The following is a 288,358-nucleotide window of genomic DNA, read 5'->3' on the forward strand; positions in this document are numbered from 1 at the left end:
TATCTTTCTCGCTTACGTAGATTACATTAGTGCAGAAACAATAACTGCTCTGTTTTAATGGGTTCTGCGAGTCTCTGACATTGCCGCGTGCATTGGAGCTTAAGCGTTTTTTTCCTATTACGATATTGATGCCGAGGCGGTTGTAGACCATTCCCATGCGGAGCTTGCCATCTCTGTACTAACTGACATACACGGAGATTTATGTAGGAAGAAAGGGAGATTTTGGCAAAATCGTGTGGGATGGTAGATGTTTTTGCACTGAATCTAATTTATTTGTTATCATTAACTGGTATTTGGGTTTGGTTCCGTCCTGTAGACAGTACTCAAGCGAGTACACATCTTTGTATAAATACTACGCCATCCAATGACAACGCGGCAGGATACATGATCTAGTGTTTTGGTAAACACCTTCAGTGATCGGACGGTGGTATAAATAAGGCTAGCATTGAGAGTGGTGTACACACGATCGTCTATCAGCGAAGGAGGAAGTAGATCTACTATTCATTGTTTTACTTGTGGAAAAAACACCGGAAGATATAAGAAAGTTTCATTTAACAAACTGGATAAACATTTAACTGTCGTATCAGAAAATACATGGTAAATTGTTCCATCCGAGGATTTTATTGAACTGTGAAAGGATACGGAGTACAGTATGGTGACGAGTAGTACGGGCGATGTCAGGTGTTTACAGTGTACCTTAGTGGGCGATATGGCTATCGGCAAATCGTCCATCATAAAGGCTTATACTGACCAGACAAACTGTAAACCTCCACCGGATACAGTATTCGAAAACTACGCAGGTAATTATATCTATTCAATCTTACATTTTTCTTATGGATTTTCATAAACGTAACATATTTAAGTTTTATATCATTTACCTAAAATTTTATTATTTGTTAAATGTCCTGGATTTATCGATGTTTAATTGTTCTTCCTGGTTTTCTTTACTGGAATTGTTCCTTGTTAGGTTCACATTCTCATACTTGTTTCTTTATTTAATCAATAGAATTATAAGTTTTGCCTTTCAAATATTTATGATATTTTTTTTTCTTTTCAGGTACATCAAAATATTCAAACCAAGAATTTACCATCAGCGTATTTGACTGTTCTAGTAAGGTAAGTTTCAAACTTGTATTATTACGATTTTGAAAGTTTTGAAAGTTTCCAAACCGACACATCGCTTTATCTTTTTTTCTTAAAAGATACGAACACATTTTTCGCAATAAAAAGAGAGTTGATACAACTTATAATAGTCATCGTCATCGATGGCAGTAATCATTATTATTTATTTATTTATTTAGTTTCAACTTTATATCTAACTCTTTACGTTTAACACTGATTCAGAAAATACTGCGTGTTTTGTATAAAGATGACGATGTATATTTTATATCTATATTTCTGTTCCAGCCGGACCACGCCAGCATCCGGCTCTTTGCCTACAAAGACACTGACGTATTTGTTATGTGCTATAGTGTTATGGACAGAGATTCATTCGATCACGTCAAATCAAAATGGCTACCGGAAGTGACGAATGTCATGGGTAAGCGAGTGAAATTAGTGTTAGTAGCCACACAGACAGACTTACGGGAATCAATTGACCTTGATCAGGACATTCCTGTGAGTAAGGCAGAAGGACATGACTTGGCTGAAGAAATCGGTGCTTTCAGTTTTATTGAATGTTCGTCGTCACACCTAGACTATGTTCAAAGCATATTTGAGGACGTTGTTCAATGTTCGTTGAAACAGAAGAAGAAAAAACACAGCATTGTTCAAAGAATTTTCGGAACAAAATAGGAAACATTCCAACACGAACAAAGCTTCCTGGCTGTGATTGTGATTTTAAAAAAGGAAATGAACACAAATCTTCAAATTGTCATTTGCTGTGATTTTAAGGATTAACTGGGCGAGAGCATTACAAGTTTTTTGTACCTGCTGTGATTTCAGATATATTATGGATGCAAAAGATCATGTTTTTGTCTCATTTAATGGGTTTATAACGACTTCGACGCGAAATATCAATTTCTGTGATTTTATAGATGAACGTGACCCTAATGTTAAAGCCTAATCATGACAAAACGCTTCTGTCACTGTGACGTAATAGAGATATTTCAATCATTTATTTAGGTTTGCATATATATATACAAAAATGTGATCATTTTGAGTTTCTGTGTGGACTATTATGTTCGTAAAATTCAATGTTTAAATGAACATGACGAACGATTTGTTGTAAATCGAAGTAGTTTTAAATTGCAAATTATAATTAATGAAAAACCTAATTCTATCGTTTTGTTAAACGAAGCTCAAACACAGAGTTGAAATTTGATTTGTTGAATGTGTGTTGATTATTTATTGAAAATGTATCTAACGATCGCTCTGTTTTAACACTGATGAGATTTGATATGTACAGATGTTAGGTATTACATTAAATTGACGTTTCCCTAAAAACAATGACTATGTCAGCTTTTGAACTGTAATGATTTTTAAACTATATAGAATATTTAATTATGAAGTTTTCATGAAAAGAGGACGTTTAAATATGTTATTTATTTTATTGATATTTGTTTATTATTTATTGAATAAATATGATGATATTACATACATATGTTATTTATCATTTTGTTTTACTGACTTTAGAATTTGAAGTTCGACATAACCATTAGATGGGTATAGAATGAAGGAAGTAATATAAGAAACGAATCCTTTCTTTAAAACCGGGACCATCTTGTCCCGACAATGTCACAACCGCTTCGTTATCTTATAACTACTCTGTTATGTTATATATTTAAACTTTTTTTCTGTCTGACACTATGCTACCACTATTTGTTCCTAGACTGAGCTGGAATGAGCGAACGATATGTTGATACAGTATATGGCCTTGTACGTTTGAACAGCCGAGGTTGCAGGCGTATATAGCCTGTATATTGTATGAATATATACTGACGCTACCACAGACATTTATTGAGGAAAGGGCTAACATCGTGAGGTCGGCAGCAAGATCATCCACAAAAAAAACTTCTGCTGAAAGAACGCCTTGTTGTATCTGACTGCCTCCACATCAGTGTTTACAATAGTGTCACATTTCAGGAGTTTAGAAGCTGCTTTCAAACAAAACTAGTTTAATTTGATATCCTATAGCAATTTTTCAAGAATAATGTATTCGATCAGCTGTTACTTTATGTACCTCGTGGGGAAACTGACATTTCGACATTCTCTCTGTAGGCATGCAGGGGAGATAACTCCCATCAATATTTTTGCGACTCCTGTGTACAACCTGTGATTTCTTCTTACAAATTGATAGTGAAATGGGTTAGGATATATAGCGATTCACGGGATATAGATTTGGATTTCCTGCCGTAATTCTACAGAGAGAAATATTTATAATATATGTACAATTCGTATCCATGTATGTAAATACATTGCGATCCAAGTATTCATATCATCTAATAGACGACTTCCACAATGATCATGTCAGGGTATCGGGCATCTTCGCTAGCCAAGGCTTCTGATTACGTTACACTCCACGAAATAGTCGTGTTCAAACCGTCGTGCCCTGGAATCCCAGGGCACCCAATCAAATCGCGTTTTACATCCAGGCTTGGTTTCACAGTAAACAAAAATTGCGGCGCCCAGTGCAGAGCTACATCGTCAACTATGCCATGACATTTTACCTAAAAAAAGAGACGTACAATCATTGGGAAACATTCGCAGTGATTGATCAATTAATAGAAGTAAAATAAATAGAAGTAAATCGGTAACGTTCGTTTTGATTGGTCGAAAATTTCATGTGTAAAGGGTGGTAATTTCGAATCTCCGCTAGAGGGCCAGAACTGACACCTATATCTGCCAAGGGTTCGTGGAGTGTAACGTAATCAGAAGCCTTGGCTAGCGAAGATGGGTATCGGGCCGACAATCACTGCGTCATTGAAACGTTCTTTTTAGAACGCCGATGTGGCGCAGCGGTATAATTTGCGGGTATTTCTGGCCAGGCGATTGTGTGCCGTAGATCATGAGTTCGAGGCCCGGTCAGGGCACGAGTCAATAAGTTGTCGTCATTCGTCATTTGTGTTACTATGTTATATATTATATATAGGTATTAACGCAACACGGCTACGGACACTTTAATTTTCGCAGTTAAAGGGAAGTCTTGCTTCTATGATAAAAGATAACACCACTGATAATATTTTCCAGCTATGATTTTTATAGCTATACTTGCTTTAACAGCTACTTGTGTGTTTGCCGAGTGCAAAAATAAAGTGGAAAGAATTTTCCTCACATCTTGGTGGTTGAATAATTAAAACTTTATAAACTAGATGGCATCGCTCTCAACATCAGCACATATACAGCATTTTAAATAACCACAAATAGAAACATCACGTGATAACTGGGATAGCTATCAACTGGAAACGGACTTTGACCAACTATTCCTTCTTCCCGGGGAGATTATAGTTCGGCGTTTTTTGATGATCTGTGACAGAAGCAGAATATCATAGGTGGAATGAGCTGCGTTTTATTGTGAAGAAGTTGCGTTAAGTTGTACACGGTAGGACATCACGTGACATAAATGGTGAATTCACGATGTTTTAAGATGGAGTCGCCGACCGCTTCAAGGCGGAAAAGCACAGAAGATGCCGGTAAAACAAGAAAAGAAAATAACCTCTCAAAACTAGGCATAGCCCATGTCTTCCGGTCATTATTTCTGCTTCTTCTGATACATAAATTATTATAAAACTCCCCGTAGTTTTCCCTAAACACTTCTACAAACCGACAGTTATTGTCGATATTTCCATGTGATTTGTTGTGGTATTTCCCACGACAAAAACTTGATTTAGTGTTAAGACCTATATTCCTGCCATCGTGCTGCTTTAACGGATAGGTATGTATTTATTTCAATCATTTATCACTTGATGAATTAAAAAATATAAGAAAAGTATAATAGAAAAGCGATTAATGTTGATTTTTTCCACATGATCAGTTCCCACGCGTACTTTTGCGAAACACGAAAGTGATGAGTGGCCACGAAAGAATCATTGAGTACATATTCGTTTAGAATAATGGAATTTTATCTAGTCTACATAACGTGAAAATGAACGGGGAAATGCCTATTTTTCCAATAAATGTACTTCAAAGTGACGTTTCTGTTTCAATGTTTTAGCGTTTGGCTGATTAAATAGTTGCTGATTACCTTTGATTTCAGATTTACGAATGTGCGATATGTGGGAAGGGTTTCAAAAGCAAATCTGTGATATGTGTATTGCTATATTATTAATTTAGCTGTTTGTAATTCAGTATCGCGTAAGTTTCTTCTGTGATTCCGGTATGCTACATGTAAATCTTAAATAGATGATATTGCATTACTTAGTACTATGTTTATACTTGGTATCTTATCTTATGTTTGTCGCAAGAATAGCACTACAGCGCTAATGTTTACTGTTTTAAATATGCGACGTTAAATAAAAATTCTTGTATCTTGTTGTATCTTGGACTGTACAGCTATGAAACTGCCCACAGAGATACGGCACCTTACAGTTGTTGCGACAAGATGTATTTTAGTAGGGCTAACCTTCAACGCCTGTAGAGACCAACCAACCAATTGTTTTCCCATAGACCTTAGTGTTAACGTTTTGGATTATTTCATTCAAATTCTTGAATTGAATATAACGATTATGGTTTATAACAAAAGTTTAGGGTCTGATATAACACCTAATCAAAAAAAAAAGTTGGGTCCTTCAGCTCAAATTTTCTCCAGGGTAGCCATTTTGAAAATAGGTGAATTTCGCAGTAAAAATTCTCAAAAATCTTAAATGTTTACCTGTTTACTATTATTACGTGAACTTTTGGGAAAAAAACCAATCGGACTTAAGAAATGTATATCAACATTTCTTATTGATAGTTACCTATCAGGCTACATATCTATTTTCTCACTTCATAACATACTGGCCAATCAGTGGCTGCCAGACATTTTATCCTTGGCTCAACGTTCTATACACAGGGGCTGTTTCAAAAATATATTTTTTCAATTGGTTGGTTGTTCCCTTTAGGTAATATATATACTTTTGATACGTTTTGGGTATTTCATAATATTTCATATATAACTGACTTTTTTTATGATTCATTATAATGACCATGTTTAGTGACCAACCAGCTTAAAGCAGGTCAAGGGTGTCGCATTTAAAGACACATTAATTAATATGTTTTATTTTAAATGTTACTGTTAAAAATCACTGGAAAAAGTGTGGTTATATCTTTTGGAAATAGTTTATTAAACATTTGATTCTATTCTAGATAGGCATATGGGCTCTATGAGAAATATAAGAATGATTGTGCTAAAGCTCTATTAAAAGTGGACTGGACATACATGTACGCACAGGTCTATTCATGTCACAACACATATGTATGTAGACGAGTATTCATATGTTGTATACGTAGCATTTCTTAATTATTGTATGTACAGCTAGTATACTAAAAAAACTCGTTAACGACATATGAAATCAACGCAATTTATTCCTCCTTTTGAATGACCCTGCATTTCCCCATCTTCTGGTGCGTCTTCTGTGGATTTACCGTCGTTGATGGCATCTTGTAAAAGTTTAATGTCTCCAAATTCTTCATCGTTTTCATCTTGTGATGTAAATAGGACACGCACGGGAGTAGGACTTCTTTTCACCTTTGGAGTGGTATGCTTTTAAAAAGCGTTTGACATTAGGCGATGGTCAGTATGTGTGTTTTTTCTGTTTGCCTCTGTGACAGTTTTATTGGTGTATGCTTTGGAAAGTATGTATCGTTTCGGCGCGGGGCTGTGAGGTGGAGTGAGAGATTTTGAAAAAAGCTCTGATGGGGAATCGAAAGAATAAAAGTCGAGTTTCTTTTTTGTTTCTCTAAAACCCTTTTGCCTGGCAGAATTCCTTGACAATCTTGTTTTTACTTTCGTCATTCCTTCGGCATTGGAATTAAATTAAAAGTTAAATCAATATACTAGGCACCTTGAGGAAACCAAAGCGGTTTCTAAGACATGATAAGTGCCTTATTCCGTAATGAATGTTCCAAGTTCGTGGTTACTAATCATTTTCGTATAACCACAAAGTATACGTGGGAACTCATCATTTGAGAAAAATTAGTATAAATCGTATTTTTATTTTCACCATTTATGTTTTAGTATTTGGTGCCTATTGATCAAATATGAATAAATACCAACTTGTTCAGGCAGTAGTTGCGTTAGAATGGATCTTGGCGCTAAAACAATTTTTACCGTGGGAAATACCACAACAAATCGCATGGAAATATCGGCAATAGCCGACGGTTTGTAGAAGTGTTTGGGAAAACTACGGGAAATTGTAAAGTAATTTAAACAAAAGAAGATACAGAAGTAGTGTCCAGAAGACATGGGCTATATTTAGATTTGAGATGTTACATTTTTCCTGCGTTTTCTCTGGTTTTTTTTCATCGAGTCGACCGGTGACTCCATCTTGGACTATCGTGGATTCACCAACTGATGTCACGTGATGTCCTACCGTGTTGTAGCTAAGACGTCAGCTGTTACAGTCTGACCTTTTCATTATTTCATTTTCACTTTCTCTATTCTTGTTATAGAAGTCAGTGACTTTTAGCAGTTATCAAGTTGATAATATTCACGTATGAGCAGGTGACTTTTAGCAATTAGGATGTTGATAATATTCACGTCTGAGCAGGTCAAAAAAGAACCCGTCATGCAACTATCCTATACTGTCATACAAACAGGTCATTATGTCTTATGACGTAAATCTACTATAAACTGTACATAATTGTGAGGTCATTGGCGTCTTAAAACATTTTTGTACTAAAAGTCAAAATTCTGTTCAGCTGTCAGACTTAACATGAAATATTCCTGTTCTAAACTGGCCTAATCGACTTAACATAACACAACGATAGAGAATCAGTCACAAATGCCAAGCGACCATCACTGCGCCATTGAAACGTTCTTTATTAAGAACGCCGATGTGGCGCAGCGGTATATAGGCTGCGAGTATTTCTGGCTAGGCGATTGGGTGCCGTAGATCGTGAGTTCGAGGCCCGGTCAGGGCACGAGTCAAAAAGTTGTCTTCCTTCGTCATTTGTGTTGCTAAGTTATATATATATAAATATAAACACACAGAGAGGTATATAGTTGACGGATCTCACTTCAGGGAATAGAAGAAGGATTCTCATAGCGAGCCACTCTCTCATCCTATAGAATTAGCATTCGTCCAGATTGTCAAACAAACATCAACACAGAGAACCGAGAATGGAGAGAAAACGTGGCTGGTCTATGTAAATGAAGGCAGTCCACTAACAGTTTAACAAAACTAAATAAATGAAATAAAATAAAATAAAATGAAAAATGTTAAATTTAAAGTGTTCGCATCTATGTTCACACAGTTACTGATACAAGTCGTCGGGAGTTCAGAGACACACAGTTACTGATACAAGTCGTCGGGAGTTCAGAGACACACAGTTACAGATACAAGTCGTCGGGAGTTCAGAGACACACAGTTACAGATACAAGTCGTCGGGAGTTCAGAGACACACAGTTACAGATACAAGTCGTCGGGAGTTCAGAGACACACAGTTACTGATACAAGTCGTCGGGAGTTCAGAGACACACAGTTACTGATACAAGTCGTCGGGAGTTCAGAGACACACATTTATAGATACAAGTCGTCGGGAGTTCAGAGACACACAGTTACAGATACAAGTCGTCGGGAGTTCAGAGACACACAGTTACAGATACAAGTCGTCGGGAGTTCAGAGACACACAGTTACAGATACAAGTCGTCGGGAGTTCAGAGACACACAGTTATAGATACAAGTCGTCGGGAGTTCAGAGACACACAGTTACAGATACAAGTCGTCGGGAGTTCAGAGACACACAGTTACTGATACAAGTCGTCGGGAGTTCAGAGACACACAGTTACAGATACAAGTCGTCGGAAGTTCAGAGACACACAGTTACAGATACAAGTCGTCGGGAGTTCAGAGACACACAGTTACAGATACAAGTCGTCGGGAGTTCAGAGACACACAGTTACAGATACAAGTCGTCGGGAGTTCAGAGACACACAGTTATAGATACAAGTCGTCGGGAGTTCAGAGACACACAGTTACTGATACAAGTCGTCGGGAGTTCAGAGACACACAGTTACAGATACAAGTCGTCGGGAGTTCAGAGACACACAGTTACAGATACAAGTCGTCGGGAGTTCAGAGACACACAGTTACAGATACAAGTCGTCGGGAGTTCAGAGACACACAGTTACAGATACAAGTCGTCGGGAGTTCAGAGACACACAGTTACTGATACAAGTCGTCGGGAGTTCAGAGACACACAGTTACAGATACAAGTCGTCGGGAGTTCAGAGACACACAGTTACTGATACAAGTCGTCGGGAGTTCAGAGACACACATTTACTGATACAAGTCGTCGGGAGTTCAGAGACACACAGTTACAGATACAAGTCGTCGGGAGTTCAGAGACACACAGTTACAGATACAAGTCGTCGGGAGTTCAGAGACACACAGTTACAGATACAAGTCGTCGGGAGTTCAGAGACACACAGTTACAGATACAAGTCGTCGGGAGTTCAGAGACACACAGTTACAGATACAAGTCGTCGGGAGTTCAGAGACACACAGTTACAGATACAAGTCGTCGGGAGTTCAGAGACACACAGTTACAGATACAAGTCGTCGGGAGTTCAGAGACACACAGTTACAGATACAAGTCGTCGCGAGTTCAGAGACACACAGTTACTGATACAAGTCGTCGGGAGTTCAGAGATCCGCAGTCAGAGACAAATGACAACAGATAGACAGATTTTTTGTTGTTGATTTTATGATATTGTATTGCCGTAGGGAAAAGCAACAGGCTTTGACACAATTATTACAACATTACTAACGTTTTCTCACAAAAGAAGTACAAATAACAGCATTTGGCAAAATATAAGTTATGGTTAATAAATAATTACAATTTATCAAATAAAGATATGAAAATCTACTGCTGGTTTTTTATGAAATAGTGCATATTTCAAAATATAATATTTAAGTCCATTGGCAGAGTTTCGTCTTCAAAAAGAAGGAAATTAATGTTGATGTTTACATCGAAATCATCGAAATTATGAAAAAGTAAACCCCTCTCAAGATTAAAACGAGGACAATCAAAGAAAAGGTGAAATGCATCTCACAAGGGTTACCACATAAGCATTCAGGGGTTTCTACAAGATAAACGCCAAATAAGTCTGAGACAACTGTTTTGGTGACGCAACCTTTTAAGTTTATATTAATTTTCCTATCACTAAATCCAAAATATTTGGAGGTTGCAACCTATTCAAATCTTGTGTTAATGATTTCTTAAAAACTTCAATGAAAGGTGCAGTTCTAGAACTTATGTCTAGGTTATTCCATAAACGATTGGTTGAGAGTAAAAAATACAAATTCTTTCAAAATTATTTCTATTTCTAAGAGGATATGCTGTATTTTGTTCAATGTATGGGGTGGAATAGCATTTAAAATAATCTGGTGTTAAACCATGTGTCATCCCATAAAATAACTGTGTTTTTTTCTCTCTCTCTCTCTTATTTCTACCAGAAAGTGTTGCTAATCCGATTTCCAATGACGGTAATCCAGCTATGATCCGAACCGCTTTACGTTGGCCTTTTTCTAATAAAGATTAAAACATACTTCAATCATCCCATAGATCACTAGCATATTCCAATACTGGTAAAATAAAAGCTTTATATATTTCAATAAAGTATGCCGTTGGGCATATGACAACATAACGTTTTGATTTTAAAGAACATATATATGTATATGTGTGTGTGTGTGTGTGTGTGTGTGTGTGTGTGTGTGTGTGTGTGTGTGTGTGTGTGTGTGTGTGTGTGTGTGTGTGTGTGTGTGTGTGTGTGGGTGTGTGTGTGTGTGTGTGTGTGTGGGTGTATTTTCACGAGCTCCCCCTTTAATCATTGAAAGTAGTCCCTACATGTCTGTGACAGTTACTAAAGTTCAGGAACCTGTCAGTGAGAAGGTTATACCGGACGCAATCTTCCGCTATCATCCAGCTCCCGGTCACTGTGGTCACTAAACTCACGCCGTACATCACCAAGAACCAAACAAAGAGGATTTTCTGACGTCACACACACACATCGGAAATCGCGGGTTTGAAGTTATCTTTGGTCATATACCTAGCTTCCTATCCCTCGGACAGACCAGACGACAGGCTAGACTACAGGCCAGACAATAGACCAGACAACAGACCAGACAACAGGCAAGACGATAGACCAGACGACAGGTCAGACGACAGACCAGACGACAAACAGACAACAGACCAGACGACAGGCCAGACAACAGACCAGACAACAGGCTAGACTACAGGCCAGACAATAGACCAGACAACAGACCAGACAACAGGCAAGACGATAGACCAGACAACAGGCAAGACGACAAATAGACAACAGGCCAGACAACAGACCAGACAACAGACCAGACAATAGACCAGACAATAGACCAGACAACAGACCAGACAACAGGCCAGACAACAGACCAGACAACAGGCAAGACGACAAATAGACAACAGGCCAGACAACAGACCAGACAACAGGCTAGACTACAGGCCAGACAATAGACCAGACAATAGACCAGACAACAGATCAGACAACAGGCAAGACGATAGACCAGACGACAGGTCAGACAACAGGCCAGACGACAAATAGACAACAGGCAAGACAATAGACCAGACAACAGATCAGACAACAGGCAAGACGATACACCAGACGACAGGCCAGACGACAGGTCAGACAACAGGCCAGACGACAAACAGACAACAGACCAGACAACAGGCAAGACGATACACCAGACGACAGGCCAGACGACAGGTCAGACAACAGGCCAGACGACAAACAGACAACAGACCAGACAACAGGCAAGACGATACACCAGACGACAGGCCAGACGACAGGTCAGACAACAGGCCAGACAACAGGCCAGACCACAGGCCAGAAAACAGGCCAGAAAACAGACGACAGGCCAGACGACAAATAGACAACAGGCAAGACAAGTGACCAGACAACAGGCAAGACGATACACCAGACGACAGGCCAGACAACAGGCCAGAAAACAGACGACAGGCCAGACGACAGACAGACAACAGGCCAGACAACAGACAAGACGACAGACCAGACGACAGGCCAGACGACAAACAGACAACAGGCCAGACGACAAACAGACAACAGGCCAGACGACAAACAGACAACAGACAAAACGACAGCCCAGACAACAGGCCAGACTACAGGCAAGACGACAAACAGACAACAGGCCAGACGACAAACAGACAACAGGCCAGACGACAAACAGACAACAGACAAAACGACAGACCAGACGACAGACCAGACTACAGGCAAGACGACAAACAGACAACAGGCCAGACGACAAACAGACAACAGGCCAGACGACAAACAGACAACAGGCCAGACGACAAACAGACAACAGACAAAACGACAGACCAGACGACAGACCAGACGACAGGCCAGACAACAGGCCAGACGACAAACAGACAACAGGCCAGATGACAGACTAGACTACAAGCCAGACCACAGGTCAGACGACAGGCCAGACGACAGGCCAGACAACAGGTCAGACGACATACCAGACAACAGACCAGACAACAGACCAGACAACAGACCAGACAACAGAGCAGACAACAGGCCAGACCACAGGCCAGACCACAGGCCAGACCACAGGCCAGACAACAGGCCAGACAACAGGCCAGACAACAGGCCAGACAACAGGCCAGACAACAGGCCAGACAACAGGCCAGACCACGGGCCAGGCCAGACCACGGGTCAGACGATAACAGGCCAGGCAACAGATCAGACAATAGGCAAGACCACAGGCCAGACCACAGGCCAGACCACAGGCCAGACCACAGGCCAGACCACAGGCCAGACCACGGGTCAGACGATAACAGGCCAGGCAACAGATCAGACAACAGGCAAGACCACAGGCCAGACCACAGGCCAGACTACAGGCCAGACAACAGGCCTGACGACAGGCCAGACGACAGACCAGACAACAGGTCAGACCACAGATCAGATGACAGACCAGACCACAGGCCAGACAACAGACCAGACCATAGACCAGACCACATGCCAGACCACGGACCAGGCCAGACCACAGGCCAGACGATAACAGGCCAGGCAACAGATCAGACAATAGGCAACACGACAGGCCGGACCACAGGCCAGACCACAGGCCAGACCACAGGCCAGACCACAGGCCAGACCACAGGCCAGACAACAGGCCAGACGACAGGCCAGGCAACAGACCAGATGACAAACAAAAAGACAGACCAGACGACAGGCCAGACGACAGGCAAGACGACAGGCCAGACGACAGGTCAGACGACAGGCCAGACGACAGACCAGACGACAGACCAGACGACAGGTCAGACGACAGGCAAGACGACAGACCAGTTGACAGGTCAGACGACAGGCAAGACGACAGGCCAGACGACAGGTCAGACGACAGGCCAGACGACAGACCAGACGACAGACCAGACGACAGGTCAGACGACAGGCAAGACGACAGGCCAGATATTCCCGAATTTGTATCTCGGAGTTAACGTCGTGTGTATTATATACTCTTCTTTAGTGCAGCGATACGCTGAAGAGAGCATATGTTCGCCAACTCGTGATCGTACCGAGTTACTTGTACAACGCGATATAGGTACAGTAGTAGTCGACTCTAATACCAATGCCTGCCGGAATGTAGTGGAAAGTAGACCTCTTCATTCTTCACCATGAAAACTGTCAGACAAGTGATTAGTAATGTAATGTGATTGAGATTGTCTTACCCCTGTACTGCCTTGGGTTCTCTCAATTGTAGGAGTTGACCCCACATCAATATAAACATTTGTTCGGATTCATTTGTATTGATATGATGTTGTTTTTTTTCTGGTTCAAATACAACGCACTTCCCATGAATGCGATTTTGTATTTAGTGTATTTGGTGACATGATTCAGTAATACTTGTATCGTCAATTGTTCAATTTGTACTATAGTATAGACTGTCGTCTAGGATTGTGAAATAATGTATATGTTATTAATCAAATATTATTATTACATAATGCGTTTAATTTTCCTTACTTATACGCATATGCTATATTTTGAATTGTTTTACTAATGTGTAAAATTCCCTACACAAACTATAATTTAAAAAAATAAGCAACAGTTTCGCTCTCATATGTCGCGTGTTTGCCAAGGTAGCATTTCTAACTTCCCTCGATCCAGGTTTAATTTGCAATTTGATTGGCTGATGTTTCAAGCGTTTCCGTGACCTTGCACGAATTGTGGACATCTGTCAGCTGGTTCCCGATTCCGGTGTAACCAAACATGAAAGGCTCAACGCGATTTGCTTCTTACTATGAAGAACATTTGATAAAAATAATGTATGATAGAGACCGCAAAAACACTGCCAATGTAATCAAGGATGTTGTTAGGATCCTGGAAGATTATTTGTTGGCTAATTCCAACACGTCTTTAACATCAACATTGGATGATCTGCTATCTTACAATGACGAAAACTTGAACACTTTAGTCCTACACTTTCAAGCGCCTAGGTCACACAGATGTCAACACTGCCAGATGCCAACTCGATTTCCACCCTTCTCGGAAGAGAAGCCTTCTCAGAAGATCGCATTCCGTTATATGTAAATGGAGTAAACCGGAAGAACATAACCCAAAACAAGCAAGTTTTTACGTTTTCTCAAACCATGTAACACAATCCTGTGTAGGTATGCAATAAATCCTTTTTAGTGAATTTCATCACTCCGCATGTCGCACACTTAAACATGGTCGCTGTCATCTTGGAAGATAAATCTTCCAGCTTCGAGACGGAAGAGGTAGAAGATCTTCAAGTAGCAGAAGAGCTGCAAATCGAGTGACCGGAAGTTAAGGAAAAGAGTGCAAACTGAGTTGGCCTCGGGTGACAGACATTGTGACTTCTATGCCTACAGGAAAGTCGAGATGTCAGTGGTTCTAAGTGTGTTTTAGTGATAATGTAATAAAACAAGTATATCATGGGTGTCTGTGTAACTGTCCAGAATTACGAGGTACTGGTAATCGACCGATGTTCTATTGCACGAGGCCGAAGTCTCGTGCAATAGAACATCGGTCGAATATCAGTACCTCGTGTCAAATATTCTTGACTATTGTAAAGACACCCACGATATATTTGCATAATATAATGGTTGATACAATCAATAGTCTGGAATGACCTTCCAAAAATGATGCACACCATTATTGTATATATGTCTTTAATTAATGCCAGAAACTTTTTGATGATATGATTTAAGTTTCATTGTATGATGGTTCTATTGGTTACCATGGTGATGTATCGCGGCCTTTTCTCACTGTCACATTCACGCCCACGCCAAGCAAAGGGCGACTGTGCGTCATGGGAAGAGAAACGATGTGTCACGGGAAAGCGAAAGTGTGCCATATGAAAATGGACAGTGCGTCAATCGATAGTTAACATCACAATCGATTAATTGATATTAAAACTATTAACTACTGATTGATTTTTTTCTATTAATCATGTCAAGATTCAGCCAGGAATACACTGCTTCAGCCAATCAGGGCTCTGCTTTATCTAGATGTTTCTGGCTATCTCGCCGCAATTTGAATTATTTCATTGCCTCGGTCTACTGTATATTCCATAGCTTTGCTAAAAAAAAGAAACAAACAAAACAAACAAAAAACACAACAACAAACAAACAAACCAACAAAAAGAAAAAAAAAGAAATTAATGTGATATTACATTAAGAGATGTAATGTTATTAAGATTTTACAAGAAATGTATTTCGCAAGGTAAAATCTAGTATGATTTATATAAGAATAAGTACCAGTACCGGCCAATTGCTATGCTTACCCTAAATGATGATTTGATTCTTCTTGTCCAAACTTCAACATAGCTTGTAAAATCTAGTCCAGTGCATAAGATTTTCATCGCAGTAGGCACAATCACAACCCTTAAGCCGAACGTATTCCGCGACATTTTAAATACTATACATGGATAAATTCGGAGTAGTTCCTTCCAAATATTCTGAACAACAGTTAACCACGTCGTTAAATATTTCATTAACATTCTAACCATCGAAGTAATCCGCTAACCGTTGCTTAACGACAACGTTAAATCGTAGCAACCCTCTTCCATGATTTGACGAAAAGAACGTAAAATCATTAATCTTAATAAATCACTAACCTTGGTTTAAAAACAGCGTTAAAACATTACTGTTAATAACTCACAAACCACAGTTTAACAACAGCGTTAAATAATGTATCTTAATGACTCACTAACCCTGGTTTAAAAACAGCGTTAAAACATTACTGTTAATAACTCACTAACCATAGCTTAACAACAGCGTTGATCATATCGATCCCTTCATCATGGTTTTAAAGACAACAGCAATAAATCTTACAGCTCTTGTCTTTCCTAAATCAGACAATTCACTAACTCTAGTTAGATAAACATTATTAACAACCATCACGGGTTTTGAACCTTTATTTATAATCATAGAAATGACCTTTCGAGATCTAGGTTATCATATTTTTTATGATTGAAGATTTATAGGTCACTAGTCCTCTCATATTGTCTTTTCTACGCCTTTATTTATAAAAACGGATCCTACGCGCGCGTCATTATCTCACAACTGCCAGTTAAGAAAGGTGTTGTCGGGAATAATCGTCATCTTATGAGGCGCGATTTCTCTAATACGTAGTGGGCGATGTCTAACTAAATAATGCGTCTTCAAACATCACTGGCTAGTACACCTGATTCTTTTTTTTATTAAAAGAGCTCCAGCTTCCATCAGCCCTAATAAAGTCATTGAAATAGGAGTGTGTAACTTATTTAATGTTTAAAATAAATAATAATAATGAGATAACTTATCTATTTATTCATTAATATGTTTTTATTAACATAGAAAGAATTTTTTTCTGACGTAATTTTTTGAAAGTATGATATATGAAGAAGTAAAAGACGAAATCACAATTCTAACTAAAACATTAACAGAGAATACCGACATAATAACGAAATCGTAATTCTAACTCAAAATACAACAGAGAATACCGACATAATAACGAAACCGTAATCCTAACTTAAAAACAACAGAGAATACCGACATAATAACGAAACTGTAATTCTAATTAAAAAACAACAGAAAATACCAAAATAATAACGAAATCCTAATTCTAACTAAAAAAAAAACAAAAAAAAAAAACAGAAGGGAATACCAACATGATAACGAAATCATAATTCAAACTTCAAAAACAACAGAAAATACCAACATAATAACAAAACCGTAATTCTTACTCAAAAACAACAGAAAATACCAAACATAATAACGAAAACTTAATTCTTACTAAAAAAACAACAGAGAATACCGACATAATAACGAAACCGTAATTCAAATTCAAAAACAACAGAAAATACCGACATAATAACAAAACCGTAATTCCTACTCAAAAACAACAGAGATTATCGACAAAATAACGAAATCGTTATTCTAGCTAAAAAAAAACAACAGAAAACACCAACACAATAATGATTTCGAAATTCTAACTAAAAAAACAACAGAAAATACCAAAATAGTAACGAAACCGTAATTCTAACTAAAAAAACAATAGAAAATACCGACACAATAGCGAATCCTAATTCTAACTCAAACACAACAGAGAATACCGAAATAATAACAAAACCGTAATTCTTACTCAAAAACAATGGAAAATACAGACACAATAACGAAACCGTAATTCTTACTCAAAAACAATAGAAAATACCGACATAATAGCGAATCCTAATTCTATCTCAAACACAACAGAGAACACCGACATAATAGCGAAATAATATTTTTAACTAAAAAACAACCGAAAATATCGGCATAATAACAAAATCGTATTTCCAAATCAAAAACAACAGAGAATACTGGCATCAAAATTCTAAGTCTATAAAAACATTACAGAATACCGACATGGTAACTTAATCGTAATTTTAATTCAAAAACATAAGATACTGACTTAACAACGAAATCGCTCTTTCAGCTATAAAAAAAACAATAGATAATACCAACACAATAACGATTTCGTTATTCTAACTCAAAACAACAGAGAATATTGACAAAATAATAAAATCGTAATTCTAGCTAAAAAAACAACAGAAAATACCAACACATTAACGAAACCGTAATTCTAACTCAAAAATAACTAACTCAAAACAACAGAGAATATTGACAAAATAACAAAATCGTAATTCTAGCTTAAAAAACAACAGAAAATACCAACACATTAACGAAACCGTAATTCTAACTCAAAAATAAGAGAAAATACCGACATAATTCTTACTAAAAACAGCAGAGAATACCATCATAATAGCGAATCCTACTTTTAACTCAAACACAACAGAGAATATCGACACAATAACAAAATCGTTATTCTAACTAAAAAAAACACAACGGAAAATATCGACATAATAACGAAATACTATTTCCAAATTAAAATCAACAGAGAATACTGACATAATAACAAAATTCTAAGTCTAGCCCAAAAACGTTTGAGATTACTAACATAATAACGAAATCCTAAGTCTATATAAGCATTACAGAATACCGACATGGTAACGAAATCGTAATTCTAACTCAAAAACATAAGATAATACCGACTTAACAAGGAAAGCGCTATTTCAGCTCAAAAACAACAGGGAATACCGACTTAACAACGAAACCGTAAGACTAACTTAAACTTGATAAAACAAGAGGAAAAATTGCACAAAAATCTGGGAGGATAAGCGTATTTTGTCTCTCTGTAGACCTTTGTTTTTATCTGAACTTTTATCATCGCATAGGCTGTAGAGTAACTGGAAGGGGGAATTTAACATCACTGTTAAAGAAAATGCCAATGTTTCAACAACCAAACTACTGTGTCTGAAAAAACATTTTATGCTGTCCGAGATATGAGCGATGTACTCATTACACAATTGATTGTCACTGCTTTGGTCAGGTTCATCACTGCTTGGGCCAAGTTCATTACTGATTTGGTCAAATTCATCACTGATTTGGTCAAATTCACCAATGCTTTGATCAAAATCATCACTGCTTTGGTCAAATTCATCACTGCTTTGGTCAATTTCATCACTGCTTTGGTCAAATTCATCACTGCTTTGGTCAAATTCATCCCTGCTTTGGTCAAATTCATCCCTGCTTTGGTCAAATTCATCAGTGATTTGGTCAAATTCATCCCTGCTTTGGCCAAATTCATCACTTTTTTGGTCAAATTCATCACTGCTTTGGCCGAATTAATCACTGCTTTGGCCAAATTCATCACTGCTTTGGTCAAGCTCAACACTGCTTTAATTACGTTTTCGTTCTCACTATTATTTTTATTTATTATATATTTTGACGGTGTTGTCGTATTTTTAGGTCAAACCACCGCAATATGGGGTTGACAAAACATTGAAATGTCAGCAACAATTTTTACGATATGAAAGAGCTACAAACGAATTTAAATGTTTTTAAAAATCTATAAAGAAGCAAAACCATGTGAGCCATTATAAGCGGAAAGAGTTTTTCGAGGCAGAAACATTTATCCCAACCACGATTTTCGTTGTAATAAGTACGTGAAATTAACTAAAAAATACTCAGAGTATGGCAAAACCGATGGAACGAAGAATCTTTGTTCGGGTATGCATACAAATACAACACAGAATACCGAATAACGAAACAACGAAATTCTAACTTAGAATTGATAAAACAAGCGAAAACACTTCGATTAGCATGGAGACCCCTGACAAAGAATAAGGTGACTAAGACCAGGTGTTTCGATGGGGTAATCGTCTTCTACTTTGGTGACACTCACCAAACAAATGAAGACTAAATCAGGTTTAAGTCACATTCTCGGAACTAGGTATATCAATAAGCATCTAACACTTCTGACATAATAACATAAAATGGAATAGGATATCATTCTCATCTGTTAAATGTGGTCATCACCCAGCAAATAAAATATCGGGACAATATCAAACTTCATCAATATGTCCATTCCTTCACTCATTGAATTTGTTGGATAGTCTAGAATCTAGCTTGACCAGGAAAATATTTTTTCCAATTTTAGAGAACTACGCAATGATATCGAAAGCAATATTAAGTCCATAGCGTAACGCGATACGGTTCGTAGCAAAGCGTACAAATCTATACTTGGACCGACCAAGTACGTACGGTACAGTATTAAACGAGTTACAAAGGTAAGAAACTGCTTTAAACCACTGGTCTCCAGTTGGGTGGATGTTAGTTGTTATAGGATGCATGACAAGGGACGCCTGGACTACTAGCTGCTGATGATATTTATAGATTCGTCATAACGTTTCACTTTTATGATGTCTTGTGGCGCTTAATTTATAGGCCGCACCTTTACTCATAAAAAATGTTATCTAAAAAGTTTGGTAATTCTTTTTAAAATATGTTTAAATAAATATTCGGCCATCTAAAAGATGAGCCATATTCCGCCAATACCTTGTTGTGTCATTTTCTCTGAGTAAACAGAGCTTGCTGTCCTGTTAGGAGGTGTGAGGGTTATTCTAGGAGTGCAGTGTAAAAATAAAAGTCTAGCAATAGACGACTTTTTTCACAAACGTATATACTTGATGCAGTTTATTATATTTTGAATTTCCCGGTATTTACAATTGTAACACGATTTCATTGGTCATTCCATTCATTGGCATTTATTTTTGGAACACATGCTCATTGGTCAGTTCTGTACCACGTGACAACTGACCCCTGTTTCAGCATGCGAACCCCACAGGGGACAGATCAAAATTTTCAAGCCTCTCGCCATCTTTGATTTTCTTTAAGAAGTTACCCACCAACAACATTTTCCTGAAGAATTTACTCACCAACAAAAAGCGATTTAACCCTCCCACCTCGCCCTTATTTCATGTTTTGTATATAATATTTACTATGTATTGTATTGAATAGTACTTTAAATGTTTAACTTTGTATATGTGAGTCATCATAACGTTTCACTTTTATGATGTCGGCGCTTAATTTATAGGCCGCACATTTACTCATAAAAAATGTTATCTAAAAAGTTTGGTAATTCTTTTTAAAATATGTTTAAATAAATATTCGGCCATCTAAAAGATGAGCCATATTCCGCCAATACCTTGTTGTGTCATTTTCTCTGAGTAAACAGAGCTTGCTGTCCTGTTAGGAGGTGTGAGGGTTATTCTAGGAGTGCAGTGTAAAAAGATTCATTAATTGAAGTGTAGGTTGGTGCAATGTATTAATACCGTCGAATAAGTTAAAAAATCCTCGACTTTTCTAACTCAAACGTGAAATATCACACACCAAAATGCCTAGTTATTCATTATACCTTTACAGGCTATATCCCAAAAGGTCAAAACCTCGAGATGTACAGCCAGTTTTTGTAATTGTATGGTCTCGGATACACAGCCAGTGTTTTTAATTGTATGGTCTCGGATTCAGGGCAAGTACAGATCTCGAGATGTACAGCCAGAGTTTTTAATTGTATGGTCTCGGATTCAGGAATGCGTGTAATTCTGACCTAATTATATCATCTAGAGAAACAGTTTTACCATTTTGACATCCTCTAATACCCATCTAGGTCACATCCATGGTAAAATATACTAATAATGATAACTAGGCCGGTGATAACGGAAAATATAGGTATAGCGATAAGCTTTGAACACGTTAAACTGCATATCCAATAAGGAAATAGGATATTTTAAGATGAGCTCATAATGACTTTGCCATGGACTTCATCAAGTTTCTCCAATCCCTGTGTTAATTGGTCCGTTAGTAGATCCATTGCAATGACAGGATTTTAAATGAACTATATATATAGGTATATGCTAAGATGAATCCCCCATTCAGTTATGTAAGATTAATGTAGATAGTGCAGTTGGTGTTATAACTGCCTTGACACGAAAAGGCAAAATTAACCTCTGTAGAATAAGTCTCGATGTATTAAACAAACTTTGAACAAAATACATTCTTCCAAGAAGAAAAATATTCTTACTTAAACATCTAAAACATAACATTTTCTGTGCATGTAAAAGTGTTAAGAGTCGCATGTCATGAATATGCTCCAGATGCATTCTGAAAGTCCAACAGATTCTGAATATCATCATTTCTATCTTTTGAGTTATGTTATTGTGTTGATGTGAGAGTTAATAAGTGGATGTGAGAGTTAACGTGTTGATGTGAGAGTTAACGTGTTGATGTGAGAGTTAATAAGTGGATGTGAGAGTTAACAAGTGGATGCTATAGTTCACGTGTGGATGTGAGAGTTAACATGTGGATGTGAGAGTTTACGTGTGTATGTGAGAGTTAACGCGTGGATGTGAGAGTTAACCTGTTGATGTGAGAGTTAACCTGTTGATGTGAGAGTTAACGTGTTGATGTTAGAGTTAACAAGTGGATGTGAGAGTTTACGCGTGGATGTGAGGGTTAACCTGTTGATGTGAGAGTTAACGTGTTGATGTGAGAGTTAACAAGTGGATGTGAGAGTTAACGTGTGGATGTGAGAGTTAACGTGTGGATGTTATAGTTAACGTGTGGATGTGAGAGTTAACGTGTTGATGTGAGAGTTAACAAATGGATGTGAGAGTTAACGTGTGGATGTTATAGTTAACGTGTGGATGTGAGAGTTAAAGTGTGGATGTGAGAGTTAACTTGTGGATAGGAGAGTTAACGTGTGGATGTGAGAGTTAACGTGTTGATGTGAGAGTTAACAAGTGGATGTGAGAGTTAACGTGTGGATAGGAGAGTTAACGTGTGGATGTGAGAGTTAACGTGTTGATGTGAGAGTTAACAAGTGGATGTGAGAGTTAACAAGTGGATGTGAGAGTTAACAAGTGGATGTGAGAGTTAATTTGTTGATGTGAGAGTTAACCTGTTGATGTGAGAGTTAACAAGTGGATGTGAGAGTTAACAAGTGGATGTGAGAGTTAACGTGTGGATGTGAGAGTTAACAAGTGGATGTGAGAGTTAACGTGTTGATGTAAGAGTTAAGAGGTGGATGTGAGAGTTAACAAGTGGATGTGAGAGGTAACGTGTTGATTGAGAGTTAACAAGTGGATGTGAGAGTTAACGTGTTGATGTGAGAGTAAACAAGTGGATGTGAGAGTTAACAATTGGATGTGAGAGTTAATGTGTTGACGTGAGAGTTAACGTGTGTATTTGAGAGTTAACGTGTGGATGTGAGAGTTAACGTGTGGATGTGAAAGTTAATGTGTTGATGTGAGAGTTAACGTGTGGATGTGAGAGTTAACAAGTGGATGTGAGAGTTAGCGTGTTGATGTGACAGTTAACGTGTTGATGTGAGAGTTAACGTGTTGATGTGAGAGTTAACAAATGGATGTGAGAGTTAACGTGTGGATGTTATAGTTAACGTGTGGATGTGAGAGTTAAAGTGTGGATGTGAGAGTTAACGTGTGGATAGGAGAGTTAACGTGTGGATGTGAGAGTTAACGTGTTGATGTGAGAGTTAACAAGTGGATGTGAGAGTTAACAAGTGGATGTGAGAGTTAACGTGTTGATTTGAGAGTTAACGTGTGGATGTGAGAGTTAACGCGTGGATGTGAGAGTTAACAAGTGGATGTGAGAGTTAACGTGTGGATGTGAGAGTTAACGTGTGGATGTGAGAGTTAACGCGTGGATGTGAGAGTTAATTTGTTGATGTGAGAGTTAACCTGTTGATGTGAGAGTTAACGCGTTGATGTGAGAGTTAACGCGTGGATGTGAGAGTTAGCGTGTTGATGTGACAGTTAACGTGTTGATGTGAGAGTTAACAAGTGGATGTGAGAGTTAACAAGTGGATGTGAGAGTTAACGTGTGGATGTGAGAGTTAACAAGTGGATGTGAGAGTTAACGTGTTGATGTAAGAGTTAAGAGGTGGATGTGAGAGTTAACAAGTGGATGTGAGAGGTAACGTGTTGATTGAGAGTTAACAAGTGGATGTGAGAGTTAACGTGTTGATGTGAGAGTAAACAAGTGGATGTGAGAGTTAACAATTGGATGTGAGAGTTAATGTGTTGACGTGAGAGTTAACGTGTGTATTTGAGAGTTAACGTGTGGATGTGAGAGTTAACGTGTGGATGTGAAAGTTAATGTGTTGATGTGAGAGTTAACGTGTGGATGTGAGAGTTAACAAGTGGATGTGAGAGTTAACGTGTTGATGTGAGAGTTAACGTGTTAATGTGAGAGTTAACGCTTTTTTGAGTTAATGCGTGGATGTGAGAGTTAACGTGTTGATGTGATAATTAACGTTTGTGAATGTCATATTGCCATCATACACATTGTAATGTTTTGATTTTTTATTTATATTATGAACCTAGTGAATTATTTTTATTATTCACAGACAATTCATTGTATATATTTAACTGAATAAAACTCAATGAAGGAAGTGTCAACCAGACGTGTATGAAATACGCGCCAACATATTTGACAACCACACCTACATATGTATATATCGGCTTTCGCTTTTCTTGGAAAAACTGTCTAACAAAAGAGAAAGACGTTCCTAAAGTTTGGAATGGTGACAGGCAAATGGCAGTGTAAAGAGCGGAAAATCGTGTGATAGAAGAGATGGTACGCATGTTCAAGATGGATCAAAAGCTGTTTGATGATGTTAAGAATCCGAAATCCATGAATGCAGATTCCGAAGTACAGAGTATTCGACACTGATTTATCACTACTATTTATAATAATGGTATTTTTTATTACAACATGCTTGAGCAACGATCTATTTCATAGTTATATCAATTCGGATGAACAAGGAAAGTCTGCATTAGAATCATTCACCATTAATTTGATTGTCATGTTGAAGAATGATTATTTAGTATTTGGTCTTTAGAAAAACATTATACAAAAGACACACACGATATCGGAACCCTTCAATATAACTAAACCGGAGAACACAATAAACCGGAGAACACAATAAACCGGAGAACACAATAAACCGGAGAACACAATAAACCGGAAAAAAACAATAGATGATGAGAGCGTCGTGGGGGAAATCAGCCAGTGTAATATTGATGTACTTCTGTATAATTGTATCACATCAAGTACGGTTCACATTGAGAGCCGATCCATTTTTGAGCACTTCCGGTGCTCTACCGACACACATTAATAATGACGTCATACTGCGTTGTTGTCCCGTTGCTCGCTCCAGAAGCGTGACCGAAGAAATATCTGAGCATCTTCGAAAATGTATAAAGTCGTGTGCCGTTGCTAATGCTGGTGCCCTGACGATGTTCTGACGATGGACTACCGTTTCCTAGCAATGCCATACTTTTGTGCTGCTACGAGTACCTTTCGACAAAGCTGTGCCCCGATGTGTTCACGGCGAGCCAAGTCGACGAGGTATGACGGTAGAGCCCAAATCGTTCAACTGATGCGTACTTCTAAAACTTCTAAGTGTTTCAAAGGCCTTAAAATGATGATACCTAATACGTATTCCTGGGCAAGCCAAAAAGGAAATTTGAGAATTTCATATAGCGTCTGAAAACACAGGCAAGGAATACAGAATTGTTCAGTTCTTATTTTAGATTATCAGCTTCTAATTCTATATATAAGACACAAGCGACCTGTATAAAAGGTCAAAATGATTTGGACTTTAACCAGTCTAGTTTTAGCTTATTGGATAGAATAAAAAAAAATCCCTGTTATAAACCTAATTATCCTGGATACGTAAGCTGTAGGTGAACACACGTATGTGTCACTACGTGGATTGAGTCGACACATTGAAATAAGATACGTGAATATGATTGGCTGTCGCGATATAACACGCAAGGTGTATATAAGACAACGAGTCTATACTCGGTTCCATAACGTGATTTTATAGTTCTACAGTTAATAATGGTGTTCACGAGAAAACCCATCAACTGTACCTTGGTCGGCGATGGTATGGTTGGAAAGACATCCATTGTTCATACTTATATCGGAAAGGGGATGGATACAAAATATGTGGCAACAGTATTCGAAAACTATGCAGGTAAAAATGTTACTTGATTGAACATTTTAGTGAATGTGTGTTTCTGTTTTACCGAGAAAAAGGATTTAGATTTGGTACTATATATACAATGTGGTAGTTTTACAATTTCAATGTAAAATGTCTGTAAAAGTGCTATTTTTCACAACATTGAGGAAAAGTGCCTATGAAAACAAAAGTTAACATAAATATCAGAGATCAATCATAACATTCTTTACAAAATCACATGGACTATACCAGTAAGCCGAGAGAAACTGGTAAACGTTAGTTAATATATTCGTGAAATATATTTGTTATTGCTAAAACACTATTCAATACTTTCTTTGCTAGCAAATGCATTGAAATATAACAACCCTATATTACATACGCTATTTTATAATCTGTATAATGTTGTTGCGACATGTTATATATTATTATGACTTTGTGTTACAGGAGGAACTTCTATTGACGGAGAGAGGTATACTGTCAGTATCTATGATCCTGCTGGCCAGGTAACTATCTATCTATATATATCTCGCTTGGTAGAAAGACATACTGTACGATGCAAAAAAAAAAACTAAAAAAAACAACAACATATGAAATATAAATATTAATCATTACATCGAGTAAAGCTTATTCAAATTTCTCAATATCTATTTTAATGTTCCCCCTAAGTTCCTTTTCCTAATATCTCGATTTATTGCTACATAGCATAACTATTTGTTGATGCATTTATTACATAATACGGTATTTATTACATAGTACAATATTTATAAAAAAAAATACAGCATTTATTACATAGTACAATATTTATCAAATAGTGCAGCATTCATTACATAGTACAATATTTATCAAATAGTACAGCATTCATTACATAGTACAGTATTTATCAAAAAAATACAGCATTTATTACACACTACAGTATTTATCAAATAGTACAGCATTTATTACATAGTACAATATTTATCAAATAGTACAGGATTTATTACATAGTACGATATTTATTACATAGTACAACATTTATCAAATAGTACAACATTTATCAAATAGTACAGCATTTATTACATAGTACAATATTTATCAAATAGTACAGGATTTATTACATAGTACAATATTTATCAAATAGTACAGCATTCATTACATAGTACAGTATTTATCAAAAAAATACATCATTTATTACACACTACAGTATTTATCAAATAGTACAGCATTTATTACATAGTACAATATTTATTAAATAGTACAGGATTTATTACATAGTACGATATTTATTACATAGTACAACATTTATCAAATAGTACAACATTTATCAAATAGTACATCATTTATTACATAGTACAATATTTATCAAATAGTACAGGATTTATTACATAGTACAATATTTATCAAATAGTACAGGATTTATTACATAGTACAATATTTATCAAATAGTACAGGATTTATTACATAGTATAATATTTATAAAATAGTACAGCATTTATTACATATAGTACAGTAATATCAAATAATGCAGCATTTATTACATAGTACAGTATGTATCACTCAGTATTGTATTAATTCCTAAATCAATAGTCAAATGCATTTGTAAAATGATATCATTCTTATTTTTTAAAACAGAAAGAAAAAAAATCAAAATCGTACCGCAGAAATAACTTGTTTTAAGTAAATATTGTATTGGTTTATGAATGAATATAGAAGCATATTATTTTCAAGGATGCTTGGCGCAGCTGGCAATGTGGTTTATAAAATAAGTGTAGAAATCATTAATTAATTAGTATATGAATAGATAAATAAACATGTCAGTTTTATGTATGCTTGGCTGGTTGTTTTTTCGTGAGTCAAACATTGTCTTCCTATCTAATTATTAATATCATACCAGTATCATTAATGTGCATCAATCGATCTGAAACTAGGGATACACTGTATTTTTACTAAAGGTAACTAGGTCAGACAAATTTATGGTTTCACAATTAACACATATTATCACTATCGTTCGTCTACATCTATCGAGTGTTCACACCATGTACTTTTCAACCTTCGACTCACAGATTTACATTACAAACATATTAACACATAGGAATTAAAAGCTGAACCGAAAGTTGATAGCGACGTTAACATTTGCAGTGAAATTCTGTACATTATTGAAATGGTAGTTTCGATATTATTAGATCTTTTTAATGCATATACTTCTATTTACGATAATTGTATAGAGTAACGTGAGTTTGTAGTCGTTACTGAATCACTTTAACTTCACTTTATAATGTGTCTAACATTCTCCGTTATGCTTCTTTCTACGTTTTCTTAATCATTTACTTGTTGATTTATATTTTTCTAATTAGATTATTTTATTGTTTACAGCACGACTATTCCCATATGCGAGCGTGTACTTATACAGACTGTGAGGTTATACTCATGTGCTACAATGCCAATGACCGAGACACATTTGACAATATAAAGTCATTTTGGCTTCCAGAAATAAGAAAATTCAGGGGCAAGAAGTCTTCACTCATTCTTGTTGCCACCCAGACGGATACCCGGAATCCGAATTCCGGCTCGTCAGTTAGTACACAGGAAGGAGAAGATTTGGCAAGGGACATGAATGCCGTGGGATACATGGAGACCACTATTAAAAATCATGACAGTGTGAAGGACGTTTTCCAGAAAGTGGTTACGTGCGCTCTGAAATGCAGAAGGAAAAAGAATAAACTTTTCAAAAGGATCTTTCGAAGATAAAGAATCATAGTTTGGAATTGACGAAAGCTATGTTCTTACCAATGAAAAAAAATCATCGAAATGAACGTTAAAAAGTTAAAAAGACTATGGTGCTAAAATGATTTATCACGAAACATTGTTGAATATTTGGTCATAATGACTTGATGGGAATAATATATTGGCAGCAGATGTTTTGAACATTTTGCTGCAAATAAGTACGATTCCTTAGGTGGATTTCGCTAACAAATCCACCAGTGTTACTTAATGGATCGGAAAATGTGATATCGCAAAAAAGCGTGGTTTTTAATGATATTTTTGTCAATATTATTTAACTGTTATGTCGTCAATAATTTTTTTTACTTATACACAAAGCTGCTGGTCAGCAAAATAATCGTTTTAAAAATGTTAAAAGAACATCTTGTGTTTGTTTGATTATTTCCAAGATACACTCCACAATATTTCATAACCACATATTTGATTGTAAAACAACTGGAGCATGCCTGTATTGAGTGTTTTTCCACACCACAATACATTTATTACAAATGATATTTTGTAACGATAAGGAATTAACATACAGTAAATTTATAAATATCTGTAAATATATGGTTATTTCATCTTAAATGGTCCCATCTTAATGTCCTCTCATCACTCCTAACAATATCACACATATTTGCTTTATCAAATTAGACTTAATGTCTCCTAACAAGGGCATGCTAACATAAAACTGGTTTGACGTTAAAAGTCACATACACACATTCTGATAGCCGGTAGGTAGAACTATAGCAGTATAATTAACATACAATTAAGACAACTGGTGCAGCAATACCAGATCTGTCAGACTAAAAAGACTGTGAGGGAAAAACCATTAAATATAATTTACTAACTTACAATGATTAGTTAATTCTAACTTAGTTTGGCTTAAAATGGTCCTCCACTGATGCAGCAATGCAGCTCTTAACTCGTTCAAATTTTGACATGGGACAAGATCATTCAAATTTCTTCCAATCTGATTCCATAATGCTCTAAAGTGTTCTTATCCTGTGAGAGGGGAGGCCTGGGGATAACATCAATTGCCTCTTAATGCAAGCAATTTTGCACAATTCTCGCACGATGTGGCCCGACATTGTCGTCCATGAATAGACAACGATGTCCCTACGGATGTTGTCTCGGTATTTCTGACAAGTCACGGCATCATTGTTCATATTACTTAGCGTAATTGTTGGACGTTTGATGCAACTTCTCTTCCTATTCCAGTGTTATTTAGCTGTTTTGACCGACACTCTTACACGTCACGTCGCCAAAGAAATTCTTCGTCCATTGTGGGATAGCATTCTCCCTACCAGTAGTTTCCAGGGGTCTGAACTAGCATGCATGTGACACTCAATTCACCGTCGAGCATTTTCTAATAAAATGTTCTGATTTCAAGCACATTCGTGATAACTACTGCGATTTCGAAAGCACTATTTAGCTTTTGAATGACATCGATCTATTCTATAGCCTTTGATGTCCTTTCACCATACTCTCTTTGACATTGTATATATATCACAAAGTTCACATGATATATTCCTTATATTTACTATTGTTTTAACCCAATTTTTATCATAATGATCTAAATATACAATAAAAATGCTTTTAAAAATGAAAATTTTTATCTGATTTTAAACGCAAATAAAACAAAATGATAGTACATTGTTTGGTCCTTAAAGACCCTAACTGTCGATGGGCCGTAAAACCCAAAAAAACAAATTACTAGCATTGTCAGTCATTAGGTACAATAACCCTAACACCCAAACGTTTGAGTTCACTAATATTGCCAGTCGTAGGTGCAATAACCCTAACTTCTAAACGTTTGAGTTCACTAATATTGCCAGTCGTAGGTACAATAACCCTAACACTAACTCCTAAACGTTTGAGTTCACTAATATATATACTGCCAGTCGTAGGTACAATAACCCTAACACTAACTCCTAAACGTTTAAATTCACTAATATATATTCTGCCAGTCGTTAGGTACACTAACCCTAACTCCCGAACTTTTGAGTTCACTAATATATATACTGCCAGTCGTTAGGTACAATAACCCTAACTCCTAAACGTTTAAGTTCACTAATATATATACTGCCAGTCGTTAGGTACACTAACCGTTACTCCTAAACGTTTAAGTTCACTAATATATATACTGCCAGTCATTAGGTACAATAACCTTAACTCCTTTCGTTTAAGTTCACTAATATATATACTGCCAGTGGTTAGGTACACTAACGCTAACCCTAACTCCTAAACGTTTAAGTTCACTAATATATATACTGCCAGTCATTAGGCACAATAACCCTAACTCCTTTCGTTTAAGTTCACTAATATATATACTGCCAGTCGTTAGGCATACTAACCCTTACTCCTAAACGTTTAAGTTCAGTAATATATATACTGCCAGTCATTAGGTACAATAACCTTAACTCCTAAACGTTTAAGTTCACTAATATATATACTGCCAGTCGTTAGGTACACTAACCTTAACTCCTAAACGTTTAAGTTCACTAATATATATACTGCCAGTCGTTAGGTACACTAACCCTTAACTCCTAAACGTTAAGTTCACTAATATATATACTGCCAGTCGTTAGGTACACTAACCCTAACCCTAACTCCTAAACGTTTAAGTTCACTAATACATATACTGACAGTCGTTAGGTATAATAACCTTAACTCCTAAACGTTTAAGTTCACTAATATATATACTGACAGTCGTTAGGTATAATAACCTTAACTCCTAAACGTTGAAGTTCACTAATATATATACTGACAGTCGTTAGGTATAATAACCTTAACTCCTAAACGTTTAAGTTCACTAATATATATACTGACAGTCGTTAGGTATACTAACCCTAACTCCTAAACGTTTGAGTTCACTAATATATATACTGCCAGTCGTTAGGTACACTAACACTAACTCCTAAACGTTGAAGTTCACTAATATATATACTGACAGTCGTTAGGTATAATAACCTTAACTCCTAAACGTTTAAGTTCACTAATATATATACTGACAGTCGTTAGGTATACTAACCCTAACTCCTAAACGTTTGAGTTCACTAATATATATACTGCCGGTCGTTAGGTACACTTATATATATACTGCCAGTCGTTAGGTACACTTATATATATACTGCCAGTCGTTAGGTACACTAATATATATACTGCCAGTCGTTAGGTACACTAACACTAACTCCTAAACGTTTGAGTTGACTAATATATATACTGCCAGTCGTTAGGTACACTTATATATATACTGCCAGTCGTTAGGTACAATTAACGCACACTAATGAAGTGATCTACCCTAAAATGATCTTCAATGTTTCATGCACTCCTATCACTCTTCAACAAGCCAATAGAACAATCAAATGAATAGCAATAACAATCGGTATATATTCTCTTTCCGAATCAGTTCATCTTGACACTATCAAACACTTTAATAAAAATCGGAACATCAAATTTGTTTAAGTCGGATTGGTTTCGAGCTTTTAGGGTATTCCTGAATGTCTGTCGCTGGCCTCAACATGTTAAACACTGAACTAAGAAGGGCTTGTATAATGTCAAGCCAGTGGGGTATAGTAAAGTGTTAAACACTGAGCTAAGAAGGGCTTCTATAATAATGTCAACCCAGTAGGGTATAATGAAGTGTTTAATACTAAACTAAGTAATGATTGTAAGAAAATGTCAACCCAGTGGGATATAGTTAAGTGTTAAACATAGACCACATCACCTACAGGTCAGGATATTGTGTTGTTAATTTCAGAAGAAAAGTGATAATTAAAAAAGTTTAAAGTTTAGGGAGGAAAACCTATCAAACAATAAGACACACATTCTCCCGGTCAGGTTTTTTTTTTTTTTTTTTTTATTTCAGAAGAAAAGTGATAATTAAAATTTTTCGAGGGAACGCTTGTAAAACACACACCACCGGTCTTCGTATTAGTTTTTATCTTTTTCTATCACATGATTAATACCAATGTTAAATTTTCTCCGCGACAAAGCTCTAATATTCTTATAAAATCAACAGAGAATACCGACACACTAACGAAACTGTAACTCCAACGTGAAATCAATAAAATGAAGGTAATCTATGAACCGAAGTAAGATATGCCTTATCTTTAAAAGTACACGAATATGACCAAGTGTTCCGGAAGGGAAGCGTCCTCTGCTTCTTAGAGGACATCCGACATTTAAATCTAGGTCATATCCTGGTTAATTCACGTTCTCAAAATGAAAGCTAGGGTGGTGACAACGGAACTTCTAGGTATATCATTATAATTATGATATCTCATAATGTTTTCATAGCTCCCTCATTCAGCTTAGTGAACTCTGAATGCGAATAAATTAACATTTACGCAGTGAAAAAAGGCTCAGCGGATTGATAAGCGTGGAGATCGGTACCATATTTTATGACGTCGTTTATTTGTGATGTTACCAGAACGTCAACTAGACGGCGCCATTTTGATGGACTGATCAACGCAATTTAGCGTTTTCTCCTGTTACCCGATGATTTCGGCACAAAAAACTAACTTCAAACGAGTATTTTGTCAGAGACTAAACAGAATATTGCGGAAATATCTAACTTTTCCACGAGGTAAGCTAACAACAAATGGTTAAAGCGTGCAGTTTCATTTGACCACGTCACTACTAAATCTGTGTCAATACACGCTGTTCTTGAGAGTCATAGTTAATCTGAGACGGGTATTGTTGATTGTGAACATATCAATTAATTAAAAACGTAAAAGGTATTAAACAAAAATGTTGAGTTGTTTCCTTTTTTTATTTTGTAACAATACTGGTGTCTTAACGTAGATTTGCTGGCACTATATCATCTTAGTAACCACGGATGCCGTAGTTACCAACGTCGCAACACATAGTGAATTTTATTTTCTTCGTACTTTATTTAAACGATTTGTTTGATGTAAATATAAGGATTGTACCTGACTTTGACTGCGTATACGGTAGTATGCCCACAGTTGGCACCGAACATATCCTATGGAGCGCTGACGCGCTAACCATAGGAAATGTTCGTTGCCAACTGCAGTCATAATACTGTATACTCAGTCAAAATAGGTACTTACCTTAATTGTCAATTCTATATTTATTTATATACCGTGTATACTTTTTCACTTTGTCATAAAAATTTAATTAACAAATGAAAAAGTATACAGGAAACCAGATTGTACTAAAGATCTATATCAAGTCATTATTCTCAGTAAATTATTGGGAAATGTATCTAAAGCTTCTATCAGTATAGTAAAATGTTTAGTGTTTGTGTGATTATGTATGTACATACCTGTCGATTTTATAATAAACGCCCACAGTGTTTGCCCCATGTCTCTTCACTGAGAGGATTTTTACAAATGACGTACTCACCTTATATAATATATTTATGCCTAAATTTAGATACATGGCATGCTACTATATTCTATATAAAAGAAATATTTATGATCAATCGTTATAACGACGCTTTTAATCCTGAAGGAGTAACGGCATGCGGTATGTCTGGATCAACATCGTGCCGTAAATTTATTGAAATATTAACATCTATGGATGGTGACATTTCAATTTGGTATTTACAAAAGTCCAATCGAGAGCTAGCCAATTAACACGTAAAAAGGTAGCTTGAATATAGAATAGTGGTCGTGTCATATATCCCTTAGAATGGTGACGTGATGATTTTGACCATCAGAATGGTGACGTGATGATTTTGACCATCAGAATGGTGACATGATGATTTTGACCATCAGAATGGTGACATGATGATTTTGACCATCAGAATGGTGACATGATGATTTTTACCATCAGAATGGTGACATGATGATTTTGACCATAAGAATTGTGACGTGGTGATTTTACACTAAGAATTGTGACGTGGTGATTTGACCATAAGAATTGTGACGTAATGATTTTGACCATAAGAATGGTCACGTTATAATTTTGACCATAAGAGTTGTGACGTGATGATTTGATACTAATAATGCTGACGTGATGATTTGATAATAAGAATGCTGACGTGATGATTTGATACTAAGAATGCTGACGTGATGATTTTGGCGAAACAGTGGTGACGTGATGATTTGATACTAAAATGCTGACGTGGTAATTTGGCACTTACAATTGTGACGTGATGATTTGACATTTTAAATGATGCCGTGATGATTTGACATTTTTAATGATGCCGTGATGATTTGACATTTTTAATGTGACGTGATGATTTGACACTAAGAATGATGCCATGATGATTTGACACTTAGAATGATGATGTTATGATTTGACACTAAGAATGATGCCGTGATGATTTGACACTAAGAATGATGCCGTGATAATTTGACATTTTTATGATGACGTGATGATTTGACACTAAGAACGATGACGTGATGATTTGACACTAAGATTGATGACGTGATGATTTGACACTAAGAATGATGACGTGATGATTTGACACTAAGAATGATGCCGTGATGATTTGACACTAAGAATGATGCCGTGATCATTTGACACTAAAAATGATGCCATGATGATTTGACACTTAGAATGATGACGTTATGATTTGACACTAAGAATGATGCCGTGATGATTTGACACTAAGAATGATGACGTTATGATTTGACACTTAGAATGATGACGTTATGATTTGACACTTAGAATGATGACGTGATGATTTTCACCCTTAGAATTGTGACTTGATGATTTTGACCCGAAGAACTGTGACGTGATAATTTGACCATAAGAATGATGACTGATAGTTATACCTTGGACGTTCACTCTATGACTTGGACTAGTGATTGAAATTTTACTGTATATGTGTCCAATCCTTTGGATATACTTCTTTAACAGCAGTTTTTTTTATCGTTTGTGCAAATAATGGCCTGCTACGCATATGTTATAAAGGTATGTACGTGATCTAGTGATATGACGAGGATACATGACCGAATGGTTGCTAGTTCGAGTCCCGGCAGGGGCGCTGTAATTGCTGTATCTAGAGATGATACATTCCCATCCTACATCCACTACATACCTGACATATTAACTTACCTGTCTGTCACTAAACGATTATATTGATACTAAGTAGGTTGACCGTGATTGGCTGTCTCTGGATAAATTCATATCCAGGTATGATATATAAAGCACGAGTCTTTCCTCGGTTCCATTACAAGGCTTGGTTATAACCGGAACAAGGACGTTAAGCCCCATCAATCAATCAATCAATTCCATTACATCACGAGATAGATACGGAATATACATAGTATGCTACAGATAATAATGAAGTTTTACTAGGAAAACTGTTCACTGTACCCTGATCGGCGACGGTATGGTTGGGAAGACGGCCATTTATCGCAGCTTTAAAGCGAGTGGAAGAGGGTTATGTTGCTACAGTATCCTTACCCAACAATATAATTTAACTAACCTGATCACCAGTCCAACAAGAGTACTTAACACAATGCAATCTTAAATCGGCCCATTTTACATAAGTGATAATATCAGAACCGATTCATTCGTGGTTATACCTGTTTTAGAAACCATAAGTGATCACAGAGCTCTTCTTGTTTCTATATCTTCTTACAAAAAAGCCTGCGTCATTAAAGAATTTGGTTATTTAATAGAGCAGATCTTTTGAACCTTAGTGCTGAAGTTGAAAATATGAATTGGGAAAAAATTGTTTTCTAATGCTGAAAGTTTTAAAACGTTGAAACGTATTCCTACAAAGACCATAATCGTAAACAAAAACGACAAACCATGGATGAACGGTCATCTAGGAAGGGAAATAAAGCGTAGAAATAGGTTAAGGAAACATTTTATTAGTTAAATCACCACAGTTGGAAATTGAATATTAACGTGCCACATTCAAAGTAAGTAGCATGCTAGAATACGCTAAAACCCTCTTCTACAATAACTTTGGTTGGCTAATAAACGATAGCTCAGCTAACCCTAGAACATATTGGAAATTAATGCGCGTGCTCTTGAAAGATAATACCACTACTGCTCTTCCTCCTTTACTAAACCCAACAACAAACTTCCTTACCTCGGACAACTATGAGAAATCCAATATTATAACTTTTTTAAATCTGTTTCTGACCTAGACAACCCTGACGATGATACACCTTAGTTTGAAACCCAGACTGACACATCCCTTTCTGAAATTATCATCAGCGAACAAGACGTTACTGATACAATTGATACCCTAGACAATAACAATAAGATAATGAAAATACTCACCTCGGAAATACTCACACCTCATACCCTTATATTCAACGAATCCCTCAGTACTTCTGTATTTCTCGATTCATGGAAGCTAGCCCATGTCACACCAATTTTTTTTTTAAAGGACAACCTGAACTGGCTCTTAACTATAGACCTATATCACTTCTTAGCTGTCTTGGCAAACTCTTCGAATTAATTATCTATAAACATATTTACAACTATCTTTTAGAAAACTTGAAAATGCGGGATAAAAAATTCTTAACTAATAGACGCCAATCAGTTGTTCGACAAAATAATATGTCTTCGCAAGTATGCATCAAAGCTGGAGTTCCTCAGGAATCTGTTTTAGGGCCACTTCAATTTCCTACTACACGATGTCACGATCGCATATATGATTCAGTATGTATATGTATGTATTAACGTTGATTTTTGTATAATCGTGTGCGCGTATTTGTATGACACGAATGGAAGTACGGCGAGAGCGGAAGTGCACGTGCGGAATGTTAGTGAGCGAGACTACAGGTCAAGGATGCCGTGAGTAATGGCTGTTTTGTAACCACCTGTAGTGGTATTACCTTTAATTCATGGATACTCGTTTCAGACTGCTTTCCATGACGGGAGTGAATTCCTGGTACTAACAGGACACTGGTACTAACAGGACACTGCAGAATCACAGCTTCGGCATCAGGACATGTCTTGAGCACAGGTCAGCCTCATGAGGTTGGTTGGTTTCTACAGTAATAGACGAATTGGCAGTTAGATCAGTTATTGTGGATCAGACGCTGGAACTCAGTTACTACCTTCCACCTATTTTCTATACTTTACCTGCTGGGAAGTATATTAGAGTAGGCATAGTGTCATCTTGGTTGGACTGTACGGGACGTGTGCGCGGGATACACCTGGACTGCGGTTCAGGGGTCGTACTAACACTGGTGTTCGTCGTGGTTGCTGCGGACTTGTACTGTGTTGGGAGACTTTACACTGTACCGTGCTGTGTCGATGTAGTGACTTGAAATGGAACTTCAATTGAATGTCAGAGCGTGTGAGGAGAATGAATGTGCGACAGTGTGCATATTTATTGGTATTTGTACATAGTTATTAATAAATATATTCTTGTATATTTTCTCTTGTTGTCTTAAATTCAGAAAACCAACTCGACCGCTTGTCCTACGTTACAAACGATATATCTATTACACTTCACACTTTTATCTATTTCCAGGCTCTTTGCCAACGACACCGCACTGAAACATTCTTCCAAAAATCTCTTCGACATCAAACAAGAATCTTTGGTAAAAAAAATGGCTTATGAATTTCAATCTTACTAAAACCGAAATACTATTGATACCTAACACAACTATACCTTCCAACCCACAATTTCTTTTCGATAATACGAAAAGCCATGTTGTTAACGATCACAAACATCTAGGTGTAGTTGTGAATAGCAGTGGTACATGGAACTCTCACATTGAAGTCTTCTTAAACAAAGCTACAAAATATAAAGCAACGTTGAGAATAAAATACATCTTAATTAGGAGAAACTTAAAAAAAAAAAAATACCTTGTTTTTATATGACCACTTTTCGAGTAAGCCTCAGAAGTATGGGATAACTGTAACGCTAGTATAACAAATAAACGTGAGAATATGCAGTATGAAGTAGTCCAAAAATTTAAAAATTCTGGTTTTTTCCCAAAAAATCTTTTAGTTTAACTCCGGCAGGGGATAGTTTAACCCCCACAGGGACCATATTACCATAAATCACTATGCCTTTCAACACTTGAACCAAAAATTTAACATTTGGAAAACCAACGCCGACGCCGACGCCGGAGTGACAACATAAGCCCTCACTCTTCTTCGAAGAGACGAGCTAATAATGATATCTCATAATGTTTACATATCTCCCTCCTTCAGCTTAGTGAACTCTGACTGAGAATAAATTAGCGTATACGCAGTGAAAAGAGGCTCAGCGGATTAATAAGCGTGGGGATCGGTACCATAATTATGACGTCGTCTATTTGTGATGTTACCGGAACGTCAACTAGACGGCGCCATTTTGAAAGGACTGGTAAATGCAATCTTACTGTTTTCTCCTGTTACCCGATGATCTTTGCACAAAAACTAAGGTCCAGCGAATATTTTGTCAGAGGATAAACAGAATATTGCGGTAAGAAGTGCATATCTAACTTCTCCACGAGGTAAGCTAACAACAAATGGTTAAAGCGTGCAGTTTCATTTGACCACGTCACTACTAAATTTGTGTCAATACACGCTGTTCTTGACAACCATAGTTAATCTGAGACGGATATTGTTGATTATGAACATATCAATTAATTGAAAACGTAAAAGGTATTAAACAAAAATATTGAGTTGTTTCTTTTTTTTTTTTTATTTTGTAACAATACTGGTGTCTTAACGTAGATTCGCTGGCACTATATCATTTTAGTAACCACGGCTGCCGTAGTTACCAACGTCGCAACACATCGTGAATCTTATTTTCTTCGTACTTTATTTAAACGATTTGTTTGATGTAAATATAAGGATTGTACCTCATTTTGACTGCGTATACGGTAGTATGCCCACAGTTGGTAACGAATATATCATATGTAGCGCTGACGTGCTAACCATAGGAAATGTTCGTTGTCATAATACTGTATACTCAGTCAAAATAGGTACAATCCTTAATTGTCAATTCTATATTTATTTATATACCGTGTATACTTTTTCACTTTGTCATGAAAAAATTAATTAACAAATGAAAAAGTATACAGGAAACCAGATTGTACTAAAGATCTATATAAAGTCATAATTCTCAGTAAATTATTGGGATATCTAAAGCTTCTATCAGTATAGTAAAATGTTTAGTGTTTGTGTGATTATGTATGTACATACCTGTCGATTTTATAATAAACGCCCACAGTGTTTGCTCCCTGTCTCTTCACTGAGAGGAATTTTACAAATGACGTAGTCACCTTATATAATATATTTATGCCTAAATTTAGATACATGGCATGCTACTATATTCTATATAAAAGAAATATTTATGATCAATCGTTATAACGACGCTTTTAATCCTGAAGGAGTAACGGCATGCCGTATGTCTGGATCAACATCGTGCCGTAAATTTATTGAAATATTAACATATATGGATGGTGACATTTCAATTTGGTATTTACAAAAGTCCAATCGAGAGCTAGCCAATTAACACGTAAAAAGGTAGCTTGAATATAGAATAGTGGTCGTGTCATATATCCCTTAGAATGGTGACGTGATGATTTTGACCATCAGAATGGTGACGTGATGATTTTGACCATCAGAATGGTGACATGATGATTTTGACCATAATAATTGTGACGTGGTGATTTTACACTAAGAATTGTGACGTGGTGATTTGACCATAAGAATTGTGACGTAATGATTTTGACCATAAGAATGGTCACGTTATAATTTTGACCATAAGAGTTGTGACGTGATGATTTGATACTAATAATGCTGACGTGATGATTTGATACTAAGAATGCTGACGTGATGATTTTGGCGAAACAGTGGTGACGTGATGATTTGATACTAAAATGCTGACGTGGTAATTTGGCACTTACAATTGTGACGTGATGATTTGACATTTTAAATGATGCCGTGATGATTTGACATTTTTAATGATGCCGTGATGATTTGACATTTTTAATGTGACGTGATGATTTGACACTAAGAACGATGACGTGATGATTTGACACTAAGATTGATGCCGTGATGATTTGACACTAAGAATGATGACGTGATGATTTGAAACTAAGAATGATGCCGTGATGATTTGACACTAAGAATGATGCCGTGATCATTTGACACTAAGAATGATGCCATGATGATTTGACACTTAGAATGATGACGTTATGATTTGACACTAAGAATGATGCCGTGATGATGTGACACTAAGAATGATGACGTTATGATTTGACACTTAGAATGATGACGTTATGATTTGACACTTAGAATGATGACGTGATGATTTTCACCCTTAGAATTGTGACTTGATGATTTTGACCCGAAGAACTGTGACGTGATAATTTGACCATAAGAATGATGACTGATAGTTATACCTTGGACGTTCACTCTATGACTTGGACTAGTGATTGAAATTTTACTGTATATGTGTCCAATCTTTTGGATATACTTCTTTAACAGCAGTTTTTTTTTATCGTTTGTGCAAATAATGGCCTGCTACAAATATGTTATAAAGGTATGTACGTGATCTAGTGATATGACGAGGATACATGACCGAATGGTTGCTAGTTCGAGTCCCGGCAGGGGCGCTGTAATTGCTGTATCTAGAGATGACACATTCCCATCCTACATCCACTACATACCTGACATATTTACTTACCTGTCTGTCACTAAACGATTATATTGATACTAAGTAGGTTGACCGTGATTGGCTGTCTCTGGATAAATTCATATCCAGGTATGATATATAAAGCACGAGTCTTTCCTCGGTTCCATTACAAGGCTTGGTTATAACCGGAACAAGGACGTTAAGCCCCATCAATCAATCAATCAATTCCATTACATCACGAGATAGATACGGAATATACATAGTATGCTACAGATAATAATGAAGTTTTACTAGGAAAACTGTTCACTGTACCCTGATCGGCGACGATATGGTTGGGAAGACGGCCATTTATCGCAGCTTTAAAGCGAGTGGAAGAGGGTTATGTTGCTACAGTATCCTTACCCAACAATATAATTTAACTAACCTGATCACCAGTCCAACAAGAGTACTTAACACAATGCAATCTTAAATCGGCCCATTTTACATAAGTGATAATATCAGAACCGATTCATTCGTGGTTATACCTGTTTTAGAAACCATAAGTGATCACAGAGCTCTTCTTGTTTCTATATCTTCTTTAAAAAAAGCCTGCGTCATTAAAGCGGAAAATTTGGTTATTTAATAGAGCAGATCTTTTGAACCTTAGTGCTGAAGTTGAAAATATGAATTGGGAAAAAATTGTTTTCTAATGCTGAACGTTTTAAAACGTTGAAACGTATTCCTACAAAGACCATAATCGTAAACAAAAACGACAAACCATGGATGAACGGTCATCTAGGAAGGGAAATAAAGCGTAGAAATAGGTTAAGGAAACATTTTATTAGTTAAATCACCACAGTTGAAAATTGAATATAAACGTGCCGCATTCAAAGTAAGTAGCATGCTAGAATACGCTAAAACCCTCTTCTACAATAACTTTGGTGGGCTAATAAACGATAGCTCAGCTAACCCTAGAACATATTGGAAATTAATGCGCGTGCTCTTGAAAGATAATACCACTACTGCTCTTCCTCCTTTACTAAACCCAACAACAAACTTCCTTACCTCGGACAACTATGAGAAATCCAATATTATAACTTTTTAAAATCTGTTTCTGACCTAGACAACCCTGACTATGATACACCCAGTTTGAAACCCAGACTGTCACATCCCTTTCTGAAATTATCATCAGCGAACAAGACGTTACTGATACAATTGATACCCAAGACACTAACAATAAGATAATGAAAATACTCACCTCGGAAATACTCACACCTCATACCCTTATATTCAACGAATCCCTCCGTACTTCTGTATTTCTCGATTCATGGAAGCTAGCCCATGTCACACCAATTTTTTTAAAGGACAACCTGAACTGGCTCTTAACTATAGACCTATATCACTTCTTAGCTGTCTTGGCAAACTCTTCGAATTAATTATCTATAAACATATTTACAACTATTTTTTAGAAAACTTGAAAATGTCTTCGCAAGTATGCATCAAAGCTGGAGTTCCTCAGGGATCTGTTTTAGGGCCACTTCATTTCCTACTACACGATGTCACGATCGCATATATGATTAAGTATGTATATGTATGCATTAACGTTGATTTTTGTATAATCGTGTGCGCGTATTTGTATGGCACGAATGGAAGTACGGCGAGAGCGGAAGTGCACGTGCGGAATGTTAGTGAGCGAGACTACAGGTAAGGGATGCCGTGAGTAATGGCTGTTTTGTAACCACCTGTAGTGGAATTACCTTCAATTCATGGATGCAGGTTTCAGACTGCTTTCCATGACGGGAGTGAATTCCTGGTACTAACAGGACACTGGTACTAACAGGACACTGGTACTAACAGAACACTGGTACTAACAGGACACTGGTACTACTAACAGAACACTGGTACTAACAGGACACTGGTACTACTAACAGAACACTGGTACTAACAGGACACTGGTACTAACAGAACACTGGTACTAACAGGACACTGGTACTAACAGGACACTGCAGAATCACAGCTCCGGCATCAGGACATGTCTTGAGCACAGGTCAGCCTCAGGAGGTTGGTTGGTTTCTACAGTAATAGACGAATTGGCAGTTAGATCAGTTATTGTGGATCAGACGCTGGAACTCAGTTACTACCTTATTTTCTATACTTAACCTGCTGGGAAGTATATTAGGGTAGGCATAGTGTCATCTTGGTTGGACTGTACGGGACGTGTGCGCGGGATACACCTGGACTGTGGTTCAGGGGTCGTACTAACACTGGTGTTCGTCGTGGTGAGAACTGGTGCTGCAGACTTGTATCGTGTACTTGTACTGTGTTGGGAGACTTTGCACTGTACCGTGCTGTGTCGATGTAGTGACTTGAAATGGAACTTCAATTGAATGTCAGAGCGTGTGAGGACAAGGAATGTGCGACAGTGTGCATATTTATTGGTATTTGTATATAGTTATTAATAAATATATTATTGTATATTTTCTCTTGTTGTCTTAAATTCCGAAAACCAACTCGACCGCTTGTCCTACATTACAAACGATATATCTATTACACTTCACACTTTTATCTATTTCCAGGCTCTTTGCCAACGACATCGCACTGAAACATTCTTCCAAAAATCTCTTCGACATCAAACAAGAATCTTTGGTAAAAAAAATGGCTTATGAATTTCAATCTTACTAAAACCGAAATACTATTGATACCTAACACAACTATACCTTCCAACCCACAATTTCTTTTCGATAATACGAAAAGCCATGTTGTTAACGATCACAAACATCTAGGTGTAGTTGTGAATAGCAGTGGTACATGGAACTCTCACATTGAAGACTTCTTAAACAAAGCTACAAAATATATAGCAACGTTGAGAATAAAATACATCTTAATTAGGAGAAACTTTTTTTTTTAAAAAATACCTTGTTTTTATAAGACCACTTTTCGAGTAAGCCTCCGAAGTATGGGATAACTATAACGCTAGTATAACAGATAAACTTGAGAACATGCAGTATGAAGCAGGTCGAATAATTACCGGTTTACCTATTTTTACTAAGAAAGAATATACCTATAGGGAACTTAAGTGGCAGTCATTAGCAAATAGACGAGGAAATAGAAAATTTTGTATGTTTTATAATATTCGTAACGATAACTCTCCTTATTTAAAGTCCCTACTCCCACCAACAGTGTCTAACCATACTAATTATAATCTTAGAAACAGAGATGACTTCCAAAACTCACACTAAACACTAAAAGTAAAAATAATCGTGTTTTATACCAAGAACATCAAATTCCTGGAACAACCTAACAACAGAAACAAAATCATCACAATCCATCAGACATTTAAAAACCTTTCTAACACACCAAGGTAGCATTTCTACTCAAATTCAACAAGTTCTCGAATACTGGCAATAAAAGGTCAATGTAATATATTATCAATTACGTAATCATTGTAGTTCTTTAAAATATGATCTATATAAAGCCCATATTTCAGAAAACTCCAACTGTAAATACAGTCACCACTGTGAAAAATCCTCTCATTTCTTATTATACTGTAAAATCTATAATCGAACCCGTAGCACAATGCTCCAATCCCTTAACTGTTACAACGAAATTAAAGTGGAACATGTTCCCTTTGGGGACGCAAATCTCGATACTAACCATAATATTCTGATTTGCAGGTCTGCACGAAAGTTTATGTCAGGTTCTAAAAGATTTAACATCTAATATGAGTTTGTCCAATGAAATACTTTAGTACCCAGATTGCTAATTATATTCATTTCATTTTTTTTCTTCCTGCTTCTATCCTCCTAGCCAATCTAAACCCCTCCTTCCAACCCCAGCTCATTGTGTATTAGTACCAGTAAAATGTATCTGTTATCGTAATTACATGTCGTATTGAGTGTACCTGGTTTCACTGGTCTTGTCGGCGAAGGTAGCTAAGGATTTGTATTCGAAGTGAGACCAAAGAAAGATTACGAGTGAACATGGAGAACGATACTGAGCACAGGATGTGACGAACATTAGAAAGCATAAGGAATTATGTGTAAGAAAAACAGTCTATTTACGTCGACAACACCAGATAAACAACATACATGTTCTTTATCTTACAAAACTCCACATTCTATTTTGTTGGTGTTCCTCATCTATTCTCCTCCTTTCTATTTTTATCCCCGTCGTCGTTAAAATACAATATTAATATAAATTTGTTCCGTGACAGAATTTGTATGTATACCGTTGTTACGGAAAGGACGTAAGTAAGTTGAATAGCTTTTGTCCGATATATTTGCTTTTTTCTGCAATAAAATTGATTTAAACTAAAAATCTATTCAGGTGAACATCGTGACTCTTATGAAAGGTTTGGTTTTCGCGTCGAACTGGGAACTTCGTATTAGTTTATATTCATAACGATCTCTATAGTGCAAATTGTAAAAGATCATAAAGATCTGTTTAGTTTATATTTAGAGAGATCGTAAGGATCGTAAAAAATCTTTTAAGTTAATATTCAAGATTGTTTTGTTTGTTTTGTTTATATTTAAAATATCTTTTTAGTTTGTTTTTATCTTTATTTGAAATTAACAATGTTTCTATCTATATTCGATATCCACATAAAATATAATTCATGTTGAAAGAAAAAAAAAGATATTTAGATCGAACAATGTAAAACGTTATATTTTTATTTGTAATCCCTAAAGATTTAAATATCAATGAGTTAATATTCATGAAATATTAACATAAATAATTTCTGTACCTTTTTTTTTTTAATTTTATTTAAGCATCAACAAAGTAGAAATCTGACAACAATTGCATTGTTTTATGTATAATACCGTTGTTCTATAAATGTATATATTGTATATACCATCATAATTTGATTTTGCAGGAGGAGCTTCTATTGACGGCGAGAGCTCTACTATCAGTATCTACGATCCTACTGGTCAGGTCACTATCTCGCTTAGTTAGACATATCAAAGAAAAGAATAGCGCAGGGAAAAGGGATAAACCATATTTTTATACACCCTAGTGTTCATAATTTAATGTTAACCTATAAACTTCCATTCCAGATTTTCCTACTTCTGGACCATGATACAAACTCTCAAGACGGATCAGCTGTAAGATGCTGTATATACCATCTCTTTTTGGAATGTTGAGCATTTTTGTAACCGCGGATAGTTCTTATATTTTAATATGAAACACATTGTATCAAACATCTACACAATTACTTATGGTTATAAAATGTCAATTATCACTACTATCGACATCTATCGATTGATCACACCATTGAATTTTCACCTCATTCTAAGACCTTTTCTTTTGTAATAATGATTCTTTAACACACAAGTAAACCATTAGTTTAAACAACATTTTTTATTTCACGTACAGACAAAGCACAATACAATTACATCTATCAGTAGGTTTGGAAAACAAGCTATAAGTTTATGTTAATTCCTGTAAAACATTGCGGTTGCCATTTATAAAGACGGTTTTTATCCAACATATCTCTTTGCTTGCTAGTGTAACTTGAATACACAATATCAATATGGAGTTACATTACTTTTATTGCATTTTACAGCACGACTATTCCCGGATGCGAGCGTGTACTTATACAGACTGTGTTGTTATACTCATGTGCTACAATGCCAATGACCGAGACACATTTGACAATATAAAGTCATTTTGGCTTCCGGAAATAAGAAATTCATGGGCAAGAAATCTCCACTCATTCTTGTTGCCACCCAGACGGATACCCGGAATCAGAATTCTGACTCGTCAGTTAGTACACAGGAAAGAGAAGATTTGGCAAGGAAGATGAACGCCGTGGGATACATGGAGACTACTATCCAGAATGATGATAGTGTAAAGGACGTTTTCCAGAAAATAGTTATTTGTGCTCTGAAATGCCGGAAGAGAAACAAATAAATTTCTAAAAGGATTTTTCGACATAAAACAATAAATGATGTGTATTAACACTCTTTGTCTCATAAGTTACGTGAAACCAACTGATGCTATCCAAATAAAAGTGCAAAGGAGGAAAAGTATATATCAGGAGGTTGCTGGGAACTAATGTTTCTCAGCATTCAGTCCTTCTAATGGTCAGGAAACTACACACCTGGTGCTATCAAAACATCACCATCGGTCTTACTTTTATTGATATTGTAGGCCACCTGCTGAAGGAAAATGTGTTGTGGTTAATAGCTAGGTAACATTTTATTTGCGACAGTGAAAAAGCTTTCCAAAATGATCGACCACAAAATCCTGAGCAACTCGATACCATCCCATTGGAAAATGAATCAAAGGAATGCTAACAAACCTGGGGAGTACAAAAAGGAAACTATAAGAATCACCGATGACCATGGTCTTCAAGCCCAGAACGAGACAGTGGGATATTCTTCACTTGCTTATGTGAAGGTGGTACCCCAGCTTATTTACCTGTATCAGGACCTTATCATGGTCAACAGGCCGAAGAGTTGATATTCTAGCAAATATCCGAAAAATTTGGAACGGGGATGATTTCCCTTTAGCACTAGCCATGGTGAAACGTCCCAATGACCACTGGCCATGGTGAAGCCCCCCAATGACCGCTGGCTATGGTGAAGCGTCCCAATGACCTCTGGCCATTGTGAAGCGTTGAATATATAATCAGTTTTGGACGATAAATCCGCGCATGTGATTTGCGTAAAAGCACAATATAAGATGCTGCTAAGTATGAAAAAATCACTTTGTTCCTGTATCAAATAAAACAAGGAGAATTAAGATACTGTGTATATTCATTTTCTAATTCCCTCCGCCATCCTGTAAGGAATAAAAGGAGCCCTCGCCCATCTGAGTACGGCAAGGAGAAAATTCCTGCCGACTTAAACAGGAAATTAATTTCTTGCTTTTGCTTTCATATTCAGGCTTCCATCGACTTACAGCACGACTTACCTTAGTTATAAATTTAATGTATTGACCAAGGTTTCTCCAAACAACTCTTTAAGGCAATGACCACTCACATGACAAGAAGTAGGTTTACTTGACAAAATAGGGATTCTCCAAATGTTTCAGACATGTTATCACATAATCAAAAACGCAAAAATAAGACGAGGCTTATTTTTTAATAGTAATCAAATACAGGTTTCGGTTTAGCTAAAATTTATTTTCAAATGTTTTGATGCAGTTCAAATGGGAAACGTTCAACTACTTTAGCTTATTGTCTGAAATATGATGACATCCAGAACGAACTCGTACGGTCGGTGAAGTATTGACATACGTGGTATATAGACCGTTAAGGTTGTGTTGACATAATGTTGATAGAGTAGAAACAGATGTAAAGGAATAACAAGCATCAACATAGTAAAGATCTGACAACAATTGCATTGTTTTATGTATACTACCTTTGTTCTATAAATGTATATATTGTACATACCATAATTGCTTGATTTTGCAGAAGAAACTTCTATTGACGGCGAACCCTACACTACCAGTATCTACGATCCTACTGGTCAGGTTACTCTCGCTTAGTTAGACACATCAAAGAAAAGAATAGCGTAGGGAAAATGGATAACTCAGTCAGGTAAGCCTTATGTTTATACTCCCTAGAGTTCATACTTTAATGTTTACCAATAAACTTCCATTCAAGGTTTTTCTACTTTTGGTTCATGATACAACCCTAAAGACGAATCAGCTATAGGAATGCTGTATATAACATTCCTTTCTGGGATGTCGGCAGTTTTAGAAGCCGCGGATAGTTCTTATATTTTAATATGAAACACATTGTATCAAACATCTACACAATTACTTATGGTTATAAAATGTCAATTATCACTGACTTCTGATCACACCATTGAATTTTCACCTCATTCTAAGACCTTTTCTTTTGTAATAATGATTCTTTAACACACAAGTAAACCATCAGTTTAAACCATATTTTATTAGATCCACTTACACACAAAGCACAATACAATTGCATCTATTAGAAGGATTGGAAAACAAGCTAAAAGCTGATGTTAATTCCTGTAAAACATGTTGGTTACCATTCACAAAGACGGTCTTTTATCCAATATATCGCTTTGCTTGCTAGTGTAACTTGAATACACAATATCAATATGCAGTAACATTACTTTAAGTGCATTTTACCAGCTCGACTCTTCCCGTATGCGAGCGTGTACTCATACAGACTGCGAGGTTATACTCGTGTGCTACAACGTTAACGACCGAGACACATTTGACAATATAAAGTCATTTTGGCTTCCAGAAATAAGAAAATTCTTGTTGCCACCCAGACAGATACCCGGAATCCGAATTCTGGCTCGTCAGTTAGTACACAGGAAGAAGATTTGGCAAGGGAGATGAACGCCGTGGGATACATGGAGACCACTATCCAGAATGATGATAGTTTAAAGGACGTTTTCCAGAAAATAGTTACGTGTGCTCTGAAATGCCAGAAGAAAAACGATGTAAAGAATTTTTCGACATAAAACAATAGATGATTGGTTTTAACACTCTTTGTCTCATAAGTTACGTGAAACCGACTGATGCTATCAAAAAGAAAGCGTAAAGGAGGGAAAATATTTGTCAGGAGATTGCTGGGAATTAATGTTTCTCAGCATTGCGTCCTCCTAATGGTCAGGAAACTACACACCTGGTGCTATCAAAACATCACCATCGGTCTTACTTTTGTTGATATTGTAGTCCACCAGCTAAAGGAAAATGTGTTGTGGTTAATAGCTAGGTAACATTTTATTTGCGACAGTGAAAAAGCTTTCCAAAATGATCGACCACAAAATCCTGAGCAACTCGATACCATCCCATTGGAAAATGAATCAAAGGAATGCTAACAAACCTGGGGAGTACAAAAAGGAAACTATAAGAATCACCGATGACCATGGTCTTCAAGCCCAGAACGAGACAGTGGGATATTCTTCACTTGCTTATGTGAAGGTGGTACCCCAGCTTATTTACCTGTATCAGGACCTTATCATGGTCAACAGGCCGAAGAGTTGATATTCTAGCAAATATCCGAAAAATTTGGAACGGGGATGATTTCCCTTTAGCACTAGCCATGGTGAAACGTCCCAATGACCACTGGCCATGGTGAAGCGTCCCAATGACCGCTGGCTATGGTGAAGCGTCCCAATGACCTCTGGCCATTGTGAAGCGTTGAATATATAATCAGTTTTGGACGATAAATCCGCGCATGTGATTTGCGTAAAAACACAATATAAGATGCTGCTAAGTCTGAAAAAATCACGTTGTTCCTGTATCAAATAAAACAAGGAGTTGACCAGAGAAGGAAAAGTATATGTCAGGAGATTGCTGGGAACTAACCCTGATTAGTTTCCAGCAGTCTGGAAAAAAACTTTGTTCACGTATCAAATGAAACAAGCAGAATTAAGATACTGTGTGTATTCATTTTATAATTTCCTCAGCCATCCTGTAAGGAATTACATAGAATGAATAAAACTATCCCTCCCGCATTTGAGTACGGTGAGGGGGGAACTTCTGTTGACCTTAACAGGAAATTAATTGCTTTCTATTGTTTTCAGATTCTGGCTTTCATCGACTAACAGCACGATTGACTTTAGTTCTAAAGTATATGTATTAACCATGGTTTCTCCAAACAACTCTTTAAAGCTATGACCATTCACATGACACGAAGGGAGTCACATGTGCTATCACATAAACTAAAAACTCGCAAATAAGACAAGGCTTATTTTCTTTAACAGTAAGCAAATACAGGTTTAGTTTTATTTAAAACTTATTTTCAAACGTGTTGATGCAGTTTTAATTGTAAACGTTCCACTACAATAGCTTATTGTCTGAAATAAGATGACTTCCAGAACGAACTCGTACGGTCCGTGAAGTATTGACATACGTGGTATATCGCCCGTTAAGGTGGTTTTAAATAATTTTGATAGAGTAGAAACAGATGTAAAGGAATAACAACGGGCACGTGTTATCTCTTCGAATCAGACTTTTGGAACAGTATTGGATGCTATAAAATCAGCTGAACACTATACAAATGTATATCATATTTTCAATCAAGGCGTATTTTCAAGTTATTTTACTCGTATGAAACTACAGGCTTTTTTTGCGCTTTAGTATATTCCAGTGAAATAGACGTCAACTCCACAAGGCTATTGATTACAGAAACCAAGCATATCGTGAAACATATGAACGGTCATATATTCTCAAAGCCTGAATACTGGAAATGATATGAATATCTGTAGTAGGTTTGACTTAGGTATCATATATTATATATCTATTATGTACTATTATCACTGCATACTAAACTATAAGATAATATCTATTGTGTTGCATCGTAATGTGAGCTGGGAAGATCAGTTTTCAGAATACCTAACAATTTACTAATCCAGCGGCCAAGTTCGTCTCTGATTAAATAGAAAGCCAAACAAGTTTAACTTCTATATATTTCTTCTTGTTCCAGAGATGAAATAAAAATATCAAATTTGAAATGTTTCCATTGATAATTTCTAATTCCGAAAAGAAGCCCCGATAGATTGGTCTGATAAAGATATATGAAAAAGAGTTATGTGATGATGTTTGTTTCCTCGGTGTGGATATGACATAAACAGTAGAACTTGGTAGTGTGTGTTATAGGCACGACTGTTCCGTCATTAAAGGCTTTATCCTATATGACTCCTGGAAGGAAACCAAGTCTATGAGAAGTTAGACTAGATAACCTGCCGTAGTTTTCCTACTCTCCGCTAGGCTTCGCCTCAAAAATATATGTTCGTATTCATGGGCACAGCCTAGCGGAGAGAAATGGTATTAAGGCAGGAAATCCAGTCTGATGGGCAGTATGAGGGTATTGTACCTCTCTAGACTAATAAGACTTTTTCGGATGTGCTTCACACATTAGATTGACTGTGATAGGTGCATCAGTGAATTTTATTTTGCGACAGGAAACGCTTTACTCTCAAACGGTCTGAAGAAGGCACACACTTTAATTTACAAATCGTCGTTTATATTTAACAAATTAAATTTTAAGATTGATATCCCTCAAAACCAATATTTCCCTAGTTAGAAAATGGACGCTTGCTCGTCATGTTCGTGGTGATATGGTGAGAGTTACGTTCGAGCAGTTCCGAGTAACACAACCACCTAGCTCTTCTGTATATATCGACAAGGAGTGGTCATCTGGAAAAAGTAGAAATATATTGATGTTTAAGCTTGCTTAACCTGCCGATCAATCGGCCTGGCGTAAGTGTTGGTTGTTTGATATCAATCTGAAACTCGATCGACCTTAAAAGCTCGTAGCACGAACATAGGTTACTATTTTATGTAATATTCTACATTGGATGCTTAAATACTTATAATATTGGTAACTGGACCTAAATAATTTCCATCCATCTTGGTTACTTTTAACTAATATGTAATGAAAAAAACGCATTGGCAAAAATCTTTCCTGATTATTATTTTTAAATAATTTTGTAACTGGTCTAGTTGTGTTTGTGCTAAGATCTAGTTTAAAAGGACAACATAATCAATGTACAGACAATATCTACAGAAAGAACACACACCAGGGCACCAGACCAAACACAACACATCACATACAAGACAGCAGACCAAATACAAGACATCAGGCCACACACACCAGACCAAACACACCAGATACAAGACAGCAGACATCAGGCCACACACACCAGATACAAGACAGCAGACATCAGGCCACACACACCAGATACAAGACACCAGATACAAGACACCAGACCAAATACAAGACATCAGGCCACACACACCAGACCAAACACAACACACCAGATACAAGACAGCAGACACAAGACACAAGATACAAGACACAAGATACAAGATACCAGATACAAGACAGCAGGCCACACACACCAGATACAAGACACCAGATACAATATACCAGATACCTAACATCAGGCTACACACCCCAGATATACAAGCATCAGGACTAAAGTTTAGTCATTACATCTGTAGTACAGTTGTTTGCCGTTCTACTTTGTTAGGGTATCAGTCCGATTCAATTCATACTTTGTTTCTTTTATAAACGCCTCTGAAGATTGCAGTCGGCAGCGCCACCTACTGGTTCTGAGCCATACTTTGAAATACTGGAACATCTGTAGACTGTGAATGGTTTTCAGTATGTCCTTCTGGAAAAGACAAAAATATTGCATGTATAACGATAATATGTTTACAAACACATAGTTGTGAGGAGAATATTGCATTCAATATTTTCAATTTAAACTATGAAATAACGAAGGGACATAGCCTATAGAGGTCTTTGAATTGTATAAAGTATTTCCAATGCAGGCACAGACGAAAGGTACTGTTTTACTATAATTTCCTCATTTCTTACACATCTTGGTCAAAGTTCAGTACAAAATGTAAATTAATAACTAACTTAGTCTAAACAAAGTATCACGACATGGGAAAAAAATAGTGAAAAAAATGTGACACATTGACAACCTGATAGGCATAGCATCATGGACTGTCATTCAATACACAAACTAAACCCGTAACACGCATGACGTAATATATTGTTACATATGTGACAGAATAAAACGATAATCCATTTATTTGGTATCATCTAGGAGTCACCAGGAAAGCTGAAAACGATATAGATTTTCCCCGACACTTCTTTTGTTAAACATATGGCTCATCTCTTCGATGGCCGACTTTTTATTCTTACTTATTTTAGAAAATCGAACACATTTTAAGATTGCATTTTTGATGAGTAAAGGTGCGGCCTATAAATGAAGCCTCTAGTTATGATGTTTTGTTAAACGGGAATAATCGTATATTAGGTTATGAAATAGATCACACCTTCCCGAATTGTGAAGCCAGGCAGATTTTTTTTACATCACGGTATTGATACGTATGCCGGTAATTACTGATTTTATCGAACATATCATATAGCTGGATATTTTTGCGGGCATGCTATGCTTGCGTTGTCCCCATGTAGAGCCCCAGGATAAAAAGATGTTTTGTTTACACAGTCTCCAAAGGACACATATACCAAGGTGTTTATGTTGAGAAGACATGATATGCTGTGTAAAACAATTTGACATCTGCTATCCAAACTTCAAAAATTACAATTGTAAAAATGTGTAATAAATCATAACTAGCTCAATGATATTAGGTAAAGTTCTACATATATATAGTCAATTATTGCATTTTTGCCGGTAAATTATAGAAAAATATCAAACTAATAAAACTTGTATTTTCCCTGCAGCGATGAGCAGTGAAAATATTAGATTTTGCAGTGAAAATGAAAGTTTTTCTTTTTTGACTAATCAGAGCGAATCACTCGTGAAAATTTCGATATGCTGTCATACTCGTGAAATATATGTTATAGTCAATGGGAAACCATTCTATTTATTTATTTTCTGCATAATCTTATTGCATCATGTGTGTGCTGTTTTCTAAGAGATGGACACGATGGACACTTGAACAATAATACGAAATCGTTTATTTGTTTATAATTAATTACTTATCGATTGGTTTTCTAGTTCTACATGGTATGCACTTTTGCTGTTATTTCATTTCAACAAATTTTATTGACATGATGTTAATATCAATTGGATCGAATAACAGGCAAGCCTATATAAATTCTTTCCATGGTGGATTGAGTGATCGAATATAATTACAATCTTATAAATTAATTGGTCTAAATATTTTGAAATGAAATACATAATATAAACAAAGGAATTAAAGGGAAGTAACTATTTTTCTAACACAAGATAAACACAGAATATGTTACATAAAGCACTTGCACACACACATACACACTTTAACATAAATATAAACAAATATAACAGTGATTCAGTTCCGAATGAAATAAATAAACAATTGTAGACATCAAAGTTAATCAATATAGAGACAGTAACAGGTGGCTAGACCAAAAGTCCATGTGCTTATATTGCACAGGTCATCACCACCTGAGCTGTATAGGAATTTTCTATGCATACAATTTATGTGATTTTAATAATACTGTAGTTAATGACTTTATTTGCACACTAATTTAATATATAGAAAACAAGAACTAAAATCAATGCAAGTATATTTGAATACATAAATAAATATCAGCTATGTTCAACTGGGTTCATATACATATATACATGATATTTAACTTAAGTTAAAAATTATTAATTTTATTAAAAAGTAGTATTTTTCAAGATGAACAGTATGATGGCTTTCTAGATCTTATATAAGTTAAAACGATGAGATTTTCCTATAAAATTTTGGACATCATTAAGTATTACTCTGTTAATATTTCCATCACAACTAGGACATCCATTTAAAATAATGTTAATACAAATATGGTTATGGTCAATATTAAAATCATTGAGGGAAGTAAACAAATGTATCAGCAAATCATTATATAGAGGACAATCTAGAAAAATCGACCTAAAGTGTGTTTACAAAACTTTAGATGTACTTTTTAAAATGGGGGTGTCAATGTAGGAAAGGTAGTTGATAGCTTTACCATCTATTTCTTCCCTTATTTTGCCCCCAATTAACTTTTGTTACAATACCATGTACCAATTTTCGGAGTTGTAGGTTAGTATTGGTTAAACTAAGAAATTGAATCATTTAGATTGGGCTTCAACTGGATTGCCACTATTTGTTTAGAACACGTAGTTATTGCGAAAAGTGGTTCAAGCCCTTTGTTTGATAAATCTTAAATTGATGGGAAGAACTTTACCCAGGGAATTTATAATGTTGCCCAGATACTTAAACTCACTAGTGCAACTTACGTTGCTGATTCCAATGTAAAAATATATATTTTATTTATGTGATTAGAGGACTGAGATATCATGAATTTAGTTTTAGTATTTTAAGAAAATTCTAGAGAAGAGATGGTTTTCCCTGTACATTCTTTTGATGACATTTAATAACTTTTCTACACTCCGTACTTGGCAAGGTTAAATAAAAGACCAGTCCGCTGTAGAGCTAGTTCAATTATTGAAATCTGAATAAAGCAAGCAGATATTTTTCTCTTGTCACCATAGACATATAGGGTGATCAGGGGATTTAGAACAAATAGACTGTCGGATGTTTGATGTTTTTTTTAGTACATAGCTTAAGTTAAGAGCAAAGTAATTGGCAGCAGACTGGTCACTATCAACATCCAATACAAGTGTTTAAAAACGTTCTATAACGTCGTGCCAAGAGTTACTGGGTGTTCTTGTTAAACTCCTTTTTATTCAGTATTTTGATAACGTCCATAATTTTTCGGGATCATAAGTATATTATCTATTTTGTCAAATAACTTGGAACAAAATAGTTTTTTAAATAATAAGTCAAAATATTCTCTATTGTCCATACTTTTCAAGCACTGATAAACCCTCAGCATTCTTGTTGACATAGCTGAAACTGTGCTATTAACTGATAGTTCACATAAATGACAATACAGTAACTAGTGGTGTATGTCTCCAAACAAGAGACAGGGTTATAGGGTGTTGTACCACACCGATACCGGAACCCATACTATTCAATAATACTGTGATAGAACCCAGTGCTGAGCATTAAATACAGGGTACAACAATTTGTTATATACAGACCAAGACACCTATAAGTTAATATACAAAATACCTCACGGATTAGATTAAGTACATTAAACCATACAGAGTGTTATAGTAGACAATAACTAATCAGAATGCATCAATGAAAACAGGGCTCAAGACAGAGATTCTCAATGAACTTCACCAAGCGTGATTCTATAAGGCAATCAACTACAGAGGTTATAAGACACTAAATCCCCAAGGACTCTCATTAGTCGAAACACAGCGTCAACCAAATTGTCACTTGGGTTTGGACTATGAGGACTGGCTTTACCAAAAGTTCCAGTTTGAGTGATTTTGGCTATGGTCTAGGTCATAGCTCTGGCTGTGGTTAGCCAAAGGAAACCGATGCGTAGAATTAGGGCCTTGATGCATAGGATTTTGTATGAATCTGCGTTAGTATTTGTCCTTCAACGTTGGAGATTTTTGATGGAGTTCGGACCTTCTAATGGATTGGTAGTATTTCGCCAGAATACGACTCCCAGTGCTTGATAACATATTGATCCATGGATATTTCTGACAATAAAGTGTTATTTACCATTAGTGACACGGGACTTTCTATCTTAGCTAAACTTTTACACATTGCCTCCAACCTTTTTACTTAGTTATGTTAGTGTTCTCCAAGCTATGAAAACCAGACTCGAGCCCTGTGATTTTACTCATTGCTTCATATTGTGTAGGCGACGAAGAAGGGTTCTTTTTATTGGTGGTCTCGTCTACTATTAGAAATTTTCATGATCTGCCTTTCAACGTTTTGGGCTTGATGAGCCGGGCTGTTTTATCTATTCTCGCCACTGGAATACAAATTATTACTGTACATGTATATTGTTTTTAGGGATGTTTCATGGTATACAGAGGATTCCGGCTGTTCTAGGGCGTCAAATTTAGGTGGGAGTGGAATCCCAGGAATATTTTCGTCTACATAATTTTATAGTCTGAGTTTCGTGACTGTGTGATTGACACACTGACACACCTACATGTGCCCTATACTAGAACATTGTGTCTATACCATTATGGTTACTTGATATCTATTTCGGTACATAATATACATACAAACGCCGTCTTCATCCGAGAGACTGTATCATCACATTGTTTCTGTTATCGAAGTCAGTCTTCTGCACCAACACGTCACTAAACTCGCCCATATGTTTATAATATCATCAGAATTCGCCGCCAAATCAGTGGTGTATAGATTAAGTGTAATTTGTCGTTGGAGAAAATGCATCAAACGGCATATTATAATGTCTCTATCGGTATAAACCTCTAAACTTTCGTGCTCGAACATGTGAATATTTTCCATCATTGTACATCGCCGAGAAATGACCCCTTGTCGCATGGCTAAGTCATATTAATTCGTTCCTCCGGATTAATGATAAATAATATCATATAATATCAAATGAATGTGCGTTCTGTAAGAGGATTCGTGCTGATTATGCCTTTAAACGTTGTATAATATTACGTATAATCTGCAGAATCTGCAAATAGCAAGAAATGCTGATCTGAAATTTAAACCGTGGCATGCACTGATGACCTATTTATTGAATGTAAAGCACTGATTAATTTAACACTCGGGTCAGGTACATGTACAATTTTTTGAGGATTTGTATTATATTCTTCTTGAAGAATTATATATACACAATTGTACATATCTTATAAAATTAATCCTTATTTCATCTAGACGTGTATGGCGAGTGACGTCAATCTGACCTAGACGTGTATGGCGGGTGAAGTCAGGCGTCAGTGAAGCAGGAACGCTTACTCTACCGGAACACCTGGTCTTATTCTCCTTTTTCAATAGTTTACATACTAATATGCACTTTCTTTGTATTTTGGTTTATAATGATAAAAATAACTATAATGATTTATAATGATAGTATATAATGATCACGGTTTATAATGATCACAATTTATAAAATGATCACGATTCATAATGATCACGATTGATAATAATCACGTTTTATAATGATCACGTTTTATAATGATCACGATTTATAAAATGATCACGATTTATAAAAACATCACGATTTATTATCACGATTTATCAAATGATTACGATTTATCAAATGATCACGATTTATAAATTATCACGATTTATAAAATTATCACGATTTATAATTATCAAGATTTATAATGATGACGATTTATAATGATGAAGATTTATAAAATTATGAAGATTTATAAAATTATCAAGATTTGTAATGATCACGATTTATAATGATCACGATTTATAATGATCAAGATTTATAATGTTCACGGTTTATAATAATCACGGTTTATAATGGTCATGGGTATTTTTCCATCGTTATTTGTCTTCAGAAATTGCTAAATTTTCAAAGGTTAACACAATACCATGAGACCTAAAGTGGTTAACCTCGTGGAATGTTTATCAAACTGGTGTCACGTACCCTCATGGAATGTTCATTAAACTGGAGTTGACCTCATGGAATGTTCATTTAACTGTATTAACTTAGCATATATATTTCTATGAATTGTATAAAGTATTTCCAATGAAAGCTCAGAAGCAAGAAATTGCTTTTCTATAATTTCCTCATTTCTGACACATATGGGTCAAAGTTCAGTACGAAACGTAAGTTAATGATTAACTTAATCTAAACAAAACATCACGACGTGTGACAAAGTTAGTGAGAAAATGTGACACATTGACAACCTGATAGGAATAGCAGCATTGACTGTCATTCAATACACAAACCAAACCCGTATCACGCATGACATAATGTATTGTTACATATGTGACAGAATAAAACGATAATCCATTCATTTGGTATCGTCTAGGAGTCACCAGGAAAGCTGAAAACGATATAGATTTTCCCCCTTCACTTCTTTTGTTAAACATATGGCTGATCTCTTCAATGGCCGACTTTTTATTCTCACTTATTTTTAGAAAATCGGACACATTTTAAGATTGCAATTTTGATGAGTAAAGGTGCGGCCTATACATGAACCCTCAAGTTATGATGTTGTGTTAAATGGGAATCGTATACATGTATCAGGTTATGAAATAGATCACACCTTCCCGAATTGTGAAGCCAGGCAGGTTTTTTTACATTACGATATTGATAGGTATGCCGGTAATTACTGATTTTATCGAACATATCATATAGCTGGATATTTTTGCGGGCATGTTATGCTTGCGTTGTCACAAATACAGGGTTGTAGGATGTTGTACCAAACCGATAACGAGACCTATATTTTTCAATAATATTGTAACAGAACCCAGTGTTGAGCATTATATACAGGGTACAACAATTTGTTATACACAGCACAAGACACCTATAAGTTAATATACAAAATACCTTACATATTAGATTGAGTACAATAAACCATACAGAGTATTATAGTAGACAATAACTAATCAGAACATATCAATAAAAACAGGGAATGACTCAAGACAGAGACTCTCAATGAACTTCACCAAGCGTGTTTCTATAAGGTAATCAACTACAGAGGTAATAAGACACGAAATCCCTAAGGGCTCTCACAGCGTCCTCCAAATTGTCACTTGGGTTTGGACTATAAGGACTGGCTTTACAAAAGTTCCAGTTTGAGTGATTTTGGCTATGATCTAGGTCATAGCTCTGGCTGTGGTTAGCCAAAGGAAACCGATGCGGAGAATTAGGGTCATGATGCATAGGATTTTGTATGTAACCTACGTTGGTAATTGTGCTTCAACGTTGGAGATTTTTTATAGAGTTCGGACCTACTGATTCAACCAATGAGATCATCGGGAATGGATTGGTAGTATTTCGCCAGAATACGACTCCCAGTGCTTGATAACATTGATCCATGGATATTTCTGACAATAAGGTGTTATTTACCATTAGTGACACGGGACTTTCTATCTTAGCTAAACTTTTACACCCTGCCTCCAACCTTTTTACTTAGTTATGTTAGTGTTCTCCAAGCTATGAAAACCAGACTCGAGCCCTGTGATTTTACTCATTGCTTCATATTGTGTAGGCGACGAAGAAGGGTTCTTTTTATTGGTGGTCTCGTCTACTATTAGAAATGTTCATGATCTGCCTTTCACGTTTTGGGCTTGATGAGCCGGGCTGTTTTATCTATTCTCGCCACTGGAATACAAATTATTACTGTACATGTATATTGTTTTTAGGGATGTTTCATGGTATACAGAGGATTCCGGCTGTTCTAGGGCGTCAAATTTAGGTGGGAGTGGAATCCCAGGAATATTTTCGTCTACGTAATTTTAAAGTCTGAGTTTCGTGACTGTGTGATTGACACACTGACACACCTACATGTGCCCTATACTAGAACATTGTGTCTATACCGTTATGGTTACTTGGTATCTATTTCGGTACATAATATACATACAAACGCCGTCTTCATCCGAGAGACTGTATCATCACATTGTTTCTGTTATCGAAGTCAGTCTTCTGCACCAACACGTCACTAAACTCGCCCATATGTTTATAATATCATCAGAATTCGCCGCCAAATCAGTGGTGTATAGATTAAGTGTAATTTGTCGTTGGAGAAAATGCATCAAACGGCATATTATAATGTCTCTATCGGTATAAACCTCTAAACTTTCGTGCTCGAACATGTGAATATTTTCCATCATTGTACATCGCCGAGAAATGACCCCTTGTCGCATGGCTAAGTCATATTAATTCGTTCCTCCGGATTAATGATAAATAATATCATATATATACATGTATAATATCAAATGAATGTGCGCTCTGTAAGAGGATTCGTGCTGATTATGCCTTTAAACGTTGTATAATATTACGTATAATCTGCAGAATCTGCAAATAGCAAGAAATGCTGATCTGAAATTTAAACCGTGACATGCACTGATGACCTTTTTATTGAATGTAAAGCACTGATTAATTTAACACTTGGGTCAGGTACATGTACAATTTTTAGGAGGATTTGTAGATCTATTATATTCTTCTTGAAGAATTATATATACACAATTGTACATATCTGATAAAATTAATCCTTATTTCATCTAGACGTGTATTGCGGGTGACGTCAATCTGACCTAGACGTGTATGGCGGGTGAAGTCAGGCGTCAGTGAAGCAGGAACGCTTACTCTACCGGAACACCTGGTCTTATTCTCCTTTTTCAATAGTTTACATACTAATATGTACTTTCTTTGTATTTTGGTTTATAATGATAAAAATAACTATAATGATTTATAATGATAGTATATAATGATCACGGTTTATAATGATCACAATTTATAAAATGATCACGATTCATAATGATCACGGTTGATAATGATCACGTTTTATAATGATTACGTTTTATAATGATCACGATTTATAAAATGATCACGATTTATAAAAACATCACGATTTATTATCACGATTTATAAAATGATTACGATTTATCAAATGATCACGATTTATAAAATTATCACGATTTATAAAATTATCACGATTTATAATTATCAAGATTTATAATGATGACGATTTATAATGATGAAGATTTATAATTATCAAGATTTGTAATGATCACGATTTATAATGATCACGATTTATAATGATCAAGATTTATAATGTTCACAGTTTATAATAATCACGGTTTATAATGGTCATGGGTATTTTTCCATCGTTATTTGTCTTCAGAAATTGCTAAATTTTCAAAGGTTAACACAATACCATGAGACCTAAAGTGGTTAACCTCGTGGAATGTTTATCAAACTGGTGTCACGTACCCTCATGGAATGTTCATTAAACTGGAGTTGACCTCATGGAATGTTCATTTAACTGTATTAACTTAGCCTATATATTTCTATGAATTGTATAAAGTATTTCCAATGAAAGCACAGAAGCAAGAAATTGCTTTACTATAATTTCCACTTTTCTTACACATTTGGGTCAAAGTTCAGTCAAAAACGTAAGTTAATGATTAACTTAGTCTAAACAAAACATCACGACGTTTGACAAAGTTAGTGAGAAAATGTGACACATTGACAACCTGATAGGAATAGCATCATGGACTGTCATTCAATACACAAACTAAACTCGTAACACGCATGACATAATGTATTGTTACATATGTGACAGAATAAAACGATAATCCATTTATTTTGTATCGTCTAGGAGTCACCGGGAAAGCTGAAAACGATGTAGATTTTTCCCTGTACTTCTCTTGTTAAATATATGGCTCATCTCTTCGATGGCCGACCTTTTATTCTTACTTTCTTTTTAGAAAATCGAACACATTTTAAGATTGCATTTTTGATGAGTAAAGGTGCGGCGTATAAATGAAGCTTTTTGAGCCCCTAGTTAGGATGTTTTGTTAAATGGGAATCGTATATCAGGTTATGAAATAGATCACACCTTCCCGAATTGTGAAGCCAGTCAGGTTTTTTACATTACGATATTGATAGGTATGCCGGTAATTACTGATTTTATCGAATATATCATATAGCTGTATATTTTTGCGGGCATGTTATGCTTGCGTTGTCCCAAATACAGGGTTGTAGGATGTTGTACCAAACCGATACCGAGAACTATATTTTTCAATAATATTGTAACAGAACCCAGTGCTGAGCTGAGCATTATATACAGGATACAACAATTTGTTATAAACAGCACAAGACACCTATAAGTTAATATACAAAATACCTTACATATTAGATTGAGTACAATAAACCATACAGAGTATTATAGTAGACAATAAGTAATTAGAATATATCAATAAAAACTGGGAATGACTCAAGACAGAGAATCTCAATGAACTTCACCAAGGGTGTTTCTATAAGGTAATCAAGTACAGAGGTTATAAGACACGAAATCCCTACGGACTCTCACAGAAACACAGCGTCCTCCAAATTGTCACTTGGGTTTGGACTATAAGGACTGGCTTTGCCAAACTTCCAGTTTGAGTGATTTTGACTATGGTCTAGAACATAGGTTCATGATGCATAGGTTTTTGTATGTAACCTACGTTGGTAATTGTGCTTCAACGTTGGTTTGATAGAGTTCGGACCTACTGATCCACCTAATGAAATCATCAGGAATGGATGACACGGAACCTCCTATCTTAGCTAAACGATTAGGCACTTTTTATTTAGTTCTGTAAATGTTCTCCAAGCTGTAAAAACCAGACTCGAGCCCTGTGATTTTACTCATTGCTGCATATTATATAGGCGACGAAGTAGTATAATGGCAAGCCAAGTTGTCATATATAATATCTTGTATATTACATAGAGTATCTTATATAATATATAAGATATCTTATATATTACATAAGATATATGATATAAGATATGTTATATATTATATAAGCTATATTATATAAGATATCTTATAAGTTGATGACAGGTATTATATGTTTATGAGATATATAATATATTTATTAGATATCTTATATAATTTGGGTTATCCCTGGATCAGCGTTGCTCCGTGAATATACAAATTATTACTGTATATTGTTTGTATGATGTTTCACGGTATACAGAGCATTTTGGCTTTTCCAGAGCGTCAAAAAAAAAGGTGGGAGTGGAATTCCAGGTCTATTTTTGTCTACATTATGTAATACTCTGATTTTCGTGACTTTGTGATTGACACACTGACACACCTACATATGCCCTATACTAGAACATTGTGTCTGTACCATTATAGTTACTTGATATCTATTTCGGTACATAATATACATACAAACGCCGACTTCATCCGAGAGACTGTATCATCACATTGTTTCTGTTATCGAAGTCAGTCTTCTGCACCAACACGTCACTTAACTCGCCCAGATGTTTATAATATCATCAGAATTCGCCGTCAAATCGGCGCATCAGTGGTGCATAGATTTAGTGTAATTTGTCGTTGGAGAAAATGAATCAAACGGCATATTATAATGTCTCTATCGGTAAACCTCTAAACTTTCGTGCTCGAACATGTGAATATTTTCCATCATCGTATATCGCAGAGAAATGAACCCTTGTCGCATGGCTCTGCATGTTTTGTTTTTTTATTAATTCGTTCTTCCGGATTAATGATATATAATATAATATAATATCTGTAAGAGGATTCGTGCTGATTATGCCTTTAAGCGTTGTATAATATTACGTATAATCTGCAGAATCTGCAAATTGTAAGAAATGCTGATATGAAATTTAAACCGTGGCCTGCATTGATGACCTTTTCATTGAATGTAAACACTGTCAGTTAACACTTAGGTCTGGTACATTTACAATTCTTTGAAGATTTCTATTATTTTCTTGAAGAATTGTATAAACACAATTGTACATATCTTACAAATGGGGGTCCGGTTCCTTATTCCAATTGTGTTAAATGAAATCAGACGTCTTTAATGCTTAAATAAATCCGTATTTCATCTAGACGTGTATGGAGCGTGACGTCGATTTGACCTAGACGTGTATGGCGGGTGACATCGATCTGACTTAGATATGTATGGCGGGTGACGTCAATTTGACCTAGATCTATATGGCGTATGACGTCAATTTAACCTAGACGTGTATGGCGGGTGACGTCAATTTAACCTAGACGTGTATGGCGGGTGACGTCAATTTGACCTAGACGTGTATGACGGATGACGTCAATTTGACCTAGACGTGTATGGCGGGTGACGACGATTGGACCTAGACGTGTATGGCGGGTGACGACGATTGGACCTAGACGTGTATGGCGGGTGACGACGATTGGACCTAGACGTGTATGGCGGGTGACGTCAATTGGGCCTAGACGTGTATGGCGGGTGACGACGATTGGACCTAGACGTGTATGGCGGGTGACGACGATTGGACCTAGACGTGTATGGCGGGTGACGTCAATTTGACCTAGACGTGTATGGCGGGTGACGTCAATTGGACCTAGAGGTGTTTGGCGGGTGACACCTATTGGACCTGGACGTGTATGGCGGGTGATGTCAATTGGACTTTGACGCGTATGGCGGGTGACGTCAATGAAGCAGAGGGTGCTTACTCTACCGAAACACCTGGTCTAATTCTCCTGGTACTTTATGAATGGTTTACATGCTGATCTGTACTTTCTTCGTATTTTGGTTTATAATGATAAAAAATAACTATAATGATAGTATATAATGATCACGGTTTATAATTATTACGATTTATAAAATGATCACGATTGATAATGATCACGTTTTATAATGATCACGATTTATAATGATCACGATTTATAAAATGATCACGATTTATAAGAACATCATGATTTATTATCACGATTTATAAAAATATTACGATTTATCAAATGATCACGATTTATAAAATTATCACGATTTACGAAATTATCACGATTTATAATTATCAAGATTTATAATGATGACGATTTATAATGATGAAGATTTATAATTATCAAGATTTGTAATGATCACGATTTATAATGATCAAGATTTATAATGTTCACGGTTTATAATGGTCATGGGTATTTTTCCATCGTTATTTGTCTTCAGAAATTGCTAAATTTTCAAAGGTTAACACAATACCATGAGACCTAAAGTGGTTAACCTCGTTGAACGTTTATCAAACTGGTGTCACGTACCCTCATGGAATGCTCGTTAAACTGGAGTTGACCTCATGGAATGTTCATTTAACTGTATTAACTTAGCATATATATTTCTATGAATTGTATAAAGTATTTCCAATGAAAGCACAGAAGCAAGAAATTGCTTTGCTATAATTTCCACTTTTCTTACACATTTGGGTCAAAGTTCAGTCAAAAACGTAAGTTAATGATTAACTTAGTCTAAACAAAACATCACGACGTTTGACAAAGTTAGTGAGAAAATGTGACACATTAAAAACCTGATAGGAATAGCATCATGGACTGTCATTCAATACACAAACTAAACCCGTAACACGCATGACATAATGTATTGTTACATATGTGACAGAATAAAACGATAATCCATTTATTTGGTATCATCTAGGAGTCACCAGGAAAGCTGAAAACGATGTAGAGTTTTCCCTGTACTTCTCTTGTTAAATATATGGCTCATCTCTTCGATGGCCGACCTTTTATTCTTACTTTCTTTTTAGAAAATCGAACACATTTTAAGATTGCATTTTTGATGAGTAAAGGTGCGGCGTATAAATGAAGCTTTTTGAGCCCCTAGTTAGGATGTTTTGTTAAATGGGAATCGTATATCAGGTTATGAAATAGATCACACCTTCCCGAATTGTGAAGCCAGTCAGGTTTTTTACATTACGATATTGATAGGTGTGCCGGTAATTACTGATTTTATCGAACATATCATATAGCTGGATATTTTTGCGGGCATGTTATGCTTGCGTTGTCACAAATACAGGGTTGTAGGATGTTGTACCAAACCGATACCGAGACCTATATTTTTCAATAATATTGTAACAGAACCCAGTGTTGAGCATTATATACAGGGTACAACAATTTGTTATATACAGCACAAGACACCTATAAGTTAATATACAAAATACCTCACGGATTAGATTGAGTACAATAAACCATACAGAGTATTATAGTAGACAATAAGTAATTAGAATATATCAATAAAAACTGGGAATGACTCAAGACAGAGAATCTCTATGAACTTCACCAAGGGTGTTTCTATAAGGTAATCAACTACAGAGGTAATAAGACACGAAATCCCTAAGGGCTCTCACAGCGTCCTCCAAATTGTCACTTGGGTTTGGACTATAAGGACTGGCTTTACAAAAGTTCCAGTTTGAGTGATTTTGGCTATGATCTAGGTCATAGCTCTGGCTGTGGTTAGCCAAAGGAAACCGATGCGGAGAATTAGGGTCATGATGCATAGGATTTTGTATGTAACCTACGTTGGTAATTGTGCTTCAACGTTGGAGATTTTTTTATAGAGTTCGGACCTACTGATTCAACCAATGAGATCATCAAGAACGAATTGGTAGTTTTGCAAGTACGACTCCCAGTGCTTGATAACATATTGATCCATGGATATTTCTGACAATAAGGTGTTAGTTACCATTAGTGACACGGAACCTCCTATCTTAGCTAAACTTTTACACATTGCCTCCAACCTTTTTACTTAGTTATGTTAGTGTTCTCCAAGCTATGAAAACCAGACTCGAGCCCTGTGATTTTACTCATTGCTTCACATTGTGTAGGCGACGAAGAAGGGTTCTTTTTATTGGTGGTCTCGTCTACTATTAGAAATTTTCATGATCTGCCTTTCAACGTTTTGGGCTTGATGAGCCGGGCTGTTTTATCTATTCTCGCCACTGGAATACAAATTATTACTGTACATGTATATTGTTTTTAGGGATGTTTCATGGTATACAGAGGATTCCGGCTGTTCTAGGGCGTCAAATTTAGGTGGGAGTGGAATCCCAGGAATATTTTCGTCTACATAATTTTATAGTCTGAGTTTCGTGACTGTGTGATTGACACACTGACACACCTACATGTGCCCTATACTAGAACATTGTGTCTATACCGTTATGGTTACTTGATATCTATTTCGGTACATAATATACATACAAACGCCGTCTTCATCCGAGAGACTGTATCATCACATTGTTTCTGTTATCGAAGTCAGTCTTCTGCACCAACACGTCACTAAACTCGCCAAGATGTTTATAATATCATCAGAATTCGCCGCTAAATCAGTGGTGTATAGATTAAGTGTAATTTGTCGTTGGAGAAAATGCATCAAACGGCATATTATAATGTCTCTATCGGTATAAAACTCTAAACTTTCGTGCTCGAACATGTGAATATTTTCCATCATTGTACATCGCCGAGAAATGAGCCCTTGTCGCATGGATGATAAATAATATCATATAACATCAAATGAATGTGCGCTCTGTAAGAGGATTCGTGCTGATTATGCCTTTAAACGTTGTATAATATTACGTATAATCTGCAGAATCTGCAAATAGCAAGAAATGCTGATCTGAAATTTAAACCGTGGCATGCACTGATGACCTATTTATTGAATGTAAAGCACTGATTAATTTAACACTCGGGTCAGGTACATGTACAATTTTTTGAGGATTTGTATTATATTCTTCTTGAAGAATTATATATACACAATTGTACATATCTTATAAAATTAATCCTTATTTCATCTAGACGTGTATGGCGGGTGACGTCAATCTGACCTAGACGTGTATGGCGGGTGAAGTCAGGCGTCAGTGAAGCAGGAACGCTTACTCTACCGGAACACCTGGTCTTATTCTCCTTTTTCAATAGTTTACATACTAATCTGTACTTTCTTCGTATTTTACTCTGTTATGATAACATTAACTATAATGTAATAATGGTTTATAAAAATAGTATATAATGATCGCGATTTATAATGATTACGATTTATAATGATGACGATTTATAATTATCACGATTTATAATGATGACGATTTATAATTATCACGATTTATCATGATGACGATTTATAATTATCACGATTTATCATGATGACGATTTATAATGATGACGATTTATAATGATCACGATTTATATTGATCACTGTTTATAGTGATCACGGTTTATAATGATTACGATTTATAATGATTAACGATTTATAATGAGCACGGTTGATAACGATCACGGTTTACAATGATCACGATTTATAATGATCACGGTTTATAATGATCATGAGTTAAAATGATAACGGTTTATAATGATCATGGGTATTTTTTCCATCGTTATTTGTCTTCAGAAATTGCAAAATTTTCAAAGGTTAACACAATACCAAGAGACCTAAAGTGGTTAACCTCATGGAATGTTAATTAAATTGGAGGTTAACCTCATTGAATGTTAATTAAACTTGTGACAACCTCATGGAATATCTTTTAACTGTTGTCAACCTACTAGAATATTTAGTAAATTGGTGTCACCCTCATGGATATTCATTTAACCAGTGTTGACCTCATGGAATGTTCATTAAACCGGTGTTAACCTCATGGAATGTTCATTAAACTGTATCAACCTCATGGAATGTTAACTAACCTTGTGTCAACTCCATGGAATGTTAACTAACCTTGTGTCAACTCCATGGAATGTTAACTAACCTTGTGTCAACTCCATATAATGTTCATTAAACTGGTATTTACCCTAAGGAATGTTCATTAAACTGTATCAACCTCATGGAATGTTAACTAACCTGGTGGCAACTCCATATAATGTTCATTAAACTGGTATTTACCCTAAGGAATGTTCATAAAACTGGCGTCAACCTCATGAAATTTTCATTTGTAAAAAAAAACATATCGTACCTTGGCCTTATAAATTTAGTATTCATAAGGCCAAGGTAAGATATATTTTTTTTTTACAAATTAAGCATGCGATTGTAATACTATGATTTACTCGTCTATAATGTAAAATTTTGATTAAAAACATCATAATCATGTCCACAAGTACACGCGTCTAAGACCAGCTGATAATAAAAAAAAACAATGTCTCTTTATTTTACAACAAAAACCAAACAATAGTCAATAAATCTTGAACTTTTCAAAGTTTCAAACATATTGAAAAATTAAACCGAGTGTGTTACACGAGAATAGGTTTTATCCATACATGTTTGTAGAATGGAAAGTTTTGACGTTATGTTAATAAAATGTAAACAGTTCATATGCAAAGATCGCTATATGATCTCTATGTAGATTTAAATAAGATAAAACATTACTTGTAGAACATAATAATTGTTACACGAATTTCTCCCACAGCGTGAAGCAGTGAATCTAAATGACGTAACTTTGTTGTAATAGTTGCTTTGGTGTCCGGAACTAGAGTCCGCGTTTGATTTGTGATTGGCAAACGACTTCCGGGCTGATGAAACCACATGTAAAAAGATAAACTGGTCTAGGTTAGCCGGTTACGTATAAGGCCTTTAGAAGCAGACGATTTGTCGCATTTGTGATAAATTTGTCACTGAACACATACAATGTCGTACAAAGTTGTTATACAGAAGGATAGACCAGCATTAGGTAAGAACTGTAGGTGGTGCCATGGCCAGAGATCGGATAAGTCCAAATATGGGCTGACCGATTAATGTATACACGTCCACTGTTCACAGTTATTAATATTATAATGTTTTATATGTGTTAAAATAACGTAAATGGTTATCAGATATCTGAAACGATATGATTTCAGTGTATCATCGATCTCAAACTACAGCCCCAACCTTGTATATTTTGGAGTTGGTCGGCTAATATCTGTAATACATACATTCATAATTACAGTAAATGTCAAAATTGCATCTACTCATTAATCTATACAATGTTTTTTTTTGTGTAGCTGCCTACCTGTCTGCCCAGTATTTGAAGTCTCACGGGAAAACAGTATCTACAGAGTTAGGAAATGGCACCTCACTTGATGTTGGAAAGTTAGTAATATAGAAGGATATATAATCTTCATTTTTCATCACTAAACTGTTAATATTGATATGCTTTTGATAAGGGTTCTACCCAGAATGAATTAATTTTTAACAAATATATTTTGATAGTTGTATAAATGTGAGCTTTTATCACTTACATAACTGTCTATATATTTCATTTGTCAGAATAAAATATATGTAGATTGGTAAACATGTCAAAGGGAAATGGTCAGATATAAAATGAATTAAAAATCAAAGACCCTATAAGTATTGAAATATATATACATTTGCCATATAATAAATAATCTTATACACCATGCAATAATTAATATTTTATAATTTTTTACAGCAATGTCACTTTTACAAGCAATTTTTCCATTTGTCGGTTCTTGGCCAGAACATTCCCAGATGAAGGACTACTGGGGGAATCATTTTTACAGAAAACAGAGGTTTGTGTTTTGTACATCTTAGTTTCATATACTGATATGAATTATCTCAAAGTTAAGCTTTAATTGACCTTCATAATCATATGTCCTCCAAACTTGGCTTTTTAGGGTATATGTCAAGGTTTTATACCATATACGTACTGTATAGGCTCAATGTGTCATTGGCCATCACATCATGTTATAAATATTGGCCACAATAAAAAGTTGGTTATGATTGTAAAAGTTCAAGGAGTAGTAGTGTGCAGCCAGCCGGCATCGAACCCTCCCTCCTTCAAACGTGTTCGCCCCTGAACACACCAACCCAGGTTCTCTCTCCAAGGAAGCCTTTTGCTTTCACTTGGAGTGGTCTGCGGCACCAATGTAAAAGTTCAAGGAGTAGTAGTTTGCAGCAAGCCGGGATCGAACCCTCGACCCTCAGCTTACTGGTCCGCCGCTCTACCGACTGAGCTAAAGGGAAATTCCCCCTAGCCGGAAGCTAGAAGGCGACCATATAACTACCGTATTTGACCTAATAAGGGCGCCCCTACCTTTTTTTCAAGGAAATAAATCTTTGGCTGAGTGTCAAAATGGTGTTAAAAAGTAATAATTCATGTGAAATATTTTGCTACTTTATGTGTTCAATTTTCTTCAGCAAATTAAGTAACTGGAACACATGTTTTCGCCACATTTTGTGTATTCCTACAGGCTACAGATGACATGTCAGTGCAAAGAGCATCCAAAACTAAACACACATACAAATAATAACTTACCATCTTTATTTGAAGGTCAAGTAAAGACTTCATTCTTGTTGATAAATAACTTTTGTTCAGAACACAAAGCTAGCAAAAGACATTGTAAATCAATTATTAGGTCAAAGAAAACGATGTCTGATATGATCTGGGAAATCACCTGTTTCTATAAATAGAACACAAAAGAGTTCCATTTGAACATAAATGGTGGAACACACGTTCTCTGGTCTAAAGATCAGCTGGCATGGTTTACAAGTTTACAGGAGTATTCAAGTGATGTTTAAGCTTAATATATGATAATGATTAGATATCTTCATCTGAAATATTTTTATGACTTAATAATTTACTGTTTCCACAACCTTGGGTATTCTGCTATAAGGTATAGTCTGTTTCATAAAACTTCAGAATAACTAATCTTAATAAGGGCGCCCCCACTGTCAATTACCCGCGCCCTGCGCCCTTATTAGGTCAAATACGGTATGTACAGTATTTACAATTTAAACCTGGCCTGCTACACTACTCCCTCCTTCAAACGTGTTCGCCCCTGAACACACCAACCCAGGTTCTCTCTCCAAGGAAGCCTTTTGCTTTCACTTGGAGTGGTCTGCGGCACCAATGTAAAAGTTCAAGGAGTAGTAGTTTGCAGCAAGCCGGGATCAAACCCGCGACCCTCGGCTTACTCGTCCTCAGCTCTACCGACTGAGCTAAAGGGAAATTTCCCCTAGCTGGAAGCTAGAAGGCGACCATACAACTATGTACAGTATTTACAATTAAAACCCAGCCTGCTACATGATTTCTAAGGGAGATAACTCTTACACAAACGCTGTACTGTTACTGTATACCGGTGGTGTAAAATGTTAGATTATTTGGTTTCAGGTTGACCATTGGATGACATTTGCGGCTGGTCACTTGTCCTGTGCCACAGAGTTTTCATCAGCCCTGCAGTACCTGGAGGAAAGACTGTCTCTAGTCACTTTCCTCGTTGGCCATAGCCTTACTATCGCTGATTTCGCTGTCTGGGAGGCACTACATGGTAAAATATGTTTTGTACTATATTCTATCCAGTACCTATCATTTAATGATTCTTTTCTCAAATATAGAGCTTTATATAAATTTATCTCACAGGAACATTTTATACTCAGAGTACAAACAAAATATTTGAAAGTTGAATTAAATCATTTCAATTTGGATGGAAATGAGGGATTTTAACTGGCCAAATCATAGTTATTTATTAGAGAGATATTCAAGTTTTATCAAATGATGTTCATTAGACTGGTTCGCATACCTCCATTAGACACTTTTATGAACATGATCTTATCAAGAATCAAAGTGCAAATAAAAAACACCAACATGTTTTAATAACTTTTAATAATTCAATGTATCAACAATTCAATGTATCAACTAGTGAATTTCTGGTAGCAAAAAATTATCAGGGCTCAAAGGATGGTCCTTTGACATTTGCTATCCACTTATATATAAATGTAACATTTATTACTTCAACATGGGAAAGGATAAATAATTATATGTTATTTCAAATATTCTATTTTCCTTAGTAAACAAACAGTGGTATGACATGATGGCACGAGACGCAGCACCAGTGAATGTGTCACGTTATTTCCGGTTTCTCTCCGATCAAGAACCGTTTAAATCTGCCCTGAAAGTTGTTCCCAAACCACAAGGACAAGGAATCAAAAAATCTGATACCTCTGTAAGTTTCAGATTGTGCAGCTGGCAGGGATTGTAGAGTTATCAATGAAGTAGAAGCTTAAAGAATGGAAGGAGTATTAAAAAGCTGCTACTTGTTGACCTTTAAAATTCATTGACCCTGATGTTAGGACTTCTTCTGTAACTCTTCCCAATGTTAGCTAAATTGAAAACTTTGACGTATGAAAAAATGTGCTTTGTTCTTTAAGATCATAATTTGTAGAATGTGTAATATTTTTCAAAAGTTACCACACAAAACTTTTATATATAACTTGATTTGATGAGATAATAAGAATTCAAAATATTTATTTCTATTCAAGATTTGTATTGGCAATCCAACCATATCACAAACCAGTATGTCATTTAGTTTGTTTAAAAGACTCCATAGGATATATGTTTATCAATTTGTTTTCATGTGACAGGTGAAAAAGGATGAGGGAAAGTTTGTAGACTTGCCAGGAGCTGAGATGGGGAAGGTGATTGTCCGATTTCCACCAGAGGCCAGCGGGTAAGTTCAACACATACTACACTACAGTATTATTTTGGTCAAGACAAACTTTAAAAAAAACAAACTCAAATAACACTAGATTGACTCGTGACTGTGAGACCTACTTTAACTTGATGTTTAGTTCATATGGGTCATAATATGTAATGATTTTAGATGATCAAACTCGAGGCGGCCTTCTGATATATATCATAATTAATGAGAATTGAAATTATTCAGAATAAGTTGAATCTTCTTTATTTGGAAATGTCTACCCGTTTTGCCCGAACAGCAGACTGACCTAAATCAAAGTAACGGCAAATCATTGTTGTAATTTATGAAATTGATTGCTATCAACAGGTACCTCCATATTGGCCATGCCAAGGCTGCCCTTCTCAATTATCACTATGCACAGCTGTTCAAGGGTAAGCTGATCATGAGGTTTGATGACACCAACCCAGCCAAGGAGGATGCTGACTTTGAGAAGGTAGATAATAAAGTATCCCTGAATAGATATCGTAAATTTGCACATGTATAGTACACAGGTATGATTTTTAAGTTTCATTTTCAGAAATAATTAATTTTGGGAAAAATAAATAAATACTCCAGCAAAAGACAAGAAAAATCTATAATTTATCAAAGCAACATTACAACCTTTAATTATAATTTACTGATCAGATATTATAATTACATGTTGGGTTGACAGGTTGTTTCCACAGCAATAAGCTTATACCTACTATTCAATTAAAAATTGGTCTGTCATACAGCAAACCAATTGAAGTGTTTTTCTTTTCTGATAAATATAATCTTTCATTCATGTCTGTAGTATATTGACTCTTTTAAACTTGTTCAATAAAACAATAGTCACTTTGACTCATGTATAATCCTCACTATGGTAAACATGAATTTATATACATGTATTATAAAAGGTTATCTGGCTATGATGTATATATTTTAATTTCACGGGGCACATATTTTGAAATTGTCCCAAACAGAACTATAGTTTGCGGGTATTTAATTTTGCTCAACACTACCTTGTTAACATCAGTAGTAAACAAGCGAACATATACATCTGTATATATGTATTATATCATTTAAACTGTATATTTATATTTTTTGGTATAAATATTTGCTGGGAATATATTTTCACCCTATACTTAATGACCCTACATTTAGTGGAATTAAATCCCCCACAAAATCAGCTGTACAACAATCCTGTGTTTCTGTATTTCTAGGTGATCCTGGAGGACGTGGCTAGGTTGGGAATCAAGTACGACATATTTAGTCATACCTCAGACCATTTCGACCTGATTCTGCAGCTAGGTGAGAAGCTGATCCGTGAGGGAAAGGCGTACTGCGACGACACAGACCCTGAAACCATGAAGAAAGAGAGAGAGGAGAGGACTAACTCTAAAAATCGATCCAATAGTATGTAGTGTGACATCTGTTTATAGTGAAATTTGATTATTGTACAGTTTAGTGTATTACCAAATAGACTCGGGTAGTATATCATATATGTATATACTTGACAGGTGTAAAGAAGTACCTTGAGATATATTTATTTACCTGACAGGTGTAAAGAAGTACTTCGAGATTTTTATGTATTTTTTTTTTTGTAATTTATTTTTTATTTTCACTTTCATGTACAATATATATCAACATGTGTTGGCAAATTGCGATATAGTATTGAGATACATGTATATTTATTTATTTACTTGACATGTGTTAAGAAGTATCTAGAGATATATTTATTCATTTACAGGTGTGAAGAAGAACTTGGAGATGTGGGAGGAGATGAAGAAAGGCTCCACGTTCGGTAAGACGTGCTGTGTTAGAGGAATGGTAGAAATGCAGTCAGACAACGGCTGTATGAGGGACCCTACCTTCTTCAGGTGTAAAACTGAGCCCCATGTCAAAACAGGCACCAAGTACAAGTAAGTTAATGAGGAGTTACGGTTATAGGAGTATGGGGAAGAGCTGGGAATGTGCTAAGATTGGTAGATTTACAGTATTTATTTAATTCATCTGATTCAGCTCTAACTTACCTGAAATGATTCTGAGATGGTCCTGATCAAGTGTTATTACTTTTCCAGTTGGTCCGCAATCCAATATGGCTGCCATGGCCAACAGTGCCTCTATACTTGCTACAGAGTATGTGTACTACAATAGTAGAGGGGACTTTAGAGTCAGATGACTGTTAAGACCCATGGGCCTCTTGTTTTAACAGATTAAAACTACTAATGTATTTCTACCATTCCCAGGTTTCCCCCACACTCCTACTAACTAAATTTTTGTATCCCACCCCTTCAACAAGATAATTCTGGAATAACCGTTATCCTTCCCGAGTGATACTATTATATTTACTGTGATGGTTTATAACAGGGTGTACCCGACCTACGACTTTGCCTGCCCGATTGTAGACAGTGTGGAGGGAGTGACACACGCCCTGAGGACGACCGAGTACCACGATCGTGACTGTCAATATTTCTGGATCATCGATGTCCTTGGTATGTAGAAAAATAAACCCGTTCTGGTCAGCCGTGACTTCTAAAGAGTTTGTTATGTAGGAAAATATGCCAACCCAGTTTAACTGTAACACATTCTCATACATATCGCAGGTTTTTTTTTACTAGGTTTTGTATCAGTGAGGTCCTTTTCTGAAAAATGGGGTCTGCCTGTATGATATGATTTAACTTCCTGTAAAAATTGGGGTCCTTTTCATTTTCTATTCTTCAAATGACTTGGAGACAGCTTCATTCCACCTTGGTGTGACTTACTGGTAGGCTTCACTCATTTCCACATTCATGATTAGCTGATAGCTTCATTCCACCTTGGTGTGACTTACTGGTAGGCTTCACTCATTTCCACATTCATGATTAGCTGATAGCTTCATTCCACCTTGGTGTGACTTACTGGTAGGCTTCACTCATTTCCACATTCATGATTAGCTGATAGCTTCATTCCACCTTGGTGTGACTTACTGGTAGGCTTCACTCATTTCCACATTCATGATTAGCTGATAGCTTCATTCCACCTTGGTGTGACTTACTGGTAGGCTTCACTCATTTCCACATTCATGATTAGCTGATCACTTTCTATTAAATTATTTGGTGATGACAAGTTAAAGCTCTGTCATATTTGTTGTGTCCTTGAGAAGTAGTTTAAGGAATTTTAAGCAGATCTAGTCTACTCAGGTGCTTGTTTGTGTACTGGGACGTAATCATATGAACAGCAGGCGTCCTTTGGGGAGGCAGTTATTTTCTGTTACTTGAGACAGCAGAAACTAGTCCACCAAATTTCTAAAACTAGACATGATCTTGTCTTTGTAGGTCTGCGTAAGCCTTATATATATGAGTATAGCCGTCTAAATCTACAAAACACTGTGCTGTCCAAGAGAAGACTTACATGGTTTGTGGATCAGGGAATTGTCGACGGATGGTACGTCAAAAATTTCAATGGTTGATATTGTAGTTTATTACTAATAAAATGAAACTAATCAGACTTAAGGATAATAAAATTCTTTCAAAACAAAATTTCCGAATCAATAGTTTATGCATCATGTGACCTTAATTATAACATCTTACCAATATTAATCTTATTTCGTTGACAACAGTTAAATCATGGAAAGAATCTGTAAAATTGTTTTTTTTATGAATATATATAAAGCATATACTGATACAATTAATGTAGTTATGTTGACCAAATATGTGTAAAACATATTATCGTTTAGGGAGGACCCGCGATTCCCAACAGTAAGAGGAGTGCTGAGACGTGGTATGACTGTGGAGGGACTGAAACAGTTCATTGTAGCCCAGGTAAATCGGATATATATTACTGATGTCTTGTAATGAAAGTAAAACCAATATAAATTAGCGTTTTCCTGGAATGTGAATATGGACGTTATAATTGAAAAGAAGTTTCATGTAAACATGATCATCATCACTAAGAAAAAGTTTTCACTATTCAGCCCATCCTCTTCAGATGACAGTTAAATTTATTTTTTGATATATTTCAGAGGTTTATTTTTCTATCTTTCTTAGACTTCAAGTGTAGATTCTCTATGTAACTTAGGTTTAGGGGAAAAAAGGGGAAAAGTGGAGAAAAGGTCAGTCTTTCATCAGACCGACAAAAACAGATTAATGTCAGATAAAAAAACAACAAAGAAGTAGATTTTTGTACAAAATTTGTGATGGTGTCAATTAATACGAAGAATTGTGATTATTTGATGCAATGATGTTATTAAGTTTCTGAATTTTGTCTGCAGGGTTCATCTCGCTCCATTGTCATGATGGAATGGGACAAGATTTGGTCTGTCAACAAAAAGGTTGGTACTCTTATGAAACTATCAAGTTAGCTCTTTAATGTGAAAGTAAATATCCACAAGCATTTTGTCGAAGTTTGGATGATAAACGTACCATCTACATGTACTTAGTCTACTGTTTATGGTAAGCTGCAACTGATATAATTTATAGTGAAATAAAGGTATTATAGAGAAATATTTTTGACCATTTAATATTTTGGCAGGTAACAAGTTTGTTTGATATGATATATTGGATGCATGGATAAATTACCTTCAGTTTTATCATCCTCTTAAGCACTTTGATAATTGCTAGAAAAGAAAATGTGAAATCAGATTTATATTGGGTGACTGGATAAATTACCTTCAGTATTATCATCCTCATAAAACACTTTGATAATTGCTAGAAAAGAAAATGTGAAATCAGATTTATATTGGGTGACTGGATAAATTACCTTCAGTATTATCATCCTCATAAAACACTTTGATAATTGCTGGAAAAGAAAATGTGAAAACAGATTTAATTATTTTCCCTCAATAATGATTTTTTTCTGTACACAGGTAATAGATCCCATAGTCCCACGATACACCGCCCTCTTACAGAGTGATGTGGTTCCTGTCAACGCCAAGGGAGCTAGTGTCGGCTGTAAAAAAGTCGCAGTACACCCAAAGGTATGTTTATCTTTTTGTTGGTGATATATATCCAACCTAATAAGTGTTCCTGTGCCTGTAAGTGACCCCAGCTTTTTCTGTGAGACAGGATAAATACACATCATAAAAGTCTGTATTGATTTTAATTGTCAATATGGTATTTTTTTGTGAAATGTGATATTTATTTTGTCGAGAATGGATTTATTTTGTCGAGTATGGTACTTAGATCCTCAATCAACATCAGCTATATCAGTACTATATAGGCATGATATTTGATATGGTTTTAAATCTTTGGGCTTGAAATTTGAGCTTTCAGTTTTAAGATTATTGAAGTGTCATTGGTTCAAGTATTTTAATTGGTAATTGAAATGATGATACAAGGTAATTTAAGAATAATATGAAACCAGTGATTTTCTGAACCTTATTGCAAAGGGGCTTGTTCCTTTTCTAATGGGAAAATACGGTGGTATTTTCTTAATTTTGGGTAAAAAGTTACTTTCTCCAAGCTCAAACATAACCATCAAATCTGATATGCATATTTTAGCTATGATAAATAAAAATAGGGACTAGTAGAATTATAACACTGGCTTGTGAAAACATTAAAAACATTATTTGAAATATGTTACAATGAACATTGCTTCATATTTATTAACAATTACATACATGTACAAGGAAACTTGACAATTTCTGATTGGGAAAATATGAACTCAAAATTGGGAAATAATAGCAAAATTTTTCTAGAGGAAGGGCCCTATATGGAACCCCAAATGTACCCAAATAAAATCAGTGGAAACATTTCATCTATTCCAGAACTCGGAGCTGGGAACAAAGGATACCTGGTACTCTCCCTTGCTGTACATAGAGGGCGCTGATGCCGAGATGTTAAAACAAGGAGAAACAGTAACTTTCATAAACTGGGGGAATCTCAAGATCGCCAAAATTAATCGGTAAATCTCTCACCAGATAATTAGGTGTCAATCATTCCATATTTCTTTTGTGCCTGTATGCCGTAAATGATAATGTATTTGGATACTGTTGAAACTGGTGATTAAAGTTTAAAACATTCGTTCTTTGTAAAATTTGTCAACTTTTATGAAAGATGCAGGGGTTTTCAGTTTTATTAATTCCCTACTGGTGAAACCCATGAAGAATGAAGGAGGGGGCTATAGGTTGCCTCTCCGTCCATCTGTGTAAGTATATTTGTACGTAACACCAAAGTTTGTCATGCAGTGTTCTAGCGGCTTCATTCCTTGAGGGATTTTAATCAACCTTCAGACAACTTCAAAGGACCTAATATATTAGAGTGAGACAGGTTTCAGAGTTGTTGGGTCAAGGTCAAGGTCACTGTTACTATATTTGGAAAATCCTTGTCGATGCTCAGGTAGGGGACATGTATTACTTTAGCAATACTCGGTATACATGTTTATAACTGATTAAATTAAATCTGATATGTTTACAGAACCAATGGGAAAATTACTTCACTCGACGCCGACTTAGACCTTGAGAATACAGTAAGTTTTCTTTCTTTCTCTGTTTACTGTAACAGTTTTCCTCCTGAAAACCTCAATACCTTCTTTGAGTCTTATGCACCTGAAATAAACTTTAGCATGAAAAATGCCAGAAACAAAATTATAATCATTGTCGTTTCTCTATAAGGATTACAAGAAGACCCAGAAGATAACATGGCTGGCCAGTACTGACAAGGCTCCATTTACTCCTGCCATCTGTGTCCAGTATGACCACATAATCACCAAGCCTATACTTGCAAAGGACGAAGACTTCAAGGCCTACGCCAACAGAGACTCAAAGGTAGGAGGTTAACGCTTTTACAGCTTAATGAGATGTTTCCTGATTTACAGTGAATTTTGCATTAAAAAAAGGAGGGGGGGGGGGGGGGGGAAGATTTCAAGAAAGAAAAACAGTCGGCTGATGACTATTAAGGGGAACGTGTAGTAATACCAATTTGATGGTTTACAGAAGGAGCAGGTTATGTATGGAGACCCATGCCTAGCCAGTCTGAAGAAAGGAGACATCATCCAACTACAGCGACGAGGGTACTACATCTGTGACCAGCCCTACCAAACAACCAGGTAGGCACATTATCTCAAGTGCCAGTTAACATAACTCAAGTGCCAGTTAACACACCTCTAGTGTCAGTTAACACACCTCTAGTGCCAGTTATCATCACTCTAGTGCCAGTTAACATAACTCTAGTACCAGTTAACATAACTCTAGTGCCAGTTAACACAACTCTAGTGTCAGTTAACACAACTCTAGTGCCAGTTAACATAACTCTAGTGCCAGTTATCGTAACTCTGGTGTCAGTTAACATAACTCTAGTGCCAGTTAACATAAGTATAGTGCCAGTTAACATAACTCTAGTGTCAGTTAACATAACTCTAGTACCAGTTAACATAACTCTAGTGCCAGTTAACATAACTCTAGTGCCAGTTAACACAACTCTAGTGTCAGTTAACACAACTCTAGTGCCAGTTAACATAACTCTAGTGCCAGTTATCGTAACTCTGGTGTCAGTTAACATAACTCTAGTGCCAGTTAACATAAGTATAGTGCCAGTTAACATAACTCTAGTGCCAATTAACATACCTCTAGTGTCAGGTAACACAACTCTAGTGCCAGTTAACATAACTCTAGTGCCAATAACATAACTCTAGTACAGTTAACATAACTAGGGCCAGTTAACACAACTCTAGTGCCAGTTAACATATCTCTAGTGCCAGTTAACATAACTCTAGTGCCAGTTAACATAACTCAAGTGCCAGTTAACATAACTCAAGTGCCAGTTAACATAACTCTAGTGCCAATAACATAACTCTAGTGCCAATAACATAACTCTAGTACAGTTAACATAACTAGGGCCAGTTAACACAACTCTAGTGCCAGTTAACATAACTCTAGTGTGTGTTAACACAACTCTAGTGCCAGTTAACATAAGTATAGTGCCAGTTAGCATAACTCTGGTGCAAGTTAACATATCTCTGGTGCCAGTTAACATAACTCTAGTGCCAGTTAACATAACTCTGGTGCCAGTTAACATAACTCTAGTACAGTTAATATATCTCTAGTGCCAGCTAACATATCTCTAGTGCCAGTTAACACAAATCTAGTGCCAGTTAACATAACTCTAGTGTCAGTTAACACAACTCTAGTGCCAGTTAACATATCTCTAGTGCCAGTTAACATAACTCTAGTGTCAGTTAACATAACTCTAGTGCCAATTAACATACCTCTAGTGTCAGTTAACACAACTCTAGTGCCAGTTAACATACCTCTAGTGCCAGTTAACACAACTCTAGTGCCAGTTAACATATCTCTAGTGCCAGTTAACATAACTCTAGTGCCAGTTAACATAACTCAAGTGCCAGTTAACATAACTCTGGTGCCAGTTAACATAACTCTAGTGCCAGTTAACATAACTCTAGTACAGTTAATATATCTCTAGTGCCAGCTAACATATCTCTAGTGCCAGTTAATACAACTCTAGTGCCAGTTAACATAACTCTAGTGCCAGTTAACATATCTCTAGTGCCAGTTAACATAACTCTAGTGCCAATAACATAACCCTAGTACAGTTAACATAACTAGGGCCAGTAAACACAACTCTAGTGCCAGTAAACATAACTCTAGTGTCAGTTAACACAACTCTAGTGCCAGTTAACATACCTCTAGTGCCAGTTAACATAACTCTGGTGCAAGTTAACATATCTCTGGTGCAAGTTAACATAACTTTAGTGCTAGTTAACACAACTCTAGTGCCAGTTAACAAAACTCTAGTACAGTTACTATATCTCTAGTGCCAGCTAACATTTCTCTAGTGCCATTTAACACAACTCTAGTGCCAGTTAACATAACTCTAGTGTCAGTTAACACAACTCTAGTGCCAGTTAACATATCTCTAGTGCCAGTTAACATAACTCTAGTGTCAGTTAACATAACTCTAGTGCAAGTTAACATAACTCTAGTGCCAGTTAACATATCTCTAGTGCTAGTTAACATAACTGTAGTGTCAGTTAACATAACTCTAGTGCCAGTAAACATAACTCCTCTAGTTTCAGTTAACACAACTCTAGTGCCAGTTAACATAACTAGTGCCAGTTAACATAATTCTAGTACAGTTAACATAACTCTAGTATCAGTTAACATAACTCTAGTGCAAGTTAACATAACTCTAGTGCCAGTTAACATAACTAGTGCCAGTTAATATAACTCTAATATCAGTTAACAAACTTTCTATGTCTGTATACGTATAGATCCATTAGACCAAAACTACTACATTCAAAAATAAATTAAACTATGTACATGTATTCACAATAAACTTACATTAAAATCTGTAATTATCCATTATGGACCTTTGGTGAGGTCCGTTTGGTGTTATAACAACCTGGTAAAATCAAATATTGACTGAAGGCGAAGCCTGAGATCAATATTTTAGATTTTACCAGATTAGTATAATACCATATCAACCTAATCAAAGGTTCTTAATTTTTATACATTATTAGATATGAAACTTGTTTGCAAAAGGTTGGAATAGCATTATATTTATCTTGATACAGGAAATTTACACCGGGATATTTATTGTGACGTCACAATGAATATGATGTCATAAAGGCAATATTGAATTGTTTCTGAAGATAAAAACAACAGGTTAATATCACAAAATATTGACCTCCACATGACAATGTTTTAGCCAATGAGAATTGAGAAAAATCAGACCATATATAATGTTCCCTTTTATCATTTGTATCAATCAATGCTTTTCAGCCCCTATACTGGGAAGTGTAGTCCGTGTGTACTACTAAACATACCGGATGGCCATCAGAAGGAGATGCCCACGGCTGGCTCCAAACATAAACAGGAGGCCAGCGTCAAGGAGGTAAGTCTTTTTGTTGATCCATTAAAGTATGAAAACTTGGGAAAGGTTTGGTGTATTTAGTCCCATATTATTTACTAGAGAGGATTTCAGGTATTCGGTTTACATAGTGTAATTTTGCGTAAATTTCATACACAATATTATGTCTTGTTACCTGGAGTATTTAAATTTTACATCTCCCTATCCCACCCACCCACGCACACATATTTAGAAAGAGGGGCAGTGGTTGGGGGTATATAGTTATAGTATAGTTAAAAGGAAAGGATTGCATGCAGATGATAATGCTGACATAGATGTTTTTCATAATAAAACATTTTTACTGTGTTATTGTGGCAATATTTGTTCATGTATGTAAACAATGGGTTTTATTTTATATTCCTAAACCCTGAGTAGAATCTTCAAGTTTCTTAAGTATGAATGCTGTAATAATGAAGAGATACTTACTGCTATCATTACAGAAAGCACAAAGTAAGAAAGGGAAGTCGGCTGAAAAATCTCCACAAGATGAGCAAGCCCCAACTGTTCCAGGAGGTGCTTCAGTGGCTGATCTTGACAGTAAGATTACCGCCCAGGGCGAACAAATCAGGAAGCTGAAGGCAGACAAAGTTCCGAAGGTAACTACTGTTTGGCTGTAGTTGGTATAGCTTCTACAGTTTATGTAGGATTGGTGGGTGACTGTAGTTGGGTTAGCTTCAACAGTTTATGTAGGATTGGTGGGTGACTGTAGTTGGTATAGCTTCAACAGTTTATGTAGGATTGGTGGGTGACTGTAGTTGGGTTAGCTTCAACAGTTTATGTAGGATTGGTGGGTGACTGTAGTTGGTATAGCTTCAACAGTTTATGTAGGATTGGTAGGTGACTGTAGTTGGTATAGCTTCAACAGTTTATGTAGGATTTGTGGGTGACTGTAGTTGGTATAGCTTCAACAGTTTATGTAGGATTGGTTGGTGACTGTAGTTGTACAGCTTCAACAGTTTATGTAGGATTGGTAGGTGACTGTAGTTGGTATAGCTTCAACAGTTTATGTAGGATTGGTGGGTGACTGTAGTTGGGTTAGCTTCAACAGTTTATGTAGGATTGGTGGGTGACTGTAGTTGGTACAGCTTCAACAGTTTATGTAGGATTGGTGGGTGACTAGTTGTACAGCTTCAACAGTTTATGTAGGATTGGTGGGTGACTGTAGTTGGTACAGCTTCAACAGTTTATGTAGGATTGGTGGGTGACTGTAGTTGGGTTAGCTTCAACAGTTTATGTAGGATTGGTGGGTGACTGTAGTTGGTACAGCTTCAACAGTTTATGTAGGATTGGTGGGTGACTGTAGTTGGGTTAGCTTCAACAGTTTATGTAGGATTGGTGGGTGACTGTAGTTGGTATAGCTTCAACAGTTTATGTAGGATTGGTAGGTGACTGTAGTTGGTATAGCTTCAACAGTTTATGTAGGATTTGTGGGTGACTGTAGTTGGTATAGCTTCAACAGTTTATGTAGGATTGGTTGGTGACTGTAGTTGTACAGCTTCAACAGTTTATGTAGGATTGGTGAGTGACTGTAGTTGGGTTAGCTTCAACAGTTTATTTAGGATTGGTGGGTGACTGTAGTTGTACAGCTTCAACAGTTTATGTAGGATTGGTAGGTGACTGTAGTTGGGTTAGCTTCAACAGTTTATGTAGGATTGGTGAGTGACTGTAGTTGTATAGCTTCAACAGTTTATGTAGGATTTGTGGGTGACTGTAGTTGTACAGCTTCAACAGTTTATGTAGGATTGGTAGGTGACTGTAGTTGGTATAGCTTCTACAGTTTATGTAGGATTGGTGGGTGACTGTAGTTGGTATATCTTCAACAGTTTATGTAGGATTGGTTGGTGACTGTAGTTGGGTTAACTTCTACAGTTTATGTAGGATTGGTGGGTGACTGTAGTTGGGTTAGCTTCAACAGTTTATGTAGGATTGGTGGGTGACTGTAGTTGGTACAGCTTCTACAGTTTATGTAGGATTGGTTGGTGACTGTAGTTGTATAGCTTCAACAGTTTATGTAGGATTTGTGGGTGACTGTAGTTGTACAGCTTCAACAGTTTATGTAGGATTTGTGGGTGACTGTAGTTGGTATAGCTTCAACAGTTTATGTAGGATTGGTTGAATTAATCTGGAACTCTTCATATTAGCATTTTTGTGTTGAGCTGAAAACAAATCTTATAATCTGTTATACAGTCATAATCTGTTATATATCTGTTAGAGATTTGGAATACTAAATAGTGTACATTTTACGAAATATCTCAACTTTCTATTTGTTGACGCTTATGAAAATTCATACAAAGTTTTCTCAAAACATCCTTTTATTTTAAAAAAATGAGTGTAAATTCATGTGCATATGGTCAAATTGAAAATTCTTGTTTAGGGCCAGATTGATGCCGAGGTGAAGATCCTTTTGGACTTAAAGGTTCAGTATAAGTCTGCGGCTGGTAAGGACTGGAAACCAGGTGCCAAACCGGCCCCAGCCCCAGCTACTGCTCCCGCAGGAGGAGATGGTGACCTTTATGACAAGGTTGCAGCCCAGGGCAACAGGATCAGGGATCTCAAGTCACAGAAAGCAAATAAGGTATGGCTCTATTATAGATAAACTCAGTTAACCGGAGTCAAATGAACGACTTCTGGATTAGAATTTTTCAAGCCTCAGACAAATACAGTGTTCTCTAACCTGAATTCTGTATGATTTGTAAAACTCTTTGTAACAAAGACAAGACCAAAACATTTTTGATGTCACTTAGATTTATCATCATCGCAGTGTCCCCCAGAATATCATTAAATACTGATGTGTTCCAGGCCCAGATAGATGCCGAGGTGAAGATCCTGCTAGCATTGAAGGCCGAGTACAAGTCTGCCACTGGTAAAGATTGGAAACCGGATGCCAAACCTGCACCAGCGACAACTACTGCTCCTGCTACCACAGGAGGAGATGGTGACCTTTATGACAAGGTTGCAGCCCAGGGCAACAGGGTCAGGGATATCAAGTCACAGAAAGCAAAGAAAGTAAGCAAATATTTAAATTTTAACTGAAAACCCTTTGTAAGATCTAACATTTTCCTGTTTAATGATGCATATTCGATGAAAACTTGTTTGGTCACAAGAATATGGGCCACTAACCATTTTGTATATGTTGTAGGATGTGGTAGATGCTGAGGTTAAGATCCTGCTAGCATTAAAGGCCGAGTACAAGTCTGCCACCGGTAAAGACTGGAAACCAGATGCCAAACCGACCCCGGCCACAACTGCTGCTCCTGCTACCACAGGAGGAGATGGTGACCTTTATGACAAGGTTTCAGCCCAGGGCAACAGGGATCAGGGATCTCAAGTCACAGAAAGCAAAGAAAGTAAGCAAATACATGTATTTTAATTTTAACTGAAAAAAGTTTCAATTGTAAGATCTAAAATTGTCTTGTTTAATGATACATGTTCGGTGAAAACTTGTTTGGTCACAAGAATATGGGCCACTTACAATTTTGTATATGTTGTAGGATGTGGTAGATGCTGAGGTTAAGATCCTGCTAGCATTGAAGGCTGAGTACAAGTCTGCCACTGGTAAGGATTGGAAACCGGATGCCAAACCGGCCCCGGCCACAACTACTACTCCTGCTACCGCAGGAGGAGATGGTGACCTTTATGACAAGGTTGCAGCCCAGGGCAACAGGGTCAGGGATCTCAAGTCGCAGAAAGCAAAGAAAGTAAGCAAATATTTAAATTTTAACTGAAAAAGCTTTGTAAGATCTAAAATTGTCTTCTTTAATGATACATATGCATGTTTGTGAAAAATTGTTGGATCACAAGAATAAATGGGGCACTATAACCATTTTGTATGTGTTGTAGGATGTGGTAGATGCTGAGGTTAAGATCCTGCTAGCATTGAAGGCTGAGTACAAGTCTGCCACTGGTAAGGATTGGAAACCAGATGCCAAACCTGCACCAGCGACAACTGGAGATTCTGTACTCAATGATAAGATTGTTGCTCAGGGAAATAAAATCCGAGATCTGAAGGCCCAGAAAGTTGCCAAGGTAGGGGTTCCTTTTTTATCAAAATTTAGTGATTGTCTTACCATTTCATTATATCAAAATCACATTTTGCTTAGGATGAGCATTACGCAATCAGTAATGGTTTACGTTTTAGTACACTTTCATCACGGTTGTCCGTGATCCATCATCCATTTACAAACCATTAATATTGCTATTATCTTGGGACCTACCGGAAGGATCTTCCCCAATTTGAAGTTTGGTTTCTCTCTACATGACCTTATGCCATGATGCAGTGTCCGTCAACATTTCCTTTGAATAGCTACTAGCCCTGAATACCTGAATTAATTTTGATGAATTTTGTCTTGAGCATTATTGGGCAGAGGTTATCCAATGCGGTATAAATGGAGGAAGTGGCTCCCTTGGGGCTGGAGAGGAGGGTCTAATAGGAAATATTGAGGCAAATCTTTCAAATCACTACTAGTCCTGAATGACCAAATGGATTTTGATGAAATTTGATCTGGAGCATTATTGGATAAAGGAGATCCAATGTGGTATAAACATATAGTGGCTGGCTCTGGATCCTTAAGAGAAATATAGCGAAAAAACTTTAAAATCTTTTAATATTTTTTCTTTCAGAAAGACAGTATTTTGTCCACATTTGGTTAGAACAATTTTTGTTTGGAGGTGCATCTTATAAAGAAGGAAAACATTTTAGATATAAATTACAGGAGAGTGTTATGGCATGATTACTGGTCACTATCAATAAAAAACTGGTTTCCTGACAATGACAACAACTTGATTTGTCTGGTTTATTGTGTCGCCTGTGAGGAAAAGTCGTGAAAGCCGGACTAGCTATGGTGTTACATTTGTCAATGACATCATTTAATTTACTTTAATCACAAAGCAGGACAGGAGAGACATATACATGAAATTCTTGTATAACAGAATACATACATATATAGGAATATATCAGTATTGTTTTGACTATGTTCTCTGCCATCTTCCACAATGAATTATATTATGTGTGTATCTTGTGAATCCTGTTGAATTAGGAAATTGAATTGAAATCACTCTTTGTTAGTCAGTAATATATATCGTAGTATTGACTCAACCTTTCGTAGTATTGACTCACCCTATCATTTAACTGTTAGTCAATGATATATTGTAGTATTGACTCACCCTATTGTAGTATTGACTCACCCTATCATTTAACTGTTAGTCAATGATATGTCGTAGTATTGACTCACCCTATGGTAGTATTGACTCACCCTATCATTTAACTGTTAGTCAATGATATGTCGTAGTATTGACTCACCCTATCATAGTAATGACTCGCCCTATCATTTAACTGTTAGTCAATGATATATCGTAGTATTGACTCACCCTATCATAGTAATGACTCGCCCTATCATTTAACTGTTAGTCAATGATATGTCTTAGTATTGACTCACCCTATTGTAGTATTGACTCACCCTATCATTTAACTGTTAGTCAATGATATATCGTAGTATTGACTCACCCTATCATAGTAATGACTCGCCCTATCATTTAACTGTTAATCGATGATATATCGTAGTATTGACTCGCCCTATTGTAGTATTGACTCACCCTATCATTTAACTGTTAGTCAATGATATGTCGTAGTATTGACTCACCCTATGGTAGTATTGACTCGTCCTATCATTTAACTGTTAGTCAATGATATATCGTAGTATTGACTCACCCTATCGTAGCATTGACTCACTCTATCATTTAACTGTTAGTCAATGATATATTGTAGTATTGACTCACCCTATCATAGTAATGACTCGCCCTGTCATTTAACTGTTAATCGATGATATATCGTAGTATTGACTCACCCTATTGTAGTATTAACTCACCCTATCGTAGCATTGACTCACTCTATCATTTAACTGTTAGTCAATGATATATTGTAGTATTGACTCACCCTATCATAGTAATGACTCGCCCTGTCATTTAACTGTTAGTCAATGATATATCGTAGTATTGACTCACCCTATCGTAGTATTGACTCACCCTATCATTTAACTGTTAGTCAATGATATGTCGTAGTATTGACTCACCCTATCGTAGTATTGACTCACCCTATCATTTAACTGTTAGTCAATGATATGTCGTAGTATTGACTCACCCTAACTGTTAGTAAATAATATCATAGTATTGACTCACACGGTCATTTAATTGTTAGTCAATGATATATCATAGTATTGACTTACCCTATCATTTAACTGTTAGTTAATGATATATATTGTAGTATTGACTCACCCTATCATTTAACTGTAGGTCAATGATATGTCGTAGTATTGACTCACCCTATCATTTAACTGTTAGTCAATGATATGTCGTAGTATTGACTCACCCTATCGTAGTATTGACTCACCCTAGCTATCATTTAACTGTTAGTCAATGATATATTGTAGTATTGACTTACCCTATCTAAGTATTGACTCGCCTTATCGTAGTATTGACTCACACTATTGTAGTATTGACTCACCCTATCATTTAATTGTTAGTCAATGATATATCGTAGTATTGACTCACCCTATCATTTAACTGTTAGTCGATAATATGTATATTGTAGTATTGACTCTCCCTATCATTTAACTGTTAGTCAATGATATATATTGTAGTATTGACTCTCCCTATCATAGTATTGACTCACTCTATCATTTAACTGTTAGTCGATGATATATATTGTAGTATTGACTCACCCTATCATTTAACTGTTAGTCGATGATATGTCGTAGTATTGACTCACCCTATCATTTAACTGTTAGTCGATGATATATCGTAGTATTGACTCACCCTATCATTTAACTGTTAGTCGATGATATATCGTAGTATTGACTCACCCTATCATTTAACTGTTAGTCAATGATATATCGTAGTATTGACTCACCCTATCATTTAACTGTTAGTCAATGATATATCGTAGTATTGACTCACCCTATCATTTAACTGTTAGTCGATGATATGTCGTAGTATTGACTCACCCTATCATTTAACTGTTAGTCAATGATATATCGTAGTATTGACTCACCCTATCATTTAATTGTTAGTCAATGATATATCGTAGTATTGACTCACCCTATCATTTAACTGTTAGTCGATGATATATATTGTAGTATTGACTCTCCCTATCATTTAACTGTTAGTCAATGATATATATTGTAGTATTGACTCTCCCTATCATAGTATTGACTCACTCTATCATTTAACTGTTAGTCGATGATATATTGTAGTATTGACTTAACTATCATAGTATTGACTCACTCTATCATTTAACTGTTAGTCAATGATATATCGTAGCATTGACTCACCCTATCATTTAACTGTTAGTCAATGATATATCGTAGTGTTGACTCACCCTATAATTTAACTGTTAGTCAATGATATATAATAGTATTGACTCACTCTATCATTTAACTGTTAGTCAATGATATATCGTAGTGTTGACTCACCCTATCATTTAACTGTTAGTCAATGATATATCGTAGCATTGACTCACCCTATCATTTAACTGTTAGTCAATGATATATTGTAGTATTGACTCACCCTATGGTAGTATTGACTCATCCTATTGTAGTATTGACTCGCCCTATTGTAGTATTGACTCGCCCTATTGTAGTATTGACTCGCCCTATTGTAGTATTGACTCGCCCTATTGTAGTATTGACTCACCCTATCATTTAACTGTTAGTCAATGATATATCATAGTATTGACTCGCCCTATTGTAGTATTGACTCGCCCTATTGTAGTATTGACTCACCCTATTGTAGTATTGACTCACCCTATCATTTAACTGTTAGTCAATGATATGTCGTAGTATTGACTCACCCTATCGTAGTATTGACTCACCCTATCATTTAACTGTTAGTCAATAATATATCGTAGTATTGACTCACCCTAACTGTTAGTAAATAATATCATAGTATTGACTCACCCGATCATTTAATTGTTAGTCAATGATATATCATAGTATTGACTCGCCCTATTGTAGTATTGACTCGCCCTATTGTAGTATTGACTCACCCTATTGTAGTATTGACTCACCCTATTGTAGTATTGACTCACCCTATCATTTAACTGTTAGTCAATGATATGTCGTAGTATTGACTCACCCTATCGTAGTATTGGCTCACCCTATCATTTAACTGTTAGTCAATGATATATATTGTAGTATTGACTCGCCCTATCATTTAACTGTTAGTCAATGAAGGATGGGGCTCAACAGTGAAAATAGAGATAATTTCTTTAAATCGCTACTTGTCATAAAGTTAATATATTATGGTCAGAAACCTTCTTGGGAGATGGGGAACAGATTTTGCGTAATCGGTGACGCAGACCCCCAAGGGGTGAAGGGATGGGGCCCAATAGGGAAAATAGAGGTAATTCCTTTAAATCACTACTTGTCATAAAGTTATGAATGGATTTGAACCCAGAAGCATCCTTGGGGAAAGGGGAACAGATATAGGCCCAAGGGATTTTCCCTCCCTAATGGACTTACTTTCTTTAAACACAATCATGTTGTAAAAACAGTCCCTGGGGTCTTTTTACACTCTTAGAGAGTCTAAACTTAGTTATTTCTTTAAAGCAGTTGGGATCCCACACTAAAACCATATATAGCATTGTTTGTTTGAGATTGACAAATAGAGCTACGTATTAACGAATTGAACATGAACATTATTTTGACGTTTGGTCAAATCCAACCAGGTGAGTGATACAGGCCCCATGGGCCTCTTGTATATAAAGTGTTTATAAAGTTAAAAAAAAAATTGTGATATATTTCCTGTAAAAATGTAATGAGTATTTAAAATCTTAATATTTTAATTGGAAAAAATGAAATTAGAAGGTTCAGTAAATTGAATCAGAATTATAGGAATCCATCACACCAAAGTATACCAACAACCAACCATCTATAAAACGATAATTTCTGCATTATACTTTCATATATGTACCCTATATACGTTTTTACTTTCATATATGTACCCTATATACTTTTTTACCAAAATAAGAATTTCTCTCAAAATTAATTGTATCATCAATTCTGACCTAGTACCTTATAATCAGAATTAGGACTCCCAGGGTTATGGATATAGGTTTTATCATATTGCCCTCCTATTTACTGGTCAGTGTTACACTGTACAGTATACAGTAGTTGTTGAATTACTCTATGTGTGCTATGCACTTTGTGGGCCCAGGGCTATGTAGAATCATCAAATCATGGCTTAGGCTGCCACATAGACACCTCTGGGCACACACACACCTCTGGGCTACACACACACATACTACATTATCTCCCCAGTGAATGAAATATATAGGCCAGGCCAGGCGGCAGTAGTAGTGAGGGTTGTGTGTGTACATGTTGACTTGGTGAATTAGCCACGTGGATAGTGAAACCGGAAGGGAAAACATCTGATATCTGTAAGTTTTGTATAGAACAACGCCTTCTAGTGTTAGATGGAAGTTATAGTGCTAATTTGTTTAAAGTTTTCATGATTCTGAGTGCTGATTATGTATTTATTAAGCCTTATAGATCAGAGTACTGGTGTAAACACTGTCCCCAAAGCATATGTGTGTGACAGTGTGTGTATATATACAGTCATAATTATGAAGTGTTTACCTTTTCAATAGAATTGATCAACATTTATTGTGCTGATTGAGAGAGCTATAACTGATGGGTGTATTAGTTTGTATCTATGTATGATGCTCACTTATAAAAGATCAACAGTTTGAACTCATTATGATGAAATAGTCTTAAGTGTGTATATTTCAGATGTTATTATATAGGTATAAATGTTACATAGGGTCATTATAATTAGGTGTCCGCTCTGGTTGTAAATATTGCTGAGTATATGGTCAATAGAGGAGTTTGTAAAGCTTAAAGATAGGTTATTAATATGTGTCAATTACATCTTTATAGATAATATAAATTATACACAACTGACTTATCCGGTGTATATAGAGAATACATTTGGAGTTTAGGGTGATTATTTACTAATTATTTCCTGATAATATTAATTTAGATCATAATTGTTTCCTCAGTTAAGCTAACAAATCTTTTGTTGGGACTTAATAGAGATCAAACTGTAGGATTGGTAGTCTGACTGAATCTTCCAGTACAGGACATGTGTATGAAAGGGTTTTGATTTTCACTCAATCTAGGTTCATTTTGCCTTAAGAGGTTCCATGGATTGAGGACTCGAAACAGGACGTATTTTTTATAGACACTAAACAAGTCCTACCTTATTCAATTTTACATGACAATACACCACTCTGAACATCAACACAAAAACATAGACCAAATCTCAAACTTAATCTAACCAGATAATATTCTTATCCATATTCAACTAACAGGGAAGTAAATCTCACTTACAGATGATCATGAGGACCCACCAACCTGGCTTCTGTAATTTAATTCATCCAGATCCCTTCTCCTCCCCCATTCACTGGAATTTAGATTATTTGCTGTATTTTTGGGTAAAAAAACTTAGATTTTGACAAATTGATTAAAAATCTTTTAATTATTGCTCTTTTATATGGTTTACAAATTAGTTTATAGCCAAATTGGAGTAAGTTCTATCATTAATCAAACATATTTTCCTCTCACTTTTCAGAAAGAGTGATTTTAGGGGTGAAAATGACATACTTAGAATTCTGAGAATTAGTGATTTTGCAGTACCGTATTTGACCTAATAAGGGCGCCCCGACCTTTTTTCAAGGAAATAAATCTTTGACCGAGTGTCAAAATGGTGTTCAAAAGTAATAATTCATGTGAAATTTTATCACATGTGAAATGATTTACTACTTTATGTGTTCAATTTTCTTCAGCAAATTAAGTAAATGGAACACAAGTTTTCGCCACATTTTGTCTATTCCTACAGATGGCATGTCAGTGCAAAGAGCACCCAAAATTAAACACACATACAAATAATAACTTACCATCTTTATTTGAAGATAAAGTAAAAGACTTCATTCTTGTTGATAAATAGCTTTTGTTCAGAACAGAAAGCTAGTAAAGACATTGTAAATCAATTATTAGGTCATGATCAAAGGAAACGATGTCTGATATGATCTGGGAAATCACCTGTGTCTATAAAATAGAACACAAAAGAGTTCCATTTGAATATAAATGGTGGAACATACGTTCTCTGGTCTAAAGATCAGCTGGAATGGTTTACAAGTTTACAGGAATATTCAAGTGATGTTTAAGCTTAATATATGATAATGAATATATATCTTCATCTGGAATATTTTCATGACTGAATATTTTACCGTTTCCACAGCCTTGGGTATTCTGCTATAAGGTATAGTCTGTTTCATAAAACTTCAGAATAACTAATCTGTCAATTACCCCACGCCCTGCGCCCTTTTTAGGTCAAATACGGTATTTGATATTTGTTTTCCAATGCAGTAATATTTACACATGTTCATAATGTAGGCAGGGTGCTTCCATACTATTTTTGTGGAGATTTCTTGGTTGTTTTTGGAAAAGATACTGAAATTTTGTTGAATTTTGGAATTTGCGTAAATCATGTAGTTCTTGTTAAAACTGTTATTGATATTATTTATATATGTACATATTACTACCAAATTTAGTGGGGGCTGCGGTGGCCGAGTGGTCAAGGTATCCTGACACTTTATCACTAGCCCTCCACCTCTGGGTTGCGAGTGCGAAACCTACGTGGGGCAGTTGCCAGGTAATGACCGTAGGCCGGTGGTTTTTCTCTGGGTACTCCGACTTTCCTCCACCTCCAAACCTGGCACGTCCTTAAATGACCCTGGCTGTTAATAGGACATTAAACAAAATAAACCAAACCAAACTTCCAAATTTAGATGTCTTAAATGCAGGTTTGAAGTACATGGGATGGTCTTTGGAGAAGAACCTCGTTTATCCAGATATTTTGTCATTCATGAACTCATGATCACTTTACCCTAAGACATTATGATATCTGTAGTCAATGCTTTATAAATTCGTTATGTTAAAATCCACTGTTACTGTTAACAGGACAAAGTTGACCAAGAAGTGAAGGTATTGCTGGCCCTTAAGGCCGATTACAAGGCTGCCACTGGTAAGGATTGGAAGCCTCAGCCAGCTGCTGCTGCTCCGAAACCTGCCGAGAAATCCAGCTCCAACATGGCTGACTCTGCTGAGGCTACGAATCTGAAGGCACAGATTGATGCCCAGGGTGAGAAAGTCCGGACACTCAAGTCTTCTGGGGCATCTAAGGTATGTACTTTAATGATCAATATAAAGAGGAAATTGTGCAGATGCAGACATAACCATTCTGAAAGATGTTGATAATGATAGCTAATGCAGAGGGATGTTGATAATTGAGTTGTGACCTTTGACATTTATAGGGCAAAGTTGATAAGTTCAAAGTGAAATTTTAACGTTTACAGGGTGATGTTGACAAGGAGGTACAGGCATTGCTGGCCCTTAAAGGTAAATACAAGGATCTGACAGGAGAGGAATTGGCGGGAGGCGGACGACAGAACAAGAAAGGGGACAAAAAGGCGAAGGAAAACAAACCGCCGAAGAAACAGGAAGCAGCTCCCGCCAAGACTGAATCGGCTAACAAGGACGACAAAGACATTAAAAAAATCACCAGGTACGTCAAATACATTACTTCACAGTGTATATTTTCACATGATACATACTGAATGTATATAACAGTGAAGCCTCAATCTGATGACTTGATCAACATGATGTACAGTAGAAAGTCATATTGAAAATGCTCAACATTTCGTAACTGATAAAGATATTATATGGAAGACATGAGAGAGATCTGGAAGTGCATATACATGTACGTTTATGTGGTGTTTGGGTAAGTGGTTTTTGGATAGGTAGAGTTTGGGTATGTGGAGGTTGGATTATGTGGACTTTTGATATATGGAGTTTGGATACATTGAGCTTGGATAATGTGGAGCTTGGATAATGTGGAGTTTGGATATTGGATATGATTAAATGTAAATGAAGGGATGAAAATTCAAATGATCCTGAATTATAATAATTAAGTGATGATATGTTATACACTTATCTTACTACAACTACATAATGTATATGCCTACAGTTATTTAACTTCATTATAATTACATGTAGACTGTCTTGTTTTAGTAAAATTAATTGATATTGATAAAATAAGTGTGGTTGACTTTATGAATTGTATTGTACATTTGAGTATGAAGTAACAGTATGTTGTAATGTATCCTGTACCTTGTAGACTCTGTCTGGAGGCAAAGAAAGAAGAGAACTTGTCTGACTGGTATCAACAGGTAAGACATTATGACAATAAGTTAAAACAATCGGGTGGAAACTAGACACACATATATCGGGAATTAATTTAATCCAGTGGAATGTCAAATGGTTACCTTTGTTATGTCTGTTTAGAATCTGTACAAACAAATACATGTTGTTATAAAAACACAGTAAACAGTGTAGATCAATTAACATAATATCCCGACCTACTATAATATAGGTACATGTACTAAGTTAGTTACTGGAATCCAATACAATTTTATAACATAATATGCCGACTTACTATATAGGTACTAAGTTAGTTACTGGAATCCAAACGATTTTATAACAGGCACTAGTAATTACAGAACAATTAGAATAGAAAATTTTATAATTATGTTTCTAACTTCAAGTTTTGTGTGTTTTAATCTTAAGTATTTTTGAAGATAAATGTACATTTCAGGTGTTTCAAAGCTTTGAAACTGCATACAAAATTTAATGTTTTTGTATTTTCTACTTGTTGAATATATAACACAAACATTCAATAGACAGGTATAAATTGACCACCAGTCTGGTCTCATTTTCTTTTTCTTTTGATAAATTTTCAGACAAGTACAATACACTTACTTAATATCAAACATATTTTCTTTGATGCCAATCCATGAGAAATTTGTTCTAAATTTCATTAAGTGTATATTACTAAAAGTAACATTTGTGTTTGCCAGGTCATCACGAAGTCTGAAATGATTGAGTATTATGATGTGAGTGGTTGCTACATCCTGCGTCCTTGGTCCTACTCAATTTGGGAATTCATCAAGGATTTCTTTGACACAGAGATTAAGAAACTTGGTGTAGAGAACACTTACTTCCCGATGTTTGTCTCCAACCAGGCGCTGGAAAGGGAAAAAACTCATATAGAGGACTTCGCTCCGGAGGTGAGTTTTAATATTGACTCGCGTAGATATTGTAAGATTGCCTCCCTCTTTGTATTTTCATGCTCCCACTATGAAATTGAGTGGCATATAGTCTTTACCGTCCCGTCCCGTCCCGTCCCGTCCCCCGTCCCGTCCCGTCCCGTCCCGTCTAGGTGTCAATAGGCAGCAGAGGCATTTATGTCTTACAGACATTTTCTAGATTTCAATTAAATTTTAAAGCTCACCAGTTATGTGTAACCATCAATTAATGCCATTCTCTCTTCATCGACATCTACATCAGTTGCCCACCTAATGATGATTATGATGAAATAATTTTCCTGAAATTTTTGTGTAAACATTTTGTGATAACTGCCACATCCGAGTTATTGGTTGGACCTGTCCCATTTCTCACTTACACTTCAGTCATGAACCACTCCGATCTGCAGGGTTTGATAGACCAGCCAGCTATTTACAAGTTTACTTTGTTGATTGTAGGTTGCCTGGGTAACCAGGTCTGGGAAATCCGAGTTAGCCGAGCCAATAGCCATCAGACCAACAAGTGAAACGGTCATGTACCCCTCCTATGCCAAATGGATTCAGTCCCATCGAGACTTGCCACTGAAACTCAACCAGTGGTGTAATGTTGTGGTATGTATGACAGTGATATTATACTCTCTGTGTATTCAGGAAAAATCCTTAATAGATGTAAAAAAAACGGCATCAACATGCAAATATGTTATATTAATTTTTCGCATTAATTCTACCATAATTGATTTAAATTTATGTTTAAAAGTTCAAACTATTGAAATGTCTCATTTAATAAATCTCATTGGCAAACCACTCATGTCAGATCCCATACATGGTTTTGTATTTATAAAAATATCAATGAAAATCCGTTTTACAGAGGTGGGAGTTCAAACATCCACAGCCATTCCTGAGGACGAGAGAGTTTTTATGGCAGGAAGGTCACACAGCGTACGGCAATGCTAAAGATGCACAAGAGGAGGTGTGTTATACTGCTGAGATTAAAATATGTGATACTGCTCAAACTAAAACATATGTTATACTACTCAGATCAGAATATGTGATACTGCTCAAACTAAAACATATGTTAAACTACTCAGATCAGAATATGTGATACTGCTCAAACTAAAACATATGTTATACTACTCAGATCAGAATATGTGATACTGCTCAAACTAAAACATATGTTATACTACTCAGATCAGAATATATGATACTGCTCAAACTAAAATGTATGTTAACTGCTAAAATCAGAATATCTGTTATTCGATCAGCTCAAGTTAAAATAAGAAAAAGAGTTTTGACAAAATCACTGTTGATTTACATGTAACAATGCTGTGAAGAGGAGATGTGTCTCTAGGGTTTCATTTTCAAACACAAATAATAAAGTATGAATTGTAAAAACAATTGGTTGAGGTTTTGTGCCATCAAAGGAACTATGAAATGGTGTATAACAATATGAGGAATGGTCTGTGAGCTCCTAGAGTATAAGATCTGTTGTACATTTGTAGGTGTACACAATCCTGGAACTGTATGCCCGAGTGTACGAGGAACTCCTTGCCATCCCAGTGGTGCGTGGCAGGAAAACAGAGAAGGAAAAGTTTGCTGGAGGAGATTTTACGACGACAGTTGAGGCCTATATCAGTGCTAGTGGACGAGCCATACAGGTCAGTTCAAGGTCAAATGACCAATGACAGACAAGACATATGATACTTGATGTCTCCCTTTATCACAAAGCCAGTGTTAAGATCTGGTGATGGCAAAGCTTATAAGATAAAGAGGGTTTGAATTTCTTTACAGTACTAATACTTTGTAAATACATGTTTCGCAGAAACAGTTCATAAATCTTTGCTAATATGAACGAGAAATGTTTTGATGTGTTTTATTTTTAGGGAGCCACATCACATCATCTTGGTCAGAACTTCTCCAAGATGTTTGAGATTGTGATAGAGGACCCGGAGACACGTGAGAAGCAGTACGTGTATCAGAACTCGTGGGGAATCACGACCAGGACTATCGGTGTACTGTGTATGATCCACGGTGACAACAACGGACTCGTCCTCCCACCGAGAATCGCCAGTGTACAGGTAGGTTATTGGGGACAGGTTCGTGGTTATGGGGTTCAATAATTTTGTATCTTACAACATCCTTAATGCACATCATTGCACTGTCAGTCTAGACCAGCTGAATTTTTTGTCATAATCCCGAGAAGTTTGTATGATTCATCGACATATTTAGTTCAAAGAAGTGTAATAAGAATATTTATAAGTACATCATACATTATTTGTATTAAGTATACAACTCGGATGGGTATATAAAGACGGATACCAATTAATGCAATAGAAATAGTGATAATACATGTTACAATGGTGTAAGAATTAATAACCTGATAGATCTGTTAATGCCTCATGTTCTGTAACAAGATCTTGTTAAAATCATATAAATGTCTACTCCAACGTACTTCCCTTTTCGTACCGGTTATAAATCATATAAATGTCTACTCCCCCGTACTTTCCTCTTCATACAGGTTATAAATCGTATAAATGTCTACTCCCCCGTACTTTCCTTTTTGTACCGGTTATAAATCATATAAATGTCTACACCCTCGTACTTTCCCCTTCGTACAGGTTATAATCGTACCATGTGGTATCACGGCCAGTTTGTCCCAGGCTGATGAGAAAGCACTCCTTAAGAAGTGTGAGGACCTCCAGGCCTCATTAACAGCCTCTGGAATCAGGGCCAAGTGTGATTTACGTGATAACTATTCACCGGGCTGGAAGTTTTATCACTGGGAGCTCAAGGTAAAAGTGTACACGTTTTCTGTATAGACTGTTCAGCATCAGGACCTGTTCTGTATTGTTTTGTGACCTCATTGCCATTCCAGGTAGATTACTTCAGTAATTGATACTAATTGTGTGTATATATATGTATATATATGTCCACACTGTTAGAATTACTTCTTTGCCCCATATTACATTTATCCTGCAGACAAACCTTTGCAAGGATCCAGTGTTACCCGGATTATTACCTTTAATATTACATCTTTGACCCTTATATACATAACTTAACCCGAGTCTGTTAGAGTTTGAAATTTTGGTATAGCTTATGAAATTTTTAATTCATTAAAAAGGGGTTAAATTAATAGATATGATAATGTGTTTCTCATGTTTAATTTACATATTGTAAAGTTAACGCCATACTTCCATCTTCATTATTATAAAGAATAGAAAGCTTTGTTATATTGTCACTGAAAATTTAAACTGACATGCAGTATTAAAACTTTTATTTGATGATTAATTAATAGATCAAGGAAAGGTCATAAATGATTTTCTTTGCTTTATCTAAATTAAAGTCCGTGTGTTTCATTGTGTTAATCAGATATAGGATATTTACAAAATAATATTGAGCGAAAATTTTGTAACGAGCGAAAATTCTTACTATATGTGAGAAGCAATGTTTTAATTGACACCACACAACAAATAAACTAAAACTAACTGTTTGTATTCAGGGAGTTCCCCTCAGGATGGAGCTGGGTCCTCGAGATATAAAAAAGGACCAGGTTGTTCTCGTAAGACGAGACACCGCTGCCAAGTCAACAGTTGCCATTGACAACCTGGCCACCAACATTAGGGACACCCTTAACAACATTCAACAGAGCCTGTTTGCTAAGTAAGTCCTCCCAATCTGGAGGTAAGCCTTCCCAATTTTGTAATAAGTCCTCCCAGTCTGGTAGTTAGTCCTCCCGATCTGGTAGTTAGTCCTCCCGATCTGGTAGTTAGTCCTCCCGATCTGGTAGTTAGTCCTCCCAATCTGGTAGTAAGTCCTCCCAATCTGGTAGTAAGTCCTCCCGATCTGGTAGTAAGTCCTCCCAATCTGGTAGTAAGTCCTCCCAATCTGGTAGTAAGTCCTCCCAATCTGGTAGTAAGCCCTTCCCAATCTGGTGGTAAGTCCTCCCAGTCTGGTAGTAAGTCCTCCCAATCTGGTGGTAAGTCCTTTCAATCTGGTAGTAAGTCCTTTCAATCTGGTAGTAGGTCCTCCCGATCTGGTAGTAAGTCCTCCCAATCTGGTAGTAAGTCCTCCCAATCTGGTAGTTAGTCCTCCCAATCTGGTAGTAAGTCCTCCCAGTCTGGTATTAAGTCCTCCCAATCTGGTAGTAAGTCCTCCCAATTTTGTAATAAGTCCTCCCGATCTGGTAGTAAGTCCTCCCAATCTGGTGGTAAGTCCTTTCAATCTGGTAGTAAGTCCTTTCAATCTGGTAGTAGGTCCTCCCGATCTGGTAGTAAGTCCTCCCGATCTGGTAGTTAGTCCTCCCGATCTGGTAGTTAGTCCTCCCAATCTGGTAGTAAGTCCTCCCAATCTGGTAGTAAGTCCTCCCGATCTGGTAGTAAGTCCTCCCGATCTGGTAGTAAGTCCTCCCAGTCTGGTAGTAAGTCCTCCCAATCTGGTAGTAAGTCCTCCCAGTCTGGTATTAAGTCCTCCCAATTTTGTAATAAGTCCTCCCGATCTGGTAGTAAGTCCTCCCGATCTGGTAGTAAGTCCTCCCAATCTGGTAGTAAGTCCTCCCAATCTGGTAGTAAGTCCTCCCAGTCTGGTAGTAAGTCCTCCCAATCTGGTAGTTAGTCCTCCCAATCTGGTAGTAAGTCCTCCCAATCTGGTAGTAAGTCCTCCCAATCTGGTGGTAAGCCCTCCCAATCTGGTAGTAAGCCCTCCCAATCTGGTAGTAAGCCCTCCCAATCTGGTGGTAAGCCCTTTCAATCTGGTAGTAAGTCCTCCCAATCTGGTAGTAAGCCCTCCCAATCTGGTGGTAAGCCCTCCCAATCTGGTAGTAAGCCCTCCCAATCTGGTAGTAAGCCCTCCCAATCTGGTAGTAAGCCCTCCCAATCTGGTAGTAAGCCCTTTCAATCTGGTAGTAAGTCCTCCCAATCTGGTAGTAAGTCCTCCCGATCTGGTAGTAAGTCCTCCCGATCTGGTAGTAAGTCCTCCCGATCTGGTAGTAAGTCCTTTCAATCTGGTAGTAAGTCCTTTCAATCTGGTAGTAAGTCCTCCCGATCTGGTAGTAAGTCCTCCCGATCTGGTAGTAAGTCCTCCCAATCTGGTAGTAAGCCCTCCCAATCTGGTAGTAAGCCCTCCCAATCTGGTAGTAAGTCCTTTCAATCTGGTAGTAAGTCCTCCCGATCTGGTAGTAAGCCCTCCCAATCTGGTAGTAAGTCCTTTCAATCTGGTAGTAAGTCCTCCCAATCTGGTAGTAAGCCCTCCCAATCTGGTAGTAAGCCCTCCCAATCTGGTGGTAAGCCCTTTCAATCTGGTAGTAAGTCCTCTAAATTTGGAGGTAAGCCCTCCCGATCTGGAATTTATCTATCCATATCACAAAGAGATGGACCATTCTATTAGCTGTCTTAGGTGTGATCTATCCATATCACAAAGAGATGGGCCATTCTATTAGCTGTCATAGGTGTGAATTCAGTGACATGGACAGTGCTTTTGAAATTGATTCACTCATGATAACTTTGACCATAGGGTCCTGGTTCTAAATTGAAGACTAGTTTAGGTCTTCCTTAATCAATGAAACTTGACTACTTATCAAGCATAAGTAAAAAAATTAACTTTGTTTACACTTTCAGAGCCAATGAGGATCTGTCTAACCACATGTCAGTGACGCACGACTGGGAAGACTTCTGTAACAGTCTTGACGACAAGAAGATCATCCAGGCTCCATTCTGTGGAGATATTCCCTGCGAGGACAAGATCAAGAAAGACAGTGCCAGGTATTATTGGCTCCAGTTCAATGTTTTTTGCATTGTTGTCCATTTCTTAAGAACTATTATAAACCTTTCCTTTTGTCTCCTAAACCACAATTCATACAATAAACTATCGAAGGATGGGAAATGGTTATGTTCTCATTCTATTAATGTGTTAAATTAGGCCATGGACATTTTATCTGTCTGTCCATTTAAGTCATGTCACCTGCCATCCAGTTGCAGTTCATTTTAGTATCACATTCATGTGGTCAAGGTTAAAGGATCATAGGTCACCTTTGACCCCTTCGTCAAATGACCCATTGTTATAAAGGAGTGGGAGCATTAATATCTTTCAGACATATTCAAGTTTTAGAATAAAATATTGGAATGAAAAATGTTCTATGAACAAATACCATATAATTGTGTTGAAAGTTTTGTAAGTGTATTCTATGTTTACAGGGATGCTGTTGTGGAGGAAGGGGCACCTGCTATGGGAGCCAAGGGGCTGTGTATCCCATTCAAACAGCCTAAGGAGATGGCCAAGGGCACTAAGTGTATCATGCCATGCTGTGGCAATGATGCCAAATACTACACACTGTTTGGCAGGAGTTACTAAGACATTGTACCCATGATTTACACAAATAATTTTCATTTACACCTGGAGAGACCGGGATGTTTGTATGAATCCTGAAACACCACAAACATTTTACCAATTACTTGTTCAATGATTTATTTTTATTTATTGAGAATCAACCTGTTAAACAGCTATAAGCAATGGAAGTTAAAACTGGTTGTGAATATTTAGTACCCGAGTGGTATGATGTGAAGACTGTCTGGTGTCATGTTTGATGGATAAAACAGGAGACTACATGATTACATTTTGTTCCTTGCCATTATCAACTGTAACAACAAGCCTTTTGGTGCAATAATACAATGAAAGAATTGTTGAAGATCTCGGAAGATTAACTTTTATTTATAATAAATAAAATCAATGGAACTTCTTATGCTTGTTTTGTGGTTTTCTTCCTTTAACCATTTGGAATGAGTTTAACCTAGGTGTGTATGCTGCTGACTAGTTATTCTTATGTCCCCTGTCAACATGTAAGTGTTGTATGCCAACATTGTGTCTATAACGGCCTAATGTGAACAGACAATTTATGGTAATGATGGTGATTTGAGGCATTCAGATTGAGGGTTGTGTCCCTGCTGTAAGTGTTTGACAGATGACGGTTTCCATGAGCCTCTTGTATATAGTTTAGTATCAGTTAGGGTAGTTAATCCCCAGAAAAGAAAATCGGACAATTTTTGAAATTATTATATACATGTAATTATATATTACAGATCGTGAATCCTACTTAATTTATTATTTATGAGTTTCCTCTGGCCCTGACACCATGTCTGGTATAGGGGCCCTACACCAGACATGATGTCAGGGCCAGAGGAAACTTGAGCTATTGAACAAGATATGACTTAACGATTTCGAAAAGCAGGAAGATCAGGCTAGCTAGACATCTTCCTGTTCACTGGAATTTGAGCCCCGTTGCTAATGGGTAGCTAATCGATTGTCATCCTGAATTAAAATGAAGATGATATTCGACAGAACCTTCATGTCAGACTTCACACAGAGCTATATCGCACATGGCACGAGTTCCCAATCCATAGTCCATGATGTGTATTCAGGATGACTATCATGGGCATTGGTTACATGTCTGATTTTGATTCTCGAAGTGCTGTTTCTCCAGAAGAAAATTTTTTATAGAACTTCCTGCAAGTAACAATTATTAATATGCTTTTCTTAATTTTGAATTTGGCCCATATAAATATGGCTGCTAATAGTCATAATCTCTTATTTCATTACTTTTAATTGGTTTTAATTACTCCTGTGAAGGAAGAATGATCGATGATGGCCGACACTTTATACTCCAAATTATCTTCTCATTTAATTCATGTCTTTTATGAAATTTGATATGGTACCAACAGTAAACAGTTCCGCATTTTGGTTTTCATGCATCAACTGCGTTTTAACCCACCACCATTAGAAAGTAGGCTGTTAAAATCGCCCTTTGTCTGTTGTCGGACGTTACAATCCTTAAACAACTCGTTACCGCTATTTCTAAGAATTAAAAATACTTGTTGAAACTTTCAAAAATTTCATATGTGGGCTCCGATGGGTCCCTAGTTGTGCATGCTCAATTTTTAGACTGATCCGAAAACAAAATGGCAAATAAACTGTGGCCATTTTTGAATTTTGACAATTCAGTGATGCCGGACAATTTCAACTTTGAGCCTACTTTTCAAAACTAAATGGAGGGCGGATAACCATCTTGGATTTTGGCAGCTGAAGTCTGTTATCACTATATTCTCAAACATTATAGCGCATGACATTTCCACTCCCCATAGTTAAATTTTTATTGAAATTAATTTTATCATTATTTCTCCGAAAGGTTTTGATGGATCCTCAGATTTCATCAATAGTTTTCCAGTTTGAGAATGATCGGGAACTAACAAACTTCTATACAATATATAATTGGATTTTTAATAATTGATATTTGCTATTGCTGTTTCTCAGAAAGTTCCTCCTAGATTTTATTAAGAGGAAACAAGAAGAAAGTAGAGAAAAGATCAGCCTACATATAAGTGAACCAATAAAGATCATTTAATGGTGGGTGTCAATTAAAGATCACTCAGATCTCGTTTTGAGGATTTCATTGGACTTGTTTGATTCCGATGCGATATAATAACTTCTAAGAAATACCTTTTCAATAACCTTTCTGTAATAGATCACAATCAAGTTCAATTTGAGTCAATCTGAAATCTCATCATGGCTGCCAGTGGCCATCTTGAAATTTGGTAATCTTTTCTGTGCACCAATTCCTAAGAAATGTTTTAATGCTAATTTAATTCTTACATATTATACAAATTCTTTGATTTCTTTTATTTGTCCGTCATCATCAGATGGCGGGCTATTCAAATAGTGCTACATTCGAGGTCCATCCATAAGCAATCACAGTGAGTATTTCTTGAAAAGTACTGTACTGGAGGAATATTTCTGAAACTTCACATGTAGATTCCACTTGTCCTTGTAATGAAAACAGATTGTTAAGAAAGAAGAAAAGCGGAGATCAGTCCGACATAGAACCAATAAAGATCATTCAATGGTTGGTGCCAAGATCTCAAGATCTCAAGAACCTCACTCTCAGCCCTACTTCTGACCTTTACCATGACTTTCAGTAAAATACTGCTTTCCTGCAACTATAATTATTCAGACCTCGGATTTGGTAGATTATTTCATTCAACTTTTTGAGGTGAGCATACACTTGCAAATTTTTAAACATTGCCAGTGTTGCATACTGTATTCAAGTCAATAATCACATTGCATTTAACAAACACCAAATGAGACTTTAATATCATTTCTACCACAATACGACGTGTTATTCCAGTATCAAGCCATTGTATAAATGTGCCGACTGTTGGTTAAATATATGTCATATACCACTAGTGGTAAATGACCTTCCGGTCTTTTGATTGGTCAAGAATTTGAACTTTGACCCAAGCTGCAATTGTTATTGACGTCATCAATAATCGAATTGCGTCACATCACAAGGTCCCGGACGTCACCGGTACACTTTAGTTGCATACTCGAAATTATACTTGGCCACGTTTCCCATTGATTCAAGCCAATATTATTGTTGTAGAAACAGGTCACATGACTCATAATTGTTGGATATGGAATTTATTTCACACTCGTAAGTTATTTTTTAAAAATTGCAAAAGACACTCGCTAAAGCTCGTGTCTTTTGTAACTTCTAAAAAACAAGGATGGATAGTATTGCAACAGCAATACAAAGTCCCCTGCCTGACCTAGGAGTGCACCTGTTCATTTCCCATTTTTTTAACTGTTATACTGATCAAGTTTTGTTAAAATCGGAGTAGTACTTTAGGAGGAGTTGTCCGGACAGGCCTCAACAAATGAGGAGCCGACAGCCATTTTGAAAAAAATAAATAAAGGTTGCACAACTACATGCTATACTGATAATGTATTGCAAGTTTCGTTAAAATCGGAGTAGTACTTTAAGAGGAGTTGTCCTGACAAGCCTCAACCAATGAGAAGCCGGCGGCCATTTTGAAAAAAAAATCAAAAAAATAAAATAAAATAAAGGATGCACAACTACATGTTCTTTAGTTATTGAGGAGTCCTTTGAATAAAAAGTTTACACACGACGACAAAGCACGATGACAATAGGTCATCAGAACCCTTCTGGTCAGTGGACCTTAAAATGCACTTTAACAAGGTCAGTGACCTTGCAGCAGTGTGGCGTGTATTAACATTAGGTAATGCAAGTATACTACATGTTTGAAGATATCTTCCAAGGCTAGAGAGTTAGCCCAGACAAAATTCATAGGTACTTGACCTTTAACCTCGAGGTTAAGGTTGTAAGGATAAAATGACAGAGCGCTGTATTTTCTCAGGGTAAATAGCAATTTTCATAAAGATATATTTAATAGTTTAAAAGCTGTAGGCCGGACTAGAATTGTTGGAAAAGTTAGCACTCGATCAACCTTAGAGTTGAGGTCACAGTGACCCAACAGCAATGCAATGATGACGATTGTCTCAAGGTGATCCTGCTTTGATTACCACATCTTCCAACATTTGGGAGGTTATGGCCCAGACAAATTTTTTTTATTATAAAATGTATTAGACCTTTGGCCTTGACCTATTAGTCCTGCATAAAGACAAGTGCATTGCACATCAGTTTTAGGTGGAGAAAGTATCCTTCTAAGTTTCAAACAACACGTTTTCAATGGTTCAGAAGTTATGACCCTGTCAGAAATCATTAGAACCAGTACTAATGAACATGGTTCATACATACTTTCAAAACCAGAATTCTAGCACCTTTTCTCAATTACCAAGGTGCAGTTTTTTGTCCATACATGTATACATAGGAAATCGAGGAATTTGAAAATCTTTTTTTTTTTATAATTTTCTTGTGGCAATTTTTAAGGTTCATGTGAATAGCAGTTCCAGATATATATTTGAGAGGCATATAAAATCACTATTCTGGTGCTATAGAACAAAAGTTACTGGAACAATTTTTATTTTTCATCATTGCTATCCATAGGTCTTGATTTTGACATTCAACTTATTCAGCTACCAGCAAATTTTGGGAAAGCATGCCTAAAATGCCAGTTTTCAGGAGAAAACAGAAAGCTCATGTGGATCAGACATATTACACAAAATAACCAATGCCGTTATATATTAACATTTAGTCAAGTAACTTCCGTTTAATTGCAACAGAAAAGTGATTTATACTAAACATCACTGGATTTGCTATTTACATGAACGTTGAGGAATCTGAAAAAGCACTTTTACAGGAAGAAAGTTTATAAATTCCAGTACTTTTCAAGCTCTCATGGAGCTAATCAATTCCAGCACTATCTGTACTGACCAAAAATCTGGCACTTTTCATAATCTGTACGAACCATCAGCCAAAGAGTTAGACATAATTACCTACATTGTAAAGTGTGGCTTTAGGGCAGGAGATAACCCGATATGCCCAAAATCTTCTGATTTTTTTCATACATATTGTCTAAAGACATTGCCCTAAAGACATTGCCACCTTGCAAATGAAATAATTCTTCTAACCAATCCTGGAGATAAAATAACATCCACTACAGAATTATGAGGAAACAGGGATTTATTTGATATTGTGAGATTGAGAGCAATGTCCGTTACACAGTTGTTTGTATAAAGCTCATCTCCTGCATTCCTCTGTGGATTTCACCCTTCTTCCCAGTTGTAAGGAGTGGCCATTAATCCAACTGAAATGACAAGATAAAATGGTATGTAGGACGTATAATTCTTTCATCATTCCATCTTCAAACGCAAAAGAAGGCTAATAATTTTCACAGAATAAGCAGATCTGACATTTAACAAAATGATCAAAGTATTTAAATTTATCAAAAGTATCTAGAACTAGGTTTAGTGGAGAAAGTAGAAACAAAACTTCTAAAACAGTTTTTTTCATAATATTGAATACATGTGATTGTGAAATATTTAGGGATTATTTTTCGATCCAACATATTTCAAAATGTATAAAGTGAAGCACAGGTTACAATCCTGAACATTTTCTCTACTGTTTATGTATCCCCCCCCCCAAAAAAAAATTAATCATGATTTGTACCTTCTTGAAACCAATGTCATCTGAATATTCTCTGAAGCATCTTCTGCACATGTTCAGACCATATTTACGGATGATTCCATGGGTGTTCTTGCAAACTCGGCTGCAAAAAAAGGAAAAATGTTTCAGTACACCAGGTTATGTCATATCGTTGAATCAAGGGCAAAATAAGTTTCAATGAATTATATTTGAAATTTTCAGTTAAGTCATTTTAAGTATATGTGTGTTACAGTTGATAATGTTTACAATTTGAATTTCCATCAACATCTGTTCCAGTCCTCTTAAACAGATGAAATGGAGTCCCACTCCCTCTTGCCCTTTGTCAGTACCCATTTTATCGTCCTATATACATGAAGAATCGAAAAAAGCATTTTGATAAAAAGTTTCATGTCGGTGCTCCTATGAGTCAAACCAGAGAAGACTGGGGACCAACAATGCCTCTGGCCAGTCTTGGGTGCATCATCATGATTAAGAAGTAGTGATTTGAATGTTGAACCTAAACCAGAAACATTTATAACAGAGATAAGTAACTCTCTATTTGCCCTTATAGTCTATGTGGCTCCTGACCTTTCCACAACCCTTAGCAGTCGCTTGGTCAGTTTTCACTTGACGCCATATTGGAGAAAACTTGAAAACCAGACACTGGGGTTTTTGAAAATACGATTTTTTTTAGCTTGAATATCGTTAGTTAGTTTGTGGATAATGAGGTAACATTATTTTAGGTTATAACGTTTTGAGAAAATCGTAATGTGATATGAAATGATCGAACATTTTATGCGATCTATTCCACAACATATTCAAAGTGTTCGGCGAGGGCCAAATGGATTTTTGAAAATACAGATTAAATAACAATGTGCATGATCAACAAAACTTCATTCCATAAGTATGATAGTTTTTGGATAATGAAGCAACTTTTGTAGTGGCCTACATAAAATGATGTGCTTTTTGTGTGCGTTTAAATTTGACAATGTTTTAGTCTGATGTGATGGCGGCGTAATTACAAAACTATGACATGTTGAATAGGACCCAATGGATTTTCAAATATACGGATAAATAGCAACAATGTGCATAATTAGCAAATACTATATTCCATCAGTATGATAGTTTTTGGATAATTAAGTAACTTTTGTAGTGGCCTAAAACACCATGTGTTTTTTGTGTATTTAAAAGTGACCATGTTTTGGTCCGATGTTATGGCCGATTAACCAGAACATGTCAAATAAGTTCCGGTACATCAATACACTAATGTGCAAAGCCTGATTTACCTGTGCTTGTGCATGTTTGATAGGGGACAAGGCGCTCTCGAGTGGTCATGAATAAAGGGAGCCACCACATGCACTTGTACAGGAAAATAGCGATGTTTCTTATCTTTGTGTATGTCTCTGCTACAAGTTAACCGTTCCCAGTTGGGCACACGTTAATTATCTTTATTACAGCAAACTGATGATTTTCATTTATTTGTTTTTGCAATTATTCAGTAAAACCACTGAATTAACAACTTGCAACAAGTTGGAGTGTAGCTGCGATAACGTAGCTCTAGACGACGGACGGACAATTTCTCACAGATAGTCGTTGTCAGAGCTACGATTCCCTCCCATTGCTCGTAATGTCTACTACAGGAAAACAGTGAACCTCGAAAATGCTACAAAATAGCGCATATCGTTTAATTTTGGAGTAAAAGTTCGTATAATTAAACATTTCTAATACAATTTGCATTGTATTGGCCTACCGTCTAATCTAGAAATCTTTAATTCGCATATTCTGATATCATACTGCTCGGAGTTGTCTCCGTGATCCGCCATGATACTTCTCGAAGAACTCTCGCGAGGATTCTAACCCAAATATGGAACCCGTGATCCATATATGGATGAAGCTACTACGATAAATAAATACATAATCAGAGATGTTTACCCACTCTTTTGTAACTCTTGTGAAGAAAGCGAATCTTACTTTGCGTAATTAAATAATTTCAGAATGAATTGACCTTCCTTACCGAGATATATTACTCCGAATCTGTTTTTCTGTTGAAATCTCGCGGAAACCTCATTAGCATCAATTTATTTTAATTTCCTTATAAGGAAATTGACCTTTACACTTGTATCAAAGATGGCGGTATGTTTGAACTGATATCTCCGTGTGTCTTGCTCGTTTTGTATTTTACTATTTTTTGTCAAACATTTGAAGTAATGTGCAGGTTTGTTGCTTGAATATTCATAATAGATACCAGAATCATCAATTTACATGTGTTTTTTTTTATCTGAGAAAAATTGCACCACTGCTAATACTGCCAGATGTGAATCGCATCGGGGCTTGCTACACTATCGGCAATGGGAGGGACTTCATACCCTGCCGGAGAGCAGTGTAGGCAGGGTATGAATATTCGTTCTAGTTGGAGTGTTGTTTATAAAATCTCCAGTTTCAAGCGTCTTTTTTCGCGTATGCTTTATTTTTCTTATACAAAAAATGTTTTTCGTCATTTTGGTATTAATAGCGATACATTAACATGCCCAACCTGTGATACGTCTTACTAAAAGACACTCAATTAAGCTCAAACGAAGATCTACAATCCTATTAATGGGATACGAAATAGGCTAAGACTTGTTTTCTTCTCGTGGTATACGAAATTGAAATGGTACAAAAAGGAGAGTACAAAATGATTATGGTCCGAAGAGACCGATTACAATTTTTCGTTTTCTTTTTAAAATTTCCAAGTTTATGGTATGTACATTTTCCAATCTAAACGCAGGTATGCTATTTTTGTTAGAAATTCGCTCCTTGTTCCTGTCTGGCTGTTCCACATGTCTACAGATCGATTTACGACAAATCATGAAATTGTTTTACGTTCAACATCATCTTATAAAATATACAAAATTTCAGCATATAGAAAATATTTTTGCTGTATAATGGTTAGTGGATGTTTATTTTATCTTAGGAAGTAAGAATGGGTGAAATTCGTACCAGTAACGTGAGCCTGGCCCAAACTTTCTGGGATGTGCATTCCAAATGTTTGCGAACCCCATGATGGCGATATCGGAAAAGAGAGCGCATGGGTTGGCCTCGTTCTGAGACCGGAATCAGTAAGCTACGCATTTAGTTTGGTAATTTTTATTATGGTAAAGAAGTAAGCAAACTGTCGGAGGAAATTTTAAATATGTACTAAAGATGTTATTTTGAGCAAAATTCCATTACAAACAACTTAAATTATATTTATGATTAAAAAATACTCGAAATCATCCGCTCAGCTTTACCTAACATAAAATCAAGATGGCAGCCCCCATGAAACATGTTTGCAGAATAGTAAGGGCTTGCTCAGACAAATTTTACAAGCATATTGGATTTGGCAACACCTATAGGACTAAAGGCATAACAGAATATACACGACTGATAATTCCACGGAAATATCCATTTTACAGCAATAGGTGATGAACTATTTCTCTATTCACAACTCACAGCTCGGCTGAATGAAAGAGTGAAAGATTATGATTATGAGGTTGTGTGGAGGTCATTGTCTAGAAATTTTGATATGGGACCGTTAGACCGCGACTACTTAAATAGTATAATTATGGGTGAATGACGAAATATTTCTACTGTTTATGTATCCCCCCCCAAAAAAAATTAATCATGATTTGTACCTTCTTGAAACCAATGTCATCTGAATATTCTCTGAAGCATCTTCTGCACATGTTCAGACCATATTTACGGATGATTCCATGGGTGTTCTTGCAAACTCGGCTGCAAAAAAAGGAAAAATGTTTCAGTACACCAGGTTATGTCATATCGTTGAATCAAGGGCAAAATAAGTTTCAATGAATTATATTTGAAATTTTCAGTTAAGTCATTTTAAGTATATGTGTGTTACAGTTGATAATGTTTACAATTTGAATTTCCATCAACATCTGTTCCAGTCCTCTTAAACAGATGAAATGGAGTCCCACTCCCTCTTGCCCTTTGTCAGTACCCATTTTATCGTCCTATATACATGAAGAATCGAAAAAAGCATTTTGATAAAAAGTTTCATGTCAGTGCTCCTACGAGTCAAACCAGAGAAGACTGGGGACCAACAATGCCTCTGGCCAGTCTTGGGTGCATCATCATGATTAAGAAGTAGTGATTTGAATGTTGAACCTAAACCAGAAACATTTATAACAGAGATAAGTAACTCTCTATTTGCCCTTATAGTCTATGTGGCTCCTGACCTTTCCACAACCCTTAGCAGTCGCTTGGTTCAGTTTTCACTTGACGCCATATTGGAGAAAACTTGAAAACCAGACACTGGGGTTTTTGAAAATACGATTTTTTTTAGCTTGAATATCGTTAGTTAGTTTGTGGATAATGAGGTAACATTATTTTAGGTTATAACGTTTTGAGAAAATCGTAATGTGATATGAAATGATCGATGATCATTTTATGCGATCTATTCCACAACATATTCAAAGTGTTCGGCGAGGGCCAAATGGATTTTTGAAAATACAGATTAAATGACAATGTGCATGATCAACAAAACTTTATTCCATAAGTATGATAGTTTTTGGATAATGAAGCAACTTTTGTAGTGGCCTACATAAAATGATGTGCTTTTTGTGTGCGTTTAAATTTGACTATGTTTTAGTCTGATGTGATGGCGGCGTAATTACAAAACTATGACATGTTGAATAGAACCCAATGGATTTTCGAATATACGGATAAATAGCAACAATGTGCTTAATTAGCAAATACTATATTCCATCAGTATGATAGTTTTTGGATAATGAAGTAACTTTTGTAGTGGCCTAAAACACCATGTGTTTTTTGTGTATTTAAAAGTGACCATGTTTGGGTCCGATGTTATGGCCGATTAACCAGAACATGTCAAATAAGTTCCGGTACATCAATACACTAATGTGCAAAGCCCAATTTACTTGTGCTTGTGCATGTTTGATAGGGGACAAGGCGCTCTCGAGTGGTCATGAATAAAGGTACTCCTATACGTATATGAGGTCTTATTCCACCTGATTACATTGGTGGATATTGCGACCTCATATCCCCTCAGCGTGTTTTTCTTGTAGCTGCCAGCGCCCTGATTCTGGGGCACGACAAAAAAGTGTCATAAACCATCTAAAACGATAATTCATGTTAACAAATATGTGTACGCTTACTTGTTGATGAAGTATCAATCCATTTATGCACAAACTGTTGATGGACACCTCTTAAATATAATTATATCCACAATAATTCACTTGCAACCTGCTGTGTTCAAATATTGGGTCACTAAAACAACTTTGCTATTCCGGTCATTATAAAATACGGATTACAAATAAAACGGATAGCGTAAGGTTATATTTTCACAACGTTTCGTTTGTTTCGTCTATTTCAACTCCAAATTTGGATAAACCAGAAATAACCTCGAGAGGTCACAATCAAAATAAGTATGGCGGTATATACAAATGGGACCTACGCTTAAACGACAAAAGAGGCTAATAATCACTGATCTTGGATATAGATATGGACACACGTTGTGTAACTTTGTGTATTTATGATAGATAAATAGAATAAGGTAAGTCAGATCATATGAAATGTGAGTAAAGATAACTTTTAAACGACTTTAATTAGGTGGGTCACAGCAACAGGTTTTATGTGCGGTGGTGATTAGAGGTTACATGACAGCCTGTCAAAAGTTTCCTGTCGTGTAAACCTCTAATATTATTGGAGTAGAATAAAGGGAGCCACCACATGCACTTGTACAGGAAAATAGTGATGTTTCTTATCTTTGTGTATGTCTCTACTACAAGTTAACCGTTCCCAGTTGGGCACACGTTAATTATCTCTATTACAGCAAACTGATGATTTTCATTTATTTGTATTTGCAATTATTCAGTAAAACCACTGAATTAACAACTTGCAACAAGTTGGAATGTTGTTTATAAAATCTCCAGTTTCAAGCGTCTTTTTTCGCGTATGCTTTATTTTTTTACACAAAAAATGTTTTTCGTCATTTTGGTATTAATAGCGATACATTAACATGCCCAACCTGTAATACGTCTTTCTAAAAGACACTCAATTAAGCTCAAACGAAGATCTACAATCCTTTTAATGGGATACGAAATAGGCTAAGACTTGTTTTCTTCTCGTGGTATACGAAATTGAAATGGTACAAAAAGGAGAGTACAAAATGATTTAGCTGCGATAACGTAGCTCTGGACGACGGACGGACAATTTCTGCCGGAGAGCAGTGTAGGCAGGGTATGAATATTCGTTCTAAAAATGATTATGGTCCGAAGAGACCGATTACAATTTTTCGTTTTCTTTTTAAAATTTCCAAGTTTATGGTATGTACATTTTCCGATCTAAACGCAGGTATGCTATTTTTGTTAGAAATTCGCTCATTGTTCCTGTCTGGCTGTTCCACATGTCTACAGATCGATTTACGACAAATCATGAAATTGTTTTACGTTCAACATCATCTTATAAAATATACAAAATTTCAGCATATAGAAAATATTTTTGCTGTATAATGGTTAGTGGATGTTTATTTTATCTTAGGAAGTAAGAATGGGTGAAATTCGTACCAGTAACGTGAGCCTGGCCCAAACTTTCTGGGATGTGCATTCCAAATGTTTGCGAACCCCATGATGGCGATATCGGAAAAGAGAGCGCATGGGTTGGCCTCGTTCTGAGACCGGAATCAGTAAGCTACGCATTTAGTTTGGTAATTTTTATTATGGTAAAGAAGTAAGCAAACTGTCGGAGGAAATTTTAAATATGTACTAAAGTTGTTATTTTGAGCAAAATTCCATTACAAACAACTTAAATTATATTTATGATAAAAAATACTCGAAATCATCCGCTCAGCTTTACCTAACATAAAATCAAGATGGCAGCCCCCATGAAACATGTTTGCAGAATAGTAAGGGCTTGCTCAGACAAATTTTACAAGCATATTGGATTTGGCAACACCTATAGGACTAAAGGCATAACAGAATATACACGACTGATAATTCCACGGAAATATCCATTTTACAGCAATAGGTGATGAACTATTTCTCTATTCACAACTCACAGCTCGGCTGAATGAAAGAGTGAAAGATTATGATTATGAGGTTGTGTGGAGGTCATTGTCTAGAAATTTTAATATATTACCGTCAGACCGCGACTACTTATATAGTACAAATTTGGATGAATTACGAAATACTTAGCGTATTTTGATCTTTGACTGACAATAAATATGCTACTTAATTATCACAAATAATAATAAATCAGTGACAAGGTAGATAACTCATAAAAATAAGCAATAAATCGATATCCAGATGAAACTGTCAAGATTTCATTTTGACATTAATTGGTAGATATATAAAATATTTTTATAAGTTTACATTGTAGATTGCAATCCTTTTCAAGAAAGTTGACCTATTGGTTAAATTGTATAATATCCTATCCATTTATTTATAAGTAAATATCAATAAGTGTATATATAGGGTCTTGGGGTTCAGAATGGATCCTGTTTTATCAGAAATATACCCGATGCATTTTACAAAAATGATCATGAGGTGAAAAAAATACTAGCTGCTGTTGTAGAAGAAATGAATTTGATGCTTTTGAAAGAAAAAGTTTGTCTGGGCTGTATTTCCTGCACTGCTTTTCACAGCTTGAACTTCATACTAGTGTAGCGGAACTGGACCGGGTCGATCATCGGCGACCAGGTAGCTCAATCGGTAGAGCATCCGGCTAGTGTTCGGAGGTCCTGGGTTCGAACCCTGGTCTGGCCGTGCGTTTTTCCACTCCTATTACATTTGGTGCCGTGACCAAACCTTGTTTCAAGTGAGGTGAATACTTGACAAGGGGATACCTGAACCTGGGTTGTGAGTTGTGAAGTCTTCTGGGTCGAAGACTTAAAAAAAATAGGAGGGAAGAGTGTAGCGGAACTGGACCGGGTCGATCATCGGCGACCAGGTAGCTCAATCGGTAGAGCATCCGGCTAGTGTTCGGAGGTCCCGGGTTCGAACCCCGGTCTGGCCGTGCATTTTTCCACTCCTATTACACTAGGGGCTACTTGTCACGGGAACTTCATGATACTTGGGGCTTGGGTTCACCTAGGCGCGGTGAGGTGTCATGTACCAAAAGGAGATCAATTACCTACATTTTGACCTTTTAATTAACCTACATGAAAGAAAAAGTTGTCCTTGCTATTAAATATGAAGAACATTTTTGATTAATTTTAAGATGACAACTAAATAATCGAGTGATGCTATTGTTTGAAAATATAGTTACTTAAACATGATACTGGCCCAGTGTTTCTATTTTTGCATATCTGCATCACTTGCATCAACAATTGCTCTCCTGAAAACGTGTGGATGCTAATTTTGACCTACATTTCATGACAAAATGAATGATAATTATCGATCCTGTTGAAAAATTTGTATCATCATATTCCATGGCCATGATAATGTCCTTAAGGATACATGGAATAAACACTAAATTTAATTTGCATCCGATGTGTTATCAAACTTGAATGAATACATCATAGCAATATGACTAATTAAAGTCTCAACACATTATACTTTTTTTCAGTATTCACAACAGTAACTATAAACTTATAAAGCATCTTATTCTGATTGTCTACTGAACAAAGATATCCAGGGAAATGGGAAGGTTGAGCAATAACATGGGCATTTCAACACTGTTGTAAGAAATTCCTGTGGGCCATTGCTCTGTTTTTTATGTGACTATGGCCCATGGCCCCTGTCTTTCCCAACCCTTGGATATCAAATCATGTTGCTTAAATCTATTTGATTAAAAAACACATTTAATTTACCTTAATCTCTTTCCAGATTTCAACCTCTCTGGAAACATGCGAGTTTGACTGCAGTTGGAATGTGGAGTCTCTTCACTATGAAAAAAGAGGAAGTTGATGAAGCTGAGAAAGAAGAAGTTGCTGAAACTGATAAAGACAAAGATAAAGACTCAGCTGAGGATCGAACGGATATTGAAAATTATGTCAGACTCGCAAAAATGGCACAATTGAAAAAAGAATTTGATGAAGCTGACATGTACTATCATAAAGCGTTGAAGGTGGCAAACAAGAAATTCAACGAAGACAAAATTTCAAAAAAGTTTAGTATACAAGCTAGAACATATATATTTGATGCGATGGCGGACATGGCACTCAGTCAGGGCCAGTTTGACAAGGCAGAAGCATTGTACAAGGACACATTAAAAGGCTACCTTGAAACTGGTGGGGACCGTAAAGACAATGCGGTGATGGAGCTCACCCTAAAACTCTCCAGTCTTTATGCCATAATAAGGAAAGATCATGAGGCCAGACTAGGGTTAACAACAGTCATAGAATGTCAAGAAGAGAAAATTAAAACCAATCCCAAATCTGATATCGATACCTATGGTCTCCTAGGTATTGCTCTTCAGACATACGGCCGGTATCTCCTTCATCATAATGAACTAGAGAAAGCTGAAACTGTTTTGTGCCGTTGTGAAGAAATATGTACTCATGCGGTAGGTGAGAATTCCTCTCAGATGCTTAAGGTGTTAAATGATTTAGCAGCTGTGCAAATAATTCAAGCAAGATACACCAAAGCAGAAGTGACCCTGCAAAAGGCTTTAGTGATAAGTCAGACCATGGAATCATGTGATGCAGTACATGCTATTTATAGCAACTTAGGAGCAATCTCACTCAAACTTTCACATCTAGATATAGCAGAGTCGAGGTGTTCAACGGCATTCAAACTTGCTAAAGATGCTGGAGATGAGTTTGCTCAGAAGCAAGCTCGACATTGTCTTGATAAAGTGAATGAGGCTAGGCAATCACAGCCTGTCAAGTGATGCTATGGATGTCTAGGATTTTAGCTAACCAAAATTACAATTCCAGACCGATATTTATTTCTAGCTTATTCTAGTCTGACTAGAGTTGTAAAAGTAGCAGTTATTTTTAATATAATAACATAAACACCTGAAATACTCGAAGGAACACACTTAAATACAGGGAAACTTATACTATAGAAATGTGTAAATTACTGCTGGTGAAATACTATAGAAATGTGTAAATTGCTGCTGGTGAAAGTCATATTTATTTCCTATGATAAGGAATGTTTTCGTTAACATAGAAAAACGAAATAACTATAAAAAAACAAAATAACTATAATTGCTTTTAACTCTAGTTAAAGGAAAATGACAAAGTGGTGTTATAGATCCAGTAGCACTATATACCGGTATATGGACTCTGACAGAATATATTGACTGGTGATTCTGAAACCAAACGACATGTTCAACTTTAAATGAAAAATTGTTGAAATATGGATGTTTGTGCCAAGTCTAAATTAACAAATAGATACATGTGCGTTTGCAGTGTTTTGTACATCGTAATACTTGTTGTGTAAAGTGAGCAATACAAAGCAATAGGTTGTGTGGATTCGACAACTACTGGTATGAATTCTGCAATATAACCTAGTGAAAGATCTCAGATTTTTACAAAGTTATGTATAATTGTATTTGTTATGTGTGTTTTGTTTTATAAATTAAAGAGACATGAAACTTAATTGACCTAACATCATATTTTGAACTCCATTTTGGTCCAATTACCCATTTATGTATACAAACAAGGCCGATACTATCTATAAGCTAGTGTACAGGGTTTTACAGCAGGATATTAATGAGGAAAGATCTGTCTTAAAAGTCTCATTTTCAGACACCAAATTTTGAGACCTCCATCTGATCTGTTTCAAATTTTTGAAGTGCAATTAAACACAATCAGATAGTTTTAAGCCCAACATCATCAGATCTTGATGGTGGGCTATTCAAATCGCCCTGCATCCTTGGTCCATCCGTCCATAAACAATTCTTGTTATCACCATTATCTCAGAAAGTACATAATGAATCTTTCTCAAATTTCTTATGTCGGTTCCCTTGGTCCTTAAGCATATTGCATTTTGGGACTGATCGGAAAATAACAATGGCGGATAGGTGGCCATCTTGGATGTTGACAATTGAAGTTGTTTACTGCTCATAGTGCTGTTCTCAAATTTCACATACATTTTGTATAGGTTCCCCTTGATCCCCAAGATCCAAGGAATTTTAATGCTGTTTTAACTCCCTATACTTTTACTGTGTACTGCAGTTTAATTTAAAGTCATAAAATCTTTTGAGAAAGTAGTTTTTGAATGCCGAAATCTATACTGTTTGAATTTCATCCTACCTTTAGACCAGAGGAGCTTAAAATCAACATTTTATAAGTAGTCTACTGGAATTTACCTTTAAAGATATTTTGTTTACCACGAATGTGATATTTTAGAAAACCATATGTTTTTTCACCACAGAGATGTTTCATTCTGTGTTTAGCTTCACTGGTACCTCAGAAGTCACTGCGTCTGTCGGCCGGCAACATTTCCTTTAAATCACCACTAGCCCTAAATGCCTGAATGAATTTTGATGAAATTTAGTCTAGAGCATTACAGGAGGTTGTGGCTCCCTGGGGCCAGGGAGTCAGGGTCCATTTGGGGAGTTACAGCTAGAATGACAGGATTTGGTTCACATTTAGTTTGAACCATTGTTGCTCAAAAAGTAGATAGGAAATCTAGGTGAGTGATGCAGGCCCTCTTGGCCACTTGTCCATTAATGATTGTCACAAAATGATGATCACTGTAAAGTGACTTGTGTGTATCTAGGATATAGATTATGATATCATTCTGTGTACAGAAAACAAAAACAACTGATTTTTTAAAATATTTTATAACTTTTCTCATAGTAAGCAAGCCCGAAGATGGACAGGCAGGTAAACAATGGGTTGAAGATAAACGTTGCTGCAGTTAACATGTTTCATACATAAAGCTGTTATATTTAGTTTCATTTTGAAGTTAGGAGACACTTATATGTTATTGAAGGATGTTAAAGGTTGAATGAACCTGATGCATTCATTTTTATAAACAACATACTCTAGCTGAAATCCTGACATATATATTTCTGGGATTAAAATCTAAAAATTAATAAAAAAATTCTTGTAGAAAAAAGACCTAATGTACCAACAAATGAATTTAACTTCAAATCAGAACACCTATTTATGTACTTTCAACTTAAAATCAACAATTCCGAAAATGTTAAAAATTATAAAAAAAACTTAATTGCATATCCAAAGAATGGAAAAGAGACAAATTTTGAAATATACAGGTGAAAATATCAAGATTTATAAAATTCTGAAATAGCCGTTCTGACATAAATTAATAGATATATATGTAATGGAATATTTTTTTCCAAAATACTGAATTCAATATTAATACTGAAAAGTTCACCTATGTAGTAATGATTGAAATATTGAAATATTAAACCCTGTGAAAATCACATCCATTTCAGTATAAACTGTAGCAATATTCCTCTGGAAAATAAAAGGATTCTTTTGATCACAAGAGTGTACATGTAAAAGAGAATTCATTAAAACATTAAAAACATTTTGATATCTATGTTAAATAAATTCAATAGAATATATAAAGGCCTAAAACAGAATACTGATTATATAGAGATTCTACTCTGGTTTTACACTCCACACACTAATACCTCTACTATGTGTGTAGATCTACATGTATATCATATTATAATGCATAGCAATATTATCTATATATTCTATCTGATTATCAAAATTTTCTTTGTTCTAATTTCAGATTTAATGTGTCAATTCCCCTAGCTGTTAAAAATAATTTCACAACTAAAATAAATCACAAAGGAAATTTTATATATTGCAAGAAAAAATAAATTATGACTGGAAAAACTGCTTATCTCCCCTTCAATTTTAACAATACAAGAGACATTAAAAACAACACTATGGATGGTGCATCATTTGTTCAGGATAATATATAATTATGACAAGGACGGAAAAATCATTCAGGACTACAAAGTCACCCTGTTTGTACCAAAACAATAAAATGATCCATTCACATGAGGTGGGACATTGTAAAGAGAAGTTACACAACACAAAATGTATCACATAAATTTTAAACAAATTTAACAATGAAAATAATGTTAATGTTACAAGTTGAAGCTATCTATAAATGTGTTTCTTTCTGGACATAAAAAACTCTCCCAAGACTCCAGGTACTTCAATTAAATGACTCGTTTAAATGCATTAATTAAGGTGACTATAATTGTCCCACATAGGTCCTGTTCATCGTGTTTGGTATATGTATATTATACGTAAACATGTAGTATAGTGATGGTGGATAAGATATAGGGGAGTATCAATACCAGAATTGGTTCACACAGCTGATCCATTCTACTATCTACTCTTACAATGAAAAGAAGCTTCACATAAATCAACTTAACCCTGTTGAATTGTTTGTATTAAAAAAAACTATACATTGTATTTTTAAATAGCTAGAATGACTCAAAGGAAAATAGGGTTTCACAACGGCTTAAATTAAAACCCCCACTGGTAATCAGTCATTAAACAATTATTGGTATAGGCATACAACTATATAGATTTCTGATCAGATGTATTCTGTAGACTGACTTGTATGAATGCCACAATGTTACTACGTGGTATATCATTACATTAATATAATTTGTCTCTATTTTACTGGTGTTAAATAGATAATACACGTAAATTATACAAAACATGCGATTTTAGAAATTGGTTTGTAAATTATCTAGTGACTAGTACTACAGTGCAAACATTGACATTAAATGTTACAATATTACAAACAAAAGTAAAACTAAATATAATGGTTTAATTAAAGTGTAATAAATTGCAATATAAATATAACAAAGTATAAGAATGCAGGATTTTAATTGAAAGGTAAACTTTTCCCCCATTTACCCTCAAAGCAAACGAAAAATCATGGTTGAAAAAAAAAATATATACAATATATTGCAACAGCCATATATGGACGGACATGGGAAAAAAAGACATTTTATATATAATAAACATCGTCATACGAGTTGGCAGGATTCATACAAAACTACACAGTACATGGTTTTGAAATAACATGAAATGATTTCTTTATATGAAATATATAGGTTTCCTTTGTTCTGTACACCTCAGCTCCCTTCAGCAGTATGCAGGGTTTGAGCTGTCGAGTTTTAATCACAGATATATGCTCCAACTAACATAACATTTATGTTTATAATCTACTTTATAACGCTCCCAATTGGTTGATACAAATCACATGACTGCGAGATAAAACTCCCAATTGGTTGATACAAATCACATGACTGCAAGATAAAATATGTTGTATCACAGACATGATGTCACATGTATAAAGAACCCATATTACCACCTCCAAGATACAATGTAATTAAATTAAAAAGAAATTTTCATGAGAGTTATCCCCCTTTAACAATTAAACTGGTAAATCAAATCTAAGGTTCCTGTAAATTCATTGTATATTCCTGATAAAGAGAAAAGTGTTAGAAAATGTGTCATTTGGTTTATATACTATTTCCACTTTTACAGTAAACATCACTGTCCCTCATGACACTAAAATCCATCTGCATCATATACATGTACATATAGAACATTTATTGAAAAGTATTAAGAGCATCGCATTTACCTGGTAAGACACATCTTTTTCAAGGTTATATTTATGAAGAAATAAGCAATGATGAATTTTTAAGCAGGTAAACAATACATCGAAGTTTGATTTACATACAATCGAGTGATTGTGATTTTTTATAGTAATGCTAATGATACAACAATGTTTGATTCATTAACAAGTGAGCGATATATTCATTTTTTAAGCAATGAAAGCAATGCATCATGTTTATCTACGAACAAGTGAGCGATATTGAAATGTTTTAGCGATTTAAGCAGTGCATCAACATACCAAAGTTAAAGATATGAAATGCCCGAGACAACACTTCCAGTGTTAATGAAGATCTGGCTTTAAAATACCGGTATGTATTGCCTTTCCACCTCCTTGGAATTCGTAAATAAAATTGAACCTGATATTAATTTTTTTTTAAAAGATCACTTCCACAGTCTGTTAAAACCAAACTTCTATTTATAATGAAATTATATACCTTCCAAATTTTTGTATCAATACAAAAGAACAGGACCTGGTTTGAATAAGATTTCGTCCTGAATTACAACTGAAAAATATATATCTTAATTCCACAATGGGAAATTCCTTTCCTTCCCGTGAAGATGCTGCTGAGCAATATAGAAGGTTTCACAGGAATTTATTAAAAGTCGTCATCCGATGTTCTATGAGTGGCAGTACCTAAGTGGTCCTCTGGTTCACTTTCCTCGAATTCGTCTTCACCATATGCCCCTTCGGTCTCGCCCTCACTCAGTACTTGTGAATGGTCTTGCGTTAGCGTGTCATCTGTCTCCTCACCATGGGAGGCCAGAGATCGTGCTTTAGAAGATTGCACCATATCCTGATATCGATCACCATACTGTTTTGGTTGTGGAGAAGCAGCCTTCAATCTCGAACCATATGAGTGAACTGAGGTCTTGTCCACTTCTTGTCCCCGGGACATTTCTGACACCACACTGCTTGGTCTACTTCGGGATGCTGGAGTCAGCCGAGATTGCGATGCCTGAGAATGGACCGAAACCTTATCTAATACATCCTCCTGGGATGGAATTGACGCGACCTGGGATGGAATTGACGCGACCTCATCTGCCTTTCTACTTCGTCTGTTTCTTCTTGATTTTGACGAAGATGAATGAACTGACTCGTTATCTGTTTCCTTTGAGCTGACTTGGATCAACTGGCCTCTGGGCTGCGGATGTACATCTGCTTGTGTCATCCCCTCATCAGCCTCCTCTACATCTTTTTCCTCTTCCTCATCTCTCTCATCTATTGCATCTTTGCGGGTCATTTCTAGCTGGTAGCTTTGCAGGGCCTGCGTGTTGGACATATCCTCTCTATCAAACTCGGAATTGATCGTGCTGAACATGTCCCCAGATGTACTCTGTAGGCCAAAGGTGTTCTGAGAATCCATGGTCGAATTGAAGGTCCTATCAAACGGTTTAGAGATCCCAAGTCTGTTTGTCTTCCCTGTATAGCCTGTGGATTTAAGTCTGGAGGAGGTATTTGGAGACTCTGTGTAGGAACTCAGGTCTGAGTCAGGCTCATTTGGAATGTCCAAGTCTCTCCGAATTTCATCAAGAATTCCTCTCATTTTATACTGTAAATCAGAGATAATTTCAGCAGATAAAAATCAAGTTGTACTGCGATATTCGATTTTCATGATATTATAAACAAGATTACAGCAAATGGCTGTGTATAACAATTAAACTAGAAATGCAGGATCAGTTTTTTGTTCATTGTATACTGATTTTTTAGATAAACAAGAGATCCCAGAGGGATCTTGGCGCCCACCATTGAATGATCTTTATAGGTTCCATGTCAGATTGATCTTTTCTCTACTTTTCCCTTCCTCTAAGTCTTACTAATCTGTGTAAATTCAGAAACAGCCCTCTAGTACTTTTCAAACAAGGGGAACCTATATATAAAATTTAAGATTTAGCGATAATGGCTGTCTGTTGTTTTCGGATTGGTCCCAAAATGCAACACCAGGGACCAAGGGGAACCTACATATGAAATTTGAGAAAGATCCCTTCATTACCTTCTGTAAAATAGCGATAACAAACTTCAATTGTCAAAATACAAGATGGCTGCCTGTCGGGCAGGTTGTTTTCTGACTGGTCTCAAAATCCAATATGCATAACTAGGCACAGAGGGCAACCTACAAATGAAATTTCACAAAGATCCCTTCAGCAATTTCTGATAAATAGCGATAACAAACTTCAATTGTCAAAATCAAAGATGGCTGCCTGTCGGCCATGTTGTTTTCCTATTAGTCCCAAGAATTAGATGCAATATGCAGAACTACAGACCAAGGAGAACTTGCAAAAATGTTTGAGAAAGATCCCTTCAGTACTTTCTGAGAAATAGCGATAACAAACTTCAATTGTCAAAATCCAAGATGGCTGCCTGTTGGCCATGTTGTTTTCCGATAGGTCTCAAAATGCAATATGCATAACTAGGCACAAAGGGGAACCTACATATGAAATTTGAGAAAGATCCCTTCAGTACTTTCTCAGAAATAGCGATAACAAACTTCAATTGTCAAAATCCAAGATGGCTGCCTGTCGGCCATGTTATTTTCCGATTGGTCTCAAAATGGAATATGCATAACTAGGCACCAAGGGGAATCTACATATCAAATTTGAGAAAGATCCCTTCAGTACTTTCTCAGAAATAGCGATAACAAACTTCAATTGTCAAAATCCAAGATGGCTGCCTGTCGGCCATGTTGTTTTCCGATTGGTCTCAAAATGCAATATGCATAACTAGGCACCAAGGGAAACCTACATATGAAATTTGAGAAAGATCCCTTCAGTACTTTCTCAGAAATAGCGATAACAAACTTCAATTATCAAAATCCAAGATGGCTGCCTGTCGGCCATGTTGTTTTCCGATTGGTCTCAAAATGCAATATGCATAACTAGGCACCAAGGGGAATCTACATATGAAATTTGAGAAAGATCCCTTCAGTACTTTCTCAGAAATAGCGATAACAAACTTCAATTATCAAAATCCAAGATGGCTGCCTGTCGGCCATGTTGTTTTCCGATTGGTCTCAAAATGCAATATGCATAACTAGGCACCAAGGGAAACCTACATATGAAATTTGAGAAAGATCCCTTCAGTACTTTCTCAGAAATAGCGATAACAAACTTCAATTGTCAAAATCCAAGATGGCTGCCTGTCGGCCATGTTGTTTTCCGATTGGTCTCAAAATGCAATATGCATAACTAGGCACCAAGAGAAACCCACATATGAAATTTGAGAAAGATCCCTTCAGTACTTTCTGAGGATTAGCGATAACAAGAATTGTTTACGGACGGACGGAGGGACGGACGGACGGAGGGACGGACGGACGGACGGACGGACGGACGGACGACGGACCACGGACGCAGGGCGATTTGAATAGCCCACCATCTGATGATGGTGGGCTAAAAAAAGGTTCAGTTCAGTAAATATCAGGAATTGGAAGGGTGAGTGTAGGTATGGGCCATTTACTGCTGTTTGTAAAATACTTCTGGGCAATTTGTTCTTCAGCTCGTTATACTTTAAAATGGTTTCAATGGTATTTTTATATGCCTATATGACCCATAGACTTTCGTACCTGCATGGTGTTTCAATACTGTTAATAATGTGTTTTCACAAAGGACGTTTTATTTGTCTAACAAATAAAACAACACTATTTCTATTTCTTGCCCTATACCCCTCACAAACATGTATGTCTGTAAGATCCTATACCCCTCACAAACATGTATGACTGTAAGATCCTATACCCCTCACAAACATGTATGACTGTAAGATCCTATACCCCTCACAAACATGTATGACTGTAAGATCCTATACCCCTCACAAACATGTATGTCTGTAAGACCCTATACCCCTCACAAACATGTATGACCCGTAAGACATAGCCCTATACCCCTCACAAACATGTATGACTGTAAGACATAGCCCTATACCCCTCACAAACATGTATGACTGTAAGACATAGCCCTATACCCCTCACAAACATGTATGACTGTAAGATCCTATACCCCTCACAAACATGTATGTCTGTAAGGCATAGCCCTATACCCCTCACAAACATGTATGTCTGTAAGACATAGCCCTTTACCCCTCCCAAACATGTATGACCCATAAGACATGGCCCTATACCCCTCACAAACATGTATGATCTGTAAGACATTGCCCTATACCCCTCACAAACATGTATGACTGTAAGACATGGCATCAGTTACCTCGTCCAGTTGTCCTCTCCGCTTCTCTATATGTGTGTTGAAAACTTGCTTCAATACCCTGTAGATAAAGACACACAGATTATAGGTGATTGGTATCAGTGGTAAGCTCTCCATTAAATCCATTTTTTATTTAAAGCTAACCTAATTAGCTAATGTGTACTGTGCTGACTATGTGACATGTATTCATACAACATTTCAATTGTGGACCAAAAATATAATTAAAGGCGGTCTATAGAGCAGGTTTGACCATATGTTGAACTTTACATATCCTTAGTGAAGACGCGTTTATAGAAAATATAATCAGCCATTGAATATTTATTGATAAATATGTGGAAAGATTGGATCAAAGAGGAGAGTTCATTTAAAGATATGTTAACCAGACCTGTCAGACGGTAAACACACTGGTGACTGGATATAGACATACTGACGTGATATATAGACAGTCTACTGAATAAGTGAGCTGATGCTGATGTGTAGATAAAAAGTTAACTGTATGTATGTGTTGACTGTAGACTTGTCGAGTGATAAGAGATCAGTATCAAAGTCCCTCTACAGTGATATCTAATTAAAGTCAAGGTCCTTGTGTAGTGATATCTAAGGTCAAGGTCCCTGTGTAGTTATATCTAAGGTAAAGGTCCTTGCATAGTGATGACAAGAGGTCAAGGTCCTTGTATGGTGATGACAGAGGTCAAGGTCCTTGTGTAGTTATATCTAAGGTCAAGGTCCTTGTATGGTGATGACAGAGGTCAAGGTCCTTGTGTAGTTATATCTAAGGTCAAGGTCCCTGTGTAGTTATATCTAAGGTCAAGGTCCTTGCATAGTGATGACAAGAGGTCAAGGTCCTTGTATGGTGATGACAGAGGTCAAGGTCCTTGTACAGTTATGAGAGGCCAAGGTCTTTGTGTAGTGATATCTAAGGTCAATGTTCTTGCATAGTGATGACTAGAGGTCAAGGTCTTTGTGTAGTGATATCTAAGGTCAAGGTCCTTTTAGTGATGACAGAGGTCAAGGTCCTTGTATTGTAATATCTAAGGTCAAGGTGCTTTTTCGGCCATGTCTTGTAATAACCGAGGTCAAGGTCATTGTTTCGTGATAATTAAGGTCAAGGAACTTGTCTAGTGACTTGTCTTAATGATTAATGTTTTGTGTTGAATAAATCCATTTACCATATATAGAAATGGCAATAACCTGAAGTCATCTGGTTATGATAAGCTCTTGGGCTTATTGCAAGCTAAAGGTGTTCATGCTGAGTGAATACAACCACTTACCTGTTAGTAAACACACCCCTGTTGAGGACATCATTGGTCACTTCCTTCGTAAACTCTACATACTGCAGCTCCTCCTCTCTGTAAAGTGGTAAACCCAGACAGTTATAGACATCTTCCTAACTGGGTCAACTACATAATGTAGGGCTATCGTCAATGCTAACTCCCATTACTAAGTCAACTACATAATGTATGGCCTTGTCATCGCCTCTCATTACTCGGTCAGCTATATAATGTATGGCTGTATTGTCAACACTAGCTACCCTTACTGGGTCAGACACATAATGTACGGCTAACATCAACACTCCTCCTACTGGGTAAGCTACATATTGCATGGCTATATTGTCAACATTCCTCTTACTGGGTAAGCTACATATAACATGGCTGTATTGTCAACACTACTCTAAATGGGTAAGCTACATAATGCAAGGCTGTATTGACAATAATTCTCTTACTGGGTAAGCTACATATTGCATGGCTGTATTGTCCACACTCCTCTTACTGGGTAAGCTACATATTGCATGGCTGTATTGCCAACACTTTCCTTACTGGGTAAGCGACATAATGTATGGCTGTATTGTCAACACTTTCCTTACTGGGTAAGCTACATAATGTATGGCTGTATTGTCAACACACCTCTTACTGGGTAAGCTACATATTACATGGCTGTATTGTCAACACTCCTCTTACTAGGTAAGCTACATATTACATGGCTGTATTGTCAACACTCCTCTTACTGGGTAAGCTACATAATGTATGGCTGTATTGTCAACACCTCTCTTACTGGGTAAGCTACAATTGCATGGCTATATTGTCCACACTCCTCTTACTGGGTAAGGTATATAATGCATGGCTATATTTTCAACACTCCTCTTACTGGGTAAGCTACATATTGCATGGCTGTATTGTCAACACTCTCCTTACTGGGTCGACTACATATTGCATGGCTGTATTGTCCACACTCCTCTTACTAGGTAAGCTACATATTGCATGGCTGTATTGTCAATACTCCTCTTACTGGGTAAGCTACATATTGCATGGCTATATTGTCAACACTCCTCTTACTGGGTAAGCTACATTATGCATGGCTATATTGTCAATAATTCTCTTACTGTGTAAGCGACATTTTGCATGGCTGTACAGTATTGTCAATAATTCTCTTACTGGGTAAGCTACATAATGCATGGCTGTATTGTCAACACTCCTCTTACTGGGTAAGCTTCATAATGCATGGCTGTATTGTCAACACCCCTCTTACTGGGTAAGCTACATATTGCATGGCTATATTGTCAACACTCCTCTTACTGGATAAGATACATAATGCATGGCTGTATTGTTACTACTCCTAAGCTACATAATACATGGCTGTATTGTCAACACCCCTCTTACTGGGTAAGCTACATATTGCATGGCTGTATTGTCACTACTCCTTAGCTACATATTGGATGGCTGTATTGTCACTACTCCTAAGCTACATAATACATGGCTGTATTGTCAACACTCCTCTTATTGGGTAAGCTACATATTGCATGGCTGTATTGCCAACACTTTCCTTACTGGGTAAGCTACATATTGCATTGCTATATTTTCAACATTCCTCTTACTGGTAAGCTATATATTGCATGGCTTTATTGTCAACAATTCTCTTAATGGGTAAGCTACATAATGCATGGCTATATTGTCAACCCTCTTACTCGGTAAGCTACATATTGTCAACACTCCCCTTACTGGGTAAGCTACATATAACATGACTGTATTGTGAACACTTCTCTTACTGGGTAAGCTACATATTGCATGGCTGTATTGTCAACACTCCCCTTACTGGGTAAGCTACATATAACATGACTGTATTGTGAACACTTCTCTTACTGGGTAAGCTGCATATTGCATGGCTATATTGTCAACACTCCTCTTACTGGGTAAGCTACATAATGCATGGCTGTATTGTCAACACACACCTTACTGAGTAAGCTACATATTACATGGCTATATTGTCAACACTCCTCTTACTGGGTAAGCTACATATTGCATGGCTGTATTGTCAACACTCCCCTTACTGGATAAGCTACCTTATGCATGGCTATATTGTCAATAATTCTCTTACTGGGTAAGCGACATTTTGCATGGCTGTACAGTATTGTCAATAATTCTCTCACTGGGTAAGCTACATAATGCATGGCTATATTGTCAACACTCCTCTTACTAAGTAAGCTACATATTGCATGGCTATATTGTCAACACTCCTCTTACTGGGTAAGCTACATATTGTATGGCTGTATTGTCCACACTACTCTAAATGGGTAAGCTATATAATGCAAGGCTGTATTGACAATAATTCTCTTACTGGGTAAGCTACATATCACATGGCTGTATTGACAATACTTCTCTTACTGGGTAAGCTAAATATTACATGGCTGTACTGTCAACACTCCTCTTACTTGGTAAGCTACATATTGCATGGCTGTATTGTCAACAATTCTCTTACTGGGTAAGCTACATAATGCATGGCTATATTGTCAACACTCTTACTGGGTAAGCTACATATTGTCAACACTCCTCTTACTGGGTAAGCTACATAATGCATGGCTATATTGTCAACACTCTTACTGGGTAAGCTACATATTGTCAACACTCCTCTTACTGGGTAAGCTACATAATGCATGGCTATATTGTCAACACTCTTACTGGGTAAGCTACATATTGTCAACACTCCCTTTACTGGGTAAGCTACATATAACATGACTGTATTGTCAACTCTTCTCTTACTAGGTTAGCTACATATTGCATGGCTGTATTGTCAACACTTCTCTTACTAGGTTAGCTACATATTGCATGGCTGTATTGTCAACAATTCTCTTACTGGGTAAGCTACATAATGCATGGCTATATTGTCAACACTCTTACTGGGTAAGCTACATATTGTCAACACTCCTCTTACTGGGTAAGCTACATAATGCATGGCTATATTGTCAACACTCTTACTGGGTAAGCTACATATTGTCAACACTCCTCTTACTGGGTAAGCTACATAATGCATGGCTATATTGTCAACACTCTTACTGGGTAAGCTACATATTGTCAACACTCCCTTTACTGGGTAAGCTACATATAACATGACTGTATTGTCAACTCTTCTCTTACTAGGTTAGCTACATATTGCATGGCTGTATTGTCAACACTCCTTTTACTGGGTAAGCTACATTATTATTAATGTACAGCTATATTATCAACACTCGCCATACTAGGAAAGCTATATATTGCATGGCTGTATTGTCAATTATTCTCTTACTGTGTAAGCTACATATTGCATGGCTTTATTGTCAATAATTCTCTTACTAGGTTAGCTACATATTGCATGGCTGTATTGTCAACACTTCTCTTACTGGGTAAGCTACATATTACATGGCTATATTGTCAACACTCCTCTTACTGGGTAAGCTACATATTGCATGGCTATATTGTCAACACCCCTCTTACTGGGTAAGCTACATATTGCATGGCTGTATTGTCAACACCCCTCTTACTGGGTAAGCTACATATTGCATGGCTATATTGTCAACACTCCTCTTACTGGATAAGATACATAATGCATGGCTGTATTGTTACTACTCCTAAGCTACATAATACATGGCTGTATTGTCAACACCCCTCTTACTGGGTAAGCTACATATTGCATGGCTGTATTGTCAACACTCCTCTTACTGGGTAAGCTACATTATGCATGGCTATATTGTCAATAATTCTCTTACTGGGTAAGCGACATTTTGCATGGCTGTACAGTATTGTCAATAATTCTCTTACTGGGTAAGCTACATAATGCATGGCTATATTGTCAACACTCCTCTTACTAAGTAAGCTACATATATCATGGCTATATTGTCAACACTCCTCTTACTGGGTAAGCTACATATTGCATGGCTGTATTGACAATAATTCTCTTACTGGGTAAGCTACATATTGCATAGCTGTATTGTCAACACTACTCTTACTGGGTAAGCTACATATTGCATGGCTTTATTGTCAACGCTACTCTTTATGGGTAAGCTACATATTGCATAGCTGTATTGTCAACACTACTCTTACTGGGTAACCTACATTATTACATGGCTGTACTGTCAACACTCCTCTTACTGGGTAAGCTACATATTGTATGGCTGTATTGTCCACACTACTCTAAATGGGTAAGCTACATAATGCAAGGCTGTATTGACAATAATTCTCTTACTGGGCAAGCTACATATCACATGGCTGTATTGACAATACTTCTCTTACTGGGTAAGCTAAATATTACATGGCTGTACTGTCAACACTCCTCTTACTGGGTAAGCTATATATTGCATGGCTGTATTGTCAACAATTCTCTTACTGGGTAAGCTACATAATGCATGGCTATATTGTCAACACTCTTACTGGGTAAGCTACATATTGTCAACACTCCCTTTACTGGGTAAGCTACATATAACATGACTGTATTGTCAACTCTTCTCTTACTAGGTAAGCTACATATTGCATGGCTATATTGTCAACACTCCTCTTACTGGGTAAGCTACATATTGCATGGCTGTATTGTCAACACTCCTTTTACTGGGTAAGCTACATTATTATTAATGTACAGCTATATTATCAACACTCGCCATACTTGGTAAGCTACATATTGCATGGCTGTATTGTCAATACTCCTCTTACTGGGTAAGCTACATATTACATGGCTCTATTGTCAACACTACTCTTACTGGGTAAGCTACATATTGCATGGCTCTATTGTCAACACTACTCTTACTGGGTAAGCTACATATTGCATGGCTTTATTGTCAACACTCCTCTTACTGGGTAAGCTACATATTGTCAACACTCCCTTTACTGGGTAAGCTACATATAACATGACTGTATTGTCAACTCTTCTCTTACTAGGTAAGCTACATATTGCATGGCTGTATTGTCAACACTTCTCTTACTGGGTAAGCTACATAATACATGGCTATATTGTCAACACTCTTACTAGGTAAGCTACATAATACATGGCTATATTGTCAACACTCCTTTTTCTGGGTAAGCTACATTATTATTAATGTACAGCTATATTATCAACACTCGCCATACTAGGTAAGCTACATATTGCATGGCTGTATTGTCAATACTCCTCTTACTGGGTAAGCTACATATTACATGGCTCTATTGTCAACACTACTCTTACTGGGTAAGCTACATATTGCATGGCTTTATTGTCAACGCTACTCTTTATGGGTAAGCTACATATTGCATGGCTGTATTGTCAACACTACTCTTACTGGGTAAGCTACACACAGTATTGCATGGCTGTACTGTTAACACTCCTCTTACTTGGTAAGCTACATAATGCACAGCTGTATATTGTTTACACGATGTTATCTATGAACCAAATTTCAGTAAAGTTGGAATTAAACTTTTTTATTAATAGATATAAATGTTATATTTAAGTGAAGTGTTGACGATGATGCCATCACCGTCGCTGGGAGAAAAGTAACACCAGTCTCAATTTGCGACTTTATAGCAGGCAAGACAGTAGTGTAGACTAGTGTTTAGACAAGCTGATTAAATACATGTATTCATAGCTACTCCCCTATCATCAATCTCTAAAGTTGATAAGTAAAAGGTATTGAGGGCATTGAAAGCCATCATTAACCAACATGACTTTCAACTATTGGACGAGTCAAACTTTTTGGTCTTTTCACCTAAAAGCAATTCAACATATTTATCTTTTTACATATACCAATAAGAGATCATGAGTCAAACTTATTCATCTTCCTTCCTTAAAGTGATCATGAGTCAATATTGTTCATATTTCTTCCTTAAAAAGATCACAGGTCAGGCTTATTTACCTTTCTTTTGTAATGCAACTATGAGTCAAACTTAAGTGTCTTTCTAATCTAATTAAAGTGTCAAACCAATCTTCAAGTATTTTTCTTCTTTAAAGCAGTCACTAACTAATTTGTCTTTCTTCATAAGAGTGCCAAGCATTTGTGAGGTACATGCACTAGTTCATTTAATTTGCAAAAAACAGCAGCTATATTATTATATTATTAATTTTCACACTTTACGTGCACAACAATATGAAATCAGTATAAACATTCTCAAAGAAATTTTCTGGTGACAAGTTTTGCTATAAATTATGCAAAAATGTGATCAAAATTCATTGGTGACAAACATTTTAGTAGCAAACTTTTAGAAAAATCACACACAGAAATTGAAAGAAAGAGTTAATGTGAAGAGTTGTGAGGGTGCCAACAAAGAAGAGTGAAAAACAACAAAAAAGGTCAACATTGTCTCAGATTCCATGAATAAGCAGCTCTGGAAAACATTAATGTTTCAATCACTGAGTCAGATCTAGTTAATCTACTAAAAGAATTTCTGAAACTTTTAATCTATATTGCATTCATTTCTATACCAGTCTTAATTATTCTCAAGCTTTTAAGCAAAAATGAAAATAAAACAAACAATGCAAGCAAACTCTAAATGCTCAAACATCAACAAGTTGGAACAAAAAGTAACTTTCTAAAAGAAAAACAAAAACTGAAGAATTTCAATCATTAATTTTTAATGGATCATTTTTACAAAAGTTTCAACAAAAACTTTCATCAAAGAGCAACACAACAGAAAACATCAAAACAATAATTTATCACAATGTTTTGTGGACAGCATCAAATCTGTACATTTGTTTTGTAAAATAAATGCATTCATTATAGCACTTTCTTATTAGTCATTTGGTTATGTACTGTTGTATCCTGCAAGAAGCCCATGGGGAACAAATGCCAAAATTCTCGCTCAAAGTTGGGAGATGGTTAAGTACATAATAAAGCATTTTACAATATGTGTCAGTCACTGACATTGTAGTACCAGCCATGGGCTTATTGCTGGATAAATATGGTAGTTTTGTGTTCATAATTTCATTAAAAATACAATAAATTTTCACTGTTTAAACATTTTGTTTTTCAATTTTATATAAAAATTTCCATGCAAACATGCCTTTTTTAATTAAATAAATGAAACAAACAAGGAATGTAATGTTATGTAAATCTAGATATATCTCAAGGAAGACATCCCCAGATTTATCTCATAATCATCAATATTTGATGGCATTCTAAACCCAAAGAAGACTACAATATCATCCCTTCAGTCAGACAATTTTTCAAAGTATCTGGAGCTTTTTCTTTAAATTCTAGTCTACAAGAAAAATATCCATTTACCATATAAATTAAAGCTCACTAAATGTATTAGTCTGACAAATATAAATACATGTGTGTATTACCTCATTATCAAGATCAAGGGGCTATGTTCACGACTATCTACCTTGTGCAGAGATCGATCATACATTGAACACAACCCCTGAATTTTAAAGACGACACACCTTTGGAATGTTGCTATATATCAAAACTCTTCATAAAAAATATCTGTACATGAAATATTGTACTTGATACCACTGAGCACAATCAGTGACAAATCAAACTTAATACCAGAATTTGTTATACTAATGATTATTTCATGGCAATATCTTAATTATCAAATAGGATCAACATTTACATTTAAACAAAAACTTCCTATAATGTACACAAATTTAAATGTAACTTTAAAAAGAACCTAGATTTTCCTTTGTTCTTAATACAAAACCACTGCACAGAACCAGACAGGAATGTCTAGATCTGTAATATCACAAATAACATCAAATCTTCACCAGGTACAAAACATAAATGTAGCTTACAAAAAGAAAATCTCAGCCAAGTAATATACAACCATGAAAATATCCGAAGTGTATATTTTTCTTTTTTATTTGAACCTCCTGATTTTAGATAATACAACGCTAATACAATATCAATACCATGTACATAATGTTTAGTTCAGACGGCAGATCATTATATAATTAGAATAAAGTTTCAAACATTTCCTTCAAAATCAGTTTCATTATATTTTGTGACAACTAAAGTCAAAGTTCTAATCAAATTTGATTTAAAATTAACGAGTAAAAGAGTTATTGTTTCACTGTCGAAATATATCTCTTGCTTTTACTGTTAAAGAATTTATGAATTTTTTCCAAAGGGAAACTGTAGGCAAGCAATATATATGTGTATCTTCAACTTGCTTCTGAACAAAATGTACTATCATAATCTACATGTAGGTAATCTTTTACCATTGTTTAAGTTTTTTTGCACCCTAGAACAAGTTTCTATTGAAGTCTTTCCTTGTCTTTCTAATGATCTGTATTTTGTATGACGTACAGTCTACACATGCCATATGCTCATGCAGTTATTGATAATACATGATTTGTTTTGCTGTAGATATATACTGATACCAGTGATAAATGTCTGATTTGTTTTACTCCAACGATAAAAGAATTTTACAGCAGCAATATACATTGTTCATCTCACACCACCATAAACTAGCAAGGATGTTTTTTTTTTTTTCAACAGAGATCAGACTGATTTTCAATTAATCAGATAGAGATAATAATTTCACAGCTTTTTAAAAGGAATTTAAGGTAGTTTAGTGCTATATACCCATCTTGTCTGGATGGTTTTTAGAGACAATAGGTACATTGTACATGAATCAAGCTTATAATATTCTGTGATTATTATATAGATAACACTGATATGTACATTGTACATGTGCTTGGCTAATAATATTCTATAATTATTTTATAGATGACAATGATATGCAACATGCAGGTAAAAAGTTTTGCAAACGACCACAAATAAATACAAATCACATTCATCACTGGTAAAATGGTAATTACTATAATAACTGACAATTAAAAAATATACTTTCTGAATACAGAACAGTATAAATATGGCAGGCAGAAAAGTTAAAATTTAATTAATTCTAACTTCATGCCGCTGTAATTCTATTATAACCTACATACTTACATTGATACAAGTCTATAATTATATCTCAGGTTATATTGGAACGAAGTCCTAAAAGGAACATATGTTGACATCAATTTTCTATTCTCTTTTCATTTCATCATTTTTATCAAAACTTAAAGACTTGATTTAGATTAATAAAGACAAATGTTTGCAGAAAATGCACAATGTAAAAATGCTGTCTCGTCTAAAAACAAATTTTCTATCAAATTTTTATAATATAGTTTTCTTATTGATTTTCAACCTGATTAGAACATCTTAAATAGTTACAAGCAGAAATTTTAAATCCAATCATTACAGAGCATCCAGTAGGATTAAAATCTCAAAGAGTCAGTGACCCTCAGCTCTGAAATCCTGAGAGTCAAATCAAAATCCTGAGAGTCAAAATAGGAAATTCTCAAACTTGACGGTTAATCGTTTCCAAATTTATGTAAACTGATAAAAGCATCTTTGGTTTTTTTTTAATTATAATTATACCTGGTATATATGATTACTTAAAGAATGTTGAAAGATTTCACTTTCAACGGCCTCATTCAGAAATAGAAGTTGAGAAGAATATAAGTTAGAATGATCTTCATGCTGGGATTGAGAGTTGAGAATTATACTAAGAAATGTCATGGTTGAGGTGAAAATGATTGCAGATCTTTTAACGTTATAACATAAGTTTTGTGTATGGTAGTGCATTAGAAAATGGATACACTGACTTCAAATATCTTTAACATAAGATGATTAAAAGGTATTTTACTAGGTTCCAAAAGGCTTAAAGCAAAAGAATTTCCAAACTTCAAATTTTCCCAATTTACTTTCACTATATATCTATACCCTATATCTATATATTTATAAGATGAAGCATCTAGGGTGATTTCTAAATGGATCCTGTAGATCTATAATTACTACTGACTGACCAAATACATATATGTGATATAGTAAAAAATAAAACAAATACAACAAAAAAATGCTACACTTGTAAAACTAAGTGACCAATGTGTTGACTAAACTCTCTTTAAAAAGCTATAGGGAAGAAAATGCCCTGGTACCTGTACCAACTACTCCATCCAACAGTGCAGTAACTGTGAGGTAATGTCCTAGTTATAACATTTTGTTGTTTACAAATAAAAAAGTACCAGATTTATAAAAGTGTGCTTTACAAATAAAACAATAAGCACTCAGTCTGTATACACTCACGACACTACACAATCATATAACATAATTTTAGAATAAAAATAAATGCGGTACCATTTTAAACACAAGATTGTTTAAGTCTGTAATACATTACAGTGTCTATATATAGCAGATACATGAGGTGTCCTACATTCAGCTGTTTACGTGCACACTTTCTTTCAAGCTTCCTTTTCCCTCTTCCCCTTTTCCTTAACAGATTTTTGTTTGTCTAAGTTTAAACAACAGTTGCTAAGAAGGGAATACTCAGTGCATAATAAACAGGAGCACAACCTTAATTTTTCAACGTAAAATTGATTCTTTATGTTTGTTTCACATACTAGGAGGTTACTTTATTATGTGAAATGAATTTACCAATATAAAATCTCCTTAACAGTAACTTCTCACAAGAATTTTTTTCTACATAAAAAAATTATATATATATTAAGTGGCTGTATTGGAAATACAAAGTGTTTACGAAATATAAACCTCTACCCGCAAAAAAAAAATCAGCTATAGGGAACTTCTCACATGAATACGTGGATACACCTCTGATATCTGCCTCTTAGTACAAAATATTTCATCTTTTCACAACACATATATAATACTACCAGGTATATAATCATATATGTATATATCTAGTGTTAAAGCTTCTGTACTGGCCTAACCTTACAAAATACAAAAACTTCCAGTGGCTGGTTACTCATGGAATTAGAAACAAGATATGGCCTTAGATCATGGTTTAGAAAATATATTGAATGTGCAAAGAAATGATATGTAGATTTTCTCAAAGGCAGATTATCCAGTTTTATGGAAGATGAGAAATTAAAGGACAAGGTTAAAGGTCAAGGCTTAAAACAGGTTACAATACATTGACAGGTAAAGTTTTGTAAGTCACAGGTAAAACTAAGCAGACATAAAGTACAGTTAAGTGACGAAAAGTGAATTGGAAAATTCACAGGAAAGTCACATGTAGAATTTCACTGTGGTTTAACCAGCTGACAAGTTGTGAAAAGTCAGCCACAGGAAAAAAGAGTGTAATAGCGTTGAGTAACTGAACATACAAGGTGCTAAGAAACACAATCAGGGTTCAATGTAGATACAAGTACTCACTGATCATTTAGACGAGCTGATCGGCCCATAGTTCTGGTCCCGAACGTCCTGTCAAAAAAATAATGGGTAAAATCAAAATTATTTCAATGACAGAAAAAAAAACATAATCTATGAATACGTGGCACATTTCCCCCCACTGCAAATAATAAAGGTCCTGGCCCCAGTTCTCATTAAACATCAGAAATCTTATCTTCTGACTTATATCTGAGGTATGGATACTTTAATGACATGTACACTGAAATGACCAACTAGATTTGAAAATGAAAATTTACTAGCTATATAGATTGTTGATTATTGAGGTTTTTTTTTACATTTAAGAAGTCTAATCTTTATCAATAGACAAAAGGCCTATGGCGCTGTATCAATGTTAATAATCTGGAGATGCCCCCCCCCCCCCCCCCCCCCCCCTGATAGATTTTCTCAGCCATTCATTTATTTCAGTCATTTGGTCAATATAGCTTCTTTTCATTTCAGATTTAGAGATTAATTTTAACCACTTTTTGGTAAGCAATTCAATATATATTAACTTCTACAGGATTATTTTTTAACCTTTCTTTTGTGTGTCAGAACTCTAGTCTATCAATATCATGTAGTATGTATCTATAAAACAGTTTAACCAATATGAATTCCGGTATACAGTTAATTCTCCTACAAGCAGTAATCAACACTCCGCAATAATTTTAGTGAAAACATATTTCGAATATGCCTGGAGTCAAAGTGGTTTCTGACTACCTAGTCACATTACACAGAGCAGTATTTAGGCTTACCTTGTGGTTCGGCCCAGACTACCTAGTCACATTACACAGAGCGGTATTTAGGCTTACCTTGTGGTTCGGCCCCGACTACCTAGTCACATTATACAGAGCGGTATTTAGGCTTACCTTGTGGTTCGGCCCAGACTACCTAGTCACATTGCCTTACAGTATTTAGGCTTACCTTGTGGTTCGGCCCAGACTACCTAGTCACATTACACAGAGCAGTATTTACCTTGTGGTTCGGCCCAGACTACCTAGTCACCTTGCCTTACAGTATTTAGGCTTACCTTGTTGTTCGGCCCAGACTACCTAGTCACATTGCCTTACAGTATTTAGGCTTACCTTGTGGTTCGGCCCAGACTACCTAGTCACATTACACAGAGCGGTATTTAGGCTTACCTTGTGGTTCAGCCCAGACTACCTAGTCACATTACACAGAGCAGTATTTAAGCTTACCTTGTGGTTCGGCCCCGACTACCTAGTCACATTACACAGAGCTGTATTTAGGCTTACCTTGTGGTTCGGCCCAGACTAGAGCAGTATTTAGGCTTACCTTGTGGTTCGGCCCAGACTACCTGTGGTGAGGTCACCAGTCTCACCCATGTCTGTGGTGTCCATCATATCTTTCTCTTTTATTCGATCCATGTTGGACTTGAGCGTTGAACTTTTGGCACGAACCTCAGCCTTGGAGGCCTGTTCTTTTATCCAGTTGAGATGATCCTTATCCATGGATATGTCCAGTGTGGGAACCATTTTGTCTTTGTTAAACTTTGAGAAGTCTCTGCTTTGTAAAGTCTCGTACATTAAGCTGGTTTCCGTTAGTGGAGTTTCTGTTCTATTCATCGGTGACTTTGCTCTCCTTGGTTTAGGTCTCGGTTTCTCAACAGGTTCCTCTAATTGTGTTTCATTGTTTTTATCCTGCGGCTGGTCCTTCCTCTTCTGTGGCGGCGCTGTATAAAATTTGGTTTGACTCAGTTTTGATGTTCTTGTTGACTTCAAAGTTCTTGGTGTGAAAGGCTTGGCAGGTTCAGTGAAAACATGTTTCCTTGTGGCGAGTATGTCTCCATCCTCTACTTTTCTGTTATGTGTTGCCCCCTGAGCCAAAGCTGACCTTGACACACCACTTGCAGCAGACCGTACCGATCTAGCAGATGCAGGTCTTTTAGGGTAACCTGACCTATTCGTTTGCTGATGTGAATACGCCTGGTAAAGGTAACCTTGGGGGTCAGGCTGTTGATAACTGTGACCTTGACTGTGGTAGTTGTTACCTTGACCTTGTCCGCTATGACCATCATAGGAATGTGAACCGCCATATGTTGCCTCAGTACTTTCTACCCTGTCTTGTCTGTTGGACTTTAAAGTTGTTTTCATAATATCCAAAACTAAGCGATCGTCATCATCTTCTGGATTAAAGTCATTCTGAAGCATAAATAATTGCTAGGTTTATGAAATTATGAAAGCAAGAAGTGTAACATGTCTGAACACTTAACAGAACCTGGGTAAATAAAAGCAAAGTGTATTTCAAAAGTGATCAAGTGTCAACCTTGGTCAATGGCCACCAACATTTAATCAAGTGTATGTCTTAATGGTGTGATGTCATCATGTGTATATGAACTAAATCTAGCTAGGGGCACATGAGATATCTCATATATATTTTGATTTTATTTTTTATTTTTACCAGATCATCATCATCATCATCATCATCATCTATAATTTTTTTTAAATTTTAAGTCCAATCATCATCATCATCATCATCTATGATATATGATTGTTTGAGTCCTATTCTTACCAGTTCAGCATGATCATCCATTCCCTCCATATCATCATAATAAATATTTCTGGAAGTAGGGCGGACGTTCATACTGGAACTGGGACGTATACCAGTCTTCTTCACATACTCTCGTGTCTTCCTGTCACGTGCTACAGTTATAAAACATCATGTATCACATTTATCAGCTGTATAAGAAGCATGTATACAGTATTGTACAGAAATAGTAAGAAAGTCATAATTGTCAATAATCATCACTAATTAATCAGCGATTTCACATAAATCACTATTAGATGTAAACAATTAAGTAATCGATGGATAAATTTAACATCTTAAAATGTTCTCATGTTTTAATTGAATGTTACAGTTTTTATATGAACTTCTAAACAATTTTTATGATACCATCAAACCACCAGGAGATATTCACTATAATTCAATGTAGATTTTTTACATCTGATATTCTATATAGCTAATTAATATCAATAATCATTGAATGAACTTCAGCTGAACATGAGTAGACATTATTAGGAGCTCTCCATCATTTACAATCTGAACACTGTTTTTAATTCATAGTTTCCCTGGAGTTTTATTTATTCAATATTATTCATGTTATAGGTTCAATTTCATCTGAAAAAAAAAATCTTGCTTTTTCAATCACAGGTTTATAATATGTGGCATAAATCTAACCTGGAAATCTAGACCTTACATTGTATCCTTGTAAATATTTTTCCTGGATTAACTAAAACATATCAACGACTTAATAAATACTTAATTTTGAAGAGAAGAGCAGTTTTTACACTGACTGGGTATATTACATTTTAATTCTCATTTGTTCTTATATCACGGACTTAATGAATACTGAACCTAGAAGAGAAGAGGAGTTTTTATACTGGGTATATACATTCTAATTGAGCTCAGTGTGTAGTACTGGGTATATTACATTCTAATTGAGCTCAGTGTGTATAGTACTGGGTATATTACATTCTAATTGAGCTCAGTGTGTATAGTACTGGGTATATTACATTCTAATTGTCATTTGTTCTTACCTTTCTGACTAGATGACAATACCTTTGGTGGCCTGTTGTCTATGGCAGCTAGACAAATGGAAAACAACACAATCATTTTTAATTAAAAATTGTTTCAAATTGTCCCCATAATATATTTTTAACAACCTTTTTAAAACTATTTTAAATAAACTTGGCATCTGGAAATTAATTCAGCATCGTTCTAATAGACAGGAAATATTTTTCAGTTTTGTCTCCAACTTACATTTGGCATTGACAATTTTGCTGTAATGGTTGTTCATATGATCCATCACAAGATACTGAGTGGTCAGCTTGGCAGAGGTAGGGGCCAGTGCTGAAAACAAGAAAGGCAACAATACCTGTATAATTTAACTTTTCTCTTTATTTACTACATTACCACGTGCACTGCAGTACAAATTTTAGAGGTCTTGGATTGTATAGTTATCTATGAGCTAAAATAAAACTTCAAGTTGTGCAGGTGAAAATTACATGTATACATATTACTGAGGTTTTTATTTTACAGGAAATTCAGAAAGGATGTTAATTTGTGAAGAGGAATTGCCTATATGGATTTATTTATATATACGGGACAGAACTTGTAAAATTTATTCTTAGTCAACATGAATGATTCAAATGTGTAAATAGGAATTAATTAGTCAGAAAAATATAGTGTCTATACATATATATATATAGAGCATATGTTAGAAATTTACTATGTACATGTATGTCAAATTCAGAACTTAATCAAATCTTAAATGGTTTCTCGCCAGACAAGTAAATCTTCTATATATACATTCTCAACTCTTCATCATAGCAGACCTAGATATAACATAATCAGCCTTTTTCTTGCAAAACACAAAATTTGTAATTACCACTGCTTCGTAATCCAAGCTGGCCTTTCATAGCTGTCATGTTGGATTTTGCCTGCATCCCTTATAAGATAAATATATAACATTCGTTAATCTAAACTTTTCTCATTCAGAGTTCAGGCCAAACAAAATGTATTTTGGGTTATGTATTTCCTAATGACGATTAAATCATATTAATTTAATAAAATATTTTGAAACAGAAATTATATTGACTTTTATAACCTTTTAGTACATAACATACATGTTAAAACTCTATCACACTTGACAGTATTGTTATTAAATTTTATTTTGAAATGATGTTAATTATACAGAATTGAAGAAAATATTAATATTAAATAGTTTGGAATTTTTTTGTTGTAAAAGAAGAAATCTGTGCAGCATCGATATGTGGAAAAATAGAATAAATTCTTATAACATTGACCAGGGCCCAGTTGTTCAAATGGTGATTAGCTAGGTTAATCACAGTTTAACAAGTTTAAAATCCTGATAAAATTATTTGTGGTAAATCTAACTTCATATTATTAAATTATATGAAACTATAGCATTCATCAGTCTCTTCCTATCTACCTATTTTAAGGAATATACATACACAGATTTTGAAGTAAAGGAAAATTAAATTTTCACATATCAATTCAAGTAATCATGCTAATTATAATCCCCTTTTGAACAACTGGGTCCTGAAGCATATTGGTGTACAGCACATTGTGTACATATTTATGGTTCAGAGAATATATATAGTGTTGATTAAAATGTACCATGTAAACAGTACTCAGTTAAGCTCTTGATTCATATCACACAGATTAACTAACTACAAAACCTGTGTGTGCATGTGCATATACATGTATACATCAGCCCCATCAAACAATCTTCTATTCTTAAAAGGAGCGAAATAATATTTATTTAAAACAATTGGGAATTCATCTACCAAAAGATGTTAACAATCAACTAAAACACTTTAACCTGTTAAATATGTCCCTGGTAAAACATCACCAAACTTTTGTTATACTGGAATCTACATAAGCTACTGTAACATGCATTCAACTGTAAACAAATGGTAAGTCTGGCTATTGCTAAATAGGACTATATATCACCAAATATTTTTTTTTTTTCAGTAGTGCTACATACATACACTACTCTTATAATTAGATCAAGCTTATATACAAAGTACGTTTATACTGTACATGTACATATGTATGTAAGCCTACCTGATACTGCCATATTTATCTTTATAAATCAGTATTTATATCTAAACGTACGCGTCTCTCTCTCCCGTTTCTATTTATCATGTACATTACTTAATGCGTTACTCTCCACAGCATAGTTAGAGATATTAACGATACAGAAAACAAAGACATGGACAGCGTCGGACAGAAGACATGAATAATGAATGTGTTTTGGTTAGAAATCGACGGGAATATAACCAACAAGTTTTTACACGTTATGAATGTAAATAGAGTCGGACAATCTCATTCTGCATTTGAATTAAATGCATTGTAGATGTTAAATAAGTAGATATTGCCTATAATTTTGTAACTTTGACTATACTACACTGATAGCAACCTGCATTCCCGGTTCGTCCACCCATTCTTCAAGATTTGTCTGGCTTTCAGAAAACGTCGTCCATTTTGGTAACTAGTAACTCGAAGTGAAGCGCCACAAGGGAGATAACTGTGTTGATAAAAATGACAAGTGCGTGACAATGAAATCAAAGTCCTGGAAGTACTGAGAATTACCTGAAGAAGACGGGGTTGTTGTACGAGGTGTCGTTTTGCTATTTATTGGTTCTATGTAAGAATGTTTTTCGGCATAACCGTATAATATTATTTTGGCCCCGGACATGCTGACATGCAGTTAAAACGAAATAAAATTAAGATTGAATGTTTAAATGACACATTAATAAAATTATATTGCCAAAAATGATTCAAACTGATATAATTTTGTTATCTGTGCTGAAACGCATTAATTAATTAGTTCGTTAATGTATTTCACCAGCAGTTTTACATTATAACCACCAGCATTAAAACTATGCCGTTTATCTTTTTCGGCATAGCCGTATAATATTCTTTTTGCCCGGATATGACGCGATAGGTGGCGTTACTGGTCAAGATGAAGTATGTGATTGGTCAATGTAGCGGTCAATGCAAAATGCAGATATGCAGTTAAACACGAAACAAAGTTAAGATTGAATGCAAGCTAAATAAGTGGATGTATCTTTTCAAATGACACATTAATAAAATTATATTCCTGATTCAAATCCGAATGCAGTCCTATTATCACCAAAAATGATTGAAACTGATATAATTTTGTTATCTGTGCTGAAACACATTAGTTCGTTCATTTATTTCACCAGCAGTTTTATATTATAACCACCAGCATTAAAACTATGCCGTTTATCTTTTTTAAAGATATTTCTTGTTTAAAGATATTTCTTGTTTTCTACTTTCCCCTTTTCCTCTTAACACTTTGATAACAAGGGAAAGTTATACGAAATCTAAGAAGGACCTAATTCGAATTTTCTTCTTTAGAACGGCATCATACAATTTTTAATGTTAATGATTGTGTTCTAAAAGTGAGAAATAGCGATAACAAACTTAAGCTCTCAAAATACAAAATGGCAGTCTGTCTGTCAATTGTTTTTTTTTTTTTTATTAGTCTCAAAATTAAATGGGCACCACTTGGGACCAAGCTGAAGCTACATATAAAGTTTGAGAAATAGCCTTCCAGTACTTAATGCGATAACTAGGCAAACTTCATCTGTCAAAAATTAAGATGATTTTAGTACTTCGATCTCAAAAAATAGTTACAACAAAGATTGCCTACTGATGGCCAGGCGAGATCGACTTTTGGGGAGTGGTGTTTTGTCTGTGAACGTGTTGCTTGTAATTTCAACATTTGTTTTAATTTCCGTTCATTCTTTCGCTAAAAAATACACGTACAGTGAGACTTAATGACGAATTTCGTCTCCTATATAGGTAACGAATATATTTTGACGCATTGAATCGCTGAATGCACCACATGAGGATGTTGAGAGAGTACGGACGGATCAACGAGAAATTGCGATTTGAATGTCCTACCATTTGTTGATGGGCAAAAACTTATCTAAAAGATAAATTATTGCCATCAAAATGGTTGATATCAGACAGGATATCGAGATCAAACAGGAAGCTTGACCCTATCATCAAATGACAATTATCGGATCTCTGCAAGACTGACATTTTCTCTTCTTTTTTAAATTCTTTCTCTTAATCATGAAATTTAAGAAAGAAACAAAAAGTTTTCTGATGTTTTATTGGCATTTTATAAATCTGATATATGGGCCGACTAACAGGCATACATGTCAACACATATAAATATGTGACCTGACGAGATCTCGTGTGACACAGGGTTATCTTCATGCTGAAAATAGATTTCCATGACACTTTAATCAAGTGGTTCACATTATACAAATTCAAATTACAAAAATGTACTAGACGAACCGACATAAGATAAGATAAGAAATTTCAACTGTCAAAATTTAAGATACACAAGAGACCAGGATAAAAAAAACCTACATACATATGAAATTTGAAAAATATCCATTGAATACGTTCTGTGAAATAACGGTAACAAACTTCAACTGTTAGAATAAAAAAAAGACACCTGTCGGCCAGTTTGTTTTCTGAGTCACTCTCAAAATTTAAAATGTACGTCTAGAAACCAAGGGAACCCACATGTGAAATCTGATAAAGATACGGCGTGTACCTATAGACTATATTCAAATATGAAAGATTTCTGAACAATGATTGCTCAGTGGCTTCTATCATATCGCTTCAGGACGTCTTAGATGACAATTTGAAATCACATTTTCATATTCGGAAGACTTCTTATCAATATCAGTAATTGATATCAACAGAGTTAATCATATATTTTCATACCAGACTTTAATTTTCTTTATTTCATCTGCATCAAATTCAATTTTCATCGCATGTCATAAACAACTAGATGGCATACACATGTAGGACGAGGGAGCAAAACTTACACGTTTGGAAAACAATATTACGTAAGGTGTCTAAACCTTATGATCTTATATAGAATGCCTCATGCAATTTCTATTGCAATCGATATTAAACTAGAACTGTCGCCCGGATGGCTGACTAATACCCCCGCGATCTGCACGAGTCAATGGTGAATTGGAACTGTTAATAAGAGGCAATCTTATTAAAATCTGGATGGTCATTATCACTACGTTACATGAACATCTCACGATATCGCATAAGGGGTCACGATGTGATGACCTTTGAGATATGTGTATTTCACACTCTGGGCGAATTGTCAATTTGTCGATGTCATCGAAGCAAGTCATTTCGTCACAGCATTCATCTGAAGCAAACCATCTCGGCACAGCATATATTAATATGTATCTTTATGCTCTCTGTAACGAAATGACTTGAAACATATTGACAGATTATGCAAGTTATGCACTCTAGTCATGCTAATTCGGACACATGCAATTCACTTCCAAGATTCTGGAAGTAGCCATTTGATTGGCTAATCCAAAAGGTCGTCCCGACGTGACCCCTTATGGGATGTTGTTAGATGTTCATGTAACATAGTGAGAATGACCATCTAGATTTTAATTAGATTGAATAAGAGGCTAACTAAGATAACCCAGTAATATAGTGACCAGTAACCATAGCAACCATAATTTTGAGAAAAAGAAAGTGGCATGAACATCTACACATGGTCCTCTATATTTGTGTGAAGTTTCATTGAATTCGGCCTTCGGTTTAGGAGAAGTTGTCCGGACAAACTTAAAGTTATGGTTCCAATTAGAAAACCTGTTTATAGTGACCAGTTGCCATAGCAACCATAATTTTGAGAAAAAGAAAATGGCATGCACATCTACACATGGTCCTCTATATTTGTGTGAAGTTTCATTGAAATCGGCCTTTCGGTTTAGGAGGAGTTGTCCGGACAAACTTAAAGTTATGGTTCTTATCGTAAAACCTGTTTATAGTGACCAGTTGCCATAGCAACCATAATTTTGAAGAAAAAGAAAGTGGCATGCACATCTACACATGGTCCTCTATATTTGTGTAGTTTCATTGAAATTGGCCCTTCGGTTAAGGAGGAGTTGTCCAGACAAACTTAAAGTTATGGTTCTAATCGGAAAACTTGTTTATAGTGCCAATTGCCATAACAACTATAATTTTGAGAAAAAGAAAGTGGCATGCACATCTACACATGATCATTAATATCTGTGTGAAGTTTCCTTGGAATCGGCCCATCGGTTTAGGAGGAGTTGTCCCGACAAAATGTGTTTACAGACAGACGGACGGACGGACGGACAGACAACCTGATTCCAGTACACATCCCCCCCCCCCCCCCCCCCCCCCCCCCCCCCCAACTTCGTTGCGGGGGTATAATAAAACAAAAACTGAGAAATCATCCCGGAAAATGTTTTATTTCCACAGTGACCTACAAACTCGTACACAAGAACGAATTGTCTGGGTCACACTCTTGATACTAAGTTTGGCATCGTTCTCAGTCAAAGTAGTCGTCCCCATTAAACAGGTCTAAATGTCTGTAACTGGTGGATGGAACATGAGGTGACAACAAAACTCTTGGTGTTCTACTCCCAGGACTTTGTCGCCTGTCTTCTATCGTTGATATCCAATATTGAGATGTTGGAGTAGCCGCTTCGTCAAGCTTTGGCGTAGATGGAACTATTTGCTCCCCGCCTTAAATAAAGTGAAAAAAGAAGTGTTTAGTTTAGAACTAAGTGTGCTGACATCATACATACTTTGATGGACTGGGAAAACTCGTATAACAACCAAACGGTGGGACTTTGATGGAATGCAGTCAGATTTAATCTGTTCATCGTTTGGTTTTAATATTTTAGTTAACGTCATATTAACAGCCAGAGCCATTTGAGGACGTGCCAGATTTTGGAGGTGGAGAAAAGCCGGAGTCCACCGGCCTATATTCAGTATCGGGCAGCTGCCCCATGGGGGCCTCGAACTCGCGACACAGAGGTGGAGGGATAGTGATAAAGTGTCAGGACACCTTCACCTCTCGACTGGTTATTAGGATAGGTCAATTTCAGACGTTTAGTGGATTATCTTAACATTTGATAAAATGACGCAAATCTCTGGGAACATGTGTTTCTTTGTACACTCTCGGAATATATTAGGTAACATTCTCTCGTGTCTAAAGTATTTTTTCACCTGTAAAACCATTAGTTTGTTTTCAATGTTCTCAAGTACACGTCTCCAAAATCCTTATTTTCATCACCAAATGAGTCCTTTATATATTAATGTTCATTTTAGATTGTTACCTAGTGTTTAAATGTTTCTATATAGATATACTTAATTCCACTTTAAGAACTTTTACAAATACTGTATTCTAAACGAATAAATGACAAAGGCAAACCTTGCTAACTCAAATTTGTGATGAAAAATACACCCTTGTCGATATTTTATAGTTTCTATACATCTATAAGAGGTGGACAATTGGCAAAATAAAAGAGAAATCTACCCCGATGTGATGGCTGTCGGAGAGTTTTGCAACAACTGCCACGGGGTGGCGTTCCTGAAGGGATTGGTGTGATCCCATGTATGGGCGCACGGGAAGAACATTGCTCTCGGAAATGGTCTAGGTGTGGTCCTTGGTAATGATGTGAGGGTGGGGGTTGTTGAAGATAAAGGAGTCATGAATGTAGGTGTTGTGCCCCTATCCTCATGTAGAGGTGTACTCCAGAGAGACCTAGGAACGGGATGCTGTGGAGTCCGTGGTACCAATATTGCAGGCGTCCCTGTACAAACGAATAATACATCTTTGGAATGGATTCGCTAGTTGCGTTCACATATTTCTACTTTATTTCTTTCATTATCTTTTCATTTTTTTTTATTTATTTTTTATTCTATGATAAATTGATGTTCGACACTTGCTGTAGTAAACATATCCTTTCATCACCTGGATTCTCAAGAGGGTCACCTGTTTCTGGTACAACAGCATAAGGCGACTCCCACCAGTCATGTTCATGGTGTCTCAAGGAGGGTGTAGTAGGTACATGTTGTGCTGGTGAAAAGCTGTTCATTGCCAATAAATGTTTTCTCGCAGTAGTCCCTTAAAAAGCAAATTATCTAAAACCTTTACTGTTGAAAAGAAGTATTTAACAGTTTAAATATACACTTGTATATTAAATCTTAAAAACATATATCGGAAATATTCCTTAATTCCTTCTTCAAACACCATCACTCCTTTATGTCCATTCGCCACTTTGATTAATCCTACTTTCTGTTTACATACAATTAACATGAAAGGTGACCAATCTGAACTGGGGAGGTGGTTGTTCGGGGTTACTGAAATTGTTGCATCTAATAAAATTTTTGATCAAGTACATCTATGATCATGACTATTCTACCGTATTGGTATTTTTTTTTATCAAATTTTGCTAGAGTCTATATTGTAAAACAATGAATTTTAAGTAGAGATTATAACTAACGAATTATATTGAAATACAGTATACCTCATTGGCAATTATCGTAACTGCGACCATTTTGAACACATCTATTAAAGCATGATATACAAACCACAGAAATTATCAGAAGCAATGACGCTAACAACACGGCAGCAAGTATTCCCAGTGGCATCGTGATAAGAGTGAGCTCCTCAATAGACAATTTGGAACCTATTATTTTAAATAAGAGAGTGTAACACACGACTCCGAGAAGAAATGATTGCATTTTTAGCAAAATTAAACTTTGCATGTAATAAGATTATATCAATTCTTCTATGGTTACTTTTTAACGAGTTTGTATCCTAGCGCCTTTCCTACTTCGAGATGTCGTCTGGTAAAAAACACTCTTTTTGAGGTTGACCAATGAAAATCGCCGATAGAAATTTTCTTCCGATGGCAGCCAATCAAAATTCGTCTTTTATTGCTACCGGAAGTGGATACCTGGAGGAAGACCCGAGAGTTGCTTGTACTAGTCCGGCGGTTACAGGGGAAATGTTAGGACAGACGAAAAGGAATTGAATGAAGAAGTCCCATTTAAGCATTTGGTAAACTTATCCACATGTCATTAAGTTAGAATTGTCTCGTGATCCCCTAGACTGTGATGACAAGTGCTTGTACTCCAACAATGCACAGGGGTGACTGTCGCCTTTGAGTTTGACACCACTCAAATCGTTACCCGTACTGCCGTAGCTAGCTGAGGTACATGTACATGATATAAACTAGTACTGTACAGATATTTGACATTGGTTAACATAAATGTCATCTCCCACTTTGTATAAAACGCAAATGTCGTGTGTAAATAACGCTGCACATTATGGAACTGGTAGCTATATATAGTCTATAATTCTTATTATCCTCGCCAAGTATCGTCACTTTTAACTTTCTTTACCCTTGCCAAAATAAAGCTTATATTTTCAGACACTCTAACCATGTGTACTCTATTTACAGTCAAACTTCGATGTTTCGAAGTTCAAGGCACTAACAGAAAAACTTCGAAACAGCGGGACTTTGAATTATTCATGGTTGACAATAGATCAATGTTTTCTTGATAATGACCATATCTGTTAACGTTATATGTCATCGGGGTGTCTTTGTGTTGATCGTCGCCTGTCAGGCTCACATCAAAATGTTTAGTTAATTTACCCCAAACCCAACAAAATAAAAATACTTTTCATCAATATACCTTAGCATTTTTTAATTAAACAAACTATGTATATGTTACAAAGCACTTATATCCCGGCTTATAGATAAAACAAAAGTACATTGCACACTTACGTTAACGTTTTTGCTGCTATAGGCACATGTGTTTACGTTATGTGCATATAAAATACGGAATGCCGATCAGTTGGAGAATGCATGCTTGAATGACAAATAACCGATTTACATGGATATTTATGTATAAGTTTGAAACGTGACACATTGAATATGAGTGAAGACATCGCTAATTGTTTGTGTTTAAAATTGATCTGCTTTTTTTTTACTGTTCCGTAAAATTTACTCACCAACCGCTGATTTCAATGGCGGCGGAGATCGTCAAAGACGACTACCGGTATGGTTTACCGGAGTGATTAAATGCCATGGCTTCTAAATATACCATTTATCTATCAATTTAGTCTGATTATTAATTAACCCCATGATCGGGAGTGACAACACATGCTATTGTTAGTTATCCCAATTGTCAGTCAGGGCATTTGTGGGAGGGGTGTGAACTCTTGCCACAGGGGGTCACGACAAACACCTGTCCTGTGGTCAGTACAGGTAAACTTTTTGTTCGAATCATGAGATGTCAATTACCTATACTATCATAGCTAATGGGCCATGAAAAAAGTTTGATACATCGAAAACTTCGATTTATAAAAATTTGAATCATACACGGGTTCGTTAGTAGCGTTATATAGTGAGGAAATTTGGGACCAAGTAAAAAGTTCGATACAGCGAGAAATTTGAATCAACGAAGTTCGAATCATCGAGGTTTGACTGTATTTATATGTCCCGGGTAATATATATATATTCAGCTAGAATTACTTTGTCTCTAGAAATGTCTATATGATGCACATCACTTGATCAGTAACCTGTATATTGTATAACATTGTTGTCCTGTCCTAGATGAAAGAGCACCAAATATCTTCTGGAAAACCCAAGTGATCGGATGACCTTTTCATGCTAAGGTATAGATTAAAATCCAAGGCGCCTTGGTGAAAGGTGTGTGCACTTTTCATTGCGCCACCCCACAGACCTATGAATGGTGTCCTCAACTTTTGACATCCAGGAGCCCAGTGAGCCAACAAATGAGTTGTACTACTCTTTACAGGGAAGAAACAAATTCATTAATTTAATGAAAAGTACATTGTACAAATGTATATAAACGTCTATGACGGTATAACCAGCATGCACTGATCATAAAGAGCATGCTAAAATAAAAGTTAATTTTGTGAGTGCCTAAATTGTAAACATCACATTTGGATATACTTGTCTGCTTAACACTCTACTGTCTGGATGATCAAGAAAAATCTTACTAGTTTATAAAATGCAAAATCTCATGATTTGTTAACAGCTCAAGATCATAGAAAGAAAATCCTTTTGGGAGGGTTAATGAAAAAATTCAAGTGACAAGTGATTAACTGGCCCCTCCTGTACATCTTGAACTTTAGCAATTAGTGCTCTCCAGTATAACAATAGAAAAGCAGATTTAGAAACACTTCTGAAGTTCTATTAGAATTCCGCAACTTGATGTTCAGACTGGAAAATGTCGGACCTGATACATAGTAATAGATGAGTGATAGCTGGAAATGAAATCTTTTAATCTTTTCACATTTAAAAAAAATGTCAACATTTTATAAATGATATTTTACTTCATGTACAATGCAAATAAATTGTTGTTCTGTACATCATGCACATGTACAATCTGTCATCCATGATTTTCATATTGATATCCAGGTACTGGTATTATGGATTCAAAAGCAATATTTTCCCCGGAACATCCAGGCCTGAGGACCTATGGCTGTAGGACAAAGAGTCGAGACAGACAGAGAGGGATTCTTCTACAAAAGAAACAGAGCAAAGCACCAGCTGTTAACGTCGGCAATTTCAGTTTGTCTGGTTGGAAATACATTATTTTGAATTTCTTTTCAGTTGGGTTGTGTACACTAGTATATACTGTCTAAAAGATGTGATACCTTGGTAGGTAATTGGTACAAAATTAATGTGCTGTAAATGAAATGATATTGATTAAATGAAATGATATTGATTAAATGAAATGATATTGATTAGATGAAAATACCAAGTATTTTGTCAATTTTGACTCGGTTACTGTGACCTTAATAAAACATAAGTAGATACAAAATATGATGTACTTTTTAAAGATTCAAAATTGAAAGATAAAATGCAATTGATTTATTTTTTTTTTCAGATGATTCTGATGACATTAAAAATGTCAAAGACAATAAAAGGTAAATAAAGCTTATAATTTATATTAATTACAAATGCTGACAGGTTTTTGTATCAGAATAACTGTCTTTAAATACTTTCATCGTTTTTCCAATGCATGGGCTCAATCATTAGGCAGCGGGCAGCTCAAATCACTCTGCCATCAATGGTGTCTGTTCAGTTTTGAGACAAATTTGAACCACAGAACCCAAAAAGCGATTAGGTGGTATTTAATGTTCAAAGATGTATTGAGTACAAGGAAATAATTCCACTTCAGTAACAACACAGGATAAGTAATTCCTGCTGTTATGAATTAAGGGCCAAAAATGGAAAAGGAGTTTCTACTTCTAAATATAAGTGCATGGATTTATATACAAATCAATATCATTATATCTATTACATAACCTTCAGGAAAGTATCTAGTGCAACACAAGGAAGAAAAAGCAGTGGTACTCATATACAAAAACAGACAAGGAGACCTGCTAGACGAAGCAATGCAAAGAACCAGACAAAAACAGCTTCAAAGGTGAGAAAGAGAAGTCTGGATTCTGCAACTAGAATTTTGCTTCCAATTGGATATCATGATTTGATTATTTAAAACTGATAATAGAAGACATTGAAAAAAATAGTTTCAGAATGTTTCTGAGATGTCCTCCTATTATAACAATAGCTTCTGCATGGTCATGTATTCCAGGACAGGCTGATATTTTAGTATTTTTCTTCTTCAGAATGATGTTAGATTATTATGAAAATTATGTCATTAAAACTTAATAGAAATTCTGTCAGTTCAATTAAATCTAAAATGATAATAGCTTTATAAAGATGCTTTTCTAGACATAAATAATGCTATTCATTCTGAATTTAATTGATACTCAGGAAAAAACAAAGCAAAGAAAAGAAGAAAATCAATCAATTCAGCAAATGAAGTCCACCCCTAAACATGGGCTTGAGCAGTCCAATCAAATGTGGGTGAAGGCTAAGATAAGAGGTAGTGACAGTGAGGATAGTATTGAGCTGCCGAGGCGAGACCAGGAATTAACATGTAAGTAACTAGATACAAATCTGAAGTGTTCCTAGACATAAAAATTGAAGCATTTTTTTTTTGTGTGTGGAAAATTTGATATATTAATTCAGTTTTTAAATGTAACTGGAAATGAATTATTAATGTGATTTTGCAGTATGCTGATTGTGATAAATCTATGTTTGAAATATGCATCAGCTATTTTATTTTAATGCAGGGCAAGAAAAAATATCTCTGCTGATGCCAAAAATGACCAACGAGAATGTGCACCATCCTGATAGGAAAGTTCCAGGTATTAGACATGTTGTAACTCTATTTTTAAATCTTGATTAAAACATGAAATATTCCATGGATTTTATAATGTAACGTTTCCCTTTTGAGCATTTTTATTTAATTCTTTTTCCAAAAGTTTTTTGCCATTTGTTTACCAGGTTTTTCAGTATTTTCTTTGAAACTTTGTAGGATTCATAACCATGAAATAAAGTGTTGATGTCCAGAGATGCATATTGATTCAATTATTTTTGCAAGAGTTGTTGCCATTTCTTAAATCTTCTGCAGTTTTCTACCAATTTCTTTGATGAAACTTGATAGACTTTATAATCATGATATCAAGTTGTATTTAATTAGTTGGAGACTAACTCCTGATACTTTTAGAAATTTAAACATTGCCATTCTAGTGAGAGATGAAGATATGCCACCTAACCACTCCTAAGGTGATGTCTATTTCATTGCAAGATAGTATATAACACAAGAAGGCAATGGGTGTATATTAATGTTACACCTCACAATACTCTTGTTGTAAAAGATATAACTTTGTTTACTTGTTTAATCAACAATCTATGTTAATTGGCACCAGAGTGTGTATTGTTTTATAGGGCTGTAACGATACTTTCCCTCACGATACGATACGCATCTCGATACAGGACCCACGATACGATATGTATCTCGATACATAAAATGATTTCACAAAATTACAAAACAATAAGATAATTTTTGCTTTCCAGAATTTAATGTTTAAATTTGTTTAGATCTTTAAACATGTTTGTTTACTGTTTCTTTCCCGTCAACTGTTTTCGTATGGGAATCCAAATTGTCACCAAACGGGCGACTTCAATGTTGCAGGTGGTGAGGCAAGTTTCCTCCTCTCGGCCATGTTGCTTTTTGTAGTAGGTTTAGAGAGCGCGCAAAGGGCGACAACTCGTTTATAGTAAGTAATTTAAGGTATCGCGATACTAAGTTTACGTATCGTGTATCGTATCGCGGTTATGTACGACGACATTTATCGTAGTATCGATATATCGTTACAGCCCTATTGTTTTATCCTGCAGTGGTAGAACATTGCTGTACCAAACAATAAAATTGGAGTGCTCTGATTTAATTGTCAATGCTGTGTGTTCCAACAGGTCATCCTGATAAAATGGATGAAATATTTAAATTCTTGGTTTTTAATTGTGAATATCTTTTACATTGACTAGTAGTTTATTATCTAATCATTTCTTATATTTAATGGGTATTAAATCAGGATACAACAAGATGCCCGAGTACTCTGTGTGGAACCTGAGTGCTGAGGAGGTAATGGAAGAGAAAGTTGAGGAATCTAGCGCAGAGGATGAGACTGACCACATCCAAGCAGCACCTAGAGTGTCAATGCCAAATGTGTTTGTCCCCAGACTGTCAGTACATTCACCTGTACTAGATAAGTCAGAGACAGAACATGTGGAGGAAAACAACGGTTTGTAGTGTTAAGGAAGGATTAAAAAGGGAGAAGACAAAAATAGTGTCATAAGAATTAAAAGTCAAAAGACATGCAATTAAAATTATGTGAAAAGTGTAAAAACTACTATATTTGTTGTTGCAAAAGTATATGCCACAAACAGAAATTTTATCTAGTTGATTAATTCAATGAATTTTTGTTTTTGTTTTTGATAAATCGATCTTCATCTATACACCAGAATGTGTTTTTCTGTTTAATGAAAAAAAAGTTAATTGGAATGACAAAGGCAATGTGTGAAGACCCAATAGAATATATTTCAATCAATTAATAGTTACAGCTATTTCTGTATGATATCTATGTATTAATGGGAGGACTCGTACTTTGTCAAATTGGAACCACAAAAACAAGTGATTTGATTAAAATGGTACCAAGACTTGTTTTCGTTGGAACCTACCCTGTAACTGGAATTTCTTGATTCTTGAGCCCTGTTGAATATCTATTTTACTGAATAGTCATTAATAATTCTTTTCTGTACGTTTTAGAAAAGAGAACGAGACCAACAGACCATGTCACTACTGTTAGTGATGATTACACGTACACCTATGAATGGGTAACAGACATGGCAGATTCACTTCCAGCTAGTCACCAGGTCAGCAAAGGACAAGGCCATGCATCATCGCTGAAATCTCTGGACAGAATTTTATCTCAAAGTAAGGGTAATTCAGATTTAGTTTTCCTTTAATTTAATAAGTTGATCAGTCTTAAATGTATCAATCTCTAGGAAATGGATAAGAAAAGGAAATAACAGAATGTGTGTCACATACAAAAATCTAGAGTTAAATAAAAAAAAAATCATCGGTTGATACCAAATAAAAACTATTGATCTTTGTGGTGTTCATATCAGACAGCTATCAACAAGATTGAATGCTCAATTTTCCATATAGCTGGAGCTAAAATACGTGACAGTTTATGTTGTTTTTTGCTCTTTAAAAGAGCACTAGAATTGTTTTCGCCGTGTAGCATGGTACTCATTATACCCCCACAACGAAGTTAGGGGGGGGGGGGGGGGGGGGGGGGGGGGGGGGGGGGGGGGGGGGGGGGGGAAGGTATACTGGAATCAGGTTGTCCGTCCGTCCGTCTGCAACTTTTTCTCAAAATTGTGGTTGCTATGGCAACTGGTCACTATAAACAGGTTTTCCGATAAGAACCATAACTTTAAGTTTGTCCGGACAACTCCTCCAAAACCGAAGGGCCGATTTCAATCAAACTTCACACAAATATAGAGGACCATGTGTAGATGTGCATTTCACTTTCTTTTTTTCAAAACTATGGTTGCTATGGCAACTGGTCACTATATTACTGGGTTATCTTAGTTAGCCTCTAATTAACAGTTCCAATTCACCATTGACTCGTGCAGATTGTGAGGGTATCAGTCGGCCATCCTGGCGACAGTTCTAGTTACTACAGCCTAGTTAACTGGGATAGTCCGGGAAAGGTTTCTTAGACTTAACAATAACATTTAATTGCTCATTATTTAACTCGTTAGTAGGCCATCACACTGACATTATGCTGACTTGATTTAGTTTAGAATGTATTTCACTGCAGATTTGTCTGAAATTGCCATATTAATTACGTCTGATAATCACCGAATATCTGCAAATTTTAAAGAAACTGGTAATATGAAGTCATCGGTGGAGCAAACTTCCAGTGACGTCTACACGTATGAGTGGGTGACTGATTCCGACACTGGTCAGACCCGTCCAGCCAGCAGCTGCTCCAGTAGAAGTGGTCAAGTAAACCCTAACTCCTGTCCTTCCAGCATAGTCCAGCAAAACAAATCAGGTGACTTACTAGACATTCTATGAGCAATAACCTCATACCCATAGTTATTGGAAAGGGGTTTGTCATTTTTGGGAAACTGCATGATGATCAGAAAGCAACTTAAGTCTTTGTGTGATATAGAAAATTAGGTAAAGAAATGAAACTATATAGCCCTGAAGAATCCAATTTGTTTTGTGTTATGTCCTTCTGTTCAGACTTTATCTTCTACACTTTTCTACATTGGCACTTCATACTTGGGGCAATATGTTCACCTAAATGAGGTGGTGTGTTGCATACCAAAAGTAGGTCACTCTGAGCTACTTTGTGACCTTTGACCTACATCAAAGAAAAATGTTGTCTGGGCTCTATCTCCTACACATCTTAACACTGACACTTCATACTTAAGGCATGGGTTCACCTAATGAGGCAGTGTGTTACCAACCCGAGAGTAGGTCACTTTGACCTAAATAGTGACCTTTGACCTATATATATGCCCTGAATTGTCTTTTTCTGAAGAATATTGCATTTGATATTTTACAATATTCCAGCTACCCTTGTGAAGAATTTAGAAAAGAAATTGCGTTGGTGCCAGTCTGATAAGGATAGATCGTCTCATGGCTACTTCAACTCTACCAAAAAGCCTGGTGCTCTTGGTGTTTTCCAGGCTAAATTTCCTGAGGATCTATCCATTATCACAAAAAGCCCATCACTGATTAAAGGTAAATACAGAAGTCAGGAAGAAATTAATGGTAATTGTTTTCATTATTTAGAGTTCCACTGGTATAACTTCCTCCTTTAACAATGTGTTTAGATAAAATATTTGGTCAATTAAACAATTAAAGCTTTCAGAATCAATGGCGAGATAATGTCTTAAAAAGTTATGAAATAAATTAAAAAACGTGCAATCAATTCCATCAAACATTTATCACATTTGTCATATATACAATGAATTGGTATTCTGTGTTAAAACATTAGTACTATACAGAGCAACCCGCTTATTTGCATAGCCCTTTTTCCATGACAAAATATGCAAATAACCGGAGTATTCGTATAGGCGGAGTTGGGTTTTGGCCCCTCTTATACACGTGTAGATCGTCAGGTAGGTACTCAAAATGGGCGCTATATGATTGTTTACGTTATTTGCATTAAAAATATAAAATATAAGAGTTAATACGAAATACATGGGTTGTTATTCTTTATAAATATTTGCATACACTTCATTATTTACTACTTGTCACTCTGGGTCCGATATCGGTCATACACACGTGGGTTGGCACTACGATGTACAATGTCATCGTTTCAATTAACATTCATTATCGTCTCGAGATGCGTTGTGTTCCTGCTATGAGTATATTAGTTGTTTGATCATAGATGATGAACTGCTGAAGCAATAGACTGTCTTAAATGACCGTGACATGTGTATTGCTGTTTGGGTTTGTTTTGGAAAATGGCGCACACACAAAAAGAGTTGTCGTTCATTACACATATGCCCCCACAATGCAACGCGCCTAGTAAACAATCATGGCGATCGCAACCTGTCTCAGCGAGTGTTCAAGTGCACAGAACACAGGTTTGGATCGATGCTATAATAAATAAACAAGATCATCAAAAGATGAGGCATATACATATTATATTCAGTAATTCTTCTGCACAATGCTACTGATATGGTCTGGATAATAACTAAATGTCGATTTTGATGCATCGAACGTAACCTGTAATGACGGAGTGTGAACCAATGATTAGATAACGTTGTATATCGTGTCGAATCAATATGTAAGTTAAAACACATTTCATAAAACTTTTATTACGGGAAAATCACAAAAATACCCTAAAATCAATTAAAATATTTCGATTTTTTGGAATTTTTATATGCATATAAGCGGGAGTCGTTGTTTTAGTCGATGCAAATACACAGGATTGAAATACAAAGATAAAGAGGAAGAAAATCGGGACCTGAGAATTTTATGCAAATAAGCGGGATATTCAAATAACCGATATGCAAATAAGTGGGCTCCTCTGTATATACCAACCAAATTCATACATGTGTGGGTAGTTCCCATTTCTTTAGTGGGACACAGGATATTAGTGAATATTTATTCTTCTTTTTATTATTTCAGATTCCTAAAAACTGTTAAGATTTAAAAAAAAATTATCTTTGAAAAAAATATCGGGCAATTCCAGTATTTTAAAAGTTATAATTAGCAGGTCATTATATGCCATTGCATAAAAATTATTGGTTGCAGATTTTAGATGTCAGAAACTTATACATGTAGTTGGATTCTTAACAAAATTCCGTAAAATGAATAGATGTGTATGAGGATTAGATTTCACACTATGCTGACAGGACAGGATCATTAGGGATGAAGGGGCCAAGATTTACTATAACATTAAAATTATCTGTCTGAATATGTTGTGAGCAATGTATTTCTTTTTTCTGTTAAAATTCTAGACAAAGTTATTCCTTGTGCTAAAGCTTCGTTAGTCACAGTAGAAACTCACAGAAATGTGCAACAAATGAATTCAACACGTAAAAATGATGGTCTGGATATTGATATGATAAAACTGCCGGACATGTCCGTCATTGAAAGATCAGTCCTGTGAAAGGTTAGTATCATAGCTCCCAAATAAATGCTACTGGTTTGAAACTTCATGCAAGATTAAAGTGTAAAAAAAGAGATGCCATTTAGGGTCTTTCTCAGGAAAGCATTAAAATTGCCTTGCAGAGACCAAAAAAACATGAAAAATGAGAGCTAGCGTATTCAAATTCTTCAACACAGAATATATAGTCAAGGATTGCAACCATTTATTGATAAATTTTTCAGATTTAAAAAAAAAAATGTTTTTCATTTTTCTTTTCAGAGCAAGTTGCTCTTTTGGACCTCTCAAAGACTGTAATTGAGGATGACAAAGTGCCCCGTTGTTTGAGCTCAACCAGGAAAAGGGGTGGACTTGACTTTGATAAGGACAAGTTTTTACTTGATGTCTCTGAAATCAGAGAATTTAATTCTGTAGAAGGTGTGCCAGTATTTGATGAAAACTGATTTTCTATGAAGGTCACTTTCTATCTTCAAATCTCTTAGACACTAGTATCATTTGTTACTTCTTAGTATTTCTGTTTAAAGCAGTTTCTTATTTAGGTCATTTTTATTAAAAAAAGATTAAGGTTAGATTTTACATCATCTATGTACCAAAAACCTAATTTTTCTAATTAAAAATTTACTAATTTTACAATCTTCACGTTAATTACTTAGAAAATTCATAATCGCACTAGAGGTGACTGGTTCTGTGTCGTTGTTTAGGTTGTATATCCTATACTTTTTCAACTGTAATAATGAAGTAAGATTTATTTGGAATATAACTATATAACTAAAATGTTACTTTCCTGTACTCAGATAGACCAGATGACATACAGCTGTCACAGGAAATAACTCCAAAGGCAAGACAAACTAAACAAGAGGCTGTGTAAGTCTGATTTCAAAGGGATTTTAAATAAGGCTGATTGATTTATTGATGAAACAAGCTATATTATATATTTTGTTTTGTTAGAGACATCGCCATCAAAACAAGTTAATACAGTCCCCTTTTTGGGTTTAAGATATTACAGTATTGAAACTATTAAAAATCAAGGTTTTTTTTGTCCTTGTCATTGTTAAACAATTTTACACCTTCAGCAGAACTCCAGTAAAATCAGTCAGTGTGATCCCTAAGAAGAAGAGAAGATTGTTGCCGAAGACTTCTACAGTTCTTTTTGTGACAGGCTGTACTGGGGATCTGGACAATCGCACACCGTCGCTGTCAGCTATCACAAGTTCACAGAATACAGGTATCAATTCTGTTAAAACACTCCAACAATTTCTTTAAACTGTGAGACAGATAATCATCAAAGTTGTAAATACAGGTGAATGGGCCTCTTGTTTATTAATCTTATTTGCAAAAAACCTTAGGATCTTGACAATCGCACACCGTCGCTGTCAGCTATCACAAGTTTACAGAATACAGGTATCAATTCTGTTAAAGCATTCCAACAATTTTTTTAAACTGAGAGACAGATAATCATCAAAGTTGTAAATACAGGTGAATGGGCCTCTTTTTCATTAATCTTATTTGCAAAAAACCTTGGTGTTTCAAAATTAAAGATTTTTTTGATACATTTGAGAATAATTTGATTGCAATTTTTATACAATGTAAACCTAGCAGATAGAGAAATTAGACTCGCAAGTTACATTACAGATAGAGAAATTAGACTCGTGAGTTACATTACAGGCAATGAATTTAGACTAGCAAGTTACATTACAGACAATGAATTTAGACTAGCAAGTTACATAATAAATAGAGAAATTAGACTCGTTACTTTAACCACCAGGTAAAAACTGCTTGTGAACTAATAAATCAATGCAAGCACATAAGCATATACATTTTAAAAGATTCAGTCATTAAATAAAGAACCACACATCTAGATGTTACATAGAAAAGCAGTGCCAAGTCATCAGTCAAGATGTATTGTGTTGTAAGATTCTTACTATGAGCATTTATCAAATAAGTTGTAAGGTCAAGGTAGGTTAAATCTGGTAAAAAGCTTTACCTTAGAAAGTGATCAGACTGTCAGAGACTGTGATGAGGCTGTCAATGACAAGGATGGAATGGCATGTTGCCTCACATGAACGACCTTGATTTTTGGATCACACATTCATTTCAGAGTGAGAATGGATCATTCTAGATACTCATGAAGAACTTTCCATGTCTCTTAATACAAAAACATGACTTCAATATGTAATTTCAATGATTGGTCTTATCAGTGCATCTATTAAGATAGATTAGATAAATTTATTATCAATGTAGGACATTTTGATCCTCTATATCAGACTCCAAAATATGATTATTAGACATTTCTAACATAGCCTGTGACGCGAACTCCGAGACCGACTCCGACTGTTTGGGGGGTCATCTCAAAATGCTCAAAAAGCGAATTTTTTTCTTCTCTAATTTTAGCAATGTATTAGCCTACCGCCACATAATAAGATGGTCGCTAATATATATACGTGCTGCATAACAATTGTTTTAATTCACGGAACACATATGACCTGTTATTTTTTGCCATTCGTGATGTTTTCGACGGCCTGCATGGTGATACCCAGACAGCAAGCTTACATTGGGCCAACATCGGTAAATCACGTTGGGCCAACGTAATGTTGCTCATCGGCGCAACGTTGGTTCAACGTGCTGGCCCGACGTTGGTCCAACGTCAAAATGAACAAATCCATGTTGGCCCACCGTTGGTCCAACATCAGATTTAAACAATTTATGTTGGCTATACGTTGGCAATATCGGGAAACTTACATTGGACTAACGTTATGGCAAGCCGTTTGGGTTTTTACCTATTGAAAACAGATATCTGTATTCAAAATAAAGATATCATTTTTAATATAAAAATTAAAGATATCTTTAATTCAAATAGAGATATTTTAAATTTAAATAGAGATATCTTTAATTGAATTAGATATATATGTATTTCAATTACAGATATCTCTATTTAAAATACATATATCTCTAATTAAACACGAAATAGAGATATCTCTGATTCAAATACAGATATCTCTAATTCAATTAAAGATATCTTTATTTCAAATACAGATATCTCTAATTGTTGTAGAAATAGAGATATCTTTATTTTAAATACAGATATCTCTATTTGAATTAAAGCGATCTTTATTTGACATGAAATAGAGATATCTGTATTTAACCATTAAATAGGAAAAACGACTGCTCTCTTGATTCTCCCTTTTGCGCATGACGGAAGTAAAGCAGTAGTGACGCAAAATGGCGGGAAATGCAGACCGTGTGCTGCTTTCAATGGTACTGCTTATTGCCGCAACAGTTCGTTCTATTTCCCGTAGAACAGTTGCCATGTTCTGTTCTTTAGGAATCCCCTCCAAGTAGCAAGTTTATCGGTTTAGACCTACATCTCTCATGCATGCATATGGGATCCGGATAGTCCAATTTAATTACAAGCGTTTCGTTAAAACTGATCAGGATTAGGGAGTAATCATTATTTTCTTTGTGTTTCAATATTAATCTTCGCACTGAGCAAACACGTGTACATACAGATATCTTTAATTCTAATAGAGATATCTGTATTTGAACTAGAGATATCTGTATTGCAAAGTAATTGCAGATATCTCTAATTCAATTAAAGATATTTATTTAGAATAGAGATATCTTTAATTGAATTAGAGATATCTGTATTTGAATTAAAGATATCTGTATTTAAAATGAAGACATCTCTATTTAAACAAAATTAAAGATATATCTATTTAAAATAGGGATATCTTTAATTCAAATCGAGATATCTCTATTTTAAATAAAGATATCTTTAATTGGACAAGAATTAAAGATATATCTTTTTAAAATAAAGATATCTCAATTACAATTAAAGATATCTGTAATTCAAATAGAGATATCTGAATTTGAAAGAGATATCTGTAATTTAAAAGGAGATATCTCTATTTTCAGTAGAAATAGAGATATCTGTATTTAAATTAGACATATCTTTATTTAAATAGAGATATTTTCATTTTAAATAGAGATATCTTGACTTTGATTAAATAGAGATATCTTCATTTCAAAATGTAAAAACCCAAACGGCTTGCCATACAACGTAAATTCTAATTTTTTTACTAACCACAGGTCCAAACATGGAGATGGATTTCCCGGATACTTGTGTGATACTTGGCGACAATGTTTATCCATTTACTTCACCCAACAGAAGACAACAGATTTTGAGAAGAAACGTTAGGCAGAGTCGAAAATGCCGAAAATTTAACAACATTTTGAATAGTTACAGAGTCAGAGTGGAGCATGCCATCCGAGAAATGAAATGAAATGAAATTACCGTGTAATCGGAACGCTGTGGAACGGTGCATTTATTTAAGATAGGGACATTAAGGCCAACGGTCTATGTCCATCAGAACCATATGGGTTATCCTACAAATCTTATTATGATTTTCAGTAATATATTAAAAGTTGAGTGATAATGTATTGCACCTCTTGCTCACCATAGAATCTCAGGTGAGTCAAGGACATGTACGCCTCAGGCCGTCTTCAAAATTCTATTGACAATAATACGTGTGGTGAAAGTAAATAAAGTGAATACAATATGAAAAAATATCTTTATGTGTTGAAATGTATCTATCGATTTAGTTATTATTTATTTTTTCATGATCGAACGAAATATGACATAATCCTATAGTATTCGGTATTTTAGCATTTTGAGATGACCCCCTCAAATAGTCGGTGTCGGTCTCGGAGTTCGCGTCTGAGGCTATGTTAGAAATGTCTATTACAATAGATAAAATCAATAAATTGTGACAACAGTCCCAATTCCTATATGATTTCACACTTATAGTTATACAAAAGTTCCTGATTTTCCCAATGATCTATTCTTCCTCGTAGAATGTCTCCATGAGAACAAAGATGTAACAAAGGATGGCCCTGTTAAGAGAACAAAGTGTTCTAGTGGAGAAAAACATTTCTTTAGAAGTGGACCTAATTCCATATGGAAAGAGGTTTGTAAGATATAGTATTCAGACATTACCACTGGCCAGTAACCATCACATCATGTATGTCAGTGGTTATAAAGTGATGGTGCAGCATATATCTGTCAGGGTGGTACAGTACACCTGTCACAAGGAATCCACTTTAAGATAAGAGAAAATATGGTCATTTCTGATATATACCTTTTTCAGTGAATATATTTATTGATCAATCTGGACTAGAAATCTTGACTCATTGTGTTCTATATAATTTATAGAATTGATGTTGAGTTTGATTAATGTGTTCTATATAATTTATAAAATTGATGTTGAGTTTGATTTCAGGACACTGAAAATCCTGGGAAGATTTTGACAAGCACTCCTGTCTCCTCGACTCAGACACGGTTTCAAAGACCAGAAGTAGGTTACAACTGGACATCACCCATTATACACAAATTGCAACATATTTTCTCTCAGTAATGCATCAGAATTTTAAGTGTGAAGATCCCTATTAAAATATATAAGTATTTTGCTGTCTAATGATGACAGCTGTGTGGTAATATTTTTGTGCACAGGCGATTTAATTGAAGTAATGCAGGCTGAGGAGAATTTTTTCTGAATAAGGTTGTCTGTGATTTTATGTGTACTGAAAATCAGGTACATGTAGACCTCTCTAGCAGGAAATAAGTCAAAAAAACATTATCAATTATTCGTTTTATACTGGCTATATTGGGAAAAATGGAAAGGGCATTCAAGTATGATTTATAAATTGTTGTTTGCGCTGTCAAAATTATGTGTCATTGATATTATGGCAATCGGTTAAATATGGTTGATGTCTGCCCTGAATTCTCTCTCGGTTTGACAGGTGAATTTGACATGTGTGCCCCGTCCATGTTTTGAGGATGAGTTGGAGATCAATGAATCAATCGAAGTGAATTCTGATGAGATAGTACCAGAAGATCTGACCAAGGAAGATATTTTTACAGAGGTAATCTTTTTTAAAAAAAAAAGTTAAATATATTACACAATTGATAGTGACAACATTGCTACTGACCTACTATGGAACCATTGTAAGGCTAATAAGATTTATAGGGGGTGAGGCCAAAACACAGTGGGCCATAAAATTTATAGGGGGTGAATGGTTGGCCTGTAAAATTTATAGGGGTGAGTGGTGGGCCAGTAAAATTTATAGGGCCCTGGGGGTGAGTGGTGGGCCAGTAAAATTTATAGGGGTGAGGCCAAAACACAGTGGGCCATAAAATTTATAGGGGGTGAATGGTGGGCCGGTAAAATTTATAGGGGTGAGGCCAAAACACAGTGGGCCATAACATTTATAGGGGGTGAATGGTGGGCCAGTAAAATGTATAGGGAGTGAGGCCGAACCCCATATGAATTATGCTGGCCCTCTATGGTTCCAAAGTAGGTCAAGAGCAAACCATATAACAAGTTAATGGCACCAAGGACCTTTTCATACCCAGTTTTGATCCACCTTGGACATATTTTATTTGTTCCTTAAGTCCTCCTAGTGCGAGGTCAATTATTTTCAGCTGACATAGGGGAGACAATTCCTATAAATGTATTGAGATGTTATTATAACCATTGCTGGATGATCTTGTATGAACAAGTGTTCAGAATAAGTGTTTGTTTTGGGATATTTGGAAATGTGTCTTTTATGCTTGATTTGTGTTAATTTTGAAGCTCACAGAAATTTAATGACTCTTTAATCTCATAGGGGGTCACCACATGACCTGATTTTTAATCAATCAAATGTAACAATTCTGTCTGAGGTGCCATTAAGAATGATATCTCAGAAACAATGATAGACCTTTATAGTTGGTTGAATGGCTTGTTTTAGGTCACCTGAGCTTTGCTCTCAGGTGACCTTTTCTGATCAATTTCTGTCTGTAGTCGTTGTCTTCGTAAATTTTCATTCAAAAGACTTCTTCTCAATAACCAAAAGGCCCAAGGTACTACTAATTGCCTGAAGCATGCTGGAATGAGGGGCTACCAAGTTTGTTTAAATGGATGACCTTGACCTTCATTCAGGGCCACAAGGGTCAAATATGCTAAAAAAATTTAAACGTCTTCTTGATAACCAATTAAAAGGCCTAGAGACCCAATATTAGGTCTGTAGTAAGCTGAGGTGAAGGGCTAACAAGTATGTTCAAATGGATTACCTTGATCTTCATTCAAGGTCACAGCGGTTAAATATGCCAAAATCTTAATAACCAAGAGGCCCAGAGACCTGATATTGGGTTTGTAGCATTCTAGGGTAAAGGGCTATAAAGATTGTTCACATGGATGACATTGATCTTCATTCATGGTCACAGGGGTCAAATATGCTAAAATATATCAAAACTTGGTGACCGTTAAGGCCATGGGCCTCTTGTATTTTTGTTTGAAGTACTTTGTAACGACCAAACTTGAGCATCTTTAGGTCAAGTGAACTGAATAATAATATATGGAAGGGTGTGGTTTCCTTTGGTTGCAGATTGACTGGACCAAATATAGGGAACCTGGATTTTAAAGTTGAGTGATTTTTAATCACAAATGCTATGAATCATCTTTTAAGCCTGGAATCAGATTTTATATATGTTGATTAAACTGAGAGGCAGAACTCAAAATGGGGAAGCATTTTTTTATGCTCTTGCCGTGCATATAGTGTTACCCATGTCTGTCCTGTCATGTCACGTTACGTCTCGTCCCATCCCGTGCCATCCCATCCTGCCCTGTCTAGTCCAGTCTCGATGCAATGTAAATATAGCTAATCTCAGGAACTGTGATCGTCACCAAACTGTGGGGTGTTAAGTGGCAGCGGGGGCATTTATATGTCTTACAGATATTTTCTAGGTTTTTTGTTGTTGAAATTTCCAGGTGTCACAGCCAGAGCAAGGCAGGTCCTCTCCCAGGGTTAACTTTTAGAAAATCTTTAAACGATATCCATAGATACCACATATCCAACGGCTATAGATATACAGTCATAACTTGAGTTGTTGATAGATCATACCATGTTCATGTAGTGAACTGTTAAACAGAGACTCAGTGACACAGCTTTAAATCGGATAACTCAACTGTTTTCCATTTTAGGAAGTGACTATTTTACCAGAGAAACACAAAGGCTGTGAGAGGAAGAATTCTCAGAAAACACCTGAAAAATACAGAAAATTGGTGTCAATTTCTTCATCTAAGACTGCTCATCATGTGAAGTCCTCAGTCAAGTCTGCTCTTGAATCTGTGGACACCAGTTTCTGTAAGAAGTTATCTGTTAAACCCATCACAAAGTCATCAATGGTGTCAAAGATTACAGAATGTTATCTAACGGATCCCAGTGTGGCCTTTCCTCACAAGAAAAGTATATGTTATGGAAAAACTTCACAGGAAATGTTCAGGGATAGGACAGGATTATCAGAAGGTGTGTTTATTGTTCCCAAAAAGAAAATGTATCCTCTTCAAACCAAAGATGAAATAATTTAGCTATCAAAATTTAACTGTAATGAATGTATTTCTTGATAGGATACAATGTTTTTAATTTGGCATTTTTTATGATAATGAAGTAGCTAGTATCAAAATTGTATTTCAGAAGAGATTCACCGGAATCAATATTCAATTATGAGTCTTAATGCATGAAATCACCAGAATCAATATCAATTATGAGTCTGAATGTATGAAAACTAAATGATAACATACTGATTTTAATCTTGAATTTTTTCTTTCTTTTCAGATATCTTGTTGACACACAATTTTAAAAGAAGATGACAGCTTCTTTATTACTATCCTCTGTGGATTATGTGATGCACTGTCTTAGGAAGATGACAGCTTTATAACTATCCTCTGTGGATTATGTGATCCACTGTCTCAGGAAGATGATAGCTTCTTTATAACTATCCTCTGTGGATTATGTGATCCACTGTCTTAGGAAGATGACAGCTTCTTTATAACTATCCTCTGTGGATTATGTGATCCACCATCTGAGGAAGATGACAGCTTTATAACTATCCTCTGTGGATTATTTGATCCACTGTCTCAGGAAGATAACAGCTTCTTTATAACTATCCTCTGTGGATTATGTGATCCACCGTCTCAGGAAGATGACAGATTCTTTATAAATATCCTCTGTGGATTATTTGATCCACTGTCTCAGGAAGATGACAGATTCTTTATAAATATCCTCTGTGGATTATGTGATCCACCGTCTCAGGAAGATAAAAGCTTCTTTATAACTATCCCCTGTGGATTATGTGATCCACTGTCTCAGGAAGATGACAGCTTTATAACTATCCTCTGTGGATTATTTGATCCACTGTCTCAGGAAGATGACAGATTCTTTATAACTATCCTCTGTGGATTATTTGATCCACTGTCTCAGGAAGATGACAGCTTTATAACTATCCTCTATGGATTATGTGATCCACCATCTCAGGAAGATAACAGCTTCTTTATAACTATCCTCTGTGGATTATTTGATCCACTGTCTCAGGAAGATGACAGATTCTTTATAACTATCCCCTGTGGATTATTTGATCCACTGTCTCAGGAAGATGACAGATTCTTTATAACTATCCTCTGTGGATTATGTGATCCACCGTCTCAGGAAGATGACAGCTTTATAACTATCCTCTGTGGATTGTGTGATCCACTGTCTCAGGAAGTGAAAATCATTTGTACTTGATCTAAAACTACATGTACTTATAAATCACAATTTAATCAAATTCAAAATGTCTGATTTAACAAACCATCTGATTGAATACTAATTGACAATTTGTTTGTGAAAATGTACTTTCATGATATATAATTAGACTGTTTTTATATAATTGATATAATTTAAACTTTTATTTCTGCTGCTTTTTAGACAGCAAAAATGAAATAGTTTGAGTTTCATGTACATGTATGTATTGATGAAATTTGTCTTTCAGATCTTAGTAATTTTGTATTTACTAGGTATTGATGTGTTCATTGGAAATCTAAGTTTCTGTCAGAGATGTTAATGTGTCATTCTGACAGATTCAGTACAAAAAGTGATGTATTTATTTGTACAATAATTTATTTGTGTTGATGGAGAAATGTTATCCACGACTTTTGTCATTTTGTACATGTATAAAAGAATAAAGCAAGTCTTTATTGTACTGTTTCTGTCAAGGGTCATCTATAAAGGGAAAAAAAATGTTGAATTTTAAAAACGAACAAACATCCACAAATACTAAAATGTTTGTCTGGACATGTATAGTTTCTTTAAATCATCAATAAATTGCTGAAGATGCTGACAGATTCATCTCTAGAGCAATGGTTACATGCAGCAGCAAAAATTTTAAGTAAAAAAATTATCAAACCTGAAAACTATGCCATGATGCTCACAAGCGTCTATAGCACGCAACACAAGCATTTGAACACTGATCCTATTTTGACCTTGAATGCAAATGGCAGTTGGGAATGATATTACACAAATATGACATATAGGGAGGCATTTCTATTATAGAAATTACCTGTGTTGTTTGTATCCAGACTTACTTACACTCTAAACACATGTACACTGAAGTTGTCCACCATTGCTTTTAGGGAGTGAATGTTATAGTCTCCCATCTCGGCTACAGTTCTAGTTTCCATGGGTACTCATGACAACCTTAAAACTCCATGGAGATTGATTACAGTCATAATTTACCTATGAATGAGACAAAAAAAAAATGTGTGAACCCATAGTAACCAACCATTGATGTCATTAAAGGACTAAATTCAAGGAAATATGAATAAATTGTTGTTAAATCCATTGGCATGGAAACGACCATGAAACTTAGATGACGATACGAGATGTGTGGGTCGACACTCCTTACCCGTGTCGTTATGTGTTCCTCTGAAGCTGAATAATGGGCCAGTCTGTGTTGTGGTTGTGTCCTTTGAGGAGTCACTAAACCCTAATTTTTGCTTTGAATGTCATGCGACAGGTATCTGGTATGTTGTTCAGTGATGTAATCACTAACTACTACAAGGATATCCGTTTCAAAATGACCATAGTACGGGGTGATGAACCCAGTAAACAAACTGAAAACGCTGTGAATTAAGGCTGCTTTCATGTATGATACAAATTATTTTGCCACCGCAAAATTAAAATTACCTTCCCAAACCGATTTAAGCCCCAATTATCAGATGGTGCCATGGGTAAATATCTTTCTTCCGTGGTTCCTGTGTCCGTAATCCAATTTCTTAAGAAGTACTGGAAGGATATTTCTAACATTATTCCTTGGTAGGTAGGTTACCTAGTTTTGCCCTTTAAGTTCAATATATTCAATGGGACAAAGTTTGTTCCCTGGGATATGTCAGTAGAAGTCCGTTGGAGATGTCGATCAGACTTCAGTGTAACTCGGGTACTTGTAAAACCGGTCGCCTTTTATAGAAGAGAAAGCTCTCATCGCAAGAGGAAGAAGGTGAAAGTGACCGATACATTTTTGGAGAATTCCAATTACGTAATAATATTTTCTAGCGAGGGCCGCAGTTATAAGTTAGGTTTGAGTATTTTGATAAAAAAAAAGGAAATGCTTTTAGTTCTCGAGTGACTTAATCGTCACTGTTTAACTGATAAATAGGTAAAGCTTGAATATTATTCTCTGAACACTGGTGTATGTTTGCTTACCTTTAAACATCTCAATTTAACATCTTTTATTTACTGTCTATGAACATTCATTCGTAGCCTTAATTCACAACCAGTTTGGCCAACATAAAAGTATTTCGCTACATACTTTGCATATCATATAATTATATGTTCGTGTCCTAACCGGACTGTCCGGTGGTAAACTAGGGGATCTTGCTCCTACAAGGGTTTTGTAACGGGGCAAAATATGCGTATTCGATTTAAAAAAAAACCACACAAAAAACACAAAAAAAACCCAGTGAAATTTAATTGCGTATGTATAACTTGGTATTCTTAGCTATTTTATAAAGGAAATGTACATCATTACTAAACTTGTCCACCTAATTTATGGTAACAACAGTCTCGGGATGGTGTGTGTTGTTGAAAATGTCGTATACTTTATTTGATGAGATAACCGTTAGATACCAATCCTGTGGGCCTCTTGTAGAGACCAGTCTCCAGTTTTATAAAAGAACATTAATTGGACGTTTTATTTATTGAAGATATAAGTTGAGAAAAACATTGACAGTGCAGCAGATAGTTTCACTATCTCGTCTTTATTCCATAAGCTTTGTGCATTGTTGAATGAAAGTATTTTATTACATTTTTACCAGTGAAATATCAAAAATTATTCATTCTATAAAAGTGATATTTTTCACTAATATCATATTTTTCACTAGTGAAAAATATCACTTTTGCTGATTTGACCAATCAAATCAATGATTAGAAAATAGCAAAATTATTGACCAATCAGAAAGCCCGACATATATGTCAGCACCTGGACAGGGGAAACTACTTTTTTTGTTTACATTAGGCCTAGTTAGCATACGGGGTAGGTTTTTCGTTGATAAAAAATGTAATAAACAGAATATCTAACAGTGTCTTCAGTAATACCAAATATATTTCACTCGTGTTGCTAATATTTTGATATTTTTCATTCGTGCTGCGCACTCGTGAAAAATATCAAAATATTAGCCCACTCGTGAAATATATTTGGTATTACTGAATACACTGTTAGATATCCTCTATTTATTTAGAATATATAAAGTACTTTATTTAGAATATATACAGTACTTTATTTAGAATATATACAGTACTTTATTTAGAATATATACAGTACTTCATTTAGAATATATAAAGTACTATATAGTTAGGAACTTATGATTAGCGCAACGAATTTCCAAACCTACGTACTGTATGTATGGACAGTTGGTTGACAAATTTTACTAAGTCGAATTACAAACCCCATCTTCCCCCTATTATGTAATGCCTATATGAAGGTAAACAAACATGGTCTACAAACCAACTCTGGTAAACACGTCTTGTCCCAGGCTTAAATATTGATCGTGTTGATATTGTAAAACTTGACCTTCTCTTTGTGTCCACATAGATGCTGGTTAATTAAAACTAAATACATCATTAAAACATTCACAAGCCTGATATATTTAAATGGAATTTTATTTTCCAATATTATGCTGAGCGCTTAGCAGGAGTAGCAACTACCATTTTAGCACACTTGGTCCGAAGGACCGGTGAGCTTATGCCATGGTGCGGCGTCGTCCGTCCGTCAACATTTGCTTTAAATCGCTACTAGTCATAAAAAAATAAAAACCAAATTTGGTCAGAAATATCCACGGGAAAAGGGGAACAAATTTTGCATAAATGGTGACTGATCTCCATGGGCCCAGAGGGGTGGTGCCCAATAGGGGAAATAGAGGTCATTTCTTTAAATCGCTACTATAGACATAAAGTTATTAATGGATTTGAAGCATCCTTGGGGAATGGGGAACCAATTTTGCATAAATGGTGACACTGACCCCCGTGGGGCCTGAGAGGCGGGACCCAATAGGGGAAATAAATCGCTACTAGTCATAAAGTTATGAATGAATTTGAAGCCAATTCAGTCAGAAGCATCCTTGGGGAAGGGGAACATATTTTGCATAATATGACACTGACCCCGTCGGGCCAGAGGGACGGGACCCAATAGAACGGAACTGAAAGAGGAGTGTGGCAGAAAAGGCGTGGAACTTTCCTGTGAATGTTGGCTGCAGAGAACTTGCGGCTCAAATATGCTGGTGGCTGCTTGGAGCTAACGGCATCACGAATGAAAGATGGAAGACTGCAGTGATAGAGTTTAGGAAAGAAGCCGAACGGGGCATCACGACGGCTAGGGTCTGATCACCCCTGCTGACCCACTATCAGTCAGTAATTGAAACCCTCGACGATGGATGGACCTGGCTGATGACGACGACGTTTGAGCATCAACACTATCATGGTGTTTTCAGGTACTCATAACGTTTCTTCATTGCTCTTTCCTTTAAATGTTGCATGTTGTTCATCTTTGTGTCTAATTGTGTATATTGAATTTGGAGACCGATTGGAAAACAAAATGAGTCGACAGTTGGCCATCTTTGATTATGACAATTGAAGTTTGTTCCACTGTTCAAACGTTCCTGAAGGACATATTTATATACTCTGAAGTGCAGGTTTCCCTTGGTCTCTTATTTTACACATTTAATTTTTAGTTTGAATGAAAACAAATGGCGTCCATTTCTTTTTAAATTTTGAATGTGGAACTTTAATTGTCGCTCTTTCTTGTTCAAAATATTCTTCTTGGACTCCTCTGAACATTTCATTTGTAGGTTCCCGTTGTTATTAAATAATCAAAATGAAAGGGAAAAGAAGAGAAAATATCAGTATTATATATAAAGTTCATTCAATGGTGAAATCTCTAACTGGAGAGTGTTGAGGTTGGTGACAAAACGATGAAGTTTTTTCGCGATATTTCGCCATACCTGAAGACGTGCTTTCCGGAATCTATTTGGTGTCAACGTTCAATCTGGGAACACTTAATAGACCACGCGGTTGGAAATGATAGATCACAGATGATAGTTATAAAAAAAATTGAAGACGTCTAAGAAAGGCTTGACAATTAATGCAGCAGTTCGATATGAGATCAACAATGACATGATCTATTAAAGAAGAAGTACTTTGTTGTTAAAGTGCACAGCTGATGCCGATCAAAATACCAAAACGATGACGCAACCTTGGAGAGAAAACAATGCACACATTGAGTCTCACTTGTCGGTGTAATCGTTAGAAATGTCCGACCCGTGTTGGGTAAATAAACTATGATTTGCCAGATTCCAGAATGAGATACCAGTCTCAGAAATGAGATATTTTCATCATCTGTGTCAACAATAGTTACACAACTCGGAAAAGTTTACCCCTCCCTTTCTCGTTTTACGATCAGATAAGGCCTTCAGGTTTTGAATGTGTCAATCAGGAACGTAAACCAACGCGATTACAGATCATCGTTCTGATGCCGATCGTGACAATAGTGTCAGAACGACTGAGTTAAAATTATATTTTAACCCAGTCATTTTTACACTATTGTGACAATAGATTATTATTTAGGTAAATACCCGGCACACGCAGTTTTGTTTCATTACCTAGATGGTAGCCCGACTTTCCTCTGGCCCTGACATCAGACATGGTGTCAGGGCCAGAGGAAACTCGGGCTTCTTAGGTGTTTAAAGATGGCGCTAAATTATCAAATCATTAAATTAGTATGACTTCCAGTATGAGTAGTAAATGGAAACAATAACGATCATATATGTACCCGCGCCATACATAAACCTTTTCAGTGTGTCGGTCAGAAAACACTATATTTGGAAGTAAACAGACAATCACGTGACAAAAAGTGCATAGGGCGTTTCCTAAAAGAATTCAGGTCAGTATATGCCTAAAGTTACGACTACGTACAAACATATACAGTGTGATTGTTTTGATTTATGAGAGGTGATTGAATCGGTTAAAGGTTCGCATTTAAGTTTTCCCCGTTTACTCGGTTTCAGCTCGACATCAGAATTTGCATGATCGCCATAATTGCTGCTTTTAAAACCACGCCATGCAGGGACAGGTATGTCTGTTTTGTATAATGAAACGCTTTTGAGGATTGTAAGTATAGGGAAGTAGATTCTATGCTTATATGTAAGGTTTAATGTATAGTTTTTAAAAATGTAAACAACGCTAAGTTGACTAAGATGTAATGAAGAAAGCTTATTAGAGTATGAGGTTGATTTTCAGAGATTACAGCAAAGCGTATGAGACTGAGGTGGTGTTAAATGAACAGTTTTCAGAGGTCAAAGTAAAGCTAAATAGATAGAAGGTAATATTTAATGTATAACTTTCAGAGACCCAAGTAAAGCTAAACAGACGAAAGGTAATATTTCATGTATAACTTCCTGAAATCTAAGCAAAGCTAAGGCATATACATGAATGATGTAGTAAACAGCGTGACTTTGTTTACATTTGGAGCTCTATATAAATATCTCAGAAATATATACACAAATGTATACATCTGAATTACCTGTATGCATATAAACATGTACCTGTATATATGACGGCCCAAATCACGGCATCTATAGCCTGTTTACTGTATGCACATATAAAGATACATGAACATATTAATGTATCGAGAACTGTGTGACAAGCCCATCTCGTATCCATACGAGGTTCTTGGAATCAAAACAAAATTGTCATTTTTCTGGATAAGTATTGTCCATTTGTCTGGTTCATGTATATGTATTAAATCAAACTCACGGCACGTAATACAGGAAGTAAATGAATCAATCAATTAATAAAATCAAACGAAAGAGAAAAATACGTGGCAGCAATTTTCATGGTGACATCTTTATATTCTATTAAAAGTCTACGGCTGTTGAGAGTGAGAGAACTAACTTAAGTACTTTAGAAGGGTATCGATTCCGAGTCATAAAAAACGGTCAACAATGGACAGGATAGCAGGTTTAAGTATGCCTATCATCAACATCCCAAGGACTAGCGGTAATGGGGTAATATCAAATGGCCGTTTGTCATGGAATTATTGAGCTGAGAATATCAAGCTAACTTCTAGTAGTCCCGCAAGCTTTTTAGTTTAAAATACCGAAATGGACAGAAAACAACGGTAAATAAATAATCCAACAACGAATAATAAAATAATATGTGAGCATCCTAAAATGATAGAATTCTCTAGATTTGAGACTTGTATCAATACACGAGCATTCAACTATAAATAAGTAATGTTGGTACATGACCACGCAGGGGTAAATAAGTAATGTTGTTAATAAAATTCGAGACATACGTAAAAACACGAGAATTAAAATGTAAATAAATAATTATGAAAATAAAATTCGAGACATATGTAAAAGCACGAGAACTCAAATTTAAATAAATAATGATGATACTAAAATTCGAGACATATGTAAACACAAGAAAACTCGACTATAAATAAGAAATGATAGAAATAAAACTCGAGCCATATGTAAATACAAGAGACTGATACAGAAACACTATGATTGTAATTAAGATGTGGTCCACATAGTCATTTTTTTCTGATCTACAGTGTAACTGATCGGGGAGCTTTTTTCAGATTTTATAAAATACTGCGCTTTTTCTATGTACGGGTTAATTCTAACACTTCCCATCCCGTATACACACCTGGAGCATGTATCTAACAAAGTTCTTTTTTTCCCTAGGAGAACCAGTCCTACCAAGGATATACGAACGGAGAGAAACCTACCTACGATAACCCTGCTTACGTAGCGGACACAAAAGACGTCAGTATTAGCGTCCGTCCAAAGTCTGAAAAGGTAGGTTGTTTATAAATAAGAAAGATGTTTACATTTGAGGAACCACAAACTGTATTCATATGACACATTACTTTATCAATAGATTATAAAAAACCATAAAATTATAATTCACATTATCCGTAAAAGGTAAAAAAATAATAATAAACTCATATCATCACAACATAAATTATTTTGCCTGTACTATTTCAATTTATTAATATTTCTGCTTTTATCGATAAAGAGATAAATTTGTGGTTTACACTTCAGCTGTTTGTTTCCTTTTCGACAACTGTAATAGTGTATAATCGCGAACAGAATAGATGATCATTATTATGGGGCTGCAATTTTGGAGTAATACACATTCTGATGTCTCGAATTGATATGAATTCCTTACCTCCAGTTTTTGTTACATAGTAACAGACTGACGTATTGCTAGACAAGTTGGCAGATGGAGGCGAGGTGTTCCGATTATGACGTATTGATAATGTACCGATCTCGTCAATGCAGCATTTGCTCTCACAACCTTAACATTACAAAATGTAGTTTGTATGAAATGTATAAAAAGCAGACAGAGTCTGAATCACTTCTATTATACTCAATTTATTCCAGCGACCTAAACAGTTTGACGACGGGATAGATCGGAGGTGTGGATACGGAAAGCTAAAAGCAGGGTATGTTTTCTACATCATGAACATCTAATGATTAAAAATGGATTTTATTGTAATAATTTTTAGATGAAAAATATATATGTTTGTAAACGCTGACCGTTGTAGAAAAATCAAACCGTGTTAAATAATTCGGGAATAGTTTGTAATACAGTGCATGTATATATACGTTACTTAATCAATATTTAAATATTTTAACCACATGGACATGTCTTACCTGGCATTCACTTAATGGGGCTGGTATAGTACGCCTGTATGGAAACTGCTATATGGCACAGTTTTGTTCACGGTCAACTGTATCCACGACTAAATACATATTTAAATATGGTATTCACACATTGTTATTATCTATGAAAATCTTCCGTGATTGCCGTTCTCTCTGCTACTTAAGATATTTACAGCACTGTGAACTAAAAGTTTGAATCATAGTTAATTGAATTGATACACAGATGGATGCAAGTGTTCAACAAGATGTCTTTCTTTGTCGTGTGGGCATTCATCCTGTGCTTCCTGGAAGGGTTCGCCGTCAATGGCATCGGCAGTGCCGCCCTTCCCTCAATAGAACGCCAGTTTCAGCTGACATCAACTAAGTCCGCCCTCATCCCGAGTTCACAGGATATCGGGGCTCTCATCGTCGTCCTCTTCGTCAGTTTCCTCGGTGGACGCTATCACAAACCTTTCATCGTGGCTACTGGGTCCGTAATAATGGCCGTCGGTTCCTTCCTCTTCATCGTCCCTCACATCGCAGATACATATACACCCGCAGGTAAGTAATGTCATTGGTTAACAATCGAAACCTATTTGGTTTTCATTTCAGAATATTTTATTGTTCACATCTTATCACAGTTCTGTAAATACACATCATTGTGTCAATACATATATATAGAAAGAAAGATATTGCCATGATAAATACAAGATAAACAAAAACGATAATCCATCATATCACAGATTGGTCTCCCTAGTTCATTTTATGATTTTTCAGATATATCCAAGACATCCGAATCCATCTGTCCAGCAGCTGGTGGAGGAGGAGGTGGCCCTGGCGCCATCTTGTGGATCCTCTGGAGAGAAGTACCTCGGTGTATTCATGGTCGCACAAATAGTACATGGCTTGGGATTTACTCCAATGTTTACCCTCGGCACAGTCTATATCGAAGAGAACGAGGACCGCTCAACAGCGGCTGTCTACATTGGTGAGTAGTACTACTTCTGGTTTATAAGGAGGCAATGATATAGTTAGTGATCTGCATGGTTATGATTGTTGGTTGGTTGGTGTAAGTGAATACTATCCTCACAACTAACCTAGCCTACGGGGGTTTGCTTCTCCATTTAAACGTGAAAAAGTAAGGAGTCACCTACCCTACCACTTGGGTTTATCCGTCATACTCGGTGTTCCTTCCACATAATAAAACCTGCGCGCTTCAATCTGGGCAAACGAGAATTGATCAAACTTCACTTGCTTTAAAATTTGGTTGAAATAATGAAGTTTAAACAAAATAGGAATATTCTATTTTGTTTGTATGTTTAAGTCGGGGCACGTTTGTTTAGAAACAAACCGATGGCAGCAAAAGTACAAATATACACTATCATTGACGAAAAAGTTGAAATGCCAAATTTTGCGTCGATTTTCCCCCCCGATGGTTATAGAAACATATATGATATGATGTTCCTCGCAGTAATACTTATGATTTAGTAATATTTTTGATAGATGCTGTGTGAATAAAGTATTCGAAGCTATTTAATGGGCTTTTGTCTAATGTCATAACTGACAGTTTTGGACTGTATAAATCTTCTTGTCAGATCACCATTGTTATATGGAAAATCGCAAATTTGCAAAATGGTTGTGTGTATGGTTTGGACGAGATGTAGTTTTTGTGTAAACTGTTTTGTTAAGTGCATGGTATAAATTCAATGAATTTGTTTTAATCGGTGTTCTTAGGATTGTACAAAGACAAACACGATATTAGCACTTTTCTAAACAAATACAGTAGAACAAAAAAGTAATCATGCTGCACCATACGGCTGTTTCTTTTCCCTAGGTTCGTCACGGAATGCTAATGGCATAAAGTGATAGGAGGCGACCATAAACAAAACTCAAAAAAACTTTCAAAATCTGGATAGGGAGATGCAAACGTCACATAATTCAAAACAATTTATGATTATAACCACCTCCCCCATCCCCACCCCAACCCCTCTCACCCGCTAGGGGGTATACTGAAATCAGGTTGTCCGTGCGTCCGTCCGTCCGTCCGTAGACACAAGAATCTACCGGTTATTCCTCCTAAACTACTGAGGTGATTTCAACAAAACATACTGGCAAAAATCCGTATACATTGTAGATGTGCGTAATCTATATCAGGTTTCCGATCGGTTAGCCAAGATGGCCGTCACGGCCTCTGATTGGCTTAAAACTGTTTTACTATCACTCTTTTAATATTCAATGAAATTCAATTAAACTTGGTCGGATGGATGGTTACAAGATGAACTTTAGTTTTGTATAAAAAAAACTTAAAATTAAAAACAAAAACGCTACCAAAGAGATTACTTCTGATTGGTCGAAATTAAGGTATTGTTCGATTTCGATGAAATTTAGTATGAAGGTGTAGTATGGCACTGTGAAAACAATGGCGGTGTTTATATTTGGAGAAAAATTCAACCCTAAAATGGCCGCCATTTCCTAGCTTCTGATTGGTCGAGATCTAATTATTGTCCAATTTTGTTTAAATTTGGTATATATGTTCGCCATGGAACACTCTTCTGCAACCCCAGTTTCATATTTTAAGAAAATGGTCACCATTTACTGGCTTCTGATTGGTCAAAACTTAGATATTGTACAATTTTAATGAAAACTGGTTAATTGGGGTATTATGGGACTGAAAATTCATGTAAGTGTTTGACTGCCATAGTGACCACATGGAAGTTTCTTATTGGTCAAAATTTAGATATTGTTTAATTTCTTTGAAAATTGATTTATATTGGTTTTTGGGACTGCAATGAGTTGGCCCCCGGACGACAGCCTTTTTTTCAATCAATTTTATAATTTTCAATATCATTAGTACATTGCATTTCACACGAACATTAATATAAGTCCGTGTGTATATTCTGAACCGTGTCACGTATGGTATTCACGTTGTCTTTGTGATCTACTTTTTAGAAAATGATCGTATTAGTTGAGTCAATCATCAATGATGCTTACAAAGGTTTGTGGGTACATAGTATACATATACAGTATGGGTATCGACCTTGACCAAAACAAATGTAATAAAAAAACTTTTTTTTTTATCATGGTAATTAGTCACAATGCATGAATTGTCTTTGTTTTTGTTGGACCCCACTTGACTAGGTCTAACATACGCAGCTGCGGCCCTAGGTGTTGCATCTGGCTTTTTCGCCGGTGGTCAGCTGACAGAGAAGTTATTTGTGGACTTCGACAGAATAGATCAGGAAAGGTATAGTACAATTTCATTTCAACATATTTAATGATAAACAATTTGATTGAACATCAGGTTTAAGCCTATTTAAGCCAAAGTTTTCTCCATAACAAAGTACTTTATTACAAATAATTAGTATCCTGTTATTAGTCAAGAATTGAAAGTATATATATATATATATATATAGAGTATTTGTAGATAATAGATAATGATAATCTTATGTGCTTTCTTTTTCTTTATAATATTTTACAATTCATTATTAAATAAATATTAGTACTCAGTTCTACGCAGGAGAGAGACAAGTGTTTGATGGAGTTTCCAACTGTAATGTCCATTTGATAACTACCATTAGAATTCTACTCATGTGTTGATGAAACACGCATCTTCCTACTTCACATGAATTGGCACAATATAAGAATTAAAAATAAAAGTTACAATCAGTTAATGCTTGTTAAGCCCAGATAAAATTATCCATTTAGATTGTCCTAAGGAATGAGATTAATCAGTTCTTATACATAACTAGCTAGTCACCATACAACATCAACTCTGTATTTAGGATATTTAATAACATTGTCTCTTATAGACTTCATCATGTATGTTTTGTATATGTTAGTTCCATGTACCATCATCAGATAAGGTAACTCCTAAGTGAGTGTGTGAGTCACTTTCAATGTTATCAAACTTAATGGTCAGGGGTTATTCATTTCTTTTTCTTGAGAAGAGGACTGCGTTTGTTTTAGTTGGATTGAATATAACATCCCATTTGTGGGACCATAAATTAATATTTTGTGATTCCTGTGCAGTTATCCTATTATAGGTGTCGATAACAGAGAATAGAATATATCATCAGCAAATAATTTCATGTAATTGATTATGTCTTTTATCATATCATTAATACATATAAGAGATAGAAATGATCCCTGGGGGACACCTGCACTAAGTGATTTAAATGATGAGTAACGGCCCTCAGTAATGACTCTTTGCTTTCTATTTTTTGATAAATCCTATACCATACTAATGAATTTTTCTGTAATCCCTATTTATTAAGCTTATAGAGTAGTCCCTCATACCAAACACGGTCAAATACCTTACTGATGTCATTGAATATAAATTCAAAAAAATAAGTTCAAAGGTATAGTACAATCCTACTGACTCTCATGAATACCCATGTTATATGCATACACTATACATGTACATGTATTTGTCTTTTGTCAGCCGAATAAAATTTCAATGGGCGTTATTATTCACTTGTATGCCCACGATAATATTATGCAGATATATATTTATTTTTTTGATGCCAACCGTCTTAGATAACATTATATTAAATTAACATTGTATTAAATCGAGGATGTGTCTGTTTGATATCAGAACAGAACGGGTTCAAACTAGATGCATCCTCATTTTGCTCAAGGAAGTTCGCAATCTCTCCCAGAGTGCATTGCATAGCTATGAAAGGTAACTCCCAACACTGCTCTCTTGGAGAGATTGGGAAGTTCCCGATGTTATTATGATGGCGACTATAGAGCTTTCCCGTGGTCTTCACAATCCATTAATTCCCAAACAGTACTGAACTGATAAAAAAGGGAGACACTTTCCGTTACAGTCCACTTGAAGCATTCACACTTTAAATAAATCATTCTTTTCAGCCTCGAATTCAACGCCCGTGATCAACGATGGGTCGGAGCGTGGTGGGTTGGGTTCATCATCTCTGCGGTGGGGTTTCTGTTGATCGCAATCCCCATCTATGGTTACCCAAAACACATGCTGGGTGAGCAGGCCAGTTGTATAACTTGTTACGTATATAGATTGTGAGCAGGCCAGTTGTATAATTTCGTTAGTATATAGAATGGAAAATAGCACAAGTGATTATAAACAAGATAATTGATAATTTTGAAGGTGGCAAGTACCTTGTTGTCATTTAAAGCTAATTACATGTTCCAGTGTAAATTGTTGTTCAAGGACAAACTCCGCAATTTATATGCAGAGAACAAAACTTGTTTGTGTTTGGAATTTAAAACGTACAGTCGTTTTTACTCAACAGGTAATGCACCAATTGATGATCCAAAGCAAAACCAAGATAAAAAGAGGATTAAGCAAACGATTGTCTCATTCTTCAAAGATTTACTCAGATTGGTAAGGTTCTGATATATAATTTTATTTTGAATCATATAATCCGAAATGTAGAATTGATTTTATGCTTGCGAATAAAGTAAAGTGAGTTTAGTCCCAAATTTTCTATAGAAGAACTAACGATTAAATTGTTTTATTTTCGCATTGACATGAATTTGATGTTTTGTATATCAACCAATGATAAATCAGCTCGTGTATGAAATAGAATCACCTTTAACATTGACGACCGGGATGCGATTTCACGATCGGACGTCAAAATGCACGGGGTCATCATCCCGACTGTGGGATTGCACCGGGTACTCCAGTTTCCTTTCACAGAAAGACTCCTCGCGCGCATTCATCAGAGTCGGCTATAGTTATTATTATAATTTGATGTATTTTTTTAGAAATAAATATAGAGATTATAAAAATTATTTCTTTTAATGATATATGTTTCATTACAACCACGAAGATGATGTTAAACAGCTATAGTGTTAACTTCTTTAAAGCGATTTTTTCAGATTAAGAACCCGGTGTATATGTTTATAAATCTGGGCGGATGCACAACCTCACTCATCATATCGGGAGTGTCAGCATTCTCATTTAAGTTCTTGTCGGAACAGTATCAACTGAGCTTTGATGTCGCCGGCTATCTCATTGGTAAGACGTCTCAATGACGGTCGACGATTTTTTTACAACTAATCCATTAGGTTTTTTTCACTGAAACAAGATCGTTAAGAATTTGTATATGAATTATGTATACATGTGTTCTTTACAAAAAGCAAAGAATACCGACATGCAAGCGAAATCTCAAAATCGACCAAATAAGGGAAAATATGAGCAAAGATTTATAAGGAATCCCTTGTGAAGGTATCAGGTAAATAAGACCCGGTGTTAAAGAGGGAGTTGTTAAAGAAGAATTCTAAAAATACCCGTACAAAGGTGTGTGTTGAAAACAAAGGATTATTTTTTGCTTGAATCTTGAAATGTTTTTGAATTTTCAGTCCATCTCGTCTGTCTACACAGTGGGTCTGTAAGACATTTCTGAGTTTGATAAAATCACAGGGACTTGGTTTATTATCCCAACCAACGGTCCATGTACATATGTATTGCATGTATGTATGTCTTTTTGGGAGGCGTACTGGTGAGGATGTTTAGGTTCGAATGTATTCCATCTCTTCTATCTACACATGGGTCTAATTCTAGTTGTGGCTGCTTGTATGGTGTTGGGAGACGTGCTGGTGAGAGTATGTAGGTTGGATTAAAGTTCATCTCCTCTGTCTACACAGGGGGTCTGATACTCGTGGGGGCTGTCGGTATGGTGTTGGGAGGCGTTCTGGTGAGGATATTTAGATTGGAAACCATTGGGATGACACGACTGAGTGTATTGGTGTCGCTTGCATCCGCTGCACTTGGGACAAGCTTACTGGCTGGATGCCCAAACGTCAACCTCGTGGGACTCTCAGTGCCCTACTCGGATACTAGGTAAGATTCTGCTCGTCAAATTTGCTCATGCATCATGCAAGGATCTAAATGCAATAGCTTTACATTGATTGTGATTGGTATTTATTCGCCCAATAGATGCGATTGATATTGATTTTCAACTATTTAAAACTTATATGCCAATGTTCTTACTTTTTTTTCTCCATTAAAAAAAAAAAATCCTCAAGTGTGATGAAATGATAGGTAAGATAAAATAATATTTTGGTTTCATATTTCTTTTTTTTTTCTTTTTTTCCCCCATTGAATACCAGGGTAACCGGATTAATAGCTATCACACAAAAAATTGTCACTACTAAGAAGGATGTCAAACCACCTTAGTATTGCAGGTTCTGGGACAATATTAATCTGTGTATCAGATAGATCTTTTAGATTCACAGTGTGTCACATTCAAACGTGTTAAACTTCGAAATAATTAAATCATATGCAAATATATACACTGTATGTATAATATCTGTAAGACAGGTCATAGTTCAGCGTTTCGAAATGAAACTCCATATTCTTGTTATTACAGAGCAATGAATGGATACATCGATACATGTCAGGGGTCATGTGACTGCACGTCCACTTCGTATTCTCCCGTGTGTGGTCATGACAAAAGCATGTATTACTCCGCCTGTCACGCTGGTTGTAACACTCAGTCCTCGATAGGCCAGGTAGGTAACCAAAGTAATTTACACCCTTAGTAATAGTAGTGCGTTGAATTTAGATTGTAACCTCATTGAAACCATGATGCAGCAATTGTTGTTTTTATCTGTTCTATATTTTGTTCCTCAACACTCGGGGGCAGACATTTCTTCACCAGGTTTAGCAAATACAATTGTGTTTATCATCTTCATGTATGATCAGATTGAACAGAATTGTTTCTTTACACCCTTAACACAAGACTGATGCCAAATATCAACAAGTAAAAAAGAAAAACAAATCTGTGGTATGGGGTATTTCTCCAATACATTCTCTTTGGCACATTCATTACCTATCTCTTTTTTATGTAAAAAGTCGTGTGTTATATAGTTACTTTAACTAATGTAACGGAAATCCCTTGCGACGGGTCTGTAGTTACTGCTATCGGATTATCTAAATAAATACTATTTCTGTGACCGATATTGATTTAATTCTTGCAGGAGACAATATACGGTAATTGTAGCTGTGTCGCCAATCGTCTGAACGTATCTGTAACTGATGCTGATGCTGTGGCGGTGTTAGGGAGATGTGAAGATAACTGTACGAACCTTAAGATCGTCGCCCCATGTTTATACATCGCCCTCCTGGTCATTCTCATCAGCGTCACTCCGACTTCCATGGCAACGCTCAGGTTTGTGTTATTTCAAATATCTTGGCACAATCGGTAACCTATACAATTACATATTTCTGAATAATTCGAAAAAAAATTGTAATATTTATTAAGACCTGACAATGCGAACATACAGTTTACTTTTGTAGGAAACGCCCTGATAAAAATATCAGATGTTAATCATTTGTACTGATCTGTTTTTGATCTGGGATACCATTTCTCCTTTGAATTTGTAAATATAGGGGTTATACCGGAATCAGATTGTTCGTATGTCTATAATATTATGTGTAAAATCATCCCACATGTTTTTTAATCGTCCTATTTTGATATGGAGCTATGCCCATTTTAGTTGTGATTATAGACCGGATCATGGACAACAACTCCTTCAGTTTTTCATCTTATGTAGGCATCCCACACTGCAGTTTCGGTCCTGGGCATATTTTTTAGGATCTGCTTGCCTTAATTGCAATTTAACCCATTTTTATCTTGTCAGAATCTTCTCAGCGCAACTCTTCCAACAGTTCCCGCAAACTTTGCGAAACTTATGAACTTGGCACACGTTTACACCACCCCCCCCCCCCCCCCCCCCCCCCCCTACATTGTACATTATCTTAATGTGTATTAGTATTATTTTATTTCAGATGTGTTGACGGGGATCAGAAATCGTTCGCATTAGGACTACAGTGGTTGTTTCTGAGATTATTAGGTATCACTACTTACTACGTGTATTGAATGTTTTCTTACGAATTCCTTTTTAGTTGTATACCCCTGTTTACAGAAAGCAATATTCAATTTGATGATGTAAAAGTAAATTTGATGTTATGACCTATATATATAAACGATGTACTTTAACTTCATTTATGCAAAACGGAATTCAGGTATCAAAACAACCGTATTTTGTTTTATATTTAATGAACTGATTTTGTGCAGGTATGATTCCTGGACCTATTTTGGTGGGAGCTGTCCTTGATGGCACGTGTGAGATCTGGACAGAGTTGCCGTGCACAAGTAGCAAGTTCTGCATGATGTACAGCCTCTCGCGCATGTCAACAGGAGTGATGTTGTGGTGGGTCATCGTTTCCGCTTCGTCTGCCATCTTTTATTTTATAGCGTCAGTGTTTGCATCAAGGAATAAAAACAGTTTTACTCTTGGCTCCAAATGACAAACATGTTTTCAATAATCGCGAGTGATATGGTGATTCTGATTTGAATTTTGGTCAAAATGTATCCGTTTACTTGATACATTTTAATAGTTGGTTTAGAGTGTACGTTAGAATGTACAAGCTAACCACTGCCATGATGTATAACATTACAATTAATTCTAAGGTTGTAAACTTTACGTCAGCCAATTATATTGTTTTCCAACTTTACATCAGCCAATCATATCGTTTTACATTTATCTACATGTTAACCTGTGCTTCTCCAAATGGAGGAAACATATAGCAGCTGTGGAAAGATTAATCATTATTATGATATCGCCTAATAGTGGAGAATTTAGACCATGTTTATCTACGTTTTTATAATGATCGCCCAATTAATGTAGAATTAATCAAACATTAAAACAATATTTATTACAGTTATAGGATCTATGTTCTAAAATGTTTCCAGTTTTCGTAGTATCGAGTCTTAGTGGAATGAATAAATATAAAAAGTACCTTCTATTATACAGTTGTCACTTTCATGGTGATAATTGACGAGGTATTGCCGATAGTTGTCCGTCAACTGAAAATCGAAGCTAACTGATTAGGCAAAGATAATGTCACATGGAGCAAAAGCACATGGAATGATAAAAATTTTTACTTTATTTGTAATATTGTTCAGAAACGTGAAGTTATCCTCCAAAATCGTCCGCTCAAAAATACAAAACTATACGGTGTTTTTAGCTCGTCTCTTCGAAGAAGAGTGAGAGCTTATGTTGCCACTCCGGCGTCGGCGTCGGCGTCGGCGTTAGTTTTTCAAATGTAAAGTTTTTGGTGCAATTGTTGAAAGGCATACTAATTCATGGTAATATGGTCCCTGTGGGGGTTAAACTATCCCCTGCTGGAGTTAAACTAAAAGATTTTTCGGGGGAAAAAACGCAGATTTTTGAAATTTTTGGACTTATAATATTTTTTGTGTTAAGTTTTTGGTGCAAGTGTTGAAAGGTATTAAATACATCACTTTATAATTGTACTACAGTGCTGATAATTGGCAAATGGATTCCTATGGAGTTAAACTATCCCCTACCGGAGTTGAACTAAACGATTTTTGGGGAAAAAACCAGATTTTTCAAATTGTTGGACTTATTATATTTTTTGCGTTAAGTTTTTGGTGCAAGTGTTGAAAGGTATTAATACATCACTTTATAATTGTACTAGGGTGTTAATAATTGGCAATAGAGTCCCTATGGGGTTAAACTATCCCCTGCCGGAGTTAAACTTAAAGATTTTTTGGGGAAAAAACAGATTTTTTTTAAATTGTTGGACTTATAATATTTTTGAGTTAAGTTTTTGGTGCAAGTGTTAAAAGGTATTAATACATCACTTTATAATTGTACTAGGGTGCTGATATTTGGCAATAGTGTCCCTATGGAGTAAGGATATTTCTTTCTGGAGTAAAACTTAAAAAAAAATGAATTTTTTTTTTTTAAATCTTTTTTTTTTTTTTTTTTTTCAAATCTGTGTTCTATGTTGAGAGTGTTGAAAGGCATATTAATACATGGCATTAGGTTCCCTTTGGGGTTAAACTATCCCTTGCCGGAGTTAAACTGAAAGATTTTTTTGGGGGGGGGGGGGGGGGGGGGGGGGGAACAGGGTTTTTTATTTTTTATTTTGTGCAAGTGTTTAAAACTATTAACACATAACTTAATGATTGCACAAGGGTGCTGATATTTGGTAAAAGAGTCCCTCTGGAGTTACACTATCACTTCTAGGAGTGAAACTGAAAAAAAAATGTGAAAATGCTCACATTAGACAATTTATATACCGGTGTAGCACATTTTTCAAGGGAGACAACTTTCATGAGGATAATATTTTATCAAAAAATTGAAGAAATCGGTCCAAAAGCAATTATATTTGAAGTTAATATATTTATTGAATCTACAACAGCATAGCTTGTCTCCCGAATGTTTGTCAATAAATAATTTACATATATATATATATAAATTGGTATGGCTTTGAAAATTGCATAAATACACAAAAAACAATCTGATCAAGTAAACAATATGAATATTATTAATGCAATTTGCGAAACCATACAAATTTATATACTTTAATTATTTATAGACAAACATTTGCGAGACGAGCTATGCTGTTCTCCAACAGCTCTTGTTTGGATATCCACCCGGAACATTTTTTAATGAAATATAGCGAGGTGATCCGGATAGGGTGATTTCTCCTTTATTTACGAAAATGAATGCTACAAATTACGGTCGGTTTCGAGACAAATCTTCCATACAGGTTACTTTTCTGCATCGTTAGTGTCAAAAAATATTCGGACGAAATATCGGATAAAGAAAACACATAAGATTATCATTATATATTATTTAAAAATAATCTTTCTCTCTCTCTATATATATATATCTATATATTCAACATTCCATTCTTGACTAATAACCGGATACTTACTATCTGTAATAAATGTACTTCATTATGGAGAGAACTTTGAAATAGGATTAAGCCTGATGTTCCATCCAATTGTTTATCAATAAAATATGTTAAAATGAAATATCAGATATCAACGAATAGTTTTGTCCTTTCACCTGCCACTACCACGTTTTTTTTTGTTTTTTTTTGTTTTTTGTTGGGTTTTGTTTTTTGGGGGGGGGGGGGTTGCGACATCTTGGGTCGCCCTTATCAGGTGTTCACGTGCAGCGATTGGTTCAGATCGAGTCCCCATGAATGTTGGCGGACTTAAAAAAAAAGTTAAATGGCTTTTACATAAAACAAAAACTGAGCGCAAAAACGCAGGAACTGATTTTTAAATTACATAACGACGATACTTTTGACAGGTTACAATTGTGACCTGACTTATTGTAACAGTTTTAATGGTTTGATTAATTTAAGTGTGTTTTTTGAATGACATGAATATGTACATGACTGTAAACCCCGGTTTATAGGCGATAACAATGATGATAATTATTTGCTTTTATTGGTTCAACACTCAAAAAAGCGGCGTTGTACTTTCTTAAAAGGCGCAGTTTTTTTCGAGGCGATATAGCATACTGCTGCTACTAGTCTGTTTTGTGTTATTAAATAGTGTAAAAATTCAGGTTTATTTTCTGTGACCACTAAAATGGTATCGAGCATGGCATTCGAGACACAGCTAGGCCTACTGCGCTAGGCTACGTAGGTCATGAGTTCGGTGCTATCGGGGGTGTCGGTGTTCTGTCAGATCCTGTTTTCTAAACTGTCTGCATTATACTGGCATTTTTATTAGCACATAGGGCGGCTCTTCCACTTGTGTTTATATATGTTTATAACAATGTTACACAATTCACAAAATGATAGTGCATTCAAGTCGGAGGCGGTACAGAACTCGATCGCCATTGTAAACTCAGTGAATGTATTCACACGCCGGCAAGAAAGTGATTGGACTCTCAGAACAGAAGCACGCGACCCAAAATATGTTCATTGAGGTGGAGCAAAGTGAAAATGTAAATGTTGAAGTATAATGGCCCATTTTCGATTTTTGCAGAAATCGCGAAAAAAGAAGAAAGCCATGATTAGCCATCATATATACCTGATCGTGAATATAAATCTGCATAATACACCTGTCTGATCATTCTATTGCCGATGGTGATAGAGACCCAAACGAAATGTGCTGACATACTGAAGGTAAGAGAAGGCCTAAACAGATATGAAATTCAACAGAGGTTGATGACTGAACGGACTACTGAACCCTGTTTATCGACACTGTATTTATACTGTAAATAGGCCAAATGTTGAACAACTTAAACATTTCTGTGGTGTAGCACAGCCAATTAATTGAAAATGGCGTAAAGGAAACACTTTATATTCGCTGATTGTTCGGAAACACATTGATGTATCTTATGTTGTATCGACTATATGTGTGCGAAAATCTTTGTGTCCGAAAATCTTTATGCTTGTGTCATTAACCTATATGTGACCTAACTTACCTAAAGGTACCACTACGTACATATATTTATACACTGTTGACAGTGTTTGTTTGTCCTTTATGAGAGGCGATTGTATCGGTCAAGGGCTCATATTTAATTTTCCCCGTGTACATAGGAATCACTCAACCGTCTCGGACAAGGTGACCTAGGCAATCGCGTAGTTTCTCTCGGTTTTTGTTGGAAATTAGAATTTGCAGGATAGCCATAAAAGTGCCCTTAAAACGACACAATGCAGGAACAGGTAAGTCTGTTTTGTATAATGGAACGCTTTTAAGAGATCTAAGCATATCAAAGTAGATTCTAGGTTTATATGTAAGGTTTGATGAATAGTTTTTAGAGATGTATACAACGCTCAATAGACTAAGGTGTAGTGAACAAATCTATATAGACTAAGGAGTAATATTCACTGAAAAGTTTTCCGAGATCAAAGCAAAGCTAAGGTGCGCACAAGATGCATATACATACATGTACATAGTAAACAGCATGACTTTGTTTACATTAAGGACTGTATAAATGTCTCATTAATATCTATACGAATGAATATGCATGAATTTACCTGTACAAATATATATATATGTACCTATAATATGCCAGTCAAAGCCACGATATATAAAGCTGCTTTTGTTTATTGTATGCATATAATATTATGAATGTAGGAAGAACTGTGTTTTTGTGACGAGCTCATCTCGTAACCATACCAGGTTCTTGGAATTTAAACAAAATTGTCATACAATTTTTCTTGTTTGTCTGGGTCATGTATAGGTAATTAAAATCACAGGTTTAATTGCAAGCACTTCATACAGGAAGTAAATAAATGAAGGAAACAATAAATAAAATCAAACGAACGAGAGAAAAAAAACTTTATATGTGGGTGGCAGCCATTTTCATGATGACATGTATATTCTATTAAAACGTCTACGGGTATTTAGAGTGGGAGAGAGCTAAGTCCTCTAGAAGGGTATCGATTCCGAGTCATGCAGAACGGTATACAATGGACATGCTAGCAAGAACGCCCGTGAACTTTCCGGGACCAGATAAAATCAAATGGCCGTTTGAGGGACAGTTGTCCTTGAATGATTGTGATGAGAATATTAAACAGACTTTGGGTACTCCCGCAAGCTTTTTAGTTTGAACGCTACCGAAGTGGAAAGCAAACAACGGATTGTTAATACAACAACAACGAATGGAATAAGATATAATTATCTTAAAACTTAGCTGTAAATATGTGATATTGGAATTAAAAACTCGAGACATATTAAATATTCTAGCACTCGGTTGTAAATAAGCAATATTGGAACTAAAGCTCGAGACATATGTTTGTTTTTTTGTTTCTTCACTTTAAGCCTTGCGGCCCATCGGTATTACAGCAAAACAGAATAATATTATGTGCATGTACAATAAGGATATCAAAAACATATACAAAATGTTGAGTATGATATGAAAAATAAATTACATTGTACAAGACAAGAATGAATTTGATAGAATGGCGGACAGCTGTGAAATATATATGAGATAATTGTATGAAGTCATATTCATAATTTGATAGATTGGAAGACGACAGGCATAACATATGAAGTAAAAAATGTGCCAGAAAATGTCATTTGCATGAGGTAACCGGAAGAAAATACATGGTAATTAAACAATACATATAACATATTAAGCTTGAAACGTTGAGCGTAATAATAAACTTGATCGTAAATATTTACCTAAATGACAAAGTTCCTTACTATTACGTGCTGCTAGTAACTGTACAAGTTTATACGACGACGGACGGTTCCAATAGTACTTTTTGATAATTTTTTTACGTAAAGTTGCATACAGGGGACAAATAAGAATAAAATGAAATTCATCTTCTACCTGATTTTGGTTACAATAAATACAAATTCTATGTGCCCTTGGGATATTACGATATCTGCCTTCTTCTATTCTTAACTGATGAGATGATAAACGAAACTTTGATATAAGCCGAGAATAGATATCTGGAATTGATTTTGTTAAATAATACTGTAGAGTAAAAGAGTCTAACAAGAATTTAAACAGATAACATTTTGATGAATTTTCAGTAAATTCATTCCTTAATTGAATACAATTATCGGTTAGGCGTTGTTTGAAAAGATGCAAAAATACTTTTTCGTTATTAACGCTTTGATTTAACCAAACATTACCAAAGCCAGTAGACATCAGTTAGTTTTTAACCTGGCATCGCCAAATACAGTTTCTGTGATTACATACAATCATATCGTCATACACTGACTTTAATATACAATTATTAGTCTTAGTTAACTTCAACCAGTATTTTAGTATTCGGCATTTCCGGGTAATTTGCAGAGGTAAACGACCAAGCTCAGAGTATAACATAAAAGTAGGTGTACTCTTTTTAACATTCAAGATTCTTTTCAAAAAGTCGGTATGTATTTTTTCTATCTGATCAGCCGGGATAAAACCCCATACTTCACAGCTGTAATTAAGGAGAGGTGAAATATATACATCAAAAACATTCAACTTAGATTCAACACTTAGAGATAAATTATTGCAAATTTTCAAAATATTAAACATGCATTTGCGTCCCTGGTCAGCGATAGTTAGCTGAGTTTTACTAAATTTACCGTTAAAGTTCAATGAGACACCAAGATAATTAAAACTATCAACAATTTCTATTTCATTGTTTTCAAAATAAAATTTGTCATTGGCACTAACTCTACCACCATTTCGGTATACAACAATTTTAGTTCTATCTATGTTAACTGACAATTGCCATTTGTCACTATATAGTTTCAACGTCTCCAACATCTTTTGTAAACCAGAAGCTGACTCTGAGAAAAGAACAGTATCATCAGCATACATCAACAAAAACAGAGAAATATCTCTTAGAAAAAGTGCATCTTACAACGTTTTTTGTTCTAGGGGAACCAGTCCTACCAAGGATATACGAACGGAGAGAAACCTACCTACGATAACCCTGCTTACGTAGTGGACACAAATGACGTCAGTATTAGCGTCCGTCCAAAGTCTGAAAAGGTAGGTTGTTAGTAAATTAGAAAGATGTCTACATCGGAGGAGTCACAAACTGTATTCATATGACACATAACTTTATCAATAGATTATAAAAAAAAAAAAAACATAAAATTATAATTCATATTATCACAACATAACATTCTGATAATGTTTTTTTTTAATATTTACTTAACATGATTCTACTTTATAATACACAATTGCTAAAGAGCGTATTTTGATATTAATATTTTTCTGCCTGTACTGTATCACTGGTCTCGATGGAAATAATTACTTTTATTTTATTATTATTTCTCGTTTTATCGATTTCGAGGTAAAATTACGGTTTACACTTCAGCTCTGCTTTGCCGAAACACAGTATCTGATGTCTGGAATTGACATAAATTTCTTACTTTCAGTTTTTGGACTAACGTTACATGTAGGTAACTCCTGAAATGGTAATCTCTTTCATGTTCTGTCTGTCCGCCTGTCCGTTTATTGGACGATCGGTCACCTACATTGTGACTGACGTATTGGTAATGTACCGATCGCGTCAATGCAGCATTTGCTCCATCAACTTTAACATTACAAAATGTAGTTTGTATGAAATGTATGTAAAGCAGACAAAGTCTGGGGTCTGAATCACTTCTGTTATACATGATTGATTCCAGCGACCTAAACAGTTTGACGACGGGATAGATCGGAGGTGTGGATACGGAAAGCTGAAAGCAGGGTATGTTAATTACATCATGAACGTCTAATGTTTAAAAAAAATATGATCATTTCTAGATGATGATTAAATATGTTTGTAAACTGTTGTAGAAGAATTATGTTGCTCAAACCGCGTTTAGCAATACAAGAATAGTTTGTCATACACTGCATACATTACCTAATCGATATTTAAATGTCTTAACCACGTGGGTGTGCCATAGTGACATTCACAATATGCTTACTATTTCCTTGTCTGCCACAATCCTAAACTCCAATAAAGGGACTGGTACATAACGTCTAATGGAAACTGTTCATTGTCAACTGTATCCACGACTAAATACATATTTGAATATGTTATTCACACATTGTTCTTTTCTATGAACATCTTCCCTGATCGCTGTTTTCTGTGCTACTTAAGAATTTACAGCACTGTGAACTAAAAGGTTGAATCATAGTTAATTGAATTGATATACAGATGGATGCAAGTGTTCAACAAGATGTCTTTCTTTGTCGTGTGGGCATTCATCCTGTGCTTCCTGGAAGGGTTTGCTGTCAATGGCATCGGCAGTGCCGCCCTTCCCTCAATAGAGCGTCAGTTTCAGCTGACATCAACTAAGTCCGCCCTCATCCCGAGTTCACAGGATATCGGGGCTCTCATCGTCGTCCTCTTCGTCAGTTTCCTCGGTGGACGCTATCACAAACCTTTCATCGTGGCTACTGGGTCCGTAATAATGGCCGTCGGTTCCCTCCTCTTCATCGTCCCTCACATGGCAGATACATATACGCCCGGAGGTAAATAATAATGTCATTGATTAACAATCGAAACCTGTTTGGTTTTCATTTCAAAATATTTTATGGTGCAGATCCTAAGACAAAATTGGACATAAACATCGCTATATCAATACATATATAAAATAGAAATATATATCATGATAGATAACAGATAAGCAATAACAGACAAATGATCATATTGGAGATATGTCTCCTACAAATTAAAAGTGATATGAACAAGCAAAATGTCATATGTATCAATGAGCTGGTCAGCAATTACATGCAGATGAAAGACGAACAACTAATCTTATATACACTCCACTGAAACCAGTCCAGACTGTAGACAAGCAGACGAAAAATAACAACATAGCTTTAGATTATTTTTTCTTTTTTTCCATAATTGTGTTTAAGTTTCTCTGCTGTATCTTTAAACTTAGTATCATCATATTCATATCAACATTCTGTGTATGAGAGCCATGTGTATTCAGTTGTTGGATATTAATAGTATATTACTTCAGTTCAGAGATAGATGCGAATTAAAGATATCTTTATTTCTATTGCTAGCAAAATGCTTGATCTGATGAAAACTTCCTACTCTGAACAAAATTCGCGTCTGTATTCCAAACTCTTTTGTCACAGATTGTGTTCAGTCCCGAAAATAATTCTGCTAAGTGTGCGATTTAGCCGAAGCTTTTTAAAACTATTGTATTCCATAGCCAAATGTAAGTGTTCTATTGTTTATATTCCTTTCCATATCCATTTAAAGCAAAAGAAAATTTTATGATTTTTCAGATATATCCAAGACATCCGATTCCATCTGTCCAGCAGCTGGTGGAGGAGGAGGCGGCCCGGCGCCATCTTGTGGATCTTCTGGAGAGAAGTACCTCGGTGTATTCATGGTCGCACAAATAGTACATGGCTTGGGATTTACTCCAATGTTTACCCTCGGTACAGTCTATATCGAAGAGAACGAGGACCGCTCAACAGCTGCTGTCTACATTGGTGAGTAGTGCTACTTCCGGTTTATAAGGAGGCAACGATATAGTTAGTGATCTCCATGGTAGTGGTTATGGTGGTTGGTTGGTGTAAGTGAGTTCACCTAGCCTAACGGCGGTTTGATTCTCCATTCAGACGTGAAAAAGTAAGGAGTCACTTACCCTGCCACTTGCGTTTATCCGTTATACTCGGTTTTCCTTCCACATAGTAAAACTCTGTGTGCTTTCATCTGGACAAACAAGAGATAATAAAACTTCACTTGTTTTGAAATTTTGTTGAATTAATAAAGTTTAAACAAAATAGGAATGTACAAATACTATTTTGCCCGTACATTTTTAGTCAGGGCACGTTTGTTCAGGAGAGAAAGTACAGATATGCACGAAAAAGCGGTTTAAAATGCCACATTTATGCGTTGGAACTTGTTTTCAATGGTTATCGAAACATATAAGCTATAATGTTTTTCACACGAAGACTTGTGATTAAGTAATATTTTTGATAGATGCTGTGTGAATAGAGTATTCGAAGCTATTTAATGGGCTTTTGTCTAATGTCATAACTGACATATATTGATATTAGAACCTTTCAAAACAAATTCAGTTGAGCAAAACGGAATTATACTGCACCACACACCTATTTTATCTTCCTAGGGATCGTCAGGGCTGTTAGGGACACTATGCAGATGTTTCGTCCTCCTAGGGTTCGTCAGGGCTGTAAGGGACACCAGACCGTTGTTTCGTCCTTCTAAGGTTCGTCAGGGCTGTTAGGGACGCCATACGTTGTTTCGTCCTCCTAGGATTCGTCAGGGCTGTTAGCAATACCATACCGTTGTTTCGTCCTTCTAGGGTTCGTCAGGGCTGTTAGGGACACCATACCGTTGTTTCGTCCTTCTAGGGTTCGTCAGGGCTGTAAGGGACACCAGACCGTTGTTTCGTCCTCCTAAGGTTCGTCAGGGTTGTTAGGAACGCCATATGTTGTTTCGTCCTCCTAGGATTCGTCAGGGCTGTTAGGAATACCATACCGCTGTTTCGTCCTTCTAGGGTTCGTCAGGGCTGTTAGGGACACCATACCGTTGTTTCGTCCTTCTAGGGTTCGTCAGGACTGTAAGGGACACCAGACCGTTGTTTCGTCCTCCTAAGGTTCGTCAGGGCTGTTAGGGACGCCATACGTTGTTTCGTCCTCTTAGGATTCGTCAGGGCTGTTAGGAATACCATACCGTTGTTTCGTCCTTCTAGGGTTCGTCAGGTATGTTAGGGACACCATACCGTTGTTTCGTCTTAATACGATTCGTCAGGGCTGTTAGGGGACGCCATACCGTTGTTTCGTCCTCCTAGGGTTCGTCAGGGCTGTTAGGGACGCCATACCGTTGTTTCGTCCTCCTAGGATTCGTCAGGGCTGTAAGGGATACCATACCGTTGTTTCGTCTTCATATGATTCGTCAGGGCTGTTAGGGACGCCATACCGTTGTTTCGTCCTCCTAGGGTTCGTCAGGGCTGTTAGGGACGCCATACCGTTGTTTCGTCCTCCTAGGATTCGTCAGGGCTGTAAGGGATACCATACCGTTGTTTCGTCCTTCTATGATACGTCAGGGTTGTTAGGGACATCCTACCGTTGTTTCTTCCTTTTAGGGTTCGTCAGAGATGCTTAGGTCCTGAAGTATTGGATTGAACGCCACCAAAATCAAAACTCAGGAAGAAATGTCACAATCTGGATGGACAGATGCAAACGACCAATAATTCAATAAATTTTATGATTTTCAATTTTGATAGTTTTCAATATTAGTAATTTGCAGTTCAAACGAACAATAAGCGTGTGAATATATTCTGACCATGTTACTATTCGAATGAGCTAAAACGTGATAAGCAGGTTACTCTTAACCTCGGGACTTCAAAATCCACTAGCGGTGTCTACCATCTCAAAGGATTGTACGAAAGACACATAATTGCAACCAGAAGAATGATATTATTGACTAAGTCTTTCCGACCTACTTTTAGAAAATCCTCGTATTAATTGAGTCAATCATTCATGGTGCTTACAAAAGCTTGAGATTACACAGTACAAATATTCACTATGGGTATCGACAAAAAAAAAACTTTCAAGAAATATAAAATTGTATTGTTTTATGTTGATAATTAGTTGGTCACAATGCTTTTGATGAAAGTTCTTTGTTGCTATCGATCTTCGTTTAACCTATGCCAGGTCTGACGTACGCAGCTGCGGCCCTAGGTGTTGCATCTGGCTTTTTCGTCGGTGGTCAACTGACAGAGAAGTTATTTGTGGACTTCGACAGAATAGATCAGGAAAGGTATAGTACAATCCTACTGACTCTCATTAATAGCCATGTATATACATACACTATACATGTATTTATCTTTGCTAGCCGAATAAAATTTCAATGGACTTAAATGTTAAAGAATAAAATGTTCGGGAAGGGAAGGTCTTCTGCATTATCAACGACACCCACCATGCAAATCTGGGTTAAATCCAGTGAATCTTGAGTTATGATAATCAAATCTTGCGTAGTGACAACGGAAACACGAGTCGTATCAAGTTGCACCTTCATATTGCTCAAGGAAGTTCCTAATCTCTCTCAGAGTGCAGTGCTATAAAGGGTAATCGCAATGCACCCTGGGAGAGATTGGGAAGTTTCCGGTGTTATCATGGTGTCGACTATAAACCTTTCCCGTGGTCTTCATTAATATTTAAGGGCCATCTAAACAGCAAATCCAATCAAAACATTGATATTTTTCAAGCCTATAAATTCCTACTTTGGCGCAATTTAACAGAAGTAACTTGATAAACTTTGTATGTATCATTGCAAACCGTGCGACTTGCTTTTGATATGTAATTTGTTAATCTGTTTGTAAATCTCAACAAACCATGCGAAAATGCATATTTCATGGGGACATAGTTAGCTCATTTGTACCGCACATATTGCACAATATAACTATGTCGTGTTGCTCACAAGTGTCTCTAGCACACAATAAGAGTATTGGTTTGACCAGATTTGACTTTATAATATGTATACACACTGTTTTTATTTTCACCTTGAAATGCAAATGGCAATTGTGAATAATATCACACAAAAACTGTATATAAGGAGGTTTTTCAAACATCATAAATGCTCGTTTTAAACACTATAAAGAACTCTAAACATGGGAAGAAGACTGCTTTTAGAAAAAAAAAGTTCAACCGTTGAGCTTGAGGTAAAATATGCTTATTTTTGAAAAAGGCACCAAATTCATCAGTTTAACAATTTGTCTTAAAAACGTCCTTATTATAATCAGATGTCTTAAAAGTATGATATAGGAACATTTGTATTAATTGAAATGCTCCCTTCACGCCATATTGTCAAACTCCTACCCTGTGCTTTAGATACTTGTGAGCGTAACAGCTTGGCTATTTTCAGGTTTGGTTATTTGTGCGACTTTGAATTATTCTATCCTACATCTTATCACAAAGTAACTCTATAGAAGAAACTTCTACAGCATCTATAGTAAATTATTGGTGATTTTAAGAAACTACATGTCCAAACAAACATCTTGATATATATTACATGACTTTTTTTTCTTCATAAACCATTAGTTCCCAAACAGTATTGAAATAAAAAATAAAAATAAAAAAAATAGCGAGCCACTATCCGTTGAAGTCCACCTGAAACATTAAAACTTTGAATACATCGTTCTTTTCAGCCTCGGATTCAACGCCCGTGATCAACGATGGGTTGGAGCGTGGTGGGTAGGGTTCATCATTTCTGCGGTGGGGTTTCTGTTGATCGCGATCCCCATCTATGGTTACCCAAAACACATGCCGGGTGAGCAGGCCAGTTGTATAACTTATTACGTATATAGATTGTGAGCAGGCCAGTTGTATAATTTCGTTAGTATAAAGATTGGAATATAGCAGAAGTGATTATAAACGTGATAATTGATAATTTTGAAGGTGGCAAGTACCTTGTTGTCATTTAAAGCTAATTACATGTTCCGGTGTAAATTGTTGTTCAAGGACAAACTCCGCGATTTACATGCAGAGAACAAAACTTGTTTGTAAATGCTTGCTGAACGAAATTGTTTGTTTGGAATTTAAAACGTACTGTCGCTTTCTACTCAACAGGGTATGGACCAATTGATGATCCAAAGCAAAACCAAGATAAAAAGAGTATCAAGCAAATGAGTATCTCATTCTTCAAAGATTTACTCAGATTGGTAAGGTTCTGATATATTTTTATTCTAAATATATAATCCGGAATGTATACTAATTGATTGTATGCGTGTCAATAAAGTTAAGTGAATTAAGTCCAAAATTTTCTATAGAAAAACTAACAATTAAATTGTTTTATCTCCCTTTGTCATGAATTTGTTTATTTTGTATATCATCAAATGTTAAATCAGCTTAAATAATATTGTTTGTATACGAAATAGAATCGACTTTAACATTGACGACCGGGATACGATTTCACGATCGAACATGGAAATGCGCGGGGTCATCATCACGACTGTGGGATTGCACCGAGTACTCCGGTTTTCTTCCACAGAAAGACTCCTCGCGCATATTCATCAGGGTTAACAATAGTGATTAGAATAATTTGATGAAACTTGTTTAGAAATCGTAAAATAAAAAATAGAGATGTTAATAGTTACATTGTATTTCTTTTAATGATATATATACAACCACGAAAATAAAGCGGTTTTTTTTTTCAGATAAAGAATCCAGTGTATATGTTCATAAATCTGGGCGGATGTACAACATCACTCATCATAACGGGAGTGTCAGCATTCTCATTTAAGTTCTTGGCGGAACAGTATCAAGTGAGCTTTGATGTCGCTGGCTACCTCATTGGTAAGTCGTCTCATTGACGGTCATAGAAACAACATCGTGAATAAGTTGTGAACGAATTATGTATAAACGTTATTGAAAATAAAAAGACTACCGACATGCAAGTGATATCTCGAAATCTATAAAACGAGCAAATTCTTGATTTATAAGGAATCCCTTGTAAAGTTATCAGGTGAATAGGACCGGGTGGTAAAGAGGGGGTTGTTAAGGAAGAATTCTAAAAATATCCATAGAAAGATTTTTGTTGAAAAGTCCGGATTATTTTTGCTTGAATCTCGGAAGTTGATTTTTTGAATTTGTAGTCCATCTATTCTGCCAACAAAGGGGGTCCTATACTCGTTGGGACTGTTCGAATGATGTTAGGAGACGTGCTGCTAAGGATAAATATATTTGGTCGTAGTTCATCTCTTCTGTCTACACACGAGGTCAAATAATCGTTGGCGCAGTTTGTATGGTGCTAAAAGGAGTACTGGCTAGGATATATAGGTTGGAATATATTCCACCTCTGTATACATAGTGGTCTTATACACTTGGATTGTTGGTATGATGTTGGGATGCGAACTTGTAATGGTATTTAGGCTGGGTTATTGTCCATCTATTCTGTTTACACAGGAGGTCTAATACTCGTTCAGGTTGTTGTCTACAAATGGGTCTTATACACTTTGGATTGTTGGTATTTTTGGTATGGTGTTGGGATGTGAACTGATAATGGTATTTAGGCTGGGTTATAGTCTACACAGGAGGTCTAGCTAACACTCGTTTGGGCTGTTGTTTACATAGGGGTCTGATACCAGTTTGGGCTATGATGTTGGGAGACGTGCTGGTGAGAGTATGTAGGTTGGATTAAAGTTCATCTCCTCTGTCTACACAGGAGGTCTAATACTCGTTTGGATTGTTGTCTACATAGGGGTCTGATACCCGTTTGGGCTATTAGTATGGTGTTGGGAGACGTGCTGGTGAGAGTATGTAGGTTGGATTAAAGTTCATCTACTCTGTCTACACAGGGGGTCTGATACTCGTTGGGGCCGTCGGTATGGTGTTAGGAGGCGTACTGGTGAGGATATTTAGGTTGGAGACCATTGGGATGACACGACTGAGTGTATTGGTGTCGCTTGCGTCCGTTGCACTTGGGACAAGCTTCCTGGCTGGATGTCCAAACGTCAACCTCGTGGGACTCTCAGTTCCCTACTCGGATACCAGGTAAGATTCTGCTGGTCAATATTGTGCCCTACTCGGATACTAGGTAAGGTTCTGCTGGTCAAAATTGGACATGCATCATTTAAGGATCATAATTCATTTTTCATATTCTTACATTGATTGTACTTGATTCACTCAATAGATGATTTTACTATTGATATTGAGTTTCGACTATATCAAAGTTATATCGTTTTCTGATTTTTTTTTCGAAATGAAACTCCGTATTCTTTTCATTATAGCGCAATGAATGGATACATCGATACATGTCAGGGGTCATGTGACTGTACGTCCACTTCGTATTCACCCGTGTGTGGTCATGACAAAAGCGTGTATTACTCCGCCTGTCACGCTGGTTGTAACACTCAGTCCTCGATAGGCCAGGTAGGTAACCAAAGTAATTTACATCCTTAGTAATAGTTTATTGCTAATGGCTTTCAATTTGAACTGTAACCTTATTGAAACATGATGTAGCAATTGTTATTTTTTGTTGTTTTTTTGTTTGTTTGTGTGTTTTCTATCTGTCCTATATTTTTTTCCTCGCCATTCTCGGTGGGAGACATTTCTTTTCAATGTTTAGCGGATACAACTGCGTATAACATCTTCGCATATGGTCTGACTGAACAGAATTGTTTCTTCACATCCTTTACACAAATATCGACAAATTAAAAAAAAAAACTGATTTCAGGTGCGCCATATACTACACATGTAATGACCAATGCCCAGTTATGTTTTGTTTTTTATTTTTAAAAATGTTACATAATGAATATAATGTTTTGTAAATTTCTCCAACTTACCTCTTCTCTATGTAAAAAGGACAGACAATGTTAATAGGAATTAATAGTCATGTGTTATATAGTTACTTAAGCTCATGTAACGGAACGCACTTACTACAGGTATATAGTTACTGCTATCGGATTATCTAAATGAATACCATTTCTGTGACCGATATGGATTTAATTCTTGTAGGAGACACGATACGGTAACTGTAGCTGTGTCGCCAATCGTCTGAACGTATCTGTAACTGATGCTGATGCTGTGGCGGTGTTAGGGAGATGTGAAGATAACTGTACGAACCTTAAGATCGTCGCCCCATGTTTATACATCGCCCTCCTGGTCATTCTCCTCAGCGTCACCCCGACTTCCATGGCAACGCTCAGGTTTGTGTTATTTCAAATATCTGTGAACATTAGGCAACCTTTATATCCAGTTGATAAGAATAAAATAAATCATGCACGTCGTTTACTTTTTGAGTTTTGAGAATTGGCTTTGAAAATAAATCAAACTGTATATGATTCTCTGCCGTTTTGTTCGACGTGTTGACTATAAAACGGAACATTATTTTTGGATGTTTTTAGCTACATTTTCTAATAAGACATGACAAAATGCGCGCTTTTAGTCGACTATTTTTTGGTCTGCCTATTCTGTTACGGTAGCTCTGTCCATTTTAAATTGTTGACCGGATCATGTCAGAACCAGTTCTCCTTCAGTTTTCATCCAACATAGTCATCCTGCACTGAAATGTTCATCAATGGCGGCTTACTGAGGATCCTAGTTTTCAACTGTGTGGGAATCCTATCAGGGTGTCCGGTAGCATTGTCACAGGGACGGTATGGATGGCGTCATGACAAGGTCCTGCGTGAGCTTGCTATCATAATAGACGCAGAAAGAAGCGCCAAAAGACAGCAGTAGGTTATTAAAAGGTCTTCATGTAGCAGGGGGAAACAGCAGAGGCGAAAAAAAACAGTTATTCCATCATTATTGGACAGAGGAAGGGACTGGGAGTTGAACGTCGACCTGGATGGGAGACTTGTGTTGCCAGGTATTGTAGAAACAACACTTCGCCCAGACATGGTTCTCACAGCGACCCAGTCCAAGATTCTCATCCTAGTGGAACTCACTGTACTATGGGAGGAGAATTGTGAAGAGGCACATGAGAGGAAGAACCTGAAATACGCTGACCTGACTTCAGACAGTAGAGAAAAGGGCTGAAAGGTGTGAATGTTTGCAGTTGAGGTCGGTTGCAGAGGGTTCCAAGCACAGTCGGCGAGCAGGTTGTTGCAATAACTAGGAATGCTGGGAAAGGTCAAGTCATCGGCCTTGAAAAAACTTGCTGGGTATGGCACCGTCGGAACTACAAAGGCTGGAAGCCAGGATCCATCGAGTAGTGGCTTGGCCACCACTTCTGACCCACCAACCGGAGGATGTCGTGGTTCAGGCTTGAAACAGCCGAGGAAAGTTGGCGACCACCTGATGACGATGGAAACTGGTATCGAGTAACACGGGGCAGAAAAAAAACAGGCATTCACAGGCGATGTCAAGAAAAGAAGCAGCATTAGATCGGGTGTAAGTTATCATTCAGCAAAACTCTTCAAACAGTTTTCTTGCAAGCTTCTCGAAACTTGTGTTAACACGGAAGTTGTGCAACCTTTATTGTTTTTACTATTTTGATCTACTTTCTCCCCCACCCAACCCATTTCTTATTAATTAAGAATTGATTTCTAGTTTACTTGCTATAAAACGATTGATTATGCATACATACATTGTACAATATATTAATGTGTATTATCTTATTTCAGATGTGTTGACGGGGATCAGAAATCGTTCGCATTGGGACTACAGTGGTTGTTTCTGAGATTATTAGGTATCACTGCTTAATACGTATTGAATGTCTTGTTACGAAGTTAAACTCTTATTTACTTGTGTATCCACATCTACTGAAAAAACTTAAATGATGAATAATAAAAATAAGATTCAATTTGATGAAGTAAAAGTTAAAATGATGATATGATCTTTATTATCGATATATTAGAACGTTATTATTTATACAAAACGGAATTCATTTCTCAAATAAAATATATTTCTATTTGTAATTAATTTACTAATTTTGGTGTAGGTACGATTCCTGGACCTCTTTTGGTGGGCGCTGTCCTTGATGGCACGTGTGAGATCTGGACAGAGTTGCCGTGCACCAGTAGCAAGTTCTGCATGATGTACAGCCTCTCGCGCATGTCCACAGAAATAATGTTTTGGTGGGTCATCGTTTCCGCTTCGTCCGCCGTCTTTTATTTTATAGCGTCAGTGTTTGCATCAAGAGGTAAAAATAAATTCACTCTCGGCTCCAAATGACAACAAACATGTTTTTAATAATCATGAGTGATACTGTGGTTCTGATTTGAATTTGGGGCAAAATGTACCCTTTTACTTGATACATTTTAAGAGTTGGGTAAGAGAATACATGTTTCCGATAAAAGGTTTGCAGGCCAACAACTACCATGATGTATAACATTACAGTTAATTCCAAGGTTGTGAACTTTACGTCAGTCAATAAAATCGTTTTCTAACTTTACATCAGCCAATCATATCGTTTTACATCTATCTACATGTTAACCAGTGCTTCTCCAAATGGAGGAAACATATAGCAGCTGTGGAAGAATTGTTTATAATGATAATGGTATCGCCTAATGGCGGATAATTTACACTATGCTTATTTACGGTTTTATAATGATAACTCTACACAATTAATGCAGAATTAATCCAGCGAAACAACAATAAAACAATATAGTGTATTTGTCAAAATGTTAGATATTGACGATAGATTAAGCACATGGAGCAAAAACGCATGGAATGATCAACATTTTACTTTACTTGTAATATTGTTCAGAAACATGAATTTATCCGCCAAAATCTTCCACTCAAACATACATAATTATTGATTGATATCCATCCGGAATTTTCTTAATGAAAAATAGCGAGGTGATCCGGATAGGGTGCTCTCTCCTTTATTAACAAGAATGCTACAAATTATGATCGATTTCTATGGAAGTTATTTTGTCTTCATCGTTATTGTCAAGATATATTCAAACGAAATAACGAATAGGTTAGTCCTCTCACCTGCCACTTCCACGATTTTTTTTTTTTTTTTTACATCTTGGGTCGCCCTTTCCAGGTGTGCACATGCAGTGATTAGTTCAGATTCAGATAGTGTTCCAATAAATGTTGGCGGACTTTCAATTGGATTTCTATCTCTGTGGAAAAAAATCTTTTTGGCTTTCAAGAAACAAACATTCGCAGTGTTTTGGTAGTATTCAAGGTAAAGTTAAAATTCGTGTATAACATACTTTAAAGTTATATCAATCAAAACCCACGATATAGATATTTTTGTGAGGAAATGAAGATCCTATGCGTTACATTTACAACACATGTATTACATTTTTGTCGATTTTACCATTGATTTTCCCTTTTCAATGATATAGAATGTGCCCATATCTATTCGTCAACATTTCCTTTAGTGTATGGAGAAACACCGGTTTTGTGGTAGAGGTGGATAGAATAGAACACAATCCCCAATAGCTCAATGTCATTTTTTCCAGTCTTCACCGGTGATATGTTGTCCCGTCTTCTTCAACACAGCGATGCATGTCTCGGATAATAGATGCACAGAACGGCTAATTTCTTTAACAAATGACGCCTATGATTCTTAATTGTTTTACCATTTTTTTTTAATTTTAATTTTTATACAATCAAATGTAGCTTATAAATAGTGAAATTATATCGACTCATATTACAGGGATTTATAATAAAAATGATATTACTAATCGGACTCTTTTTTTTTCTGTCATTTATTATCATTTTGCAGTATAATAAATAATATATGACCCTGGTTGCAGAATATCGTGAAGGTTGATTTATCCGAATGTATCATATTTCCCGAGGGCATGCCCGAGACAAATGCCCCGAAGATAAAAAAAAAAAAAACCTTCACAATATCCTGCAAGCAGGGCTATTGATCTATATTATTCTTTTCCTTGCATTGATTTCAACCACAGAGTATTTCTTATTACAGGCATATTTAAACTACAGAGAACATTTCTTTTCACAGGAATATTCCTACCACAAAGATAATACTAAGCAGACTATAACTGATCACAAGAAAACTCCAACCAGAGCGTATCACTTATCACAGAATCATTCCAACTACAAGTACTAATCACGGGAAAATTCAAACTGTAGAGGATATAACATATCGTAGGAAGATTCCAACCACATATGATAGTACTTCTTACTACAAAAGGCCATTTCTTAGAATGTATTATTCCAGCTGTGATGTCACTCTATATCATCTACAAGACACATATAAATGTAACTGCTGTGACCAATGTTGGTATACGTATATATAAGTACATATATTATAAGTGGGTTACAGTGTCCATACTTTCTATGCTGTCGTTGTCTGTCGCGTTACGTATGTCCTGCCTCACGCCATTGGTCGTAATTTTCTCCTCAGCACTTGACTGATAGCCATTGTTATATTCTGCCTTCAATTCTTTTTCGGTGTCGTTATTTTTGTACTTATACAAGACGCTGGCGAGGAAGAAGGCGATGGCACTAAACAGTTTGACAGCAATCCACCACAGAAATAGCCGCCACCCCATCTCGTACCTGTCATACACATAACAGGAGCCTTCGGTACCACAACGGTCCTGCCAAAGTGCGCATGACGAATCTATCACATATCCGGTTAATACCGGCCCTGGTATTGTACCTAATTGAAACAGGAAAGGTCGTATGAATAAAATGTTCTTTGATTCTAGCCGTCAAAGATTTCCTCCACGAGGTATAAAGTTTGTTGCACTAGTAACAAATGTAAAATTATGTCCTTATTGTTTTTACAGATGTTACGAATTTTCTTTTATTTCTAAACTGCTACACTTTCATCATGACACATAATATGCGTGATATATTAGATTTAAACCTACGTGAATATATCTTACTCAAAAACAAACATACCCAACAAACGTAGGGCCACCCACTGTAGTCCCAAACCCAACGCTCTGTGTTCATCCGGTACGCATCTACAATATATAGTAGTGAAAAATTACGACATTTCTCATAATGAGAATTCGACTACTACTGAATGATGTGAAGGGACGTCGATATCGTTCTAAACTATCAAAAAAAATGTGTCGTTTTCTGAACAGGTGTCACAGGTTTTAGGAATCTCGATGTGACATGCAGGTTACGGCTATCCAGGGTAATTAGGCCTGACAAAAAAATATTGATCCAACAATATATATAGTTTATCTCGAGCTTCTGACAAAAATTTCAACAAGTAGTTACAAATAATTTCTATATACAATGAAAAAAACGATGGAGGAAATGTGAACAATATGTAGATTTACCATTTAAAACGTACAAGTAGAATAGGACCAGGTATGCCGGAAGAGCAAGCGTCTTTGGTTTCATCAGAGATACCCACCATACAAATCCAAGTCAAATTCAGTTCATGTCACAACTTTAACAGAAGCGGAGAACGAGTGCGTTGTTAACCGAGCCATATCGACTAGTTATTGACTCATCTCATAATACAGTTACTCCTCGCCTCAAATAAGTGGCATTGACTCATCTCATAATACAGTAACTCCTCATCTCAAATATGTGTCATTGACTCATCTCGTAATACAGTTACTCCTCACCTCAAATATGTGGTATTGACTCATCTCATAATACAGTTACTCCTCGCCTCAAATATGTGTCATTGACTCATCTCGTATTCACCCTGATATATTTTAAGAAACGCTACCGTTTTATTAGTTTCTTACCTCAAAATGGCTATTGAGGCTGGGGTGACTGTGGTAAGTGTCAACAGCATACCAACCAAGAGAAGGATTATAAAGGCGTACATCAGGTCACATGTCTGTCCGCACTCACCGGACTGAGCAGAGGGGTCAAGGGTCAAACCGGTGGAGTTTAGACTATCACTGATACACTCACAAAAAGCAAATTTCTGCAAATTCAAAAAAGTTATGGATGGAAACGTGGTTTCACAATGAACGCCTTTATGTCTTTTCACTTTACATTATATGAATTAATGAAATATATCCTTTCTAAAAACGTTCTTCGATTCCCAGATACTGTAGGTGATATCAATATGAGCTACAGTATATGGCATGTTTGCATTCCGGCCAAAACGATGAGACTTCAATTAAATTGAAAGTATTGAAAGTAGAAATAATTAAAAAAAAATGTTGTTTTTTTTTCAAATTAGACGTAAGTTAATCTGAAAACTAGCATTTGAAATGATCTTTACATGCGATTGATTGCTTTAAAATGTATCATTTACATGACAGTTTCGGGGTATAGATGAACCTCATGTCCTGGGTAAGGATCTTCCCTAGAGTATTACGGCGTACCTCTGTCGTAGATTATGCTGTGTTGTATTACAATCAAACTTGAAGAAGAAACGTAATGGTGTCTGTGTTACGTCATGATGTACCAACCTTCATGGCCCCGTCGGTAGTGTAGTTGTTGTTACAGCCAGCGTGACAGGGAGAGAAGTACGTCACTCCGTCCGCCCCGCAGATCGGCTCATAGGAGTACTTCCGACATCCACAGTTAGCGTTACACGACGCAGCTAGGATGTCTGTCGGGTTTACAGTCCTGACGAAGAAGAAAAAGTCGTCAGTATGACAAACAATTGATGATGGTCAGATGAATCAGTCTCATTAGGTCACTTTAAAACAACTAGGTCATGATGATTACCTGTTAATCACAAACTATACATTGTTTGTATGATTCTATGTTATGAAAACAAAATATACACCAATCTACTTTTACGTTGGTAAAGTGAACAATGACAAAGTCCGAATTTAGAATAAGGAAAGGAAACAGACATTAGCCGTAAAGACATCAGCCAAAAACGGAGGAAGATAAAACTAGAAAATAGACACCAGCCGTAAAGACATCAGCCAAAAACGGAGGAAGATGTAACTAGAAAATAGACATCAGCTGAGAACAGAGGAAAATACAGCTAGGATATAGACATCAGACGAAAACAGAGGAAAATACAGCTAGGATATAGACATCAGACGAAAACAGAGGAAAATACAGCTAGGATATAGACATCAGACGAAAACAGAGGAAAATACAGCTAGGATATAGACATCAGACGAAAACAGAGGAAAATACAGCTAGGATATAGACATCAGACGAAAACAGAGGAAGATACAGCTAGGATATAGACATCAGACGAAAACAGAGGAAGATACAGCTAGGATATAGACATCAGACGAAAACAGAGGAAAATACAGCTAGGATATAGACATCAGACGAAAACAGAGGAAAATACAGCTAGGATATAGACATCAGACGAAAACAGAGGAAAATACAATTAGGATATAGACATCAGACGAAAACAGAGGAAGATCCAATTAGGGAATAGACATCAGACGAAAACAGAGGAAGATGCAATTAGGAAATAGACATCAGACGAAAACAAAGAATAAGATGGTGTTCCAGGTCGGTAAAGTCCTTCCAGAACAATGTCCAGATATACACTTACCCTCCAGAGTGATATGGTTGGTTCAGTCCTGCAAATTGGAATTCAGGACAGTTGATAAAAAGTCCCCCTCCAACCGCTATAGCCAGTACGGATAACAACACACACAATCGTAACATGCCTTTGGCCTCCAGCTTAAAACATTTGATAAGAATACCACCAAGTATCATCCCTCCTGCTCCTCCTCCAATAGTCACGGCTCCTGTAAAGAAGTTGTCATGTTGATAATGTTCACAGTACCACCAAAAAGTATATATTCTACTGAACTTTGATCCTGTTTAACTCTTCGGCGTAAAATGATAATTATATAAAATTCATTCTGGTCTTACGTTTCATTGAAGCATCAAATTTCAGTACTTCAGATATCAATATACATAATGCGTACATAATATACTTAATATTTCTTAGGTTTTCATCGTCGATTTAGTGCATTATTAATACGGCGTTTCTGTACTTGATATTTCTCAACATTTATATCCTAATTTACTTAAACTACATGTACTACATACAAAACGTTGTGAAATCGTTTGGTAGACTTACCCATAATAAGACCAGCTTCAGCAGGACTTATGTCAAATTTCTCCTCCAAAATTTTCGGAGCGAAGGCTGACAATCCTCCAATGATCAACGTTTCTGCACATGCTCCCAAGACCATGCAAATGTAGCTTGGGTTCTTGAGCTATAAGAAATACAGTTATTAAGACACATGCAATGACAAGTGAATAGTTTAAGATGTAGAAATCGATTGACAAAGGATGTAACAAACACAGGATATCATCAACAGTAGAGCAATGAATTAAATTGCATCATACAGCTGTTTTAGCCTCCTCGGATTCGTCGGTGAAATTTAGGCCCTGAAGTGCTAATAGATATGTGAAAACCAGGAATACTGTAACGCCAACGAAACGTCATCTCTTTATCAGTAAATCGAGAACAACTTATGGACAAAATAACGATACACTTTAAGAACACTGAAGAACAAGTTGATTAAAACAATATGTTCCAGAAGAATATGCTGTTTTTATGAGCTTAATTAAAACAAGAGAGTTTCACATATTGATTTGGTTGTAAGTTATCATTTGTGATTTTTTGGTCTCGACAATCCCATTTTTGAGAAAGTTCATATTGTTGTGATAAACGCATTTATGTTACTTACTAGGACAAATATGGCTTTCGGAAAGTCTTTGACCTTTTGCCACATTGACCTGTGGTCATTCTTTGCCGCCTCTATCCGCGCTCGATCTTTCTCTGTTAACCTTGCCTCTCGGATGTGTTCGGTTCCTGTAAGGAGACAGTAAAGATAATGGCTAAGTATTGTTGAAGTTTTCTCAAACGATCGCTGTATGTTTGTAAGCTGGACTCTCTTAATGAGATTAACTGTAAAATACTTGCATTCACATCTTCTACTTCAGCGTAATTTTTGAGCTGGTGTCGTAGATTCAGGCTCTGTAATGTATTTGTTCCATGAATACGCTAAACGTAATTTTGGGTGGTCACCATTTTGATATATATTACAATGTGGATTGTATATAGTAATGCAATCAATGCAACATAGGAGCCTAAAGACATCGGACTTCTGATTCTGATCTGATCGTGGATGTTGTCACCTTATGAACACCAGGTTAATCAAAATCCAGATAATTATGCAAAGTTATCACTAAAACTTACGTCAGCTGAGTGATATCCATTTAGAACTACTTTGTGTGAACATCGAAAAAAATGAAAATTAATCGAAGTGGGTCCAAATAAAAATCTGAAGGCCACCTAGAAAAAACACGTGACCAATCGGCATAAACAAACCTCGTGGTGGGTCAAAGTCATGGCAGAGTAAGAGAAAAAGGGGACTGGAAACAATTTGTGGGCAATCCAGAATTAGAAAAGGGACGGAGGCAGAGAGAGGTAAGATGATAAAAGTGTTACTGATGATGGGATCGGACGCAGAAATGGCAAAAGTGAGTTCTGGCATGTAAGTAGATGCAACACATTGTACAGTAGGTGGTTCGTTACGTGAGAGGAAATGTGTTACTCTAAGATTATACATTAGTGCAGTTCAGCATACATGCCATGTCTAGTATCGTTAGATAAACAATTATGTATCTACATAATCTATATACTTCTCGAGTTTTCAATGAAAGTTGCCTAGTCCATATTGGGGCTTTAAGCAAGGTAAAATATAACAAAGATGTAAAGCATAAAAACTCTTGAAAAATAAAAAAAAATAAAATGATTGCCGCAAAAGAACTCCAGGGCGCACCCAGGACAGTGATCAGACTTAAATAATAATCTTAAACAATTAGTAGTGTTAGATTATATTATCATATGATATCGTGTTTCAGTTCTCAGACCGTTTTGTTATACGTGTAGGTCATATTTTGACGAGAACATTTTGTTGTTTCAACTTATATAGATTTACACAGAGAATCCTGAAAAAGTACATGGAGATTAAGACCAGTTGTTCCGGAAGAGTTAGCGTCTTCTTGATACTGATAGCTGATAAGGTGAAATATCACACACTTACCGGGAAGATTGATAGGGTACCCAAAGACCGGAATCGCAAACAGGAAGAAGAGGACCGCAGTGACGATGAATCCGACCCACCATGCACCAATCCATATAGAGTCCATAGGAGTGAGGCCTTCATACACTCTAATTGGTAGGTAAGTAAAATTGTATTTATCTCTAAATAGAATCCATTCATGATCCTTAAGTCATAGTAGCTATTAATACGAATTACAATTTTACCGTTGCTTACTGAAAATGGTAGTAAATGGAAACCATTTATTCTTAACAGTCATACAGACATAATATTAATTCTCTGGTCCGAGTTGTCCTTGATAGAAAAAATTATGGATGGCAAAGCGAGTTTTGTGAGAATTTCGGTTATCATTTGAATTAGGAAAATTAAAAGAATATCAGGAAATTGACATCAAACCCCTTAATGAATTTTGACATTACAGATGTATTAAGTGCACTGTATAGGCACATCAATGGGGATATATACTCACGTTTTGTCGACCCGGTCAAAGTCTATCCACAGGTTAAGGAACTGACCCCCGCCAATGAACCCCGCAGCCACACCCAGGGCAGTGATCGCGTATATCAGACCTTAGATAGTGATATCAAACAATTGAAACTGTTAGATTATCCTATATTATCATATGATATCGTGTTTCAATTGTCTGATCGTATTATTCCAGGCCATGTTTTGATGGCAACATTTGTTTTTTTATGAAATAAAGCAAAATCACCCGGCGACAAAGCGTCAAGTGTCTGTATTATATCATCCACGTGGCTGAAGTCACTACTATCATTTTTATGATTGAGACTTTGGATACAAATCTGTAGTAGGCGATATATTTATTTTTTGAAATACGTTATTCTTTGAAGTCGTTATTCCCATAATTTAATTGTTAATAACGTAAATAACTGCTGGTAGATGTAATCCTATGAAGACAACAAACTAGAGGTATTTATCGTGACGTTGTTGGCTATTCAATGTACACCTACATCGTAAGTATCAACTGACAAACACTATTATGCTAAAAAATAATACCACCGCGTCATAACCTAACGCAACGTAACTACAATATTAATAGAAAAATAGTCCCTACTCCTACTATATCAACAAGGTGTAACCGGAAGTGGGGGTGAGCTTCGATTCACTTGAATTTCAGTTCAATTCTATCAAAATATCAAATGTACATAAACTTCAGTAATGTACCTTGGTTTTGAATCCTTAAATACCAATGCATATTATTCTTTTGTCGTGTGACAATGATTTAAGATAAGAGGATGGATCAGAAGCGATCGTTATAGCCGACGATGCATCGACTGTGGAACGGAAGTAGTTTGTATATTTTAGAGCGGTATGCGAGGGCTGCAATCTATTCGTCAACAGCTCTATTAACAATATTTAGTATAATTGTCGACCAATCAAGTCTACTTCCGTTCCACAGTCGATGCATCGTAGATTTTCAAGTGTTACACCTTGTTGATATAGTAGGAGTAGTGGAATTGTTTTCCTATTAAAACTAACCAGAAGCAGACGCCTATGTTACATTCTACAAAACGTATACAACACACAAACTGTAGGTCTGTTGGTATTCAAACTTTAGTTTCGATTACGTGACCAGACCAGGAATCACCAGGACGTTTGATCTGCATTTTACAATTCCACAGAAGAAAGTTAGAAATGTCGTCACCAGGCAAAGTTTCTGAGGATATCAATGTCCTGTTAAAAGAAGCTAATGATATCTGTAGAATGTCTAATGTGTTGTTAATTTTGTCATCATCGTGTCAAGCAGTTCGAAACAATTCCTGTTCCAAGAAGGTACTTTAAAGGCTGGCAAGCAAGAGAAATTTGTATCTTTTTAACAGATGAACACAAAGGCACTAATGACTACGAGAACAGTCGCCGAACTCTGTATGTACTATGTTTGGGATAAAGAGGGTAACTACAACTGTAGTTGTTTTTTTCCGTTAGACAAAAGCATTCGTACCCAGGTATATTGCAGTTGACTCCGTTTTGGCGTTGTCGTCCACATAAGCTGTCCCGAGAGTGAAGAATGGAGTAAACCCAACACCATGTACAAACTGTGCTAACATGAACACGTACAGGAAGACAGATGTTTCACCGGAAGTCTGTTCTGCGCATGGATCGGGGTTATTGGGGTCACAGATATTTGTGCCGTTTCCGCCCGCGTCTAGAGAGTTCAGAATAAAAAAAACTTGTTAAAAATAACAGATAGAAATAATCGATCAAAGTTTCAATATTTTGAAAACAATATGTATATCTAATCTTTCCTAACTTTTCACATATAATATGTTTTTGTTTTTGTTACATTAACTGTAGTTAGACTTACTAATGATGTATATGTTTGACTGTTAACCTACACACCTATTGGATAATACGAATGACTGAGGTCGTGATACTTTCACGGTGATTCTGGGTTTTGAATTATATTGGAATGATAACACGTGTAATGACAGAGGCTTTGTATTTATGTCTCGATCATTGCCAATACTGGGTTATCTTTAAAGCAGCAGTCGGTATCATTAACCGACGATTTGAGTGTATTTTTTGTTATAGTAAATACCTATAGTAGAAACGTCGTATGTGTCCGAGAAAATATGTGGGACGAGAAATACCAATGATCCCAGCATCATCACCATTGTCCCTCCACCCAGCCAGCGAGGACGGTGACCTTTTGACCCGAAGTAGCTAACGAATAAGACGAAGATGATAGCGCCAATGTCTGTAGAGCTGACGATTAAGGCAGACTGTGAGCTGGACAGGTTGTAGCGTTTTTCCAGTGTTGTCAAGACAATGTTCACGACGCCATTGACAGCAGCGCCCTCTACGAACCCAATCAGGCATAGCCACAGAACATAAAACTGGATCTTGTTGAAACATTGGAAACATCTGGAAAAAAACTTACCGAATTAATGCTTACATCAGCGTAATACAATTCCACTATATTACTGAATGATACTAACATCAATATGATGCAAACATCAGTGAAAGAAACCGGAAGTGAAATATATCCTCAACTAACTCTCTTTTTACACACTTTACTCAATCATTTTTACTGAACTCACTTTATTATTGTGTATTACTTACTCAATCTAGAACAATCTTTGTTCTCACGTCAACAAGGGGTTGTCTCCTGGACTCTACTGAAGCATTCTTATGGTTTTTGTTTGTTGTTGTTGTTTTGTTTTTGTTTTTGTAACTTATAATTTTATTCAGATTTGTCAAACACATTCACCTGATATATAGTGATAAAAATATGTTTGCAGATTATGGCAAAGGAAATATATAATAATTTATCTGATTAATAGACTTCATGCATTACCCCTTAATACACAATTCCATATTTACGACATGACTGACATTCATCAGCCATAATCACATTTAGCATACATACATACCTGTTTACCCAACTCGACCCAAACCTGTTTACCCAACTCGACCCAATAAGGTTATACTTACGTTAGTGGCCCGTATCCACAGTTTAAATCTCTGTCCTCCTTTCCTCCTTTCTTAACGGAACTCTGAATAAAATAATTATGTCATTAAAAAACATAACTTAGAATACAAAGAAGTGAATTCTATGGATTGTGCTTGACAAGCGTCTTGATAGATTATCATAATCGAACTGTAATTTTCATTAAAGCAGAGCTTCTGAGTCATTGTCTTTATATTTGTCATCTTTTGCATTCTGTTTCTATGATTTATCAAATAATCTTCACAATAGTTAAAACATTCCTATGACAGCCTATATATGTCATCTTTCCGTATACTTCACTGTCTACAACGACTACAGAACATTGGCTCTTCCATGCTCATAGCTTCGCCTCCATGTTGAATGAAACATGTTATCTTTACTTTAGTTATGGAATCTCAATTTCCTTTTCGAGTCTGAAGTTTTGTCAAAGCGTATTTAAAGCATATCACTTGTTTTAATTTGACCTATTGAAATTAATTTTAATGACAAGAGAAACTAAGAAGAAAAATGTTAATATTCTTGTTAATTTTTCTTATCTAATAGAGGCCCGATGTCCTACCTTTTTCAACTCGTCCCTGTCCAAATCTGAGAACGCCTTATTGTCAAAACCGCCGATTACCTTGCCCTAAAACAAAGTGAAAATACATCTTTATATAATTATATTTCAATTTCTACTCAAGTTGAACTCGATGAAACTACCAAACTTAATCTGTTTCATTTGCTCATGAATTTGACCAGATTAACACTGATCAATGCGTATGAATACATGATTAAAATCCTTCCGCGGAACGATCTCAGTTTTTCTACATTGTTGTTATAAACATTGAATAATTATTAAAATTATCAAATTCATATTGTATTCTTGCATTTTATGAAAGACCAGATATGCTAAATACGTCTATTTTGACAAAACAATGCTGTTTTTAATCCTAAAATTGCGGACTATTTTACTCGACCGTCTAGAAATGCACAATCCGGAACTCCTCGGGCTTTTCCGCATTTGGACTTGCACATGCTTCGAGACATTAATATCAAGACCGACTTTTTTATTCGAAAAAAAAAACTATTGAAATATAAGGACTGAATCTTGATTTGGTCGATTTCATGGGGTCATGAATTGAGTTGCTCTTTAGACAAATTCAACATGAACTGCTTTCGCAGTTCATTAAATTTGTCTCAAGAGCAACTCAATTCATGACCCCATGAAATCGACCAAATCAAGATTCAATCCTTAAATAAAACGTTATTTTTCAAATTTATTTCATTACAACATTTGTTTGAAATACATGATTTTACTACGTATTACCATCAACCGATTCCTCTACAAAGGTGTGATTGGCAGGTTCCTCACTCTACCCTCAATACCTGATGGTCGACTCTTTTTATCCTACATAGTACCCGGGAATGGGGTACAGACACCAATGAAACTGTGAGTGCTGTTAACCATATTGTCATCCGATGTCGTGTGGAACATTTTGAGCTCTAATCGGGATTTCGAAAAAAGCAGCATTTCGTAGTCATATGTAAGAGAGCTGCTTAATCTGCCGCGGGTCAGGCAAGTGTACCAGCCAAATAAAAAGGGTTTGGTGATGAGAAACTGTCATTTTACTAGTGGTTACTACTGAAAATTCCAATACTATAGTCCTGACGACGTCACAATACAAACATCACTTTCACGTAGGTAATTACGACACAAGCATTATCATACGGAGTGATCAATTGTGTACATCACATCAACAAGTCCGTCATACAAATAACTCCTACAAAAGGTCAACAACTGCTGGCGGGATTCCTGTTTACACGTTTACAATACCGTCGTAATCTTAAAACTAATATTCCAGTTATATATTCCATAAACCTATGGAACTAGTGTTGTGGAACATCTTAAGATTGGTTAAGATGTATGTAAAGGGCTTTTGGTGACTTCACTTTGCCATTTAATCTGAGAAATGGCCACGAAGACGATGCATAATGAACTTACTTAAAGTGTTGAAGTGTGAGGTGTTTTGGTTACGAATCATCAAAAACATGGCTACAAGTGTGTGAGAGTCTCCATCCTTCCCCACTCACACACATATCAAACACAACCCCACACACACATCACACTCAAATCCCCTCCCCTCACAAAAACATCACACACACCCTACTCACACACACACATATCAACCCCCCCCCCCCCCCCCCCCACCACACCACACACACACATCACACTCAAATCCCCTCCCCTCACAAAAACATCACACACACCCTACTCACACACACACACATCACACTCATATCCCCCCCCCCCCCCCCCAAAAAAAAAACAAAACAAAACAAAACAAACAACAACAACAACAAACATACACCCCAGCACAGAGACACCATCACACATACCCACACAAACATCCCCCTCTCCTTCCCCACTCACACACACATCATACCCAACCCCCACACAAACATTACACCCACACCCCCTCCCACCACACAAACATCACAATCCCCCCCCCCCCACACACACACACACACCGCATACACACATACACCCCTACATAGAGACACCGTCACACACACACAAAACATCACACCCAAACCCCCTCCCACAAAAACAACACCCACCCACCCCCAAACCCCTAATCCCCTCCTCACACACACATCAACGACATGGCTGTGGTATATCCCCTGGGTGATTTCGGATAACCTCTTTATGTACGGGATGTATTTGTCCTTTCAGCCTATTCTTTCCTTCGATGGCACTTTTCTTTCTCTGTCACTTGCTCTTTCTATTCAGTCACCTAGGCGGCCGAGGTTCGATTCTCCGATCGGACGTGATAAGGTATGATTCCCCTGGTATTCCGGTTTACTTTCCTTCAAAAGTAAGACCCCTTGCGCGTTTCCATACGGACCAACAAGCGTGATTAATATAAGTTGATATAACTTGTTTCGCAATTGTTGTAAACATTTGAATTTTACAACGAAGTAAAATTACAGCGTATGTGCCATTATGAATTTATGAATTCGCGTAAAATGTATTAAACGTAAGTACGATTTAGAACAGAAAGTGTTAATAAAAATGATATCAATAAAATAGAGATCAGATATGTTCCCTCCTCTGTAAAGATAGCTCTCCAGTAATGTCTAGGTTTGTTTTAATTATAATGCCAACTTACCTTCATTTTTTAAAGTCCAGTTTGATGAAAACCTTATTAGATTGTAGTGTTTTACGTCACCTGTCCAGGCAGTGAAAAGACACAAAGTACGTGTTAAACTACACTTCACACGACGATTGGCGGGGATGTTTCGGAGAAGTGCTGTCCATTGATTCTGAGATGGTCTAGGTAAATAGTCTCACTTCCCTTCTTTACTTGCCTTAATAAATCAAATATGCTTTGAATATTAACTGGTAAATCCGACAAGGACTGTCAACACATTGAATGGAGGACTCAGTCAACCGCGTTATAATTCTACTTGTTTAAAGGTTAAGGATTGATTGACAGAGAGCAAATGTTTACCGCTGGTCTTTATAAAAACTGGGCAGTGGTCAGGTGCGCCTGACCATCATAAATAACACCATCTATATTATGTATAAGTAAGATGAGAAGCAGTCAGTCAGGGAGTCACCTAGGTGTTGACTTGATATTACGCTGAACGGGCGACAGAATAAATTGACACCGTTACGATGTGAAATGCTTTAGTGATGACAGTGGGGGTATCGAATATCTTTATCTAATTTTACTTTACTGATGACAGTGGGGTGTCGAATATCTTTATCTAATTTTACTTTACTGATGACAGTGGGGTGTCGAATATCTTTATCTTATTTTACTTTACTGACGACAGTGGGGTATCGAATATCTTTATCTTATTTTACTCTAATGATGACGGTGGGGTATCGAATATTTTTATCTAATTTTACTTTACTGATGACAGTGGGGTGTCGAATATCTTTATCTTATTTTACTTTACTGACGACAGTGGGGTGTCGAATATTTTTATCTTATTTTACTTTACTGATGACAGTGGAGGATCGAATATTTTTATCTTATTTTACTTTACTGACGACAGTGGGGTATCGAATATTTTTATCTTATTTTACTTTACTGATGACAGTGGAGTATCGAATATCTTTATCTTATTTTACTTTACTGACGACAGTGGGGTATCGAATATCTTTATCTTATTTTACTCTAATGATGACGGTGGGGTATCGAAAATTTTATCTAATTTTACTTTACTGATGACAGTGGGGTGTCGAATATCTTTATCTTATTTTACTTTACTGACGACAGTGGGGTGTCGAATATTTTTATCTTATTTTACTTTACTGATGACAGTGGGGTGTCGAATATTTTTATCTTATTTTACTTTACTGACGACAGTGGGGTGTCGAATATTTTTATCTTATTTTACTTTACTGATGACAGTGGGGTGTCGAATATTTTTATCTTATATTACTTTACTGATGACAGTGGAGTATCGAATATCTTTATCTTATTTTACTTTACTGATGACAGTGGGGTGTCGAATATCTTTATCTTATTTTACTTTACTGATCACAGTGACGGTAAGGGTACCGACATAATAACTAAACCATAATTCAGATTAAGATAGATCAAATGAGGGCAAAATATAACGACAACACCCGCCATAAAATCTAGGTCACTAAAACACCCGCCATAAAATTTAGGTGAAGTTAGCATATTCCTAGTTCAGAACTCCATACCTGCCTATTTAGAAAGATGATTTGTTCCGAAAAATAATATGTTTTTAGCTAAGTCATACAAACACGCGCCCATACACGTGTATAGCTGTAGCTTAAACTAAATATAAAACAAATCAGGATTTGAAGAATTGTAATTTTTAGTTTGTTTTTCAATACACAGAATACCGACGAACACCGCGAAATAATGTATTGCTGAATAACATTTCTTTGGGCCAAACATACCCCGGATGGTGGCCAAACTTGTCCTTTCGTGGCGCACTGCGACTTTTCTAAAAAGGGACCGGACTAGCCCCGGTCTCATCTACTCCAGTGTTGTATATCGAAGGTCCCTCGGCTCAGGAAAATTTATACAAATTTCAAACTGCATACATTCTTTTAAACTTTCATACAATTTTAAACAAAAGTGTAAAGAGAGAGAGAGAGAGAGAGAGAGAGAGAGAGAGAGAGAGAGAGAGAGAGAGAGAGAGAGAGAGAGAGAGAGAGAGAGAGAGAGAGAGAGAGAAACGACAAAAATGGCTATCACCACATACTATGGATGGAATTACCAATGCAAGTGGTTGTCATGACGATCGTTTAAGGAAGGGATTCATTCATGACACGTGATAATAGGATACCACACTATCATATTATCACACACCAAACAGAAATCTGTCAATCAAGCTGCGAGTGTGTTTACACACGCTGAGAATTATCCTCAAGTGAAACCTGATGTTACAGTTGACAACAATTCTATAGATCATTGATTGTTACAAAGTGATTGTTCTGGTAAATATCACTATGGCATCCAAGATGGCTGTGTTCGAGCGGCAGATTGTATAGAAAACTATTACTTTGCAGCATTGGTAATATTATGGCTGGCTCATGTGTCGTGTTCATTATGAACTTTTTATTGACAAATACATCTAAATGTTTTGATAAAGAAGAGATGACGTTTTGTACCTAATATAGAATTTATTGATTTTATGAGGTAAATTATTGATCTTCCCGAGATTACAAAATATGTCGATCTCACAGTTTACAATGATTACATAATCAATTTCTGCCTTTTCAAACGACATGCATATGACCTTGATTTAAGTTCAATGTTAATCTAAATCCCCGAGGGTAAATCTGCACGGCAGTACGTGACGTTTTAATTCATTCCAATAGTGATACAGTTCAGAATAAACTTATATAAGTGATGTTATTTTGAAATGAAATGTTCAAAATAATAAAATTAATTAAGAAATAATTAACGATGATTCGTGTATTGTTGCAGGATATACATTGAGGACGAGGATATTTTGCAATTAAATTAATAACGAAGGCCGCAGGCCTGAGTTATTGATTAAAATTGCAAAATATCCGAGTCCTAGTTGTATATCCTGCAACAATACACGAGTCAAAGTTGATTATTTCTATTCTACCATGTACTGTTTTGTTCTGAGATCTACCTCTTTCTAATAGAAAAACGGTAAGAAACCCCGGGAAAACCTTGTAATTTATTTCTTGAGTATTGCATTATTTGTTGATAAAATATACATTTCTTTACAGGCACTACAGTACTACGGTCAAGAATATTCATCATATGGCATTGATTTTGAAAATTAAAAAAAAATTATGAAAAAAACGGCCTTCGTAGGATTCGAACTCGCGTCGTGATAAAAATTTACCGAGAGACCAACCCATTAGCCCACTCGGCTAAAGTAACCGTAATAATATATTAATCACAGGGGCTTGGCACGATTTTCCAAATGATAGTCCATATATATATGTATACTATATACATATATATATAGACTATCATTTGGAAAATCGTGCCAAGCCCCTGTGATATTAATATTGTGTGAATACTAGATATATAACTTTGTAACAGCCATGACTCACGAGCGTGTATTATTGGCACGAGCGTATGGTTTTAAACCAATCAAAAGTGGCGTTGCATAGCAAACATGGTAGAATTGAAAATGATCATTTAATTAGTTATGGCATTTTTTACATCTCCCATTCAAAATTTTATCATTTCATTTCGAGTTTTGTTTTTGGTCGCTTCCTGTCATCAATACTTCATACCCTAAGCATCACTTACGGGTCTTTGAAGGACGAAACAGGTGTATGGTGTCCCTAACATCACTTCCTACATGTAGTTTTAAAAGGACGAAACAGCTGTATGGTGTCCCTTACATCACTGACGAGTCATAGAAGGACGAAACAGCTGTGTGATGTCCCTAACATCACTAACGAGTCCTAGAAGGACGAAACAGCTGTATTGTGACGTTTACAGGGTCCGTATCAGTCACTACTGATGATCCATATTGTCTAACATATAATTAGTTTTACTCGAGTCCTCAGTGCAAATATATACAGAAATATACAGCTGACCTGGCTGTGTTTATGTAATATACATCAAGTACCAACTAGCTATACAGTTGAAATATAACACAATGATTGCTCAGTTCCTCTGAGTAATCCTACAGTATAAATACAAATATACCTAAACACAGAGCTATTTATATTAACAGAACAGAATGATATTCTACATGAAATAATGAGTGCTCCCTGACCAAAATGAATCTTCCCTATCTGGGGTTTATTAAGGGCAATATCACATTATACAACTATGATTACTATATATATGAGGGTAAGAGAGTTTCAACACTCATTGACCGAGTGAGCACTCACTTTGACTGAGTGCTCACTTTTACCGAGCGCTCACTTCACTGAGTACTCACTGCTACCGAGCACTCACTTCTACCGAGCACTCACTGAGTACTCACTTCTTACTGAGCACTCCCTAGCATATATTTAACGTTAGACATGTACGTACAGTACAACACTCGGGGCTCTCAGACACTTTCGTATAAACCACGAGCAGACCCAAGACTATTGATATTAATACACTTACAACGTATGTGATGTACCGATCACATAGACTAACTAGAGTCCCCACGGAGAAGGGAAGCCTTACTCAGGCACATCTGCCTCCGTACTCTACCGTAAGTTATTAAATACACACTACAGTACTTTGATATAGGGAAGCCTTGTTCAGGCACGTCTATATCTTTACTATTACCTTTTGTCCGGCCTTATCTCGTTCGTGTCAGACGAAGAAGTGAACACTATCTAGTTTCGACCGCCGCCTTTTATACTCTCGCGAAAGGGAAACTAGCGCCACCTATTATAAAATCAGGATCTTTAGAACGCTTCTAAACCTCCTAGGTGTATATTACTTACAAACGTCTACCTGACGTCGAGACTAATAAACAAAGTGGAAGACGGACAGTCCGGAACGACAGGTAACATAACACACAACAGTGGTTCACCACAGTATGATGTCCCTAACATTACTTCCGAGTTTAAGAAGGACAAAACAGCTGTATGGTGTCCCTAACATCACTTACGAGCTTAAGAAGGACAACACAGCTGTATGATGTCCCTTACATCACTTATGAGTCTTAGAAGGACAAAACAGCCGTATGGTGTCTCTAACATCACTTACGAGTTTAAGAAGGACAAAACAGCTGTATGATGTCCCTTACATCACTTATGAGTCTTAGAAGGACAAAACAGCTGTATGATGTCACTAACATTACTTACGAGTCTTAGAAGGACAAAACAGCTGTATGGTGTCCCTAACATCACTTACGAGTTATAGAAGGACAAAACAGCTGTATGGTGTCCCTAACATTACTTCCGAGTCTTAGAAGGACAAAACAGCTGTATGATGTCCCTAACATCACTTAAGAGTTTAAGAAGGACAAAACAGATGTATGGTGTCCCTAACATTACTTCCGAGTTTTAGAAGGACAAAACAGTTGTATGGTGTCCCTAACATCACTTCCGAGTTTAAGAAGGACAAAACAGCTGTATGATGTCCCTAACATTTCTTCCGAGTCTTAGAAGACAAAACAGTTGTATGTTGTCCCTAACATCACTTAGAGTTTTGTTTTAGAAGGACAAAACAGTTGTATGGCGTCCCTAACATCACTTACGAGTCTTAGAAGACAAAACAGCTGTATGGTGTCCTAAACATCACTTACGAGTCTTAGAAGGACAAAACAGCTGTATGGTCTCTCTAACATCACTTACGAATTTTAGAAGGACAAAACAGTTGTATGGTGTCCCTAACATCACATACGATTCTTAGAAGGACAAAACAGTTGCATGGCGTCCCTAACATCACTTACGAGTCTTTGAAGACAAAACAGTTGTATGGTGTCCCTAACATCACTGACGAGTCTTAGAAGACAAAACCGTTGCATGTTGTCCCTAACATCACTTACGAGTTTTGTTTAAGAAGAACAAAACAGCTGTATGGTGTCCCTAACATCACTTACGAGTTTTAGAAGACAAAACCGTTGCATGTTGTCCCTAACATTACTTACGAGTCTTTGAAGACAAAACAGTTGTATGTTGTCCCTAACATCACTTACGAGTCTTTGAAGACAAAACAGCTGTATGGTGTCCCTAACATCACTTACGAGTTTTAGAAGACAAAACAGCTGCAAGGTGTCCCTAACATCACTTACGAATCTTAGATGGACAAAACATTTGTATGGTGTCCCTAACATCACCTACGAGTCTTAGAAGGACGAAACAGCTGTATGGTGTCCCTAACATCACCTACGAGTCTGTGATGGGCATTGTCGGTCATACTCAATGACATGATATCGTCATAGTTCAATTAAATTTTACATTCAACTGTTAAAATATGAAGAGAAAAGTTATAACGCCAGGCGTAATATACATGACAAACCTGTCCCTCCTGTTCCCCGCCCCCCTCCTGCTTGGTCGTCACTTCCGGGTGAACTCGGGTTGACATGCTGGTGGACCAGGGTACGGCTAATTCGTATGTTTCTCACACTCTGGCTTGACCAGGTCCGAGAACAACCAGTTTATTACTTGATTAAATTAATGGTTTTACAATCGGTATTTTAGTCTGTGAGTGAGTCCTGTATATAGACGCCGTGACCCTCCCATCTATATACTACATACACAATAACAGTGTCTTCTTGTGAGCGCCATAAACTGTTATCTCCAACCAATTCAATGGTATAATGTCCCGAGTTCGGACACGTTGTCCGCATCTGTGGTCATCCAAGTGACCGTTGTGTCACCAGTATGTGATATAAACTCCCACGCGTCTCTGTAATGAAACTATATATCCTATGTTACATGCATGTCTTAATCACGCGGTTTAACGCCATATTTGAAAATTTAAGCAGTGATGTTTAAAATGTTTTCTTGATTTCCAGGGTTCTTTCCCATAGACATTAGTGTCTGTAGAATTATACAGTTTCGAAAATCCAGGTCTGTGATTATTTTGAACCACTTTTTTTTCATCCCCTCAGTATCGTTTGAGAGATGCCAGAGTTGGGGGCCCTAAATTCACCCATCTTACAAAATCCTCTCGCAGGAGGCCTGTTTCTCATTTTACATAATTTCACTTTTATTTCTTAATGAATGGATCAATGAAAGAGTTACCGAGAACAAATGGTTATATGTTTTAGTAGGAAACTTCACACAGAACGATTTCATGTTTTATATAGTTCTAATCTGTTTTCTTCCTAGAACCGCCTAAGCTTCGAAAATCTTAAAAAAAAAAAAATACGGTTCGTACCAAGCTTTACCACTGAACGCAGATCGTGGAGATAGTCTCGTGCTATGACTTTAGTGAAGTATGAAAATGAAATATTTTATTACCTACAACGAAATGTTAAAAAAAAAAAAATCAACCACAATAGCTTGAAGGGGGGGGGGGGGGGGGGGGGGGGGGGGGGGGGGGGGAGAGAGATCCATGTGACACATGGGTATTGGGTCACAGAAGTCCATAAACTGCTTCACTCTGTAAAAAAGCAACGGAGAATATATTGATCACAATCTCTAACTCAATATCGAAGGGCAAAAATATACCGCTACCGTCAGCTCTAACTCGAAATCAATAAAAACGTGAGAAAAAAATACGTCACCATAATATCTTACACGATACCGTTACCTCTAACTCGAAATCAATAAAAACGTGAGAAAAAAATACGTCACCATAATATCTTACACGAAATGGGTGAAACAAGGGTAACAATACCGTTACCGTCATCTCTAACTCGAAATCGATGAAACGAGGGTAAAATACAAACAAACAATATAGACTACCATGGAGAACATTTAAAATATACAAGGATGACACGACTGGTGTTCCGGGAGAGTAACCGTCTTCGTGTCTTCTGTTTCATCGACGATACCCGACATGTAAATTTTGGTCAAATTTGGTTTTGTCACTCACTGAATGAAAAATCGCCGAACAAGTGTGACTTCATAACAGGATATTTCCAAATGAGTTCACGATGTAGACCATAAATCTTCCCCATGACCTTCATCAACCAGTTTATTGTATACTTCAATACCGGTTTCTAAAGTGTTCAAGATTTATAGAGACTGACAGCTACATTTGTCAGATTGAAGTGTTGTCTATCTGAATGAACTATCTGAGTTGTCAAAATAAATATACTATCTGAATTGTCCATAAAAATATGATACATGAAAATAAATTTTGCTTTGTATCGTTATATACTTATATCGAGTGTCTTGGTTACTTATAAACATGTCCTAGCATTCGAACATTAATATCAGTACGTATGTTTAAAGACTATAACTATTTACTTGTCGGCTACCGATCTGCCACCTAGGTTTATTGATGTTTATTTGAAGACAGTAAATATTTGTGGAGGAGTAAACTGAATGATAAAATGTCATATACAATATAAGGTTATTGTTATCATGAAGGGAACAAAGTGCCGAAAAGATTAAAACGCGGAATTTGAAGAACCAATGTTTTGATAATCTTTAATTCGAACATACGCTATTACACCTCTTATTAAAGTCCACTCTAAACGCTGGATGGTATCACAGACACGCACATTAAAACATGCCAGCAAGGTAACAGTTAAATGTGAAGATTGGAATAGTGATTCTACAGAGCCCACGTGGTGTTTACGGTGTTAAATCTATTTTATATTCAGTTCGTTTGTCACGTCACAGACACAGAGTAACGAACACAATAAGATACATCATCTAAAACTGTTCATGTTTAGTTGACCTTTCGAAACTAGCTTGGAGACTTGATAAATACTCTAATAAGGTATTTCAAGCCTGTCCGTAAAGATAGTCACAATACTCCAGCAATTCCAGCAATTTTTGAAAGTCGAATTTACCAACAAGATTAATTACTCTACAGATGGTATTACCATCAGAAATATCCTTCACATTAAGTCTGTGCAGGAAAATGTACCGCCATATTTTAGATTCAGTAGTGCTGAGAACTGAAGTAAGAAATTTGGGAAAAGATTTAGTTGAGAATCTTTATAAGGATTCTTGTAAAGTTATGTAATCCAATATAAACTACTTAGATCCACACCTTCTCGTCAGCCTGTATTCTGTATGATATGGAAGACATGGTGATCTCATGGGGAAATACACCATTCCTTGTGTGATGTGGGGACAGACGTGTTTCCTTGTGTGATGTGGGGACAGACGTGTTCCCTTGTGTGATGTGGGGACAGACGTGTTCCCTTGTGTGATGTGGGGACAGACGTGTTTCCTTGTGTGATGTGGGGACAGACGTGTTTCCTTGTGTGATGTGGGGACAGACGTGTTTCCCTTGTGTGATGTAGGGACAGACGTGTTCCCTTGTGTAATGTGGGGACAGACGTGTTCCTTGTGTGATGTGGGGACAGACGTGTTCCCTTGTGTGATGTGGGGATAGACGTATTCCCTTGTGTGATGTGGGGACAGACGTGTTCCCTTGTGTAATGTGGGGACAGACGTGTTCCCTTGTGTGATGTGGGGAAAGACGTGTTCCTTGTGTGATGTGGGGACAGACGTGTCCCCTTGTGTGATGTGGGGAGAGACGTGTTCCTTGTGTAATGTGGGGACAGACGTGTTCCCTTGTGTGATGTGGGGACAGACGTGTTCCCTTGTGTGATGTGGGGACAGACGTGTTCCCTTGAGTGATGTGGGGACAGACGTGTTCCCTTGTGTGATGTGGGGACAGACGTGTTCCCTTGTGTGATGTGGGGACAGACGTGTTCCTTGTGTGATGTGGGGACAGACGTGTTCCTTGTGTGATGTGGGGACAGACGTGTTCCCTTGTGTGATGTGGGGACAGACGTGTTCCTTGTGTGATGTGGGGACAGACGTGTTCCTTGTGTGATGTGGGGACAGACGTGTTCCCTTGTGTGATGTGGGGACAGATGTGTCCCCTTGTGTGATGTGGGGACAGGCGTGGGGACAGACGTGGGGACAGACGTGTTCCCTTGTGTGATGTGGGGACAGACGTGTTCCTTGTGTGATGTGGGGACAGACGTGTTCCTTGTGTGATGTGGGGACAGACGTGTTCCCTTGTGTGATGTGGGGACAGACGTGTCCCCTTGTGTGATGTGGGGACAGGCGTGGGGACAGACGTGGGGACAGACGTGTTCCCTTGTGTGATGTGGGGACAGACGTGTTCCCTTGTGTGATGTGGGGACAGACGTGTTCCTTGTGTGATGTGGGGCAGACGTGTCCCCTTGTGTGATGTGGGGCAGACGTGTTCCCTTGTGTGATGTGGGGACAGACGTGTTCCTTGTGTGATGTGGGGACAGACGTGGGGACAGACGTGTTCCCTTGTGTGATGTGAGGACATGTTTGTTCAATGCTTGTTGATATGCATAGTTGTACCATTTTCGACTCATGCTATAACCTGAGAATGTGACTTGACCCGGAGTTGACCTAGGATATGGCGGGTGTCGTTGATCAGTATCACAGGTCCTATTTCTATCGGTAAGTATTGTGAAAAAGTATGATAATCTCAGTTTGACGATGGTGACCGTGATGTCCAAAAATAAACTTGTAGGTATATATAGTGGCTGAAATATGCCCCTCCCATCCCCAATTTATTCTTAGAACATTAAATCTATCATCGTGATCTCATCGGGAAAATATTCGTAATTCTTTGTCGCCCAGTTTAGTTTATTGAATACAGATGTCGATTGATTTGAATCAAAGAAATGTTCAGTACCCATATCCCTAGTACGTTCATGCACACAGTCGAAGAAGAAGAAGAAGAAGAAGAAGAAGAAGAAGAAGAAGAAGAAGAAGAACGGCAAAGTCGTTTACTAACTGTTACACTGTGACTAAAATACTCTACGCTAAGGGGAGTAACTCCTGGTATCTTCAAGCAGTTGAATCCAACCCTTGCTGCTGATAAACTTTTTTTTATCATACTTGTGTTTTAGTAGTGTGTGATGGTTCCGAATATAAGACACAGAAAACAAAATTCATTCGATTGCTATATAATGTATACCTCTGCTTTAGAGTACGTCAACCCATGTGTAATAAAGAACAGTTATATCTAATATGATATATACCTCTGATTTAGAATATATGTTCCCAACTCGTTTTGTTAACCCGTGCGTAACAAAGAGTATTTAACAGGCTATGATATCTCATATGATGTATACCTCTGATTAATTAACCCGTGTGTAATAAAGAGTAGTTAACAGGCTATGAAATCTCAATCTGTTATTGAAATATAATATCTACATCTGATATCGGATTTGATTATAGTCTCCTAGGTTTTATATTCAGATATTAGTGTTTACATCTTGTACTTAGATTTTTATATTCCCATCTTGTAATCAAAAACTACAGACTTTGACCGAGTTGTCGAGTTTTGGATTGTAGAGGATTGTAGACTGGTTTTGGTTTCATACGTGGCTGACGATATTGTAAAGTTTATCCGAACAAGTAACATACATGTTGTAAAGTCTTTAAATTTCATCTATACGTACATTGTGTTATCTTTAGATAGCAAAACACAATTTTGTTGGCCATGTCGATCGGGTCTACTTGTAGAACTTGAAATCAAGGACACCACAGACTCTTAAACATCAACCGCTTTCCTCGATATTTTCTTACAGCGTAACCAAAGGGACAACAAGCAACTAAGCTGTTTGATTAAAATACTTATTTGAATGTATCCCTTGTTAATTTAAATAATCTATTTCCTTGTGCAATATGACGTCAGACATGTTTGATGTTTATAAAATGTTTGATGGTACTGTTGTCACCAAATTAGTTCTCAGTTTTAAAATGTAGCATAACTCAGATTTAACCTAGACGTGTATGACGGATGACGTCGATCGGACCTAGACGTGTATGGCGGGTGACGTCAATTTGACCTAGACGTGTATGGCGGGTGACGTCGATCTGACTTAGATATGTATGGCGGGTGACGTCAATTTGACCTAGATCTATATGGCGTATGACGTCAATTTGACCTAGACGTGTATGGCGGGTGACGTCAATTTGACCTAGACGTGTATGACGGATGACGTCAATTTGACCTAGACGTGTATGGCGGGTGACGTCGATCGGACCTAGACGTGTATGGCGTGTGACGTCGATCGGACCTAGACGTGTATGGCGGGTGACGTCAATTTGACCTAGACGTGTATGGCGGGTGACGTCAGTTTGACCTAGACGTGTATGGCGGGTGACCCTAGACGTGTATTGTGGTGACTAATGAAGACGCTTACTCTATTGGAGACCTGGTCGTATTGTCTTTGTACTTTTTCAAAAGTCTCCATGACAAATTTATATTATTCTTCCTTATTTGATTTCGTTTCCTGGATTTTTATTAAGGATGTCGATATTCATAGTATTTTTGGTATTCTCTGTTGTTTAGCAGGAAAGATATGGTAAGCGAAAAATAATCATTTACACTTTTGGGAATGAGACACGGGGATTCCGACTAACCCTTGGTGTTAGAGGAGTAAACTAACACATACATATAACGATATTTGCAATTCATGTTTAGCACCAAATTTTGGTTAACTGGCCCGTGTGAAAATTTAAAAAATGGGGGTGGAAGAAAAAAAAATCTTGTAAATGTTTGCTCGATGATTACACCAGAATCATAAAAAAAACCTCTTCTTTTTTTAGACAACCTCTTGACTGATATATGTAATTGGTCTAATTCTTTAATTCCGAATAAACTCTTGTTCCTGTCCAAGTCCAGAAACAAACTTTAAAACATAGCTTTTGTATTGTTTGTGACCGGGTCTCGGCCTCATTGAACACATCACATGATCAAGTGGAGATATCGAGTCGTCCAGGCGACTTCAGTGTTTCGTGTAATAAAGCGGAAGATACCGGTCCTTCAGGATGAAGCACATACTTTATGAACAAATGTTCTCATATCTATATATGTAGAGGCAGGACGGCGCGGACCGGCACCAGGTCCTAATGTGGGTCAGTGTAGGTCCAGAATCTGAACCCTAGTATAATGTCAGTATAAGTAGTTTATTTAATATGACACAGCTTCAATAGCTGTGGGGTAAAATAAGACATTTTGTTGTATTTTAAGTATAGAAACTTGAGTAAAAAATCCGTGACGCTATCATAATATCTGTATTGTCAAGTTAGTGAACAACGCTCTGTTTGATATTAGTTATATTTTGTGTACAATATATAGATGTGGACGACAGAACGTTTCAGGCACCGTGTCTGTCGCAGTAGATTTCCATTAATGCTGATAGCTGATAAAAATAATCATGCTACCCAGAAATGTATTTATACAAAGTAACACGTGGACTAGCAATTTTTATTTTATTATTATTTTTTTTTTTTTTTTTGTGAAATGTTTTCTTACTTTCAAAAGATCAGCTTGTTTAAGATGACCCCAATTTGCTGAGATGGGGCGCATCATTATTTCTGCTCTGAACAACGGAAAAATAATTTATCATTACAATATTTAAAAATTATCACGATGAACATAGAAGCATTATGAGACCATTTTTGTAAAGCCCTACAGTTGTATCCCCCTCCAATGACACTGTGGTTGGCTGACAATGTTGTAAGGGGTTCACACTGTCACGTTGTAAACCCCTACAGTTGTATCCCCTCCAATGACACTGTGGTTGGCTGACAATGATGTAAGGGGTTCACACTGTCACGTTGTAAACCCCTACAGTTGTATCCCCCTCCAATGACACAGTAGTTTACTGATAATGTTGTAAGGGGTTCACACTGTCACGTTGTAAACCCCTACAGTTGTATACCCCTCCAATGACACTGTGGTTGGCTGACAATGTTGTAAGGGGTTCACACTGTCACGTTGTAAACCCCTACAGTTGTATCCCCCTCCAATGACAGAGTGGTTGGCTGACAATGTTGTAAGGGGTTCACACTGTCACGTTGTAAACCCCTACAGTTGTATCCCCCTCCAATGACACTGTGGTTGGCTGACAATGTTGTAAGGGGTTCACACTGTCACGTTGTAAACCCCTACAGTTGTATAACCCTACAATGACACCGTGGTTGGCTGACAATGTTGTAAGGGGTTCACACTGTCACGTTGTAAACCCCTACAGTTGTATCCCCCTCCAATGACAGAGTGGTTGGCTGACAATGTTGTAAGGGGTTCACACTGTCACGTTGTAAACCCCTACAGTTGTATCCCCCTCCAATGACACAGTAGTTTACTGACAATGTTGTAAGGGGTTCACACTGTCACGTTGTAAACCCCTACAGTTGTACCCCCCTCCAATGACACTGTGGTTGGCTGACAATGTTGTAAGGGGTTCACACTGTCACGTTGTAAACCCCTACAGTTGTATCCCCCTCCAATGACACAGTAGTTTACTGACAATGTTGTAAGGAGTTCACACTGTCACGTTGTAAACCCTACAGTTGTATCCCCCTCCAATGACAGAGTGGTTGGCTGACAATGTTGTAAGGGGTTCACACTGTCACGTTGTAAACCCCTACAGTTGTATCCCCCTCCAATGACACATGTGGTTGCTGACAATGTTGTAAGGAGTTCACACTGTCACGTTGTAAACCCTACAGTTGTATCCCCCTCCAATGACACTGTGCTTGGCTGACAATGTTGTAAGGGGTTCACACTGTCACGTTGTAAACCCCTACAGTTGTATCCCCCTCCAATGACACTGTAGTTTGGCTGACAATGTTGTAAGGGGTTCACACTGTCACGTTGTAAACCCCTACAGTTGTACCCCCTCCAATGACACTGTGGTTGGCTGACAATGTTGTAAGGGGTTCACACTGTCACGTTGTAAACCCCTACAGTTGTATCCCCCTCCAATGACACTGTGGTTGGCTGACAATGTTGTAAGGGGTTCACACTGTCACGTTGTAAACCCCTACAGTTGTATCCCCCTCCAATGACACAGTAGTTTACTGACAATGTTGTAAGGGGTTCACACTGTCACGTTGTAAACCCCTACAGTTGTATACCCCTCCAATGACAGAGTGGTTGGCTGACAATGTTGTAAGGGGTTCACACTGTCACGTTGTAAACCCCTACAGTTGTATACCCCTACAATGACACTGTGGTTGGCTGACAATGTTGTAAGGGGTTCACACTGTCACGTTTGTAAACCCCTACAGTTGTATCCCCCTCCAATGACAGAGTGGTTGGCTGACAATGTTGTAAGGGGTTCACACTGTCACGTTGTAAACCCCTACAGTTGTATCCCCCTCCAATGACAGAGTGGTTGGCTGACAATGTTGTAAGGGGTTCACACTGTCACGTTGTAAACCCCTACAGTTGTATCCCCCTCCAATGACACTGTGGTTGGCTGACAATGTTGTAAGGGGTTCACACTGTCACGTTGTAAACCCCTACAGTTGTATCCCCCTCCAATGACACTGTGCTTGGCTGACAATGTTGTAAGGAGTTCACACTGTCACGTTGTAAACCCCTACAGTTGTACCCCCTCCAATGACACCGTGGTTGGCTGACAATGTTGTAAGGGGTTCACACTGTCACGTTGTAAACCCCTACAGTTGCATCCCCCTCCAATGACACTGTGCTTGGCTGACAATGTTGTAAGGGGTTCACACTGTCACGTTGTAAACCCCTACAGTTGTATCCCCCTCCAATGACACTGTGGTTGGCTGACAATGTTGTTAGGGGTACGCACTGTCACGTTGTAAACCCTACAGTTGTATAACCCTACAATGACACTGTGGTTGGCTGACAATGTTGTAAGGGGTTCACACTGTCACGTTGTAAACCCCTACAGTTGTATCCCCCTCCAATGACACTGTGGTTGGCTGACAATGTTGTAAGGGGTTCACACTGTCACGTTGTAAACCCCTACAGTTGTACCCCCTCCAATGACACCGTGGTTGGCTGACAATGTTGTAAGGGGTTCACACTGTCACGTTGTAAACCCCTACAGTTGTATCCCCCCTCCAATGACACTGTGGTTGGCTGACAATGTTGTAAGGGGTTCACACTGTCACGTTGTAAACCCCTACAGTTGTATCCCCCTCCAATGACACCGTGGTTGGCTGACAATGTTGTAAGGGGTTCACACTGTCACGTTGTAAACCCCTACAGTTGTACCCCCTCCAATGACACCGTGGTTGGCTGACAATGTTGTAAGGGGTTCACACTGTCACGTTGTAAACCCCTACAGTTGTACCCCCTCCAATGACACTGTGGTTGGCTGACAATGTTGTAAGGGGTTCACACTGTCACGTTGTAAACCCCTACAGTTGTATCCCCCTCCAATGACACTGTGGTTGGCTGACAATGTTGTAAGGGGTTCACACTGTCACGTTGTAAACCCCTACAGTTGTATCCCCCTCCAATGACACAGTAGTTTACTGACAATGTTGTAAGGGGTTCACACTGTCACGTTGTAAACCCTACAGTTGTATCCCCCTCCAATGACAGAGTGGTTGGCTGACAATGTTGTAAGGGGTTCACACTGTCACGTTGTAAACCCCTACAGTTGTATCCCCCTCCAATGACACTGTGGTTGGCTGACAATGTTGTAAGGGGTTCACACTGTCACGTTGTAAACCCCTACAGTTGTACCCCCTCCAATGACACCGTGGTTGGCTGACAATGTTGTAAGGGGTTCACACTGTCACGTTGTAAACCCCTACAGTTGTATCCCCCTCCAATGACAGAGTGGTTGGCTGACAATGTTGTAAGGGGTTCACACTGTCACGTTGTAAACCCCTACAGTTGTATCCCCCTCCAATGACACAGTAGTTTACTGACAATGTTGTAAGGGGTTCACACTGTCACGTTGTAAACCCCTACAGTTGTACCCCCTCCAATGACACTGTGGTTGGCTGACAATGTTGTAAGGGGTTCACACTGTCACGTTGTAAACCCCTACAGTTGTACCCCCCTCCAATGACACTGTGGTTGGCTGACAATGTTGTAAGGGGTTCACACTGTCACGTTGTAAACCCCTACAGTTGTATCCCCCTCCAATGACACAGTAGCTTACTGACAATGTTGTAAGGAGTTCACACTGTCACGTTGTAAACCCCTACAGTTGTATCCCCCTCCAATGACAGAGTGGTTGGCTGACAATGTTGTAAGGGGTTCACACTGTCACGTTGTAAACCCCTACAGTTGTATCCCCCTCCAATGACACTGTGGTTGGCTGACAATGTTGTAAGGGGTTCACACTGTCACGTTGTAAACCCCTACAGTTGTATCCCCCTCCAATGACACTGTGGTTGGCTGACAATGTTGTAAGGGGTTCACACTGTCACGTTGTAAACCCCTACAGTTGTACCCCCTCCAATGACACCGTGGTTGGCTGACAATGTTGTAAGGGGTTCACACTGTCACGTTGTAAACCCCTACAGTTGTATCCCCCTCCAATGACACTGTGCTTGGCTGACAATGTTGTAAGGGGTTCACACTGTCACGTTGTAAACCCCTACAGTTGTATCCCCCTCCAATGACACTGTGGTTGGCTGACAATGTTGTTAGGGGTACGCACTGTCACGTTGTAAACCCTACAGTTGTATAACCCTACAATGACACTGTGGTTGGCTGACAATGTTGTAAGGGGTTCACACTGTCACGTTGTAAACCCCTACAGTTGTATCCCCCTCCAATGACACCGTGGTTGGCTGACAATGTTGTAAGGGGTTCACACTGTCACGTTGTAAACCCCTACAGTTGTAAACCCCTCCAATGACACTGTGGTTGGCTGACAATGTTGTAAGGGGTTCACACTGTCACGTTGTAAACCCCTACAGTTGTATCCCCCTCCAATGACACTGTGGTTGGCTGACAATGTTGTAAGGGGTTCACACTGTCACGTTGTAAACCCCTACAGTTGTAAACCCCTCCAATGACACCGTGGTTGGCTGACAATGTTGTAAGGGGTTCACACTGTCACGTTGTAAACCCCTACAGTTGTACCCCCTCCAATGACACTGTGGTTGGCTGACAATGTTGTAAGGGGTTCACACTGTCACGTTGTAAACCCCTACAGTTGTATCCCCTCCAATGACAGAGTGGTTGGCTGACAATGTTGTAAGGGGTTCACACTGTCACGTTGTAAACCCCTACAGTTGTATCCCCCTCCAATGACACTGTGGTTGGCTGACAATGTTGTAAGGGGTTCACACTGTCACGTTGTAAACCCCTACAGTTGTATAACCCCTCCAATGACAGAGTGGTTGGCTGACAATGTTGTAAGGGGTTCACACTGTCACGTTGTAAACCCCTACAGTTGTATCCCCCTCCAATGACACTGTGGTTGGCTGACAATGTTGTTAGGGGTTCACACTGTCACGTTGTAAACCCCTACAGTTGTATAACCCTACAATGACAGAGTGGTTGGCTGACAATGTTGTAAGGGGTTCACACTGTCACGTTGTAAACCCCTACAGTTGTACCCCCCTCCAATGACACTGTGGTTGGCTGACAATGTTGTAAGGGGTTCACACTGTCACGTTGTAAACCCCTACAGTTGTATAACCCTACAATGACAGAGTGGTTGGCTGACAATGTTGTAAGGGGTTCACACTGTCACGTTGTAAACCCCTACAGTTGTATACCCCTACAATGACAGAGTGGTTGGCTGACAATGATTGTAAGGGGTTCACACTGTCACGTTGTAAACCCCTACAGTTGTATAACCCTACAATGACAGAGTGGTTGGCTGACAATGATTGTAAGGGGTTCACACTGTCACGTTGTAAACCCCTACAGTTGTATAACCCTACAATGACAGAGTGGTTGGCTGACAATGTTGTAAGGGGTTCACACTGTCACGTTGTAAACCCCTACAGTTGTATAACCCTACAATGACAGAGTGGTTGGCTGACAATGTTGTAAGGGGTTCACACTGTCACGTTGTAAACCCCTACAGTTGTATAACCCTACAATGACAGAGTGGTTGGCTGACAATGATGTAAGGGGTTCACACTGTCACGTTGTAAACCCCTACAGTTGTATAACCCTACAATGACAGAGTGGTTGGCTGACAATGATGTAAGGGGTTCACACTGTCACGTTGTAAACCCCTACAGTTGTATAATCCTACAATGACAGAGTGGTTGGCTGACAATGTTGTAAGGGGTTCACACTGTCACGTTGTAAACCCCTACAGTTGTATCCCCCTCCAATGACAGAGTGGTTGGCTGACAATGTTGTAAGGGGTTCACACTGTCACGTTGTAAACCCCTACAGTTGTATCCCCCTCCAATGACAGAGTGGTTGGCTGACAATGTTGTAAGGGGTTCACACTGTCACGTTGTAAACCCCTACAGTTGTACCCCCCTCCAATGACAGAGTGGTTGGCTGACAATGTTGTAAGGGGTTCACACTGTCACGTTGTAAACCCCTACAGTTGTACCCCCTCCAATGACAGAGTGGTTGGCTGACAATGTTGTAAGGGGTTCACACTGTCACGTTGTAAACCCCTACAGTTGTATCCCCCTCCAATGACAGAGTGGTTGGCTGACAATGTTGTAAGGGGTTCACACTGTCACGTTGTAAACCCCTACAGTTGTACCCCCTCCAATGACAGAGTGGTTGGCTGACAATGTTGTAAGGGGTTCACACTGTCACGTTGTAAACCCCTACAGTTGTATCCCCCTACAATGACAGAGTGGTTGGCTGACAATGTTGTAAGGGGTTCACACTGTCACGTTGTAAACCCCTACAGTTGTATCCCCCTCCAATGACAGAGTGGTTGGCTGACAATGTTGTAAGGGGTTCACACTGTCACGTTGTAAACCCCTACAGTTGTATCCCCCTCCAATGACACAGTAGGTTGGACTGACAATGTTGTAAGGGGTTCACACTGTCACGTTGTAAACCCCTACAGTTGTATCCCCCTCCAATGACACAGTAGTTGACTGACAATGTTGTAAGGAGTTCACACTGTCACGTTGTAAACCCCTACAGTTGTATCCCCCTCCAATGACACAGTAGTTTACTGACAATGTTGTAAGGGGTTCACACTGTCACGTTGTAAACCCTACAGTTGTATCCCCCTCCAATGACACAGTAGTTGTACTGACAATGTTGTAAGGGGTTCACACTGTCACGTTGTAAACCCCTACAGTTGTATCCCCCTCCAATGACACAGTAGTTTACTGACAATGTTGTAAGGGGTTCACACTGTCACGTTGTAAACCCCTACAGTTGTATCCCCCTCCAATGACACAGTAGTTACTGACAATGTTGTAAGGGGTTCACACTGTCACGTTGTAAACCCCTACAGTTGTATCCCCCTCCAATGACACAGTAGTTTACTGACAATGTTGTAAGGGGTTCACACTGTCACGTTGTAAACCCCTACAGTTGTATCCCCCTCCAATGACACAGTAGTTTACTGACAATGTTGTAAGGAGTTCACACTGTCACGTTGTAAACCCCTACAGTTGTATCCCCCTCCAATGACACAGTAGTTTACTGACAATGTTGTAAGGGGTTCACACTGTCACGTTGTAAACCCCTACAGTTGTACCCCCTCCAATGACAGAGTGGTTGGCTGACAATGTTGTAAGGGGTTCACACTGTCACGTTGTAAACCCCTACAGTTGTATCCCCCTACAATGACAGAGTGGTTGGCTGACAATGTTGTAAGGGGTTCACACTGTCACGTTGTAAACCCCTACAGTTGTATCCCCCTCCAATGACAGAGTGGTTGGCTGACAATGTTGTAAGGGGTTCACACTGTCACGTTGTAAACCCCTACAGTTGTATCCCCCTCCAATGACACAGTAGTTTACTGACAATGTTGTAAGGAGTTCACACTGTCACGTTGTAAACCCCTACAGTTGTATCCCCCTCCAATGACACAGTAGTTTACTGACAATGTTGTAAGGAGTTCACACTGTCACGTTGTAAACCCCTACAGTTGTATCCCCCTCCAATGACACAGTAGTTTACTGACAATGTTGTAAGGGGTTCACACTGTCACGTTGTAAACCCTACAGTTGTATCCCCCTCCAATGACACAGTAGTTTACTGACAATGTTGTAAGGGGTTCACACTGTCACGTTGTAAACCCCTACAGTTGTATCCCCCTCCAATGACACAGTAGTTTACTGACAATGTTGTAAGGGGTTCACACTGTCACGTTGTAAACCCCTACAGTTGTATCCCCCTCCAATGACACAGTAGTTTACTGACAATGTTGTAAGGGGTTCACACTGTCACGTTGTAAACCCCTACAGTTGTATAACCCTACAATGACAGAGTGGTTGGCTGACAATGTTGTAAGGGGTTCACACTGTCACGTTGTAAACCCCTACAGTTGTATAACCCTACAATGACAGAGTGGTTGGCTGACAATGATGTAAGGGGTTCACACTGTCACGTTGTAAACCCCTACAGTTGTATAACCCTACAATGACAGAGTGGTTGGCTGACAATGATGTAAGGGGTTCACACTGTCACGTTGTAAACCCTACAGTTGTATCCCCCTCCAATGACACAGTAGTTTACTGACAATGTTGTAAGGGGTTCACACTGTCACGTTGTAAACCCCTACAGTTGTATCCCCCTCCAATGACACAGTAGTTTACTGACAATGTTGTAAGGGGTTCACACTGTCACGTTGTAAACCCCTACAGTTGTATCCCCCTCCAATGACACAGTAGTTTACTGACAATGTTGTAAGGGGTTCACACTGTCACGTTGTAAACCCCTACAGTTGTATCCCCCTCCAATGACACAGTAGTTTACTGACAATGTTGTAAGGAGTTCACACTGTCACGTTGTAAACCCCTACAGTTGTATCCCCCTCCAATGACACAGTAGTTTACTGACAATGTTGTAAGGGGTTCACACTGTCACGTTGTAAACCCCTACAGTTGTACCCCCTCCAATGACAGAGTGGTTGGCTGACAATGTTGTAAGGGGTTCACACTGTCACGTTGTAAACCCCTACAGTTGTATCCCCCTACAATGACAGAGTGGTTGGCTGACAATGTTGTAAGGGGTTCACACTGTCACGTTGTAAACCCCTACAGTTGTATCCCCCTCCAATGACAGAGTGGTTGGCTGACAATGTTGTAAGGGGTTCACACTGTCACGTTGTAAACCCCTACAGTTGTATCCCCCTCCAATGACACAGTAGTTTACTGACAATGTTGTAAGGAGTTCACACTGTCACGTTGTAAACCCCTACAGTTGTATCCCCCTCCAATGACACAGTAGTTTACTGACAATGTTGTAAGGAGTTCACACTGTCACGTTGTAAACCCCTACAGTTGTATCCCCCTCCAATGACACAGTAGTTTACTGACAATGTTGTAAGGGGTTCACACTGTCACGTTGTAAACCCTACAGTTGTATCCCCCTCCAATGACACAGTAGTTTACTGACAATGTTGTAAGGGGTTCACACTGTCACGTTGTAAACCCCTACAGTTGTATCCCCCTCCAATGACACAGTAGTTTACTGACAATGTTGTAAGGGGTTCACACTGTCACGTTGTAAACCCCTACAGTTGTATCCCCCTCCAATGACACAGTAGTTTACTGACAATGTTGTAAGGGGTTCACACTGTCACGTTGTAAACCCCTACAGTTGTATAACCCTACAATGACAGAGTGGTTGGCTGACAATGTTGTAAGGGGTTCACACTGTCACGTTGTAAACCCCTACAGTTGTATAACCCTACAATGACAGAGTGGTTGGCTGACAATGATGTAAGGGGTTCACACTGTCACGTTGTAAACCCCTACAGTTGTATAACCCTACAATGACAGAGTGGTTGGCTGACAATGATGTAAGGGGTTCACACTGTCACGTTGTAAACCCCTACAGTTGTATAACCCTACAATGACAGAGTGGTTGGCTGACAATGTTGTAAGGGGTTCACACTGTCACGTTGTAAACCCCTACAGTTGTATCCCCCTCCAATGGCAGAGTGGTTGGCTGACAATGTTGTAAGGGGTTCACACTGTCACGTTGTAAACCCCTACAGTTGTACCCCCCTCCAATGACAGAGTGGTTGGCTGACAATGTTGTAAGGGGTTCACACTGTCACGTTGTAAACCCCTACAGTTGTATCCCCCTCCAATGACAGAGTGGTTGGCTGACAATGTTGTAAGGGGTTCACACTGTCACGTTGTAAACCCCTACAGTTGTACCCCCTCCAATGACAGAGTGGTTGGCTGACAATGTTGTAAGGGGTTCGCACTGTCACGTTGTAAACCCCTACAGTTGTATCCCCCTACAATGACAGAGTGGTTGGCTGACAATGTTGTAAGGGGTTCACACTGTCACGTTGTAAACCCCTACAGTTGTACCCCCTCCAATGACAGAGTGGTTGGCTGACAATGTTGTAAGGGGTTCACACTGTCACGTTGTAAACCCCTACAGTTGTATCCCCCTACAATGACAGAGTGGTTGGCTGACAATGTTGTAAGGGGTTCACACTGTCACGTTGTAAACCCCTACAGTTGTATCCCCCTCCAATGACAGAGTGGTTGGCTGACAATGTTGTAAGGGGTTCACACTGTCACGTTGTAAACCCCTACAGTTGTATCCCCCTCCAATGACACAGTAGTTTACTGACAATGTTGTAAGGAGTTCACACTGTCACGTTGTAAACCCCTACAGTTGTATCCCCCTCCAATGACACAGTAGTTTACTGACAATGTTGTAAGGAGTTCACACTGTCACGTTGTAAACCCCTACAGTTGTATCCCCCTCCAATGACACAGTAGTTTACTGACAATGTTGTAAGGGGTTCACACTGTCACGTTGTAAACCCTACAGTTGTATCCCCCTCCAATGACACAGTAGTTTACTGACAATGTTGTAAGGGGTTCACACTGTCACGTTGTAAACCCCTACAGTTGTATCCCCCTCCAATGACACAGTAGTTTACTGACAATGTTGTAAGGGGTTCACACCGTCACGTTGTAAACCCCTACAGTTGTATCCCCCTCCAATGACACAGTAGTTTACTGACAATGTTGTAAGGGGTTCACACTGTCACGTTGTAAACCCCTACAGTTGTATCCCCCTCCAATGACACAGTAGTTTACTGACAATGATGTAAGGGGTTCACACTGTCACGTTGTAAACCCCTACAGTTGTATCCCCCTCCAATGACACTGTGGTTGGCTGACAATGATGTAAGGGGTTCACACTGTCACGTTGTAAACCCTACAGTTGTATCCCCCTCCAATGACACAGTAGTTTACTGACAATGTTGTAAGGGGTTCACACTGTCACGTTGTAAACCCCTACAGTTGTATCCCCCTCCAATGACACAGTAGTTTACTGACAATGATGTAAGGGGTTCACACTGTCACGTTGTAAACCCCTACAGTTGTATCCCCCTCCAATGACACTGTGGTTGGCTGACAATGATGTAAGGGGTTCACACTGTCACGTTGTAAACCCTACAGTTGTATCCCCCTCCAATGACACAGTAGTTTACTGACAATGTTGTAAGGGGTTCACACTGTCACGTTGTAAACCCCTACAGTTGTATCCCCCTCCAATGACACAGTAGTTTACTGACAATGATGTAAGGGGTTCACACTCTCACGTTGTAAACCCCTACAGTTGCATCCCCCTCCAATGACACTGTGGTTGGCTGACAATGATGTAAGGGGTTCACACTGTCACGTTGTAAACCCTACAGTTGTATCCCCCTCCAATGACACCGTGGTTGGCTGACAATGATGTAAGGGGTTCACACTGTCACGTTGTAAACCCCTACAGTTGTATCCCCCTCCAATGACACAGTAGTTTACTGACAATGATGTAAGGGGTTCACACTGTCACGTTGTAAACCCCTACAGTTGTATCCCCCTCCAATGACACTGTGGTTGGCTGACAATGTTGTAAGGAGTTCACACTGTCACGTTGTAAACCCCTACAGTTGTATCCCCCTCCAATGACACTGTGGTTGGCTGACAATGTTGTAAGATTTCACAATGTAGCCGGACATCTATTTGAGTTACCAAGTATATAGATGATAAGTACTTTCTCAAGCAGTGTCTCAGGATTTGTCGTTTGAACGATTTTCATTTTCATCAGTCGCCATAAGAACAATGTCTCAAGTCCACTTGTGACCACATACTTGATAAGATGACGTACTCGTGGTATTTTCTCACAAATCGTTACCTGGAAACATCCTACATTAACTTAGACAAGTTTGATTGCTAAATCTAACAAAAACGAAAACAAAATGAGTTAAAATGACCTTCATGGTTATATGATTTCCATGTCGTCTGTTTTGTTTACAACATAGGAGATGATCCTGACCATCTACTTATAGCGTTCGTTTTAAATCCGTACTAGATTGGATGTAGTAGCACCCTATAAAATGTTTAGTTTCAGCTAAAACATTTTCCTAAATATGATTTCCGAGAAGCTCATCAGATATGTATTAGGAATGTTGAGGTCGCCTTTAGCCGTATTAATTTCTATATAATTAACATACCACATAGCTAATTGGCCAGTACAGTACACATGATAACCAATAGACTGGTATCTGATTGGTGTGTGAGTGCAGACAACCGAGGTCAAGTTTCTTGATTAATTTGTGTAAATCTAATAAAAATTCTGCTACCCAAATCTTTGAAAGGTAACTGTCCTCGATTGATTTGCAACAAACATTGGTTCCCTTAAATTGATATATGCTTACAAGTGACAGAATTGGAACGTGACGTCAGCAATATTTTTAGGATGTACGGCCTATTGTATGTGACAGCAATCGACGAACATAATATCAAAACAGACGTAGAATGTCTTAACTATATAGTCAAACTTTAAAATTGAATATTTATATTTCCACTCAATTCAGACTCAATGAACCTACCACAGTGAACTCGAGTCATTTTTCAATGAACTATATCAAGTCCGGCGTAGGAATACATTTGTTGAGCTTGGACTATATCTTTTTTAATTCCTTTTCAAAAGTGATCATATTTATATGAAATAAATTCCTTTAAAACTAATACTTGTTTTAATTCGCTATTAAGTTTGTTCACGAAAGAAATCCTAAAAGTATTAACCATATGTAGACGAAGAGTGATGACGTACATTTCGGTAAGTTCCGTGGTAGACTTGTACAAGTCCCTATTTGTCAAAGACAAAATATCAAAAAATATAAATATAAGGATCAATCCTTAATTGAACACATGAAGGCAAGATGATTATGCAGCAATGACCTTGTCTCTCTAAAATATAGAGTTCAACTATAGTTCACGGATATTACACGCTCTATAATATTTTCCGGTTTAGATTTCAGGATTTCCTTCCGTTTCCATAATATATCGGTCCACGTTTTTTTTCTTTTCACACATTAATACGATAATTTGTTATTTTGTATTTTACAGCGGATGGTGATACACTTTAAACTGAATCACACGAAAAATCCCGGATCCAATGTTTGCCGGTGACCAACTGTTTTTTAGACTTACTAACTCCTTCATGATAGATCAGGCAGATTTATTTTTATCAATCAATGATAATATATATCCATTTTAGCACATTACAAACTGTACAGTGAACCCTCACTATTAAGACCACCTGGGGGTCCGGGTCAAAGTGGTCTTAATAGCGAGGTGGTATCATTACCGAGGTGGACCAAATTGAGCTAGACCATAAGGAACCGTAACTCTAAATTGACTGAACTCCGGTGCAAGTTGTATAGATTTGGCTAAATACATGCCATAGTCTTAACTTTAAACAAAAACAAAGACAATTATTTGTTTCTTACAATTTAGTTAATGATAATATTCATTTAATAAATAATATTTCAATATATGCTCTTAAATCATTAGTTTCAAAAGACACTAATGACACTATCACTTATATATACCGATCCCAAACTGTTAAGCAAGTTGTCGCTGGCTGTAATTTGTAATTGCCCCTCCAGCATCAAGGATACGCTGGTTCCTCGGATGTACTGCGTGTTAATTCCATGAGGCAGTATTCAGATGTTTGTTGGATAAGGTCGTTGAGGCTTTGTCCTTTTGTTCTAGTTCAAGTTCTTTATTGACTTTCAGTCTTCCGACTCATCAGTATCATATACATACATAATATACAAAGTTAGTGTTTTGTTATCTCTTTGGCTCTGTTTGACTTGTTGGTGGTACAGCGGTAGTAAATGATGCCCTTTACCACTGACTCATTCTGCTACATTTATTACCTATTATATACTTTGTTTTCTCTTCGTATATCTATATGCATTGTTACCTGTATTTCTAAATGTTTGGGTTTATATGTGAATGGTTTATAATATACTATCAGCTAATGGTTTTCGTGGAACTGTTCTTGACACGTACTGATGTGGTGTCCCCTATGGTGTGGAAACTGGCGTCTGCCCGGTGAGTATATCCGCCTTCTTTTATGCTTTGTCATATGATGTTATATGTCCTAATAAAGGGAAAATGCGAGAGAGAGAGAGAGAGAGAGAGAGAGAGAGAGAGAGAGAGAGAGAGAGAGAGAGAGAGAGAGAGAGAGAGAGAGAGAGAGAGAGAGCAATTCGGCGTACTAATGATAACTCCGTATAAGCGAATTTGCTATACTTTTCCGGGGTAATGTACGGACCTGTGTCTTTGTTCTTAAGTGGTATGATCACGTGATCACACGTCTTGTAGTGTTCGTTTCCGGACAAGTACACGAAGATGACGTCGACTAATACAATCGTGAGTGTGATGTCCTTATAAGGTATCTTATTGTCTCCTATTCAACCCCGACCGGGATAAGTTGTTACTCCTGTAAGATAGCGGTCATGTGATTAATGTCTTTTCCTCTACGTACAATGTATATAAACGAATACAATCTGAAATTGTCCATCTTTACAAAATTGGCTTCCGTGTAGAAGCAATACAATGGAAGGATGTTCAGTACATATACAAACTAAACAGGTACATGTTCAGTACATATACAAACTAAACAGGTACATGTTTAGTACACATACAAACTAAACAGGTACATGTTTAGTACATATACAAACTAAACAGGTACATGTTTAGTACACATACAAACTAAACAGGTACATGTTTAGTACACATACAAACTAAACAGGTACATGTTTAGTACACATACAAACTAAACAGGTACATGTTTAGTACCTAGACCAAGTCGATCCACCGTCCTATGTTATAGATTGTTAATGTTGCTTGGTTATTAGAAATCATGCAATAATTAAGAATTAATTTGAATGTATCTTTAAATTGTGGTATGTATCACATGTATCACAGTCAAACAACGACGTTAAAAACAGCTACGTCATTTTTTACTGTTATCAAGTTATATATATCTTATTATGTTATCATGTTTAATATATTTTTTGTATGATGTTATCACATTTTATATATTTTTTGTATATAATTAATCATGTTTTATATATTCAATGATGTTATCATGTTGTATATGTTTTTTGTATGATGTTATAATGTTTTATATATTTCGTATACTGCTATATTTTGTATAATGCAACCATGTTTAATATATCTATATTTGTATGTTGTTATGTTTTACATGTTTTTTGTATGCATTAATCATGTTATATATAGACTTTTGTATGATGTTATCATGTTTTATATATTTGTTATGATGTTATCATGTTTTACATGTTTTTTGTATGCATTGATCATGTTTTATATAGATTTTTGTATCATGTTTTATATATTTTTTGCATGATGTTATAATGTTTTATATATTTTTTTATGATGTTATCACATTTTATATATTTTTTGTATATAATTAATAATGTTTAATATATTCAATGATGTTATCATGTTTCTAGATTTTTGTATCATGTTTTATTTATTTTTTATGATGTTATCATGTTTTATATATTTGTTATGATGTTATCATGTTTTATATATTTTTATGGTGTTATCACTGCGCCTAAATATCACTTACACTAAGTCAAGGTAGGCAGTAGAAGAATCCTGATAGTGTCTCAAATTCATGATGGACCTTACAATTAGCTATGATAGAGAAAACTCGGAAATCTAACATCTAAATCCTATCGAAAGTAAGGCAAAAACAGTTTTGTTGTTGTTTTTGTTTTACATGTATATATACAATATGCAACATATAACACGAGGCTGTTCCAGATAAACAGCTTTGCTTTTAGTATTTAAAATCATTTAAGCATTGATGTCAATTTTTTTTAGTTTCATCGGGGTATGAAACAAATTTTGTTTGCAAACTTCTGTAAAAATCCGCTACGCGGATTCATACAGTTTGCAAACAAAATTTGTTTCATACCCCGATGAAACTAAAAAATTTTGTTTGCAAACTTCTGTAAGAATCCGCTACGCGGATTCATACAGTTTGCAAACAAAATTTGTTTCATATTTCATATTCAATGGTTTTAAATGGGATTCTTTTTCTCAAAACAATACGCAACGTCAATTGTCGTATTGTGACGTCACATTTTTCGCGCCATTCTCGGAATTTCTTTCATAGAAGAATGAAAAGAATTTTTCGACCAATCACATTTGAGTATTTACCATGAAAACAAAGAAAAATTAATTATATAACAATGAACGGGAAATGATAACAATATCTTAATCTATAAATTGAAACATATCTAACATTATGATTGATCCCCTTTTATATCATAACAGTCATACTTAACAATTTTACCTGTCAGTGTTTATGAAAACACGACAAATGCCGCTTTATTATACCACAACGTGGGCATACAAGGAAATGAAACTGTCATGGTCTGTACAGATAAACTCAAATTAATTTAGATAACAATATTTCGGCAAGACAATCAATTATATTCGTTCGATAGGCTGATATGCAAGTAGGAATATTTTTTTAACGTATACATCCCATAAGTTTAAACATATTTTATTGTCAATTAAGTGAACAAAAGGATAAGGCACAAGTTATGTCAACTTATTGACGCCCTCTCCTAAATACAATATAATATTTATTGGCCTAGACAATATTAATGAAATATAACACATTATATACATGTATATATTGTACGAATGTATATCTTAAAATCTTTTGCTGGACTTTATAAAATAATGTACATGTCTGAAAATATTTAGATTTACATTATCGGCATACAGATTGTTACCATACAATAAAGTATTCAATGTTATATTAATATTTAAGTTTCTTAAATTGTCAAATAAAACGCCTCTGCAATTTACATACTTTTCACATTCAAAGAAATAATGATAGGCACTCTCGCAACGATTTCCACAACTACAATCTGGACTATTTATGAGATTTACACGGAACAAATCATTATTCAATGCACTGCATCTATGTCGTAATTTAGTATGGATAATATTTGTCTTTCTGTCACCAAAATTATAAAATGTTGGGTATTTGTCTTCATCAGACCTGGATATACTTTTTTTTAAAGTTGCCAAGGAAGGAGATGATCTAGTAGATTCATCCAGGTCATTCCACATGTGTAGAGATGAAGGTATACAGGAGGAGGTAGTAAGGGAGAGTCTGTAGTGGGGAATTCTGTAATTATTGTTAGTTCGTAAGATGTAGTTGTTAGTATCGCCGACATTTGAAGGAAGAAGAGAATTAAGATAATGTGGAGTTAAGTTCCTATCCATTTTGTAGAATAGACTTAATTTTCTTCGTTTTCGTCTCTCAGAGAGTGTCTCAAGGCTCGTTTCTGAGTATAAAGCTGAAACATTTACATATGATGGTAAACCAGTGATAATTCGTGCTGCCTCACGTTGGACTAATTCTAATTTTATAGAGTCTGATATTGAACACCCGTCCCAAAGTTCACATGCGTATTCTAAGATAGGTAAAATAAAAGTTTTGTAAATTCTAAGTAGAGCATCTCGTTTTAATATGAATTTCAATTTCCTTAACATATTGATCTTTTTCATAGCGGACTTATATATAGAATGAACATGATCTCCCCATTTAGCAGATGAACTGATTAATACACCAAGATGCCGATGAGTCTCGGTAAAATTTACAAAAATTCCATCAAAAACAATATCAAGGTCTGCTTCAATTTCGTTTGAATTAGAATTGAAAATCATTTCGGTTTTATTAGGGTTAAACGTAACTTACCATGTTTTAGCCCAGGTGTTCAATACTTCAAGATCTCTGTTAAGTATTTGCTCTATCTCTTGACAGGAGTGGGAGGAAACTAAAAGAGAAGTATCATCTGCAAAGAGTCTAGAAACTGATTCAAGAAAATCGGCTATATCATTTATGTATATCAGAAATAGAAGAGGTCCTAGAATCGAGCCTTGAGGCACCCCTGCTTTAATCGTACTAAGAGATGAAAATGAATTGTTTATAAAGACTTTCTGCTTACGATTTGAAAGATAATTTTCAAGCCATTTTATAAGTTCACCAGTAAAACCATATGATTTTAACTTAGTAATAAGTCCCCGATGCCATACACGATCAAAAGCTTTGGAAATGTCGCAAAATATCATGCACGTGTGCTTTTTTTCTTCGAGGGCCAAACAGATTTTGTGGTATAGTTCAATTAACTGAAAAACAGTGGAATGACCTGGCATGAAACCTGACTGATACTGATAAAACAATGAATTCTCTAACATAAAATTATGCATATGTTTGTACACAACTCTCTCGAACACTTTTCCTACTGTTGATAAAAGAGAAATTGGTCTATAATTAGTTACAGAATACCTATCATTTTTCTTGAATAGAGGCATAACATTTGCAGTTTTCCATACATCTGGATAAACACATGTTGATAAGGATAAGTTAAATAACAATGTTAATGGTATACAAACAGACTCAACATTATATTTCAACATATGATGGCTGATTCCATCATGGTCAGATGCCTTGCCGAGTTTCAGTATTTTTAAAACATCTTTAACTTCACTTTGTGTAACTATTATATTACTTAATGTATTATTAGTTCTAGAGGGAAAAAATGGTAATACATGTTCACTGTCATCAAGACTGGTAATGCCACAAAAGTATTTATTTAATAGATTAGCTTTTTCGGAGTCTGTAATGGCTAGAGAATTAGAATCAGTATCTATAAGAGTTGGAATCTGTTCAGTTGACATATTGGATTTCATAAGACGTTTAACAAGTCGCCAGTAAGATTTAGGATCCGAACTATAATACTCGTCAATAAGACCATGAACATTTTCATAAAAGATTAAGCGTTCATTTTTTTTTTCATGTTATTAACTTTATTTCTCTGGTCTTTATATTTCCTAATATCCGGATCGCGTTTTGTCGTTTTGGCCTTTTTATATAACCTATCACGGAATCTGATATTTTCCCTTATTTCCGAATTCATCCACGGCTTATCATTAGGTCTAATAGAAACTTCTTTAGAGGGGATACATTGATTAGCAAATTGTAAAAATAAATCGGTAAAACGATCACAAGCTAAATCTACAGAATCGCAATTTGAAATCATATTTTCCCAATTATACTCAGATAACAGATTATTAAAACGATAAAAGTCAGCTCTTCTATATATCCAAACTTTACGTATATAACTCGGAGAAATAATTCCGGGTACATCCCATGTATTGTCATATGTTTTTCGGCAGGCACACATATATGTTCCGGTCCGGATTGTGTAATGTTCGCGAATCTAAGGTCACGTGTTAAATCATACCATGAAAATATGACTAAAACTCCGAAATACAAATCAAAAGAATTTTATTAACAGACAAAAACAATAAGGATATAACAAACGTCACATGACCCGTGAAGACCAATATAAGAATGCTGGGTACACTACTACAAAATCCAATAATTGTTAAAATACATCCCGTGATTTCCCCATATCCCTGTGCTAGTTATTTACTGCCGTATAGTGACTATAGGGCCATATGTATACAAGGTGGTATACCTACATGTTCTCTGCAAAAAGGACTCGGCGTAAAACTTGTTGACCATATATATATATATAGGTTATTATTGAACAGGTTTTACGTCCGCTGCTACGACCTTGCGCCTTTAAAGGTAAAGACAAAAGAGAGAAAAGTGGGTAGACTGGGATAAGTATGGAGAACCTTTTGCGCGTGCTTTTATATGTAACAGATACAAGTCAAAAATGCAGGAAACGGGTAAGGATAGGTTTGAGATGGGCGTTAACTCTTAAAAAGGACGTGCCTTAAACAATCATACCATACGAACAAAGAAACACGTCATTAACAACAGACGTACCTTTGTCCATATCAACAACAATCAACAATGTAAATGGCAAATTTTGACAGTTTAAGTAAATATATACAAAAATAGTGTATCTAAATCACCCTTGTCACATGACGATGTAGGATTGCTCAATTATATCATTGTTTTTTAGTGTTGTTTTACCTTGTGTATGGTATTGACGACGTTAAGAAAATATGGAATTGCTGAACAGAAACGGAAAATCTGAGAATACACCGTCGGTTATATGAAATATCGTTCATTATTATTTATTAATCCAAATACCATTTGTGTATAATTCTAAAACAAGAAACTGTTCGCGAAGACACCCAGAGTACCTCTTGACCTGTATGACAACTCTCTCCCATCCATCATTTTGGTATATGTGGAAATCTCTAATGTTCTATTAATAGACACAGCGGAGTTTCTATATGGTATATTTGCCGTACCGTGTGTCTTCCGGGGCAATGTTACAAAACGGTTAATTTTCATTTAATATTTATGTTATTTTTGAACTGGTAGTCCTTAAAGACATCTATAATATAAATCAAGTCTTTTTACAGCCGCCTTGAAAATGAATAGATATATCAACATGTATGAAACCAAAGATACCAAATTTCTAAACTGAAAACGAATATTCGAATATTTGATTAGAAAACTAGATGAATGTTCGAATACAATTTATATCCATAATGATAATGTTAAAGTTTTGTTCAAGTTTTTCTGAGGGGTGACTTTTTTATAATTCCGCTTCTGAATTTTGGTCCATGCCACCACATACAAGTACATGTACAAGAATGAGGCGATAGTCGTATGTTTTTATATTCATTATTCGGCATACAGTATAACTATTGTTTATTATATATTTAATGTACAATCTTATTGCTAAGAGAAAAGGTCTCATTTAAGCGACTAGCCGGGAAAGCACAAAAACACATTGTGTTGTTATTTATCAGAGACAGGCATGTGCCCTTTATATAAAATGACGTTGTAGATTAAAGGAATAAAAGTATGGCTGGCAATCAACTTAATGAACCAATAAATAGTGACATGATTATAGGGGCTGGATAATTAAAATAAAACAGGGTTACCTATTTACAAAGTATGGCTTAAAATCAACCCAATGAACCAATAAATAATGACATGATGATAGGGGCTGGAAAGGTAAAATAAAACAGGGTTACCAAATTAGTAAATACTGCTGACAATCAAACAAATCAAGAAATGAATAACAATTAACACGGCTTACACTGCAGATTACAGTTTTTGGAATGAGCAAAGAATGAATGTAAACGTATTAATGATAGGTATATTAGGGTCATCCATGGTTACTGACTAGTGACTAACAACGTATCATTACATGATATTAGAATAACTTATAGTTATTGACCAATGACTAACAACGTGTTATTTCAGGATAATAGAATAACTCATGGTTATTGACCAATGACTAACAACGTGTTATTTCAGGATATTAGAATAACTCATGGTTATTGACCAATGACTAACAATGTATCATTCCATGATATTAGAATAACTCATAGTTATGGACGTTTTAAAGTGAAAAGATATACAATATACAAAAATACACAAAAGGAAAACATAAAACGTTGAAACTACAAGTTTTATGAAAATAAACATTTTTTATTATAAAGTTATAGATCAATACACGTGTTTTCATTGTGTGCGTCGTAATCTATGTAAACAGAAGCACCGTTTAAAAGAAGCTATGAGATCCTTCCTGAATCTAACGTTGAGTATGCTATAAATAAAGGGATTAGCAGTACTGTTGATCATGTAGGACCTCACTAGGAGATTATAGATCATTTCCGTCGAGTCAAACGAGTGGCTTTCCGTAAACGCCATTTTGAGCATTTTTAAAGTGCGCACAGTAAGATGGGGTAAGAATCCTAGGATGAACACCACTGTTACGGAATAAAACATGACGGTCGATCCTTGTGCTTTCGGTTTGCTGCGTCGTATGGCGTAACCCAAACTGGATTTGCGTACATTGTTTCTCTTTATGGGTTTCCCGTCTGTCAAACTCTTCCCTTCATTGGTACTGGATAGAAACATAAGTCCTCCTTTGTTGACGGACCCTCGGCGTCGACGATAGAGTTTTAATCCAATCAGAATGTATATCACAATAAGAGTTATTAAGGCGCTAATAAAAGTGGCAATTAAGAACAAATTATAGATATTGTCATTCATAAATCCTTCATAGTCATTTCTAAACGTCGTACATTCTGTAGCTGTCAGATTTGTGCTAATACCGTCAGCGAGAATGAGGAATTCTTCTGTCCCCGCGAAAATTAGGACTGGCCAGGACAAGGCTATGGCTACGACAACACAGGCGAGTCCGAGCTTCTTAGCTCTACTTGGTGTGATGATACGTTTGGAGGCCTTAACGAGATTCACGTACCTATCAACTGATACGGACAGAAGAATGAATCCGGATGATAGCACAAGAGAAGTCTCGATAAACCGGAACACTTTACAGACCTCCGAAGACTGGAAGTAATGCTGGTTCCTCATGTCATAAATCTCAAAAGGCATCACAAGTACGCAGTTCAATATATCGAAGATGGCTAGAGTCAGAATAAACACTCTTTTGGTTGTCTTCCTTTTTTTGATTGTCGGCGAGTTATAAACGTAACAGACAAGACAATTACCCACAAATCCCAGTAACATCAGAACTCCAACGACGATAATCACCGGGAGCAAAAGCAATGCATTCTGGTTGTTTCTCTCAATGATAAAGGCATCTGCGTCGAAGTGATTTGTGACATTACTGCTGTTTGCAGAAAATGCCCAATAAGAGGCAAACGATTCGGTTTGTTCGGCCATCTTATTCATAATACTTATCTAAAATGTTATAATCACAAAATCCGATGAAGAAATATTCAAGTACTTCTTCCTACGAGATCATCCCACACTCATCATCATAGTTGTTGTCATGGTAACACCCCGTCCGGTTTCCGGTAGTTTACGAAAGGCCTACTTTCACTGGCGTCATATAATTACACTAGGACCTACAACATATGCAAAAAAGAAAGATGAATACATATATACACATCATAAATTCTCATAGTTTACACACAGAAGTATATGATATACCTATCGATGTATACGATAGTTTATACAAACGCATGTATACAGGCCATGGCTGAAGTAGTTCCCCTAACGAACGTTATGAGAGCATTTGTTTGATATCATATTGGCAGCATTGACATGAAACATTTCTGTATCTAATGTATTGCACATGTTTCCGAAGTCTCCCTGGTATACATCTGACCTGGGAAGTGTATGCTACATGAAACATCCACGTCCTTTAACATCTTGTAACGTGTCGGAGATGCACGTGCGTTAATTAATTAGATAGAGCGTATTACAGACACTTATTGTAGTAGTGGAAAACCTTACATTCCATACCGAATTAAACTGGAAGATTTACGTCTACCAGACAAACCGATCCACAAGTGTTCATCATTATAAATACTCCCATTCAGGGATTAAGGTCATATGAGTTTATATGAATACTTTGTTTTCGTTATTTTATGGGTGGATTTAAAAACAAATATATGTTAAAATAAACCATATATTAATAGTACAACTATGGTCATATTAAAATATGTAGTTTTAACCCGAGAAAAGAAATAAGTATGTTTCGACATTTAAGTAACCTCAATTTATTATCCCTTGACATGTGCTACACACACACGGTAAACGAAATTTACATCACAAAATGAACATCATAAAATAAACTTCTTACGCCTATTGATAACTATTATTGTCCGCGTAATGAAAGCGACACCTCTAAAGATATTCATCCAAGCGTGAAACTGAATGTTAAGATGAGGTTGATAGCAGTACCTATCCTACATATTTAATACTGTATCACCTAGTATTAATATCTGTCCTCAGCTTCACTGTCATCACTATACTGACCCTGAAAATGTTTCCTTATTCCAGAAATACGTGTCCATGAAAAAGAGAACATTGAGAAACGTCAGGTAATAAATAAGGACCTAAAACAAGCGAAGACAACTCCTCTGCTGTTATGTTTTTGTGAGTTTGCATTGAAAGAATTTACAAAGATGAAATCCAGTCATGCATTCTGTATTTTTCATGCTATTACTGTTTATATGTAAGAACATATTTAGCCAATATTTACGTATGGCGCTGATAATGTAGTGGTTTAAAGTCAGTAATGAATTATCATGTGGTTTATAAAGAGGACCTTGTGTCTTTGGTGTAAGCATTATCTGTGATGTTTTAATTAGACAGGTGTTTATTTATCAGAGGTTTCGAGGCTCAACTACACTCGTCAATTTGCTTACACATTCAGGATGTTGATTTGACTCACTGCTGTTTTACGGAGGCTAAACAAGTCGTTATTGTGGTCACGTGTAAACGTATGCACATGTGCGTGCGTGTTTAAATTTTCATTAGTAAGTGCGGTTGATTATAACGGTATGACTAATAAGAACACCTTGTTCGGTACAAAGTCCGGCTACTGTGTGTGTACAGTACATACATGTACATGTAGATGACTCAGGTATACATTTTTTTATATTTATATTTATTATCTGAAACACATTTAACATAATAGCATGCACCAATCATATTAATTAATCAAGTGATAGTAACATATCATATATTACTCGTTTCACGATTGTTTAAAAGTTTGATTTTGCTTGTTACGGTATATTTAATGACTTAAGAAATATGTTATTGGTCCATAAGGTTAAACATTGACGTCGTCATTTGTAATATCGCTTTTGATTGGCTGATACATTGGCGTAATAATTAGAGAAAAGAGTCCATCCATAAAAGCGGATTTGTACATGTTTATTATAAGGACGAACTATAAGATGGTTTATATAATGTTCATTTAATCCATTTCAAACAGGTATTGTATTGATAAAAGAAAGCGATTCAACAACAGGATTTGACTATATAAGCTCTTTCCATGGCGTCTATCATAACTATCATAAAATACCCACACATATCTACTCTACACACTTGTATAAGCGAACAGGGAAGTATGTAATTATCAGACAGAGTGGCTAAATTTAACGATGACCTATATCGACATAAATATGTAATTATCAGAGAGTGGCTAAACTCAACGACCTACATTTGTATATCGATATAAATATGTAATTATCACACAGAGAATGGCTTAACTTAATGATGACCTTTATCAACATAAATATGTAATTATCAGACAGAGAATGGCTAAACTTAACGACGACCTATATATATATCAACATATATATGTTATTATCAGACAGAGAATGGCTTAACTTAATGATCTATATCGACATAAATATGTAATTATCAGACATAGAGTGGCTAAACTTAACGATGACCTATATCGACATATATATGTAATTATCAGACAGAGATTGGCTAAACTTAACGACGACCTATATCAACATAAATATGTAATTATCAGACAGAGAATGGCTAGACTTAACGATCTATATCGACATAAATATGTAATTATCAGGCAGAGATTGGCTAAACTTAACGATGACACATATCGATATAAATACAGTTATTTAATTGACCTCGTACGTCTCCATTACCACACTTTATTCCAGGTATAAAAAACAACTTGTACATATATTTATGCAGACACAGACGCCGACCCTGGGTTCTCAGTACAAAGCGTGTTCTCATTAAGCCTACCCGTGTTATAAATTTTATATGACGCACTGTCACTACAGAAATCCCAGGTAATTCTCCCGTAACACCTACCTGCACGGTAAGGCTATAAAAACAAAGTAGTCTTTGGAAATTCCTGAGGTGGAAATACGACATGTTCAATATTAATAACATGGCGCTATAACAAAGGATGACTAAGAAAACACGACTTCTGCGTTATACAAATACATACTTTTCTGATAAGTGAGTGCACAGTTGATCTACAAATACAATGTCGAGATAGGGACGGGTGATAATGGTCTGCAGGCTAATGTAAACATTTGTAGTACATATTACTGTGGCTTTACGTCAAACATGATGATACAGTATGATAAAGGTCTGATTAAAACATGTCCTTGTACAGTAGTGACCTGATCATGGGTTTAACACAAAGGTAAGGTCATGTAAGGTCCTGATAACAAAGATAACAAAAATATGGCAAGGAAACACATTCTGTTCTATAATACCCCTAGTCCATGAGCCTTCGTGTAAGATTTTTGAGTCAAACAGGAAATGACTTTAACGCGTATCTACAATACTTTAAGATTAACACCCGTAACCTGACAGCGACGACATACCCGTATGTGTACATGTGTGTAGGTGTGTAAAATGAGTGTGCTGTACACAATTCATAAAGATGTATTATGTTAACGACAAAATATACAGCATTTAACTCGACATTTACAGGATAGGTATGAAAATGTTAGATAAAAAACAAAGTATATTACCTGTTTATTGTTTGTGTTGATTCTACCATAAAATATTTATATACAAGATCTATCGCACCTGTTGGTACTGTTTATGTATGTGACACAACAACATATAGGTTACTGTAAAAAAACAACAAAGCTTAACATACGTACCGTAGAGAGAAATCCTAACAGTTAATATCTTTTCCGCAGATTATACTTCAGTGAGGTAGTACATATAATCTCAATACTATCCATTAACAAACACTTGATTCGACAGTTGTCGGTGGCCTATATTTGTTGAAATAAACTTACTGTCGTGTTCACTGCTTTAAAAAGAAACTAGAGCTTGTGGTTTACAAACAGGAACCTTCACTTATGACACTGCCCCCTGTCGGCCGTATAATGAAGAATGTTAGACAGTCATCCTGGCTATCCCAGCTGGTCCTGCGGCTGACGCAAGCGTACAATTGTTCCAGTTCAATGACCATATCAAACGCTCAGTAAAGAGAATTTGCACTCATGTCGAGTTTAAACCAATTAGCGGTTTAGTGACTCGACTTTAAACTCAGTAGTATAACAAACCTTTTTTATGATGATATCGGTGATGATACTAGCGACACGGTAACAAAATACAAATATAAACTAGACACGAAAAAACATGAAAATATACAAAACAGCACTAATTTAAAGGAGTAAGAGGAAGTCATTTACAAAATACCAACAGAAACTCAAAGAGACCGTAAAAATAACTACATAACAGAAGAAAACAGCTACAGCACGCTCGAATATTTAACGTAATGATGAATAACTTATAAAGCATCAGTATGTAGATTATGACTACTAACAATACTGCAAACAAAACCTCGATCAATGACATTAGATACCAAATCTACAATGCAACTGTTTTCTATATCAACAGTCTGGAAACCTTATTTACAAGAAATCTGTAACGTGGACATTAGGACTTTACTGAAGCGTGTTATTAGCAATTATATAATTTAAGGAGCGTTCCTTTTCTTTTTAAGATTGTTTTCTTTGAATTAAAGTTTTCTTCTGATTACTTTGTTCATGTCTTAATTACAATAGGAATTGGGCAACAGACATAGCCTATAGTAGCCCTTTCCTTATTGTCAGTATACATATAAAATTTCATAGGCAAAAATATCGATATCAATACAAAAATGAATGTTAAATCATAGGTATTGATATGTCCATGAAATGACAGTAATACAATGGAAATTGACGTGAAAGTAACAATAGTAACAACAGTATCAATAGTAACAACAGTATCAATAGTAACAACAGTATCAATAGTAACAACAATATCAATAGTAACAACAGTATCAATAGTAACAATAGAAATGTCAGCTGACTGATCTAGGTAAACTTCACACTATCATTTTATACAAGACAGGCGAAAATAAGGCCCATGTTTGTTTGTTTACATATTAGATAAAACAAATATAACATACATTGTATTAAGTCATCTTCAAGATAGAAATATTGAAGAGAGGGTCTATATATTAAATGGAAAAGTAGTATACAAGGCAGGGATACTGATAGACGAAGAAGAAAACACAAGTTTCGACAAGAGGGCCACACAAGGAAGCGGCTATATTCTTTAAATAAGAAGTTAGCACACACCTAGTTGAATTAATACTGGCACTATTTCTCTTTTGACCTGGGATAATGTTTTCTTTTCTGCCTGCACTGTATTTCAAATACATATTTTGGACAACCAATTCAGGTCGGGTATAGATTTCATTCAGGCAAAGAGAAAAACAGGCAGTTTGGATTATTCCTTTCTAACATACGTTTTGAAAAGAAACTAGAGTTGTGTAACCGAGTTGTTCTGAGGCAAAGAGAAGGGACAGTGTTATAGTTAATGTAGGGAGGGATTGAGTCTAAAGCATGAGAGTATACTTTCCTATGGAAAACTTTAATAGATAATCCTCTGAAGTTAAGGAACTCAACTCTGACGCAACTGCAGTCAAAATGGATTAATTAATCTCTGAATGGCTTCATTGAGAGTTGATGATCATTTAAGTCAAAGTGACTTTATTGAATTGAATTACAATTGATAAAAACATTGTTCCTGATGGATTTCGTTGAATGAATCATTTAAGTTTGTAATGTGACTACAAATGACGTCGTCTTGCAGTGGGTTTTAATGACTGTAACTTGATCCTGAATGTATGGGTGAGTTGCTGGAGAGTTTAAACCTGCCATTTGATTCATGTGGGTTAATTGAAATACACTAGACTCCCAATTGTCAATGTGGTTTTGTTATCCAGAACCATTTTGACACTATTTCAGGGTAGTTTTTGTATACAGGCACATTTTGATACTATGCCAAGGCTCTGTGGTGTACCTAACATCATCGCCGAGTCCTTGAACGAGGAAACAGCTGTATGCTGTCCCTAACATCACCGCAGAGTCCTAGAACGGGAAAATAGCTGTATATTGTCACTAGCATCACTGCCGAGTGCTAGAACAATTAAGGAAACAGCTGTATGATGTCATTGAAAATACTGTCGAGTCCTAGAACTAGGAAACAACTGTATGATGTCCCTAGTATCCCAGACAAGTCCTAGATCAATTAAGGAAACAGCTGTATGATGTCCCTAGTATCACCGCCGAGTCCTACAACGAGCTGTATGATGTTGTCTCTGCGTTGATTACCCTGTAGAAATTGTACCCATTGATATCTGCTTGTACTATTGGCACGTGCATTTTATGGATGTCCCATTGAAGGATCGATATATTGTCCTTGTAATTGTTTTTTTGTTCAGTATTATATATCACAGTTAATAAAAATAAAGAAATATTTGTACATAACGTTTACGACTTGTATAACATTACATAACACAGAGGAACACGTGAGGATAGACAGGACATGTTAATAAAGATGATCACAGGATACATAGGAGCAGGTGATTGGACAGCCTATCAAAATCTCTGGCTGTACGTCTTAATTGATGGTAAAGTGTGGTTTTCAATCCTTATGACATACAATATTCCAATGACATACTAGTCAATACGGTGTGGCGTAATGGAGTGTTTCCAAGGCTTGGGTAGGTTACTATCAGCAAGGTCTGCTCAATGCCTCATCGCTGCTGTAGATACACTCTTACCAATAGCAGATCAGAATAAACACCTCTTTTTAACACTACAATGACAATTACTTGATTCAATTACTTATTTATATAAAATAGGAAGAGTACCTGTTGTTTCAGATTGACTGCTGTCATAAAACTTCCTTGTATCAATATGTTTTGTGATACAAAGCCACAGTTTGCTTATAAGACAATATAAAAATAATTAACTTTATTTAGACTGTTATGTAATGTGTTAGTTACCATGATATCATATCAATAATTACGAATAAGTAAAGGAATAAAGAATTTAGAAAACAATTGAATATCATTTCAACAATAAGTGAGCACTGAACATTGTTCTGCAGTATCAGAGACCTGAATAGCATTTTCATCGCAGTTTACACTAAAGTAGACATATACAGGCAACACTAAACATTGAAATACACAAGGTATTAACATTTTTTCAAAACGAGTTTAGAGATACGACAGAGAAAAAATAATTCAGCTGCACCACACGGAGGTGATGCTGAGGGCCTAAAGGGATTATCAGGGGAAACGACCAGCAAACTCGATATAGGTCGAAAGTTAAATCTGGATAGTAATGGCAAAATCTAGGATGTGTGAGAGGAATGATCAGAGGAAGTGACCAGAAAACTCGATATAGGTCGAAAGTTAAATCTGGATAGTAATGTCAAAATCTAGGATGTGAGAGAGGGATTATCAGAGGAAGTGACCAGAAAACTCGATATAGGTCGAAAGTTAAATCTGGATAGTAATGTCAAAATCTAGGATGTGAGAGAGGGATTATCAGAGGAAGCGACTAGAAAACTCGATATAGGTCGAAAGTTAAATCTGGATAGTAATGTCAAAATCTAGGATGTGAGAGAGGGATGATCAGAGGAAGCGACTAGAAAACTCGATATAGGTCGAAAGTAATGTTCTTTACTAACATTGCTTCTAATAGTGTAGACATTAACCTACTTGAGTTACCTCCCCTGACCGATTTTGAACTATCTGATATTAATATAAATGAGCAGGATATTGTTGACGAATGACATATTCTTAATAAAAACAAAACAGCTGGACCTGATGGTATCTTACCAATTATTGTAAAACATATTTCGCCATCCTTAGTTTATCCACTGAAACTATTGTCCAATAAAACATTATCTAGTGGTGAAATTCCAGATATTTTAAAAGTTGCCAATGCTACTGCACTCTATTATGGAAAAGGTGAAATCAGTGACCTCAATAATTATAGACCCATTGTTGTTACATCTGTCTTTATTTAAATGTTGGAAAAGATTATTTTTAAATAAACTTTTATATTTCTAATCATAGTATGTTAAGTGAACACCAGTTAGATTTTCAACCCATTGACTCAACAGTAAATCAATTAACTGATATTTATAATGCAAATGTACTATAAGTAGTAATTTAGAACAAGGTAAAGACTTGCGCTTTGTTTTCTGTGATATAAGTAAAGCTTTTGATAGAGTATGGTATTCAGGTCTCTTACACAAATTAAAAACTTATGGAATTAAAGGTAGATCATTTGATTGGTTCAAAGCTTACCTAGGTGAAAGAAAACAAAGAGTTGTCTTTGAAGGTTATAAATCAAGCAATAGACTTATATCTGCAGGGTCCCTCAAAGATCTGTCCTTGGTCCCTTTCTATTTCTTCTGTTCATTAATGACATCACCAATAATATAACTTCTAATATAAAACTCTTTGACACCTCCCGTTATGTTATAGTACACAATAACAATGACCTCTATACACCTACTAAAATGATTAATGATGATCTAGCTTCAATTTCTGAATGGGCTGATCAATGGCAAATTCTCTTTAATCCTAATAAAACAATAGCTATGAATTTCCTCGTAGGTTAAATATTATTCATCTTCATCTTATATTTAACAATAATTGTATTGCACAACATGAATATCACAATCATCTAGGCCTAACATTTAATAGTAAAGGAACATGGATGGAACATATCTCAAATATTTATCATAAAGCTAACTCTAGACTAAGTATACTTCGTGTTCTAAAAAAAATCAGTTTATAGGAAAACATTAAAAACGTTGTATACTTCATATATTAGACCAGTATTGGAATACTCTGATGTTGTGTGGGACAACTGTACCAAAACTGAGTCTGACCTTATCGAATCTGTCCAACTTGAAGTTATTCGTATAATAACGGGTCTCCAAAGAGGTACTCCTCATCACGTTAAAATACTGAAACACAACTACAGTCATTAAGCTCAAGAAGACAAAATCATAAACGAACAATAATGTTTACAATCATCAATAACTGCACTCCAACTTATCTCTTCAATATCATACAGCCATTTTTAAATGTAAACAATTTCTATGCCTTCAGAAATAATCAGTCTTCAAAGATCACATGGTTGATAACCCTTCCTGTGCGTGGGGTACATCTAGAGAGGTTATTGTGCATTTTTTCTTTCAATGTCCCCTATATTCCAACTTCAGACACCATATTACATGCGTTTATAATTTATTAGGTTATATAAATCTTCATTGTTTATTATATGGTATCATCAATGCATCTGATCATTTGAATAATTTTATACTTAATCATGTCAACCTATATATTAAATCATCTAAACGTTTCTCTATGTAACATGATGTTGTTAGTAAACATACTATATAGTATATACAGATATATATTTCTATGATATAAATCTTCATTGTTTATTATATGGTATCATCAATGCATCTGATCATTTGAATAATTTTATACTTAATCATGTCAACCTATATATTAAATCATCTAAACGTTTCTCTATGTAACATGATGTTGTTAGTAAACATACTATATAGTATATACAGATATATATTTCTATGATATAAATCTTCATTGTTTATTATATGGTATCATCAATGCATCTGATCATTTGAATAATTTTATACTTAATCATGTCAACCTATATATTAAATCATCTAAACGTTTCTCTATGTAACATGATGTTGGTAGTAAACATACTATATAGTATATACAGATATATATACTGAAACGAAAAAGAAACGCAACTTCAAATTGTAGGTTTAATAAAATAATACTTGTGAGCATTATGTTTAAATTTCATATATAATAGTTAATATTGAATATTGATGTAACATCCTTTAAATGTTTAGAGATTTTTAAGAACAGGTCACTTTGCTAGAAGGTCATGATTGGTAGTACCCTACGTGAATCCAAGTTGAAATGGCAGCAGTTTTGAAACCGTGCCCTAATATCGTGTGTGTCCTCCTCGAACAGTTATCACATCTCTAATTCTTTGTTGCATTGAGTTCATCAGGGCATTGACTTTCCGTATTGGAATGTTATTCCATTCTTGGACGAGTGCATTTGCTAACTGAGGGAGGGTATTTGGGGGGGTTACGGCGATTTCGAATTCTTCTGTCTAATTCATCCCACAAATGCTCGATTGGGGACAGGTCGGGGCTATATGGAGGCCAATCTATAGGAACAATGTTCTGTGTCGCAAGAAAGTCTCTACAGACTCTTGCAACGTGTGGTCTCGCGTTATCTTGCTGAAAGGTTAGATGATGCTGCCTAACAAACGGCACAACATGGGGCCTAAGGATCTCATCCCGATAGCGTACGGCCGTTAAATTCCCATTGACTATCACCAAAGGCGTCTTCAAACCATGGGAGATTCCCGCCCAAACCATAACTGATCCACCCCCAAATCGGTCGTGTTCCAAAACACAGGCGTCAGCAAAACGTTCGCCTCGACGCCGGTACACACGTTGACGGCTATCTGCTCGAAATAACGTGAATCGAGATTCATCGGTGAAGAGCATAGACCTCCAACGTCTCATAGGAAAACGTCTGGGCATATGTGCCGTTGCCCATTGCATACGACGTGCTCGACGTTGCGGTGTTAGTGGTAAACCAACGTACTGTCGCCTTGCACGCAAATTAGCCTCACGCAGTCTGTTGATCACTGTTTGGGGATGAATTCGACGGTTATGATTACCAATCGTATTCCTTGCCGTTTCAGCGGCCGTTAATCTCCTGTTACGCAGGTGTGCCAACCTAAGAACCCGGTCTTGACGTCGCGACGTTACGCGTGGACGTCCTGATCTCGGCTGGTCATCGACTCTTCCTGTTGCGTTAAGACGTGAAACTAATCGACTAATAGTCGATTTGTGAACTCTGAATTGTCGAGCGACGTGAAGTTGCGTGTTCCCTGCCAGAAGCATCGCTATAGCACGTCCTCTATCAACCTTTGATAACCGTGGCATAATTGTAAAAGGAATTATTGTTTGCAAAAGTATTGGCGATGATGTGGCTCAATGTTAGTGATGAATTGATACTGGTTTGAATGAAAAAAGAACGCATATGTTTGTACAGGCACGGTTTTTGATGTTTTTACCGCGCCGGAAGTGCATAGGTCTCTAGTCACACTTGGGTGATTTTGAAGATTGGTATGGGTGTTAGGCAGGGTGCATGTTTATTTCCGCGATTTTTATACAGATATGTATATTTAATACAAAATTAATCACAATTTTCCATGTTGCGTTTCTTTTTCGTTTCAGTATATTTCTGTCTCTAGCAAGTTTTGTTTTTGTATATTGTGACAACAGTCTAGTATGAATGTGTGAATGAATGTGTGAGTGAATGTGTGAGTGAATGTGTGAATGAATGTGTGAGTGAATGTGTGAATGAATATGTGAGTGAATGTGAGTGAATGTGTGAATGAATGTGTGAGTGAATGTGTGAATGAATGTGTGAGTGAATGTGTGAATGAATGTGTGAGTGAATGTGTGAGTGAATGTGTGAGTGAATGTGTGAATGAATGTGTGAGTGAATGTGTGAGTGAATCCTTGTTGATTATTTTATTACATACAAGTCATCGTTTATTGGCCTGACAGAAAGATGCTGTGCTTTTATTTCACTAAAGATAAATGCTACTTTTATTAATCTTAGCAATGTCATTGGTCTATCTAATAAATATTGCCTTCTATTTATGTATTGGAAGGAGGTATGTGGTTCCTCTCAACTTACACTTGTAAAATACAAATAACATTCATGCTTTAAAATTATACTTTAGCATCAAAAGGCGGAGCTTACATCTTTCTGTCAGGTCCAACCTGAAGTTTTTCTGGAAGAAGACTTATATAGGCTTGGCCTGTTGTCTGATTCTTTTAACAATGCTGTATTTGCATGCATAAATATTTGTATGCATTATATATGTATTGTTAATAAAATATTTGGAAATAGAAAGTAATGTCAAAATCTAGGAGATGCGTGAGGGATATTAGGGACACCATACAGCTTATTTGTATCCTTCCAGGATCCGTCAGGGATGCTGAGGGCCTAAATTGATGATCAGCTGATTCGACCGAGAAACTCGATATAGGTCAAAAGAGCAATGAGTTTAGCAACTTATACTTTACACGAGGAATATTGAATATAAAACCACTTTTCTTTTCTCGGATAACCGATCAGAAATATACACCCGTCCAGTTCTAGTATACGCGGAATATCGCGATTGAGGTATGCGCGGAAGTTTACAAAGGGATACTAAGAAAAGAGAATAAAAAGGAGTGAATCCACAGAAAAAATGTTACGTGACTCAACTGTGGTTTGCTGTTCAGTGAAACTATATAGATATACACGTGTTTCCCCTGTCGTACGTGCATAAAACCATCGACCAGCACAAAACGACAGACGTCCCGTTTGACATATAAAGCTGATCTCAACAACTTCCTGTGTGGAGACATCGGGGCCATGCACATATCATACAATCAGCTCTCATCGTTGATGGGACGGAGTAAGCAATACTAATTTCAGGAAATTTATATGATAAATCATTTACAGATCTGTAGCTTTGAGAACAATAGAGAGCATTGTTGTCCCGCTTTACGTCCCGTAGCATGATATTGCGAAACAGGTCGTCTTAAGTGGGGACCTAGTGCAAAACGGAAAAATATATGATGAAATGAGGGGGTGTATGAGTAATGCATGGTAAGGGAGTAATAGGAAAGAGATAAAGAATGCGAAGGAGGGGACAGATGAAAGGGGAAATAAACGTTGAAGGAAGAACTTCTGTCTGCAGCTTATTGTAGTTATTTATAATTGCAATTAAACTCTGGGAACTACCCACTGATTACGGTGAATCTCTAATGCGGTGCTCCACTCTGTATATGTAAATGAGCCGCGGAAAGTATGCCATACAGGAATGCTCAAACTTTTTTTTTTTTTTTCTTTTTTTTTTGGAAGAATGGCGGACTAGCGATCAAAACAGCACAATATCGATCAGCAGTACACATGTACTGGTCGCCGCCGCGAAGGCAAAGAAAAGGAGTTGGCAAAATCACAACATCATCTACAACATACAGAGTCAACGTGAGTGTGTAAGACAAAAACAAAACATGAGTTAAACCAGTTAAACGCGAAAAGCCACCGTTAATTAGTAGTGAAATTTCGAAACTTCTCGGCATTAGATAAACAAACTTATTGTTTTCTGTTTATCATCCGGGGATATAACTCGGCGCGCGCTGGTTCGGTTCACGTTCTATTTTAAGATGTTTATTACATACTTTACTACTGAATTATTGACGTAACTGAGCAAATTTAAAGAAAATTAAAGGAAGATAAACCCATAGGATTATGAAGTGTAGCTTGATAAAGTTGTATTTCTACAAACAAAAGCAAAATGACATTTTATTAGTTTACTTGTGTAGAAATCTTTTTGAACGGATGTATCTTTAAAGGAACTCCATGATGGAAACATAAACGTTTATATTGATCAATTAAATGGTTAATAAATGAATTAGCATCGCCAATGTTAAATTAAAAAAAAAAAACCTGTAAAACATTTAACTAAATATGCTACGCACACGCATACTGTATTCTAAAAGTAAAAGATATATCCAAAATTTGGCGGTTAAATACCCGGAACGTGGTCGTCTTTGGTTTAAAAGATGGGAACCGGAATGACATTTGGATCTCTCCATCATGTCGTTTTAATGGGATTGCTGATTCTGGTTTGTCAGTCTTTTCTGTCTGATAACGAACTCTATCGCGAACACGTAGGTTCCGAGAACAACATCCGGTGCTAGCAAGTCACGTGATTACACGGAAGTGCTTTTAAATAATCGATAAAATTCTTGAAAAAAGCCATATAACAAGTCTACCATTATGCTTGACGAGTTGACAAATTCAGATAATGAAGCATTACCCGGAACCCGGATCATTAATACATGTTTCACGTTTCAACTTCATGTTTGTTTCAGTCCGAATACTTCTCAACATCTAATTACCAGGTTGCTTAATGGCTTTTGTTGTTGTGGTTGCTTTTTCTTCTTTTTTTCTCTCTTTCTTTTTACTTGATTTTGACAGTTTTGTTTACACTTTCGAGACATCATTTTATTATCCTTTGCTGAAACGCATATATAGGTTAGGTCGAAAATACTTAAAATACACGAGTAACCTGAACACAAGTAGGTCATACACGTGTAGTCACGTGTTCAGTGTCGAGTGATAAAGAACACATTTGGAAATAGAGTGAAGCAAACAATGGCTTATTAATGACGAATCGCATTTTTTTTTAAATTTCGTAATCGGCTGTAACATATGGATAATGGCATTATCTTTTACATTAGTGAGCCGACACTTATCAGACGACATAATGTGGTATGGTCCCAAGGAGATATGACGCAGGGCGTGTTTGTAGTATTGTAGAGATAACAATACAACATAACAATTGATTTGTACTCCTTTTATCATGACATTTCCAGCACACACATCATGGTCTTTTTAGAGATAATACTTTATACTAATAGAATATCAGAGCTCCCATGGAAACGATCTACTGCATTGTATGCTACCATAGTAGGAAGCAACAGCAACAAAGAATACCGACATGATACCGAAACCATGATTCAACTCAACATTGATAAACCGAGGGAAAATATGAACAAAAGATATAGCTGTACATCGAAAAGCTGAAGGAGAATAAGGACCAGGTGTTCCGGAATAGTAAGAATCTTATTCTGCTTCATCGACGGCACCAACCATCCAAATCTAGGTCAAATCCGAATTAAGTGCCATTCTCAGGTTGGTTACAACAGAAACAATGTACATTTCAACAAGCATTGAAAAGACCGGCCTTCATATCGCCTAAACAAATAGGAAAGTCCCCATTAAGATCATAACATCGATCATTAAGCTGTAAAATGTCTTTTATCCCTTCCGGATTCAAACACTTTGACACCTTATACTATTGGCGAGTCTAAAAAGACATTTCCATCAACTGTTAGATACGAGAATGAGTTGTGATTGAGAGGGGATCTTCTCGAAACTATATATATATTACAATACCCTAAAATCTGGAAGTACGATGCGGCTTATATTCTCTTTTTTCTACATATTTCATGGCTTATTTCGTTGTAAGGGTATTGTATTGTATTGTGTTGTATTGTGTTGTATTGTATGGTATGGTATGGTATTGTATTGTATTGTATTGTATTGTATTGTGTTGTGTTGTGTTGTGTTGTGTTGTGTTGTATGGTACTGTATTGTATTGTATGGTATTGTCTAGTCTGACCCGGTGCAGACTAGAGGCTATTATAATGTCGAATCGTGTTATATAAATAAGGGAAGATACAATATGTGTAACACATACACAATAGAAATGTTTCTGACATAAATAACATTATTTCTGTATTTCGGAGTGTTCTAAATGTTCCTGTTGACTGCTGTTTTTTTATTCGGTGTTTCGTCAAAGAAGTCAGGAACGTGGTGGTTCCCAAAAGAAAACAATGGCGATGGAGGATTTTTTTTTTTTTTTTACTAAAGTCACCAAAAGTTGTTTTGAAAATTTCCATTGCACGAAAAAAAAAAGCATTTGTGTCAAAGGAACTGATCCTGGTCTAAACAATTCGTTATAATCAACGGAAGACTACGATTTACTCATAATGTAAAATACATCTGCTGAAGCATTAGCCGAACGGTAATGTTTCACTCGATGTTTACAAGTTACTGGATAGTTCTTAGCCAGAAGACGTGGATCCGAAAGAAAAATCGCTGATATTGACTGCGAAATTGGCTTTCGAGGATAGGAGGTTTGTTATAGTTATGTTAGTTACCTCCCTTGGACTGAGAGTTCATGAAACCAACAAGTGTTTTTTAGATTGTTTGTTTGTTTGTTCTTGTTTAACGTCCTATTAACAGCCAGGGTCATTTAAGGACGTGCCAGGTTTTGGAGGTGGAGGAAAGCCGGAGTACCCGGAGAAAAACCACCGGCCTACGGTCAGTACCTGGCAACTGGCCCACGTAGGTATCGAACTCGCAACCCAGAGGTGGAGGGCCAGTGATAAAGTGTCGGGACACCTTAACCACTCGGCCACCACTGAATGTAGCATTGATGTTTGATGTAAATTATGATATTCACTACACATGTTACTTTAGATTTACATACATATATAGATTACCTAAGGACGCCTTCAAAGAGCCACACCTGGAGGTCGGTGAATGAGTAAATGATACACAAGAGGCGGCTAGCCCGAGTGTTGCAGTTTTGTTATTTGTTTTCGTAACCCCAAATTTGGGATATTATAGCTTGATTTTTGATTATATTTGATATTGTCTCCCTTTCGACTGTATTGGTTAAGCCTCCGGGTGGATTATCACGCTAGGTTCTTAAAACAAAATGTCTACGTTTGTCATTTCAGTGAGATGGTACTGTAAAAACGTCCGTCCGTGGCCCAGTCAGTTGTGGGGACTTAAATCCCCAAACCAAACATTGAGATAAAAAAAAAACTATAGCTTACTTTATGTGTGTCCGTCTTTAGCATATTAACTTTTAGTCTGGAATCATTTAAGAAGTCGAAGATATTTATTTTGAGATTGCATGAAAACATAAGACAGTTTGTATGACTGAAGGGAAGCAACTCTTCTACAACCTATCGCTCCGCAATGTTTCATTTCCCTAATACAGATGTATCATTTACAGGTGGCCTGTATGATAAAGTTGATTGTTTCATGTCCCCTATATCATTTACAGTTGTCCTGTATGATATAGGTGACTATTTCATTTTCCTTAATTATTAATTACTGGCGTTTTGTCTGATAAACTTGATTATTTCAATTTCTCTTCGCGCTCGCTCTCTCTCTCTCTCTCTCTCTCTCTCTCTCTCTCTCTCTCTCTCTCTCTCTCTCTCTCTCTCTCTCTCTCTCCTTACCTCACATTGCTCATACATTCTTCCCGTTTTGCACTAGGCCCCCATTTTTGTCCTCCTATTGTACAATATCATGCCTAGGCACGTAAAACAGGATGTTCCCTATTGTTCTCCAAGCTGCAGAAATGTAAAATGATTTGTCACGACTGTTGATTTCCCCGTAATTAGGTTTTCCTTTCCCTGTCCGGTCCCATCAACTATGAGAGCTGATCGTATATTTTGCCTCGATGTCTCCACACAGGAAGTTGTTGAGATCAGCCTTATATAGGACGTCTGTCGTTTTGTGATGGTCGATGGTTTTATGCACGTACCATAGTGGAAATACGTGAATTTCACTTCTTTTTATTATTTTCTCCTAATAGCAAACCACTGCCTAGTTGTATTTTTTTTTTTTTTTTTTGTAAACTTACTCCTATTTATTTACTCTTTTTAGTATCCCTTTAAAGTTTTTAAACTTCCGGTACCTTTGTGACAGTCAAAGTTTGCGATGCAACAAGAAGGTATGCTGATCGGTTATCTCAGTACAGTAATGTGGTTTTACATTTAGCAATTCTCATCTAAAATGTATATTGCTCCGCTCATAGTTCTTTCGACCCATTTCGAGTTTCTTGTTCGAATTAACGGATCGGAACTTTAGATCCTAATCATAATTGACGAATCCTGGAAGGACAAGACAGCTGTACGGTGTCCCTAACATCCATGACGAGTACTAGAATGGCGAAACAGCTGTATGATGTCCCTAACATCCATGACGAGTACTAGAATGGAGAAACAGCTGTATGGTGTCCCTAACATCCATGACGAGTACTAAAATTAAGAAACAGCTGTATGGTGTCCCTAACATCCATGACGAGTACTAGAATGGCGAAACAGCTGTATGGTGTCCCTTATATCCATGATGAGTACTAAAATGATGAAACAGCTGTATGGTGTCCCTAACATCCATGATGAGTACTAAAATGATGAAACAGCTGTATGGTGTCCCTAACATCCATGACGAGTACTAGAATGGCGAAACAGCTGTATGGTGTTCCTAATATCCATGACGAGTACTAGAATAGCGAAACAGCTGTATGGTGTCCCTAATATCCATGATGAGTACTAAAATGATGAAACAGCTGTATGGTGTCCCTAACATCCATGATGAGTACTAGAATGATGAAACAGCTGTATGGTGTCCCTAACATCCATGACGAGTACTAGAATGATGAAACAGCTGTATGGTGTCCCTAACATCCATGACGAGTACTAGAATAGCGAAACAGCTGTATGGTGTCCCTAATATCCATGACGAGTACTAGAATAGCGAAACAGCTGTATGGTGTCCCTAATATCCATGATGAGTACTAAAATGATGAAACAGCTGTATGGTGTCCCTAATATCCATGATGAGTACTAAAATGATGAAACAGCTGTATGGTGTCCCTAACATCCATGATGAGTACTAGAATGGAGAAACAGCTGTATGGTGTCCCTAACATCCATGACGAGTACTAAAATTAAGAAACAGCTGTATGGTGTCCCTAACATCCATGACGAGTACTAGAATGGAGAAACAGCTGTATGGTGTCCCTAACATCCATGACGAGTACTAGAATGAAGAAACAGCTGTATGGTGTCCCTAACATCCATGACGAGTACTAGAATGGAGAAACAGCTGTATGGTGTCCCTAATATCCATGATGAGTACTAAAATGATGAAACAGCTGTATGGTGTCCCTAACATCCATGATGAGTACTAAAATGATGAAACAGCTGTATCGTGTCCCTAATATCCATGATGAGTACTAAAATTAAGAAACAGCTGTATGGTGTCCCTAATATCCATGATGAGTACTAAAATGATGAAACAGCTGTATGGTGTCCCTAACATCCATGACGAGTACTAAAATGATGAAACAGCTGTATGGTGTCCCTAATACACTTTCTGTACTTGTTTCCACTAGAAGGACTAACATAAATACACTTTATGTACTTGTTTAGGCTAAAGATGAGGCAGAGAAACAGAATACACAAAAAGGCTAAAATAAATAATAATCCTCACTATTGGCAAAGATTTCGCACTCTTAAAAATGAAACTATTGACCTGATCCGTGAAGCAAAGGCAAATTACATAAAAAAAAATTGAAAACTCTCTGAACGATAACTTGGTCTCCCCAGACAAATGGTGGAAGATAGTAAAATCTATCACTAACTTCTCTAATAAATCCTCCTCTATCCCCCCCTCTTGAATCAAATAACCAGGTCATTCACCACCCAATTGATAAAGCTGAAGTCCTGAACAATCACTTCACTAATAACTCTACTTCATCACCTAACCTTGAACTCCCCCAAACTGCACAAAACTTTATCCCAAATTCACTAACACATATTCAAGTCACTGAACAAGATGTCTCTGATCAAATTAACATTCTTAATGCTAATAAGCAACCAGGCCCTGATGGCGTTATTCCAAAAATTGTTAAAAAACTGAACTCTTCTCTAAAACTACCACTTACACTATTATTTAATAAATCTTTAGAATCAGGGATTGTACCTAATAGTTGGAAACAAGCAAATATTAATGCTGTTTACAAAGGAAATGGTTCTACTAATGATGTCCTAAATTACAGACCTATATCAATAACTTCTTGTTTTAGTAAATTGATGGAAAAAGTTGTTTTTAAATATCTTCATAATTACCTTGTTGAAAACTCTATTATAACTAAGCATCAGTCTGGATTTACACCAGGTGACTCTACAGTCAATCAGTTATTATTCATATATAATGAAATTGTTAGTAATATGGATCAGGGAAAGGAGTTAAGGTTTGTATTTTGTGACATCAGTAAAGCCTTTGACCGAGTTTGGCACCAAGGTCTTCTTCAAAAACTAAAAAATTATGGAATTGATGGAAATTTACTTGTCTGGATTCAAAATTATCTTACAGATAGATTGCAAAGAGTTAGCACTGAAGGTTACTTCTCTCAATTCAAGGTTATTAATGCAGGGGTTCCTCAGGGATCTGTTCTTGGCCCACTTCTCTTTCTTCTTTACATAAATGATATCACAGAAAATGTTAATACTAATATTAAGCTTTTTGCAGATGACACTTCCCTTTACATAATTATTGATGAAAACCCCGCTCAAGCTGCACAAGCACTAACCTCTGACCTTACTAACATTAGTGAATAGGCAAACATATGGGACATCAAATTTAACCCCAATACAACTAAATCAGTCATATTTTCAAGGAAACAAAACACAACATATTCAGAACATATATGAAAAAGCATACAGCAGACTTAACATTCTTCGATACATAAAAACAAAAGTCAATCGAAAAACATTAATTAAAATTTACACTGCTTTAATTAGGCCAATATTAGAATACGCTGACATTGTTTGTGATAACTGCACACAACAATCTGCCGATCTTCTGGAATCAATACAATTAGAAGCAGCAAGAATCATCACTGGCCTTCGCTCTGGCACTTCACATATTAAACTGTATACGGAACTTGGTTGGGAAACTCTGGCTGCCAGAAGAATGAAACATAAACATATTATGATGTATAAACTAATGCATGGACTCGCACCACAATATTTACAAGATATATTGATTCCATTTACTAACAATCCTAACGATGATACCTATCCTCTCCGACACATCAGACTTTTTAACCCACCTTTATGCAGAACTAATAGCTACTTTGATAGTTTCTTCCCGTCTATGTGCCGCACAGCTAACAATACAGATACTAACTACTCTGATTATCCCTCACTTGCAAGCTTTAAACATAAACTAAATAATAATAACACATTGGAAATTGAATCTGTTAAAATCTTTAAAACTGAAGGAAACAGAAGGGCAACATAATTTTAACTCAGCTTAGAAATTATTGCAGTGATCTAAATTTTGATTTAAACCAGGATCATTTAACAGACAATCCTTTATGTAATTGTTCAGATGACCCAGAAACAGTTTCTCATTTTTTTTTCTAGATTGTCCTCTATATAATGATTTGCGGATAAATTTGTTTACTTCCCTCAATAATTTTAATATTGACCATAACCATATTTGTATTAATATTATTTCAAATGGATGTCCTAGTTGTGATGGAAATATTAACAGAGTAATACTTAATGATGTGCAAAATTTTATAGGAAAATCTCAACGTTTTAACTTATATAAGATCTAGAAAGCCATCATACTGTTCATCTTGAAAAATACTACCTTTTAATAAAATTAATAATTTTTAACTTAAGTTAAATATCATATGTATATGAACCCAGTTTAACATAGCTGATATTTATTTATGTATTAAAATATACTTGCATTGATTTTAGTTCTTGTTTTCTATGTATTAAATTAGTGTGCAAATAAAGTCATTAACTACAGTATTATTAAAATCACATAAATTATATGCATAGAAAATTCCTATACAGCTCAGGTGGTGATGACCTGTGCAATATAGGCACATGGACTTTTGGTCTAGCCACCTGTTACTGTCTCTATATTAATTAACTTTGATGTCTACAATTGTTTATTTATTTCATTCGGAACTGAATCGCTGTTATATTTGTTTATATTTATGTTAAAGTGTGTATGTGTGTGTGCAAGTGCTTTATGTAACATATTCTGTGTTTATCTTGTGTTAGAAAAATAGTTACTTCCCTTTAATTCCTTTGTTTATATTATGTATTTCATTTCAAAATATTTAGACCAATTAATTTATAAGATTGTAATTATATTCGATCACTCAATCCACCATGGAAATAATTTATATAGGCTTGCCTGTTATTCGATCCAATTGATATTAACATCATGTCAATAAAATTTGTTGAAATGAAAAAATCAGTACACTTTCTGTACTTGTTTCCATGAGAAGGACTAACATCAGTACACTTTCTGTACTTGTTTCCACTAGAAGGACTAACATCAGTACACTTTCTGTACTTGTTTCCACTAGAAGGACTAACCTCAGTACACTTTCTGTACTTGTTTCCATGAGAAGGACTAACATCAGTACACCTTCTGTACTTGTTTCCACTAGAAGGACTAACATCAGTACACTTTCTGTACTTGTTTCCACTAGAAGGACTAACCTCAGTACACTTTCTGTACTTGTTTCCACTAGAAGGACTAACATCAGTACACTTTCTGTACTCGTTTCCACTAGAAGGACTAACATCAGTACACTTTCTGTACTTGTTTCCACTAGAAGGACTAACATCAGTACACTTTCTGTACTTGTTTCCACTAGAAGGACTAACCTCAGTACACTTTCTGTACTTGTTTCCACTAGAAGGACTAACATCAGTACACTTTCTGTACTCGTTTCCACTAGAAGGACTAACATCAGTACACTTTCTGTACTTGTTTCCACTAGAAGGACTAACATCAGTACACTTTCTGTACTTGTTTCCACTAGAAGGACTAACATCAGTACACTTTCTGTACTTGTTTCCATGAGAAAGACTAACATCAGTACACTTTCTGTACTTGTTTCCATGAGAAGGTCTAACATCAGTACACTTTCTGTACTTGTTTCCACTAGAAGGACTAACATCAGTACACTTTCTGTACTTGTTTCCATGAGAAGGACTAACATCAGTACACTTTCTGTTCTTGTTTCCACTAGAAGGTCTAACATCAGTACACTTTCTGTACTTGTTTCCACTAGAAGGACTAACATCAGTACACTTTCTGTACTTGTTTCCACTAGAAGGACTAACATCAATACACTTTCTGTACTTGTTTCCATGAGAAGGACTAACATCAGTACACTTTCTGTACTTGTTTCCATAAGAAGGTCTAACATTAGTACACTTTCTGTACTTGTTTCCATGAGAAGGACTAACATCAGTACACTTTCTGTACTTGTTTCCATAAGAAGGTCTAACATTAGTACACTTTCTGTACTTGTTTCCATGACAAGGACTAACATCAGTACACTTTCTGTACTTGATTCCACTAGAAGGACTAACATCATTACACTTTCTGTACTTGTTTCCATAAGAAGGACTAACATCAGTACACTTTCTGTACTTGTTTCCACTAGAAGGACTAACATAGATACACTTTCTGTACTTGTTTCCATGAGAAGGACTAACATCAGTACACTTTCAGTACTTGTTTCCACTAGAAGGACTAACATCAGTACACTTTCTGTACTTGTTTCCACTAGAAGGACTAACATCAGTACACTTTCTGTTCTTGTTTCCACTAGAAGGACTAACATCAGTACACTTTCTGTACTTGTTTCCACTAGAAGGACTAACATCAGTACACTTTCTGTACTTGTTTCCACTAGAAGGACTAACATAGATACACTTTCTGTACTTGTTTCCATGAGAAGGACTAACATCAGTTCACTTTCTGTACTTGTTTCCACTAGAAGGACTAACATCAGTACACTTTCTGTACTTGTTTCCATGAGAAGGACTAACATAAGTACACTTTCTGTTCTTGTTTCCACTAGAAGGACTAACATCAGTACACCTTCTGTACTTGTTTCCACTAGAAGGTCTAACATCAGTACACTTTCTGTACTTGTTTCCATGAGGACTAACATCAGTACACTTTCTGTTCTTGTTTCCATGAGAAGGACTAACATCAGTACACTTTCTGTACTTGTTTCCACTAGAAGGACTAACATCAGTACACTTTCTGTACTTGTTTCCACTAGAAGGACTAACATCAGTACACTTTCTGTTCTTGTTTCAACTAGAAGGACTAATATCAGTACACTTTCTGTACTTATTTCCACTAGAAGGTCTAACATCAGTACACTTTCTGTACTTATTTCCATAAGAAGGACTAACATCAGTACACTTTCTGTACGTGTTTCCACTAGAAGGACTAACATAGATACACTTTCTGTACTTGTTTCCATGAGAAGGACTAACATAGATACACTTTCTGTACTTGTTTCCATGAGAAGGACTAACATAGATACACTTTCTGTACTTGTTTCCACTAGAAGGACTAACATCAGTACACTTTCTGTTCTTGTTTCCACTAGAAGGACTAACAACAGTACACTTTCTCTTCTTGTTTCCACTAGCAGGACTAATATCAGTACACTTTCTGTACTTGTTTCCACTAGAAGGTCTAACATCAGTACACTCTCTGTACTTTTTTCCACTAGAAGGACTAACATAGATACACTTTCTGTACTTGTTTCCATGAGAAGGACTAATATCAGTACACTTTCTGTTCTTGTTTCCACTAGAAGGACTAATATAGATACACTTTCTGTACTTGTTTCCACTAGAAGGACTAATATCAGTACACTTTCTGTACTTGTTTCCACTAGAAGGACTAATATCAGTACACTTTCTGTACTTGTTTCCACTAGAAGGACTGACATCAGTACACTTTCTGTACTTGTTTCCACTAGAAGGACTAACATAGATACACTTTCTGTTCTTGTTTCCACTAGAAGGACTAATATCAGTACACTTTCTGTACTTGTTTCCACTAGAAGGACTAACATCAGTACACTTTCTGTACTTGTTTCCACTAGAAGGACTAACATCAGTACACTTTCTGTACTTGTTTCCACTAGAAGGACTAACATAGATACACTTTCTGTACTTGTTTCCACTAGAAGGACTAACATAGATACACTTTCTGTACTTGTGTCCACTAGAAGGACTAGCATCAGTACACTTTCTGTTCTTGTTTCCACTAGAAGGACTAACATCAGTACACTTTCTGTACTTGTTTCCACTAGAAGGACTAATATCAGTACACTTTCTGTACTTGTATCCACTAGAAGGACTAACATCAGTACACTTTCTGTACTTGTTTCCACTAGAAGGACTAACATAGATACACTTTCTGTTCTTGTTTCCACTAGAAGGACTAATATCAGTACACTTTCTGTACTTGTTTCCACTAGAAGGACTAACATCAGTACACTTTCTGTACTTGTTTCCACTAGAAGGACTAACATAGATACACTTTCTGTACTTGTTTCCATGAGAAGGACTAACATAGATGCACTTTCTGTACTTGTGTCCACTAGAAGGACTAACATCAGTACACTTTCTGTACTTGATTCCACTAGAAGGACTAACATCAGTACACTTTCTGTTCTTGTTTCCACTAGAAGGTCTAACATCAGTACACTTTCTGTACTTGTTTCCATGAGAAGGACTAACATAGATACACTTTCTGTACTTTTTTCCACTAGAAGGACTAACATCAGTACACTTTCTGTACTTGTTTCCATGAGAAGGACTAACATCATTACACTTTCTGTACTTGTTTCCAGTAGAAGGACTAACATCAGTACACTTTCTGTACTTGTTTCCACTAGAAGGACTAACATCAGTACACTTTCTATACTTGTTTCCAGTAGAAGGACTAACATCAGTACACTTTCTGTACTTGTTTCCACTAGAAGGACTAACATCAGTACACTTTCTGTACTTGTTTCCCTGAGAAGGACTAACATCAGAACACTTTCTGTACTTGTTTCCACTAGAGGGACTAACATCAGTACACTTTCTGTACTTGTTTCCACTAGAAGGACTAACATCAGTACACTTTCTGTACTTGTTTCCACTAGAAGGACTAACATAGATACACTTTCTGTTCTTGTTTCCACTAGAAGGACTAATATCAGTACACTTTCTGTACTTGTTTCCATAAGAAGGACTAACATCAGTAAACTTTCTGTACGTGTTTCCACTAGAAGGACTAACATAGATACACTTTCTGTACTTGTTTCCATGAGAAGGACTAACATAGATACACTTTCTGTACTTGTTTCCATGAGAAGGACTAACATAGATACACTTTCTGTACTTGTTTCCACTAGAAGGACTAACATCAGTACACTTTCTGTTCTTGTTTCCACTAGAAGGACTAACATAGATACACTTTCTGTACTTGTTTCCACTAGAAGGTCTAACATCAGTACACTTTCTGTACTTTTTTCCACTAGAAGGACTAACATAGATACACTTTCTGTACTTGTTTCCACTAGAAGGACTAATATCAGTACACTTTCTGTACTTGTTTCCTCTAGAAGGACTAATATCAGTACACTTTCTGTACTTGTTTCCACTAGAAGGACTGACATCAGTACACTTTCTGTACTTGTTTCCACTAGAAGGACTAACATAGATACACTTTCTGTTCTTGTTTCCACTAGAAGGACTAATATCAGTACACTTTCTGTACTTGTTTCCACTAGAAGGACTAACATCAGTACACTTTCTGTACTTGTTTCCACTAGAAGGACTAACATCAGTACACTTTCTGTACTTGTTTCCACTAGAAGGACTAACATAGATACACTTTCTGTACTTGTTTCCACTAGAAGGACTAACATAGATACACTTTCTGTACTTGTGTCCACTAGAAGGACTAGCATCAGTACACTTTCTGTTCTTGTTTCCACTAGAAGGACTAACATCAGTACACTTTCTGTACTTGATTCCATGAGAAGGACTAACATCAGTACACTTTCTGTTCTTGTTTCCACTAGAAGGTCTAACATAAGTACACTTTCTGTACTTGTTTCCATGAGAAGGACTAACATAGATACACTTTCTGTACTTGTTTCCATGAGAAGGACTAACATCAGTACACTTTCTGTTCTTGTTTCCACTAGAAGGACTAACATCAGTACACTTTCTGTACTTGTTTCCATGAGAAGGACTAACATCAGTACACTTTCTGTACTTGTTTCCACTAGAAGGACTAACATCAGTACACTTTCTGTACTTGTTTCCATGAGAAGGACTAACATCAGTACACTTTCAGTACTTGTTTCTATGAGAAGGACTAACATCAATACACTTTCAGTACTTGTTTCTATGAGAAGGACTAACATCAATACACTTTCTGTACTTGTTTCCACTAGAAGGACTAACATCAGTACACTTTCTGTACTTGTTTCCACTAGAAGGACTAACATCAGTACACTTTCTGTACTTGTTTCCACTAGAAGGACTAACATCAGTACACTTTCTGTACTTGTTTCTATGAGAAGGACTAACATCAGTACACTTTCTGTACTTGTTTCCACTAGAAGGACTAACATAGATACACTTTCTGTACTTGTTTCCATGAGAAGGACTAACATCAGTACACTTTCTGTACTTGTTTCCACTAGAAGGACTAACATCAGTACACTTTCTGTACTTGTTTCCATGAGAAGGACTAACATCAGTACACTTTCAGTACTTGTTTCTATGAGAAGGACTAACATCAGTACACTTTCTGTACTTGTTTCCACTAGAAGGACTAACATCAGTACACTTTCTGTACTTGTTTCCACTAGAAGGACTAACATCAGAACACTTTCTGTACTTGTTTCCACTAGAGGGACTAACATCAGTACACTTTCTGTACTTGTTTCCACTAGAAGGACTAACATCAGTACACTTTCTGTACTTGTTTCCACTAGAAGGACTAACATAGATACACTTTCTGTTCTTGTTTCCACTAGAAGGACTAATATCAGTACACTTTCTGTACTTGTTTCCATAAGAAGGACTAACATCAGTACACTTTCTGTACGTGTTTCCACTAGAAGGACTAACATAGATACACTTTCTGTACTTGTTTCCATGAGAAGGACTAACATAGATACACTTTCTGTACTTGTTTCCATGAGAAGGACTAACATAGATACACTTTCTGTACTTGTTTCCACTAGAAGGACTAACATCAGTACACTTTCTGTTCTTGTTTCCACTAGAAGGACTAACATAGATACACTTTCTGTACTTGTTTCCACTAGAAGGTCTAACATCAGTACACTTTCTGTACTTTTTTCCACTAGAAGGACTAACATAGATACACTTTCTGTACTTGTTTCCACTAGAAGGACTAATATCATTACACTTTCTGTACTTGTTTCCTCTAGAAGGACTAATATCAGTACACTTTCTGTACTTGTTTCCACTAGAAGGACTGACATCAGTACACTTTCTGTACTTGTTTCCACTAGAAGGACTAACATAGATACACTTTCTGTTCTTGTTTCCACTAGAAGGACTAATATCAGTACACTTTCTGTACTTGTTTCCACTAGAAGGACTAACATCAGTACACTTTCTGTACTTGTTTCCACTAGAAGGACTAACATCAGTACACTTTCTGTACTTGTTTCCACTAGAAGGACTAACATAGATACACTTTCTGTACTTGTTTCCACTAGAAGGACTAACATAGATACACTTTCTGTACTTGTGTCCACTAGAAGGACTAGCATCAGTACACTTTCTGTTCTTGTTTCCACTAGAAGGACTAACATCAGTACACTTTCTGTACTT

General features: G+C 36.5%; 13 protein-coding genes across 21 annotated transcripts; 9 read left to right on the forward strand and 4 right to left on the reverse strand.

Annotated features, from left to right (window-relative positions):
- Positions 1 to 260: 260 nt before the first annotated feature.
- On the forward strand, positions 261 to 1,847 carry LOC117323217 (rho-related protein racD-like). Its single transcript, XM_033878277.1, has 3 exons — positions 261 to 800; positions 1,058 to 1,116; positions 1,408 to 1,847. Exons 1-3 carry the CDS (start codon positions 653 to 655, stop codon positions 1,792 to 1,794), a joined length of 594 nt encoding a protein of 197 aa, XP_033734168.1. The 5' UTR covers positions 261 to 652; the 3' UTR covers positions 1,795 to 1,847.
- A 2,738-nt stretch (positions 1,848 to 4,585) lies between these two features.
- Positions 4,586 to 13,191, forward strand: LOC117324618 (mucin-1-like). The gene is made up of 3 exons (XM_033880540.1): positions 4,586 to 4,631; positions 9,158 to 9,796; positions 12,053 to 13,191. Exons 1-3 carry the CDS (start codon positions 4,586 to 4,588, stop codon positions 13,189 to 13,191), a joined length of 1,824 nt encoding a protein of 607 aa, XP_033736431.1.
- A 12,739-nt stretch (positions 13,192 to 25,930) lies between these two features.
- On the forward strand, positions 25,931 to 50,265 carry LOC117324619 (rho-related protein racD-like). Its single transcript, XM_033880541.1, has 8 exons — positions 25,931 to 26,066; positions 26,496 to 26,554; positions 28,401 to 28,714; positions 43,869 to 43,938; positions 46,347 to 46,394; positions 47,023 to 47,139; positions 49,545 to 49,718; positions 49,990 to 50,265. The coding sequence occupies exons 1-8, from the start codon at positions 25,931 to 25,933 to the stop codon at positions 50,263 to 50,265; spliced, it is 1,194 nt and encodes a 397-aa protein (XP_033736432.1).
- A 20,293-nt stretch (positions 50,266 to 70,558) lies between these two features.
- LOC117323219 (bifunctional glutamate/proline--tRNA ligase-like) lies at positions 70,559 to 105,253 on the forward strand. The gene is given in 38 exon segments (XM_033878278.1): positions 70,559 to 70,723; positions 71,034 to 71,121; positions 71,462 to 71,561; positions 73,163 to 73,319; positions 73,840 to 73,994; positions 74,413 to 74,498; positions 74,835 to 74,961; positions 75,710 to 75,902; positions 76,237 to 76,408; positions 76,857 to 76,981; positions 77,804 to 77,912; positions 78,205 to 78,289; positions 78,739 to 78,798; positions 79,333 to 79,443; positions 80,233 to 80,369; positions 80,882 to 80,933; positions 81,079 to 81,231; positions 81,400 to 81,512; positions 84,205 to 84,316; positions 84,772 to 84,927; positions 86,706 to 86,906; positions 87,131 to 87,337; positions 87,471 to 87,644; positions 87,646 to 87,678; positions 87,823 to 88,029; positions 88,172 to 88,357; positions 96,346 to 96,567; positions 96,741 to 96,949; positions 97,562 to 97,613; positions 98,301 to 98,510; positions 98,985 to 99,137; positions 99,394 to 99,495; positions 100,025 to 100,180; positions 100,406 to 100,600; positions 101,141 to 101,314; positions 102,022 to 102,182; positions 104,135 to 104,278; positions 104,711 to 105,253. Coding segments are annotated over 38 exon segments (5,277 nt in total). The 5' UTR covers positions 70,559 to 70,680; the 3' UTR covers positions 104,868 to 105,253.
- Positions 105,254 to 113,667: 8,414 nt separating this feature from the next.
- LOC117323220 (tetratricopeptide repeat protein 19, mitochondrial-like) lies at positions 113,668 to 120,953 on the forward strand. 2 transcript variants are annotated; one of them, XM_033878280.1, is made up of 2 exons: positions 113,668 to 113,849; positions 119,235 to 120,953. In XM_033878280.1, exons 1-2 carry the CDS (start codon positions 113,695 to 113,697, stop codon positions 120,238 to 120,240), a joined length of 1,161 nt encoding a protein of 386 aa, XP_033734171.1. In that variant the 5' UTR covers positions 113,668 to 113,694; the 3' UTR covers positions 120,241 to 120,953. The 2 variants fall into 2 exon arrangements, with proteins under 2 accessions (XP_033734171.1, XP_033734170.1); XM_033878279.1 differs by lacking the exon at positions 113,668 to 113,849 and adding an exon at positions 117,246 to 117,435.
- Positions 120,954 to 122,126: 1,173 nt separating this feature from the next.
- Positions 122,127 to 147,670, reverse strand: LOC117323221 (spermatogenesis-associated protein 7-like). Its single transcript, XM_033878281.1, has 10 exons — positions 147,580 to 147,670; positions 146,023 to 146,082; positions 145,395 to 145,484; positions 145,172 to 145,219; positions 144,147 to 144,277; positions 142,911 to 143,776; positions 141,603 to 141,650; positions 130,444 to 130,521; positions 129,176 to 129,233; positions 122,127 to 126,534 (listed from the first exon to the last, which is right to left on the reverse strand). Exons 1-10 carry the CDS (start codon positions 147,602 to 147,604, stop codon positions 125,581 to 125,583), a joined length of 2,358 nt encoding a protein of 785 aa, XP_033734172.1. The 5' UTR covers positions 147,605 to 147,670; the 3' UTR covers positions 122,127 to 125,580.
- A 3,775-nt stretch (positions 147,671 to 151,445) lies between these two features.
- Positions 151,446 to 153,928, reverse strand: LOC117323223. Of its 2 annotated transcripts, none has more exons than XR_004531679.1 (4): positions 153,594 to 153,928; positions 152,974 to 153,126; positions 152,536 to 152,812; positions 151,446 to 151,739 (listed from the first exon to the last, which is right to left on the reverse strand). XR_004531679.1 is itself a non-coding variant. In XM_033878285.1 (4 exons), exons 2-4 carry the CDS (start codon positions 153,095 to 153,097, stop codon positions 151,703 to 151,705), a joined length of 438 nt encoding a protein of 145 aa, XP_033734176.1. In that variant the 5' UTR covers positions 153,098 to 153,126; positions 153,804 to 153,925; the 3' UTR covers positions 151,446 to 151,702. The 2 variants fall into 2 exon arrangements, 1 of the variants encoding a protein (XP_033734176.1); XM_033878285.1 differs by having other exon boundaries at positions 153,804 to 153,925.
- An 18-nt stretch (positions 153,929 to 153,946) lies between these two features.
- LOC117323222 lies at positions 153,947 to 164,517 on the forward strand. 2 transcript variants are annotated; one of them, XM_033878284.1, is made up of 13 exons: positions 153,955 to 154,065; positions 155,627 to 155,688; positions 156,458 to 156,619; positions 156,930 to 156,969; positions 157,358 to 157,472; positions 157,823 to 157,988; positions 158,185 to 158,259; positions 159,490 to 159,699; positions 160,224 to 160,391; positions 161,350 to 161,523; positions 162,051 to 162,221; positions 163,952 to 164,106; positions 164,362 to 164,517. In XM_033878284.1, exons 3-12 carry the CDS (start codon positions 156,469 to 156,471, stop codon positions 164,101 to 164,103), a joined length of 1,422 nt encoding a protein of 473 aa, XP_033734175.1. In that variant the 5' UTR covers positions 153,955 to 154,065; positions 155,627 to 155,688; positions 156,458 to 156,468; the 3' UTR covers positions 164,104 to 164,106; positions 164,362 to 164,517. The 2 variants fall into 2 exon arrangements, with proteins under 2 accessions (XP_033734174.1, XP_033734175.1); XM_033878283.1 differs by lacking the exon at positions 155,627 to 155,688 and having other exon boundaries at positions 153,947 to 154,065.
- LOC117324620 lies at positions 164,246 to 172,972 on the forward strand. Its single transcript, XM_033880542.1, has 9 exons — positions 164,246 to 164,257; positions 164,364 to 164,517; positions 164,895 to 164,964; positions 165,174 to 165,325; positions 168,952 to 169,064; positions 169,377 to 169,451; positions 169,897 to 170,019; positions 172,119 to 172,443; positions 172,753 to 172,972. Exons 1-9 carry the CDS (start codon positions 164,246 to 164,248, stop codon positions 172,785 to 172,787), a joined length of 1,059 nt encoding a protein of 352 aa, XP_033736433.1. The 3' UTR covers positions 172,788 to 172,972.
- Positions 172,973 to 179,408: 6,436 nt separating this feature from the next.
- Positions 179,409 to 191,948, forward strand: LOC117324621 (solute carrier organic anion transporter family member 4A1-like). The gene is made up of 14 exons (XM_033880543.1): positions 179,409 to 179,572; positions 181,191 to 181,304; positions 181,893 to 181,954; positions 182,398 to 182,714; positions 182,911 to 183,141; positions 185,292 to 185,397; positions 187,026 to 187,147; positions 187,421 to 187,512; positions 188,010 to 188,148; positions 188,778 to 188,973; positions 189,503 to 189,644; positions 190,113 to 190,303; positions 190,924 to 190,988; positions 191,213 to 191,948. Exons 1-14 carry the CDS (start codon positions 179,561 to 179,563, stop codon positions 191,443 to 191,445), a joined length of 2,022 nt encoding a protein of 673 aa, XP_033736434.1. The 5' UTR covers positions 179,409 to 179,560; the 3' UTR covers positions 191,446 to 191,948.
- A 2,904-nt stretch (positions 191,949 to 194,852) lies between these two features.
- Positions 194,853 to 210,243, forward strand: LOC117323225 (solute carrier organic anion transporter family member 4A1-like). 4 transcript variants are annotated; one of them, XM_033878289.1, is made up of 14 exons: positions 194,861 to 195,096; positions 198,303 to 198,416; positions 199,061 to 199,122; positions 199,576 to 199,892; positions 200,664 to 200,873; positions 203,064 to 203,169; positions 204,557 to 204,678; positions 204,978 to 205,069; positions 205,565 to 205,703; positions 206,705 to 206,900; positions 207,137 to 207,278; positions 207,864 to 208,054; positions 209,474 to 209,538; positions 209,791 to 210,243. In XM_033878289.1, the coding sequence occupies exons 1-14, from the start codon at positions 195,055 to 195,057 to the stop codon at positions 210,021 to 210,023; spliced, it is 2,031 nt and encodes a 676-aa protein (XP_033734180.1). In that variant the 5' UTR covers positions 194,861 to 195,054; the 3' UTR covers positions 210,024 to 210,243. The 4 variants fall into 4 exon arrangements, with proteins under 4 accessions (XP_033734183.1, XP_033734180.1, XP_033734181.1 ...); XM_033878290.1 differs by lacking the exon at positions 194,861 to 195,096 and adding an exon at positions 195,125 to 195,639; XM_033878291.1 differs by lacking the exon at positions 194,861 to 195,096 and adding an exon at positions 195,690 to 197,029.
- Positions 210,244 to 210,782: 539 nt separating this feature from the next.
- On the reverse strand, positions 210,783 to 230,769 carry LOC117323224 (solute carrier organic anion transporter family member 4A1-like). 3 transcript variants are annotated; one of them, XM_033878286.1, is made up of 14 exons: positions 230,678 to 230,769; positions 221,800 to 221,865; positions 221,225 to 221,286; positions 220,329 to 220,654; positions 219,732 to 219,935; positions 218,238 to 218,337; positions 217,751 to 217,878; positions 216,389 to 216,513; positions 215,773 to 215,911; positions 215,236 to 215,434; positions 214,175 to 214,334; positions 213,497 to 213,681; positions 212,685 to 212,749; positions 210,783 to 212,439 (listed from the first exon to the last, which is right to left on the reverse strand). In XM_033878286.1, the coding sequence occupies exons 1-14, from the start codon at positions 230,741 to 230,743 to the stop codon at positions 212,084 to 212,086; spliced, it is 2,181 nt and encodes a 726-aa protein (XP_033734177.1). In that variant the 5' UTR covers positions 230,744 to 230,769; the 3' UTR covers positions 210,783 to 212,083. The 3 variants fall into 3 exon arrangements, with proteins under 3 accessions (XP_033734177.1, XP_033734178.1, XP_033734179.1); XM_033878287.1 differs by lacking the exon at positions 230,678 to 230,769 and adding an exon at positions 224,390 to 224,703; XM_033878288.1 differs by lacking the exon at positions 230,678 to 230,769 and adding an exon at positions 222,547 to 222,989.
- A 28,200-nt stretch (positions 230,770 to 258,969) lies between these two features.
- Positions 258,970 to 264,120, reverse strand: LOC117323227 (cholecystokinin receptor type A-like). Its single transcript, XM_033878293.1, has 2 exons — positions 263,926 to 264,120; positions 258,970 to 260,382 (listed from the first exon to the last, which is right to left on the reverse strand). Exon 2 carries the CDS (start codon positions 260,204 to 260,206, stop codon positions 259,028 to 259,030), a length of 1,179 nt encoding a protein of 392 aa, XP_033734184.1. The 5' UTR covers positions 260,207 to 260,382; positions 263,926 to 264,120; the 3' UTR covers positions 258,970 to 259,027.
- Between the last annotated feature and the right edge of the window lie 24,238 nt (positions 264,121 to 288,358).

This window comes from Pecten maximus, chromosome 3 (assembly GCF_902652985.1).
Source record: "Pecten maximus chromosome 3, xPecMax1.1, whole genome shotgun sequence".
NCBI lineage: Eukaryota > Metazoa > Mollusca > Bivalvia > Pectinida > Pectinidae > Pecten > Pecten maximus.

What these genes read in the sequence shown, in the direction of transcription:
- LOC117323217 (XM_033878277.1), top strand. Translation starts at nt 653, where the DNA reads ATGGTGACGAGTAGTACGGGCGATGTCAGGTGTTTACAGTGTACCTTA. An exon ending in AGTATTCGAAAACTACGCAG is followed by an intron (nt 801 to 1,057) that starts GTAATTATATCT and finishes TTTTCTTTTCAG; the next exon opens with GTACATCAAAATATTCAAAC. An exon ending in TATTTGACTGTTCTAGTAAG is followed by an intron (nt 1,117 to 1,407) that starts GTAAGTTTCAAA and finishes TTTCTGTTCCAG; the next exon opens with CCGGACCACGCCAGCATCCG.
- LOC117323224 (XM_033878286.1), bottom strand. Translation starts at nt 230,743, where the DNA reads ATGTCAACCCGAGTTCACCCGGAAGTGACGACCAAGCAGGAGGGGGGC. An exon ending in ACAGGGACGAGTTGAAAAAG is followed by an intron (nt 221,287 to 221,799) that starts GTAGGACATCGG and finishes TATTTTATTCAG; the next exon opens with AGTTCCGTTAAGAAAGGAGG. An exon ending in GGTGGCCCTACGTTTGTTGG is followed by an intron (nt 212,440 to 212,684) that starts GTATGTTTGTTT and finishes TGTTTCAATTAG; the next exon opens with GTACAATACCAGGGCCGGTA.
- LOC117323223 (XM_033878285.1), bottom strand. Translation starts at nt 153,097, where the DNA reads ATGAACAGCTTTTCACCAGCACAACATGTACCTACTACACCCTCCTTG. An exon ending in TGACCCTCTTGAGAATCCAG is followed by an intron (nt 152,813 to 152,973) that starts GTGATGAAAGGA and finishes TCGTTTGTACAG; the next exon opens with GGACGCCTGCAATATTGGTA. An exon ending in CCGACAGCCATCACATCGGG is followed by an intron (nt 151,740 to 152,535) that starts GTAGATTTCTCT and finishes ACTTTATTTAAG; the next exon opens with GCGGGGAGCAAATAGTTCCA.
- LOC117323227 (XM_033878293.1), bottom strand. Translation starts at nt 260,206, where the DNA reads ATGAATAAGATGGCCGAACAAACCGAATCGTTTGCCTCTTATTGGGCA.
- LOC117323221 (XM_033878281.1), bottom strand. Translation starts at nt 147,604, where the DNA reads ATGGGTGGACGAACCGGGAATGCAG. An exon ending in CAAAATTGTCAATGCCAAAT is followed by an intron (nt 145,220 to 145,394) that starts GTAAGTTGGAGA and finishes CCATTTGTCTAG; the next exon opens with CTGCCATAGACAACAGGCCA. An exon ending in TGGATGATCATGCTGAACTG is followed by an intron (nt 143,777 to 144,146) that starts GTAAGAATAGGA and finishes TTTATGCTTCAG; the next exon opens with AATGACTTTAATCCAGAAGA.
- LOC117324621 (XM_033880543.1), top strand. An exon ending in TCAAAGATTTACTCAGATTG is followed by an intron (nt 187,513 to 188,009) that starts GTAAGGTTCTGA and finishes CGATTTTTTCAG; the next exon opens with ATTAAGAACCCGGTGTATAT. An exon ending in CTCAGTCCTCGATAGGCCAG is followed by an intron (nt 189,645 to 190,112) that starts GTAGGTAACCAA and finishes TAATTCTTGCAG; the next exon opens with GAGACAATATACGGTAATTG.
- LOC117324618 (XM_033880540.1), top strand. Translation starts at nt 4,586, where the DNA reads ATGGAGTCGCCGACCGCTTCAAGGCGGAAAAGCACAGAAGATGCCG. An exon ending in GAAAAGCACAGAAGATGCCG is followed by an intron (nt 4,632 to 9,157) that starts GTAAAACAAGAA and finishes ACACAGTTACAG; the next exon opens with ATACAAGTCGTCGGGAGTTC. An exon ending in CGGGAGTTCAGAGATCCGCA is followed by an intron (nt 9,797 to 12,052) that starts GTCAGAGACAAA and finishes AATAGACAACAG; the next exon opens with GCAAGACAAGTGACCAGACA.
- LOC117323220 (XM_033878280.1), top strand. Translation starts at nt 113,695, where the DNA reads ATGGCAGCCCCCATGAAACATGTTTGCAGAATAGTAAGGGCTTGCTCA. An exon ending in TATCCATTTTACAGCAATAG is followed by an intron (nt 113,850 to 119,234) that starts GTGATGAACTAT and finishes ATCTCTTTCCAG; the next exon opens with ATTTCAACCTCTCTGGAAAC.
- LOC117323222 (XM_033878283.1), top strand. Translation starts at nt 156,469, where the DNA reads ATGGATTCAAAAGCAATATTTTCCCCGGAACATCCAGGCCTGAGGACC. An exon ending in CGGCAATTTCAGTTTGTCTG is followed by an intron (nt 156,620 to 156,929) that starts GTTGGAAATACA and finishes TTTTTTTTTCAG; the next exon opens with ATGATTCTGATGACATTAAA. An exon ending in AATGTCAAAGACAATAAAAG is followed by an intron (nt 156,970 to 157,357) that starts GTAAATAAAGCT and finishes CATAACCTTCAG; the next exon opens with GAAAGTATCTAGTGCAACAC.
- LOC117323225 (XM_033878289.1), top strand. Translation starts at nt 195,055, where the DNA reads ATGGTGATAGAGACCCAAACGAAATGTGCTGACATACTGAAG. An exon ending in AACAGCTGCTGTCTACATTG is followed by an intron (nt 200,874 to 203,063) that starts GTGAGTAGTGCT and finishes AACCTATGCCAG; the next exon opens with GTCTGACGTACGCAGCTGCG. An exon ending in TTACCCAAAACACATGCCGG is followed by an intron (nt 204,679 to 204,977) that starts GTGAGCAGGCCA and finishes TCTACTCAACAG; the next exon opens with GGTATGGACCAATTGATGAT.
- LOC117324619 (XM_033880541.1), top strand. Translation starts at nt 25,931, where the DNA reads ATGGTGTTCACGAGAAAACCCATCAACTGTACCTTGGTCGGCGATGGT. An exon ending in AGTATTCGAAAACTATGCAG is followed by an intron (nt 26,067 to 26,495) that starts GTAAAAATGTTA and finishes TTTGTGTTACAG; the next exon opens with GAGGAACTTCTATTGACGGA. An exon ending in GTTTTCCAGAAAGTGGTTAC is followed by an intron (nt 28,715 to 43,868) that starts GTGCGCTCTGAA and finishes ATCTATTTCCAG; the next exon opens with GCTCTTTGCCAACGACATCG.
- LOC117324620 (XM_033880542.1), top strand. An exon ending in AGAATTTAATTCTGTAGAAG is followed by an intron (nt 164,518 to 164,894) that starts GTGTGCCAGTAT and finishes TCCTGTACTCAG; the next exon opens with ATAGACCAGATGACATACAG. An exon ending in CAAACTAAACAAGAGGCTGT is followed by an intron (nt 164,965 to 165,173) that starts GTAAGTCTGATT and finishes TTACACCTTCAG; the next exon opens with CAGAACTCCAGTAAAATCAG.